The following is a 288,358-nucleotide window of genomic DNA, read 5'->3' on the forward strand; positions in this document are numbered from 1 at the left end:
CAAAGTGGGAATTCCTCTTTGGTAGCACAGGGTATAAATGCCTGATCACTGCCAGGGACAGAGGGAATTTTGCATTGGAGCTCCCAAGGATGGGAATTGCATCTTTTTCTTGAAATGAGCTGGAGCCTGAGGGCTCCTCACAAAGGTTTCTTAAGGAGCTGACATAAAATTCACACCCTGCTGTGGCCCAGCAAAACCCACAGGGCTGCTGGGAAATGAATGAATTTCTGCCTCTGTGTTGTGGCACCAGGGAACCTTCACCTCCCTGGGATGTGGGAGGCTGCACAGACAAGGAGAATCTGTGGATTTAAATGGTTTTATGGACAACAGATTAAAAACAAGAGATAGTAGAAGCAAGAGAGAAGAATGTGCCATTTATCCTGCATAACCTAACAGTGGTGGGTGCTGAGAAGTCCATGAGGAGCAGGACCCAGGAGGGTTCACCTGCTGCGTCCTCCTGCCACAGCTGGGCTGGATGGACCTTGGACCAGCCCATGGGGAGGTTCCCACCCTTGGGCTGCTCCCATGCACCTCCAGACCCTGTTTGGCTGCTCCCTGCTGTTCCTCTTCACTCCCACTGAAGCCTCTTTGGATCCTGCTGCGATACTTTGGACCAGACCAAAGAAAAACACGTTCAGAGAAAAGATCAGGTTTTCCAGCAAACATAATTATGTCTCACTGAAGCAAGCTCAGATATGAGCCTGCCAGCTTCCTTCGTGCTATAAAAAGAACAGGAAATCCATTACAAAAGTCATTATCTGTGCAGAGCAGCTGAAAGAGGAAATATTGCCCTGCATCTCAAAGGTCGGGCAGCAAACCCGCCCGGCAGGCTGGGCTGGAGCACGCCCTGCTCCAGGCGTGTGAGCTGCCTCATTCCTGGGCTTCCAGAGCACCAAACCTGCCCAAAGTTGGGCACAGCCCTGGGGCAGACCCCTCGCTGAGGAGCTCACATCCTGCCTGAGTTCCAGCACCCAAAGTGGCTCAAAGAGGGCTGGAGGGGGACTTTGGACAAGGGATGGGGGACAGGACTCAGGGAATGGCTCCCAGTGCCAGAGAGCAGGGCTGGATGGGATATTGGGAATTGTTCCCTGTGAGGGTGGGCAGGCCCTGGCACAGCTGGGGCTGCCCCTGGATCCTGGGCAGTGCCCAAGGCCAGGCTGGACAGGGCTGGGAGCACCTGGGACAGTGGAAGGTGTCCCTGCCATGGCAGAGGTAGAATTGATGATCTCTAAGGTCCCTTCCAACCCAACCCCTCCCACGATCCCAGGATCTCAGGCACATTCACCCTTGGGGCACTCAGGTCTGTGCAGCTGCTGGGATAAAGCATTGAGGTGTGGAAGGGAGCAAGTGACCACTGGTGACTGTGATCACACCTTCACATCCCTGAGACCTTCCAGAGCTCCTTCCTGACATCTCTGAGACCTCCAGAGCTCCTTCCTGACATCCCCAAGACCTTCCAGACCTTTCCTGGAAATAGCCTCGGGCTGCAGAGGGCTGGTGGCCCAGATTCCTCTGGCTGGATCCATGCCTGAGCCTGGATCCCAGTCAGGCTGCCAGAGCACCCCAAAGTGCTGCTGCTGCTCCTCCCGGTGAGATCCCAGCAGGAGGAGCTGCACTTGCCCATCCCTCCCCAAAACCCAGCAGCTTTCCCTGTGCTCAGTGAGAGCAAACCCTTCAGGTGGTCTCAGTGCCCACAGTGAGTTTGAAACCCTAAAAACCCCTCCCTGTTTCCACCCTGGATGCTGGGCATATGGAAAGTGGGTAAGGAACAGCTTTTTCCTGATGCCCAGGGCAAGGAGCTGCTGAGGGAGCAGAGGGTTTGCTCAGGGCTGTGGGTGTGTGTGTTTGGGAGTGGCAGAGGGAGAAGGTCAGGATAAGGTTGGGATAAGGTTGGGAAAAGGTTGGGATAAAGTTGAGATAAGGTTGGGGGAAGGTTGGGATAAGGATGGGATAAGGTTGGGGTAAAGTTGGGATAAGGTTGGGATAAAATTGGGATAAAGTTGGGAGAAGGGAGACAAGAGGGAGAAGTTTGGGATAAATTTGGGATAAGGTTGGCATAGGGCTGGGATAAAGTTGGGATAAGGCTGGGATAAGTTTGGGATAAGGTTAGGAGAAGGTTAGGAGAAGGCTGGGATAAAGTTGGGATAAGATTGGGATAAATTTGGGATGAGGCTGGGAGGCAGGAGCACGGCTGGGCAGGGCACATTTGCACCTTTGAGACAGACTGGACTGGGAGAACCTACACCTGGGTGAGCACAGAGCACCAGGATGGGCTCCCATGGAACCCCCTGGGCTGGGACAGGGACAGATTTGCACCTTTGGGACAGATTTGGATGTGAAACAGCTACACCTGAAAGGGCACAGAGCACCAGGGTGGGCTGCCATGGCACCACTCGGACTGGAGCAGGTACAGATTTACAACTTTAGGACAGACTTGGATGTGGAGTAGCTACACCTGGGGGAGCACAGAGCACCAGGGTGGGCTCCCATGGAACTCCCCAGGACAGATTTGCCCCTTTGGGATAGTCTGGATGTGAAGCAGCGGCACCTGGGTGGGCACAGAGAATCGGGATGGGCTCCCATGGCACCCCACCCAGGCTGTGCTGCCCAGGGGCCGGGCAGGGGCAGGGCAATGAAAGGGTTAACGCTGTATCGTGCGCTCGCTGCCGACTGTTCTGCAAGGTGTGTTGTGATATTTGCACTTCCTCCTGGCAGCGGGAGCAGTGCGGGGAGCCGGGCAGGGCAGGGATGCTGCTCCCGCTGCCCTGAGGGGCTGCCCGGGCACCATGGGCACCCGGTGGGTGCTGCGGGGGTACTGCCCGGCCATCGCCCTGCTGGGGCTCATCTGCGACTTCCTGGGGCTCCTCTTCCTCCTCCTGGGCATCTTCGCTCCCCTCAGCTTCTGGGACTTCTTCGTTTACGGGGGGGCCCTGCTGCTGGCCTTCAGCCTCGTCTTCTGGGTCTTCTGGTACACCTTCAACATCGAGGTGCCCCTCGGGGAGCTGCAGTGCAGCTGAGCCCAGCACGGGGGGACTGGTGCTGGCAGGACCCAAAGCATCGTCAGAACCTGGGGAGCACCCCCAGCCACAGAAGGAGATTGGTCCTGTGCTCCTGCAGGACTCAAAGCATCATCAGAACATGGAGAGCACCTCAAGCCACAGCAGGAGCTTGGTCTTGTTCCCCTGGCAGGACCCAAACTTCACTCAGAGGGTGGAGAGCACCTCCAGCCACGGTGGGAGCCTGGTCTGGTGTACCTGGCAGGACCCAAACATCACTCAGAGGGTGGAGAGCACCTCCAGCCACATCAGGATCTTGGTCCTGGCAGGACCCAAAGCATCACCAGCATGTGAAGAACACCCCCAGCCACGGTGGGAACCTGGTCTGGTGCACCTGGCAGGACCCAAAGCATCGCTCAGGGGGTGGAGAGCGCCCAGAAAAGACCCAAGGTGGGACCTGCTGGTCCTCACAGCACCAGGCACCTGATGGAGCCTCGGGGGAAAGGTACCCACAGCTCGGGGATGCTTGGTGGGATGTGGGGGATGCAGAGCTCCTGGCACAGCTCCTGCTGCTGGCAGCAGCTCCCAGGAGCAGGGTGGGTTTTGGAGTGGGTTTTTGCTCTGGGGTGGATTAATGAGGGTCAGGAGGCTGGTTTGATGAGATGGGTTAATTCTGGGAGGGGGTTTGCTGCACTTTGGAGGTGCTGCTGTCTGGGGTGGAGTCCCTCAGCACTTCCCATCAGATGCTGCTGGGAGAGGAGGGTCCTGCAGAGCTGCTGCTCTCTGGTGACAGCTTTGTGCTTCAGGGGGACAAGGATACACAAACCACACACCCAGGGGGCAAGGAGCACAAGCCACACACCCATGACCACACACCCTGGGGACAAGGAGCATGAGCCTTGTCCTGGCCACACACCCTGGGGACAAGGAGCAGGAGCCACACACCCTTGGGACAAGAAGCACAAACCACCCATGGCCACACACCCTGGGGACAAGGGGCATGAACAACACATGGCCATACACCCTGGGGACAAGGATACACAAGCCACACACCCTGAGGACAAGGGGCACGAGCCACCCATGGCCACACACCCTGGGCAAACAGGGAGGGCCAGAAGGAAAATCCAGGCTGTGCCTCAGCACCAGAGCCTCAGTGTGAGGGGTGAGGAGCACACTCAGCTGCTCCTGTGTGCCCCCATCACACCCTGAGTGCTGCCAGGGGCCTTTTGCCACCAGGGAAAGTCTGCCCAGTGCAAATCCAAATGCAAGCTCTGTCACCACCAGTGCAAATCCAAGTGAAAACTGTGTCCCCAAGTCCCTGCTGTGATGTGCTGCAGGTGCCTGGTGACAAATGCTGAGCACACAGAAATGGGTACAAGGTACCAGGTCTGAACATTGGCTCTGAGATTAAGCCCTGCTAATCTCAGGCTTGGTTGGAACGTGCCTGGCTGGGTTTAGCAGATACCCAAGGGGCAGAAAGATCAGGTCCTGCCTGGTCCTGCAGCATGGGGAGCACAGAGCATCAGCACAGCCTGGCAACCTCAGAGGGCTCTCTTTGAGCATCAGCACAGCCTGGGAACATCAGAGGGCTCCTCTTGGGCTGAACTGGGAGCTGCAGCACCAATATTTAGGAGAGCTGGAGATGTCTGAGTGCTGGAGAGCACTGCAGGGATGGTCTCCTCCTTCCAACTAGCACTCCAGGGATGTTCTCCTGTGAAATCAGTGGAGTTAATGAAATCAGGGAAATCCATGAAATAAGGGAAATCAGTGAAACAAGGGAAAACAGTGAAATCAGTGAGATCAGTGAAATCAATCAGTGAAATCACTGCCAGTGCCATGTCCCACCTGTGATCCACAACAGGGTCACTGCCTCACACAGTTCCCTAGAAAGCCCCTCACAACCAGTGAGATTCTTTTTTATAATTTTCTTATTTTTCCCTTGATTTCCTCTCTTGCTGGCAGTGCCCACAGGGGACAGAGCCAGGTTTTTCTGGGATGCAGGTTACCCTGTGTCTCTCGCTGTTCCACAGCCCAGGATGCCCAGGCAGGAGCTCAGCTTTGCCCCCAGCAGCTCCCAGGGAGTTTTTCCACCCCTGTGCCCCTGGCATTCGGTCCTTCAGCCATTTCCTTGATGTGCCTGGGGATAAGAGCCCAGGACAAGCCTCAGTGGGATCCTGAGCTGCAGAGGAGGAAGGGCAGCAGCAGCCCAACCCTCCTTTATTTGCTCGGGGGTTTTTAATTGCCAGTGCTGAGCAGTCAGTGCAGCCTGGAAATCCCAGCTGAGGGCTCTGTCACTGTGAAAAGTACCAGTCACTTGTTTTTAATTTTAAAAGTTTAATAGTAATAAAATGGTTATAAAAATAGTAATACAATTAGAGTAATAATAATTTGGACAATTTGGGTTAGGACAATATGAGACAACAGAAACAAAGAGTTACGAACATCCAGGTACAATTTTCTGGGCAAAATAAGCCCAAAAAAAGGACCCATGTTAACAAAGGATTAACCCTTAAAAGCAACAGCCTGTTGCATATTCATACACCTCATACATGATGCAGGCCGGGAGTGGGTGAGCCCCCTGTGCTCCCTGTCCCCTGTGTGAGCAGCACTGGCAGCACTGGCCCAGCCCCAGGCAGGTATTGACTCAAGGGCCTCTGGGTTTTTGTGGTTTTGGGCTGTTTGCTGCAGCCTGGGGGCTGTTCCAGATCGTTGGGCCTGGCACAGCCCCGTGGCCATGGCGCAGAGCCCAGGTGGGCACTGGGAACCAGCAGCTCCCTCTGCTCCTGACCACTCTGTGCCCCCCAGTCACACCCAAAGCCAGCAGCGCTTCCTGTGCTGATGCTGCAGCCCCAAAATGCTGAGGGGGGCTCCAGGAGTCCCCTCCTGTGTCCTGGACCTGCCCTCAGCTCTCTGGGCTCCTTCACCCTCTGCCATGGATCCCTCACTGGGCACCAGGACAGGGACCAGGGCAGCATCAGCAGTGCCAGGGTTTGCTCATGAGTGTGGAACAGGGAGGGAAAATCCTCCTGTTGGTCCAAATGTCACCAGCCTCACTTGTATATAGAGCTGGGCTGATCCTGAGTATCCCTTTGGCATCCCCTGGGCACCCCAGAGCCTGCTGGGACTCTGTCTGCTGGGACAGGGAGCCCTGAGTCCCTGAGGTTGGATTCCACACCTCTTTATTGAGGAGAACTGCAATTTCTTAGTTCTTATCAGGGTTTTTTAAAGCATTCACATCTCCTCTCACTCTGTTTATAGGGAGAGAGGAAAGGACAGCAGAGGATGCCAGGAGGGAGCAGAGGAAGAGGAGCAGCTCCACACAAGGACTCTGCCCTGCTGCCTTTGCACAGCCAGCACAGAGGGAGCTGTGTCACTCTGCTGGGCTGGGGACACTGGTACAGCCACTCAGGACAGCCCCTGAGGGACGGAGAGACCCTGAGGGATGGACAGACCCTGGAGGATGGACATTGTCTGAAGGATGGACACCCCCTGAGGGATGGAGAGCCCCTGGAGGATGGACACTGGACACCCCCTGGAGGATGGACACCCCTTTGTCCCCTCTCCCATCAGCCTGCTCTCACCCCCTGCCCGCTGCTGGCCCAGCCTGGTGGCAGCAGAGCCTCTTCCCCCTGTCCTGAGCAGGGTCCTAGAGCCACAGGGACTGGCTGACAGCTCTGCCACCCTTCCTGCAGGGCTGGGATGGCCCAGCAGGGCTCCCAGCTGCCCACACTGCCCAGTGCAGCCCAGTGTCCCCAGTGCAGCCCAGTGCCCCAGTGCAGCCCAGTGCCCGGGCTGGGACCTGCTCTGGGCACGGATGGGAGAGCCAGACAGCACAACCAGAGGACAGAGGATTCCCTGAGCGAAATGCAGCTCTGGAGGGGCCAGGTCTGCTCAGCCAAGGTTCAGGCACACTCTAAGGGAGCACTCAGAGACCCCAGTGCTGAGAGCTGAGCAGAGCTGCCAGGCCAGGAGAGGATTCAGAGCCACTCAGTGCCACCCCAGGGGTGGCTCAGCATGGGAATGCTCCATGGCCTCTCCCTTTATTCCAATAAAGCCAAAAGGACTCTGTGCTTTTTGCACATAAACGTCTGATGGTTTTGGATAGATTTTCCTAACATGGACAAACAGGGCTGCCCCCAGAGCAGGGAGGTGCCTGGGAGATGCACCCCCCTGACCTGGCAGGGGACCCCTAAACTCCTCCTGCTGCCCCCTCAGCTGTCCATGGGCTGGGGGACAAGCAGGGGACCCCCAAACTCCTCCTGCTGCCCCCTCAGCTGTCCATGGGCTGGGGGACAAGCAGGGGACCCCAAACTCCTCCTGCTGCCCCCTCAGCTGTCCATGGGCTGGGGGACGAGCAGGATCTGCACATCCTGGAGAACAGGTTCTCCCAGCCCCTCCTGTGTGTCCCCCACCCCGAGCAGGGGGTGCCCGGTCCCAGCCCTGGCCCCGGCTGGTTCCAGCCCAGCCCAGCTGCAGGGATGGGCTCTGAGCTGGGATTTAACCCTTCCAGCCCTGGCCGAGGGGTGCACCTCAGCTTTGTCCCCTGCCAACAGCCACAGGGACAGAAATCAGCCCCTCACTAGGGGACAGCTCCACCCCCACCCCTGTCCCCGTGACCCCTCATTTTGAGATGCCCAGCCCAGCCCATCCCATCTCCATTCCATCCCCATCCCATCCCATCCCAGCCCCAGCTGGCTCTGCAGGGCAGAGCAGAGCTCAGAGGAGCTCAGAGGATTCTGCTGTTCAATAATTGATGCCCAGGCCTGGCTGATGGATCTGGGGCTCTCTGGGGCCACTCCCTAATGGAGCTGCAGCCCTGCCTGCCCAGCCAGCACTCCTGGGCTGCTCAATTCCCACTCCTGCCATCCTGTGCCATCCAAGTGCCACCTCCTGCTGCTAATGAAGCATGACACAGCCTTTGCTGGAGCTGGGAGCCTGCTGCCATCCTGCAGAGCTGGTCTGGGGGAGGGCAGGGCAATGGCACACGCTGGCACCTGCCAGGAGGGTGAGGGAGCAGCCACAGCCCAGCTGAGACCAGCCCAGGAGGAGCAGGGCACAGCTGGGGCACACCTGGGGCTGCACAGAGCCCAGCTGTGGGCAGAGCAGGGCCAGGAGGGGACAGGGGACACCCAGGGGTGCCAGCCCCAGCCCAGGGCGCAGGCTGTGCTCTCTGCCTGCAGGGAGTGTCCCTGGCCCTGCAGGCAGTGCCACTAGCTGAGGTCTGTGTGCACAGCCCTGTGTGCACAGCCCCGGCCTCCCCCAGCTGCAGCACAGCCCTGGCTCCCTCCCCACACCCCCATTAGGCAATAATCGATGATAATTGACAGGCAATGGTTGCCCTAATGGGCTCTTCGGGTCACTGCTCATGGCCTCGTGTGACCCCTGGCTGCTGCTGTGACCAGGCCTGGACCCTGGGCAGGGACAGTGTCACCTGTGAGACAGGGGTGGCACATGCAGGGAGCAGAGCTGGGCCAGCTCAGCACCGAGGGGACTCTGCTGGGAGCCCCAGGGAGGGCTGGGAGCCCAGGGGACATTTGGGGTGCAGCAGCAGTGGCACAGGGACACAGTGGGGCTCCCAGGGCAGCCAGGATGTGGTCAGGATGTGGCCAGGAATCTCCAGCAGCTCCAGGTGCCATGCCCAGCAGAGCTGTGTGTGGGGAGCCGGGGCTGCACAGGAGCAAGGATCAGGCAGATGTGAGGATGAAACCCTTCCCTGGCAGGGTGGGCAGCCCTGGCACAGGTGCCCAGAGCAGCTGGGGCTGCCCCTGCATCCCTGGCAGTGCCCAAGGCCAGGCTGGACACTGGGGCTGGGAGCACCTGGGACAGTGGGATGTGTCCCAGGGGTGGCACTGGATGGGGTTCAGGCTCCCTGGGTCTCAGGGCCTGGCTCTGCCTCAGCAGCACTGCAGTAGTGCAGGGCAGCTTTTCCAGCTGCCCAGGAGGGTCTGGGAGCAGCTTTCCCTCATCCAGGAGGATTCCAGCCTCAAACAGCAGGAACATCCCTGGGGAGCACTGGGACACAAAGCCTGGGCTGGGGACAGCGAGGACACAGGGACAGCGAGAACATGGGGACAGTGAGGATGTGGGGACAGGGAGGATGTGGGAACAGTGAGGACGCAGGGACAGTGAGGACCCAGGGACATCGAGGACACAGGGACAGTGGCCCTGGGCACAAAGCAGCACTGTGCAGCTCAGGAGGTGCCATCCCTGCATGCCTGGCATAGCAATTCCCAGGATGTCCCCAGCTCCTGTCCCTCACCCACCCAGGGCAGGGGCTGGGGGCTCTGGGCTGCCCCTGCCAGCCCTGCCCACCATCCCTGGCCAAGCAGTGCCACCCTGTGGGAGGAAAACACCCTGCTGTCCTCCCTGGGTGTGCCCAGACACCCCCAGCCCCTCCCCCTGCCCCAGTGCAGCTCTCTCCGTCCCCACTGTCCCCCAAAAATTTCCAGGGCTGCAGCCACCCTGTGACACCTCCCACACGGGGCTGCTGCCCTGGCACCCTGCCCTGATTGCCCAGACACAATTAATGACAGGGTTTGTGTTCAATAATGAGGCAGGCACACGTCAGCACCAGGTCACCATTGCTTATGAAACAGCGTTTCCATTCCAGTGCGGTGTCTCAGGCACTTCTCACATGGGGTCAGGGTCACAGCACCCCAGGATTGGGTGGGGGACACTGGGACAGGGCTGGGGCAGCGCAGAAACCTCACAGGGAGCAGCAGGCCAGCAGGGCAGTGTCCCCATGGATGGCAGGGGACACCATCAGCTCCCCTGCCCTGCATTGCTCCCCCTCCCCAGCCCCACACTGTCTTGATTTGTTACCCTGAAAGTCCTGTCTGGTCCTAAAGCCACCCTGGTGGCACTGCTGGCACTGCTGGCACTGCTGGCTGTGTTTGTCACTCCCTCGGGAGCATGGAAACTCTGGGCCAGCCCTGTGCCCCATTGCCACCTCCTGTGGGGGACAGGCAGGGACATCCTGCTCACTTTGGGGTGATGGTGAGGGACACCCTGCTCCTGTTTGGGGGATAGTGAGGGAATCCTGCTCACATTGGGATGACAGGCAGGGACGCCCTGCTCACCCTGGGGGACAGTGAGAGATGTCCTGCTCACATTGTGGGGACAGTGAGGGAATCCTGCTCACCCTGGGGTGCCCATGAAGTGACACATTCCCAGGTGACAGAGTGAGAGCAGCACCCACGGGGCCAGGGACTGGGTCAGGAGGACAAAGGTGACGAAGGTACAGACTGGGCTGGGGACAAGTGCTCCTGTCCCACCTCACGGCCCTGCAGGGAGGCTGGCAAGGGGGGAAGGGGAGCTCAGCAGGGCCAGCATTGCTCTCTCCATCCTCTGGTTTCCCTGCCCTCATGCCCAGCAGCTGCAGGCTCTGGTTCCTCCATCCCAGGGTGGAAGTTGTGAGTTCCTGCTCCAGGCTGGCTCCATCACGATGCTCCTGATGTCCCTGGAGCCTGGGGACCCCCAGAGCCCCACAGCCTGGCAGCCCAGCCCCACTGTGGCTGTGCCCGGTGCCAGGGTGCTGAGCTGGGCAGGAGCAGCAGTGCCAGGGTGCTGAGCTGGGCAGGAGCAGCACAGCCCCTCACCCTGCAGGCGCTGCCATGGGGTGCAGGAGGCTCCTCTGCACAGACAGACACCCTGCAGGAGCCACAGCAGGCTTTGGCTGCCATATCTTAACCAGAAGGGACAGAAAGTGCCAGCAGTGACACTGGGAGCAGCTGGAGGTGTGCGGGAAGATCTGAGAGTCCGTTCAGTCCTTGGGCAGGTGAGAGAGGAGCTGCACCCAGAGCTGCTTCTGGGCTTTCTCCAGGAGCTTTCAGAGAGGGAATCCATCCCAGGCTTTCTCCAGGAGCTCTCAGGCTCCATCCCAGGCTTTCTCCACGAGCTTTCAGAGAGGGAATCCATCCCGGGCTTTCTCCAGGAGCTCTCAGGCTCCATCCCGGGCTTTCTCCAGGACTTCTCAGGCTCCATCCCGGCTGTGTCCCCGCCCCAGCGACGCCTCCCGTGTCCCAGCCGTGCTACAAGTCCCTCCTGACCAGCAGCAGCCAGGGCAGCACAGCGGCCAGCATGGCCACGGTCAGCACCAGCATCACGGCCAGGGCCATGGGGGACTGGCAGCACTGAAGCCCCAGCGCGGGGCTGGATGACACCGACACCGACCCTGTGCTGGCCGTGTCCCCCCCGGTGCTCCCGGGCAGCCCCGATCCGCAGCGCTGGGCGGCCAGCAGCGGCATGCCGTGCTCGCTGATGACAAAGATGTGAGCCTCCCGTGCCAGCCCTGCCCCGGGGGGAACCCGCCCCACGCTCTGCTCTGGCACCACGAAGTGGCTGGGGACCACCAGCGTGTTGGGGGGCTCGCTCCTGGCCAGCTGGGACAGGGACCATGGGGACAGGGACACCTCCAGGGTGCTGCTGGGCTCGCTCTTGGCCAGCTGGGACAGGGAGGAGGGGGACAGGGGCACCTCCAGGGTGTTGGTGGCCTCACTCTTGGACAGCTGTGCCAGGGGCACCACCAGAGTGTTGGGGGGCTCACTCTTGGCCAGCTGGGACAGGAAGGATGGGGACAGTGGCACCTCCAGCGTGTTGGGAGGCTCAGTCCTGGCCCGCTGGGACAGGGAAGATGGGGACAGTGGCACTTCCAGGGTGTTGGTGGCCTCGCTCCTGGCCAGCTGTGCCAGGGGCACCTGCAGCACGCGGGGGTCGGTGGCCCTGGGCAGCCACAGAACCTTCTTCCTGCTGAGGAACGTGACGAAGCGGCACACGGGGCACACGATGCTGCTCTGGACGTGCCCGCCCAGCTTGGCCGACAGCAGGCACTTCACCAGGCAGTCGTGGCAGAAGGTGTGGCCGCAGCTGAGCCGGCGCTGCGTGGCCTCCAGGGGCTGGAACCGCTCGTAGCACACGGGGCACTCGGCCGGGGCAGCCTCCTTGCTGGGGGGGGCCTCGGACATGGCTGCTGTGCTGGCGAGGAGGGGCACAAGGGGTTAATCACGCTTGGGTGGCAGCGATCATTCTGTCCATCCCCTCAGCTCTCCAGGCACTGCCCACCCTGCCAGGGAACAATTCCCAATTCCCAATATCCCATCCAGCCCTGCCCTGGGTCAGTCTGAAGCCATTCTGTATCCTGTCCTCACCCTTTGGCAATTCCTCATGGGGTGGAATGGGTGCCCACCATGGCCTGGCCACTCTCAGGGTGGGATGGATGGGTGCCCACCATGGCCTGGCCCTTCATGGGGTGGGATGGGTGCCCACCATGGCCTGGCCACTCAGCGTGGGATGGATGGAGGGTCTCAGCCCCAAAGCCCTGCAGGGCAAAACTCCCTGGCTGGCAAAGCCCAGGGCAGGGGGCTGAGTCCTGCACAGAGCCCTGACTGCTGAATGCCTGGTAGAGAAATTCCAGGCACAGACTATGGCATTCCTGGTTCAGACTGTGCCATCCCAGCCTCACACTGTGCCATCCCAGGCTCACACTGTGTCACCAGTGCCTCTGTGCTCAGCTGCTGGGCATTCCCATCCCAGGCTGGAACCTGCCAGGGTCAGGGAGCTGCTCCCATCCCAGAGACCTCTGAGGGGCTGGGGGAGCCTGGAGCAGCCAGGCTGGTGGAGCAGGGAGGTGACACAGCCAGGGAGGTGACATGGCCAGGGCAGGCAGCAGACACACTGGGCTCCTTCCAGGCTGCTGGGGAATGGCCCAGGCTGGTGGCCAGGCCATGGTGGCCAGGCCATGACATCTCCAGGCCCTGTTGGAGGCCAGGCCATGGCATCCCCAGGCCATGGTGGTGACCAGGCCATGGTGCCCAGGCCATGGCATCCCCAGGCTGTGGGCACGCTCAGGCTGGAGCTGGGTGCAGCCAGCCTGTGCCAGGGTTAGTCAGAGAGGAGGGAAGGCAGAGCCAGCCCAGCCCAGCCCCAGAGCAGTGTGGGGTGCTCCCATGGGGCTGAAGCTCTGCCCTGCCTCTCCCCCGGCACGAAGGGAGAGGGCAGAGAGGAGAAGGGAGAGGGGGCACACTCAGTTCAGCCCTCAGACCAGCTCAGGAGCCTGACCTTCCTCAAGCTGCAGGTTTTTCCAGACCTGGCAGCATTTCCAGCCCCTGCCCAGCCTGCTCCCCTTTTCTCACACCCGGCTGTGCCATGGACACCCTCCCAGCCGATCTGGGGTTCTGCCATCCCTGGCTGGGCTGCCCTCTCTTGTAGGGCCGTCACCCACGGCCACAGGGACACCAGGACCCCCCTTCTGGCACAGAACAGACCCAGGCTCCTGCTCCCTGGCTCAGGAGGGATCGGGGATGGCTGCTCCCCTCCCTCACCCCGGGCCCCAAAATCCCCTTACCTGCTGTGGGGCCCCAGGGCAGCGGCCCCTCCATGCACGGCTCTGCCCAGGCACGGGGCTGGCCCGGGACAGCTCCGGGACACCGCGGGGACACCCTGGGACAGCGGGTGCCGGCTGAGGCTGAGGAGGGCGCGTTGCTGGAGCAAAGGCTGGAGCGGGACAGGGCAGGGACGGGCAGGGACGAGCTGGGACAGGGAGGGACAAGCAGGGGCGGGCAGGGACAGCTCCCGCGGAGTGAATGCGGAGGAACCCGTTTGCCTTTAAAGGGCTCCGCTGGCCCGCTTGGCACGGGAGTGGGCGAGGAGCTGGCGTCAGGCGCGGGGGCAGGGACAGCGACTGGGACAGGGACCGGGACAGGGACAGGAGGCACGGTCCTGCCATGCCCATGTGATGCTGCGGGGTCGGTCAGCCCAAGCAGTCCGGCACTGAAGGGGTGCCGGGAGCCTCTGGGGCTGCAGCGCGGGGTGAGCTGCACATCCTGCAGCTGGTCCTGCACCGGGGCTGGGCACTCACCCCTCTGCCCATCCCTCACCCTGCCCTCATCCCCCACAAGCTTGTCCATCTTCCCCCAAGCTTGCTTTGCTTGAATTAGAGTGGGAAAATCACCCTTCTGGGGTGTCCACTCTGCTCCTCAGGATGGATCCCACCACGAGGAGACCTCTTTAGCCAGGGCAGCCCAAAATGCCCAAGGCCAGCGTCTCGTTGAGGTTCTCCTCGATGGTTCCCGCGGTGCCCAGGAGATGGTGCTCTCGGATGTGCTTTGGCACCAGGAGCACACTGAGGCCCGGCAGCGCCGAGGGCAGGCCGGGGTGCCGGGGCGAGGGGGGACAGTCCCCACCAGCCGGGCAGCTGCCCCTTCGCCCCGGGATCAGGGATCTGCTCTGCCCCTGCCATGCCATGGGCTGGATGCTTGTCCCACATAAGGAGCAGATGGATGTGACCCCAAACCTGTGACCCCAAATCTGTGACCTCAAATCTGTGACCTCAAACCCTGTGATCCCAAACCTGTGACCCCAATCCCTGTGCCCCAAAACTGTGCCCCCAAACCTGTAATCCCAAACCCTGTGCCCCTAAACCCTGTGACCCCAAACCTGTGACCCCAAACCTGTGATCCCAAACCCTGTGACCCCTAAACCCTGTGACCCCAAATTTGTGACCCCAGCCCTGTGACCCCAAACGCTGCTCTGGTCTCTGCTCCCCTGTCAGAGGCTGCAGAGGGACCTGGGTGATGGCACAGCCCTGCCCTGGCCCTGCCTCCCTGCTGCTGCTGCCACCAAACCCCCTGGGAATGACCCCGAGCCTTATTCTGACACCAGATGGGGGGGATTTGTCCCATCCCACTCGTGCAGAGCCACCCAGCCCCTCTGCCATGCCTGGGAGGGCAGCTCCAGGGGCTCCTTCTCCAGCTACTGCCCGCCAAAGGTGTTGTGTTCTCTCACTAAAGGTGTTTCCCCTCCCCAAAGGTGTTGTGTTCCCACTCCAAAGGTGTTGTGTTCCCTCTCCAAAGGTGTTGTTTCCTCTCCCCAAAGGTGATGTTTTCCCCCACCACCACGGACCATGGGGAGGGTATCAAATTTAATCCCCACCCTCTCATTCCCCACTCGTTTTGCTGCAGTCCGTGTGTCTGTCCGTCGGGGGGCAGCAGGAGCCGCATTGTGCTGCCGCTGATGCTGAGTGACTGCTCCTTTGTGCGGCCGCGTGGGAACAGCCCCGCCGCAAACACCCCCGAAACCGCGCTTAACCAGGCGGGCACCCCTGGGAAAAACAGCCCCCAGAGCCCTGCCTTTGTCACCAACCCGCTGGGAAAGGTGGCTGTGGTGGCACTGCTGGCATCCCTGCCCGCTGCCGGGAGAGGAGGCACCGGGAGAACAGGGTGGGTTAAAAGAGGGAAGGGAAGGGGAGGGGAGGGAAGGGAGGGGAGGGGAGGGGAGGGGAGGGGGAGGAAGGGAAGGAAGGAAGGGAAGGGAAGGGAAGGAGGAAGGGAAGGGAAGGGAAGGGAAGGGAAGGGAAGGGAAGGGAAGGGAAGGGAAGGGAAGGGAAGGGAAGGGAAGGGAAGGGAAGGGAAGGGAAGGGAAGGGAAGGGAAGGGAAGGGAAGGGAAGGGAAGGGAAGGGAAGGGAAGGAAGGGAAGGAAGGGAAGGGAAGAGAAGGAGAAGGAAGGAAGAGGAAGAGAAGAGAAGAGAAGAGAAGAGAAGAGAAGAGAAGAGAAGAGAAGAGAAGAGAAGAGAAGAGAAGAGAAGAAGAAGAGAGCTGTAATGGTAACATCAGTTTTTTGCTCTGCACAGAGAACACAGAAATCCTTCTCATAGATGTGCATAATGTCATCAAAGAAGGAGAGATTTAGGCATCAGCACCTGTAACTTTAAAGGAACCTTTTAAACTTACTGTTTAGACATATTGAGGATGGCTTAGTGCCGGGGGATTTTTAACCAAAAAGAAGAGATTCAGGCAGATGTTGATCCCAGTAAACTGCCCAGCCTGGATACTCTTCCCTTCCTGCATGGGATCAACCGCTGCTGCTTTGGCTCAGTGCAGCCCCCATACTCCCATGGATGTGTTAGCTGGCATGAGATTCAGGCCTTTAGGATGGATTTTTTGCTGTTGTTTAGAGGAAACGATTTTGGTTTTCAGCGATGTGTTCAGCATCTTCTGATCAAAATGTGTGCTTGCTGCATTTTGGGGCAGCTTCAGCCATTTTAGTTCCTGTTACAACATGTCTACCTTAAGCTGTCTAGGTTAGTAATAGACACAACCTGACATGCTTTTTCAGGTAAAACTTGCATGAAATCCTGGTGAAAAATCAGGCCTTTAGGAGTGTTCCAGAAATGATATTTCCGTGCTGGGCAGGAGCCAGTGTGTGAATGGAATCATTCCCATTGAATTGAATGCATTTAGCCCGAAGGAACTCACCAAGATGTGTCCACTGCTCTTGCTTCTAAACAGAAAAAGCAACAAATTATTGTCACCATGGGGTTATGATGGTCGGGAGGTTTTTTTCATAAATATTAGCAGCTGTTTATTACAAATGCAGACATCTGTGGTACAATCTGCTTTACATATGTGTAAAAGCCTACAGTGGTTGGTGGTTACATGGTAAGAAATGGTCTGTGAGGATTGTCAGACACAGACTCAGCTTATGCCAGCAAAGCAAAGCCAGTTTATTACACAGTTTGCCAGTATTTATAGGTCACTATGTTCATACAAAATTTTCCACTCTGACCCCTCTGTCCCGGTCCCTTTTAGAAACACAATTTTCTGATTATTCTTGCACTAGTAATGTACTTTGTTATTTCTTTTGCCAGTAAAGTCCTTGTTGCATCTTCCTTCATCAAAACAGCCTTAGAGGGTCAAAGTGACCAGACTGTCACTTCTGATGATGTGACACTGATGATGTCTTCACTTCTGTTCTTGCCTTGAGTTTATCTCTCCTTTGGCTTTAAGTGCACTAGGGCCAAAAGGTCTGTGGTACTACCCAGTTCAGCTTCTGTAGCTGTCTGATCTCAGACAGTGATCCACAATAATTACAGCTTTTTTTAACAGAGAGAGATGGGAACTGTTGAAGTCACTAGGAGGTGATAAATGTTTTTCAGAGTTGGCATTTTTTGTGGTGACTGGAAATAAAGATTAATTTTCAAGAAGCACTTCTTTTAGCGGGCTTATTCTGCAGCTGAGAAGAGGCTATTTCATAGAAATTGCTCCATGTCTGAAAAGCTCTACCCATTCCTTTGTAAATAAATGGAAGGGAAACAGGAAGATTTGATTACGTGTGAAGGCTTATCCTACAGGCCTTTAATATTGCTAAACAATTTGCATGATTAGATATCAGGATTATTAACAAATTGTGAGTGTTTTAGTGTCTTAACAAATTTGGTTTCAATTAAATACCTAATTTGTTACTGATTTATTACTTTTATTCTTGAGGACTCTTCTCTTGATTATCTTACCCTTACACCTTCTTCTACCTGAATATCTTATTGATGTGGGTTTTACAGCTCTGGTAAATTTGATATTTGGACTCTGGTTACGTTTTGCAGTCATTCTTAGTCAAAAGAGTTGGTTTGAGGAAATATCATTTAAATTTCTGTTTATTTACTGCTCTTTTTGTAGAAATTCACCCATAGTATTTTTCATTATGGTGACATCTATGATGGAGAGTTCTAAAGTACTAGTGCTAAGATATAATATTTATAATGCATAAATATGATTTTTCTATGTCATGGAACTGCATAGAAACTTATTTAATAAAATAATCAGTTGAGTTCTAGGTCCTGGACTGAAAAGCTGGATATTAGTTAAAAGACAATAGGCCATATAAAAATAATGCCTTGTTGGACAGGAACGACTAATTGTACTGTAAAAGAAATAAATTTAAATGCATTGTATCCATTGGATTTATTTCTACCTTAAAGGCTAAATTATCCTTCTTATAATTTGAAAATCTTTAAATTAACTGAAGGAGAGAAAATAAATGCATGAAAGGTGACTTCTTGACAGTCTTGTCAATACATGCTTGGAACTGACAACAAGAGAAATTATGGTACCAACCTAAAAAATGGAACTCCTCATGGCCCTGAAAACATGAAGATGATAACATCAGTATGCCAGAGCTATGATACATGAATCCCCTAACCATTATAGAACAATCAATGACTGCCACATATGTGACACTTTGTATGTGTGTATAAAAATGCGTAAATAAGTGTTACAATGCTCTGAGCTGCAGGGGAGAGAAGAACTGATATATTTATTAACACTATTTCTTGGACAATGAGCACAAAGGTAGTTGTAAGGAACTCTCACAGAGTTAAGAGAATTCTGCAGTCAATTTAAACTTGCATAGGTACTTTAAGTGCAAGGCCATAACATAATGAGCTTTTTACAAACTTGTTCATCATGTACTGGAGAATAGTGGGCAGGAGTTTGGAAAGGTGCTTTAGTTTGATGGAATAAAGAAATACATTGGAATACACAGGGGGAAGAAAATTTGCTACTGAAGAAATGAGTAAATGTAATTCTGCTTGCAGTGCCTAGATAGACTTCAACTATGCTGGCCCAGGGGTCTCTATGTGAGGATACAACACTTGTCTGGCTCAGTTATTTTTCAACAGCGGAGTGTTGTTTGTGTTCTGTAGTATAGACATATTGTGGTGGTTGGTGTGGGAGTCTTCTGTTTCACCAAGTCTCTGAGTCCTCACACACACCTTCTGCAAAGTTTGCAGGTGCTTGAATTTTTCTGTCCACTAAAGCGTCTTGAAACAAGTTTTGGCCAACTCAGTAAAGGTGGAGAAATAAAAGTGTTTCTCTCTGACCTCTGTTCATTTTTGGTTTCTGCCTTTAGGACTGAAGCTTCTGCTCATCTGCTTTGCATGACAAAGTGTCAGAAAGCTGAGAAGATTCTTCCTTGTGTCCAGACAATACAGACTGAGGATACCATGCTGATTCATCAAGATTCAGCTCCCTGCATGTAACATTGCTACTTTCAGCAGTTTTGGCATTGGGATTCATGAGGCTCTGGGGTCAAATCAGGACCCTCTTGCTGGGGAGTCCACAGTGCTCTATGAATGGTGATGATTAGGTTATCATGTCTTTGCTCTTTGATCCCTCCTAAAAGAAAGGCCTGGCCTACAGTTTTCCTGTACATGAATGAGACCACAGATATCCCATGAAAATCTGAGGGAAGAAAGGGGCATCAGGTTTGAGGCACTGCCTGTAACCTAGTCACTGGGAGCACTGGCTAGTCCTGGTTTGACAGGCTTTTTATGTTTTATTCCTAAACTCAGCAAGCTCTTTGATCATCTGCCTATTTGTGATACTTTATAAATGAATACAAGTGTTTTGCTGGCTTTGGCTCCAGTTTCAAGTGTTCAGTGAGTGAACTTGAGTGAAGATCTTGCCTGACTTATGTGTTTCCCTTGTGTTAGTAGAGAAGGCGAGTGCAGGACATCTGAGTCCTTTTCCAGGTCTATGGATGTTTGTAAGGGAAGGGATGTGGCAGTCCAATGCCCAGGGGATCATTTCCATTTTCCTTAGCAGACACCTGTCTTTTCAAACCAAGACCATTTATCTGTGCATTATTGTAACCTCAGCACTTATTTTGTCTGCAAGTGCTTCTAAGTAGCAATTAGAAAATATATTCAAAGTGAATTTGATTTCTAGTGACTGTGCATAATAAATGTGCTAAACATAATTACATATTTAAATGCATTAAACTGCAAGAATGATTTGGAATATTTCAGCAAAGCTCAGTGAAGAAGTATGGGAACTATATGCAGTAATTGCTCTAGATTTAATTGTATCATTAAAGGCATGAGTGTTTATATTGTAACAATATAATCTGATTTAGGAAGAACTTACAAAAACATGGCAAGTAATTGTAAGTTTTCTATAACCAGTATTATTTATGTAGCAGCACAGTGCTAGCCCTAGTATTATAGCAAGGAGAGACGTTCCAGTAAGATATCATTTAAAAATATAAATAACTTATTTTCTGGAGGCATAACATGCTTGAGATAGAATAGATTTCATTCTTAGATCTTCACATAAACAAAATATCCTTGGGGGCTTTTCTTAAAATCATGTAGAGGAAGATGGTCACAGAAGAAAAACTCTATCTAACAAGAATGTTGCCAAATAATCTCTGTGTAAAACCGGTGCTTTCAAAAGGTAAAATTTAGATGAAAAATTTTATTTTTATTTCTTCAACTACCCAGCTGAAGGGCCTAAATCACTGTCTTAGGAACACTAAGGAACACTTGGGAACATTAAGATTTCTGAGGGGTTTTTTTTCCCCATGGATTGGGCTGGAAAGACTGATGTCCAGAGACGACCCAATGCAGCGGCATGGCGGGAGCTGCCGAGGTCACTGCCTTCCCAAGAGCATCTCCCTTAGGGAAAGGCAGATTTCAGGACAAACACCAGATGCTCGTGTCACCAGGTGAAAAATGCAGGTTGGCATAATGAAGAGGCAAAAGGGGTTCTTCATATGACGTTCCAGTGGCAGTTTATTAACTGGCACACCCAAGGGGTTCAGGGACAGAAGAACCGAACAAAGAAGGGTCCAGGGTTTTATATGGAATGAGGGAGGTGGAGCATCAGGTGTGAGGGCCAATGGGTAGAGGGATTAGGGGTGGTGCAAAGGGGGGGTCAGAGGGAAACAGCCAGCAGGGATACAGGGGAGGAGTTGCAAGGAATGGGAAACAGTAGGGAAAGCGGGAACAGGGAACATTCTAGAGCTGGGGAGGAGAACAGGGGTGATGTAACTGGGACCACTAACATAAATAAGCAAGGAACTGTGGGAGAGTGTCTCACTGTGTGGCCCTAACTCTAAAGTGAGTGTTCTCCCAAGGCATCCCAGTTTCTGCATCTGCCTCACTGACCTGGGATGTAACAACCCAAGGCAGCAGCCGCTGTGAGGTGAGAGGCTGATGGCTGGTGAGATGGTGTTGTACATCTAGGTTGGGAGGTTATCACAGCAGAAAGATGGATGTCAGCTCCAGGCCATGCAGGGTACAGAGAACTGCAGTGTTAGCCCTCAGAATTAGAGATACTTGAAACCCAGCCAAATGCTGCTTGAAGTATTTCAAAATGCCCTTTTCTGTGTACACAGTGACTTCAATGTGCAGTCTCAGGAAGTAGATGTTGCCACTACTTGTTTTTCTAAACTAAGCTTCTATCACTTTTTTTAGACTGGATACAAAACTGGAAAGCAGAACTGACAGAAAAACGACATAATTCCGAATTTCAGTACTATGCCACTGAGCCATCAAATAAGCAATAGGAGCTTTTTCTTGGTGTTCTTTCTTGCTTTAAAACCTATTCAAGGTCATGGTTTGAATAGAAAAGTAATTGGATTTGAGACACCATATGTTGTGGGATGCTTATGACATCCCTAATGAATCTTATATGGGTACTCCTTCCAAAAAAGTGTTGACATTAGCATTGTAATGACTGTTGACATGAAAATGTTCATTAAAAGAAACATCTTGAAGTCAGTGTCATCTGATTTTTTTTCTTTCTCTCTTCCACCCATCATAATAAAATGCCCATCCCTGAGACACAAAGGGCTTTGCTTACCTTTCCAGGCTCCAGCCTGCCACAATCACTCACTAGACTTTACTGCCCTTTCACAACATCTCCTGATTCACAGTGACAAATCCTACACTGTAAAAATAACCAGATTGCATTGCTGAGTGTCTCTTGTTAGTCATTTCACAGTATTTATGGTGTTGCTTGCACAGAATGTTATTTCTGTGCTCTGTTTTGTAAATCTACTACAGGTAAATTCTGTTAAAAGAAAAAATATTTTTAAGGCAGTAAAGTTTGGAGAAGTTTCTTTTTTGTGTGTTTGTCTGAGAATATTTAAGGTTATCTCATATTTGTTCCCTTCTTGCTCGTCAGTGTAACTTTGAAGAATCCTTTAGGTAAGGAACCATAATATCATTTGTGTAGGACCTGTTCTTCTCCTAAGTGTCCCAAACAAGTAAATTTCTCATTAATTTGTGAAAATTTATCATAAACCTGCAAATAAATTTTTGTCACATTAAAGCTCCCTGGCTGTTCCCTCACACTTCTTGTAGTGCCTGTTCTTCCATTTGGTGTAAACAATTTCTTGATGCCAGAGCATTGTTTGGCTTCATCTTGCTTTTTGTGAACTTAAATGTGGTACAATGTGAGCATTAGGGATGGGAGATCATGAGGCCTGACCCCTCTCCAGACTGAAAAAGAAATACCAACCTGAACAACCTCTCAGTATTCAAGAAGGTCAAACATGTGCTGTGTGAACTTGTTAAACACATTTATTGAGTTCTTGACAGTAACCAAACACAGTGAATGACCATTATAAATAAGAAAAAAGGCATTTGCTTTTACTAGGCCAGCTCCTGCTTTATCTGTAAAGAAAAAATATCCCTGTCACCACAAATTTACAGGATTGAATGTTTGTCCCGATAATGGCTTCAGCAAGGAAAATGACAATTTTAAACTGAGATATGTTTCATCTGCTTTCTGCTTCTGAGCCCAGTGGAGTTTAAGTTATACCACCTTTAAGTGCATTCCCAATTGTCCTTCACTCACTTGAATGGGCTGCAAACAAAGAAATTAAGTTAAAAAAAAAGAACAAAAAAAAAAAGTGGAAAAAAAATAAAACCACAAATAATGCATCCACAAGTAGAAGAGGCTTGTCATTTCAGAAAGGAAAAAAGAAATCAAAGCAACTTAACTAAATTAATTTGTTAAACACATTTATTGAGTTGTTAATAGTAACCAACACAACGTATGATCTGTTGTAAAGCAAGAAACAGAAAATGGATATATTCTGGTTTTGCCAAATCCTACTACAGATATGTGACAGAGGGAAATATTTAAATTTCCTTTATATTCTGCAGTGATATATTTACAATACTTATCTATCAAAGTCTGTCCCTTTTAAAATTAAATGAACAGAAAGATCATACCTAGAAATGATTTCTTTACAGGAGTCTTGTTCTGTCTTGTCAATATCCATTAATGATAGTGAAATAATGAGAGCTTTCCAAGATTACTTGGCACACAGAACACAACTCCACTTTGATGCTGTACTGATCCACCTTTTTTCTTTTTTTTTTTTTTTTTTTTTCAGTTGAGGGAGAGAGAGGGAGAAGATTAAGAATTTCATATGTACAAAGTCTGAAAAGTCTTTCTTTGTGACTCCAAATTAGTTCAGGAAAATTGTAATCACATTTACTGTAATACTTTTGTTTTGTCTTGTTTTGTTTTGTTTTTAAATGGCCACCAATCACATGAATAAATTTTGAGGAGTTTTCCAGCATGGCAGCTCTTTTCCCACAGCACAAAGTGCATGTGAGCCAGAGAGGGAGGTTGGGTGCATTGCAGATGATGTCAATTCCCAGGAGAAGCATTCCACTGAGGATTTGGATTTTGCCTGCTCTGTCTCATTTGAGGAGCCATTCATTTACTGCAAGAGAAACAAACAAAAACAATTATGCTTCAAATATGAAACTGGTTTAACACTGTGATTTAAATTTAACTGCTTTAACACTACACTAGGCACTTAGACAAAATGTCTTAAAAAAAGCCAGGAGGTTCAGTTTCCTCCTTTTTCTAGAAAAGAATTAAGTCTGAAGAATGACTCTTCCTTTGAAGTATTGCAACACAGTCATCTGCCTTGCTGCTGAAAATGTCCTTTCATTCCTTTAGTGCTTCTCCTTCATAATGATGACATTACTGCTGTGAGGGCACTTTAACACTATTATTTCAGGCAGCACAGTTGTGTGCCTGGGCTCAAAGATGCACGAGACACATTAAAGCTCAGTTGTGAGCCACAGCTGTGGCAGTGTAGGACTCTAAGCTGCAGGTGACTGAGCTGCTTCATTGTTTATATCTCCAGCTTTATATCTACTTAGCAATTTAGGTGTTTGTTATGGTGGTGCGCCTTGAAAGTGAAACTAAGTCTTATCAATTACTAATTTTGTTTGAGATCAGTTGTCATCAAGACTAGCTCATCCCCCTTTGTGGATGAGTAAACCAGAGCAAAATGCACTTTGTAAGGGGAGAACACTTTAAAATGAGGCTAGAAAACCAAGGGCCTGTCCTATTTACTTCTAAAAAAAACATATTTGATGTCCCAGGCTGGTTTTTTTTGTCATGCTTTTCCTGCACATTTACTCATGTATTTCAAATGTGTGGCATTTCACTGACACAGTTATTCCCCAAGATCTGGACTTTTATGTGTTTTTATTTGTGTGCCTTGTTATGCCCTTGGATTTCTCAAAGAAAGGAGCTCAGTGAAAGCAGAGAAAGGGTTATTCTGGAGGTGGAATGTACCTCTATACTGTAGTTTCTGTGCTCTATTGTTTGGACAATCTTTTCCCTGTAAACTAAAGTTGATATTGGTTCGGATACATCGATTGTTGAGAGGCTGGACTGGTCTGAAATTGTCGCTCATGCTCAGAAATATCTGTGATGGCTGATTCTGGCTTAGAAGTCGCAAAGAATGCATCTATAAAGACAAAACAAGGGGGTTTTAGTACTGGTCTTTGCTGTAAGTAAACAACATACAACACTATTAAATAGATTAGTTAATAAATTGAAGTAAAACAGAATTTCAGTGAAACAGAATTTCAGTGAAACCGAATTTAAGTTAACTCTGCCAGTTTGTAGTCAGAGTTAACTTAAAACCATTCCTTGTGTGTTCCTCTGTTTCTGAGCCCCATTTTAAATGAGAGTAACCAGTTTTGTGGGGAGTGAATGAAAACAGTATTGAGGTGTCTTTGGGTGAGCCAGAAAGTAATGGAATAAACAGTGCTGGATGGCAGCAGCTGGTACAGAGCAAATGAATTTGATGAATGACACCTGAACAGTGTAGCTTTCAGTTGAGAAGCCACAGTTTTGGTTGGTGTTATTCAACAACCAGGTAGGGGCAGGCTGGATGGGAAGGAAAACTGACAGTGATGCTGCTGAAGTCGTGAAATTAATGATGTTAAAAAGTGAGAGCCTCTTTTTGCTGACAGGTCTGTCATGATTCTGTCTGTGCTGTGACTGTGAGTGTTCCTACAGCAGAAACCTGTGCTGGTTTCACAGCACAGAGGGAAATAGTGAATCATCCTGTGCACCCAGTGCTGGTTGGCAGAAATGGCTGTTATGGTGACTGTGCAACTCTTGATTGATCCAAGTCACCCAAATTCAGAGAGGGAAAAAAAAAAGGTTTCACATTACAAACCAGAAATCCTCAATATTTTGGTTTAAAGATATAAAAACAAATTATTTTCCACATTAGTGTACAATTTATGATGTTTGTTTATGGCATTTAATGGGGAAATCTAGTAGCTGGGGTTTATGGAAGTCTTTAACAGCTTTTAGGGAAAACTTGAGCTGGGCATTGCTTTTTCAGTATGAGTACACAACATAATTAGTAAGTACTCCACAAAATCAATTTTCAGCATTAATAATGGAGGATATAACTAAGTAATAATGGAGGATGTGATTAACCATTAAAGCACGACAAGTAGCAAGTATCATGAGGTTATAACCCATAGGTAGCAGCACAGACTAGAAATATTTGAATCCTTATTTTGCACATTAATGTTGGACCTAAAAATGTTGCTTGTAGGAAAATATTCAGGTCGTGTGTTTGAAAAGTTCACAATAGTGAGCATTTTTGCCTCTGCTCAGCTGTGTCATTCTCCCAAATCACCCATTTAGAAAGGAAACAAAGTGCTTTCACTACCTCCAGACTAAAGTGGACAGAAGGAATACCACAAAAATAAAACATCTTGGGCTTTTAAAAGTAATCTTATTTACAATGTTAATATGATTTTAAATCCCAAAGTGATATTTAGGGTTGTTTTCTTGTTCCTAATTTCATTTCTTTCTCAGGCCACATTTCTTCTGCTGCCTGCTTGGGCCGAGCAGATGGAGGTTCAAGTATACAAGAGAGGAGGTTTTAGTTCAGGTCACAGCTCTGTAGGCAACTCACTGATGGAAACTCTGGAGAAGAGGCCAGTTGGTGTTAAATTTGCTGTTTTCTGATGCCAGGATCTGGATTGTAAGCAAGTTGTACAGAAATTTAGTTTTTGAGATTTTCCCACCGGTGCGTTTCCTCAATAGCTTCCTTTTGGATGTGAAGTTGTGTTTTCTCTTGCATAATTTCTCTTGCTTCTCTCTAACAGGGGCTTCAATACTTCAGTCTGATTTTTCCAAAGGTATTTGTGGTATGTATCCTGTAATTTTACTCTATATCAGAAAGCACTGGTATAGATTTTATTTCCAGAAGGCTCCACATACTGTATCTCTGTCACATTATGTGCTATTGATACGTGTTTATTCAGACCTAGGAATGACCTCTGTTATCCTTAATAACCTCAGTTATGTTTGTACAACACTGATGTACTTGTTGTAGAGTCTCCAAGTAACTGTTCACAGCATCACAGAATGATGCAGTTGTGGAGAGACTGCTGAAAACCTTTTGGTTCAAACCCTCACTGAAAATAGGGTCCCCCTTAAAGTTTGTGTGTGTAGATACTGATGGAGTTCTTAACAGTTGGTATTTTTATTTTGACAAAAAACCTCTTCAATACTTCTGCAAACTGTATAAATATCATGCAGGGATCCCTACAGCACAAGAGTTGAATCTAATGTAAAGCTAGAAATATTATGTTTAAAATATTACTTTGTACCTATCCTAGATTGAGTAATTTGTAAATTGCTTTACCTGCATCCTTGTTATGTACACAGGTTTGTTCATTATTATCCAGCTTGCTGTTTCATAGCAGGGTGGAATTGTCATTGACCCATCGTACGTAATGAAACTAGATGTCTCTGGGTAAAGTTCCTCAATATTAAGCCCCTGTAGTAAGTATGCATCATCTGGAGAATAGAGGAGGAAAACAACTCAGGTAAAACAGCAGCATCACAAAACAAAACCCCCCAAATAAAACAAACAAACAAAAACAAATTTTAAAAAAATCACCCTTTTCATGTCTCCTAATTCCAGAACACGATGACATGATGTTCAGTTCTACCAAAGAATGAAGCTTAACAGATGCACATTTCTGGATCCTCCAGCAATTTAGACAAGAACAAATAACACAAGTAATATCCCTCACCCTGCTGGGTGGATCTGCACTGAGATTCCCATTCACACACACTGGGAACTGAGCACAGGCACTCACAGGGCAACTCTAAATCACATTTAGGGACTGGAGTCAAAAGCTTCTTGAAGTTGCAGTTATTGATTGAGATGCAGAAGCCTTTGAAGAATGCTGACTTTCCATCTTTTGGGGTCATTAACAATTTTTGCTCGACAAAGCCTCAGAAAGACCAAGAGAATTAAAACTTAATTGCCCTTCTGGCATGAGAGGAAATTGCAGTTAGTGCATGATAATAAAGCTGCTCCATGAAGCCTCCCAGCCTTTCATGTGCACAGTGGTGTGGGTGCAGTGCCAGCTCCCTCAGAAAGCCAAACTCTAGGTTGAAGGCTTGCTGGGAAGCAGTACCAGGATCCCTGCCTTTATTGTAAGGCTCTCTAGGAATTAATGAAGTGTATTCCTCTGCAACAGAATTTATTCTGTGCATATGTACCTAAATATAATGAGATATATCTTTCAAAATTCATCAGAGTTCCTCAGTGTTTTCTGTACTATCTGCACTATTTCTCTTGGGTAATGCTGGCCTTACAATACTTTTGGCAGTGCTGTCAAAGCTAAAACTCAGATTTGCCTGCCAAATCTTAGGCTGTAGGAGTTCATCCACTCAGGGATAAACATATTTTATTACTGATACACTGCTGCTTGTATGTATCTCAGAGAAAGCTGGGGTGGTTATGATTTGTAACATTGTGAGTTCTCTTTGAACCCTTTCACCTGTGTGTGGTGTCTCCAATTTGGTTCATTTGCAGAGGAAACGTTAAAATGCAGACAAGGAAAAGTGCACACTGAGATGTGTTCCCTCTTTCAATGCTCAACATAAGCTGACCTTGATTTGTAGAGAAATCCAAATGATTAAGGAATTGTATGGGAGCTAAAAAAGAAAGGTGCAATTTAACTTGAATTTAACATATTGTAGCTGAAGGACATAACTTAGATGAGCAAAAGACTTGTCTTGTACAACCTAATGGAAAAATAAGAAGTGCTGCAGATTATTGTCTTGGGCAACAGAAAATCAAAAAACACAGGCAGAGAAAATGTGACCTTGTTTTTTTATTTTAACACAGCAGAGTCAACATGGGTTTTGGGGCAACAATATTGGCAGCCACGGCGTCAGTTAAAGTGTCAAGGTGAGAGTGTAATGTTTCCGCCTCATTGACCAGGGCCTTACTGTTATTTAACATTCTAAATGTGTTTGTTGTTTTACAAAACAAAATCTTGGCAGGTCCTCTTGTGTTTGTTAGAAAAAGAGTCCTCTGCCCTGCCCTTGCAGCTTGAGCTGGGTGATTGCAGTGCTGGCTGGATCCTCAAGCAGAAGTGCCATTAGTGTCTGACTGTCCCTTGTTTTAATATGACCAGGCTTCAGGCTTCAGGGGCCCATGGCCCATGGCCCATGACAGCTCCTTTCTAAACCCAAATCTTCTAGACACAAGCATGAAATCACAGTCAAAATGCAGTTATATTTTGAACAAGTAGAGATGACTGAATACATGTGGTCATTAAAAACATTATTTGCAGTGCACTGGTAATTTTGCTAGAATTGCATCGGAAGAGAACTGATGGATTTTTTTCATGCCAATGCCTGTTTTCAATGAGTTGTCACACACTTTTCCCTTTCCCACATGAACATCCTGTTCATTATTTATGAGCCGTGGAAAGTGGTGTGTTTTAACACCAAGTGGCACAGAGTCAGGCAGAAGAGATCCCTAAAGACCAAATCTGCTTTCTCACAGCCATATTGGCTTCAGCTGGGCTAAAATCATTTCAACCAGGTAGAATTTGCCCTGAAAGGTTTACTAGGAGATGAAAAACTAACTGAAGATTAATATAGATGAGAGATATTCCTATGAGTAACTGGAGGAAAGTACCACTTCAGGAAAAGTCAAAGATAGGGGTGAATGAAATAAGGTTTTGTCCAAGAAAACACAGTACTTATTAATGCCTGTATATGAGTTATATTCCCATGGGAAGTCAGATGGTTCCTTGAGAGAAGATGACACAAGAAGAATTTGGTTACCAGCATTTTTCTCATGAACAGGTCTGTCTTTTCCCCACATCTTGGTAAGGGTTTCTTGTTCTGGACTTGAAGCAGACCTGGTGGGTTGGTATTAATACCAGACTGCCGCCCTCCAAATTCTTGCTTATATTTACTGAAAATGCATTCAAAATGCTCAAAATCACCCTGTTATGATCTCTTGCCAGTGACAAGCTTCCTTTCATAAATCCATCCAGCCTTTCCTGGATCCTCTGCATCATTCCTATCTGCAGTCCACAATGTGTTACTCTTGTTCTGCTGGTGCCTTACGGTGATTTCTAAACCCAGGAATTTTTCTCTCTACAAATTAGATTTCATTAAATTTCACATTCATTTACATAAAGGTCTTGACTCTTACAATTTACCTAGGAAATAATGTAAATCCTTTTATCCCTAGGCTTGTAATAGATGTGTGGGATTGGCTTTCACAGTGAAATCTTTGTATGTTCTCTTTATAATAATGCTTTTTATAGGGAATATAGTGTTTATTGAGTGGAGGAAAGTACATTTGATTTCAAAGTTCATATCATGATAACCCAGAATAGGATCTAGGTTAGATTTACAGGGTAAGAAATTAAGAGATCCTCAGTTTCTCTGCTTACCAGATAATGAAAAGACCAAATTTTTATGTGGAATTTTGGGAATCTAAAAAGTTAATTTTTTTCACTGATGTTAAGCAAATACTGGATGAAAGCTCATGTAGCATAACTGTTTTGAAAGAAAACTAACTTGTCCCCTCAAATGGCACACTTAATGAGGAATAATAAAAAAGTTTTCTTTTGAGATACCTACACAGCTTCTGACTAAAACCTGCTTGAAAAGACCCTTGTTTCAGCTTGCTCACAGTCAATTCTTTGGGCTGCGATAACAGAACCAAAGAAACATTTAAAATCTCCTTAAAAATTCCTTGGAGTCCACTTACTTCACTGTAGCCATCAATATCTGTAAATAAACATTTAATATCTAAATAAACATTTAAAAGCTCCTTAAAAATTCCTTGGGGTCCACTTACTTCACTGTAGCCATAGGAATAGAAATTTCCCTTTTAATGCTCTTGGCATGTGGAAATTTCACACAGCAGGAGAGACAGCACTTAATTTTGTTGCTGTTCTTTAAAAAAAAAAAACAACAAAACCTTTTATTTATGTCATGAACTGTCCTGACTTTGAACCAGCATTTTTTTTTTATCATTCCCTCCACGCTCCTCTTGAGCACATGGGGCCTGGGCATTTTGTCAGCCCTGTGCTGAGTATTGACTTGGAGAGTGGAGCCCTAAAGTAGAAGCTGCAGAACTCCAGCTACTAAAGGCACACTAGAAATCCTTGCAGTGCAAGAGGTAAAATTAGTTTTCAGCAATGGTGCTATAATCCATCATGCAAGACAGCTGCAAAATTACTTTCAATAACACTTTCATGTTCCCAATTTACACTAAAAATTCACAGTCAATACTTGTTACTACAGTAAGTAACCCAATGCCTTGTGGAATATTGTGTGCATTATGTCTACCAGTGATTTAATTTTAACGGATAAACTTAGCGAAAACCGTGGTTAAAAATTAAAGCAATTCTGTTAATCACTGATTTTCCAGCCTGCGTTTTATGTGCTCATCTTCATGAGAAATTTCATTTAGAATGCCCAAATTAGGTGAGACTGGAGTCATGTTTCCCTTGTAAGGAGACAAAACAAGCAGTGGGAGGCAGTGGGATGCTGCCAGCTCCAGAGAAGAGGAGTTTTCACTGTAAATGCAGCATACAAATGAAATATTTAGTTTTGGGAGGGTGGGCCCCATGGGAGAACATCTGGCTGGTTCCCAGAAGCTGGGAATATAGAATCTGTGGGTGAAGGAGCTGGAAAAAGCACTCTCAGCCTTAACAATAATTCCTTGTTTCCAAGATGCTGCAGCAGCACTGGTAGGCAGGAAGCTCTTGCAGAACATCCTTTCTGCATTTTTGCAAGGAATCAGGACAAGCAGTTTAAAAATGGGACTGATCTGCTTCTTCCATGCAGAGAAGATGACATTTGACACTGATAGAACAATCTGGAAAAAACATTCTGAGGAGAACCCTCTGTTGCCTTCCTTTCCATAGGTACTGTAGAGAACTGAGTTTCATTATCATAGAAGCCTCTAATTTGGACTAAAGGTGTAATGAGATTTGTTACCTCTCAGGTAAAAGCAGAGTAGCCTCAGTGGTATGGAGGTGTGTGTGTGTTGCAGGAGAGAACAAGGAATTATTTGTGTTATCCCTTTGCTGTGTACTTTCTGAAAGTTAAATTCTGCTATTGTTGAACTTACAAACTTCATAGCAGCTCAGAATATTTGACAAAGGAAATGAGGTTTTCAGGAGAAGAGGTTTAATTTATGCATATGCATTTTTCATTATTTTCTCTAAAATATCTTAATTAAGCTCCCGTTTTCCACAAGGTCTATATATGAACATGGAATTATTGAAGATCATCAGTTAAAGGCTTTTCAAATGTGAATATAACAAATAGAAAAGCTATGTTAATAACCTCTTTCTCTATCTGTTAAATGCAGCAGTAGTTGAATAGGAATGTTGTAACTTTTCTTTCAAAAAGTAAACACTGATGAATACTAAATCCAGTGAATTGTGCAGGATCTTGACATAACCAGATCCAATATAATCCAGGCTGCTACACGTCCCTTTTACTGCTAACAGTACAGGTTCTCCTGAGCATTCTGTGTGAATACAGTATATGTATGTGTCAAATATAATTTCATTAATTTGTTGTTGCACCTTCAGATGTAAAATAGACTTTGAAGTTCAAAATTCATTTGATAAATTGATGACCTAATGAGCTTTTTCACATTCCTGAGTTTATCATGCAGAGTTCCTGGCAATGCAAACCTGGAATTACTGCCCATAATGAGGTGCCTCTTGTTTCAGGATCACTAAATGAGTTATTTGATAGTGAAAGCTGTTTCCAGAGGAAATGAAAAGAAACTTACTCTTATATGTTATTCTTGTTATGGTGTCTCTGTTGAGCATACGATTTAGAAATGGATTTGATGATTCAGATACCTACAGAAGAGAAAATGCACAATGTCAAAATCTTCTCATAGACATTTCCTTGCAGCTCTTTCATGTGTGCACACAGACATTCTCTCATAGTCCTCCAGTTGAGTTCTCCTTTTTTTCATTGTTGTGGGAGAAGGAAATAATTACTCACTTGTTTTTCTAATGAAACTTGATAGAAAGTGGTAGAATAAATAAAATGCAAGGAAGAGGGTGAACAGATCAATGCCTGAATAAAAGCATGAGCACAGGTTTCTTCTCCGACAGCTTTGATGAAATTTGCAGGTGTTTGATATATTAGGTAAGATTTTCAGTAGTATTCCATTATTTTATTTATTGATAAATATAATTTCCTTGCAGTAGGCTATTTTAAATGCAAATTAAAGCTCTCTTCCTCTGGTTTATGTCTGGGTAATATATGAGGTAACACCTCATGTTCAGGTGGAACTTTCCATGTGTCAGATTCTACCCCCGAGTTGCTCAGCAGCCCTGAGCAGAGTCTGCTCCACCCTCTGACACCTCCCTGCAGGTACTTCTAAATATTGACAAGATTCTCTCTGTCTTCTCTGTAATTTTTGCCTTTTTCATGACTGCAGGTCAGATTGCTGGGTCATAATACAATACTTTTTGGATTTAAAAAAAACTCCAAAAAAAAGGTAGCATAAATATATTTCTTAAATATTAGACCCATGTGAAAACTGCTCTTTTATATCTAATTATTCAGTATACTCTGTGAAATGCATACTTTATATCCGAGGTTAATGCTTTGTTAGGACCTTTATGAAATGGGATTAGAGTACTGAGGGGAAATAATAGATATCCCATACCTAAGGTGTGATGAGGTGAACTTCAGCATTACTCAGAAATACACACTTTTTTAGACTGATGAAACAGATATTCATTTTCTGTTTCATATTTATATTCTGTCATTATGTATCAGATATTCTGATACATAATGACAGAATATAAACAATATTTGGAGGGGAGAAATAATTTTTTTTCTATAAAATGAGACAAAAGGTTTCTCCAGTGTAATTAAAGAGGCTTGGGAAAACCATGAAGTTTAGAGTTTAGTGTTAGATCACCATAAATGATAGACTTAAATATGTACCTTGAATGCAACAGGATGGAGACAAAATATTCACGTCTTTGTGGTTCTGTGAAATGCAAGACACTAGAAGTTCTACTTTTAATGTTCTTTCAGTTTTCATAGTTTCAAGATGTTTTAAATAACACAGAAAAAACCTGATTTTGCTGGCTTTGAAACCTCAGCATGACATGCCCTCTCTCCCAGGGCCTCAACCTACTAGAAGGGATTTGAATGCATAACATTTCATGAAGAAACACTAAATTTGCAAAGCTAGTGACTTCTGCCATAGCCAATAAAGTTTTATGAGTGATGTTTATGATGTAAGGGTTTTTTTTCCCCCACCTCCCTTACCCTTTTTAATTTTCTTTATATTGTAAAAGCTTTGGAGAAGAGATGGCATGCTCAGTTTAGGAAGAAGCTGTCTCTGGATTCCAGATCAGAGCTTCAGGGCATTGCTGTAGCATAATTAGGAGTCTAACACCTACATTTACAGTTCATGGAAAATTTACTGTCTATATATTAGGAATCTCTAATACAGAATACTTACTTTCATAAATATGGAAACTACCACCAACCCATTAGGACTCTTTGCAGCTTCTGTGACATTTGTGTACAACTCATGGTTATAGTGGATCAGCTGAACCTAAAAAAGAGTGAAGGGAAGGATTACAAGCAACCATTGGCAAATAATCCCATACAGTTTTTGCAAACACTACCCACACACTGCTTGGTTTGTATCTCCATCCCATCTCTGCTTTGGGTACTTTGTAGCAGGGTAATTTTTCAGGCATTTGCAGCACATATCATTTTAACAATTTCAGTCACCATCTGGCTCCAACTGGTGCAGCATCAGCATGTTTTCCTCTAAACTGCCAGCCACTGGATTCACCCACATCCAGTTCCAGATTGCACTGCAGGGCTGACATCACCTCCCTGTTCCATCACTTGCCACGGGCACCAAGCAATCCGTGCTCTGCAGCCTGAAGCCAACCACAGAAGCATCAGGGGTTGAAATATTTCAGGAAACACATGGGATATGAGTTTGGAGATGTGAAAACCACCACTCACAGAATTCAAAGTACCGGTAATCATTTGCCCCAGATTCTGCAAACTTGGTTACAGAGGCTCCTACAGTTAAGCACTTACTGTATTGTTAACCAGGTTCTCCTTAGCACCTGCAGCTTTCCTTCTGCTTTTTAGTTTTATGATTGGCTGGAAGTTTTAAACTGCAAAGGCACAGTTCCCTTCTCTCACTACCTATGTAAAATATCTTACCCAGAACCTTGATATTTGATTTGTCTGGGATCACCAGACAGTGCTACAATTTACATTGCAAACTTTTCTTTTTTAAAAAAAAAGATGAACAAATTTAATGAACTCTGGTGGCAGTTAAGTACTTCTGAACAGATGAAAGCTAGTCAGCTTTATTTAGCCTAAAGATCTTTCTTAGTTTTCAGATGTCAATTAGAAAAGGAAGGTTCTTGTTCTGGCATTGTCAGAATTGCGGCAGCCTGGTGTTCACATTTAAAAATCAGGTCTGTCTTTCATGTGCTGATACTTCCAAAGGCTGTTCAGAGAAATTTCTGGACTTACATGCTGTGAAAAAGATCAGTATTAACTTGGTTTATATCTGGTAATCTTTGTAACTATGCAAACCATACAAAACTAAGATTGCCGGTAAAGAAATTTCATTATAATGTGCTGTCCAGGTTTTTAATGAGGGAAAAAAACAACCCCTAAACATCATTGAAACAGGGTTTAATGCCTGTATTGGTGAAATTGTCTTTGGATGAATGTGAGGTCTGGTTATTTAGTACTGAAATGTAATTGTGAGCATTTTTCTGCAGGAATGGTGTTCCTACAGGATCTGAAGTACACAATCAAGTTACACAGACTAAACCTTACTTTGCCACCAAAGGGGTAAGTCCAGCCATCCATGCTGATCTGATTATAACAATATCCCAAGTTATGTGTAACCCATACCATTATTATCTCAGTCCAAGATAGGGTAAGAAATAAATAATGAATTCAAACAGTTCTATTTCCCACATTATGCCCTGCCTGCAAAATGTATTATTCTTTTAAGTGAATCTTATCAGCTTTATATAAAAGGGCCTCAAGCATTGTCCTCTCACCACCCCCGAAATCCTTTTGTGATGCTGTTTTAGTGCTTGTACATAGATGTAAAAAGGGGCAGTGGAAACTCTGAAAGAGAAAATTTGCATTGGTAAGATCAGAAGATTTTTGGTGCATAGCTTTGCTATTTACAGCCAGCAGTTCAGAGACCAAAAAAATAAGGTGAGGGTCAAAAGTACTGCTATGATGTGTTAATTTCAATTACTTTTGTCCTGTCTCAATTGGGAACTATCTAAAAAATGTCAAAAGAGCCAATGGAGTCCTCTACCAAATTCTGACAGTCAGAAAGCAGGGCCAAGTGAAGGTCTCATACAGCCTCAGAGGTTATAATGCTCATTCATCATCACTTTGTGGTACTACTGAACTTTGATAACATCCCTGTTCTGGGGACCGTGCTCTCACTGAAATTTTTAGGCTTAGTCATATATTTGTATTTTTATGTACAACTCTTTATCCTGGCAGCCAAACTAACTTGTGAATTATCAAGGAAATAAGTGATGAAATCTGCTTTAGACTAGACCTCCTTCTGTACAAAGTCCCAGAATAACAATTAACTAGATAAACTCATTTTATATAACAAACCAAGATGGTGGGTGCAGGAATGGCTAAAAGCAAGGGACAAATTCTCCTTCCACCCATGGGAACCCTGAGTCGACATCAAACCCTTGTTTCGACTGATGGCACTTACAGAAATAAAACCCCTCAAGTATATACAACCATATACAGGATATTTGTCCCAAACAAAGGTCTCAGTGCCTAATGAAGAGACACTGTTTTTTTTTTCTTCTCAAACTTGTCACTTTCTCTGTGCTGGAGTTGTATCCTTCCTCCCTGCTCCCAAATTAATTTTAAAGCTGTTTCCATGGTACCATGGTTAAATTCATTACGTTTATCTTTCTTTAGAAAAAGGTTGACCATCTAAGGAGGCATAATTTTCAAAGTTTCTCACATGGAACAGGCTAATTTAGAAAGATTCAAATGAACGAGTGTCTTAAACACAGAATACAACAGGACAGAAAACCATAATTCCCTATTAAATTTCCTCTGAGAATAATTTCTTTAAGTTGCCTAAAATAACTGTAAGCATTTGGTCTGTATAAAATATTACTGGGGTCTTCTATGAAGGTGAAGTCACAAAAGTAAAATTGCTCATATATGAACATCTCACTTTTCAAATGACGACACTGTATTAAAAGCACATCACAATAAGAGCAGATTTGCAATGCTGAAAGCACCCTTTGAGTTTAGTTTGGGTTTCAGGGCTCAAAGGCAATACTGAATCTTGTTTTAATCCACTGATTTTCTTAGGAAGATTCCCCCTTTAAGATTAATTTGCCACAGAACAAGTGATACCTCTTTGTTTTCCTCCAGCTACAGAAGATCTGTTTTGCAGGAAAAAGATAAAGTAAGATTAATTACTCTCTGATGAAAAAACAGAACGTGGCCTTGTTCCACCACCCAAGAATATGCACTGGACCAAGACCAGAATCAGAAACAGCATTTTAGCCTCTCAAGACTGTCCATGTTCTGCTGCAGGCAAAAATGGAGCAATAGGAAACTGAGGGAATTTAGAATATTGCAGTAGTTCACACACAGTTTTCCACAGTCCTCTTGGGAATAATAGAATACCCTTTTTTCTCACTTGAAAAATTATAAGCATTTTTGATTTGTAAATGATGAGAGAAGTAAAGCATGAAGTAAATGGCAGCAGGAAACAGCTCATCTGTAACCACAGTATTTATAGTATGCTGCACTATATGAGAAACTGTTGGGATACCTCATTGAGAGCAAGCAGAAAGTGTGTTTCCAGCACAGCAGGGAACAAAAGCAAATGAAATTGTTCAAGAAGACCGGTTAAATGTTTGTTTAGATTCAGAGTTCCTGTAAGAAGCATCTAAGACATCATTAAGGAAAATAATAATGCATTTTTGTTCCTCCAAAGTTTAATAAAAACAGCAAAAGAAATGTAGTTTCTGCACGGTGGGTGCCCGGAGAGAAAAACAATTTCACTGAGTTAAAAGCTATTAATAAGAACAGTTATTCCACTGTTAAAATATAATTGCTCTTACAGGTCTTGTAAAACCCAAGAGTTATTTATGGCACTAATTTTGTGGGTATGAACAGGTATGAGATCAGTGCAATTTGTGTGACTGACAAAACTGTTTTTAAAGTTGTCCCAAATTAAATTAAATGCACCTCCTGCTTTGTGGAAAGGCATAGCACCAGCTGGGAGAACATGGACCAGCTCTGTGCTCCTGATTTGTCCTGTTTGCCTGGACCAATCCAGGAAAATTTTCTTATCTTTGAAGAACCAAACCCATCTTTTCATGCCCAGGGCACTCAACTATGAAACGTTAGTGTCTGACAAGGTGATTTTACCTATTAATTAATCCACAAATGTACCTTTTGCTCTTTATGTATACGCATACAGCAATGCAGTGCTCTTGCTTTGTTAATAAATTGATAACATGAATTGTAGATGATCACCTGTACTGCAGTTTACTTTGCACTTTAGGAAATTACTGCAGTTTTAAGATTAAAATCTGTTTTAAAAAAATAACTTTGCTATATTAAGCTAAGGAGAAATGCAAAAAAACCAGTTGCTTGAAATAAATTTTTAACTCTTTTTGATGTTCTCTTTATTAAAATGCAGGTTATTTAGTCTTTTGCTGACAAATGTGCTTTGTGCTTTGTTTTGCATTTTTTACTGATTTTGACACTTATTTTTTGATTTAAAAGAAATGTATATAAATAACTGGTTTAATAGATAGGCTTGTCATCCACATTTATAGCTATATGTCAACTGTTTTATCCTAGATAAATAAACAATATTAGAATTATTTTTTACTTTAAAGAGTAAGACTAAGAATGCATGGAAGAAATTCATTTTTCTTCTGCTTCTGAGCAGACAGCTGAGTAGAGAAATGCAATAATCGTGCAGTAAAGTGGAAATACAGTTGGGTTAACTACTCTTGGCTGCAAAATCTACTTTATTAGAAATAATGGCATGTTTGGAATTAGCACTGAAGCTATAAATGGCGTCTAACCATTTTGTGAGAGCAGTTGGTAACAAGAACTAACTTGCAATAAAGAGTGTTCAACAGCGAGCCTGAGCCAGTGTTCCTGGGCAGCATGTTAACATGGGGTGTTATTTACAGCATGTATTATGGCTCCTAGAAATAAATCTATAATAAATATATAAAAGGCTCTGCCATAACTTGCTTTATGGTTGAAGTAGTTTTCTCTAGTTATTTCTAGAGGCCATTTGGGCTGCTGACCTGGTATGTTAGAGCACAATAAGGCTCGAACAGAGCCTTATTTTTTGTTTATATGCAACCACTGCAGCTAAAAAATATTTTTTAAAAAAGTACCTAAATGAAATGTAGATGATTAAGTCTTTCTCCTTAAAATTTATATATACTCTGAATACTATTTATTTGCAAGTAGGAAACAAGACTAGTTCAGGTAATATTTAAAACTTGAATTTTTTCTTAAGCATCGCCAGTACTACAATAACAAGTACAAATTGCTGTCTGAAGAGACCATATTGGCCATGCTTATCTCAGAATTTGCTTTCAGGACTTTCACCTATGTGCCAACAGCAAAAAAAAAAAAATTAGGTAAAAAGGCTGAAAAAATAAAAGTGGGTGTTACAGGGCTTGCAAGGGTTGCAGGATGAAGAGAGAGGTGAGAATGTTGATTTCATGTTCAGAAGGCTTGATTTATTATTTTATTATATATATTACATTATGACTATACTAAAAAGAATAGAGAGAAAAGTTCTCAGAAGGCTAGCTAAGCTAAGAATAGAAAAGGAATGAATAACAAAGTTCTGTGTCCAGGCAGAAAGCGAGAGCAGCTCTGCCATGAGTGGTCAGTAAATCCAAACATCCACAGGAGACCAATCACGGATCCACCTGTTGCATTCCACAGCAGCAGATAACCATTGTTCACATTTTGTTGCTGAGGCCACAACTTCTCAGAAGGGGGAAAAATCCTAAAGAAAGGATTTTTATGAAAAGATGTCGGTGACAAGTGAGCGCTGATGGATTCCTGACATCCAAATGCTGCTGGAACTGTTGCAAGTGTTACAACTATTTGTACTCCCTTCCATACAGCAGAAAATTCAAGGAAAGAAAAATCTCCAAATTGAGCCTCAGAGGTACAGAGGAATTCCTTGGCTGCTGGCTGCTGAGTGACTTGGGGAGGGTTTTTGACAGGGGAGTCATTGCTGTGTCATTTGGAACCCAATTGTTCCAAACATGGGTATTTTTGTGGCTGACCTGCCACTCAACCACTCTTGTCACTCATTGTTAGCAGATAAGCAAGACCTGGATAAACATCAATAAATGACGCTTCTCTGCAATTTGCTTTGTGTGAGGATCAAATTGAAGTTTGAGGCTCAAATGCTTAATGTTGATTATGTCTTGGCTGATGCAGAATTTCACTGCAAGCTGTAATTTGGCACCGAGCCAATCCGTCATCTGCAAAAGTTGTATCTTAAGAGAGAATAAGGGTAATGTAGGGAAAAAAAGCACTATCAGATGAGTCTATCATCATTTCTGGAATCGTGCAGGATTTTCTGACTAAACACTGCATTTAAATTGTTTTCTCATTTTAAATACTGCAGATCGTCAGCCACCATGATGATGAACTCGGTATAAATGCTCCATTTGGTAGATTCAGTTACATAATGGTGCTCTGTATTTCTGTTGGAATTCTGTTTCTTTAGCAATGAGCCCAGAAAGCAGCAGAAAATGGTTCCTGCATGTCAAGAATGTGGGGAAGTGGTGATTGATGCTGTTTCTGTTGTTCACTGCATTGCCCTGAGACATTGAATACAAAGGATGCCAGAGGAGGTCACTGGCAGAGGAATTAGCAGTTCAAGCCTTCTCCAAAACCCACCAGACCTCTGAGTCCACCTTGCTAAAGAACCATCTGTAGTTCCATTTCTGTTCAGGGGCTGGGCATGACGGACAAGGGCAGACAGACAGTTAGTCTGACACCTCTGCCTTTATTTAATTTCTTTGCTATGTACCATATCCTCTGGTATGGCTTTTGCACAGCAAATTAAAAAAAAAACAAAAAAAAAAACAAAAAAAACACCAAAAAAACAAAAAAAACACCAAAAAAACAAAAACAACAGCCTTTTCTTTTAGTGCACAGATGAAATGGTGCTGAAAATTACTGGAGATAAAAATCCAGCTCTTTGAACTGTAATGCTAAGAATTCTTCAACAAAAGTAAACACCTAATTGAAGATAATGTTGGCTCTCTCTATAACTTTATTACTTTGTCAATCTTACATCATTAAGCGTGTATTTAATTTCATTATCCTGCAGTAAGCAGTTTGTTGTTGAGGTGAGATAGGCTGGTTTGTGGTGTCTGTAGGCAAAGCTGTGTTTTACTTTAAATGCAGGCAGTGCTGTCTTTAGCTTTTGAGTTATGTAAAAACAATGTAGTTATCCTATTACCTTGCTAAAACATCTGATAATTTGTCAATGATGTGAAAACATGAGAACTTAAACGTGATAAATTCAAATAGGAATGTAGCTGTTATTTTCTTTCCGTTACACTTTAACAATATCAATTTGCCAGGCTGTTGTGAGGAAAGGATTCCATATGAAACTGTCAGTGGGGGATGGCATATCACTAAAAGGATTAATAATAAAAGATTTATTTCTGATTTTAGTAAGCTTAATATATATGCAAAGTAAGTGTTTAGCTGTATAAACCATTAAAATACACACAATATAGTTTTACTGCATACCAAATTATGTGCCCCTTTTCTCTAGGCTTTGCAAAGCCCATTATCTCAAGCTTAAAGGGAGACACATGGAAAGAAGGCAAAGAAAAAAATCTAGCTCTTCCTACTTCAAAAAAATGCTGTAGAAGTGTGAGCCCAGTATAAATTCAGAATTCTGTCTACAGAGTTCCCCGATCTCCTCAAGAAGTCCCTTAATCCTATTAAAAATTGCTGGTTTCTCAGCAAACAGCATGAAGAGTTTTTCCTGGGAGAAAGGTTTTAATAATTAAAATTAGTCAATACTGAAGTGCAGAAGGTTATTTGATCTTGCTCAGAAACTGACACTTTCCAGAAGGGAAAAAAAATGCAATCTGTCTAGTAAATCACTTTGTGCAGAACTGGGAGTCAAGTAGAAGAAATTTGCTGCAGAAGAAAAGAGGGCAACTCACCAGGGAAATAGGTTTGCTGAAAACAATTGTGAGTTTGAAAATCAAGGTTGAGATTTTTAGGACATTTCCTGAAAAAAAATCTCTAAGTCTATCAAGATGAGATGTAAAAATGCATTTGTTAGTACTTCAGGGCACTCCATCTCTCAACCACATAATAGAAAGTTGCTGTTGGCTCTGGTGCTCCAGCCCAAATTTCAGTTTGTCTACTTTCCCCCTGTAATTCCAATTAAACTCAGCTGTTTCATCAAGTCAGTCTATATTTCTGCACAGAACTGAGGCTTCCCACCTTCATTTAATGGAGTGAAATTTTGCTCCCATCACCCCTGTCAGCTCCGGACAGCGTCAGCAGATGACAAGATGAAATCAAAGCCATGCCCATGGCTGTCTGTGCCCAGCAGAGCTGGATTCCCTTTGAGCCTTGCTCTTTTCCAGCCTTCCTTTTGATACTGCATGTGCCACACAAGCTGTGCCGTTTTCCTAGCGCATGTTCAAACCCAAATATTCCCATTTTTATAAACACCAGACCTCTCCTCTGACCTTTTCTGATCCATTTCTTTCTGTCACTTAAAATCTGTCATTCCTCCAGCATTATTACTGCCATCCAGCTGTTCCATCCCCCACTGTGCATCTCCTAGGGAGGAAAAATGGTCCTTAAATACACCCTGGTTTCCTGTCTCAGTGGGGTTCAGGGGTCAGTGAATGCCAGTCTGAGACCTGGCCTCTGCTTTGTCACGATGGAAAAGGGCAGTGATGCTGCTCCACCACCTGCATCACTCTGGGGATATCACAGGTGGCCATTGCAAGTGCTTCTGGAAGCAGAGAAGAATCAATTCAAGTGCTCTGGCAGGTTGCAGTATCTCACCTTTTCTCTGAACAGCTAAATTGTGTCTTTGCATTCTGAATTTTTTTGTATATATACATATATTGTATATATGCCAGGAGGTTCATGACTGTTCTTTGATGGAGCTGGATGTTGCAGCTTGCACAGTGCACTGTCGTAGGATGATGAACTTTGACTTGAGCAGCAACAGTGCAAGTTCTGCCTGCTTAAGGTGCCCATTGTTATTCTGTTCCATATAAATGGAACAGAATAATAACAGAATGAATTTTGGGAAATCAGGTGGCCAAAATTTCTGGGTCTTTGCAAACACCATGAGCTCTCATGGCTTCACCCTGCTGTCCTGACCGCAGTTGACTCACCCTCTATCATTTGCAAACCCAGCACAAGAATTACCCTGTGAGGTAATTGGTAGTTAATGGGGAAACGTGCTAATGGCATTCCAAGGGCTGTCATTAGTGTCTGCTGTGTGCAGCTATTCGCAGTTCAGAATTTCCAAGGGGACCATGACATGACAGCTTCCAGCACTGCACATTTCTGAATTAGGATTTTGGTTCAGGCCCAGCTTGAAACAAAACAACAAACTAAAAGGAGACAGATGGTCTCTTCCAGCTCCTCGATGCACTTTTATTTTCCTCGGCATAAACATTAAAGGACAGATTTTCAGCTGATATAGGATGATACAGCTCAATAATTCTGTTGGTTTTCTAGAATTCTCCTTTTTTATATTATTTTATTTTAAACTATGTACATCTTCAGATTTAATAATAGTAATTCACTTTTAGTTATAAGTTGCCACTTATAAGGAAAAAATAAGCATAAAATAAGGAATAGTATCTAGCAGTACACAGATAAAATTAATCTACTTCAAGCTGCCCAAAGATTGTTTGGTGATCACAACCAAAATACTGATGAGTTTAAAAGATCATTTGAAAGATAGATGGCATCAAAGAACTAATGTGATATTCTTTGTTAGGAAATAAGCCTGTGTCTTTAAAATTCTCTTTTCACCTTAATCTTTTGGTAATTTCTACAGTATTAGCAATTCCTGGATACTGTATTCTTTGGTAATACCTTGTGTACATAAAGTAAGAAAAAACAAAGATAATGTAAAAGCTCACAATGGAGTTTGCATTTTAAATTTAGGTGAATTTAAGTATTTTGAATCCTAGAGATTGCATCCTATTTTTTCTTGTATTGTGACCCCCATAGTTTATGTGCTTGTAACAGTTACAACATACATCCCAAATTACATCTGTCATCATCCCCATGGTTTCACTCATTTCCAGGGATTTTTTATGTATATGAACATTAGTGGGAATAAACCCTGAATATGCTGACAGCTGAAAATTCTAACAAAAGATCTCCAACTTTCTTTGAAGTATTCATCTTCAATACTGACTGTATCTAAAAAATAGTGAGATGTTTTCAAATTGGCCATGGGTAAAAGGCTTTCGGAACTGTCTGTTGTTGTTGTTGCTTTTGTTTTTTGGGGATTTTTCTGCCCTGCCATTTTTCCTTTCATCATTTTCCTGGATTTCTGAAAGAAAATCCTATGAGAATAGAATAGACTGACATTCATTAGAATCTGGAAGAATAAGGGTGATTCCTTTTTATTTCTAATTAACTGCACCAGGGAATGGCTCTAGCAGTCAGGAGGAAGAACAGTTCCTCTATTGTGCCTTCTGTGACTTAGGAACAGTACATGGGGAGGCTCTAAGCTATAAATCAAACAGTGAAAATCCTCTTAACTGAACACACCCTTGGGCTTCACACAGAATAAGGGTTTGCACTAATCATAAGCAGAACTAGTTGGGTTTTTTTTTTTTGCTGAAACAGGGTTTTGCTGGAAAATGCTTATGTGTCAAAACCAAAGTACCTTGTGGAGGGAACTTGGTTAAAAAGAGATTTTTTTTAAGAAAGACAAGCAAAAACTACCAGAAATTTCCCTGATTTCCTGCTCATTTGTCTTGTGATTCATCTAAAAGCCTGTGATGCCCCTCGCCAAAGAAGGGCTGGCTGAGTGTGAATAAAATCATGTTTGTGTGTACAGACAGACTCTCAAAGGCACAACCTGGGTACCAAAAGCATGACAGCTTTAAGGCTCCCATAGGGTACTCTGAGCTACACTAGAATTCTTGGGGTTAGGCTGTGATTTGCAACCCTGGGTGCAGATGGAAATATTCCTGCCCGATGCCTCTTTCATGGCAGTATTTGTGCCCAAATCAGGAAGGGTCAGGGCTGGGTTGCACTGCTGAAACCACAGCAGCACCGCCCTCCCAGGCTTGTCCATGAGCACCTCACTGGAAATATCTCACTGCCTCCACTGCTTTGAAAGAAAATATGGAATAAAATGTGCCAAAATTTAAAACAACTGAAGCAGTCTTAGCGTACTAATTTGTGATTTGAGTAAAATTGGCTCCACAGGTGAGTGCCACAATACTCTTCAGAACAGCCCATGAGTTCCAAAACCACGATACTCAGAACTGGGATGAGAAATCTGCCTGGCCCTTTGATTATTAGTTTTTGTCTTTGAAATACAGGCATATATTGCTAAAGGAGTGTGTGGTAAAGAGGGCTTCACGTTCTGCCCATGGTGATCTTTTCTGCAAATGCTTTATGTATTTTTCATGATGTTTTTATAGGTAGCATATTTTTGTGATGTTTTATTGATCCTTACCTGTTTTCTTAATGTGAAGAGAGCAAGCAATGAACACTAATCTGTCTTCTAAAGCACTTGACAGTGGTACACTTAGTAGTACTAAGAAGTCTTTTATCCTTCTCTGAATCAGAATTCCTTATTTCAGGCAAGTATGCTAATTTATCATTTATGCACATTACCATAAGCTTTTCTGTTCTCCCAGAAAATAAAATAAAAAAGAGGGTAGAAGTTTGCTTCTTCTGGAGAATCTTAGCAGAACCCTAATTTGAAAGCCGTGCTCCTCTAATGCATTATTTAATGAATTTTAGTGCAGTGCAAGTGCTGCACTGAGAGTTTGGTGGGTTGGAGCAGGAAGAAGAAGTTGGGTCTGCACAACCTCACCAGGATACTTCAGTCTTCAGGGGGGCAAAACAGCAGCAGGTAATGAGAACTGGCTGGCTGAGCTCCTGTAGCCATGGATGCTGTTGGATTAATTCTTGTATCAGCATGGGAAGTGATGGGACCATGCTGTGCTGTGAACGTGGATTTCAAAGCATCAGGCTGGGCTGAAGGTGCTGTATGGGACTGATAGCTCAGTCACTTTGTGCTTTGATTGGCAGAGGAAATGGGAAATAAATGGCTGAAGTGGAGAAGAGCAAAGATTCATGTAACAAAATACACCAAATATATACTGCTCACATTGAACATGCCTTGGAAAAGAAATTGAAAAAATCTATTTTCGTTATTCCTAAGAATTTTGCATTTGAGAGAATGTGACAGCTGCTTCTGGCCAGTCCTATACTGAAGGTTAAGCAGATGAAGGCTGTGTTGCCAGCTGGTTCTGTTATTAGCAGAGTAGTAAAGTAGTGGCATGTTCACACTTAGATAAGAAAAAGTAAATAAAGTTCAAGATGATGGAAGGAGATGGACAGTAATGGACTTGCCTTTTCTAGCTAAAATCCAGAATTCTCTTTGCCTTTGATAGAACTTTCAGAGTAATAACTTGCATATGGCAAGTTGTGCCTATGGCAAATCATCAGTGACAAAATGCTTTCATGGCAGGCGCATTAAAAACCCCAACCAAAGCACTGAATTCATCTCAGTATCTGAAAGGGAGTCCTTGAATCTCAACTCCTCTGCCTGCTGCTTGTCTGTGCTCTGTTGTCAAGGAAAATGCATCTCCACAGAGTGATTTGCCCAGTCCTAAGAGACCCAGCTCTGGCTGTCAGGACTGATTTTTCCTTTGAAGGTGCTGAGCTCTTTCTATTCAGTGCAGGAGGATTCAGACCACAAGATGAATCCTGCACACGCTGCAGACCCAGTTATGCCTGACTGATGGACAGCAGCTTCCACCAAGCTCAGTTTTCTGCTCTTATTAAGAAATGTTGAGGTCTCTGTTAAAAACCACCAAATGTTAATAGTACTTCAGAACTCCAGCTTTCAAAACTAGAAGAGGCTATAGCTAATAACAATAAGTATTGCCAGACAATGCTCTACATTTTTCCATTGTTATAGTCTAGGACTGATGAATTAAAAACTCTTTTAAAAGCATCTGAAATGGTGGTGACACATTACAAGTGCTGTGGTATGTTTCAACCAGATTTTTGCTTTCATGTTCAGTCAACTTTTTTGTTTTAAATATTGCTCTCATGTGTCTGAACAGCAAAGCAAAGACCTTGTTTACTACAACACCCTTTACTTTCAGCACTTAAAGGAGGAATAGATGATGAGTTCACTTATAGAATTGAACAAAGAAAACCAAAATCAGTTGCGTAAGTCATTAGTAATTTCACAAAAAAAGCTGCCACAGGCTATATGTCGCTTATAAAACAAAGCCAATGATTACCATCAATTATAACATCATCAGGTAACAATGCTGCAATTAATTCCTTACTCTTAAATAACTGCTGTTGCTCAGTGCCAAAGAAAATGCCACACATTAAGTGACTCATCACCAGTCTGTGATGCATAGTACAGATGTTAATTTGATTACTCATCTTTGAGAAAGTAAGTGCTTAATGATTAGAAAGCTTTTCTTTTTTGATATTCTGAAAGAATGGTAAGAGAGTGGCTTTAAAAATAATCCCTAAAATAACATAGAGTTATTGTGAACCACTATTTTGAGTTGTAGAGTTGGACACTGCGTAGTTCACAGCCATGGCCCAAGCTGGAGGACGATGGGGTACTGCAAACCTCATGCACCTCTTTTATGTGAGAATGTTCCTATATAAGGAAAATGGAAGGATCCCATTTTGTTTGTCCCAGAAAATCTGCAAACTTTATCGTAAATCTTGAAAAATGGCTCCATCTAAGCCACTAAAATATTTATCCAGCAAGAATAATGAGCCATTCTAGAATAGGTATCAGAATCAAGAAATTATGGTCTTTCTTGGGACAGGAAATACATGTTATAGACACATATTTAAGATAAAACATTACTATTCTGCCAGGGACTGTGTATGCAGTTAACTTTATTTCTTGAGCAGAATTCTGTGGAGTCATCTCCAGAATCAAGTATCGCCTTGTTTCTTCATGAATCAAAGGCAGAATGGTACTCAATGTGAAGTTTTACACACCATTGAGAAGCAGAAGTAGCACTTCTGTGGGAATTTGAAGCACTTCCAGGATTACTTTGTAGTTATTCTCACACTTCCCTTTACAAGAGACATAAAGGCCCCATCCAAAGAGACTCGATTAAACAATGCACCGATTTTCAGAACGGCTGCAGGAAAACAGTTTTTACAGATTAACTTGCAAATACCTTCGGGCAGAAATAAGAGGCGGGCAATTCCTGGTGGTACCACCTCCCCACGGTGACATACCTCTCCAGAAAAGGCCTGGCCATTGAGGAGGTGCTCTGAGCCCTGGCTGTCCTCGCTGCCAAAGTGTAACCGGATTTCCTCCAGGCGGTGGCTGTAGGTCATGGGGCCCCCGGAGATGTTCACCAGGTGCTCCTTGTCTAACCGGAGGGACACGTGTCTCCCCGTGTTGTACATCGTCCCACTGACCTAAACAAAGTGGAGAGGAGGAAAAAAAAAAATATTTTTTTTCAAAATAATCTCCAAAACTTACAAACTTGACTGGGGTTTTGCTCTTTACACGCCTTCACTCAAGTACGGCGACGCATCTTGTGGTTGTGAGATGGAACAACCAACCTCAGGTCACACTTCAATTTCTGCTTTGAACCTTACATTGTGTATTCAAATATTTTGTTAAAACCCTATGTACACATTTTAGCCTTGGGCTGACATGGTGAATAGGACTGTTGCACTTCTAATTAAGTAGGTTTTTAGAGTACTTTTCTTGCCAGGTCTGAATAATGGCTTCATGTGAAAATTTCTGCACAGGAAATGGGAACATTTCAGCTGACATAAATTATTAAAGTACACTCGAACAAATCTGAAATTTAATTTTTCCCCCTTCTTTTAATATTTATAACAAAGTTACGCAAAAGTAAAGGTGCTGCAAAAAGCTGAGATGCAATTTTTCATTAATATGGAACTCTGTGTCTCCTGGAGGTGTAGATAAAAACCTTCACTGTCTTCCTATGCAAGTCTCTTTGTTTTGTTATAAATATTTTATGTGTACAATTGCCAGGTCTTTTAACCAGAGAAGTACAGAACTAATTCCAATTTGATTATATATGTCTAGCTCATGCTACACATCAAATAGCTCCTTAAGATTCATCTTTATTTTTTAAAAGGCTCAATGTTGTGCTTCATTTGCAAATTTGCAAACTGATTTACAGCTACTGTAATGAAAAATGATTGCAAAAATTTTTCATATGGAATATAATTCTGTCATGATTTCCACCGTCTTACAAAAAGTTTCTAGACCTAGAAATTCTTTAATTTATGCCATTAGAAAGTCAAATATACCAGTTTGAATTAGAGTTATTATTTATTTAAAAACATTCTGCATGGATACAAATGTACACTTGAAAAACATTCATTTAACTTAAGAAGCAGAAGTGTAGCAACAAAATGCTTCTTGCACTTCAATGTAAAATTAAAGAAAGACACTGACTGTTATGTATTATATCCTATACTACATCAGTATTATGGTAATTAATGGTAAATATTACCATAATTAATATTATGGTAATATGCTGCAGTGTCATTTTATCTATAATACTAATTACTGAGTTTAAATGATGTGTTTTCTTTCACAGTATGTTGTAAAAAGTTACACAGAACAGACTGTGCACTTGAGCTAAATGTAGGAGATTAAACAGCTTTTGATTGTTGTGGTTCCTTAAACTTTGATACAGATGTTCTACTTTTTTTTATGATGCTTATTCCAATTTAAAGTAAGCAGTAATAAATTTCTTATGAAAAGGCATAAAGACAGATATTCCTGTTCATTGCAAATAAGCCACAATGATTTTATTTATAAATGCTTCTTACTTTTTCTACTTGACTTTGTATGCATAATAATTAAATACCAAGTTTAGCTTAATAAGTCAAAGAAGGTTAGTTTATTGAACTCAGTTTCAGTACACTGCATATAAATGACACAAAATTGCTAATCATAAATAACAAATGGAGTTTAAAAACAAACAGGGGGAAATGGATAAATCCTCTTATTCACACTTGGAAGCTCATGCTTCACTGAACCCTCAGTTAAATTCAGCAGCCATGCAAAAATATTCAGAAACCGTTTTCTTACTTAAACTGGCATAAATCTCAAATGAGGTTACCATTATTTTCCCTCTCCAAGTATAACTGACCCAAATAGGATATTTTCTGGTTTATACACAACCCCAAAATCTTACCACCTTTACAGGTGTACGTTTCAAGTATAATCATTTACAGTTAGGACACAGAAACACTTGAATGTGTTCACCCTCTGTTAGCAAGCTCAATACCCACAAATGCTTTTCGCAGAGCAAATATATTTTCTTTTCCTTATGTACAGTGTTAACTGCTACTGCAGGAAAATGAGGTGCTGATCTTGCTCACTACTGGTAAGAGAAGGATTCTACATATTTATAGTACTGAGCCTTTAAAGCAATGGTGACTCATTTCAGAACAGCAAATTAAGTCGGTTTTGGGGAAAGCAAACTTGCATGTGGCCTTACAAAAGGTGGCAGGTTTAGAAGTTGACAAGGAAGTATTTTCTGCATTTTGTACATTACCCTACAAAGTAAATGGTATGGTGAGTAGGCACCTTATGGGAAAGGTGTTCCCTTTTCCTGCCTCAGTGAACAGTCTCTGCTACTCCAAAAAGCACAGTATTTAATTTTTATATGTGGACTGGATAAAATGTTATAGGGTAGTTTAAAAGGCTCATAAAAAAGACCTGTTAAGATCTATATAACGATAGATATATATTTCCTGATCTATATATTTCCTAATTAGTCAGATGGATCTCAGGTGTTTCAGCATGGTGGCCTTTGTGCTGCTTCTTGCTCAACTTTGTTCTCTGCGTGCTTGACTTGAAAGATACACAAAGATGAAAACTCAGCAAACAAACCTGGAGAAGAAATAAGCACTAAATCTTGATCTCCTCTTTTTAAAAAAGATTAATATTCACATTTATCTGATGTGCTAGAAATGAGACTGCAGTAGAGAAAACATAATAAATCATCCATAAAGCTGGTCTGAGAAAACAGAAAAGTCCAAAATCCTACAAGTTAATGATTAGGCCACAATCTCAGTTGACCTCATTTTCCTTACAGATTTAGAAACATTTCCAAACAGGTAATATTATCCGTGGCAAAATCCCCAGTTAGAAGAAAGCACTCTCATGGGCTTCAATATTAATTATGGAACACTTCAACTTTGGTAGGCTTTAATTAATTTATTAACATATTCCTGATGTAGTTATTTTCTTTTAAATCTCATTGCTTTTAATTCTTGCTTCACAGAGCTTTGTGCACATCATTCTCCAGCAGCATTTTTCTCTCTCTTTATCTTGGTGCAAAACATCCATATGGGCACAGGCTGCTGATATATTCGATACTTCATTTCTCAATAAGATCTGGATATCTTGTGGGAGCTTGTGTATAACTTGGCTCTGCGACCACAAAAAAAGGCACAATTCTGCTCTTTGAAAGGTGGAACATAAGCAAAGTCAGTAAAAATGCACACCCAAGAAAACAATCTCTTTGCTGCACATTTATCTTGAAATGCTACAGACTTTATGACCATTAGGAAAACCCCCACAATAAAAAAAAAAAAAAAAAAACAGCAAAATCCCTAAACCAAAACAAAATCCACATAAAAACTAGCCCAAAAATATTCTTCTCCCCCACCCCCCCGGTGGTTTTTAACCCAGCATCTGTGGAAACATTTTTGTTTTGTCCCAGCTAACTCTGCATCTTGTTCCCTTCGTCTTTTCTTCCACAGACAGTACTGAACAAAATACTTGCCAGAACTTCCTTTGTGGCCTACATCTTCATATTACAGCCTCCGTTAAAAGAGCCTTCAAAACGCTGAGCAGGAGAAAAGGAAGCCTGTTTCAGGGTGCAGCCATGCTGGAAATGTGAGCAGGGAATGCAAGAGGAAAGGGGATGGATGCTTTGCCTTTCAATTCCATGCTACATCTGCAGTTCATTGTCACCTTCAATGGGTGGCACAGACTCTCTGCTTCCTGGGGCCTTTACAGATAGTGAACTGTTGCCTTTTGGATTTATTTAAGTTAAAAGTGAGCTGAAGATTAGTTCCAAGAACATTTTTAAACTTGTATCAGGACCTGCCATTGGAGCAGCACTGAATGCAAGGAAGCAGGAAAATCAATTGTGTATGGCTGCCTTCCCTGGTGTCCTTGGATCTTATCTGCAATATTGGGTGTTCCTTTCTTTAGGATAAAAATACATACAGTCCAAAGAAGGCTTATTGCTTTAGAGGGAAACAAATCACCAAGGTTTGAGTTGTCTTTTGGAGGAATTATAGTGCCCTGGTCTTACGTGCTGCAATAACCAGTTTTTGATCATCTGCGGCCTGGCGTTTCCATATTTTCCTCCTGGAGTGCCACGTTCCAGCAGAACAGGAAAGCAGCTGTGCAGACTCTGGGAGGGGTGGGAATTGTGGACTTTCCTCCTCTGTGAGCAGCACCTGAACCAATCTACCATTACCTCTGGTTTCTGCTCCTCAGCAATGGCAGCAGTGCCATAGGGATCCCAAGGAATCTGTGACGAGGATTTCTGCTCAGCTCCTGTCCCTGAGCAGCTCCATGGAGGGATGGGTGCTCCAAGAAACATTAAAGCATTAACACTAATATTAAATATGTCATAGAATCCCCCATCTATGCATCTTAAGGTGAAAAAATGCAAAAAAAGTATCCTTTTATTTTTTGTTTCACTGGGATATGTCAACATCTTTGCCAGAGTGATTCATTTTCCTCCTGACAGTTAGGAAGAATTGTCCCATGGAAAATTTCACTCTCTAACTAATGTTATCTGAACTTGAGTTTCTATGCAGTAATAAACTGAATCATTCTTCTGAGCCCCTCAAGCAAATTGCTTTCATTTAATGGGGTTACTTTGGTGGTGGTTGTTCACAGTATCTTGACCATGTTCAGTGATATAAAGTTTTTTCCTCCCTGATTCAAATTGACTGGACTATAGAAAGTACCCTTACCTCCCTTGTGCAAAGCAGAGGCTGCTTCAGGTGTGTGATCTGAAATCTCACTTTAGGGGCAGTGTGGAAGCACTGCACCAAACCAGAATTTCAGAGGTAACCTGCCAGAGCAACCTGCTTTGCTCTCTGCAGCACACTTATATTCCTTTATTTCGTGCAGTAGCAGTGGCTACTACATGAGAACATTTGTTCTCTTAATATTGTTCTTATGGTATCTGGTTATTTTCAGTAGTTTTATGGTGCTGATTCCTCGAGCTGCTACTAGAGGGGGCCCAAGCTGGAATATAAAATGGTTTTATAGAGTTGCAGTTAAACAATCCTTTAAAGAATAAGTGTTTTGAAGTCTTCTCTTAAAGAGGAGATTGCCATATTCAAATAGGAGACACCTGTTCTATTGATTTTCCAAACTTTTGAGATCTTTATTCTGGTCCTGAGGAATTTTCTGTGTGTATGGAGATACATGTACAAAAGAAATTTCAAAATTGTAGTTAAGCAGGTATTTTCTGCAGAAGATGCAGTTTTATTTAGGTGCTTTCAATTAATATTTATAAATTCGAAGAGTTATTTTATCCTAATACCTTCCCCCTGCCTTTATGCTTAATCACTGCATGCAACATTATGTAAAGAAATTGTGGAAATGCTTTATTTTTGAAAGTAATTTTAGGGGAAAATTCTGTTTCCTGCATGCTTTCCTTGCTGCCAGCAGAGAGCAGTGTCCACCCATTCCACACAGCCTTTACCTGTATCCCACAGGGACAGCCAGGAAGAAAAGGAAAATTCATCTGGTTTCTATGGCACTGCTGTAGTCTGCGGCTTTAATTGAGGAGTGCTGGATCCAGCTGTGGGACAGAACTGTGGGACAGAACTGTGGGATCTGTCCCACAGCTCCAGAAGAGTTTGGGGGATTCAGGCTCTGCAGGTTTCTTGATCACCCGATAAAACATCCAGAGTGGCTTTTCTGGCAAGAATTCAATGGACCTTATGTTGTGTTTATGAAAAAAAAAAAATGTGGAGAGAAGGGAAATAAAGATAAGAAAACACCACTTACTGGGAGGGAGCTGCAATCTAATTGCTGGGCTTTGAAGAACAACAGGCACCATCATCAATATTTGATTAAAAAAGGCCCATGTGAAAAATGTAAAATGTAAGAGAGAAGTGTAAAGATTAACATAATCTTTTCATCTCCTCAGTTGAAAACTTTATAAAAGGAAATGATGTTAATGAGCCTAATTAACCCATTTACCGGCCTAACGTAATGTGTCATCTACCAGTATATGGCATGATACGCTTTTTTTCTGCTTTTAAAGCCCCATTTTCACCAGGAACTTTTCCCATTCACTCCTTTGCATTTTTGTTGGTTTACTTCCCTTAAGTGACTAGTCCATAAAAAATGTAGAGTTTACATCATAAATTAAATATTCAGGCTTACTGGCTAATGAGAACAGTATGTCAAATTTCAGTAATCAAAATAATATGCTTCAATAATGTATACTCCATTCTGTAACACAATATCATTTTAATAGAGGACCACAGGATCATGGTTAGTCTTGAGATAATTATATGCCATAGGATGTGCAGGAATGAAATTGCCCCAAGGACACTGGTAACACACCACAGAGTGCATGGGCCACATGCTGCCTTTTAGGGATAATAAAGTGCTTCATTGCCATGCCTTGTGAAGGCTGACCTAGAACAGAGACTAGATGAAGCTAAAGAATAAAGCAGGCGTTTTTTAGGAGGCCTCAATGGATCCACCTTGGGCAGCACAAGAGCCCAGCCAGGGTGAACCCAAAATGGTCACAAAATGAACAGCCTGTCATGAGGTCTCACACTTTTATAAGTTCTGGTCCATTAGTGTGTTGGAGCTAATTGTCCAATTACAGCTCCAGCCCATGCAGTCCCATCCTTCTTGTTTTTCTCTCTTCAGTCCATGTTGTTTGTGCTCTTGGGCCTGAGCTCTGGATCGGTTGTCCTTGGGTCCCCAGCCAGAGAAGGAATTGTTTTGTCTCCCTGCTCTGTGCACAGAGCTCACCATCCCTTTATATGAAGCCCAGACCCACACACTAAAGCAGCACAGAGTCTGAAAAATATAAAAGCCAAAACCTGAGGCATAAATTCTGTTTCCACTACTCCATTAATACAATGATTTCTGCTTGTTAGTAACTATGGAGCCTAAAGCAAATGCAGCCAAATTTATGGTGTCTTGCACTAATAAATGCTGGGCATGTTGACACCAGCTTTGCCGTGATATCATTCTCTCCTTAATAAAAAGCATTCCATTGTGAGTAAAAAAGATATTTTGGGGCATTTTAAGCCAGACTGCAGAACTCAGCTGTTAAAAATCCTGTGTGTCCACTGCCACTTTTTTACCACTGACAGCAACCCTCATCCTGCGCTGTGACAGTCACAAGCATTACACTAAGGAGGGAAAAATACATTTGCATGCTCCTCTTAGTTTATTAACCTTAGTTTATAAATAGGCTAAGTCAAAAAGTAATTAAAGGAATATTAAGGGTTTTGGAGAACTCCTTTCCCTAATGTAGTCTTGCAATATATAAAGAGATTTTAGTTTGGTTTTGTTTGAAGAATCTGCATTAAAAGTTGTATTAAGGATAATTTTTGTCTCTGGTAAAGGGATGTCAAAAGAGCTGCCTTTTCAAAATCTGAAGGATTAGATAAATATTTAAAAGGTTGTAAATGGCAGAGAAGCCAACAAATTTATGAGAAATACAGATCAATGAAAAATTTCTCTTTCCATTTTTATGTGGCTTCAAAAGGTAAAATTGAGTATGTTAAAAAACAGAGGGCCTGAGTTCCTTTTTAATGAGTTACACTGATACACTGACCTTTGGAGCTGCCTGATTTCAGAGCTCTTCCTTCAGAGAGGACTTGGCTTTAAAAGCTAGAGGTTTTCCAAAGGAATCCAGATCAGACAGAAATTTATAGGATGTATATTGAAATTAGTGTGTTTTAATTTCCTTATGTTTACCATCTAGCAAGACAGACTTAAGACATTTGATGATTAAGTCTCATTTGATCAACAGTGTCTTAATAAATATGTTCCAGCTTTCTAAGATCTTGATTTTGCTTCTACATTTTCTTCAGTACTTTCATTCCCAACACATCCTTCCCTGCTGAGAGGATGAGATATAGCCAGTTGATTGAAATTCTCATTTAAACTCTTGGTGCATCTTCCACTTTACTGTCTGTGCATAGTATTAGCAAAAAGGCTGTGCTAAATTAATTTGAGAAGTATCTTTCAGGTTAAGTAATTAACAGTGTAATGTTGTGTAGGTTATTAATGTACTCACTGCTTTATTTACCTGGATCTATGTATCTTTATACATGTATGTATATGTACCTCTATATAGACATCTATAGAAGTGAAATATTTTATTTTTTACTAACTTTATTAATAGTAAGGAGGAGAAAAATGTCCTCTCACACAGGCCTAGATTAATAAAAAACCTTTGTTCTTTGTTGCTGTTTTGCATGCAGAACAGCAGATCCGAGTGCCTGAGAATCACAGAGTTTCCTGCCCAAGGTAAAGGATGTGCCCTCAAAGCTCATCTGTTTTACTCTACAGCCAAAACACACCATTATTAAGGTTAATGATTCAATTTTCCAAGAGCTAGAAAACACCACTTATTTATTTCTCTAGTCCTTTGCTGCCAGGATGTTCGAATTTCTAGGCCTATTAAGTTTTCATAAACTCTCTAAAATAAGGAAGGGACTGCTGCTGTCTTTTGTGATCCTCTGCCTACTCCAGCCATGATCCATGAACTGATCCTAAGGAAAACTGCAGGGACTCAGTTGTGGTGTAGCCAAAGAAGCATAGTGATGCTTTAATTAAATTATAAATGAGTGGAAATATAAAGTTTATAAACTCAGCTTTTTAGCCATGAAAGGGAAAAAAGTTTTATGAGCTTTTTTTGAAAGTTTTTGAGAATAGTGTTACTTATAATATTCACTGCTTCTCAAATCAGTGCCAAGAAAAAAAAATCATAATTATTGCAATATAATTTCCCAAGCCCTATATCTCTGGAGGTAAACTAGCATTTAGATAACTTGAAATTTGACCTCAATAAAACTCATTACGTGTCAAGGCAAATCCTTTGTGGCATGCAAAAATTGTGGGCTATTCTGCCTAGTAGCATATTTTACTGGGAGTTTTGCTTTTTTTTTCTTTTAGAGCTGTTTTGTCCTGGCCTGCTTTTTCTATTTCTTTAAAGAAGGTGAATAAATTAGCCTTTCCTGTTCAAATTATTACTGTTCCAGTTTAACAGAGAATTGCTTTACTGTTCTCATTTTGTCTGCCTCAAAAGCATCTGTGTACTTTTTATGTTGAGAAAACAGCAGAACTGCAGAAGAGGAAGAAATAAAAGAAAAACAAACAACCAATCCCTGTCCTGAACCTATCTTTGCTTTTCTTGTCACTTCCCACTCTGCCAAAACTCTTCACTTTTTCTCCTGACAATGCATAATGCAAGGTGGATAGAAGAGTAGGAAATTTGGGTTACAACATAAATTTGAGCTCCAGATTCACTTAGGAGCACTCCTCTGCTTAACTTGGTCAAGAAATTTTGTGTCAATTCTTTTCTCTTTTGTGTTACTTTTTGGTTGGTTTGGGGTTTTTTGTTTAGTTGGTCGGTTTTTTCCCCATTCCCTGCCACGTTTATGGATTCCATGGCTTTGGGGGAAGAGCCAGTCCTTTGTTCCACACACCGATCTCCTGTAAAGCTCCATGTACACAGCAGTCACATAAATCAGCATTTTTACAAGTAACCAAAACCAAGGCTCTGGATACCAAGAAGAACTTCTGCCCTCTTAGATCATTCCCACATATGTCTTATTCCACGTAGAGTGAAAGACATTTTTCCATTAGCTCAAATCCTAAAGAAATTGTGAGAAACTATTCTGAAAAAGGCTATTAGAAAACCAATTTTACTACTGTGACAATTTGCCACCAATTCCCCTCTGTTTTCTTGGTTGCTTTGCTTACAAAGTACAGATTTATCTGGCTCTGCAAACGAATCCCTAAGGAAAAGAGGAAGGAGTTAAGGGATAAAGTTAGCTAGGAATCAGCATATGAAAATGCTTTTCCAATACAGATACCATTTAGACTATAGAGAATCTCAGCTTTCCACATAGAAAAGTTAATTTTTAAGAAGTATTTTATCACCTACATTCTGAAAGTTTCAGGAATGTTTCATCTGTTGAAACCTGTTGACAAGTTCATCTTTATTATCTTCCCAGGAAGACTAAATAGTCCATTTTCAGCTATGGATCTACAATCTATTTATCAGCAATTGCTTTTTCTCCTGTTTTTTTTTTTTTTTTTACCTTTTTTCCTTTGTGGCCAGCTGGGGCTGGATGCTCTCAAATGCCTGTGTAGGAGGATCTTCCCCAGCTCTGGGTGTTGGCACAAGTATTTCTGTGCTCACAGTTCTATTTGGGATAAATTAAAGCTGAGGAATTGAGAGGTGCTGAACATCTTACTGACAGTGTAAAGACAGCCTCCCTCTCCTTATCCCTAACCAAGATGAGTTTTAGAGTTTCTTCTCACACTCAGGTTTGCTCTTCTTGCCTGCAGAAGAGGAAAATACTTGAAATGTGCTTATGTTCATACCAATTAAACAGTGCTCAGGCCAAACTGGAGCTTTCAGAAATTAACTCTTGCAGATCAGAATAACTATTGCTTACAAGAGTCCAGTAAAAATTTCAGCACACTTGGTATTTTTAATGGTTTTAAATTCACAGATTCTGCTGCCCCTGAGCTACTGGAATTGGTGAGCATTATCAGGTTTTGGTATGTAATTGGTGACTAATATAGGCTAAAGCAGAGATAGGAACTGCTCCCAACCCTTCACTTAGAGAAAAATGTCCACTCCCTGATGTAATTTAAAGATTTGTATGTCTAATATGGCTTATGTCTTATTATTTTCATACCAACTATTAATAAAGCCTAGATGATGCCTAATAAACAAATCCTTTGATCATCTTTAAAATGACAAACCTATTGATTAATTTCATTTTCTTCAACAAGATATTGCTATATTGATTTTAGCACCTTGTTTTTAAGAAACAGAGAGTGCCCAGAATTGCTTGCTATGACAGTCTTGAAAGTAGGGCATCAACAGACTTGGCAAAGGACTGAATTTATAAAGGGAAGTTTTTGCTGGAGATCCAATCCATTATCCCTCCATTGCTGACATTCACTTGCAATGAGAACACTGGGCCAAAGAGCCCAATACTTTGAGATAACATCAATACTTTGAGATAACATTCTGGCTCACAGAGGAAAGGTGGTGGGAACCTCAGGGCTGGGCCACATTGGAACATTAAAAAAACTGCCTCTACTTGCAGGAATATTTTTCATCACTGTTGGAATTTATTTTTCTCTGAGTATATGAAACCTCTGCACATGTTCAGGAGTGTCAGAGTGTCTTCAATCAGTCTGCCTTACACAGCTGAGTGGCTGGGCACAAGGTTCATGTGATGATGGCACAGCTGTTAAAAACCAAACAAATAAACCGGAGCAACAGAAAATTCTTGTAGACCTCAGACTATAACAAAATTCATGTAGGGGCAAACATCCTAAAATGTGCCCCTTAATTAGAATATCAAAAAGACTTTTTCATTTCAAAGTTCCACCTCAAGACTGAGTGCAGCTTGTATATTAAAACTGCAGGTTTGTATTGATATGGATCCACTCGGGGACTCAAAGCATCTGTATAATTATCCAAACACATTTGTGGCTATTGGCATGTCAGGTCAGAGATACGTATTCAGGATATAATTCCTGCTCTTTTAAAAATGTTTGAGGTTTTTTCATTTCTTGGTTTTTGGTTTTGTTTGTTTGGTTTGGTTTTGTTGTTTTTGATTTGGTTTTAGTTTTGGGTGTTTTTTCCTCTGTTTTTTTTCCTGTTTTTTTTTTTCCTGTTTTTTCCTCTGTTTTTTTTCTGTTTTTTTTTTCCATACCAGCTTATGCTTTCACAGCATAAAAACCTCAGCTTGAAACATAAATTTATAGAGCCTAGAGCATAATAGAAGCACCGAGGGATTACTGAATATTGTGTGATACCGACAAGCTGATAATTGACAACTTAGTAGTAAGTACTGAGTAAAAACCTGATTCGAAATATTATGGCCAAATCACCTTTAAGGGATTTCAGATTTGTTTAAATACTGTTGCTCGTTGTCTTTTTACATTTATATATTTTAAAAAAAGGTTGATACTCCTAAATCCCTGCCTTTCATTGTACGTTGTGTCTTACAAAAGCAAAGCCAAGTCAAACCAACAACCTCTAAAATAAAATATCTACACTCAAGGTGAGTGTTCCTCAAAATGTGGGCCACCACCCTGAAATGAGGCACAAGGTGGCAGATATCAGTGATTTAATTCCCCCTGACCCACAACTGTTTCCAGCAGCTGCTGGTTGAAGCCCTGTGCTGAAAGCACATGGAGACCAAGACTGCACATGTGACCACATGTGCTCCAAGTCAGAGAATTCCTGATCTAGCCTAATTTTTTCCCTATCTAGTTTGTTTATGTCACCTTAGCTGACATAAACTTCTCTGAAGTGCTAAGTAAACAGAATTCTGTAAGTCATAACATTCTAGGCTTCTAATAATCCTCAGAAGCTCCTAAATACCTCCCTTAGGCTTTCACATTAGAAAAATGTGAATCCTAATGTTTTTATCTGTAATTGTGCAAAGGGATTTTTCTTCCATCTTTCAGTGAATTGGTTAGTTGGATCTCTTTTTTTACTGTCCTATACATAGGGGATAGTCATAACTTTAAATCTGTTTTTCATGTGATACCTGTGTTACTCAGGAAGTTAAACACACATGGGGAGGTCTCAAGTGTCTCCTGCTTTTCTGGGTAAACTCATTGTCTGTTGTGCGTCTCTGTTCTTGGTGTTTGGACAAGAATTAAATATTTTCTGCAAGTCTGAAGCTCACCTAAATCCTGACCAAAGTGTGCAGCACAGGGATCTGTGTGTTCTACCCAAAAGGAAATGCTCAGTGAACATCCAGCTTTTCATTTCCACATCACAGTGTTACCTAGTTCCCAGCTACCTGAACACATTTTTCTCCCCACCAAGGTAGTGGGACAGATTATAAATTCTTTTTTAAATATGGATCTGGTAGTGCTGCAAGAGCATCTGAGGTAGGAACAATTTAAAACACATTGTCAGCACTGACCTACCTTCATTCCTGAATTCGAAGGCATGAGCATTCTGTTCTTTACTGTGGTTGCAGCCTGGAACTCTCCTATTGGAAGTGTCAGAAGCAAGATCAGGTGATAGTTGTCCAGATAGTTGTTAAATTTAAGTAACTCTTTATTAAAAAACCTTTATCTCCATGGAAGATTCATGCTTAACCATAGGGAAGTTTAGAAGCTTCTCCGGAAAGCATGGGAAAAAGGACAATTATGGTCCTTCTTTAGGATCCTGAAAATATTTTGCTACAAAATTTGATAGGGACCGAATTCACTAACATATGTTTCAAATGTTCCAAACTGGCAGACTTGAGATTCTGCTCCAGGGTAAGGATGCTTGATGGCTACCTTTCTTACATCTCTATTTGTTAGGATCATAGAAGAGGCCTCTCCACTTATTTTATGTATTCACAAAATAAATTAGAAGACATTTTACCAATGTCTAGTAAGGAAAAAAAAAAAAAAAGCCCCACCTCTTGATTATACAATATGTACTCAAAATATCCGCAGAATAATTTATTCTTATTCCTAGAAGCAAGATATTCACTTGGTACCCTCCTGCCCACTATCCCAACACTGCCATTTGTAAGTCTAATTCCAGAATAAATACAAAAATAAAACAGCCCCAGCTATGGCAAAGAGATGAACAAACCCTTGTGAAACACAGAACAGAGCGTGGATTAATATCCTGAATGACTTCACATACTTTTAATGAATATTTTAGCTGAATATATCAGCCCACAGAGAATAATCTTGGGCATGCCAGGACGGGGCTGCAGTAAGAGCTAATCTACCAACATGCTGCTTCCAGCAAGTCAGAGACCTAAAACTTAATCTACATCATCTAGAAAGCATGTGTGCAGAAAATGTGTAATGCCAGATCATACTATAAAAAAGAAGATTAGGGCTGAAAAAGGATTAGAAATTAATTAAGAAGCTTCTTCATGTTTCCTGATATCCTTCTGATCTGTGACCAGCCTATCTTCAGGGTCTCTGCTACTGATGCAGTTGTTATAGTTCAAATCACAAACACTACAAAGGATTATGATTAAGCTTTAGGAAGAGCTGCAGCTTGGTGGTTTGGGGTTTATTTTCCCCTTCCACACTTGCAGATCTGTTGCAGGGATCAGGGGGAGAGCTGCAGGCTGGAAGCTCAACACTCCAGGCTCACACCACGAGGAGCAGCCGTTCTGTGATGGTGGCAGAGTTGAGGTGATATCACCTCACCTGATATCTCACTACAGGGCTACAACAGGGAGCTGGTATCTCACTACAGGGTTACACCAGGGAGTTGATATCTCACCGTAGGGCTACAACAGGGAGCTGATATCTCATTGTAGGGCTACAACAGGGAGCTGGTATTTCACTGTAGGGCTACAACAGGGAGCTCATATCTCACTACAGGGCTACCACCGGGAGCTGATATCTCACTACAGGGCTACAACAGGGAGCTGGTATTTCACTGCAGGGCTACAACAGGGAGCTGGTATCTCACTACAGGGATACAACAGGGAGCTGATATTTCACAGTAGAGCTACAACAGGGAGCTGATATCTCACTGCAGGGCTACAACAGGGAGCTGATATCTTACTCTAGGGCTACAACAGGTTCTCTGCCCCTTCCAGAGGAGCAGCAGAGCCCTGACACAGCCCCAGCCAGGGAAAGGGGCCAACAAAACAATGGGGAGGTCTGAGCTCCTCTCTGATCCATCTCCTCTGTTCTCCAAAGTTAAGCAAAATAATCCTGGGCTCAGTTTTGTGAGGAGGATGGCTGTGGGCTGGTTTTGCAGATGATGGCACGAACACACATTGCAACTACAAAAACAAGTTAGACACTGAGAAGAAAAGCTACATCTTATGAATTTCAATTCAAACTTTGCAGTGGGCTCACTGAAAGTTTTAAACTACATGTACTTGACTTATAGGTTAAGAGTATGCATCAGGGAAGAATTAATTCTGATTGATATTAATTAATTCTAGTAATATTAATCAATTTTTAATTATAGTACTTACTATGCAGGTAGTTTCTTAATTTTGACATGGCATATTTCCATTTTCTGGAACCTGATCATAGTCTCAAGATTCAACCCCAGCTGGACAAAATTATTATTTTGTTTGGAATTCCCAAATTAATTTCCATAATATGGAATTAACGTGACTGTAAGAGATATTCTATAAACAGGGCCCTCAAGCTTGTTTCAGTGTAAATCAAATGTATTTTATCACTTTTATGAATAAACAGCTATAAGCAGGTTCTGAAGTAGAGAGGGTATCGTGCACTGACAGCCTTTATGAAAGCAAGTGACAATAAAAGAGCAGTAAACAATTTTTAGTAAAAGATTAGACAGTTTGGTTTCAAAGAAGTGAGCAGGGAGGAGCTGGCTTGTCAAGATAAAAGATGTTTCCTGATTGTATGAATTCCAGCACAAACAAAAATTACTCCTGAAACCCTCCTAAACTCATGATAGTGATAAATCAGACAAAAAAAAGAAGCTCTGAATATTAAACATTTCCTTCAAAAAATATTAATGATATCTGGAAACTAGTGTTATTACTATAAGATGCAGCATGATTCAACATGAATTGAGACAAAAATCAAAGCATTGACTCCTTTGTACAAAATGTTATTACATGAGTAATTCCACAGATCTATCATGCTCAGCTCTGTGAAATTTACTGCATTCTCTTTTCCAGGATAAACTCACAGGTGGAGCCTCTCCTTTCTTGCACACATCTCAGGGGTTGTTTAAGTTTCCATTTTCAGGTTCCCACATTACCATATTGCAGAGTTGAAATTTTTTTCTATTTTAACTCTTGTGGTGCAGCGTTTTGGGGGATAAAGGAGGACACTTTTTTGCATCAACACTGGCACATCCCTCAGATGTGTCACATCTCTGCCACATCTCTGTCCCCTTTTACCTCTGCTTGGCTTCCCATCACCAGGATGTGCAGGACATCTCCATCTCAGCCTTTGTGTGTCCATGAGGTGCTGGTACCAAACCAGCTCTGCTCCCACTTAAACACATTCCAGGGAAACAAAATGAGATCAGCAGTGATCCTGTCCCTGCTGCCTGATGTTTCCAGCCAGAAAACCTGGAGTTGCTGATGGCAGAGACAGCCCTGGAGCCACAAACAACATGGTCCCACTGGCAGGTAATTGGTTAAATCTGTTTAGCTGGAAAGCTACATCTAGAAAGTTGTTTTAAAATTGTCTTTGCTGAAACCTGTGCAGCTGTGGGTTCACACTGTCTCTGACATGCAAGGGAGCTGCTTCCAAACTGCTGTCAAAGGATGCTATTTTTGCCAAGAGCCCCAATGTCTGAAGTTTCTGCAATGCCTGCAATATGGTGCATTGATAATTAGGGAATTACCTCTTCATTGTTCTAAAGCAAAATCCTATTTACAGCAAAACCTGTCACTTCACAGAATCTACAGATTTCTAAAGAGAAAAACTTTTGCTTACAGCCAAAGAATAGAGTAGGACATATAACTTCAGGCAATATTTAACAATATCTGCAAAATACAGGATTCCAGTATGTGCCATATTTAAGTTCATATATTTTTATTTATTATTATGAGAAATACAGCGAGCAGCTGTTCCTCTCTTCTAACATTAAATTAGTGACCATTTTGTGGCATGTGTGTACAAATATTTATTTATCATTAGCTTTATGAGTCTCTTTCTCTTTTTGACCACTACAGCTATTCAGCTCCTCTAAGTATTCTAACAATGATGTAAAGATGCCATTTGGGAACCCTGAATTGTAAATTTTCTCCATATGTTATACATCCAACCTCCTCACATATACATATAGATGACTGCATCAAAGTATGTTACATTTCATACAGTAAAACAGTTTCTAAGCATTACCATATAAACATCCAGTGAAATGTAACACAGCCTAAACAGATTTCATTAAAGTGAAGTCTTATATATTAAATAACTTCTGTCAAGTGGAATGGACTCAAGGAAGCCTCCTGCCATTTGTTTGTATGGAGCCTGGTGCTAGCCTGGTGCTTTTTTTATTGATACCAATTCCATGATTTTGCTAAGGTGCATATGGTTAAAATCTTGAATAAACATATGCTGAAACAAGCCAGGTAGGAACGTGTGTAATCGTGTGATGGGGCAAAGCTGAAGGGTTTTCAGAAAACTCCAGTTTCTCACACAGTGAAGAGAAGAAGCTAAGATCACCCTGTGCTCCAAAATGCAGCTTTTGGGCACATGCCCAAGGGAGCCTGAGCTGTAATCTATGGCTGGTAATTCCCACTGAGTTGATTATGCTATTTCAAGCTCAGTCAATGATGTGCTAAAAGAAGAGCCCCTATAAAAATGTCAGTGCAAACAAAGGTAAGATTAGGATGATTTCCCCAGTGGTGATGGAGTTCCTAGTGCTCCAGATGCTAAACAACTAAAGACTTTTCCCTGCTACCTATGAAGAACAAATATTTTGCTGCAAACGAATTAAATTGGCCAGGATTTCAGGCATTTTGAAGGTGCTTCCCAGGGCAGTCTCTCACTCAGGCAAGTCATAATTTTCTACCTCCTTGTTATAAATGGCAAAACACCTAAGAATAATAACAGGATTTGGAGGAATGTTTCCAGAAGGTGTGCAAACTGCATGCCAGGTCTCTGCGCTGATGCCTGCTGGAAGAGCTTCCCCAAACTCAAGAGAAAAGTGAATGAAATAACAGGAGATAGAAACTGAGCACATTTCTGTATTACAAACTCCAGCACTTGCCCAGATATCCCCAAAGATGGCTTCTGAAAATTGTCCAGCCACAGCAACATCTTCGTAGGAGGGTTATTTTAAATGCTTAAATGTTCCTTTCCAGTTTATATTTTATCCTCAACACAACATTAAAATCCAAAGCCAGGCACCAACTTAACCAACCCAGATAAAATGCCAGCAATAGAATTATGATGGCCAAAAAAGAGAAATCAGAATACTTCAAAAAGATTCTGATATCTTTCTCTGCCTCTGAAACTCCTCACTAGCGATAAGAACTTTTCCTAACTACAAGACCTTGGGTGAGATGACACTGCTCCAAACACCAGAAATTTTGGATTGCTGCACAAGGATCTTGCTGTGAGAAGTGTGTTTTTGCTGAAAATACTGGCTTGCTGCTTATAGCTGTTAGAAAGTCTAACCAGTGCAAGCTGCATGTGATTATACAGTTACCAATGGGTTACTAAATCTCCTCAAAATCAATGACTGATCTCCTGGAAATGGACTTAAAAAGCTGGGGACATGCATAAAAAGCCAGGGGAATCATACAGAAGGAAGCCATCTGATATTTTTTTGAAAATCTAATTAAAGTAATTTGACCCCACCAAGACCATAGTAGCAGGGACATCAGAGAAGGAGCACTAATTTACCTTCCTTCCTATTGATTTCTGGAATGTAACTGAAAGAGACAGGTATTTTTAGTACATCTTAAAAAACAGTTCATAAGTAAAGCCTTATTGGTGCTCAGTGAGAAGAATCTAAACAACATTTTAATGCCTTGTTTTGCTGCACACTCTATTCACATATTTCAGCAGTAAGCAGACTGTTAATAACAGTAAAGATGGGCTGGTCTGTGCTGTTGAGTTTTAACAGGCTGTGCTGAATTTTACACAAAGCTGTCAATACAGCACATGACATCACCATTCTGGAGCTCCTCAAAGACATAAATCAGCAAGACATCCCCTCATCATTTACTGCAGCAGTAGTATTTTGTCTGGTATTAACTAACTTCTGCTCCTGTTGGTTGTGCTTTCAGAACATTTCAGGCTCATGGTTGTTGCTGTACCTGGTTCTGCTCTCAGTAATAGAGCAGCAGCATTAATTTAAACTGTGATGTTCTGGCCTTCTCCATGTCTGAGGACATGCACAAAGGCTGGAAGTTCAAAGAAAGGAATCCCAGCCTCCAAACAAACACAAAATCCATATTGATGTTCTTCAGGGATTTTACAGCTGCAAAGAAGATGGGATGGTAAAGCGTAACATAAAAAATGGCTTAATTTTGCCTGGTGCATCTTTTTAAAGACTTGAACAAGAAACACGTTGTGATTTTGATGTCTTTGTGAAGACAATGACAAAATGGGACCTGAACTAGCAAGAAGTGAGAAATTACTTGACTCAACTACCAGGCTGGTTTTCAGACAAAGCCTTTAATGTTGTCAGGAATGTATTGTTTCTGAAATACCATGTAATGATGCCGTTATTTAATTAAAAATATATTTTGCAGAAAGTAGGAAAATTACTTCTGATCTTACCTGAATCATGTTAAAACAACAATTAAATAGTAAGATTTCACCAGGTTTTAGCTGTATGTCCTTTGAGTTGGCCACATTTAGTAACATACCAGATGAGCACTTAATCTTTGAGCAAAATCAGCTTTCCAGCTCAGTGTCACAGTACCCTTGGCTGTGCTCTAGCTCTTATTCCAGAAGAAAAATCTGGGTTTGGTGTTTTAAAAGTCACCTTCTCTCCATTGCATTAATCTGCCGAAGTCGGACAGCTGCAGTTAAACTCACTCCCACAACTGATCACACACACACACAAACACAGAGTCTCTCACTCTCTTTCTCCCCCCCTCACACTACTCCAGCTTATTTCTGGCAAATAATAGGTTTTCCTTTACATTTAAATCTGTGTTTTAATTTTGGTTCCCCCTCTCAAAAGCAGAAGTTTACAGTGTCCCTAGTCCTAATTTTTGTTCCATTTGCCTCTAAACTGCAGGGCAGATATTCAGTGTTATGATAAAGTGAAGCACATAAGGAAAAATTCTTACCAGAAGTCTTGTTTTTCAGAAGTAAAAGCCAATACACAATTTTGAGAGAAACACTGCAGTTGCAATCCTGTACAAATAATGCAACTATTTATCATTGCTGGCCACTTTTGACTGGATGATTCAAAATTTACTTCATTGCTTCAAGACATTTACAAAAAGTGAAAAGATTTGATAAAAGATAATCACATAATACTTCTCTGGTGTCACCATAAAGTATCTTGCAATAACAAAGCAAAGCGAATAATTCACACTATTTTCTCTTGGTTTGAAAAATGGGATTGTTTTTAAGAGCTCAGGGAACGATAAATTTCAGTCCCAAATGACCAGCACTGCAGAAAGTCTCTAACCCTTATGCAAACACCTACATGACTAAGGGGAATAAGAGCAAAGCCCAGTGAATGTTGCCATTCTCTGCTTGCACGTTATGCCAGGATCACCATAACACTCTCTGGCAGGGTGTGCTGATTTTTAAAGATTTTTAAATATTTTTAGAGTCTTCTCAAGCCATTTTCAAGTACCCCTAAAGTTCTGTTATAATTGTTGTTCCAATGACAACTGAAGTATTACAGCACCAATCAACTAGTTTGCTCCAACATTCTGAACTTGTGCTTTCTTTTTCCATAGATAGTTTCTTTCTTCTGAGAAGTGGTAGGTGCCTTAAGTTCTTCAATAGATTTTTTTATTGCATTTAGTAGCAAATACATTTATTGTAAAATACACTGTGGGTGCATCTAAATAAAGGCTGAATCTCTGCTACTTCCTAGTCAGCAAGGATGACGCAGCATCCAGAAAGCTCAGAGGTTAACACTCTAATAAAACTCAAGTCAACCCCAGTGATTTGGTTGGATGCATTGTCTACTAGGTTTGGGTAATTCTATCCAGAAATAGCCTATTGGAATAATAAGTATTCATATCAGTGTACTTGTGAATTGTTACACACATACATGAAATCACATGTGAAAGACAAACGAGGTCCTAAGGAAGGAAAATTTTAACCCCTGTGTATTCTCGGAGGTGTGTCCAAACCCCACTGGCCACACCGGACGCCAGTCTCAAACCCAAAACCTTCATTGGTTTGACCACAGCTTCCCAGAATTCCCACTCCTTCCTGGTCAAACCACGACACTATTTTAATAATGTTTTCAGAATTAAAAACCCAAATAGGGAAAAGTAGCCTATTAATAGTAAACTGATTGCCTACAAAATTAAAACTCAAATCCAGGTATTAGAACATTTATTATCCTTTTAGCCCCTTCCAACAGCATAGGGATTAGTTTTCCCCAACTGAAACAATTAAAAAATTAAATTTGAAAAAATTTCTCCGATTCTAAACTTGCACAACATTTATTCATCATGACAGAAAACCGCTTGACACATTGTGCAATGGACAGGAAAGAAGATTATGGCTGTGGTAGTTTCACTGTGGTGGCACAAAAACAGGTCTTAGTCACCAAACATGCCAGCTGAATTTGGCAAGTGGCTTTTCCAGTAGAGAAGAAGGGTTTTCAATGCCAAATGGGTCCTTGGGAATATAATTCCTCCTTGTGGCTTTGGAATATTTCTGCCATAATCTGAATGGACCTGCCATGGCACCTGTGGGGGGGGAGGGGGGAGGTAAAACACTCCTCTACTTTCTCACTAGCACAGAAAATTGGATTTTCTTCTTAATATTTAGCAGTTTTCTGTGTGGCTGCAGATACAAAACTGCTTCCCTCCTTGTGTGTGAGGGCTGCTTATCTTTGTGCCACACATGGGCTGCAGGAGGGATGGGGACAATCAGGATTTTGCTGGTGCCACCAGGACACTCGTGTGAATCCACAGCAGCTGAGCTCAAGCCAGGAGCCTCCAGCTCCAGCCAGGTTGTTTAATGATCAGTATGTAAAGCTGCACACCAGGAGCTCTCCAGTTTTAATGCTGCATCCATGGCTCTGTCAGTCAGCAGTATTTGGGTTAATAGGAGCATGAGCTGACCACTGACTTCTCACAGATTTGGATCCAAACCCTTTCCTCAGGGCCTGCTGACAGCTCAGGGCACAACTTCATCAAATCTCCCCTTTCTAACAGCTTGGTTTGGCTTGCAAATTGTATCCAAGTTGAGGGTTTTTTGCTGGAAAAGAAGCCTCGTTTCCTTGACATTAGGAAGGAATGTTTTCAAATTTTCTTTGGAAATTAAAGGTGGAAGGGGTTTGCTTGAGATGAATTCTCTACATCTGGACTTGGTTATATAATCAATTCCAGGAGAAACAGCCTCTTCCCATTCCAAATCAACACTCTTCAGCAGAAAAACAGTTCCATACAAACAGCAGCTTGGCAACTGCCAGGAGTGACATCCTGGTTCTGCTGAAGAAAAAGAGACTTCTACCATGGATTGCGGTGCAGCCAAATTTTCTTTCCAGGTCATTTGAATCCCCTTCTCACAGCTGGTTGCCCAGGTTCCAAAGCAGCACGGAATGGGTTCTGGCAGCCGGATGCTGCTGGAATACTGGATTCCACATGCCTGCCTGCTGCCTTTCTTCAGCCAGAGCTGGTGAGAGGCAGCAGCAGCTGCAGGCTCTGTGAGAGTCTGTCCGAATTTTCCCTCATCTGCCTCACAATCGTCCTTGGGAGACCACTGAAGAGAAACCCCCCCCCCCCCATCTAGAATCTCTGGCTCTGAAGGAGAAAAGTCACACAGCCACAGTGCTGCGTCAGGAGAATTCTTTGTGCTCATTTAGCCATCCCTGACTCTAGTCCTGGGCATCCAGGGCAAGGAGCTGCTCAGCTGCCATCAAATTTCAATTAGGGAATGGTCCCCCAGCACCACCAGGGATTCTGACCCTTGCTCAAGCCTAAATTGTCAGGCCCAAAGGCAATGCAGGGTCAGCTGTGCCTGGGCTGCTGTGGCAGCTCTGGGCACCTCTCTGCATCCTCAAGTGCATTTTAATATTCTCACTCCCATGGACCTGTGGAGATGCAGAATGAGCTGCCTTTATTTACTGGGTCCCTGGAGGAATTTGGGAATGAGCTGCATTAAGAAGTTGCTGATGCCTTGTGGGAAATCACTGAAACACATTTTGTTTGGAATCAATTCTTTATGTGCCCCATAGCATATTTTCTCTGTCTCTTTTCTTTTGCAGTAGAATCCTTATGAGATAAGTTGTTGCCTTTTTGGGGGCAAGATTTCCAATTCATCTCAGACTGAATTTCCATGTTTAAGTATATGCTGTTTGAAGCAGCAATTAATGCAAACTCTATTCCCCAGCAAGAAGAGGTTGGGATTTTTTCTCAGGGAGGATGAACAATAAATAAGGGAGAGGTATTTGCTCAAAAATTCTGTTAACTTGCCTGATGAGGGTGCAAGAGGGATATAAAAGAATGAGGAGAGGTCTTTTTCCCTCCTTCTATCCTAGCTGGTAATTTTTGGGCATGTCTTTTGTTTCTCCTCAGGATGACCTGAAAGGATTTCAAACCAAGGCCATGTTCTGCAGCATTAAATATGACAGAAGACATGCCATCACTTAATTTGTTTCAGTTTTAGTTTTTTTTACAACACAGATAACATAGCACTGTTAAGTGCATTGGATATTTTGGGACTCCGCCATCTCCCATTTCACTGCTGTCAGCTCAGTTTGTCAGCAGAACAGTATTTTAATAAGAACCAGCCAAGAATATTGTCCAGGATCCAGGACAATACCTGAATCTATTATGATTCTATGAATTCTTCCACTTTCATGTGACTGCAAACTCTACAGGTATGGTTAGACAAGCTCCGTCTGCAATTACACATGAGCAAGTGTATTTTCCATAGATTACACTTTGAATTACTACCAGAAAATATTAGTCCTTGTCATTGCAATGTGTGAGAGGAATCAGGTGGAATCACAGCAGCATTTATTTGTTGTCAGAATGTGGGGTTGAGGTGGTGCTTTGACATTCACAGGCCTAGCCAGCTCTCCATAAGGGCTGGTCAGGAAAATTAAATCAATGATGTAATTAAATTACAGAATCAGTAAAATAGGGTTAAATCTGGACTAAATCCTCACCACTTAACTTGCATTTCAGAGGTGAAATTCTGCTGGTCTCTTCCAACCCAAGCCATTCTATAATTCTATGATAATGACAACAGAGTGACACAGAGAACTGCAATTTCTTAACTTTTGGTTAACACTGACCACTGCAGTTGCTACTGCATGTATTTCTGAAAATGAAATCTTAATGCTGAAGGGAAGTCTTCACTTGCAAAAAATACGCAAAAAATAATGGTTATTTTTAAATTATGGAATTTATGTTTTAGGATTAGATCCAGTCCTAAATACAACTGGATAATATCAGTGATTTGTATATAATTAAAAGGCGAAAGATCTTCTCCTCCTCTGATGGTTATTAGAGCAAATCCCAGGTGGGAGCAGGAGTAACAGCATTTGTCTCTTTGCAACTGAGAAATCTAATAAAGAGCAGCTTTATGCTATGTTTGTAGAGAGTTTCATGAAGCTGAACTGAAATCTCAAGTAGCTTTATGTTTGCTCAAAAATACTATACAATGTTTAAAGGTGCTTTACCAGGACTAAGCTGCTTCTGTTGCCTAATATTGTGCAATAGCTCCCATTGGAGCTACTACTGAAATAAGGTAATTTTCTAAAATATAGGAAGAAAGAAATGCATAAAAGAGATAAAATATATAAAGCTAAACAGTTTATTATTGTTGGAGAATTAGCTGTATATGTGATTGCACAGGATTGCCTGTTAAGGATTTATTCCTTCATTTTGAGGATGCTCAGTACCCTAAATGTTATTTTGTGTTTAATAGCAAATTCCTAAAGCCACTGGGAGACCCATTTGCAGAGCTACTGCAGTGATTTTCTTCTCATTCTGGTTTTCTAAGGATGCTGTTCAGATAGGGTGAAGTATAGCAGTGCCAAATTCAGAAAACCCTTATTTTCCAAAAGTAACATAAAATCCCTTTTTAGCCACTGCTTGCAGTTTTCACTGAGCACTTCTGCTAAATATATTTACTGTTTTCAAACCATTACACTGCAAAAGTGTAAATGACAATTTTCAATCATTCATTTGCAATTAAATTCATCTTTTAATTCCATTAAAAATATTAAGAGGCTCTAGTGATCAGAAATACTAATTTTATTTATACATGTATGTCAGAGCCTTTCCAGAATATGGCACATGCAAGGACCTCATCCCCTTTGAGCAACAGCCAGGAGTTAAAAAAGGTACTCCAGTGCTACTGAGAACATATTCTAATTTAATATACTGAGAACTTTTCATTAATAGGCAGATTGTAGGAAGGAAAAAAGGGATGGAAAATTAGTATAGCATTAAAAAAAAAAGACTGTCAGAGAAAAATCCACCTTTGGTTTCAGAGCACAGAGGGGATGAGGAGGGTGAATGAGGGAAGAGTGGCAGCAGAAGTGGCTCCTCTCTCTGGAACTACCAGAGGGACCAGGCAGAACTCCCTTGGAATAAAGAAGAGATGCTTCACACTCATTATTTTATCTTCATATCATTATTTTTAAGCAGTATTTTCCCTCCTACCATGTGACATTGCCTTTTATTTATTGCTATTAGTACAGATTTTTGCACAGAACTGAAGTGGGAAATTTGCAGAAATGTTTTAATGGCTCTGAAACAAAGGGACTTACTCAAAAATCCCAGGGGTTTTGCTGCTGGGGCTGCACCATGTTCCAAATGTGGCCAGGTTTTATTGCTCCTGTGTTGACTCCAAAACACATCAGAAAATCCTCATTTTCTGCTGGCTCCCAACTCGTGTACAGTGAAATTACAGATTCCAGACCAATACATTGAACCCCAAAAAATGACATCAGCAATTATTTCTATCCTTTCACCCTGTTTTTTATTACCTTTGGATGCGATTTGTGCTTTTATTTTTTTAACATTTTCAGGTATTCTTTGGCAGGATTAACTTAGTTGCTATTTTAGAAAAATATAAAGGCAACATGATTTTTGAGGTTATACAAATCTATGCACAGGGAAAAGGCAGAAACAGGTGGCCAGAAAAAAAAAATCTGAAATTGTTTATCTCATTTTAGAGTCCTGAATATTACCTTCAGAAACAGCAAGGCAAGACACAAGTGGGTTATATTTTTCAAATAAGTGTTTTGGAGCAGGTCTTCACAGAAGAGCAGTATACAAATTTTCACTGATTATTTATGATAAATGGCAAATGTTTTTTATCTCAGCAGGAAACTCACTCTTTACACTAACTGTAGCACAATGTAAAATAATATTACAGTTTGCTGGCATTAATTTATCTTGATTATTCTAATGATTTGATATTTTTATTGGTATGCTGAATTACAAAAAAATGCAGAATAATTTATTTTTTATCATCATATGTACAGAAAACACTGGAGGCATTAAAATGATGAAAGAAGTGTGCTAAGATCACAAAAAATGATCCAAAGATGATTTATGTTACTTTTGTCTTCTATTTGCAGTTCATTATGTTACTGTCTTCTTGTAATGACCAAATGAAAATAAAGGTATTTCAGAGAAGAACTTTGGGTTCGAGCATCATTAGAGGAAGAGAAATGGGTTCTTTGATGAACTTGACTACAGAAATCTATAGAGCACAACTTAATCAGACTGCACATTGATCTCTAATGCTAGAAGGCAGACCTATGATTGAACAAATCTTTTTAATGCATATTTTTTCTTTAAACAGCATGATATGATGCATGAGAATGATTTATTTTTAATATACTTCCAGTTTATAATGTAATATGATACCCTGCACTTGCTTTTTTTACTCACTGGAAACTGAAATCTAGAATAAAATAGGTATTGCTGAGGTTATGTATCTCCTTTTACTCTCTCTATTATGTAAGATCTGTGACTCTGGGAAATGAGATATTGTTTCTAGCTAATGAACTCCCAATTCACTAAAAAAAGAGCATCATTTACATTCCTTTGAAACATGAAACATGAGTTACAGTTAGATAACTGTAGATGGTAAAAATATATTCAACCTATTTGCTGTCCTTTCTCCAAGAAGAGTATTTTAACAACTTAATGAGATGGTAGGTTGAGTTCCACTCAGATATTTGAAATGCCTCTGATTTTGTAAGGTTACTGCAAGGCTGTAATTCATAAAATCTTATTCATAGAATCTGACCCTCTGGAAAGAATAGTAAGAACTTGCATGCAACACTACAGTGCAGTGTAGTAGTGATTCTGCTCCAACAATTTCTACTAGTGTACAAGAGAAAAAAAGCCTAAATCTAAATTTCAAAAGGAATACAGACAGTTAAAATGGAAATCTAAAATCATTACTTATGTCTCATAATTAAGACAAAGTTTTTAACACTTTCATTCCAGAAGGATCCCTTTCCTAAAAACTGTAATTGTAGGGCTCTATTCCACAATTTCTACTTGTTTGTTCCAATTACAAAAAAACAATGCGCTAAAACAGCAGCAGCAAATTTTGACATGTTTCCTTTCCTTTTGGAGTCAACACTCTTGGAAAATGTTGGCACTACTCCAGTTCACTTGTTTTTTTTTTGTTTCATTGGTTGTAAGTGCAGACATGGAAGCTGGAGCCAAAAGCATCCTCCCCAGATGTCACTGTAGAAGAAATGTACCAGGATGGGATGCAGCTTCCTGAGCCTCCAGGAGTTTGCTCTAGCTCCATGTCATGCATGAGGAAAAACCCTTCAGCATTTTGAGCTATTTCTGAAGCACAGTCTCCCTTTTTCCCCATGAAACTGTTATTGCTGGTCAAATAAACTCACAGGGAATTAAAAAACTGCTTCTAATATTACCAACCTTCTTTTTCAGTTTCAGCTGCTCCTGTTTCCCCTCTTTCATCTGCTGCTGAACTTGCCTATTCAACAGAGCAATCCCTTCTCAGCGTAAACCAATACTGCCTCAGCAGCAAAGCTGGTGGGTATTAAACACAGGATGATGGAGATAATTTTTAATCAGGTTAGTGCTTTAATTACTATAAATTAGATTTTATTTTTCTAAGCAAGCAAAGGGAATTATTTGGGCTATTTAAAACAGGAACTCTTTAAACAGTCAAAGTCATTTAGAAAACAGATAAGCATTTTTATCTTTGTTCTGATGTGACAGTAACTTTATGCCTTGAGAAGCATTTTTCTAGGAAAATATGTCTCACAAATGCCATGAAATTGAATTTAATGCTCATTGATACCAAGCCTCCTAAAGTCATAAAAACCCTAAGATTAGGCATGAAAACAAAACAAAAAAAAAAAGCAGATGTAACCTACTCATACGGAAAATTCAGTACATAAACCAGTAATTCCTGCCTGGGAGCCCCTCTTCTATCTTTTCATGGAATTAAGCCCTGCAAGCAGTGCATTATCCTCATGTCCAACACTTAAGATTCCCTTGACTGGATCTCTGCACCCCTACACCCTTTTAATCAAAACTGAGTTCAGAAAATGCAGTTCCCAAAACAAATTTTCTGTGTCAGCCAAGCCACATTTAATGAGCAAAATGGTTTTATCTGGAATCATCTCAACAGCTGCAACTTCTGACAACATGAAAACACTTTGCAAAAGGCACTGCTGATCTGCTAGTGGCACATTTTACCCAGAGATATCCTACACTAAAATAATTTTGTCCAAATTAGATGTTGAAAAGAGATTTTTTCCCCCTCAAAATGCTTATCAAAGCCTGCCCCTGGATTTCAAGATAAGGGCCACATAATGGACACGAAAAACAAATGTGTGATGGGTTTGTGTGACAAAAGATATGACAAACACCTTGTCACAGATTCATACAGAAATCAGATGAAAAGGTTTCATGTCTGGATAATGGGAAATCTTGATCTTTGGCAAGCAAGACTTTGTTTTTCAGCTAAAGTAACCCTAAGTCTCAGTTTTATGCCCTCTGTTTTGTTTTATAAATGGAAATAACAGATAACACTGAAGGTATAGAAAATGAGATGTCCCAGCAGCTTTCTTAACTGCTCAAGACTGTTCTGGACTTGAATTTATTTGGCAAAGTGCACTGTTAACTGAACCTTTGGAATACTGACAGGATGGGAGCAGAGAGGACTTAAAAGCACTTATATCATCCAAAACAAACCTGTAAAACAAAGTGAAAGAATGGAGACCAAGTGATTTATAAACTGAGAAATTACTCTTCAGGTGTTCAGTCTTTGCCTGGATTCTGATAATCAGTAGTGTTGCCTTTGTTGCCCATCTTGTTTCCTCCACCCCCTTTGGTTTTGGGGAGTCAGTAAAAAGATTTTATTTTTTAAACCCCTCCATTTACACTAAGTCTGAGGATGTGAAAACTTCAGGAAACTTCTCCCACATTCTTTGCAAACCTCCTGACAGGCAGCAATGCTCAGAAGAGACCCTGCAGCAGTGTAATTTTTGGAGCTCTGCCATTAAGAGATTGCAGGGATGCTCTTGGCCTCAGGTGCTGTTGTGGGTAACTGGACTTGAGACACAGAGTTAGCTGAAATAAATCACACAGTTTCTGAAGGGATTGCAAGAAGCTAATATTGAGGAGGCCCAGTGAGAAACTTTGGCAAGCTGAACACAATTTTTGTTTTTGCTTTCACATTGATGCATCAAGGAGTATCTGGGTATTTCATATCTGGGCTGAAAAGGATGTGTAATCAATAGACAGACTGTAAGAATATATCATGATCCTCTTGTATGTTTAAAAATTAAACCCTTCACTATCTTTAGAGTAGGAACTCTCTGCCTTACAAGCCCTCTCTGTGATCCTGGGATTCCATTTCACTTCTGACAGTGACAATGACAAAGCTTTCCTCTGTCCTTTCCCTCCTTCCATGCTTGTGGTGTGTTTAAAGCTCTCTGTTACATTTCTGACTAATGTTTTCTTAAGAGAATTTCTGAATGTTACTCATGATCAACTGAATTTGAAAGAATACAATATTTCTATTGTGCAATAAAAGAGGATAATTTTGATAGGTTTTATATATTAGGTAATCAGCTTCACAGATGATCAAAGATTAACTTTAAATGGATGCTGCTAAGAAAGATCTTCAGTCTTAAATCAGCTTTTCTGCTTTAAACCTTTCTCTTTAATCCTCAGCTTCAAGTAATTTTATCAATAGATACATTTGGAAAATCTTCTAAACTACAGAAGTATAATATAATCAGATGACCCTCAATGCTATCTTTTCTTTTCTTGATATAACTGTAAGAGAGCATACTTTGTCTTCTTATAAGCTGCCCTGTACATCAGCAATGATATAAAATTATTAACAAACAAAATCTGGATCCTTTGAAAAAACAAACTGAATGAACCTACAGCCTTTTTCTCAGTTAAATAATATTTCAGAGACATTTCTATGTCAGGATTTAAGGCAGCCCCTCCCAGCACAGGTGTGCAGGACTCATTGGGGCTGCAATGACCATGTCCTGCACTGCACCCAATGCACCTGGACAGGAATTGAAGGTAGCCAAGACAATCAGTTCCACCAGTTACCTCATCTACAGCATAAATACTTATGCAGTGGCATAAATAGCACCCAAATGAGGCTAAAAGATTTTTTTCTGAGGTGGTTTGCATCATCTATGTTTTTCTGAGTAATCTTATTTTTGCTGTTTAATACCTAATTATCTTGCTTTAAACTAACATTCTTCTGAACCATCACACTTAGGGGAGAGCAAAGGGTGCCTACAGTGTACAATTTGCTCACCCATCTTTTTAGATCAAATTGCTTCTGGAAATGCCCATCTCTCTGCATGAATGCAGCCTCAGTGAAACTCAACAATTCCAATCACAGGAGCTGAATCCCACTTTAGGAATCAGATCATTAACTCAGCTTCATTGGTATAAATCTGGAGCAGTCTGAGTTGCAATACTCATATTATGCTGATTCACCCAAGCCAATCCCAACCTCGGCATGCTTCAATCAACTCCAAATACCCGGCTTAGTAAGGAAACGTTAAAACCAGATTTGATATGAAAACATTCCCTGAGATCCTTGCCAATTGGTGCAGTATCATATCCAAAATAATGAATAATAAATGCGATAATGGCAAAATGCTATCACTACTGCAAAAAAATCCACATAAAATGAGAAAAACTGATTATAGGAAGTGTAATGAAAGGAAAGAAAATAAACAGGATTTGTAAAATATTTTATGCCAATTTTAATTACTTTTAGCCTTGCTAACAGCAAGTAAAAGGCAAACAGTTTTCAAATTAAAAAGTCATCTTTAAACCTCAGTATTCTTGTTTATCAGACTGGGAGATCTGATTTTACTGGTATTTAAATTGGGTTTGCAGAGATATTACTCCACTATTTCCAGTGCAGTTAGTCCTGATTTGTAGAGTGTAAGAGAAAATATAATCCTACACTCTTTGTTTTGACAGTATGCATATTTTTCCATGCAATTTAAATAATCAAATTCCTTTTCCTCCTTATTCATCGGTCACATTTCATGAAGTTGGTAAATACTTCACAACTCCACTCAACAGCAGAAGAGGCGTTTGGAAGAAAAACTACACATAATAATTAAAAAGACAGAGCATAAAAAACTACCAGAGCTGTAGGGCAGCATTAACATTATAGATAAATTCTACATTTCTACTCAGTAATAAAAATAAAGCCCGATAAAAACTGTCACACCCTGTGCTATGGAGGCTCAACCTGCAAAATCAAACTGCAAAGAAATGAATCGAGATGGTTATAAACTGCTCTAGAAAAGGCTACAGAGCCCACTTACACATTTGAGGTTAAAGCATTTAAGATGGATGTTACAAGCCCTATGTTTCTAGGAAGAATAAATAAAGTGGAGCTGAGAGAAATTCCTGACTGAAAAATAAATGCCCTTTGTTGTGTATATCAGACAATGACAGGCACCAATTGATGAAGACTTCATACAGCGAGAGAGCAACTAAATATTTCAGCTGAATATTTTTAACCTCATGTAATAACAAACTTAAGGAGCATCACTGACAAGGAAAGCAGAGGAATGGAGGCTTCCCCTCAAGGCCATAGTGCCTGGTGTGCACAAAGGAAAAAAGATCATTTTGCAAAAGTTCTTCAGGATGTTCCTCACAGAACACTTTGCCCTGCTCAGTTTTGAGACTCTCAAGTACTAAGAGGATCAACTGTTTCACGTGGGAGATTCCTTCATAACCTACTGGCTCTCACTGTTGGAAAGTTTTTCCTGATATTCAGACTCAATTTTCTATTTATTTCTTCACATAATTCTAGGTATATGGTTCTTATGCCCCAGCAGTGTAATCCAGGATCAAAGTCTTAGTCTTGCCTTTTACTATTTTACTGCCCTCTTATAATTTACAGCCTGCAAAACTCACTAAGGAGATACTCAAGTGACCAACTGAAGAAGAACAGGCATTTCCATGCCTTAGCACTGTTACCTGAGGAAAGAGAACCTGTGATACATTACTTCTCTGAGTAGGATGTAGTGCCAGGCACAGATTTGCTATCCTCCTCTATAACCCTGCCCATGAGTAGCGTGATTATTTTTTTTTAATTGTTTTTTTTTTTTTTTATAATATACATCTAGGGCTAAATCAGACTCTGGTTCCCCTTACCTGAGCATTTTAGGAACAAAAACACTTAGCAGCAGTACCTGGAGCTACTGGGATGGCTCAGAGCAGACACATAACATTTCATTTGACTTAAACTTGAATCAGCACCTGAAACAAACTCAGGTGCTCAGAAAGTTTTAAATTCTCCCTCATAACTTTCAGGCAATTTTTCTTTATCTTGTCCCACCCATTCAGTGTCAACTGATGAAATCACAGAAACAATAAAGGTGCCATGGTAGTTGCTTTCATTTATTCCTTGCTTATTGTTTGAATCCCATCTTGATGGTGCAGAGTATGTTGGATTACAAGGAAATACAGACAAACGCAGAATGATAACACAAGTGTGGCTATTTTTAAATGGGCTAAAAGTGGGATGGTGGGGATGTGCATCAGGTTCACTAATTTTAGATCGGAATATTAGGAAAAATTATAAAATGGGCAGAATGTGCTGCTCTAGTAATGCCTGTATTTCCAAGAAGACAGGTTTGCAAGTGCGTCTCTGATCAGCAATTAGTCGTCTACCAAAGAGAAACTGAGCATAAAACAATGCATTCAGTGATAGGATGAACAGAGAAGTGGAACAGGATCTTATGGAAATACTTTAAAAACACAGATTTTTGGCATTCCAGACAGCTGTGAGAAAATAGGTTTGGTTTGTGAATGTTCAACAAAGCTGAAGTCTGTCAGCTCAGTAATGTGACATGTTTAACCCAAACACTTCTAAACAGATTTGCACAGGGGATTTTTAGCACTGTATTAATCCAATGAACAATGTAAACTTGTGGTGTCAAGAGTAAAACTGTAGCTATATATCCATGGATTTACATCAGTACATATTTATATTTAAGAGATTTCAAATAGGCTCATATTATGGATTGGTTTAATTTTTTCCGAATTAGTCATGTACAACCTGTATTTTAACAGTTCTCACCTGAATTTCAGAGATGTGAAATGGTTCCAACTCACTATGAACATGCAGTACAGTCAGCACACTCCTCATTTCTGAATGGAGTACTGGGCAGAAATATCTTACAGCATCTTTGGAAACATTTACATTCTCTTGACAGCACAACTTAATCCTGTTAACAAGAGGCCAGTGGCACAAAAGGCACAACCTGTGGAAACGTAGCGTTCCACAAGTCACCAAAGATATTTAGTTGGTGTCAAATTATGTGTGGACACATTACAGGAACATTTCAGTTCTACTCATCTGTAATGCTAAAGCTCAGCACTTTATTCATAGACAACAATAAGATATTTCTGGGTTGTGTCCTGGTGTTTCATTATTAATTTGAAAAATGCATTTAAATAAATGTAATAATCTCTATCAGGGAGAAAAAAAGTTGGTTTTGTCCCCATATACACCATTATCACCATTATTACTTCTGAAAATCAAAATATGCTAGAGGTAATGGAGTTTATATTAATGCTGGACCCAGCCTTTCAAAATCTACCCAGAGGACTAGTTCTCCAAAGAGGTATTACCAGTGGTGCCACATGTGTGTAGGAACCACAGGCCAAGCAGAACAGAATATGAACATATTTTTCAGAAATTTCAAGAGCACATAAACATTGCTGCCCTGACCATCAAAAGCTGCTCATTCTTTTAATTTCCTAGTAAACAAATTGCCATTTTTACAAGTGTTGACATTTCAGCAACATTCATTGCTCTGAAATCATAGGTGTTTAGAAGAATATTTATCAATCATTTCCCAAATCCAAGGCCCAATCCCACAAACACAGGAAGGGTTGTGGGATGAGTCACACATGTAAATTCAAAGCAGCTCCATTGTCCAACTAATTATTTTTCCCAGCATGAACCAAGTGCATTTTGACAGGTACAAACATCCACCTCACCCAGGTGGGAGTGGAAGATGAGGCCCATCAGAGAAATGCTGCCTCACACGTAAAAAAGGGTAACTCCATTCCAAAGGAATATTATTCCATATGATGGAATAATAATTTCCTTGCAGAACATACAGAAGTCAATCCTAATGCAGAACTGTAAGAAACAGTTTCTGCCATTTACCCTCTGCAGGATGTAAATTAACTTGAAATCCTCTGCAAGTGTTTGGGCTGTGAAAGGAAGAAAGGAGGGGAGATGAAACAAAAGAGAGGAGCAGTCTTGACTCCAGCAGTGAAGCAAAAACACTGTTCCAATTAAGCTCCACACTCTGAATTTCTGTACCAGTCCATGAAGCTGCTCTGTGCTTCACAGGAATGTTTGTGACAGACTGGGAGCCACACAGGCACATTCCCATCCTCAGCACTGAGAGGCTGTCATGAATATGCACACAGCACAAATAAAATGACATTGTTTATCCTATGAAGGGTGATAACCCCATCCATCTTGTTCTCTTGCTCTGAGATGCCTGGTTCTGTGTATCCTTCTTAGCTCCTGCTCCACCTGTGTGCAGGTTCCATCCTTCCTCACCCATTCCCCCAGGTATGATCCTACAGCTGTATCCCAGCACCAGCCCCAGATCCAGTCCAGCTGCCTCACCTGTCACCTGGCACACCAGCACTTGGAATACTTTGAGAGTGACAACTGTTCTTCTGAGATGGAGCTGACATTTATCCAACGAGGAAACTTCCATGGAGAAGCTGCAAAGCCATCTTGGTAAATTTTAAAATCGACCCACTACACTGTAAGTAATTAATATTTCATTATCATCATAATCTTCTTGTAAAATAGGTAAATACTGTCATTTGCACCTTCCATAATTCAGCCTAAAACACTTCAGTGTCTTTAGATACCAACTGGGCACCTCTGGAAAAGCTGAAATGATCCTGGGACAGAAAATTCCCTCTGAGGTTGAGCTGACAGCTCCAGGCCTCTGGCTGCAAAACACTTCAAAGTTTACAGTCTCAGGCTGGGGTAGGTACCAAATAAACACTTTGATGTCTGCCATGCTTGTTCCCTCTATCTTGCAAATATGGTGTAGGAAAACTTGAGTCAAATTAGATGTAAAATGCACTTTTCCAAATTACACACCAGATAAACAAGAGAAACTCCCACTTGCATCAAAAGCAGTTATGCTCACCCAAGCAAAGCTGTAATTTGGTTCCTCTGTTCCCAGATACTCATTTCTTAACTAGCATCTTTCTAGAGAAAAATATTGGTTTGCAAAGCTGACAAAATAATAAAAATGCAAGGGGAGCTCACAGACAACACCCAGTATATTTGAAAATATTAATTTCTCTCTAGTTCACAATCAGGCAGCCTATTTACATAAAAAGTGTAAACCAAGCAATGGACAAATGCAGGTTAAACAAAACAAAACAAAAAAAATCAAACCAGAATAAATCAATTTAAATCATACAGAAAATTGCTAACCACTTGAAAATCATATAAAGTAGAACTGCATGATGAATCACCACAAAAATTCCCATTTAGAAGAATGGACTTTTTCCCTATCTTCCCACAGCACTCTGACTTTTTACCTCTGAAAGTGCTTTAATGAATTCTATAAACTATTTCCTTGGCAGAAACCTCTGTGAATGAATCACCAATGCTACAAAAAGGGGAAAAGACGATCTTCAAAACACCAGAATGAACAGACTTGCAGCTGCTCAGGTAGAATACACACAGAGAGGAGAGCTGCTGGCTCCACAGCACTCTGGTGGTGTGCATGTGCAGTCTGGTCTCACCAGTCTGTCCAAAGGAGGACAGAGCAGCCTTGGTGACACTGCCACACATTTCTGAGACATTCCTTGAACCAGGAGCTCTTGGGGATATTGTGCCTTACTGTTAACATGGAGGAGCAGTAATGGACTGACCAAAGAAGTACAGTTAATGGAAATTAAAAAACAAACAAACCCTAGTGCTACACTGACTAAAATTCATTGGTTTTAAGGAATTTATTCTAGGATGCAAGTTTTCAAGAGAGTGGAAAATATCCAAGGGACAAAGGCTTGCTTTTTATTGATGACCTTGAATGTTACTGCTGGTTACCCCTGGCAACAGTCAGAGAACAGCTGGGTCTCAATAAAAGAAAAATGCAAGCGAGAGCAAGGACCAATACCACCAGTGAGTTTAATTACCCACTTTGATGTCTGTATTAGCAAGCGGTTTCTGGGGTGCTGGGATTTTTTAGTGTGAAATCCATGGGGATGTTAACACCCTGTGCTGTTGCTGCTCCTTACGGAGGGCTGGGTGTCTTTTTTAGGAAGAGGACGCTCTGGCAGTCCTGGATGGGGCAGCTGCCCCTCTCCTTGTCCCAACCCTTGTGGCCTTCTCCTCTCCAGAAGGCTGCTAAGCCCACCATGCCATGGATCTGCCTTCCCTAGCACCAGTGTCTGATATTAGCCATCAGAATAGAGTAAAACATCCTGTATTTCAGGGAAATAACCAGAAATATTTATCAGGAAACCCAGGCAGGGATTGAGACCTGGTTTGGTAAGCAGGTACTGTGCTTTCCTTTCTTGCCCTCAAGAAACAGTCAAATTAATGATCCCATTTCCTGACAAATCCAGAAATTCCATCAATTTTACTGATGAATCCTAATACAGTGATCACTGTCAAGAATTAATTTTGGTGTTTGATGTGTGGTGAAGCTGATGTAATTTAAAACTGTAACATTGTAAGATATGTAACGACAAAGGATTGATTTACAACCAAAATTCAAGTGAATCACATGCCCAATCACCTGGAAAGATTAGTAATGGCCAGTCAAAAAGAAAGAGATGAGACTGAAAACAACAGGGGTGTGGGTTGGAGGCAGGTGATCTTCCCCATATTGGTTGTCACTGCTAATCCAGCCAGGAGCACACACACTGGAATGCCTTTAAATCACTGTGCTTGCTGGGTGAAGACATTTTTCTTGGATATGAACACAATAACATCGAAAAAAGGTGTTCAACCAATCTGTAAGAAAATCTACTCAATAAATTCTCCACAGCTACCAGCTCACAAGAATCTTGGTGATCTGCAATCTCCAAATCCATCAGCTTTAGGGAAAGCTGGAATTGTTTCTCCTAAACGATTCAGTCATGTGATTAAAAGGAAACAGGTGTAAGATGTAAGAGTCAGGGAAGAGATTGTACTTTGGGGCTTTGTTTGATCTGAAAAGCCAACCATCTCATCTGTTGCATTCATTCTCCTTTAGGAAACATTAATCTGCACAGATGGTGAAACCCAGTAAATCTCTGCTACCAGCTGCAGAGTGGAATTTTTAATGAAATGGGAGTTAAAAGGTTTTCACAGAAAGCACTAGAATCACTCCTATTATTTTCTGTGATGCCCAAATTACTTTGACTGTTATTTGACAACCCCTGTGCTGTAAATACAACCTCCATGTGGGTTCAGCCACTGCCCAAACACCATTTCAAAATGGCCTTGTGTTTGCCAAAGCCAGACATTGAAAGCTTTTCAGCCGAAGAGAAATAGGTTATCCCCTTATAACCTGTTATTTGGACACTTTATTTCACCTTTCTCTGAGATTTAAAACAGTCTTGTCATGTTTGTAAACTGAAGTGAAGCCAGAGGATGAAACAGAAAATAGGATTTGTAAAGAAAGGTGACATTTAAAAGCCCCACAGTCACCACCAGTTTTTCATCCTTGTGATGTAAAGATTTTGGCTGAAGAATGTACGCCAGCACTTAGGTTTTTGGATTAAAAAAATCGCAACAAAACATAGGAACAAGCCAAAAAAAGGAAACCTGAACTAGAAGAATTATAAAGTAACAATTTGGAGCAGAGTTCCTTGCCAATACTAAGTCAACCTACAACAGCGTACGTGAATTAACAGTTTAAAAATCATAAAACTAGAGATATGTAAATTTTACCTTGAAATTCAGGTTAATAATGTGATTTCTTTATTAGCTGATGATACCTTTGAGAATAGCAGTAATTTCTATTAGAGAATTCCTCCAGTACTTCTTTTATAGGACATTAGAATTACAGTACAATTAATCATATTCACTGAGCAGGACTTTACACACATGTGCAGGACAGGTGTTTCTCTTCCTAATGAGAGATTATGGATTTGCCTTTCTGAAGTTTTTTTCTCTGCAACTCTGCCATTAAAAAAGTTTTGCTTCAGGGGTTGCAGGACTATGACCTACTATAGGAATATATTTAAGACAGAGTTTTGCATTTGTATTGGAATCCTTAAGTGTATGTATGGGAGCAATCACAAACGTAAATTTAGTGTAAATTTATTGAAGGTTCTGAATGAGCCATAATCCCAATCAGAAACACATTCACAACTGTGAAAGCAGTAGGGAGTTTACTACCAGAGGGACCAAATTCTGTGATAATCCCCAGGTTACACAAAACTCTCTTCATTGGCTTTTCCTGCATTGTGATGCAGGAACATGGAGAACAGAAAACCGGAAAACAAAACAGATAAAAGGAAAGAAATCTTAAAATATACCCAAAATTACTCTGCTATTTGTTATTTTATCTAAAAATACTTTAAACACTTTTTTTTTTTTAAATTAAGAATTGATATCTAGGCTACATTTCCAATTAGTTTATTATGGGCTTCTTGCTAATCAGTACACTAGAGTTCTAAATTGTTTCAAACTGAGGAAGGATAATGCAGAATGCCTGTTTGTGGGAGCAGAGTTTCAGGCTCTACTTCTGCCTCACCATCACAGTTACCTCAGATATTGCAGGAGAACCAAGGTTTTGGGAATAAAACTTATCTTGCCTTCCTGTGTCACAAAATGAGCAAATTCAGACAGGGGTGAGAGTCAGTATCGTCCATGTGACTTCAGTGGGGATGAAACCTGGCAATCCAGATAGAAAAAGGACCAGGAGGTGCTTTGGAAATGAGACAAATTCAGGGCCAAATTCTGAAGTCTTTGCTGTGTTGTATTTTAAAGCACTGCAAATATGATGATATAAGTGAGTAAGTAAGGGTATTACTCCTGGGGACTGAGGACTTGTGTTTTACCTGCCTTTGTCTACTGGTTAATCTGGTCAGAGCCAAAAGGCCAGAAGTTCATAAAATAACCCAAGGGCAAGGTAAATAGTTTTGAAAAGAATAAATGATTTGTGTTATGTGTGTGCAGCCTCCATGGCAAAGGTGCCATCAAAGTGCTGACTCAAACCAACTCAATCGGTTAAAGTACTATAAAATATGAATGCAGAGGGAATAGATGAGATCTTGATGTGAATAATAAAATAGCCTATAAAGTACCTGAAATAAATCAATCTTCCTTTCATGCAGCAAATACAAAATGCAGTATATTTCGTTATAACTCTGGATGAAAAGAAAATCTATTCAGATGAAGATACAATATTAGAAGTCTATTTAATCTAGTGGAGGACAACACTGCCCTAAGTGATCATTTACTTCACAAAAGTTTAATAGTCAGAGTTTAAAAACTAATTCAGTCCTTGAGATGCAAATAAACACCTGAAGTGATTTTTGAAAGGCAAAGACATATTCTGGCACTAAGTTCTGTTGATGGAAATGGGATTGAGAACATTTAAATCTTCATTAGGTATGGAACTATGTTGAAAATATGGTCCCAGGAGTCTTGCAAAGTTTCCTCTGAAAATTCTGTAACGGGAATGGCTTTATGTTTCAGGAAAAAAAACAAAAACAAACCAACAAATACAACCCCCCCAAAAAAAAGAAAAAGAGGAATAGCTCTGTTTCTCTTTAATTAGTCTTTACTGTGACATTTATCTCTATAGTGCAGAAAAAAATCTAGAATTTATGTTTTTAATTGTAATGAGCAACAAACATTTTGATGGAAAGTACAACAGGGGGACAAAACCCCACCAAATCTATTTCAACCCAAGAACTCCTACTAAAAGCATCTGGCTTTACTGAATGCTCATCAGGAAAACATTCTTTTAGTTATATATAATCTACAGGTGAAATTCATGAATTAAAAATGTAACATATCTGACAAAAAAAATCTATTTAAAAAATCAGTCTTGCTTAACTCAAAATTATTGAAAACTTAGAAGAATAAGCATCTTATCTTATTTCTACAAATCTGTTCTCTGTATTATTCTGTATTATATGTGAAGGTACAAACAAATATCAAAAGCTACCTAAGGATGTTGTTTACTTCATATTCATTGCAGAGTCCAAAAAGAGAAGGGTAAATGGAGAGCAAAGTTTGATGATTAACCTTTGTGAGAAACAATCCAAATCACTTTCTGAGAGCTTCTTTCCCAACCTGAAATGGGAACAGCTTACATCCCTTTTAGAGAAAAATGAGGTTCCTAAAATATGTTTTCTACCATTAGCTTTAACTCCCATTCGGAGTGTGACACCTGAAATCCTTGGCATGCTTTCAAGCGATACCTGAGGATTTTCTACCTTCCCAGGAAGCAGTCAGTTGTACTCTTCCTCTTTCAGGATGTGACATCTCCCCTGGAAAGGCACAGCACAATCCATGATGAGCAGAGCAGTTACCCTGGATGTATCCCAGCAACTGCAGATGCAGCATATTTGTCCTGGGTGTGTTTTTCCATATTTTTCCTGGGTGTGTTTTTCCTTATCACACCCATGCCTGCTCTGGTTTCCTTCCCAAGGACTCAGCACAAGCCTTGCCCATATCTACAGGCAGTTCTCGCATTTTCCCACAGAGCTGCTGTGCCAGGAATGTCCTGGTTGCTTCTCCATGAGGGTCAGGAATCCCCCTCTCCCAATTGAGCCATGATTTTAGTGGTTCAGGATTTGCCCTAGATAACCTTAAGAGTGCACAATGGATAAAGACATTCAAGGCTAAATTTGCATTTCAGTAATACTAGTGCAAATCCAGAATTATGCTGGATTTGTGTTTATCTGCGACAAGAATGTAATGTACACAGGGTTTTTTATAATGCTGATGTGATGTTCTTCCATGTATAAATGAGTAAATACCAGTTTCCTGAAAACACTGTTCTTGTAGAAATTATTTAAGGACAAGATGAAAGAAAAAAAATACCTCAGCCAATTCCCAACTGGAATTACCAACCAAATTTTTTTCTGATCACTTTTTCTATTAATTCTGTTTCACAGCATACAGCTTCAGTCTCAGCTGGTTACCAAACTTAGATTATTCCTTTTATATTTCGCTTTCATAGAAGATACTGCCTCAAGGTCTCATTTATAAATGAGAAAGACTGTACTACAATTCTCAGCAATAAACAGCAAAAATGTTGCCTATGTGAACCACTGCAAAATATTAAATATTCTTTCATTAGACGGTAAGTTTCCTTCCATTGACATCTATCGGAATACAGCTGGAGAGCAAGACTGAGTGCACTGCTTGTGACTGAAGCAGATGTGCTAAGCCTAGTAATAGGCTGCAGGCCCTTGCAAGTCAAGGCAGAACCCTGAAGGAAGAAACAAGAGATAACAGTGTTATCTCTTGTTATGTTTTATTTTTGAGAAATCATGCAGGACCGCAAGTGCCTGTGCAAGTCTGTGCAAAGCTATGATTAAGCAATGTTACTAGTAGACATAAATGTTGTGGTTAGTGCTATTTTTAGTTACAGCTGAAAAGGTATATATACTGAGCTTTGTAATCAATAAATTGGCTTCATGCATGCAAACCAAGGAGTCCTCGTCTCTATCAATCACTGTCAGACATCCATAGAAAATTAGTCTTCTGTGAGGGTTATTGGCCTATGACATATTTATCTGCCATGCAGTTTGTGTCAGCAGGTAACTGAAGTCTGACTGACACAAATAGCCATGATAGTATCTACTATTATAACTGCCAGTAAATTGGGGCTGGAAAATAATAAATGCAGCTTTATTCACTGCATTTGATAGGAAGACCCACAAGAATCTGCACAAATTTATCAAATGTCGCTCCACTGGAATAAAAAGTGTGTTTTAAAGAAAATACTCTTGAAGATCACAAAGTTTAGTAAATTATAATTGGCAAAAAAGGCTGTTTGGTTTTAGATAGCTCATCATTACCAAAGCAGTGCTATTTGTGGAACAGAGATTCCCTGGCGCTACAAATGTTGTGACTCATAATACTTGTCCTCCAACCTTTTCCTTGAAGTGGCTGAATGTTCCAGCCTCAGGCATTCCTGTAGGAAAACTCCGCCAAGTGCTGGGGAAAGTGGAGGTGACGACACCATTGAAAAGAAAAAAACGTAACCAAAACAAAATAAAAACCAAACCAATAAATTAAATTATGAAACAGACAATGGAAATAGTAGCAAGAGGGGAAAAATAAGCTGGGAATGAAGGGGGATTCTTGTGGGGTTGGAGAGGAAGAAAGAACTGTCATCAAGAACCTCCAAAGTGATTTGAAAAAAGACATTTTGCTGCTTTTGTCCCAAGCAATTACTCAGGACCCATCTCCTGTTAAACCATATATGAGACAAAGTAAGCCACCTAAAGCATTAAAAATCAGAAGCAAAGATCTATTTGGTGGACAAAACCTCTCAGCGCTTGCCAGACAAGCAGAAGCTTTTATTTAACGTTGAGGCTTGTTGAACACAGCTGACGTGTTGCTGTGCTTACAATAAACAGCTTTTGGGGTTTTCCAATGCCTCAGCTTTGCTTCAGTGTGTTTAACCACCTGCAAAAGCTGTTTATTGCCTTGTATACTTCCCTCATCATGACCACTATCCTTTAAGTATGAGGCTTTATGGTGTGTCTAAGCAGGGCAGGGTACAAGGCACCATCAAAGCTGTGTGCAAGCACAGATGAAATAAATCCATGTGAGGACTACAGACCATGGAAGTAGAAAGATAAGCTATAATAAGGCAGTGCATTTCAGTGATTTCACAGGCACTCTGCTGATTGTTTAAAATGTATCCTTGTTTACTGAAAGCCACTCTACAACCCCATCTGCAACTGCCAAAGAAAGATATATGCATTCCAAGAAAATTATTAGGGATCATGAGAGACAAAGCCAGAAAGGCTCATAAAGGGTATTGTGTGTATTTTACTTCAAAAGGCTTTAGCTAAGGTGCTTTAAAACAGCTGCAAACATAAAAGAGTGAAACACTGAGAAAGTATTTAAATGAGAAAATGTGATATTACAGAGAGCTCTTTCTTTGGCAACAGAGAAGCACTACCTGCAGTTGCAAGGAACCTTTTCTAAACAGATACCAAGACCTGGAGAAGATAATCAAGGCTTTATAGGATAAAAGAGTAGTTTTACTTCCTGCAACAGGCAGAGATAGAAAGATGGTGCATTCAATGCAAATCTTTCAAGTTATTTTGCAAGTATTTTTACTTTGGTCAATACATCACAATATCAAGGTATGCAGGAACTGGGTTCAAGAACAAAGACTCAAAGTGGAGTCCAGCATAACATCAAATAAAGCAGTGACAGACACATCTCACTACTGCACAAAAACTCCAGTCTCACTAGAATTCCTGACTAATGCGTAACCCTGTAGCCCAGAGAAGACAGAGAAGAAAGGTTTACTGGAAAATAGAAAAATAAAGCTGACATAAATAATGTCTTAAATGCAAAGGCATAGGTCCAAATACCCTGCTTTGTCTTTAATGTCCCGAAATATTTCTGCATATAAGGCATTTTACAGCTATTAACAAGAAGTTTGACAATTCTCATTCAGTAGAAATTATGAATTTACTACTCCTCTGTGGGGTTTGTTTTCTTTTTTTTTAATATCTTCCTTTTATTTAGAACTTTGCCTGTTAAGTGACTTTTCCATTCCTAGGAGATTCTAGTGACTATTTTACTTTTCCGTTAGGCCAATTCATTAAATCATGGTATTTAATTCAGTAATCATTCTTTAACTTCCCATGACTGCTCAAGACAAAACTCACCATGTTCTACTGCAGAAACATAGACATCATAATTAAAATGATATTAAAATAATTACAGCTTCATTACATTATGCTCTTTTTTTATGCATGGTTCTGTTGGGTGTTGCTGCTGTTTCTGTTGTTTTTTTGCCTTCATATACATATACATATACATATACATATACATATACATATACATATACATAGAATTGTTACTTCTTTTCCCATATCTTTGCCTGAAAGCACCTTAATTTTGGAGTTATAACAAATTAGAGGGAAGAGGGTCACATTTTCCATTCCAAGAGAGGTTTCTGCCTTCCTTGGCAGACACCTATCTTTCAAACAAGACAACCTTGTAGAGGTTTTCATTAGCACAGCCTTCAATAAGCAATCATATTTTGGAGTTTGTGAGGAAGATATTCCTAAATGTGTTTCTGATATTATATTTTTGGCTTATTTTGTAGGGTATGTGGGGTAACCATCAGCAGTCCAGGCAGCCATACACACACCATGACAGTCATTGAGAATGAAGGATTGGTCCTTTCATGATGATATTATCCCTTCACTTGCAGAGGTGAGCATTCATCATGAAAATGGTTTCAGACTTCTCCCTGCTAAATAATCTCTCCTCTTTCCTTGCACTGTTTTGGGACAGTAGGAAAAGGAGGAGATGAAGCAGCTGGACACAGATAAACATCTTGGCAATATTTGCAGTGATATTCTAAGGGGAACTGAGCAAACCCTCAACTTCAAACAGCCCTTAAAGAACATGACATTGGAAAAATACCAGTCCATACAAATATCCTACTGTTTGGGCAGAGGTTTCCCCCAAGCCATGGACACCAGTGCAAAGATGGCCACAAATCAACAAGCAAATACTGCAGGATCTTTTAAAGCAAGAAGGAAAACTCCTTAGGGTGAGAGACTCTGAGAGATTTCTATCCAAGCAATGTTACATTTTTACTAATTTATTAACTGAATTTTGTTTATGAGGATGAGTCCTCAGTGCTCCCTGAAAGGTATTGAAAATTTTGCATTTCTGCTTGAGAAAACAGCAGCCAAACACTGTTGTGGTGATGTGATAGGTGGCAATCTGCAGGATATGCAATTTCTTCCTTTAATATACATCTACCTGTGAAATTCCCTGTTTATCACTTAGCTCCTTAGCTCCTGTCTTCACAGACACTGCTTTTAGTAAGTGCCTCTGATTAAATATACTGCAAATAATTCACTATAATACCAAATTCACTATAATAGCAACTGTTTTGAGAAGAGTTTCCTATTTTCCCCACACCAACTCCTTTACCTCCTGGCCAGTTTTATCCAGCTTTGACAAAGAAAAAAATCTCAGTATTTTGTGAAAATTGGCTGGAAGAAAAGAGCAAACCAACTTTGTGCTGAGGACCAGGCAGGTAAAACTCCATAATACAGATTAGTATAGAGCTCCTGTCAGCAGCAGTCAACTGGGCAGTCAGCAGGAGCATCCACTGGCACAAAGCACTTGGAAATAGCCACAGCATCTTCTGCCTTTGTCTTTTAATGAAGGGATCTGTGGAGTAGTGGAGAAGTGATAATGAGAGACAGAGACTAAAATGAAAGAAGCTAAAATGAGATTCTGTAGAAAACCATGCTACATTATTTCTTCTGCTTATGGAACACTTTGTGTTAACAGACGACTCGTCACAAAAAGGCCTCTCAAAAAATCAAACAAGTTAAAAAAATCACATGAATCACATGATGCTAGTTCAAAGGCTTGGGAGATTAGATTGAGACAAATGGGTAAGTAGATGGCACAAAACTTTGCATGATAAGAGGAATATTCTGTCAAAAACTGGCATACATCCCTGTGCTTCCAAACAATATTCTTCTGTAAATATACATCTATGAAAGAAATGTGGTGTAAGCTGTGAAAAATCAGGATGAAACATCCATCTGGTCGTGGGTAGCCTGTGGTTTGCTTTTACTGAGAAGGTTTCTAATAAGACAAGACAAAGTTTTCAAGCCTGGAGTTGAGATTTAGGGGCATGGATTTCCTGTTGTGCCTGATGAATCCAAGGATCTCCGATATCACTGCCTTCTGTCCATGCCAAATCTATCTTGGCAGGGAGGTTCTGAGGGCAGAATTTCTGTCTCCAGCATTCAACTCGTCCCTGGGCAACATCAAACCAGGAGGGCTCTTTAACAGTGTTTCTGTGCTTCTAATTGAGCAATACTCAGTAAATAGCCCCATATCTGTCCAATAGTGATTTACATTCCAATCCATCTTCGTGCTACAAAAACCACAGCAGCTCTGTGGTTTTTTAGTACCATACTGAAAGAAGAGATCACAAATGTCTATCTGCATAATTTCAGTCACTCAAAAGTAGCTATTAATGTCCATCACATAAATAATATGCTTAACCAAAATAAACACACAAATAAAGTTATTTGGAAGGGCCGTGACAATATTGTAAGTACATCTGTATGATTTGAAGTAATTCACATTTTAATCTTCTTTTTCCCTTCAAAGGCTTCTTTGCTCAGTATGTTTGAACACTGTTTTTTGTAGAGGTCTTAACTAGTCCTGTGTGATACAGGACTAGAGGAAATACACAGATAAAGCTAAACATTTAGTGAAGGCAAAGGAACTTCAAAGGACCTTCTAAGTGCCACCTCAGCACAGCTGTGCTGCCATTGGCATAGCCCTGGAAGACACTGTGATTTAAAGTCAAATATGTGATAGGTTTCTCTGTACTCTTCGCAGAGTGGTAGGAAAAGGGGGACTACAGAAATGTGAGTGCACAGGTTTAATATCATCACTAGCCAATTACTGTATTGGGGTGTTGCTTCCAGCTGCTGGCTGGGACACAGAAAAACAGCATTTTTTTCCTGTTTTAAATTCCATATTGAGGGTGAAAAAACAAGTTACTTTAACCTGCTGGTTCCACTGCAAGTTCACTCACTAACATGCAGAGCACGCAGAACTGTAGAAGAATTAGAAATGGTAAACAACTATTTAAGCAGCAATACTGTGCTTCGTTTTTTATTCATTAAAGTTTTTGATGTTTGCGTCAGACTTTTGACTTCCCAAAGCTACTCTACATCAAAAATGATTACTAAGACCTCTAAAAGTATATCACAAGTCAGTTTACAGATGACATTGATGTCTTATTGCTATCCATTCCTCCTGGACCATTTATAACATTTAATTTTTTATACTCCTGCAGTGCTGAAATATGGTTCATACCAGTATCTGTCCTTTTAGTAATCACCAAAGCAAACCTTGGCAGTTGTCATATATTGCACTCTTGAGAAAAATGCTAGTAATACTCTGAATTGATTGAACAGCATGGAATCAGAACTAACTGGCAGAGAAACCATTTAACTGCTTTCAATCCATAAATCTCTTTTCTCCTACCCTGTTTTAGTTTAGAAGCTGCTGAATGTAGCCATTATCTTGTAATGTATAGAATGAACCAATTACTTATATGAATATTAATTTAAATACATTATTATATTCATTAATGCCCCATATGAGCAGGCAGATGTGTGGATCTTGCTGATTAACTTTCATTTATGCACACTGAGCTACAGAATAACAGTCCTTGGCCAGCAGACATCAATTCCTTTTATTTCCCCAGGGATCAACATCAGGTATAATGTCCTGGCTTGCCTTAAAAATAAAGTGCTTTTAAACAGAACTTTACCTGCTTTAGGCAACAATTCCAGTCCTTGAGTGTGACCTAAAATGACTCATAAGACATAAGGGCACTGATGTGGCAAGGTTTAATTACTTGGCAGGGATGCACTTGCTGTCTAAAGCAAATGCTGCTGCTCAACATGTTTTTACGAGAAAAAAGAAAAAAAAATGTATGGCCAAGAACTGTACTGAGTCTTAAAGAATTCTAGAAATGGGGCTTTTGAAATTAGGTCCACAGAGAACCAGGAGACCAAAGTCAGATGGGCTACAGAAAGGCAAGGGACAGAAATTAAGGGACCAAAGGCAGAACTCTTGCAGAGGTGAACTGAGGAAGGAGTCCCAGCAAAGGACCAGGTCAGTGGGAAGTGGAGTGGTTTTTTCATCCACCACAATCACCCATGACAGGCTGGAAATCCTTGCTTTGGAGATTGAAACCCAAGGTGCTTCCTGCCTGAATATAAGATATTCTACTGTGCTGATTGCTTTGGTGCTCAAGTGAATACAAGGCAAAAAGAGCAGAGAAAGTAAAAGGATGCCATTCTTTGTAACATGGAGGAGTGTGATTTGCAAATGAATAAGGATTGGCATTGTTTATCAGAAAGGGCTGTTTATCTGAAATGGACTGCTTGGTAAATTCATTAAAATGGATAACTAAGAGACAAAGCTGGGCCTGAGAGAGAACTGGAACCTGGGGAGTTTCCTCAAAAGCAGCATTTCTTCTTCTGCATGTAAACTCACTAAGTATCTTGTGCTGAGGTTCTGGATCTTGAAATCCAATTATCTGTGTCAATGACACTCAAGGCTTCAGAACCTGCTAAGCCACTTTCTCAGGAAATGGAGAATCACACATACAGAATAAGAGCACAACTCAGAATAACATCTGATGGTGCTTGAATTGTAAATGTGTGACCTGATACTGCCCTAAAATCGTTGGACAGCGCAAAAAGTAATACCTCACGGGTCACTGCAACCTTATTGCAAAAAAGTGGATCAAAGAGGTATAAATATTTGGCAAATAGCCCTGCAATCCCTTTTACTCCTGTAATATATGTTAGAAATAATTCATGCTATAAAAGAATGTATTTTGTAAAGATTGTGAAATCCAAACAAGTCTCTGACCACAAGCAGTCCAGGGACAGATGTCTACTTTGGAACGTTGAAATTCCTGAAGGCAGCAAGAGAACAATACTCCGTTTGCCTATGAATAGACGTGGCCAGGGTGATGATCGTTTTCCTCCGGGGTAATCAGGAGTAATCATCACCCCTCGACTGATACCACTGTGTTACTGGGCTTGCAAGGGTTTTTCGGCGGTGAAAAGAGAGACGAGAATCTTGATTCTATAATCAGAAGGCTGGATTTATTATTTTATGATATATATTACATTAAGACCATACTAAAAGGAATAGAGAGAGAGAGATTCAGAAGCTGCTAAGCTAAGAATAGAATAGGAATGAATTAACAACGGAGCTCTCTCTGATTCTGTCCCAGAGAGAGCTTGGTCTTTGATTGGCCCTTAATTGTAAACATGCAAATGGACTAATCACAGGTGCACCTGTTGCATTCCACAGCAGCAGACAACCATTGTTTACATTCTTTCTCTGGGGCTTCAGTTTCTTAGAAGAGGGAAAAACCCTAAAGAAAGGATTTTCCACAAAAGATGTCTGTACCACCACTGCGATAACAGAAGTTGCCAGAAGGATACATCTGAATACTCGACTTCCCCTGACATGAACAGCGCCTGTTCAGGAAACAGCAACTGTCCAGCCCAGCAGAGTGAAAGGAATTCTCATGCACATGCGGGGTTCCAAAGGAAAGCCGGGCACCTCTGCCTCAGGCATAAAAAGCTGTATAAAATAGCCTGGCTGGGAACAACATTCGTGAACAGAGGGGATGCGATGCCATAGAGGTCGGACCCAGGTTCACCCAGCGCCGATCCCGGGCTCGACGCTGTCCCTTTGGCTGTGGTGGTTCTGAGGACCGCATTTTGGATGCGGAAAAAGATAAATAAAATCTTTTCGCATTTTTTATAATTTGGCTTCTTGATTGATCATTCATAATGCTCCTGAATGGAATGGGAAGAATTTTCTCAGCCTCAGACAAGAAATAACTATTAAGTTGCCTGCTGTGTGATGGCCACAGATTGGGCTTTTCTCCCCTTGTAGGAAAACAGTGATGTTATACCCTCCTATCAGATAATTTCTTCTCTTAAGGAGAAAGAAAAATATTGCTTTATTTCCAAGCAGTCTAAAAAATAGTAAGAAAGTCTCAATCTGGTTTACTAAAAGGCTTTCACTACAAACACTGAAATAAAATAATTTAAAGGAACTAGAAAGGATGTGATTAAATGGAAATTTTAGACACAAATTCTGTAGTGGAATAGAACACTTTTGGTCTGCCAAAGTGAGAAGGGAGAACTAAACAGGTAACTGGTTTACAGAAATTAACCAATGCTCCCCACTAAAAATAAAGCCATGGGGAAAGGAGTGGCAAGGTGTGAAAGGAGTAAGAGGAGATATTAAGTCAGTGATCATAGATCAGTCTTGGATTCTGTTCCTGTGGATGAAGCTAATTTCCAAAGTGAAGCACACGAAGTAGATATGTTGCTATCAAAATTAAATAAATATTTTTTAAACCTGATAAAACTGAACTTCTAAATTAATAGCAAAAAAAAAAATTGTTAGGAATTTGAAATTACTGTTCCAAGAACAACTGAACTGAGTATTTCCTTCCATCTTGCTCTCTCTTACAGCTTGAGTCTCCTCCCAGCCCCTTTTCCAAAAGAGGTTTATTATTGTGACTGTGTGCAAGTAGCTGTCTTTCTTGTTCACTGTGCATGTAAGCTAGCTTATTATAACTTTGATTTGAAACCACATCAAATCCCTTTTTTATTTATTCATTATTTTTCTAAGGATCAGTTCCATAAAACCCTTTCATATGCAGCATAATCACAGGCAAATCTTCTCCAAGAAATTCCCTGGCTGCCACAGCAATTGGTTCTGAGTGCTGAGAGCTGAAGTGTTTCAGCCCATACGAAACACACCTCTATTTTTAACATACAAAAACCATTACTGAGGAAGTGAACACAAATACACTACCTGCCAAATCAAATCCTCAGTGAAGCAAAGAATGAACAAAGAATTTTTTTATAAGGTATCAAAATTGCAATCTTTTTTCTCAGAGGAGAATTTTGCTTTAAGCATTTTGGAAGTCTCTCAAGACAAATCACAACAAGAACAAATCCTGTTCTTGTAGCATGATAAAAGGTCATCAGTGGCAGTATTTGCGAGCAAGGTAAGTGTTAAAAATAGGTTAGAAATTGCTGTAAAATAGTTGATAGATCATTAAGCATGTACTGTTAGTTCGGTTATTATACTGTAAAGGGGTTAAAAGGGTAGTTGTAAGAAATATGGTACTCAACTTACCATAACACACCTCAGTAAAGTGCACCACGAGCAGCCTGGACAGAACTGTAATGGGCCAATCAAGCACCTTAAACCTTCATGCAAATGAAGGATCCAAAAAGAAACCAATTCAAAGGCACAAAAAACAGCATAAAAAGGGGCTTCTGACCCACTGAATCCTTGCCACTCCATCTGGGACATCGAGGCCATCACTGCTGAGCAGCCCCAGCGCCGGCGCTGCAGCATCCTCGATGGGAACGCTCCTCCCCTTGCTTTAGGCCTTTCCTTTTCTTATAATAAATGATGAAATCACTTCAGTACCAGGAGCCTGCTCTCGTTTTTATCAGTAAAAACCTCATCACTGATACAGCATCTCCCACTCTGTCAGTGCCTCCAAATTTTATCAATAATCAGACATTTGCTTCACTGCGAGCTGATACAAAAACCCAGCTGACTTCTCAGAACTGCTGAAGGCATTGAATATTCTGAACCTCCTGCATTTGACTCACTGACAGCTTCCATGGCCTTGAATTTCATGTTTTGTCATTCTATAATTTATAAATTATATGAAATGTGTAAGCCTTTGTGTACATAGCAGAGTCATCAAAACTCTGAGTTTTGGTTTTTTAGTTTTTGGTTTTTTTTTTTTCAATCAAAACAAAAAACCTCTACACATTTCCATTTAAAAAGCAAAATGTAGATATTATACTGAAGTTTGGGCCACAGTTGGAAGCATTACTGTCTTCCAGTAGTAACAACATCACCATTTCAGCATTTCTGTGATAAAGCCCCGATAAATTCTGATGTCTTTGCACATGTGCCACCAGGACTTCCATGGGAAGTACAGAGCAAATTCCTCGAATGTCACACTGTTTCCAGTGGACATCTCATTTGTCATGACAACAAGGGAAGATAAATAATTTTCAAACCTTTTGCTGGAGTCTCTACTTGCTCCAATATTGTAATTCACAGTGCCTTTTCACTTGCATGGTCCTACCCAACCTGTGTTACACTGGTCTGTAACACATGTAGTATATGGTAGAGATAATTCATGCTATCATGTATAAAATATTGTAAGACCCAAACTATGTCTTTTGACCATCCATATAAATGATTTGATCGTTTATAACACACAGGTTGGGTAAGAGACAACTGCCTGCATGGAAAAAGCAAAAAATACTTTAAAATACCCTTTTAGGCACCCCAACATAAGAAAAGCAACACAAAACCATTATCAACTAATGAGTATTGCCAAGACTGCTAAAAGGTTCAAGATGTTTTATGTATAAAATAATTTCAGAATTCAAATATCAATCCTTCAGCTGGATAAACAGAATTGATTAGTTCAGTGATTTGAGGACAACCTTTAAAACATGCTACATTGTTATTCTGCCTCAGAGCTGACAGATAAAAGTAAACGCTTTAGAAAATAAAAATGTAGCAATTTGGTTTTTTTTAATCTACTAACTGCATTCATTTTATACACCAGAACAGAGACCACCTACCTTTCTTCCCCCTGTGTTTAGGCGAAGAGGAGTTAGGAAGGGATCAAAAATCATATGGCTGGTTTCAATATTGACAGGTGACTGTCTTTTCCCAACAGAGCAAAGATTCCAAGCTGAGTTCACCAAACCCCAAAAGGAGGGTACTGCAAAATATAAGAAAGTGTAAGTTTAATGGAAGTCTGGAAAGACTGTGGCAGTGCATGCCAGGCAGATGGCCAGGAAATTAATCTTGTCCAATTGTCTGTACACACACTTTGAAACTGAAAACAGGCAAATTCATCTTGCGTCTGAAATTTAAAACTTCATACAACAAGACCAAAACATATGATTTCACATAATTTTGTATCAGGAAAGAAGGTGGATTAGTTATTTTCCTCTTTGATATAATCCCATGCAAAACAGGAGTGAAACAAAAGTAGCTAGAAAAATAATGGAAGAATTGAGAGCTATTCTGGTGATGAGTACCAAGGATTTGCTGAAAATAACAGAGGTCTTTCCCAACCTTAGTGATTTGATGACTGTGTAATAGATATCCCACTACAATGAATTCACATCTCTTTAGGAATGAAAAACCTTGTGTAGTTGATTTTTCTGTAAGCCAGTGAAGAACCAAATAGAAATGAAGAATCTTATTTAAATTGCCACCAGAATTAAGGTGCTCTGGGTTGTTTTGAGCCTTTGTTTAAACAGGGGACAGATGCCAGAAAATTTCAAATACAGGAAATAAATAGGGTGGCTGGAAGTAAGGGAGCATTTTCAAAAAATGCTGTCCAAATAAGAAAAAAGGAAAATGTGATAAACTCTGACCAGTTAAATAAGAAACTAAAATAAGACATGCCAGAAGAAGATATCAAAGAACAATTTCCAAGGGTCTTAAAAGCTGCTAATGACTTTTTTAAGACTATGAGAAGCAAGGACACAGGCTGAGTGTGTTGGACCAGCTGGTGATCAGGTTGTAAGAGCAGCACAGGAAGCATTATGTGTCAGTAAAACTGTATGAATTCTTTTCCTTACTGCTCACAAAATGGTCTCAAGGGATGTTCCCACACGGGAGCTCTTTTATGAGGAATGAATCTGAGAAACTGTCTCAGAATCAAGCATCAGAAAAGTGACTTTCAGTATAAACAGATAAAATTAACAAATTCATTCAGATCAGACAGAACTCTAGGATGAATACCACAGTGATGTGCACTGCCAAAGTCCTTGCTTAAAATCTGCACCAGTCTTGGAGAGACAAAAAGTGGCAAATGTGATCCAATTTTTATGGTGTTTATTTTTATAGGTGCTTGTTTTTATCAAGGTATCTGCTACGATCCCTGTCAATGACACGAGGTGAAGTCTAGGAAGGACAGTCAGGTTATTTCTGTTTTACTGCATCAAGCCTGTAAATTCCACTTTGAAGTTTGCTCAACTTCCAAGAACACAGATTCTCTGAATTTAAGTTTCTCCAGAGTTCATGAATTTAAATGAAAAGTGTCATCTTATTCATCAGCACATCTTTGTTTACATTTTTAAGCCTTAGCACTGGCCCTGGCAATGGCTTAAAACACCATAAAAGATTGTATTTGTGCAGTGACTATTCTTGCCCTGTGTAATTACTGGTACCTCAGATAAAATCTCAAGCTACTTTATTGAGGCTGGAAATTGGAACCACAGAGAGAATCAGTAATCTGTGTACACCAATAAAGCAGTCCATTAATTATTTCCACCTACCCAGCTTGAAAAAAATTATCATACCAATTCCTCTGGATAACCACATGACCTGCTCTGCCTCTACATAAAAGCCAAAGGTAAAGTCATAAAGGCTTTGAGAGATAAATCAGGGACACCAAAAAAATGACAGAGTATACAATGACATTCATCTCAGTAATTGGTCACAGAAATCTCCAGACTGCAGTAATATTAGACACTATCACAATGGCTTCAAATTTGAGAACTGAAAGTGTTCTGTTTTCTTTTTAGCAGCAAAGTGTTGACAGCTGAAATATATCCTCCAGAGTAAGACAGCATTGCCATTATTCAAGAGATAGTAAAAAAATTTTAAAAATTTAGCAATAAATCTTGAAACATATAAAAAATTAAAATTTTGAAGAACTCCAGCAGCATCATATTCTATACTGCTAATTCCAAACTGGTCCATTCAAATGTCAGCGTCCCTCTGTACGAAGGATTCTCAATGACACGAAACGTTCAACCACTGCACTTGTTAAATGAGAGATAACAGAAAACAGGAAGGGGAAAATGAGGTTTTGAGATTCTGGCATGATATTGGCTTTTAAAAAGTGGCTATTTTCTGCTATGCCTTTAATAAAGACATCATCCAATACCGTCTTGAATTTACCTTTAAATTATAGCTGCTTATTTATGCCTAATTAAACATTTTCTTAAATTAAGAGTTACATTACCTGGGAAAAAGTATTTACCAATCAAAATTAGTGACCTCTGGCCCTGCAAAGCTTTTGCTTATTTTTATCTACAAATTTAGGATAAAAGCATAGAACACAGTACCACTCCTTTCATTACAGTGATTAAACCAGACTAATTCACTTCTATAAATTATGTCAACTAGGGGTAAAGAGTAGTAATACAACAGTATGTAATTACATTTTTCTCTGCCACCCTCTGCTGAGTTCACACATACTAAAACTATACAATCAAACACTAATGCTTCTGAAAAATATAGGTCAGCTGCTTGTAGAGGTATTTACAGATGCTTCTCATATTGACTTTTCACTTTTCATTATTCATGTGGCAGAAGTAGAAAGGAGCACCTAGAGGGAGAGGTATATCCAGGTATACCTTCTAGGGTCAGGGTCACTAAATTTCTGAGAAGATAATGTGTTTCTCTCTCACTCTAGTCAAAAAGAGACTATAGTTTTGGGGGAAATGGGTTTTTCCATGTAATATGAGTGAAGGTCCTGTTGGTGAAAGATTTAGCACAACTATGGCAAAAAAAAAATTGGAAAGGAAAACAGATTAAAGAACAGTTTGGTTTAAAGGTTAAAAAGCAACTGGGATGTTTAGTGGAGCTGGCACAGATTGCTCATTAAAGTGTCAGTCTTGGGTAAGGGAAATCCTTCTTGGCAAATGAACTAAAAATGAGAAAGGGGAGGACAGCAGCATCCTCTCCCTCTTTTCCATGCCCAGGGCTGGATCTGTGCCCTGCCTGCCTTTGAGTGGGACATTGGGCCCACTTCCAGTGCCCAGGCTGTGGCTATGCCCAACGAGCTGCCATGAATCACTGCCACTCAGCTGGTCATTTCTAACCGGGTCTGGTCAGCCATCAATCACTGACAGGGTTCAACAGATTTCCCTCAAACCAGGCACAGACACAACTGACAGCATTTACCTGGCACTCACTGTAATTTGGGGGGTGGAAAACAGGGAGAGTTCAGCCTGGAGTTGAAGCGTAGACTGAAAGGGAAAAAGTTGAAAGGCAAAAAAAAAGCTGTCATGGTCGTTCTGGACCTGAAATGGGACTTTGCATTAAAATGCAGGAAACCCAGATTTTGAGCTATCCTGTGATCTCTAATCTTTCCTCTTCATGTTCTTCATCTTTGGGTTTTTTTGTGGCTCATGCTGTAGAACTGGGGACTAAGGCTTTGCTGTTAAAATGAGTAACTGTTCTGAGACAGGACGAGTGAGATGTAAGACTGTAAAGAAGATCCAGAAGAAAGGTGAAGAAAGCCTCAAATAGATGAAATTGAATAGAAGAAGTTGTTCAGAGAAAAGTAATTCGAAACTTATTGTTTTAAGGGAAAAGACTGCTTATCCAGCAGATACCTTGAGCTCTATTCTGTAGATTCAGCTTTATTTTAATGTCTTTGGGTTACTATCGATCCTTCTGCTGAAAAATATAAGTTAAAGTAGGAACAAAAAAAAAAACAAAACCCAAAAGACAGCATATTTATTCTATCGAAAATGCTTTTTCTACGTATCCCTATGCCTTACAGTATACTGTTACTAAAATAAACTTAACTTTCAGGTATTAAGTTGGAATTTAACTATTTATTGCCAAATCCAGTGCATGCCTGCTGGTGCATCCTTTATTAGAATGGGTTTACTGAGCATCTCACTCTGGAACTGCAGGGCATTAGGGGATTCAGTTTGGAGAAGGCAGGTGTAAGGAGCACTCAGAAGAGGATAACAAGTCCCATTCTCAAAGGCATTTTTGTGTGTAATAGCAACCCCTCAAGAATTACTTGTAGCTCTGCACTATTTTGGTTTCCCACAAGGCTCCTGCAGTTAATGACAGCCAGGAGGCAGAAATGTCCAGCCTCTGCTGACTTGCAAAGACAAGTAGGGAGCCAGCACAGAGATCAGCACTGAGTGCTGCAGTTTGTATCTGTAATGACTATTCAAGACAGGAACAGTGATGTTCTCTGCTCTGGTGTTTTCTGGAGAAATCAGATTTCTCTGACCCTATCCCATAGGGCTCTGGCTCTGCCTGGGAATGCTGCTTCTGCAGAGAGATTACAAAACACTGTAACTTTGATTATTCTTGGAAAGGCCAGAAGTGAGCACAGCTGACTTGATAAAATTACTCACAGGCTGGAAAAAATGATGTCTGGGCAATCCTGATCTCTTAGAAGTCTGACCTGGTCCTGCCAATCCACAACTGTGTAAACACAGTCAGAACTACAAAATACTTTGGAATCGAAAGAAACCTTGGCTTCCCCTCAGAGACTACATCAAATTATTCAGGTAATTGCTGGGCAGTGGCTTGTAAGGACTTGCCTAAGCTTGTGAAAAGTGCCAGTACACAGCACACTGTTTATATGGGAAATGCAGCAGTGCATGAGCACCTTTTGAGTTGCAAGGTAACTGCTCCACCATCTCAGCAGCACTAAACACCCTCCAGCAGTGCAAGGGGACGCTGCTCAGAGTGGCAATGCCAGGATGCAGAATCCCAAAAGCAGAAACTGCTCTCCAGTGTGTCACAGAAGGGCCGTGGCTCTGGAACACTCCTGACAGCCCATTCCTGCCAGAGACTGTAACAACTCAGATGGAATGAGCATCAATTGCTTCCAAGGGAGATGTGTAAAAGACACTGAATGTTGCCTTTTTGGCTGCCAAGATTCAATATAAGATAGTGCCTTGGAGGCTTAATTACTTGTGACCTTCACCCAGAAAAACATCTGAAGTTGTGGATACACAATTTGATAGTCTTTCTAGCAGTAGAGGAATAAAATCACACCTGCCTTATGAAAAGGCAGGTTTTAGTAAGAAATGTGTTAAATGGTTGCATCAAGATTGATTAGAAAATTTGTAACTATGCACATTGAAAAGACTGCAAAAGGTTTCAAGAATCACCTTATGGACCCAAGCTTCTAAATCAACTCTGAAATTTATTATGAATATCAAATACACAAAGTAATAAAAAAAATTGCCCAGAGGCAAAATCTGTAGCTTCATAACCACTGAAAATATTAACCTCTGTGTCACAGGCTAGTACTTTTAGAAATCAATGCACAGAATAACCCTGGAAACAGAACTAACTGAGCTAGTTCATGGTAATTCCTTAGACTTTGGAACTACCAACTCTTAACTGTTCCTACATAATATCTTATTAGAAAAAAAAATTCTGACTTATGTTTCCACTTGATATTTTAGGTTTCATTTGAATTAGCTGAATAAACCTACAGTTTCCTGCCAAAGGGCTGTTCAGAACAAACTGGTCCCATAAGCTGACCAGTACCTTCCATTAGTGAACCAGTCTGGTTTTAACACAAGCAAAAAATAAAGCACAAATTTTGAAAACAAATTGTATTAACTGACCTGAATACATTTAGTGTTAGTTGACATGATTTCAGTTTGTGCTCTCAGGGAAAAAGAGAACACAGACTCTTATTCATGGCCACAATGTTTATTTTTCTGTAAGAGCCTTGTGTGTTTCAGGTATCTGCCAATGTGATTTATTTTTATTATTTATACATTTCTAGTATAAAATACTAGAAGAAGTATTTCAGACTTAAACAGAAGGCTTAGAAGTACAGATTAGCTCTATTTAGCATTCTTTCTTCTGTTTAAACTTCTAACACAAAGCTACCAAAGTCAGTATCATAAAACCCACTAAAATTGCCATATACAAATTCATTACAGGTGCCTACTATTAAGAGTTTTTTTCAGTATGACCTGTCCAAAGAAAAGTGAACATCAGTCTTGCAAACCAAATAGTATTTTTCTGGTTTATTTAGCCAAGTTTCAGCACTGTCTCAGGCAGAGAGGAAATTTAATGAGTTTTTGAGATTCTTGGGACAAAGAGAACTTTTCTTTTAAAAAAAGCTCTCCATCTTGATCTGTGACAATACATAAAAAACCTTTTTGATCTGAGGTTTACGAAAGGTATTTTAAGAAGTTCCTACCCTTCTTTTCAAACAGCTGTAGAAATATTGCTGAACTGGAGTGGTACACGTGGAAATAGAATCCCTCTTGGCCTGAAGTCATCTTAGCAGAAGAGCAGCAAGACTTTAGCAACTACAAACTACACACAGTGACTAAACTTGCTCCACTTTGCTTTTCCTCTTTAACAGAAAAGAATGAACATGTTATGAGGAAAATGGAATGTGCGTATGTCAGAATAGAATAAAGTTGAATATGAATCACAAAACCTTAGCAAAACAAATACTCTCATGGCTGGTATTAGCTGCATTATTTTCCTAAAGTCTGGACTGTACTACCCAAACTTTCCTTGACTATTTAACGTTTGTGCAAGAGGAACAGGGCAGTCTGTGTCTCTCAGGCAGGCAATTGTCATTGGAGGCTTTACCTCCATCAATAGTGATGCCTTTTCTTTGTTCTGCACTATTTGCTGTTGTCAGCTGAAGTAACAGATATATCTATTATGCTGCCAAAGGAAACCAGCACAGCAACAGAATGACAATTCCTGCACCACTTACAACCAGCCTGCTACAAGAGGAGTATCAATTTAGTGTCTGTAGCATTAACTGCAGCCAATTTAATAGAAAAAAAGGTCTTTATACATCATTTCTTGGGATTTGGCCCAGTGATTTGCTTGTCAGTCTTATGATGTGAAATAATACCTTTTGCTGTATTTGCGTGCGAGTTATTCAGAAACTTCGCAAGGCCTGTGTTCTTGTTACACCACTGATTTGCTATGACTGTGCTTCTTAGTAATAATCACTCCTTTGAAACCTTCAGCATCACCACATCATAAGTTTAACAGCTTTGGAAGGGAACAATGCAATTTTAGTGCTTACAGTTAAGTGCTTCCCTCAACCACAGATACATTCTGAATACACAGCACTTGACAAAAGATACTAAATAAGCTATCCACATCTAATTTCAAATTTATGCTTGATATCTCTTGAAATCTCTGAAATTCCCTCTTTAACTTCCATGTGTTTCATGCATGTTCTGTTTTTGCAGTGTGTCATATAATAAAATCAAAATGGGCACAACCTTTTAAACAGAGGGGATAATTTCAGGGGTTTGAGGAAGAATCTCTGTTTTTGTTCACACAACTGACTTAGTCTGTTTTCACTTTCTCTTCCTTCAAAAAATGCACTCCCAATCTGCAAGAAATAAAACCCCATAAACTATAACCTCTGGGAAATTTCTTCTCTGATACCACATGAAGCTGCCTCTGCTGGTGGAAGGATTTTTGCAATGCATTTTGAATCAAAAGTTCTTATGAAATGTTGTCTGGATAGAGAAGTTCAGAGGGACTGACTAATGCTCCAGTCCCCAGCACTCATCACAGACCTGCCTGGGCATCTCCACACATGCCAGTTATTAGGAAGCCTCCAGTTCTAGAAATGTCATTGAAAAAGTAGGAAGCACAGTTTTTGCAGCCTAGTGAGGTTTCTTTAAAGGCCTCTGTTTCCCTGCAGTAACACTTATAACTCCTTAAAAGTCTGAAAACACTCTGTAGCTCATTAAGCAGATGAGCCTCATTTTCTGCACTCAAAACAAACAGATCAACTTCCAAGGCAACTGCTGCTCTCCTCAGGCTGAGGCTGCCCTGGGTTCACAATCAAAGCAGGCGCTAACAGTATTAAAAACCCTGCATATTTTGATGGACTCAATCTTCTGGGAATTATTCCTGATGTGGACATTATAGGTAACTTGTGTGTGACTGATCCACTTCTACCTACCTGCTCAGGAGTTGCACTTTCTGGTAAAAATATGGTTGGTCCCTCTCCAAGCAGGAGAAGGGGCTTCTCCTCAAATCTTTTGCAGGAAGTTTTTTTCACCCCCAGGCAGAATCACCTGGATGGTAAATCCTAGACCTTGGGATCCCTGAAAATCCTGCGGACATCCAATCAATAAGAAAATCACCTAATGAGGACACCCAAACTTAGCAGCAGATAATTGCCATGGCCCACCAGACCCCTGTTACAAAGTGCTTACAGGTAACAGTTAAGGTTTAGGATGATTACTGCAACTTGCTAGCATGAATACCAAACCCCCTTAATTTGAGATATGCAACATATTCTTATTTGGTTTGCTTTTAAATTGCGTATTCTGTATTTAACTTTGTTTCGTAGTCTAAGATGCAAGAAAATTTTAGCAAACCATCTATTAGATGAGTTTTGGTGCATTACCTTGATGTCAGAGGAGTGCAAATAGCTTGTCTCATTCTATCTGGTCTCATATTTCCATACTCCTCTCTTTCCTAACTCAGCTGTGTGAAGCAGTAGCTGACAGGAAGCTCCATGGTTCACATTTAATAACTCATACAATAAAAATCCCTCACAATATAGCAGTGTGAAAACTCACAAATACATTTAGCTTCTTAATCTGCATTCATACATACTCATATTTTGTCATGAATGAGGTTTAATTAAATGCATGGAAACTCCTGAGTTTATCAAGAGTTTTCTAATTCTTCCTTATTTTTTTCTAGTTCTTGTTATCCCTTGTACATTAGCATTTCCAAATTATATAAAAATTTTATAAAATGTTGCATTAGAAAATGAATTCCTGAAATTGGCAGTGCTTGTTCTGATCACTGACTATACAAGACCATGAGGCAGTGAACACAATAAAATTAAGTAAGTTTCTTTCCAGTTTTAAATAAGATGTTACACATATTTTGAAAGATGTTACACATATTTTGAACTTAGACTCAACCTTAAATAAGATGTAAGGTTAAGGCAGCTTCCCTGAAATTCTGCTATGAGATAAAAGCATGTTAGAGACAAACACCTGCCCCAGCTTTTAAGAAAGGAAAATATGCCATGCTTCACAGGCCTATTTCTAATTAACCGTTTTACCATTTGCCTTGACTTTTCCAGAAGGAAATAAATTGCAATTTCTAGTTCTTCCAGTTCTTCCCTGAATCTGGGCATCTCTGATCATCTCCTCTTAGATGCTGACAGAATCCCTAATTTTCATCCGCCTGTTCTTCACTGTGCACATCCTAAAAAAATTAACACCAACATTGACTTGTCCTTTTAACACTAGCATTCAAACCTGTTACTTCTTTACATTAAGATATATTTGCTCTTTTCAAAATACCTTCAAGCTGACTACTAATTCTCCAGTCCTTAACTTCATAGGCAGTATAAAATTTTAAATGGTAATTGAGTTATCTTTTGAAGGGCTAAAAGGGAGAGCAGAGTATGATGTTGCCAACAGCATGCTGTTTGCTCAGCAGTAAAGTTTATGGAGTACTGCTTTATTCAGACAATCATTAGGTTCAGTACAGGTGGTAGCTGGATGACAGAATCATGATGTACAGAAAATCCATACCCATTATCTGGCACCATCTTCTTGATGTGAAAGATGTGAATTTACAGCTGCCTTTGGAGCTCTGACCAACAGTGACATTCAGCACGGAGCCTGTGTGACTCCTTGTGTGCAGGGCAGAAAGCTCACAAGCAGAAAAGGTTGTTAGGAACATCTATTAATTTTTTTTCCTTTTTTTACCATTAAAATGTCTTTTTTTTTTTTTTTCTTGACAATTACTAGCAGGACCACACATGGAGGAACAAGACAGTTTTCTAATATCCCCTCACTGCAAGCATCGCATTTTCTTTTGCTACAGTGAATTGCATGAGCTCCTTATTCTGTTGTTTTTAAACGGAGTCTGGCCAAATCATTTGTAAATCAATAGTGCTGTATCTTCTGCCAGGTTTTTATCTCATTGACAAATGCAGCCGCTGCACAGAAAAATCCTGGTGCAGCCCATTCATAACCATCTCTGAAGTTTCCATTTTGCAACAATCCTTGCGCCAGCACTTTCACGTCATGAAATGTCTGCTGATTTTCTGGATCAATTTTTTTTTTATTTTCAATCTCACCAAAAGTGCCTGAAACTTAGAAACTGATTTACAAAGTGGTTCTCCTCCTTCTGTTAAAAGGCTGAAAGCGTAAGTGCCTCTTTAGTAGTCTAAATCAGATTTTGGGTAGACACTGTTCATCTCCCTTTAGATGAACTTATATCTTCTATTTTAAACAAAACTCCAAAGGATAAAGCAGGATTTCAAATTTATCAGCAGATTCAAACTATTTCTCTAGTGTGAACATAGTTCATTTTACGCACCTTTAAGAGAGAAACTTTCACCACCTGCAAGGCATTTGCACAGTGCTGAACCCCTGAAAATCTGTGACTGTTATACAGGTTCTGATAAGGACACAAGGTTAGGAAATACCTGGGGACTTAGCATTTCCTTTGCTGCTGCCAACACTCCTATCAAAACATGGTAAAGGACAAATATTAACTGCAAGGAACAGGTTTGGAACTGGTAAGAGCTCTGGTTAAATTAATGGAGTTATGCTGACTTTTATTAAAAGTTGAGGGTTTGATTCTCCACTGTTTTCTGTTTTAAAAATATAACCAACTTAGCCTTAACCTCTAATATTTTTTGGATGAGTTGCTAAATTCTCAGATGGCCCTACTTGCTGAACACATAGCATAAATAGCACTCCTCCTTATGTAGTTCTTGACTGACCCAGTTTCTCTGTTCTTCTGAGAAATTCTGGCTGCTGTCTCTTCCTTTCATGTATTGTGCTGCATTTTCCAGTCCTCACTTGTCCTCAAGAGACTTGATGCCAAGTACAGAGCTACAGGTCCCAAAATAATGACACCACTTCCAATTCAGCCTCCACTCATTTCACCTCATGGATTGAGGGATTGGATGGTTATAAAACCTTTGATTTCCTTGGATTTTGCATACTCCAGGTGACAGGAATAGTATCAAAAAGCCAAGGTAAAAGAGACAATTTATTCAGGTGGAATAGAGTCAAGTGTGACTTGCACATGCCTTTCTGTCCCTCCAAAACAGGTTTCTGAATGGTCTACAATTCTAAATTACTTTCCAACAAAATTTCCCTCAAACTCATGTTGTGGACTCCTGAACTGAGACTCTTGGCAGTAACCAAAAGCTGCAACTGACATCTTCATTTCTCTTCTTCTGGTAAGATGAAAAAAAAAAAATATATATATAAAACAGCATGCTCTTCTGCCTTTTCTCTGTAATGTCATTTATCTTGCTGTGATTCTTATGACAGCTTGTAATGCTTCCAGAACTTGACTTTCAAAGCACTTTTCAAATCTCCTTTTGGATGCCAGGGTCTGGCCTCAATTCACCCAGCTGAAAAGTAGCCAAGGGCTTTGTGGAACAGCAGAGATTTATTTCAGAAGAGTTAAAGGTGGAATAAGCAGTGTCAGGCTGCTTCCCTTCCCCTTCAGCAGTTCTTAAGATTGGGTTTAACTCTTCCAAAGGCTCCTGGGCGAGACTGGCCACAGGTAGGACAGGAGGGGATATAATGACAAAGCATCATTCTCTCACCTTCTATTGAGGAAGGTTTATCAGATTCTGAGAATCAAGTCCCAATGGCAGAAAGAAAAATACTTTGGAAACCTTCATTGTCCTTTATCTCTTCCTGGAGGCACAGAAAGAACAAGGAATACAAGCCACAGCAAGTGGCACAATCAGGGCTATTCATAGGAACTGAGGATGAGATCTGTGTTACACACAGAAAAATACAGACCCCAACAGGAATGTTTTTAAAAACCAAGACAGAAATTAATTTAGCATTTATCCTTTTCAGACTAGTGGAAATTCTGCTGTGGCAATCCATGTATCTGATTAAAGCAATTATTTAAAAAATTGAGGGGGTTGAAAACACATGGATACACCATTTATAGCTATTGCTCAGTAACTTGGATGATACTAAAGATGTCATCAAGGAAGGGAAAAGAAATTAAACTTGTTCTACCACTGTGCACTAATTAAACTGTTTAGTGCAGAGATCAGCATAAATAAGGAATTAGCAAACAATAATGTGAGTAGAGGATGATTTGTAATAGCAGCACATTGATGCACTAGGCTCAGATACTATAATTTGACTGGCAGCACTTTATTAAAGTTTTGGCAGCATTTAAGCAGACTGGGAGTGCTGTGATGAAGCTCAAGCACATTAATCCAAGCTCCAGCTCTTGTTAATACTGATGAGTGAAGGCAGTTAATTAAATTATGTATGAAGTAGTGCTGATTAAATATTTCGCTCCTTGCTATAGAATTAACTCTGCTTTATTAACAGCCACTGTTGTCTCTAATAGTGAATGTCAGAGGGACCTCTTCTCAGCCGTTTACTTTCATTTTTCTAGCCATCTGCTCAGGTTGCTTATCGTACACATCTATTCCTGCTTGTACTGGCCTTTGAAAGAAACATTTTTGCTTCCCACAAATGGTTGTGTGATAGTGTAAAAGTTTTATTTCCTTACAGAACAGGTTTCAGTGAAACTTTTAAATTAATTTTTCTCATTGACAATAGAATAGGATTCTACAGATTACACAGACACAGACTTTTGAATGATGCCGTCTCTAGATGGCAGCATTAATGGGCAATTTTCATTTTGCTTTGATGATGATTTCTACTTCCAGTTTTTACAACATTTTAAATAATTGTACATAAAACCTTTGGTAATGAGGAAGAGAAAGGAAAAATCCAGACACATAATCTTAAATTACACAGAAATTGTAAAGCAGAGCTTGACAAAATAAATAAACCAGCGTCCTTTCGGAACTCTGCTGAACAACTGCAAGAGTTACTGTCCTCACCAGCCGGCAGATATTTACAATTAATCTCAAAGACAATACAACTGAAACCTCAGTTATTTAGCTGTTCAAAGACAAACATTGCAAAAGCTTATCAGGACAGTGGCAATGGTTTGGCAACGAGTACAACAAAAGCCTCGACATTCTGCAGACACAACGGCTGCTGCTGGACCACGTTTTCACAAAGCCAGGTCAGTGCTCTTTCATCCTTTGCTGAGAGATGTGTGAAGAGTTGGCAAAACACAGTGAAATTTGGTACTGTAATATATGCTGGGAAATAATTCATGCTATAAAAGAATGTATTTCATAAAGATTGTGAAATCCAAACGAGTCTCTGACCATAAGCAGCCTGAGAGGCAGACGTCTATGTCTATTCAAATTCCGACATTCCTGAAGGTGGCAGGAGAACGATCGGCACTTAGCCTGTGAATAGATGCACGCAGCGTGATGATCGCTGTTATCCCGAGTCACTGGAAGATGCCTAAGAGCGATCATCGCCCTGTGGATAACATCGATCAAGTCGCCAGAAAGATACATGTGAATACCTGACCTCCTGCGATTTCCTAGGAGAATTTTGGGTGTGGGTTAGCTGTCTTTTTTTGCACCTTCTTCTTCCTTCTTCTTCAGGAATCTAGATGGTTCCCTCTAATTGGGTGAAAGTTGTCTGCATTGCAGGTTTCCGGTGATCATAATTGGATTAGAAGCATAAATAATACAGATGTCTACTGTTTATTGGATAATTGGAACTTAAATAGCCTTGAACAGACACCATTTTAGGTCACTTTCCTGACTTGTTAGAGAGAGCTCACATCTCGTGAGTTTGTAATAGATAAGGATAATAAACTTCAGAGTGAGACTTCAAAAACAACATCTCCTGAGTTTTATTCGCCCTGACCTTGGAGCAAGAAAAAGCCTGGCATTCCAACACAGCTGGAATTTTGAACTGCCTATGAAAATATTGATTTGGGAGTCACAGGCTGTGGAACGGATGAGGAGGAGGCTGACAGCCATCTGTGGAGGAAGCTCTGCTTGTTTCTCAGGGGTTCCAGAGATCATGGCGTGCTGCTGAGGGTGCCAGCTGGCCTGCTGCCACCAGGCTTTTCTGTGCCACCAAACAGTCTCTGGGAAGCCTGCCCATGGAATCACAGCACATATTCCAAACAAGAATTGCTTGGTATTTCTTCGCTATGAAAGCTGATGAGCAGCAGATTTTCTTTCCATTTCCAAAGCTCAGACTTCCAGGGCTTCACCTGACTGCTTGTGGTGGGGGCATGGCTGTGTGACTCTCAGGAGAGTCACTGACAGCAAAACTGGAAGTGTTTGCTTAGGACTTTTGTCTTTATTTTTTTTTTTTTGGCTGCCCCCATGAACACTTCCCATGACCTATTCAAGAGACCATAGCTGAAGAATACCCAATTTACATAATTTTCCATATTCTCGAATCACTTCTGTTCCTTGAGAACATGTGATGGTTTCTCACGTTACCTTTCTGTTCTCTCAGTAAAACAGGACTTCATCTAGTAAAGAGAAATGGAATCCTCTTCTTTCTTGAAGCAAGAACTAACCATGAGGCTCCCTCTTGTTTACACTCACATTTAACACTCTGAATGGCAATGCAGTGCAGAGCTGAGGAATTAAAACCTCAAACACACAGGATGTTGGTTATTGCTTTAAGACTGACATGCTTTGGGATGCTTTGTAACAAGGAAATCTTACTTCATTTTATTCAGTTAATTATAATCAGTTTAAAAATGGAGATCAGAACAGGAGCTACAAACGAGTCTTACATAATTACACAAAATGTGTACCTACAAACACATTCTGTAATTCTTCCTGATCAAATTTTAACTTTTTACCTCATTACTACAATTTTGGTTGTGGCAGAATTCAGAAGCAATTCCACACACCCAGATTATTCTCTACACCCTTTATACTGAGGCACATCTGAGGTAAAAATGGTGAGAAGAGGCTCAGTCCTGGAGACACTAAATTTAGAATGAGAAATACCTACAGAACACGGTGAACTCAGTAGGTGATTCATTTCCTGTTGAAGATGATTCCTAAAAGCTCAAGTATCTCCAGAAGGTCACTCCCACCTTCAGAAAACAAACACAACAACTTATTTTTAGAGTTATGTAGAAATATCTTGCCCACACAGTAAATTGGACATATGTTCTTGGGTTCAGCTGCCAGTTTTGTTGAAGAATTCTGGTCTCACTGTTTTACTAAATAAAATTTTGCATTTATTTTGGTCAAAGCAAAAACCAAATCTGGATAAAACCATTGCTCATGGACCTTGCAATGAGAGCTAAGTCTGCTGTTGACATTCTTCTTATGCTTGATTGTGGGTTGCTGTTACTCTTCAAAGCACATTCCTAACTTTAGATTACTGCAACTGAAAAGGATGCTGGATTGAACACGTGCTAAGTGGCATTGCAAAATCAGATTGAAAGTGGTAACGCTTCTGCTGCTATCCTTTGCACAATATGGAAATTGTTGTTCCTCTATCCCAAACATCCTCTTCCTTTGCTGATTGGCTCCAGTAGCTTCCCATGTCTGCACAGAACACTGCACACTCACCAGGCCATAAATGAGGGAATGAAATACTCTTGTGATCTTTTATCAAATTTATTACCTGCAGTAGACTCCAAGCCAGAAATGTGCAAAAAATTTCTCATGTGTAAAATTGGGATGTATTTTTTGTAGGTGAAAGTAGAATCAGGCTGGTCTGAGGGTTCAATGATTAATGTTGTATTTGAAATTTTAAATAAGCTCAGATCCCCAATTCAGCTATCACCGAAAACATTGGTTTGGATAAAATACTCTAAATTATTTGCAAATTATAGGGTACAAGCTATTTAAAATAATCACAAGAGTATTCTGAAGGTGTATGAAGAAACTAGAGCTGAGCATTGTGTACAGTGTAGTATGTGGAGTGGTGAAATTACAAAAAAAAAAAAGAGCAGAGTAAAAAATCTTGAAGAACAATAAGAAATGGGGTAAAAAGGTCAGAGAGACATTGGAAACTACTAAGATGATCCACCTTCTGCATCTACAAATAAAACAATAGGCTTTTCCCAATATTCGTTGGCTGATATTAATTTAGAATTAGATATATCCTGATTTCCTATGTTTTTTTTCTAAAAAATTGATTTTTAAAAGCCCAAATTCTATCAGTGACATGTTCACAAAAAATATTCAATGTTAAAAACCATTAAAAAATGCAAAAATACGGGGACAGACTCCTGAAAAGAAAATGCTGCGAAAAAAAGGTTTTGCATCCCAATAGTTGTTTCAATTATTAAAAGCAATTTAAAAAAAATAAAAATCCAAACTGAAATTATTTGTGCATCTTCATGCAAAGACCTTGGCATTCCAGGAGCACTTTATCCATCTTCACACATCATAAAATTCTACTAATTAAGTTCTCGCTTGTAAAATATTTAATATTTGCTGTTCTTCAACCACTAGATTAATTTTTACCACACATATATTGTTTCCTGGTGTTACAGAAGGCATGCTCTAGATAAACGTTTTGTACATCAAACATTTGAATCTTAAAAGTGAAAAATCCCTATAGGTGTAGGTATATATACAAATATAAATGTGTCTGTATGAAGCTCAACTGTAGAGCCATATGGGAAGGAAGATGGTTTTAAAAAAGATGCTTGACAAAACCCAAAAACTCAGTATTAGCATGAAGAGAACAATGACATTAGAGGCTGGTGAAATGTAATACTGTGATCTTCTTTGGCGGTTGGTGTTTTGGATTGCACTACACAATGGCTAGGTCTGTTTGGAAGTTTTGGTTGCAAATATAGGAAGCAGAATTTGAGCATTTATTAGTGCAATGCCTAAAGATACAGGATTTTCTGCCTGTTCTTGGGAGCAGGTGGTTTTATGGAGCTCTGCTGGTGGCTGAATGTCTCTGCTGAAGCACTGGGGTTTAAGGGGATGAAATATCCAACCGAGCTCATGAAAATGCTAAAGTTTCATCATTTCTGTTAAGCTTCTAGTGAATTCAGACTCTGACAATGAACAAATCTGGGCATTAGCTCAGCCAGACAGTGAGGAGATGTAAATATAGTTGGGATTATGTCCATCCATAATGTGAAATTCTCTATGCATCTGCAATTCTGTCCATTCATAGTATGAAATTCTCTCTGTATTTAAGTTACTTCCTTGTGAAGTATGGTAGGGACAGAATGGAAAATCAAGTTGTCCTGTGACAAGATTACCCACAGCTATATGGAGGTGAGGCACTGTATCATCTTGACTTCTCTTAAAATATGTCACAAAGTGAAGAGGCAAGTTAGGGAGTGAAAACACACACCAAATTTAGAGTCTCTGAATAAGGACACTTGAATCTCGTTCTATTTGTTAAACTCCTGCTGTAAAGGAAAAGCACTTTCCTAAAATACCAATTTCCTGCATATTTAACACTACAGTATGGAGGACTCCTGTGAAGTTCAAGACAGTTTTAGAAGTTACACCAGTAGGAGCTTTGGCATAATCATAGAAGAGCATGTTCTGGGCTGGAGTGCCCAGTGCACTGTTTTTGACTGCAGATTCTGATTATAAAAGCAGATATGCCAAGCCACAGAGCGGAACATTTGGAGGGAAAGTGAAGCTTTGCTTTACCGACACAAGACAGAAACATTCACTGCCTCTCTCTGCCCAGGTGTGTTAAAAGACAGAGTTGCTGACAACTCTTTAGTGTATAAAAGTGTATGGAATTCAAGGAAGATCCCAGTGCATCCCTCTGCCCAGTCCCACAGAGGTGATGTCTACCTGATGGTACAGGATTTAGTACCCTGTTCTTCTCAGAGGCAGATGTTACCGCAGTTTAATGCAGCTTAGAAAAAATGTAGGTGTGTGATTGGTAAGCAAAACCACATGTTTAAAACACTCGTGAAAACATTTTCTTACTAAAGCCAGCTGACATCATTCCAAGAGCTTTGTATTTAAAAGCCTGCAACCTCAGAATCCCTTCTCCTCCAATTAGGATCAGCATGCTCCACAAAATCCTCAATGTAAATATATGGCCCAGCAACACTATTAGGTACTGAGTAGCTGAACATGTCTTAATGTACATTATGCATGAAAACCAATGCAAAATATTGCAGGACAAGGTCAAGCAGGAAATTGAAAATTAAATGCCAGTATCTTAGTAACAGCTTCCTGAAGGGCACATTAGAAACAGTTTACCAGAAATCTTTCCAGAAGCAGGCAAGAAACAAGAACATCTTTCACTCAAACCCATTTCTGCTGCCTATAGTTCTTTAAAGTCATTTAACTTTCTCTGGATTTCCATTTGTGGCAGGGTTTAGGAGGTGGGGGGTTAACTGATTCTTCAGTTTTTTTACTTCACTTTCAACCCCTAAGAGAACAGAGGATACTCTTCCAGGCACTGAAGTTCTTATCTAAAGAGTATTTAAGTTCTTTGGAACTTTACAGAAAGAACGATGAGGGTCTTCAGGCACTAAATGATACAGTAGGTGCCTCCTGGGATCATCTTACCTAAGCCAGTTAGATGCCAAACTCTCAGAGACTTTTGGAAAAGCTGTGTATCTCAGATATTTACCTTCTTTTCCTTGGCCAGTTATTTGCATTTTAAAGCACTTGAATAAAGTTTGCAGATCTGCCCATCAATCCTAACAAGCCCACAAACTGGAACTTAGATTGCTAAACTGTGGAGGCCCATGAGCCTGCCAGGGAAGGATCCATGGCCAGGCCCTGGAAGGGTAGTGTTGCAGAATGAGCCATTTGTCGGGGATGAGCCATTTGTCAGGTGCAGGGAAAACTTGAGACCCTCAATATGAGTGTTCAGCAAGCTCCATTTATTTAGCAAGAGATTCAAACTTTTATACACACAAGAAATAAGCTCATGAATATTCTGCAAGCCAAGCGATCTATTGGTTAAACTATACCATCAACTCTTCCTCATTCTTTTGGGCCTACATTCCCTTTTCCCACGTCTCTCTGTCTACTTGTTCTCATACCCAGCTAGGCCCAAGGACACGCTATCTTACAGGTGCAATAGCTCAAATTAGGCTGAGTCCAGTACTTTTCCAGTCTCTAGTCAGCTGAAATCCCAACAGGGTAGACCATAGGCTCCAGGTATTCCCCACAAGTTAAGCCAAGGAAAAAGGCTTCTGCCCTGGTGCTCTGCGGTGCCATGTTGATTGATCCCAGTTCTGCCTTCCCCATTGGCCAGTTGACTTTACCTAACCCTTTTACCATGTTTGTACCCCAGTTCTAGAAAGTTCTCTGTTCCCTGTTTCCCCATTGATCCTTGTATCCCCACCTATCCACCCAGGCATTCCCTATTGGTTCTTGCCCTTTGCCCAAACGCCTTCCAGTGGAGACGCTTTTGGGAAGGTAGCAGCAATTCAGCATCTACTCACACTGCTACACTAGGCCAGTCCTGAAAGTGTAAACTGTTGGGAAAAAACATCCTGTGTTTCAATCTGCACTTTCTAAATTAAAATGTCTGTGAAACCAGGAAAGTTTCTTTTTCTCTGTATTTCATAATATTCTCATTCTGGAGCTCCTTCATGTCTTTATGTTTACAATCTAATGGTATTTCAGACAGAGTTTTAATGCAAAAACTATGCAAATGCAAAATGTTTATTATGAGAAACAGATACCAATAACCATAAATACTCATGACTTGATGTAACAAGCTGGAAGAATTTCTGAATCATCTTCTACAGTGATTACTTCCTTAAGCAAATATCTGAGCCTGCCCAGATGTAATTTATTAATGTATTAATTGAGAGAAGGCTGTGAAAAGAGGAGTTACAGAATCAGCAACAAAGGACAAATAATGGTAAGGCAGACAAACCTGCGAATAGGATTAGTGCTTCATGTCTTTTATTCAGTGAAATTTTTGCCACTTTAATTAGTACTTTTTCTCTGGCCTTTCCAGAATTCCATTTGTGTTTCCCTGAGAGGTGTAGGAATTGAGTCATATCTCTACACAAAGTGTAGTGACTGGAAAAAACACAGACCCTGTTTCAAGTCAACAGAATCACTTTATTAAGCACACACCAGTATTTATATGTTTTTTCAGTGTACAAGTTTAGGATCAAACTATGCAGCCATAACGATTAGGAGACTAACCAATCACGCAAAGAAATGGCAGAACAGATGTTTCTTGCTCTTTTATCTTGGACACTGTCACACATTCCACACAGCCTCCACAGTCCAGTACTCTGGGCTACTTAACTGAAGCATTCTCACATAGGTTTTTATGGCTGCAGATGACCTTTGGTATGCACTTTTTTGTTGCAGTGTGATGTAATATCCTGTTTTGGCTATACCAGTTCCTTTCCCAGGTGTGCCAATATTTTCTCCCATCCCCTCCTCCCCCTGCCTTCTGCTGAGAGCTGTCTGTCAATCTTGGTAGGCCAGCAAGGGCATCGTCTGACTGGCTCAGTTCAAAAGATGCCCCTCAGCCCTGGGGACACTGGGCTATCCAGGTGCCACTTGTCTCCTGAGACTTCCCCCTTCCTACCTGGTTGGTGGCTCCTTACCCCTTCCCTCCCCCTCTCCCTGGGCTTAAAAGACACGGGGACCACGCAGTTCTTGTTCTGTTGGAGCTGTTGCTGCATTTAGAGGTCTGTGTGCTAGGAATAAAGCTCTGCATGAAAACCCTCCAGCAGGACCCGTCTCCTTTTTTCTTCACCCTCGCCTAAAGCCTTTCCACCAGAGGTAAAACTGAGTTCCTGCTTGCCTGGACTTGTCCCAAGTGCCAGCTGCAACATCCAGCCAGCCAAAGGTGTTTCTGAGGTGAAACCACCTCAGCTGCTGCCTCTGGTCAAGCAGCAAGAGCCAGACAAAGCCCAAGCACGTTCCATCCGGTAATATTGGGATCATATTCCAATACTTTCTCATGGGAAAAAGGTGCTTGTTAAAGACACACAACTCTTATGTCACAGCTCAACAAATATGTAATTTTCATCTTTTTTTCTCATGTTGGTTACTAAATGAGGCACAGGAGTTGCATGAAGAATCATGTAAAATAAGCTGGGAAAAAGTATTTAAAATTCTATCTAAATATTAATTTTCTCTGGACAATGTTCTTGACTGGGAAAGTAAATCCAAGTCTTTGGCAGTGAGAATGATGTGACCATTGCCCTGAGACAGTTAAATGGCAGGAGTTCCATCGGTTTCACCAGGCTCTGGGTAAGGCACCACCTTCTCCCTACTGCACTCTCTAAAACTAAACCAACACAAGTCCTGCCACAAAGCAGTGAGCCTATAAACATAAAATTACAATGAGCAATAAAACCTTGAGAGACAAGTTTCGCTATTAGTTTAATTTATACTGCGGTTAACCAATTTTAAATGCACATTAAAATATTAAGTAATTCTGAAGATGTCAGTATGTGGATAATAGAGCCTGCCAAGGTCATGCAATATAAGTGTTTCAGCCACAGCCTATTAGACTTTAGTCATTTGTTCTTTATGTTAGGAGAGCCTAATCTGAAGGAAGAAAAGCCATTTGAAGATGCCCAACTGCAGGACAGGAAAAGCAAAATGGAATCTGAACTCCCTCCAGGGAAATGCCCTGACATGCACTGGTGAAAGGGGAATTCTGTAGCCCAGTTTGGAAATACAGAACAGTTGACTCCATAATCTGAGATGTTCTCTCCTATGTCATACGCTGTATTCTGAGTCATACAGAACAGCTAAATCCTGCAGTTCTAAATTGGGACTAAAGCTGGGAATTACCTATCACTCCCAGCTGCATCCTGATATGGCTTTAACTGCACCTGACTGAGATTTGGAGGAGCAGCTCCTCTCACAGCTGAGCATCCTGTTCATCCTGTACCTGTTGCTGCTGTGGTAACACCAGCATGATGCCAGTGCATAGGTTTATTCCTCCCATTCAGCCCCTCTCGTCCATGAGAAGCAAAGTATTCAAACGTGATTTCCTCAAAAAGCACATTATTAGTGGAATTGCAGTGTGAACACTCTGGGACAAAAGAGATGGTGGCTCACTGCACAGCTGTGGAAATAAATAATTTCACTGCAGTTAAAAAACTTGGAAGAGATGGTTTGAAATAAAACCATTAGAAAGGGAATACTATCTTGTAAATATTGATTTCTAATTTTTTTTTAAGAATCAGCTTCTGATGGCCTTTATTCAAGGGCTGTAGCATTTGTCTCAACAAGCAAATCCCACTGTTTTCAGTGTGACCTATTTTCAGACAGAAGTAATAACCTAGGATTTTCTAAACTGGCAGCAGCTCTTCCTTTTGTAGCAACTACTTCAGCCAGACTTGTATCATAATTATTGTAGTGTAGAAACCACATGATGCTTGGATTTCAGAGACTCAACTAAACCCTACTTGACCAATTTTATAAGCAAGGAGGAAAAATCTCATCTCTTCATCTATCAATTGAAATGCCATTCTTTTACTGCAAATGTTTTCAGCCTTTGGATTTCATTTTGAACTGCAACAAGTGGCTGTGGAATGGGGCTGTTCCTTGGCCTGAGTATATCCACCCTCCTTCCTGCCTTGCCTCTGAAGTTATAGTATGAGATAGTGCCAAAATGTCACTGCAGATAATAATTTGTAACATTCCTCAGCTCTATCAAAGCAGTGGCAGCTCTGGCAATGCCTGTGCAAGAGGTGCCAGGCCCTCGGTGCCCATCCTGTTGCTTCTCTGCTGGGGCAGCTGCACTGCTTCATGTCACTCAGCCAAAGCACAGGGCTGAGTCAAAGGATCTGCAGGAACATTTTTTTTTCTTTAATCAACAGCACAGGGATGCCAGGCAGACCAGCTTGATGGCACAGGCATATCTGAACTGGCTGCGTGATTCTCTCCCAGCCTCCAACTGCTGTCTTGAACTCAGCTTATCCATTTTTCTATTTATTCTTCATCTCATTTCATATTTGGAAAATGATCTCTCTGAATAAAGACCTTCATTCCTCACCAAAACCATCATGACGAACTCACAGATATTAAAGACACAGGAAGAAAAAATTAGAGGAGGTCATAAAAGGTAATCTAAAGAACCACCTCTGTGTTGGGGTAGAACATCTGTCTGCTCTGTGCTCTGGTGGCAAGGGAACAACTTCCAGTGTGACCTGGCTATTTTGTGCTCCATCCCTGAATATTTTTATCGGTCATACAGACTCTGAAAGGCTGCAGGCTCTGAAAGACTGCAGGCCAGGGTGTTATCTACAAGCACTTGTGAATTACAGACACATTTGCACTGCTGTAGTTAACGACCTGTCAGGTTTCCCATTATGATGTTATGCTGTTATTTTCAGGGTTTATGTCCTGGCTATAAAGCTGGTGACTGCTTGGTCTGGAAACAATAATGTATTTTTTTGTACATTTTATAAATATAAAATGAACAAGTGCCCTAATATAAAATCAGTTGCTATACAGAAAGGTAAAAGGTGACAATTTTAAGTAATATTTTCAGTGCTAGGAAAAAAAATCAATAAGATTCGGGAAGGTTCCTTTTTTGGGCAGATTCATTAACCATAATAATGTGATTTACAGCTTGCAGGGGCAGCAGGTACCCAGAAATGCATTAATGACAGTATTTTGTGGTGAGTTCTGAGAGGATAAATCTCTCACACAAACAGTATGTGCCCAGATATGCCATAATGGGGGGTGATGGTATAGATTATCTGTATTTTAATCTGTGTAAGTAACAGCTTGTAAAACTTATCCAAATAATAATTCCACATCCTCCTAGGCAGGCAGATTTAAATGGCGAGCATGGATTTTGCTCCTGAGTATGTTCAATACATTCATGGTTCAGTGAATTCAAAAGTGACCTTTTTTAGAGAGGTGTTACAACAGGAGGAAATTTTCACTAAGTAGAAATGAGTGGTTTCAGACTGTCAAGTCTCCAGCAATTCTCTATTTGAGGAGTCTGAGGAATCATACACATATACGGACTTTTAGCAGGTTAGTGAAGAAGTGCTATGATCAAATAACGTTGTGAATCTGTATTTACAAGTAAAATCATAGCTGCCTATTAGGAAAGTACTTGCATACCATAGGATGTATCCACCTTTAGGTAACAGTCTCATTTCCTTCTCTTTTTGATTTCTTAATTAGGCAGGACAGGATTTGACAGAGAGGTTTTTTGTTAGTACCAGTGAAGCTTCAGTGACAATAACCAACAGGCAGAGTTACTCTGTGGAACCATGCACAGAGCAGTGGTGTGATTTTACTTCACAAGAGTTCATTTTAACCACAGATGAGGGTGTAGCTGTAGCGACCATATTTTTCTCTGTATGATGTGGCAAATTCTACACTAAATTGCACTAATGAGATTTGCAAATTAAAAGCTGCACACTGTGTTTATATAAAGTCCTTTTTGGTGCTGTGTCCATCACCAGTGTAATCGGAATAATCTTCCTGAAGTCACTATAATATGCTGATGTGAACAGACTCAGTGAAAGAGAAGCTGAATTCCTACCTGACAATCACAACTGTAATTGTAGTACTCTTGAAATTCTTTCGAGGTGTTTTACAAGACTAATTTTTCTAAGTGGAATAATGACAGGAGTAGCAGTGGGGCAACATTTTAGTGCCGCTCATTATCCCTGTTTCCATGTTATATCGCAATCCCTTCCATTTCTATCTCATCCCACACAGATTTATGGCAGAAGTACCCAAGCAAACATAAGCTGGAGCACTGTAACCCTTTTCTTATTAAGTCCAATTACATTCCACTGGGGAAGAACATTATTAGCACAGAAAAATACTATTCCTTATTATTCTCAGTGACTTCTTTCTCCAAAGGACACTAACTTCTTTTACACTATTCCATGAAAAATATATAAAGAGGGTTTTTATGTAGGAAGTGATGATTGCTACTGTTTTGTACAAAAACACATGCACACCCACAAGAAAACTACTACTACAAGGTAATTAATAGCCACAGCTCCAAATCCCCTCTTTACATAAGGAACTGTGGCAGATGTCTACTCATTTTCAGGGTGAATTATTAGCTTAAAAAGGTTCTTGAGTCTCTGAGCAGCAACTAATTCTTCTATCAGATTTTTGTGCTTCAATTCTACTCCTCTAAGTCGTGGTTACCACTAAAATGTCCAGTGCCAAAGGGTGTCAAGAACTCCTTAGCTACCCTGTGAAGATTAGCCTGTCAAGGCGTAAGGTAAAATAAAACTTTTTGAATATATCAATACATACATCCAGCATTGTACAGGAGCCTTGCTTCTGGCCCTTAGAACTTTCCTGAATAATCCTTCCAAGTAAGTAGCTATGAGCTTTCAGTTATTAATGACTTAGTCACAGACCATTGTTCCAACTGCTTTTATACTCAGCCTGTCAAGAATATCACAGAATGCTTTGGGTTGGAAATGACCTTAAAGATCATCCAGTTACACCCCCTACACCCTTTTCTGTATACACCAGTGTTTATCCTTGGGAGTCCTTCCCTTGCTTTTAGGTCACAGTGAAGAACCTAAGAAAAGAAAGATTACTAATACTAGTCTTAACCTTTTTATCCCAAACCCCAATTTTTGATGGTCCAGCTAAGGTAGTGCACAGGAATGATCCTTCTTTTCTCAAGCAAAAGCTTAAGAGGATGTGCTCATCATGTAAAGATGAACCTTGTAAGATCACACAGGTGGCTTTCTGGCTTTTCACTTCAAGGTTTTGTAGAGATTGTAAACACAAAGTGTTGTAGGACAGCACGTTTTGGATACTGCTTTCTGATTATATGACTGCCCAAATGGTATTAACCCCCTGAACTTCTTCCCAGCTAGAAGCCATCATCCATGCAGGTTTTGGTAGCTACAGTTGTACAACACATTCCTAGTACTTAATTGTTCTTTGTGCTTATAACCCATATTTAGTGTCACTGCAAGATAAAGAGCATCTACTTCAGGATAGTGGGAAAGAAGATTTTCAACTTCATCAATAAATATCTGGAGTACTCCCATATCAAAAACATTATCTAACCTAGCAGAAAGTGTGAGGGACAATAAAAGGGTTTTCCTTATTTGCACTTTCCTGAAGCAGAAGAGGGACACTGCTCATGTCCTGGCAGGGAAACCTGTGGGTACAGCAGGACAGGCCCTGGACAGCTGGTGGCACAGCAAGGTCCAACCTGGCACTTCAAGTGTTGGTTATAACAAGGGAAAGCTTGACCTTTGCAGTGCCTAGTGGGACTAGGAACAGGCAGGAAGACAATTTTAATCATTTGGTCATGTCAGGATAACAAAAAAAAAGGCCAGGGTACATATGCTGCATGCAATTTTCCTTTCATGGATACCAATTGTAACTGAGGAGGAAAAGCCACAGCTAAGAAAGACAATCAGGGTGTTAAAAGAAAAGGGATCTGAGACCACATTAGCAAAGAACTGTGTTTCAGTCACAAGTTTGTGAAGGTTTAAAATTTTAGGTCTTTAGAGTGCTTTACTGCGATTAGTTCACTTTGCTGGCCCCCTAAAAGATTTTTTTTTCCTTTCATGGAAGGACTGAATTAGAGGGAAAAACAGCATTTAGAGATCTGTTTGCAAAATGGCTGCAGTTACAGGCTGTATGTAAAACAGTGACTTTATTGAAAAGGACAGCATAAATGTGTGTTCAAAGGCATGGGAAGGACCTGAAGACAGCCAATTTTTGAGTTTCATGGTGGTAACAAAATCACCTGTAAAGGGTGATCCTCAGTCCCAAGCTCCTCGGTCAAGTGAGAACAGGGGCTGGGGGAACCAAATCATGGTGCCACCAGGTATTGTAACTGGGAAAAGTCTATGTTGTATTATCTCTAACCATCACATAATTTTTTTTTTTTTAAATCTAGTCTCCTTTCTAGCTACATGATTTTAAAGAGTCAATTTTCGCAGAATCACCAAAGGAAGTAAGAAACCAGGAAAACAAATGTTATGAAATATATTTCCTTCAAGCTGCCTTTAACTAACAACCAAAGCTAACATATTACATATACTAACCTAAATTCAAAGCAGTAACTGAATGATTTCCAGTATCTATGTTCTATCACCCTGAAGAAATGAACTGTTCCAAAATATTGCTTTCTGAAAGAAAAACTGCTATTATCGTTCCAATAAATAATTATATATGGGTGGTTAACTCCTCAGAGGCAACAGCAGACTGCATGATTTTGAAGGGTGTGTGCAGACTGTTTAAAGCACTGCTGTAGCTCAGACAGCACCACTGTTTTCACTGATAAGCAAAACGCACCAGATGGTGAGTGACGCTGCAGCCTCCTGAAGTTCCAAAATAAGACCAGGAGAGATGTTATAGTTAGAAAAGTGAGCAGTGCAGGAGCAGGAATCAGCAGGTTTGGTTTTTGGTGTTCAGGCAGCCACATTTAAGTGATCACCATCTCAGTGTATGATACAGACCCCTCTGTGACTGCAGGGTGGCACAAACTGAGAGCTGAAAGTTTAACAAGTGTGTGGGTTTGAAGTTCTTCATCTTCTCAGTTTCAAGCCATGGACAAACAGTTTATGGTCCTTACAGTAACCTGCACATCAAAGGTTATTTCTGAACATGTACATAAAAACATTTGTAATTTAAAAAAAAAAGCTCAAAGCTGGAATGAAAGAAATTTTAAGCCCAGACAGGAGAAACTAGGGACACTAAACTGCCTCTGTGGGCCATAACAAAAGCACAAGGGGATAGCAAGAAGTTTAAAATGAGGTTTTGGCACTCATGATCAAGCTTGTCAATTGTTTCAGACTTCTTGTCCCTTGTATATTGTTATGAAATGCATTTGGAGGCAGTTTCTCAGTGCCAGCTGGTCAAGGTTAGGGCATAATCCCACCAACATCCTTGCAAAAGGTAGGAACAGCATCACAGAACTCCAGCAGTCCTTTCCCTTTTAGTGTAAAAGAAATTGTAAAGGAACCATGAACAGGGAATTTCTCATCTGAGAACCTCAGGAAAAAAGGTGGGCTTTGACTGGTGATCTGTGGCCAGTCATGAATCCTAGTGGATGGAGATCTTAATCTGGAATTAGAGTTCATTTACAGCTTTTATTACATGGAAGGAGAACATCATTTGCTCCCTCAGCAAGGTTCACTCATTTGATGGATTTCCTCCTGTTAGCTGAGGGTGGCACTAGCACCCTGTAAAGTAACTTTAGATTTGGTATAGTTCAGTAGGGGGGCCCAAAGACAGTATCTTCCCTGGGAACAAAACAGTTACAAGCTTGTACTATCACATAGTCCAGAGTTTCCACAACAGGATGGAGGCTTGCCAAGTGCACTCTGTGATCACAAATTAGATTTAACAACCTTTACATTTTATGCTTACCAAAGCCCACTTTCATAATGGTATGAAAAAACAGGACCAGTATGAAAAGGATCAATACAATCACAAAGATTATCAAAGGTTATGCACATCTATTTGAAGAAACAACAAGGTTATCAATGAATTTGGAATATGACTATCTTGGTCACCTGGAAATTGCTTGCATCACTTCAGTGACACCCCAAATTCATAGTCACAGCCAAAGAAAAGACATGAAAAAGGTTACTTAAAGGTGTTTTAACCCATTAAAAACTACTTTGATATTCCACACCGGAAAAAGTCTATGTAGTAAATGTTTGTAATAATAGAAATTATTTTATTATTATGCAAATCACCATGCATAAAGGAAAGTATTCCTTCTTCATCCTTGAACATTCCCCAAAGTTTAATTTGAAACCTAATTTGCATTCAATTAACATTTTGAAGTTCTACTTACTTTCTATTTTGTTTGCCTACATGATTTAAATTATAAGAGCAATTCTTTGCTTGTAGAACAGGTGAGAGATGGAGAGTGGTTTCTGCTCCAGCAGCAGATACACAAACCCAGCCTTGATGAACTTTCCCTCCTGCATTTGAGAACTCTGCATTTCTCTTTCAAGGCTGGGCACCAAGACAGACCTGAGCCTCAGTTCTTGTGCTGAGAGAACCTGCCAGCTCTCAATGCTGCCTTCTCTCGGAGCACTGAAAGAAGCAAATTTGGGAAAGACACTGTGAGGAGTCTTGTAACCTCATTTCTGCCTACATCTTTCCCTTCTGTGAGATACACATCACTGACTGCAGCTCAGTGGCTTATAGCAGGAAATAACCTGTGTTCAGATGAACATTAGAAAGAGATTTTTTTTTTTTTCTAAAATCTATCCCAGAATATGGGTAGTCTGGTTCTGGGGAATGTAATGAAATATGGTCTGATTTAATGAACTGCTCAATGGCAAATCTGCACAGGATCCAATGCGTTTTTAGGACTTGGCTTAAATGCTTTTAAAACAGACTAAGCAGAAAAACTTATGACCAGCACATTCTAACCCAGGCATATTGTGATACACTCCTAACTGCATTCTTACACAGTTCTCCATGGAAGAAGTGAGAGTTCAAAGAGAGACAGTGACTTTGCTTTGAAGCAGATGAAAAGTATTTACCAAGCTAAAGCTGTGACAGACAAACTCCGGCAACTCCTCCTGGAGTGTTTTACAATTATATTGCCCCTAATTAATCATCTCTGCATTTGTGGCTGCTCCCCCAAGCAGTTACAGAGCTGGATTCATGTCAGTCATATTAACTGAGATGCCAGTTCTGAACTGCAGTGGCAGGCTGTTGGACAAACACTCCTTTCTAATATCTTTGGGGTGTTCACTTCCAGCCCTGGGTCAGGACAAACAGCTGTGGGAAGAAAACATCCTGGCAAGATGGCTGTAGCTGTTTGCTTCAGTGCACATCAGCAACGCCAGCAACAGCTCCTCATTCTGCCTGGCAGCTCTCACATCTCAGGGGTTAACTAGCATCTAGCGTGAGATCTGATATGGGACTGCAATCTGTCGGATCTCAAGATCTCAGTCCTGAGGTACTGAGCCACCGAGACCACCTTGGGGGCTCGGGACTCCTGGAATGTTGCCAGAAGTGTCTGGTGGGTGGACTTTAACCCTACACAGGAGACGACAAGGATGAGGGCTTCACCGGGTGAATGGTGAAGGGATTAGTTAATTAGAGAGTGAGACACAGGGTTTAGGATTTATGTACAGGGGGTTTAGAGGAGTAAGATGGAGGAATTGGGTGTGTCCTGTCCTTCTTCTTCTTCCTCTTCTCCTCCATCTTCTTTGGCCACGGTGGCACCTTTGGATTGGTTATTACTGAGAGTGCACCGAGTTATAAGAATAAATGGTATTGTGGAAAAATGATAAATATTGTACACGTAACAATGGGTATAAAGATAGGTGGCTGCCCGGGAGGGCAGACAGTGTGCTCATGGCTGGCTGCTGAGCAGATCTCTGTTCGGCTGAAAGAACATCTTATAGATAAACAATTAATAAACATAAAAACCGAAAGAAGAACTGAAGCCTCTTCTCGTCCTTCGATACGCGGGCTGCCCCAAGGCCACCTCGGGCCTTTCCAGGCCCCTCAAACAGCCGAGATAAACCGGACAGCAATCAACACGGACAAACTTAATATGCATCAGCAGATCCTTTGTGATGTGTTAGTCTGAGAGCACAGCCACAAACACAGCCTTGAAATACATTAAATATGGTTTTCAAAGGCTCCCAAATCTAGGATAAAAAATTAGTTGTTTGTAAAGGCTCATGGGATTTTTCTCTTCTGCCGAGGCTGACATGTTGCAGAGCTGAATTTGAAAGAAAGGTACTCCCAAATTCCTCTAGCTTTCTTCAAGATTGCTTCAGTAAGCTGTTCATTACTGACTTTCTGGACCAGTTCTTGAGAATGTGCTTAGTCAGATATTCAAGACATTGGTAATTCAGGTTTCTCTCAGAAAGGAGGTGTTCTTCCACACCATCTAAAAGGGCTTCCTTCCCAGAAGTTTCTGAGTCATCACTGTTTCCTCATTCATATTTCAAGGATGTACCTAAGCCTAAATGTCTCACAGCATTAAGACTAGAACACCACAAGCATGAACAGATCACAGGTTTCTTTACATTGTTGTTGGGAAGGATGAAAGTTTGACAAGAAAGACTCACAGATATGTATGATTGGCAGAAAGATTTTTGAATGTAGAATCTGAAGAAGGAATAGAAATGAAAGCAGGTTTTGATAGAGAAGAAAAGAATTGCTGATACAGTTTTACTGGATAACTAAGAAGGCAAAGGGTATGTTAGTTAGAAGGGATTTTATGGCTTAGAGCAAAGGATAAACACACCTCAAACAAGATGTTTTTACCAAGAAGAAAGATACCACAGGCAAACAAGATTGCCAATGTTGCAAGTAGAAAAAAGGATAGATTTCTGATAGAAAATCAGAATCTTCCACTGCAAGAAAGCTGAAAAACAACTTCTAGCCTAAACTGTAACATACTAACTTTTAGTGATTGGAGAATAGTAACATGAATATGGTAATTATAGTAGTTATGACAGGCTATAGGTAAAAGTCAAGGTATAGAATGGTTCTTCTGTATTAAGATGCTGAGCAAAGAAAAGTATATAATGCATTGAAACCAAAATTAAAGAGTCTTCAGGCTTGTTTGCAGCTAGAGCTGACAGCTGTAGGCACAGGCTCTGTCATCACGACCCTGGACTGCTGTGACATCTTGGATGCAATAAGCCGTCTGGAGTCCCGCATCCCTCGCTACAGCTCTTACACATTCTGACAATTATATTATTTTTCTCAGGAACTTAAAGTTTAGGCCTGTTTAGCAAATATTTTTTTCATTCATTTTCTGCTGGGCATCTACCTGAATTATGCAACTCAGGAAGGCTGAAATATCTTGAAATCAGGTGATTATATTCTCCAGGTTTCTTCCCCTACTGTCACTATGAGGAACTAAACATGCACAATACACTGGCGTGTGTCTGACAGCCCAAACCAATCTCAAGTACATCTGAAAAGCTACTCTATGCTGCGTTAATATGCAATTAAGCTCCAGGCCTGTAGATTTTCACAACCATTTCAGTGCCAGAAATGTGTGGGCTGAAATACTTAATCTCATTTGCACTAGAATTCTGAACAAGGCAATCAGCATTTTGGGAATTTCAGATGACTGTCAGGTTGTAACAGTTCTCTCAACAGTGAAAGAACCTGATGATAGGTCAAATCTACAGATCCTCAGGAATAGCTCACATGTTGCCCTGTTCTTTTAAGTTCTTCTAACCTTCCAATGTTTTCATTTTTGTAATGGAGTTTCTCATGCACTTTTCATGTAAATAATGATTGTTTTGCATTCCTTTCTAGAAGAGGAGAAAATTGATGGACTGTTAGTTTAACCAGTGTGGTTAAAGTAGCAATTTCATCCTCCAATCCATGGTCATTTTAAAAATTCTATAAATATCAGAGCTCAGAAATAAATAGCCCTTTTCTTACCTTAGACATCTCAATATGTGTGTGTCATTCATTTCATGTCATATTGCAACACTCACACAACAGCCAAACAATATTTTCTACTATTATGAGAAAATAAGGATCATGTAGCAATTTTCTCAATGCATTCATAATAAAACTTGAAGCACTATTTTGCCTTATAAGATATAGCTAATACACATCATTTAATGCATGTTAATCACACTGAAAAGATGCTGCACAGAATCCTTTTAGCTGACACTTGATTATTTATCATTTACTAAATCTCAATGAAGCCTAGTTATTTAATTTTTTTGACTCATAGTTTGTTCACTAAACAAAAATCAGTGACAATTGCATGTAGTGGGTTCTTGTCCTAATCTACTCTAAAATCTAATCTGAAATTGTAGAAATGCTATTACCTAGAAGTGCTGCAACAGATAAATTATTTCAGTTAACAGTAATACTTTTCAGTTCCTTTCCCTTTTCTACATTCAGAACACATACACTCACAAAGCAGCATCACGTTGGTTTTACTGAGAGAAACCAGGAATGTCATCAAAGTGATTTCTTCCCTTAAAAACAGCCGCAGTCTTTGGATGATGGATTAACAGAAACCTTTCTGCACTTCACAATAATACGATGTTGAGTACTTGTCAACTAAAAATCTTTGCAATGAAAACAAATCAACCCAAAATATCTTCTCCAAACCCAACCAATATTAATTCCAGTGGAAAAAAAATTTAAGTAAATCTGAAATTTTAAAATTCCACTTACCAGGAACAAAGCTTCCTTGGACCACCTCCTTATAAGCCCACCAGCCTTCATGGATTTTTGGTGAATTTTGTTGAGCTAGAAAGAAATAATCAAAGAAACTATAAAATTAGGGCAAAACATAGGACTTAATTAGCTAAATTTTAGGAACTTGAAACAGGGTACTATCCTGTACAGAAGAGTCACTCAAATTCCTAGGTGATCTTTATTCAATCTATAGAATCCTACTATGCATATGTGTCTAGGAGAACTTTGTCCCTGTTCATCACACAGTAAAATATACTCTGCTTTGGAAGAATTGCAGCATCAGCCTTATTACATGGTTGAGACAATAGAAAGATGGCAATAGCTCGCACCTTGCCAGCAGCAGCCAAAGATTTATTTGTTGCAGAGCATTTAAACAACTTTCCATCCAACAGCATATTGCTAAAGCTTACAGACAATTGTTCTAGGCAATCACTAAAAGTACACATACACCTGATTTAATATTAAGTTGCTTTTTGGTCAAGAGATCATAATATATAGATATCGGCCAATCTTTTACTGGCACACCAAATAGACAGGTTGAAAAAGGCTTTTCTGAGTTTGAACTGGACAGGCAATGGTGTCCAAACCTGCTGCCTTGGCTAAGGTCCCCTAAACATTTGGTTTTGGTTGTTCCACAGGCAAATGTGCACTGCAAGAAGTTAGCAAAGCTAGCCAGCACCAGCGTAACACTCAATTTTGCTCCATACATTTTGTGAGCTATTTTTTGGCAAAAGATTTTCTCATGTATTTCAACTGAAAAATTCTGGAGCGCCCACGTCTGTTCCCGCTCTTCAGCCACCCAGGTAACTTGCCAAAAACTTGCTTGTGACTGGTGTCTCTGACATACAGCTCTTACAGTGTGGGAGCATCTGGGAGCACAATGGAGGAACACAAGAAAAGGTTTCTCCGATCAATATTCTGAAGGTTGTAGCAACAAAAAGCCTAAGCTTTGTATGAGGTTTGCCCCTGATAAGACTTGTTGCCTAAATGATTTCTCCAAAGTCCTGAAAAGCCAAGAGCAGAAAGGTCTTGATTGCTCATGTTTGCTGCTCTTCGTCATCACTTCTCTTTGTCTTTAAATTGGAATTAGAGCAAATTATGTGGTCAAAATGTAAAGTCACTATTAATTGGAAGTATTTTCAAAGGGTACACAGACACACATGAAGACAAATGTTCAGCTGATCTCCATAAGAGCGAAGAGCTGATACACCAATATGTTCTGCCTTCACCTGTGGTTTGCTTGGTACGTTCCTACTTAGAGCAACTCCCCCTGAGCTACAGAAAGCTCAGTCACCTTGTGCACCATTTTACTTAGATTTTGGTGTTGTCTTTGTTTTTTTAAGACACTTTCAATCTCTTTCACTAGGGCCAAATATTTTTTTACATACATTTACAGTTACAGAAGATACTGGATTTGACAGCTTTTTGCTGCAGTTTCAATTCTAAATCACATATTATTTAGGAAAAACACAGCTACCCTGGGAAAAGTTCCAGCAGTGTAATAAAAATTGTTGCTGTCATTAAAAATTATGAAGAGGATGTGAAATTCAGGCTAAAAGGGATACAAGATAAAGACCATTAAATACTGTTCTATCAAGTTACAAAACAGTATTTATGATTTAACTGACTGCATATTGCAGAAACAAAAGTAAAACTTGTCAATTAAATGTACTTTAATGAAATGTACTGACAGAAGGACCAATACGCTGCCTTACCAAAATCCAGCCATGCCGGTGGGATAGGTTTCATGTGGATGCAGATTTCTCCTTGCAGAACAGATGTTGTTCCATTAACTGAGTAGTGATGGGTTACACTGAAAGGACTGTTCCACTGTGCACCCTTTACAGTCTGCAGATGAAATTTTCCTCATATTTTAGTTTTTATAACATTGCCTGGAGAACTCCAACTGTGCATGGCTTAGTTGTGCTAGACCGCACTGTACAAACATTTGCAAAATGGCAAATCCCAACCCACAATCAAAATATATGAGCAGAAAATTGTTACTATCCAGTCTGAACCACAATTTTTTTTCTATCTCAACACTTGCTTTCACATCCTCAGAAGAAGAAGTTCTTAAAGATTCCAAAATGGCAGTAGGAGAGGATACTAAAGAGTCCCAGCAAAGTAGAGAGAGCCATAATTCTTCTACTTAAAATTTACCTGGAAATTACACTGCATGTAAGTGCACCTTGTAGTCATATACACAGCTCAAATCATTTCAGCCAGGAAGAGGCATATGCATTTTAGAAGTAGCTGAAAAAATCATATATATGTAGAGAGAGAAAGGTAAAAGCAAGCTAAGTATTCGGGTAGGATGGGTATTTTCAAATCCAGCTGCCTAATATCAGCATTCACCAAAATGTATACAACTGAAAAATATATTGCTTGCTCCCATTCTGGGGCAATCTGACTGATATATGCCAGGTCCAGAAGAGAAGTATAATCCATTATTTGGAGTTTATATTAAACCAAAATTGAAATATGCTGGCTCTGCAGTTCTGCTTCAGTGGGTTACCCCAATACTTACAATAGCTAATTCCAAAAGGAATAGCAGGAAAAAATATTTTTATTACACTTTTTCATATCTGCTTCATTAGTATGGAACAGGCTGCATGAAATGAGCAAGAAACTAGATTATCAAAGCTCTGTACTAAATATTTGGATGCCAGTGCATTTGCTTCAGCTATCAGAGAAGAGCATGACCTGGCATCACAACACACATTCCTCAGATATCAGATCCTTATGTCTTCAATTCACACGAAAATGAAACACAGGAAATACAATACTAAACTAAGATGTTGTGCCCTAGCTATATCTAAGGTAGAGCAAGAGCAATGCTAGCAGCACTGTTGATGTACAGAGAACTGAGTCTGCTGAGGAAACCAAGAGGCAAGGCAGGTGGGGTTGTGAGGGGGCAGTTAGCGTGACAATCTCCAGTGCTGTGCTCTTTCCTGAACTCTGAAACCTCAACATTTTATAGCAGTCCAGGCAAAACATCCTGCAAAGTAATGCAGAGAGTGACTGAACACAGATTTCCACTCTGCAGTGCATGTGAAATCCAGCTTGGTGCCAAAGATTTACTTGCATGGAGCCCACAGGGACTTTACTTAAAAAGGGAAAAAATTTATAAAGCTCTAATTTGTCTGAATGCAGAAGGAAGAAGTCTGGTAAGGCCAGGGAGAAAAGTCTGTCTTGCAGAAACTTCTCCAAAACCATCACTCCAATCTGTCTTATGCAAGTGGGCAAGAGGACTTACCAAAGGGGGAAAAAGCTGTTCCCTATTTCTGACACATAATCAGACCCATACCTGGATTAGCAATGGTACAAGGGAATATAAAATTAGAATGAACAGCCATATGGACAATCCTTGCTGGGAATCCTATCTGGGACACACACACCTGATGCACAGACAACACAGGCTCTCTGCAATTGGAGTATTAATACCCATCTGACAGAATGGCTCTGTGCCTGAGTAAACAGGTTCAACCTTATGGCTCAAGGATTCTTGCCAAGGAAATGGATTCTTCCTATGTGCCATCTCGTGACACATGAAAATAGCAAAACTCAGCATCCTTCTGATTTCAGTTAAACTACTGTACCTCTTCCTGCAATTCTTCCACCCACGGACATATAAAGAGACACGTGGTCTCTCTGTGTGGCCTCTGACACCAGAACACTGCAGCTCCTCCATGGCAGCAGCTCCTTGTTGGCAGGGGGGAGATAAAAGGTCTAGAAAGCAATCCTGTATTCCTGAAGAGGGTTAAATATCTTAAAAAACAATAAAACCCCACACTGTGATACCTCCAAGGCTCCTGCTTTTACCACTAAAACCCAGAGTATGGCTTTTGCTTCCTAGAAACACTGTTGGTTTTGCAAGACATGAAAATAAACAAGCCCCTCTGAACAGACACTGAAGGTTACCTGCACAAAGAGCTCTGCAACCATTTTTAGCAGCAGCACTGCATTCTGCCATTAGCAGGAACAGTCCAAAATGACAAAGTTGTCCAAGTGCTTGAGGATACTGAATGACCTCCATTTGTGCAGTGTTCCCTCCTCTAGCACTGAAATCTCTGGTATCTGAGATTAGTAGCTTTGCTGATACAACACCATTATGTCAGATCTCTTTCAATAAAGCTGCTGCAGAGGAAACAGAATATTTATTTGAAGCTCATATGACATGTGTTGCTTTCATTCTGTCAGATTACTGTAGGTATGTCTCATTGTGGAGCATACAATTACAGGCTAAATTCTGCAAGTTGTTGTGCGTTCTTATTTCCTAGTGGCTTCCATGCACAAGGAAACAGCACAGTATAGGATCATAAAAATGAATAGTAAATGCAAACAGCAAAGGTGCCAACGACCCATAAAGTCAGCAGTTAACTCTCTCGAGCTTAGAGGCTAAAGTGAGTAGCCTCATGTTTCAAAAACGAAAAGCTCTTACTAGGTGAGTAAATGCATTTTAAAATGATCAGATAGCATTGTATTGGATACCAGGTATCACAATGCAGATGCTGGAATGCCTGCACAGCATTTGCAGTGCTAAGAAGTCTTCATCTTGCTGGAATGCTGATGTTGACATTATATAAAAAGCTGCAGTGAATACAGAACGCTGTAAATAAACTGCCGGCGCACACCATTCTACAATTACTTATTTACGTTCTATACTTTCATGAATCATAGAAAGGCTTTTATCTGATGGCACCATTTATGTCACTCACATATGAGCCTGAGCCAAGAGTAGAACCCTGCCAGATCAGAATTCTCCATTCACTTTACTGCCATTTCACACAGATGAAAAATGCTAGGCTTGCAGCAGTTAGGAAAAGGTCTTTCCTCACCTGGATTTTATTGATCTGAGCTCTTCTGACTGCTCTATCAATTATTCTGCAGGTTTATCTCATCTTACACCATAGAAGCCTTGCTAATAACCTGACACTATTGGCCTGGCAGTAAGTATATGACAACATTTTTATCATTGTTACCCCTCTGCATAGTTATGAGTTCATTAAAAATAAAACCAGATGCAACTATAAGCCATTAGTTTCATAATAATCTTAGTGTAACATTAAGTCATTGCTAATGCTTTGATAGGAAAGTCACAGAAAAATGGCAGAGGGTCTGCTACAAGAAAAAGAAATCGTCAAATCTGTGATTACAACGGTGAACACTGCAAGTGGAAGATATATTTACATGGTGTTAGATGCTGGTGTGATCTTCACTTAGAAACCTTATCCTGGTTCCCTCCCAGCCAGCATAAGCCAATTTAGCTATTTAATGCTACTCGATTTTCCATCAGATTTCCACAGTTCATTATGAGCAGCTTCCTCACACTCAAGGTGTCTTACTCAGTCACTGACAAGTAATCCAAGACAGCTGTGCCTAATGGCAGAGATGAAAATTAGAGGAATTTCCCTGTAGTGTTTCAGAAGATAGAGTCTTTAACAGAAATGTAGTCCTGTAGATAACAGGAAGGACAGGGCAGTTTAAAACAAAATAAAAATAAAAGCTGTAAGAAAAATTTTGATTGTTTTTGCTGAACTCCATTTCCACAATCTTATGCAACACTTGGTTTGTAATAATTTTAAGTAGTTCTGATTACTGAATTTTACATGGATATTTTGTGGACTGTTGTCGGATCTCAAGATCTCAGTCCTGAGATGCTGAGCCACCGAGACCCCGGGGGGCTCGGGACTCCTGGAATGTTGCCAGAAGTGTCTGGTAGCTGGACTTTAACCCTACACAGGAGACGACAAGGATGAGGGCTTCACAGGGTGAATGGTGAAGGGATTAGTTAATTAGAGGGTGAGACACAAGGTTTAGGATTTATGTACAGGGGGGTTTGGAGGAGTAAGATGGAGGAATTGGGGTGTGTCCTGCCCTCCTTCTTCTTCCTCTTCTCCTCCATCTTCTTTGGCCATGGTGGCACTTTTGGATTGGTTATTACTGAGAGTGCACCCAGCAATGAGAATAGATGGTATTGGGGAAAAATGATAAATATTGTACACGTAACAAAGGGTATAAAGATACGTGGCTGCCCGGGAGGGCAGCACAGTGTGCCCATGGCTGACTGCTGAGCAGATCTCTGGTGGCTGAAAGAACATCTTTTAGATAAACAATTAATAAACATAAAACCAGAAAGAAGAACTGAAGCCTCTTCTCGTCTTTCGATACGCGGGCTGCCCCAAGGCCACCCCGGGCCTTTCCAGGCCCCTCGAACAGCCGAGATAAACCGGACAGACTGTTACACCCAAGGGTAGGTTACCTAAAATTTCGAGGGAAGACAGACTTACTCAATCTAAAATATAACTTTCAACACCTTCAGTCATAACAAGTACGAGTTTTTGGCTCACACCAACAAATGCCTCTTAAAGCAAATATGATACACATGTACAAAGTGGACCTGGCAGTAGGGGAACTAAGCAGATGCAATAAGCTAAAGATGTGACCCTCTATAATTCATATTTAGTTTGTATAAAACAAGTCTCTACATAATTGCAGCTGTATTTAAGATGTTTTTATGCAGCCTTTTTATATTAAAAGACCCTAACAACAGACATTTCAGGCACTAAATAAAGCATCATTTATAGATAAGTAGCTACAGGACAAAAAAGGTTGGCCTGCTTATGAATCTCACAGCCTACACTGTGGGCATCAGCATAAGCTGAGAGAGGAAAAACAAAACAAAGGATTATAAAGGCACCAATAAATAAAATGCTTTCATCAGCTAGGCCATTTATTTTCTTTTTTTCCTTTTTTTTCTGGATAACATTTTGCTCAGAAAACATGCAAATGCTCTTTCATTAAGTTAATACTTTCCAATTCCATAAATCCTTCTTCCTCCATTCCCATGTGTAAAAGCTCTCACTGCTGCTGTGAATTCCAAGCAATATTCAACACAAGAAAAGCAGACCTGATTTTATCACATCTGAGGGCAAAAGTAAGGCACTACAATTGGAACTCTGCTCTGGCACAGACACTTGACTATTCTGTCTATTTTCTGTTTATTATGATTTTGTTTTCTGATAAGATTCCAATTATAAACCTTGGCCAAAAGGTTAGATTTCACACAGGCAGGCTCATAGGGATGCAGGGAGCAGTGACAATGTGGTGTTACACTGTAAGAAACCAAACTGTTGCACCTACTGGTCCCCTGTAGCTGGCTTTTGAAGAGGGTAGAAATAAAATTATTCAACAACTTCTTCTGACCTCTGAATATTATCAAATGTGTTGAAATAAGCTTATCTGTAAGCAGGAATGATTCCCAATAATGTTCATGAAGAACACCCAACTGGACATTAAACTCTTCACCGCTAACTCAATTTGGAGAATATCTAACACTCCTAAAAAGCTGCTTTCCTTTTTAATGTGACTAAAACACACATTCAGGAGTTAGACCACATAATGTAAAAGACAGTGTTTGCCCTCCCCAAGAACTTTCTGGGGGAAGGAAGCATTACACAATGTTATTTGCTTCAATTTTTAAAATAATACATGTTTTGTGTTTTCTTCTTTGGCAAAATTTCACTTCTGGAACAACTGAGAGACAGGGAACTTCTGCACTGCTGTCTGAGGAAGCTGAGCAGCTCTGAGTGAAAGAATACCAAAGGTTTCACCTAGAAATTACTACCGACTAGGGATGCAAGTCTGTGCTTCCTCAGATCCTATTCATATCTATGGGGTTCATATTACTTTTGAAGGAGGTACTGCTCTCCTCCTTCTCTGGCACAAGAGTCAAAACTTCTCCAGAGCTGAAGTACTGTTAGAAATGTTGGGGGAAAAATTGCAGCTGTATACCAGCAACTGGAACATAATATTGATTGCAAGGAGTGGGGAATTCAGCACCTTTCACCTCAGTTACTGATGGCACACTCAGGGCTTCAGGGGACCCAAACCACATTAATACAATTTGGCTGTCTTGGTGTTTCCCCGAATCTCTGATGGGAGCATCAGCACACCCATCAGCCTATTCTATGTTGTGTTAATTCCTCACCCTTGAGTTGTTTAATTATGTCTAGATATAAAGTCTGAAAACCTCTACAAAATAATGCAATAACAAGCAGCAAGGTATCTTATGATACCAACTTCACAGCAGCTCATATTTTCCATCACACTGCACACCCTCCACTCCCACCAATTATCAATTTCAGCATGGTTTGGGGACACTCAGCAACTTCAAAGAAATGGCCTCAATATCCTTGAGGCTTTAAAGTTCAATGCATTATTAATGCTAAATTAATAGGGTTTCCTCTAAAAGGAAACCATTAAGTTCCTTCCTGAGCAGCACATTCAAGTATCGATGTCTCATTGGGTTTCTGCCCGCAGCTGCTCTCTCCACTCTCTAAACACAACGTTACTCATCAGGAGTAGCACAAACAATTGGGGACTGTCCTGTTAGCTACCACAGGCACATTTTTTTGTTGTTTTTCCAAATCTCTCACTTCAGGAAAGAGAAATTGCTTCTTCATCAGTCTTCCCATGGAAGGGCTGTGTCCAGAATATAGGTATTCATTACTGCTTAGGCAGACTCAAGGGATAAAAACTCAAGGTCTTCCAATTAACCTCAAAAATAAAGGTATGGCATCAGTATCAGGTGTTCGATCCTAGAAAATACACACAGCCTCGAATCCCATGGAATTCTGCAGCATGTGGAAACTTGCAGTCCATAACGTGATATGGAAACATTTCAAAGAGATTAATATTATACAGAGAATTCAAAACGCTTAAGCAATACTATTATGACCATTTCCCATGGTTTTGACAAGGGGTATAACTGAAAAAGGGGAAGGGGTGCCTTCAATGTCCCTTGAGAACTCAGCAGAACTAGGAATGGCAGCTTGTGGGTCTTGTGCGAACTTTACTCAACTTGAGTCAACACAAACTGATGCCCATGCCTGAGACAGGCAGAGTCCTTTTCTCCTGGCTGACACCCAAGCAAAAGCAATGTGACAAACAACACCATCCTTCAAAAGCTAATGGCAAAGGGGAAGCAAAATTATTTTGATTATACTGACCTGGATTCAGAGTCCCAGATTTTCAGTCATCCTGGGGCTGACAGGGCTCTAATCCAGATCATCTCACAGCTCACTGGACAACCTAAATCCTCAGCACTTAAACTTGATGTCCTGGAGTTTTCTGAGATCACCACGTGAAAAAAAAAAATGTTTTTCTGGCCATATGAGAGGGACCAATATGATTTTTATTTATGCCTCAACATATGCTACTCATGAGGTGAAGAATTCCTGTAAAGGGCTGTACATGTGCTGTTAGCCCTGTCCCTGGGGAAGGTTCTCCTGGCAGCCAGTCCAGGGAGAGAAGACTTCCATGATGGGGCTGTGAGTGACCCCCCCACTGGCTGGTGGGGCAAAAATTGCCCAAATGCCTGGGAAAAAAGGGCTTTGGGAGGAGACTTGGCAAATAAAACCAGTTAACTGCAACACAAGCAGGGAGCCAGTTTCTTTGCGTTCCGTGGAGGGAGTGGGGGCTCGCCTGGATGGTTAGGTTGGCCCTCCTCCTGCCCTCGCCTTTTTCTCTCTGTGGTCCTGCTTCTTCCGTGGCTGTGTTCCCTGTCCACACATGTCCTGCCCTGTTTCGGCACTTCCACAACGCAGCTCTTGCCGCAGACGCCCTGTGCTCTGCTACTTCTGCAATGGAGAGGACACGGCCTGCACCCGGCCATGGCCGCTGCTTCCCGCATTGTCCACAGCATGCACAACCCGCAGTGCCAGCCAGGGCCTGGTGCTCCGCTGTTCCCTGACAGAGCAGCCACGGCCCCAGTGCCAGCCAGAGCCTGGTGCTCCGCTGTTCCCTCACTGAGCAGCCACGGCCCCAGTGCCAGCCAGGGCCTGGTGCTCCGCTGTTCCCTCACTGAGCAGCCACAGCCCCAGTGCCAGCCAGAGCCTGGTGCTCTGCTGTTCCCCTCACTGAGCAGCCACGGCCCCAGTGCCAGCCAGAGCCTGGTGCTCCTCTGTTCCCCTGACTGAGCAGCCACAGCCCCAGTGCCAGCCAGAGCCTGGTGCTCCGCTGTTCCCTGACAGAGCAGCCACAGCCCCAGTGCCAGCCAGAGCCTGGTGCTCCGCTGTTCCCTGACAGAGCAGCCACAGCCCCAGTGCCAGCCAGAGCCTGGTGCTCCGCTGTTCCCTGACAGAGCAGCCACGGCCTCAGTGCCAGCCAGGGCTGGTGCTCTGCGTTCCCTCAGAGCAGCCACAGCCCCAGTGCCAGCCAGCCTGGTGCTCGCTGTTCCCTCAACAGCAGCCACGCCTCAGGCAGCCAGGCCTGATCTCTCTGTTCCCCTGACTGAGCAGCCGCTGCCTGTACCTGGCTGTGGCGCTGCCCCTGTGACCCTGGGGCCTGCAGCTGCTCCAGGAGAGTGCCTGTGGCCAGGGCAACCTGTTCTCCACTGATGGAAGGGACACGCAGCCTGCTGCTGTTCAGAAATCGCACCCAGTCCGCCACGGGAGCCACACAGACTCATTGCAGCTTCCGGCACGCACGCTCCCGTCTGCCAAGCTGATGCTGACAGAGCGCCAGGGTTCTTGCAGTAATGCTGTCCCTGTCTTCTGTTTCTCTCTCTGTCTCATTTTTCCCTCTCTGCTCTCTTCTCTGGTCCCCTTTGGTAGGAAAACATACCCTTTTTTATCAATAAACATTTCTTAGATATAATATTGCTGCGTTTGTGCTTTATTTTCGTCCAAGAAATCTATCAAAAAGAATCCTCCATGACTCCCCTTTTACAGTGGGACAGGACACCATACAATAACATCTTTTCTAGCATCAAGAAGTAATCTAGTGTTAAGATGATTAGCCAAGCTATGGATCCACTGAGGCAGTGGCATTTTGACAGAAAATTGAAACAGTATGGCTTTATTGCAATTGCTCCTCACCATCACCACTGCAGTTTATACACGGCAAGTGTAGCAGAATCTTGGAATAGCAATGAACTTATGAAACTCCTTTTAAACTGCCCCAAAAGGTTAACATCATCATGTCTGTTTCTGTGTGCTACCAAACAATGACATGTCACAGGTTATAAAAGAAGTCGAAGGTCCACATTAACAATATAGGGATTTTTTATGTTCTCTTCACTCACATTCTTGGAAAAACTGTGAAAAATCAGTGTTTATCACAGGAGGCAAGAAAAAAGATTAATGAAGGATATTTGCTTCTGAGATGTTTGGGGGAAGTTAGAGCAAAAAGTCTTAAGAGTCCTCCAAAAGCCAGTAGATAATCTAGCCCTGCATCATCCAAAGCTATGCTACGTTATGAAGTGCCATTATGCTTCCTGACCACACCATTAATGAACCCAAAATTATTTAATAAAATGAAGAGTAAGCCCAGAATCCAATTTGTATTAAACTGGCCCCAAGACAAACTTGAACACTGTGTGTCACCAGCAGTAACTTACTTTGCTTAATTTGAATTTACAACATAACATGAAGCTTAGGAAAGTAGAGAAGAAAATTAAGAAACCTTATCAACACCTCAATCCAGTCACCAACCTGTAGCCCAAATGAAGAGTAACCTTGATGGATAAAATGGAGCATACTTTTTACTTCTACCTGTTTACCCTATACAAACAATAACATTAGGATTAGAAGAAGAAAAGGAAGAGCAGCTTTTTTTAGACTTCTAAAACAAGATATGGGAAACCATTATAGAAAAACTGAACCTGCACTGGAGGAACTGAGGAGTAGGAGGAAAGACAATGTAGTCAGAACAGCTGCCAGAATAAGGCAAGACAGATAAGAAAATAACATGTTTTGTTCATCCCAGTTGCCAGCCATGTTGTGTGTCAACATTCCAATTCATTAATTACTGCTTAGATATTACAGTGATGGCATCCATACCAACTGCCTAAACACACAGCTTCTATGGTCCCACACTTGGGATTATTTTCAAAAGACATTCCTAAGAATTGTACCAGCTTGGAAGCACTGTTTATCCTGCTTGTCAGGTAAAGATGTGAAAGAACTTTTTTAAAATACTTTTTTTATTTTTACTGTACTTTGTCATGTTCCCAACCTTGCCAAGAGAAAAATCACTCTCTATACCTCCCCGCCAACGATTTCTGGTTCCCTGCAGTTCTGTGGACTATTGCCCAGAGAGTATTTCTACCATCCATCTAGTTGTGTTTATCCACTAATCTTGGAAGAAATAATTTCCTTCCCACTCACTGGGCTGATTCCTGAGGCAGCAGTGTTACTCTGGCACTTGGATGCAGCTATTCTGTTATCCTATCCCAACTAACAATATTGCTGACTAGAAATAGTGCATCTTGAGTTCCTTTTGAGCCCAACTGCATTTCTTGGCTTCCTGGTCCCTGCAAGGGTATCCCCTATTCATCCTTCCCAACCACTTAAGCCATGAGTCAAAAGCAGTAATTTGGATTTGCTTCTTTTCTCTCTCCATTTTAGTTCTGAAGTTAAGATGGAAGATGTTTCATGCTGGCTGTGATGAACCTGCCTGCTTAATTTTTCTGGTCTGGAATTTTAATTGCTTTCTAAATTACTGATGCAGAAATCCCAGGAAGAAAAAAAAAGCCTGCCTTCATTTAAGTACCTGTTGGTCATGGCATTGCCCACCAGTCTTTTGACATATGAGGCTTTGGATACAGATAAAAGAAAAAAATTTAGAAGCCACCAAATGTAGGAATTTTAAAAATGTATCTATTTCAAAAGAAATGTAAGGAGAATTATGCTGCTGCAGAGATTTCATCAGGGGTTTCCAAGCTTTCCCTCTTTTCATCTGTGTGGTCCTTTTTCTTCAAAGTCAAAATCCACTAAAGTTTCAGGCAATCATTTATTCTTCCAGTAGCAAGAGGAAAGAATTTTTTTCTTGTTAGGGCAAAACCAAGGAACTGGAAATACAAGTCACAGATTTTAAATGTATGTGTTTCCTTTCTTTTGAGCCTGGGGTATCTAAAGCAGATATAACTAGGAGTTTTCAGTGTCCTTTGAAGACCAGAGAGCTTTACACCTCTTGTTCAAGTTTTTGATGCCTGCCCATCAATAATCCTCCCTGGCTACCCCATTTAATTTATAAAAATACTAAACCGTTGTCCATCTATTAACAGAAATAGATTTTAACCTTAAAAACCATAACCACAATGCAACTGCACAATATAATAAAACAATATACTCTAATAGCAGTAACTCCTAGAGGGCCAGTACATCAGCTTTCAAAATACCAGAATAGAAGGAAATGTCCTTGAATTGAGGCCAATTCAGAGTGGCTTTATTTCTTTCAGTTAAGATTCTTACTGTACTCACTTCTGATCAGAGAATGCTTCAATGAACAAAGCAGAATAATAATCCTGGCAAATTCATTGCTGTGCAGCTGCCTGCACAACATACTACAAACCCTGGAGACACAGCCAGCCCATACCTGATTATCCATTAAAAAATGCCTGCTGAGTCTCCCTCATATGCTGAGCGCTGTGGATGAGAACACAAAACAATGAGATATGTGTAGCTACAGATCTAATTCCTAAACACAGTGTCTCCTGTACTCACCTCCTTCGCCATTTTTCAGCCTTTTCCACTCAAGCCTTGGATTTACAGACAAAGAAAAGTTCTGAGGTACAAATGAAAAAACCAAAGAAAGGGTGGAAAGGCACATAAAAGTCAGTAATGATGCTGACAGGAGAAGTCTGACTCCAGTTACTTCCAGTCTGTTGATCTTTGAAGCAGAATATACTGAATTTTATGCGTAGTATCTCAGCCAGCCTAAGAAATCTTCAAGCCCACTTGAAATGACTTCCTGAATGCTATGCAAACTACTCAGGTGATTAGCAGTTTCTAAATAAATATCTGGAATACTGAAATTAATCTATAATAAACAAAATATTGCTTCTGTCAACACAAAATAAGGAAGTTTGATATTAGCCTCAGAGATATTAAAATTGTCAGGACACATTGAACTAATTCATCTTGGTTCTGCCCTTGGAATAAATTCCTGCTGAGCTATTCATGAAACTCTACAGTGACCATCAGGGAAATCCAGTGAGGGCTCATGAAACCTGCACACAAGCAAAGTCCACCATCTCTGACTGGGTGACCATACAATTATGCAACAAACAATACTATCGATTCTGTAAATTTCATTTTCAGACCTGTTAGACAGAGTCTTAGGGTCAAAACTGAATGACAGAATGGCAAGGATCTCACACTAAGGTCATTTACTCAGTTTTCAACTTCATCCCAGGCCAGTTTCACAGCAACTGGCATGAGGCAAAGCCAGGTTTTCCCTCAGCTACACAGGAAACTCAGCACAGTACCAGAAGATGGCAACTGCCTTTATGCTACTCAGTCATCCTCACCCTTCCACACGATTGGAGTTAATCCAGTCGTGTACCTAAAAGGAATCATGTGTTTTCTTAAACCCTTATGGTACTGTGCCTGTGCCATCTGTTTGTTTTTTCCTCAACACAACTTTGTGCAGCAATATGTTGATAAGACTGTTTTTGTTTGTGGGGTTTTTTTGTTTGTTTTGTTTTGGGTTTTTTTTAGCCCCCAGGAAGTTGTTGTGGTCATATGGTAGAGCCAGTGTAAAATACAGGTCACTTGGAAGACCCCATTATTGCACTGAAGAACAAACAGTTTAACCAAGCTGCAGCTGCTTCAAACTATTCTGTCAGACTTTTGGCCAAATCCCTTCTGTGCGTGTCTCCAGCTCCCAAAGTTAGATCACGTTCTCTTTCCCTGGCTCTCCAATTCATGTGTTTTTATGGTCTTCTTATTGGCACAGCATAAGGAACTTGAGTCTATAACTCTCCTCTCAGTAATGCCAGCAACCAGTGTAACTCTAAGAGTTTTCTTGTCCAAGTGATGATTAATCAGATTTAACAAGACTGACGCAGCACTCTGCCGAACACGACACTTTGATAAATGTTGCTCTCACAGCAGCTTACACCCGGGGCATTCCAAAGCACTCAGACTGATAGGAATTCTCCTGATGATTTCAAATATGCACCAAATACCAGCACAGAACAAACACAAGGTTTTTTGTCAGCCATCTGCATCAGAATCTTTCTTTCTGAGGAGGAATTTCTCTAACTGTGATTTTCTCAACCCTCAGCTGGGTTGAAGAAGAGCTGAAGAATGTGGCACTGGATTTGTGCTGCTGCTTCCCAGCTCTACTGGCTGGATTCAGGTCTATACCAGGAGCACATTCACACAATGGTGATTATATTTACTCTAGCTCATTATTTTCTGCCCTCAGAAAGCCAGCCTGAGTGAGTGGGAGATGTCAGGACAGTGCAAAGAGCAAACTCGGATAGTAATGAAATAAGTAGTATCTGTTTACTCCCAGAGAACCAGGAGACTACCCCAAAATAATGAACTTTGAGTCCAGGCTTTCTTAAAAAATGCTATTCTTCAATGGCAATCTAGTAATGCTCAATATTTATCCCAGCAGTTGTAAGGCAGTATTTAGTCTAACAGTCTTTATAGGGATAACAGTAGATTGGATTTGAGTGGAAAGGAGATCTACACTCTTCCCTCTCCCCTATCTCAGAAACAGCTCATAGTAAAAGAACAATTTTTCTCCTTTGGGTGGTATTTTATTCAATTGCTCAACTTTTTGGTACATTTGGCATAAGTAAAATGACACTGGCTTGACTGGCATTTAGCAACATAAGCATGTCAATATTTAATTCCTTAAGTAGCTATTTTACATCAAAGATTAAAAGAAAAACAAAAAAAGTAAGGTTTTGTGGGCCATCAAGCTACATTACTAAGTATAAAACAAACCCCCAAAGATTAGACATTCCATTTTGGAAATTAAATTGATAATCAAAAAGTGGTCACTAACCACTTTTCATCGGACATTTTTAAAGAATTTTCAGTATACAGTCATAGACATGTCACAGATCAGAGGCTAAGCACACATTAAAATGTTAGGCATTACCCATCCTGTTGTTATTAAACAGAGTGGGAATCCACAGATAACTGCTGTAATTTGAGTAAATGTCAAGGTGTTCTGGAAGGTCAGCAAATTTTAACTGTCTCAAAAAGCACAACAATTTTAAAATCCTGCCACTGCCAGTGTCAAGTGCCAGTCTTTCTGCTCTCCACTGAACAACCAGTCACCTCAGCTGTAAAAAAAGTGACAAGAAATGCTAAAGACAGACTAACTAAGAAAAAGAAATTAACCCTAGACTCCAAAAGCCTGCTTAAACAACAGCGCCATTTTCATTTGGCAACGTTCTTGAATTTAGTGTGGCATCATCTGCACTGGTGCTGTGTTGAAATGTGGTTGACAATAATAAATGACATGAGGGACATAAAATGAACTATTTCCTTTGATTAATTATCAACCCAAACAGGCATTTTGTATCATTCATCATATATTCATCATCATCCCTCTCCCTAGCACTGTTTCTCAATGAAGTCAGAGTCTGTGGGGACACCCAGAAGGGCTCAATCAATTCATGTGAAGTCAGTCCACAGAAACTGGTACAGTACTAGCAGGGTGTCACTACTCCAAACACAATTTCAACCATAAATCAGCATAAATGAGGTCAGAATCCACTTAAAATTTCAACAGAGACATCTGTATTGAGTTTAAGTAGTGTAATAAAAACTGGCATAATTTACCCTATTTTGAGTATCAACTAGCTCCAAGCTGCCCTGCCTCACATAAATCTGCATTAAGAATAATACAAGATTTGGACCTGTGAGCCTCCAGACCCTCAAGGCAGTTTTTTCATTACTTCATATTTTGTCTAGGCAATTATCTCTGTGAAATGCAGTGCATACCATGACCATTCTGATTTGGCAGTGAACTGTGAGTCAGCTGTCTCTGACCTACCAAGAGGTTTGTACACGCTGAGCAGCAGCATCTCTTTATTTCTATATAATGAGTAGTAGAAAATATTTTGAGATATTAGACTGAAAGGTATTGTAAAAGTAGAAAGCAGTGCTTTAATAGCTTATACTTCTCCAGGCTTTGAAGTAAGAACCACAGTCATTCCTAATGGATGAGAACAGACATGTTTTACTTACCTCCTACACAGGCTGGTATCCTTTTATAAAAGGTTAATATAGAAATTTGTTAATACTTTTCCATGCATTAGTAGAGCTGGATGGTCTGTGATCCTCAGTACACAAATTAATCAGCACTTTAGGGGCTGGATGAAGCCTCTAAGTTACATAAGGTCCACAGTCACATTAACAGTATCCTACAGTAACACGACAAAAATGAGATGAATTTTAGTGTTTGCTCTTTCCTCTAAAAAAGGTATCAAAAAGACCTGTCTGGACTTCATGACGGAAAGGTTTCCAACCTTTATTCTAAACCACAGTGAACAAGAAGACCGCCCTCCTTACAAGGCTGTGATATCTCTGCTGAGCAGACACAAAAGCTGTCTTGTTAAGGGTTTGATCTTCTTTCTCCTCTACTGCATCTGGTCAAATCCACAATGACTTCAACAGAACATGATCTGAACCCAGATCTGCACCCAACAATTAGGAAGAACCTTATGGTTCCTAGGTCAGATGATCTGTTAGAACTTCAGCTGAGGCTCGTAGCTGGAAGTAGAAATGCTGGGTAAAAGGAGGGGACTGGCTTTGTTTTATGCTTTCCTTAAGATGGCTGTTTGATATTTTTTCCCTCACCCTGTCACTTAGTACTGAGCTTACAGAGAAAGGGCTACTGCTGGGACCCTCAGTGCTGAAGAAAACCCTCAAAGGCTCATTAACTGAAGCCAACCAGCAGTGCCATGAAAGGCCACATCAGCCAGACTTCCTGGCATACCAAGGTACAAGTATAATGGATTTTTAGCACACGATACAAACTCCCAATACGTTTCAGTTTTACTCCCTGAATATTTCTGAAGAGGTGGTGTCCCTTTTATTCACATGAGCAAATGAAAGCCAGAGTCAGAGAAAGATTCTCTACCTTTTAGTAGACAATTGACAGCCCCAATGAACATTTTTACAGGATTTAGACATGCAGGTCATTTGATATGTATAGAATATTTCTCTCATTGACCTGTTTCAGCTGTAAATACTCAGCACTTCTCCAAATCAGGCCTTGGAGGAAACAAGGAACAGATAATTAGTGACCACCGTCAAAAAATTTGGTTAAAGTATGTTGCCATGCAACACAAATTCTGCAAGAGACTGTGATAAAATTCTATTCTCTAGATAAACCTTAAATTCCTTTGTGACTATCTCTTCCTGCAATCCCTTGCTTTATTCACTGCATCCCACAACCTCTGCATTAAAACAATAATGTGCTTAATTAGTGTCTTTTCCCACACAACCTTTGCAATGGAATTTCTAAAGTGCTAAGATAACTTTAGTTGTGAAGATGTACAAATTCCTCACTTGCTTCTTCTCTCATTTTTAAAGAAGACTTGAAAGAAAACCCTTTACCAAACAGCCTGATTTAGTACCTACCAAAGTGATTACAAAATTAGGTCTTTCCAGTCTTTGTCCCTCACCTCACTACTTTCTCAAACTGATTTTCTCCCCTTTTTCTGCTTCCACCATTCTATAGCTTCTCATTTGGGCACAATCTCCTCCACAGCAGGTGTCTGCTCATCTGCCCACCCCAGCACAACTGTCTTCACCCAGCCATTCCTAGTTATAGCAGATCCCAAAATCTAGCCTAAAGCCCTTCATTTGATAAGACGTAGGCTTTGGAACTTATTTTGAGCTTACCAAGGAAATCTGTTTCCCTCAGATGCTGACTCCATTTTTATCACACTCATATATGCAAATCTATGCATGCGTGTGATGCGGTGCGCATCTGTGGGCATAATATTTGCAACCGTAATAAATGTGAATCTGATTTATATGAAAGAACAACAGCAGATGAGATCAAGCAACCTGGGAAAAACCCAGATGAGACACGAGTGCTTCCGGTAAGAGTGGGTTACTGAAGAGCTCCTGGGAGCAGGAGAGAGGACATGCCTGGGGAAGTGATTCCCTAGACTGGCAGTTACAGCAATGAAAGGACATTTGAGGAGCATGGACAGAACCAGGGGACACAGGTATTGAGCTGAGCACTGGCTTTTTCAGCTTTTTTTCTTCAAAGCTGCTCCACCTCCATTTGTCCCACACCCTGGATTCAGGTGGAAACAAGTTTGGGAACTGCAACCAGTAAGCAGCAAAACGTTGGAAAAAACCCCACAGAAATAGGCAGCAAAGAGAGATCCTTCATTTTAAACCTTCCTGCCATAACAGATAGAGGTTTAGGAATCTCCCAAGCCAGAGCTTCTGCTGCATTAACCTAGCAATAACAGACCAGTAATGCTTACTGCTCTCACCTCTAGGAAGAGGCAGTCTCTAGCTAGGACAACTCAGGTGTATATTTAGAAAGATCAGTGGAGCTATGCTGACTTACTGTGCAGAATATCATTTAGGCTGTAGTAGCATCCAAAAGCTCCAATTAGGAGGAGAGTTCCATCCTGTCAGGCACCAGATGAATACCCACAGTCAAGCATTCCCTATTCCAGAGAGACTGGCCAGGCTGCCTTCATATGCTTCTAATTGGGCTCTCCTTGAAATTCATCCTGATTCTGCAACATTTGCAGATTGCAGCTGTTTGTTTACTCCACTGGACTGGAACATGAGAATTACTTTAGTGCATCCCTTGTGGAATGCAGGCCTTGCCAGCAGACTAAAGGATGGAACCCAGGGCCTAATGGTAAGTTATAAAACATACCTTCGTCCTCTAGGCTCCAAATATTTGACAGGATCATCAATTTTTTTCTATCATAAATAAAACTGACCTCAGCCCTGTAGGCTCAATAAACAGGACATTCATGTTTCAGACATCTTGAACTGCCTATGGGAAGTTGATAGCTTCATCCAGATCTTTCAGGCGACATTCTGACCTTCCTCTCCTTTTGGGGAGGAAACCATGGAAAGAGAATAAAAAGAAAAGATGACATACATCCATCTTCCTCATTTTTTGTTCTGCCTATGAAATGAATTGAAATCAGCCCTTCCTGAAACAGCCTTTTCTAGTGTTTTATTCACTGGGATATTACAAATCATTTTAAACTCCTTATCTAATTGTCTTCAACAATGCACAAATTCTGAGCACCTAAATATGACATGAGGTCCATAATGTCACTTATAACTAAACAACTCTAGGAGAGGGATCATTAAGCTCATCACTGACATCTTTAAAAAAAAAACAAAAAACAAACCTGTTTTGAGGCTGATGAAAGAACAAAAGCAAAGTCAAGGTCCCAAGTTCACATAAATTCTACCCTGTAGATAGCAAGCAGAAGATTCTCTTGGGGACAGTGGGAACTAAAATCAACTGCTGCCTTTCTTCAGGAATAGGGATGTTAGGTAAGGCACAAGGAAAGGAGGCCACATAAAACACTTGCAATATTTCAGCCTCACCAGAGCTGTACCTGGGAAGGCTTTCACTGGCAAGCATCTGATTCTGTCAGCTCTTTGTTACATAGCAGATTTTATTCCGCAGCTGAAGACCTTCAAAACAACAAAACCATGCAAAGGAAAAGCAGATTGACTTTTTGGCAGGAAGTCAATGTGCAAATACTAATGAAATAATCTCAGTAAGCAGTCAGACTCTTCAAAGGTCAACAGCAACACAGTGAAGAACTTCAGCATTTAAGTTATTAACAATTCTGTCTTCAAGTATTCTGGCAGCTTCTGTGCTCTGAGTAAAAGGTTTTAAAAAAATGATCAAGATTTGATGACTGAACAGTCAGGGTCTCTACACCTCTATCTCTGTGACTCTTCAGACAAAGAGATTTTGTTCCTATGGGAGCTAACAATCCAATTCCTAACTATTTAGGAGCAGAACCAAAAGCACTTAGGAAAGTGGACTGTCATCAATGCTCTTTCTCATTTGCTTCTGGTGAAGTACAATATGGAACACCCAATCTCAGTGCTATCTTCCATTACTTGCATTCTCCCTATTAATCTGTATCTCATTCTTTTATCTGTTTCTCCACTCTTCTACTTAAACCTCCACAACCAAATACTCTTAGTTCCTCAGTAAGGGGGATCCCTCACTGATCTCCCCATGTCCTTCTTCTCTCTTAATGCAGAATACAGGGTTGGGGTGCAAGCAATGACAGACAATGGTGAGGAGAAAATTATGCTCAGGAATGAAAGTCAATCACTTCACACTGCCTAAGTTTTGAAATACCTTATGTGAAAGTCACTTGCTGCCCCACAGTCCAATTTTGGTAGAGCAAAAGTTAGTGGTGACAACTTCAGTTGTCTGGCTTTACTGGGATCAGAAGCAAGACTCCTGAAGAACTAAGCACAGTTAAAGTATTCCAGTTACTCAGTGGAGCACCTTCAATTCTCATGTTTATTACTTGAAATTATGGAGCACTGATACATTTCCTATATTGCACCTTTAGGAAACAGGATCAATCCTGCTGCGCTCCTGACAAAAACCCCATCACTGGCATTTCAATAATTAACAATATTAATTAATGCTGTATTAATCCTGCTTAGGGACACAATTTCTATTAACTGTGTATGAAGGAACACTTTATTCCACTCTTCACTATCCCACTGGGGACTTAAAAAAATCTCTTTATTTTCTTGTTGCTACTTTAGATGGCTCCTTCATATTGCAGATCTCCCTGAGTAAATTGTGAATTGCCAGGAAAAAATGTGCATATAAGGTAGACAATCCTCTTGTCTATGACTGGAAATTGTACTGAAGAGATTTAGATTGGTTTAATTGGATTCACTTCAGCATCTTCCAAACAAACAAACTAAATTAATACAAACCAGGCTAACTTCATCTGAGGAACTGCCTAAACAGTATTTTGTAGGCCTTTATTGAAGCTGGTATTTGATTTAAAATACCTTTTTATTCAGCCTTTGTTTTCAGAACATAAGAAAACAAAAAATCATAAACAACAAATGTAGAATTCTATGAGAGATTACTTGATTTTTACTCCTTGCTGTGCCTACATCAAACAAAGAAGGGTTGTTTTCTTTGTGTAAAAATGGTAGGGCTAGATTTCATTTCCACTTAATGCATTTGAGCTTCCTTATCCCTAACATGGGTCAACTATGAAATGAATGTGAACTAAATCCTAACTCTCCATGAATCATGGAATCATCAATAACTTAACCTTTCTGATCCAGCACTTTACCAAAGAAAATAAAAGCTTCAGAGGAACAAGAAGGGAGCACTAAGTTTCTGGTTATATTGATGTGTTTGGGATTGCCAGTCAGACCCCATTAGTTCCAAATCAGAGCAATCAAGAAGACAAAATGAGAATTCTTATCTGCATCTCTCCCCATCAATTTAGAAACGTATGGAAGGTGAATTCCACACTGGCATGAAGCCCTTTTGACTCACATTAGAGTGAGCCTCTTTGGCAAAGACACATCCAGGGTCAGACAATGGAACATCTCTGTATTTCACCTCCTCACAGTGTCACAACTGGGGACAGAACAGCAAGAAGTGACCTCAAGGCAAAGGAAAAGCAGCTCAGGTGACAGGGAAGTGGCAGTGGGCCACTAAAGGCTACAGATATATAGGTTTTATGTCCAGCAAGAAGTCATTTAGGTTAAAGGGAAGAGCTGTTGACTATGACACTGCCCAAGCTCAAATACAGCAAGTACGGAAGAAACACAGACATTTTACTCAACCTGTGAGAATTTGCTTTTGTTCTTTTATCAGTGTCAAACCAGAGTTTTTTAAAAAGATGTCTATGATGAGTTTAATGATCCCTTTCACAGAATTGTTTAGTTCTAAGTGGCAGTATGGATCTCATATCACATTTAGGGGCTCAACATTTCTGCATTGTTGAAGACAATTAGACAAGGGGTTTAAAATAACATATTAATATCCCAATGAAAAAAGCACTACAAAAGGCTATTTCAGAAAGGGCTGATTTGAGAGCAGATTTACTACTAGTGGCCACCAGGAAAATGGAAATTCATTTCAGATGCAGAAGGAAAAAATGAGGGAGATGGATATACATACCTGGCTAAGTTAGAATAATTTCACTAACGTATTTATAGTCTATAGCAACAGCTCTAAATCCACTGATAGTGAAAACTGCGTAGGAACAGCACAGTAAGTTCCAGGCTTCTAAGCTATCACTACAGTAACATAGTGTGTTTCCCAACATCTTTTGCAGTCCTTGGAGAGGTGTAGATGCAGATTTAATGAGCAATGCATGCCATCTGTTAATATTGCCTCTAAGAGCAACTGAGAAAAAAAAACAGGAATACTAAAAGTGCACAAGATGGCAGAAGCTTTAGAAAAATGGACCATCAATAATTGGGTTTTCTATGTAAGACTGCTATAGAAACAAATTCCCAGAAATGAGCAGACTACATATTTATTTTGCAAGAGTTACAATATTTAAGTCAGTCTTGAACCTGGATTTAACCAGGCAATAAACATTCAGGTTAACAGAGCTAGTGAGCATATCAGGCTCACCAAAATGCCTGGAAAAATGCCACATCCCAGGACCTGAACCTGCAGGATCCAAACTCTGGGCTCACTACTTTGTTAATGAACTAGAACAGCATTTTTGAGTTAAGCTGATTTACATAAAGTATTGCCTATACAAAAAAGTAAGACAGTATTTCCTTATAGCTGATAGGACAAAACCTTCATTTTATTCATTGAGTCATATACATTTCAGTCTTATATTATTAATTTCTTCTTCCTCAAGAAAGCTTGCCAGAAATTCATTTCAGTGCTTTGGGTTTACTTCCACAGTCCCAGGTTTATTTGAACACACTATTAAATCTGTAGGGAAAGACGTACATGACAGGAGGTCCATAGTTTGCATGGTGAGGTATCTTTGGCCTACTTTATCACAAAGCTTTGTGACAAGAACAGATGTAAAAGCGCCTTGCAGTCCTTAATCAAGACATACTATTAACTGAGATAACCAGAAGGCAAAAGAATAAGCCAAGTCACCAGGGTTCAGAAACAGAGATGGTTGCAGGAGATAAAGGGTTTATTTTAATCCCAGGAATTCCCTGGCAGAGTTTAAGTCAATTATAATGTTAAAGGCATATTACCTTGCGGTATGCTAGTATAAAGATGTAGAATACACTCGTAGTAATTTAATAATAATAAAATTTTACTAAATACTGACCATTTGAATCACAAATGCATTATTTTTCAGTGATTTTAATGGGTTATTAATTTATGCAAGTTACAAAGAGACATTACTTTCATTTTCCAAATAGATTATTCCAAGTACAGTTAAAACACAAAACTATACTGTTTCATAACTTCTGCAGAGAAAACAAAGGCAAAAAAACCCTACTGGTGAAGTACAATAGGGTGGTGGTGACAACCACCCCTGTTAATGGCAGATAGACTGAAGGGACATAGGGGATGTTTTAACAGTTAGGGAGAGTTGTACCACACAGTAAATCCAACATTTCATTTCTGTACTTCTTATTTTAGTTTCTACTAATGCCAGCTCATATCTAAACAATGTAACATTTCATCCACATTTATTAGAAATGCAAATTAGTAAGGGAAACACTCTTACTATGCTATAGAATAGGGGAAATAAAAAAGCATAAAGTTCACTTCCATTCAAGAATAGCCAACATCAGTCTCAAAGAGCAATAAACAATAAGATACTGCTAACACCAAACATGAAGAAAGACAGTTAAAACTGTTACAAATCCATATCACTCAGTTACTTAACAATCTATAGGTTCAGTCAATTTAAAAGATCTAGGAACAGAGGCTTAGTGGATTAGTAACAACAGACCATTAATCCCTGCAGCCTCAATTTTAATCCAGCAATAACCAAAGTGATTGAAAATCATTCTGACACGTGACTAGTAAAGCTCCTGAGCATGGTCCTCTCCCACACCTTCATCCCCACTGCAGAGGTCATGGCACCTTTCTAATGGGACTATTTACCAAGGGATCTCTGCTTCATGCTTAACTAAACTCTAGGCCAACATTTATGGCAGAGTAATTCCTCTGCACACTACCTCCCTGAATTAACAGCTGATTTTTTAAGATTTTATTTTGCATTTCATTTCAGCCTACATTAGCAAAGCTTTCTTTCTTTCCTGGAAAAATATACAACACAAAATTGTCGAAAACAAATACTCTTTTTCCACATAAGAGTTTAAATAAATATGTAGGAATTGATGACTGTCATCCTAGGCAAATGCCAGGAGATTATTTCTGTACAGTTTATATAATATCAGCTAAAGTTACATCCAAAAAAACTTGAGTTTTAAAAATAATGCACTAGTATTACATCATATACTCTGGTTTTAAATATAAGAATGCTTTATTCCAAAGATGTTAACTTCTGGAGTATTCAGAGACTAGAACCAATTCTTGAATGATCAGTAATGTAACAATATTAAGCAATACAGACACATTTCATCATTTAGTCCTCCACAACAGTTATCAGGATATCAGTAAAGAAGCCATTGAAAGAGACATCTTGCAAAAAGGATTTAAATTCAGCTGTTGCTACCTGTGGCCTGAAATCTAAGCCACAGGTTCGTTTTCAGGAGCATTAAAAGAAAGATGCTGACTACCTTGTAGTCGGAAACACTCTTTTATTACTGCAAAGTGAATAAATATTTAAAAACATAAAAACACAGCAGACACAGAAGGTCCCAGTTACACAGAACAGGGAACTAAAAAGGGGAGAGTTCTGAGAGTTATGCTGCTGTTTGTGAAGCATTAAGTAGCACCAAAGTAGGACAAAGGCTGGAGGAGAGAAAGGAGAAAGTCTGCAAGCTCTGTGCCCTTTGGTAGATGTAATCCAAATACAAAAATATGATGTAAATGTATTGCAGAGACGTCCAGCTGTTTTTACAAACAGCACAAAACTTTTTTGTGTATGGTAGAAATTGATTCATAATACTCTGAATAAGCCCTACCTCATTTGAAACGTGAGGAACTTTTCTGCTGACACAGACTGAACATGCCACCAGCAGTGGAGAGGACAGGTTTGCCCTGCTTGGTCCCAGACAGAGGAATGGATCCTCAATGTAAAATAAATTACATTTTCCCCCCAAACAGTTTTCTCTCAGTCTGACTAAACTCTGCTTATCTAATCTAAACTCTGCCAGCTGCTTGCACAGAACCAGCAAGAGGCGTCCCAGACATTCCTGTAGGCACCTCCTGGTCCACAAGTGAGTTCCCATTCCAATGAATGTCCTCTTTATATTAGGACTTGAGGTCAAATCAAGAGAAAATTAAAATCTGTGCTGGGAAGAAAGTGGAACAGAAACTCACATATAAAAAGCACTGCATATTACAATTCACCTCTTGTAATTTCACTTTTTAGTCTTCTGGTTTGTGTTTACTATTGTGGAAGATGGTGTCTCTTTCTTTCAGGATATCCATACACTGAGAATTAACAAAACACAATCCAGTTTATATGAATTCTGATTGTACAGTTTCACTTGCTGTGTTCATCACCCTAGAAAATCCTGCATCTTTGCTTTACCACATAAAGAACTGAGATTATTTTATTCAGATAAAAGCCCATTTTCTATACAACTGTATAATTTAAAGAGAGATTATGAAAATTTTTGCTCATCTTAGCCAGGCTTTTCCTATGATTTTGTATTATTCATGTATGACACCACTGCTACTCCTTGCTTCAGCAAAGCGCTTCAGCACATCCTTAATCTAAGTTGTCTTACACAATTACATGTTAAGACTCAGATTCAGCAGAACACTTAAGCATATCTTTTAAGTTTTTCATTTTGCTGAATCTGGCTGTTATGTATCAGAATAAAATGTAAAGAGGATGACTCAGTTTTTAGCTTTTATATTTATGCTACCTAATAAAATAAATCATATTATTTATTACTGTATTTTTCATCCTGTTTCACAGTGTGCTAAATACCTAAGACTCTAGAGCAAAGGCACAATTACAGACTGGCAAAGATGAATTGTTAACAATTTGAAGAGAGTGCTGGGGGGGGCTACTGAAGATAAAAAATTATGCATCTGCAGATAACTTGAAATTCCAGTTGGAATTACTGCCACACAGTACCCTCAGGATTATCAGGGCAAGCAAAAGGAGACTGTGGAGTCCTTATGGATTACTTTGTTTTCTAGCAGGTACAAAAAACAGTATGACAATAAGATAATGCTTATAAATATGAATGTGAAAAGAAATATCCCAAAACACCACATATGTTGAATCCAGGTGATTATAACGCAAAATAAAAAATGGGAGGAGTTAGACATGATAGGCAAAATGCCCTGGGGTGAGGTTTCAACCTCAAAACAAATTCACGTATCCAAGAATTCCAGCAGTACAGAAATGAACCTGTTGGGCTGCTGAGACCTAATTTCAGAGAGAAAATTTAGGACCGAAATCGCTGGTGCCCTTTACTGTGTGTTGCCACCTACACCCACACTGAGGGGATGTGAAACACGAGGCAGCAAAGTGCTGCACTTGGAGGAACCCACTCGTTACTCACAGCCCAAACAGAGCCAGAAAAGACCAACGGAGTGAATCTCAGTAATTTAAACAGAATTTAAATAACACGCGTTTATGAAGGACCCTTGTATGGATCTGAATTTTTCCTTAATATCATGCTAACTCCTGGAAAGCAATTTTATTCTAATTTATTTAATTCTTGTGTATGCCATAACTGTAGCTCAAAATAACTTCACTGCATGCATGATGATGGTAAAAATCACCTTGTAGTAGAAAGGCAAAGACAGAAGGAGGATCCAGCCCGTGAGGGGACACACCAGGGCCCTTATGCGACCCTGAACTGTGTATTCCCTGCAAACTGCTCCAAGTTTGACACCAAAACTCTTTTAAAATTTTTTTAAGCTGAAATGTAATGCAAACCTCTTTCATTCATACCTTTCACTCTTAGAAAAACCAAGACAAGCAGACCCATTCAGAGAACTCTCCTGTCAGTAAGTGTTTACACACAACCCAGAAGTAGCATTAAGACCAGCATAAGGTCAGTTAAACTCCTTTTCTTTCCAGCAGTGGGGACAATCATAAGGTCACTCAAACACCTTTCCCTTCCCTTCCATAACTGCCACTTCCCACGTGGGAAAATAGGAGCCTCAACTCCAAGGCATGTGGCATTCCACTGATGTAGAAACAAAGAGCTTGTTCCGCAAAAAATTTCACTCCCAGGAACACTACTGAAATGCTGTGATCCTTTTTAGCAGCAGGTATAAATTTTCACCACCACTTTTTTCACCGAAGTTTCTTTTCTCTGCCATGATGCCCAAATGAAAGTTAATGCTTTTTCTAGCAGCCCAAGAATGTCAAATTGCCAAACAAACGAGCTGTGGCAGCAGGAACCCTTCCTGACCTGCTCTCTGAAGTACCCAAACACCATCCTACTGGGAATGGCAGGGTTTGCTGGAGGACACAGCCACTTCAACATCACTCCAAACACTTGTTTTCCATGGTCACACGTACAAAAGACCCTTCACTGGCACTCATTATCTTTTTCTTTTAGCATTAATAATCCATAGGAGTCCTGCTGGCAAAGCAAAAAATCCTCTTAGGATTATTCCTGAAGCAGAACAGGGCTGTATAGTAGTTAACAGCAGGAAGGAACTTAAATTGGAAACAACCCACAAAAATGACAAGAGGATGATTTTTCAGAAACCACGTTTCCCTCTAAATTCATCTACTCAAATGCTATTTCCAAAACATAGAGATGTCAACACATTTAGAGGGGAAAAAAAAAAAAGAATAACGTTGCTTAGCTGCCTCCTCCATGCATGTGCTTAGAAGCTGCTTTGGTTGACTCAGTGCACGATTCCTTCCATTCCATACTTAAAGCTTGACCAAGTTAAGGACTAATGATAAACGGAGGGAAAAAGACTGTATGCTTATTTTAGTATTTTTCTAAAAAGAACATCCTAATTAGTTATTTGTGGCTTACAGGTGCCGTGGTATTTTTCTGGCAACAATATCAGAAAAGTTAAAAACTGTGGGGCATTTAAATTTAATGCTGTTTTTACTACAGAAATACAAATGTTACAGATTCATGAATTCAAAACAGAAATGTTTTCATCGGGAAACATACATCTGACAATGAAAGTATTTCTTTAGTTCTGACCACTGATTTCAGAATGCAGTGTATGTGGAAACTGATCAACTTCCATTTCCCAAGATGAGTAAAAGTAAATTAATATTTTAGGGCTGTGATCTGAAGGGCTTTACCTGGGAGTCTACAGGAGGACAGACACCTGCCATCTAAAGCTTTTCTCATTGTTGACAGTTCAATTTTTGCAATTTTAAGGCCCAAATCTCAGTAGCACCAAAGCCCTTTATAACATTTTTGGGAGTTGCAAGGACTATTAGGGTGGATGTAAATATAAGTTACCTTTACCTCAACTGTCACCTGCTAAGCACTACATGACAAATTCTGCCAAATTGGCAAATTGGAAGTTTGCACTTATCAACATCCACGTGCATGAATGCAGCACTACATCACCAGAAAGGAACTACACAGGATATAGGTTTACCATGTTTCAGCCCTCTATTTTCATGACAATAATAGCTTGCTATTTTATCTCCACAAAATTTCAATAAAAGACCTTGGCAGCTTTTAAACTATCAATGGTTAAAAACAACAATAAAATACTCTAGAACTTTGAATTCAACTGTAAATAGGTTCGGCTGTAAAGCCTCTCCTCTCTCAAATGCCAGATTATTATCCTTTGAAAAAAATTATTTCCTATCTATTTACAAATAATGTTTCAACTCATTTACCGTAGTGCAATTTTTTTTGCTAACTGTACTTTTTGATTGCATTACAATGGAAATGCAGTCCCATTGTACAGTGTTGCCTTTAAACCAGTCAATTACAATTTGATCCCTATTTCCTATTCCTCCCAACATGGTGTGCAGAAAAGATAAAAACAAGACAGGAGAAAAATAACACTTATCCCAGTATTTCAGTACTGTCCACAACTGACTGTCATCTAGTTTTGTCTGCTGCTTGAGCTGGTAATGAGATAGTGATGGAACAGTTTTATACAGTTCTCTATTAACAGCCCAGATGAGCCAATCATCCTCTTCAGTCTTTGCCATGTTAAGTTTAGTCATAAACAATCAGCAATGATGAAAACAGCAACTCTCTCCTCAGCTGAATTACAACCTTTCAACCAAGTAAGAAAGTGATACTTTGACCAACAACAACAGAGAAAAAAAACCAATCTTTTAGAAAGAGCAGGAATTCCTTGTTCATTCTTATGCAAGGAATATTCAAAATGCAAATGGAAACCCATTTTAATCCTTGCTATATTTAAAATCTAGCTGTTGTAGAATTAAAAACTGAGAACTTTCCAAAAATGTCCAGGGCAAAACTTCTTGATAGCCTCAGCTGCATTTTAAAGAGCACCCTTAAATTGAGAGCACTTAATTTGAGTGGAGTTTGATTCCTTATTTTAATAATTTTATCTTGGAGACTTGGTATCTAGTTCAATTGGACTGCAATGAGGCAATACAACAAATTGAAGAGGTTTGAGAACTGGGTATCTACATCACTGAGATTTGGAAAAGAATAGCAGCAATAACCAGTTTCTTTCCACCAGTTTATTGGATGGAAAATAGCTCAGCCTAATATGCACAAAATCTATTCAGAAACATTCCCTTCCACTACCTTAACATAAGCTAAAAATACGTGTGTTGTTCCAGCACTTTAGTGCCTATCTGGTCATGCTCTAGTTGTAAAACTAACAATAAAAAAAAAATACAAGATACACACAAAAAAGAAGGTAAAAGCAGACATTTACAGAAGACTACAAAGGCTATTTCCATAGAATTTGCAAGCAGAAACGTCTTCACACCTTTTGAGAAAGTGGAAAAAAAAATCACCAAAGTGAGAAAGCAGTCCAGAGCTGAGGAACTGAGAGTGTCGGGATCCAACCTATGGTCCCTCCATTCCGTGAATGTGAGCAGACTGACTGAATCCATGTGGATTTTCAGTAACATCAACAAACTCCAGGCACACATGAAGGGTTTGCCCACAGACATGAGGCTCTGGAGATGGTATTAAAGCAGGAAAAAAATACTGTAATGGGTAAAGTTTTTAGTTACCAGAAACCTTCTACATGTTACACCTTCCTTTATACCTAGTGCCCACTTTTATATGTGTGTGTATACTTATATGTATGTGCTATATTCCCTCCCCTAGGATATTAAATATCTTTCTTTAAAAAGTGATAGAAGAAGCTATTTCCTGTGACACTAGTTGAGGATAACTAACACTGTTTCAACATTTTTGTCCTAACATAATGAACCATTCACTGTTCTAATGTTGGACATTAGAGCTTTGATATTCTTCTTGTCTACAAGAATACTTCTGTCTGAATTATCTCGGGTTGTGTAATGCTATGAGAAGATGAGTTATCAGACTTTACAGACCATGATTCCACAAGTAATTCCAGCCCTGGCATAATTTAGAGTTCATACAGGGCATCTCTGTGTTATGCCAAGTAAGAGCTCAGAAACTGCAGAAGCTCCAAGACAGAAAATGAAGTGGCAATGTGCTCCAAATCCACCTCCAGTCCTCAGTGCCAGGAGATGCCATATCAGATGCTCAATACATACTGGAATTCCTGGATAGATGAAGGTTTTTTTACACCATCTCAGTTGTTTACCATACATGATTTATGGCTCTTGTACGCTGCCCAATAGGCCACAGAAGGGATTTGGCCACATGTGCCTTGACAGCATGGCAAAGGATGAAAATACGTCGAAATAACAAGACAGCTTTCATCCATATTAGTTCCCAGAAGCCAAACCAAGAAGAGGTAGTATATCAATTCATAGGAAGGCACAAATATGTTGACCATGAAGGTTTTAGAAATAATTTTGTTGATGTATTAACAGAAAATGCACATGGAAATCTTCTTAACAACTTCACGCAATTTCATTTCCTTATTTAACCAAGAATCCTGCAAAGTTTTGAAAACAACTTCCTAGCCTTTTTTTCTTGAAATTGATTACTAGTATTGAAATTCACAAAAAACCTTCCTTGTGGCTCATACAAATTTTTGTGTAAGCAAAGGTGACAGCCACCTAAGAACACTGATGCTAGTTCATATTTGGTGGTATTATTACTCAGGAAGGAAATTCTGGACATCATACAACTCCTATCTTCTCTGCATGCAAACAGTGTAATTCCTGTGCCAGCAGTATCTGCATCTTCAAAGGAACAACATCTAGTGAGGGCTTATTCCAGCATTCTGTCCCCAGGACATCTTCACGACCTTTGCTCTGCGCTCCTTCTATGCTGAACAATATCATTAGAAGGACAAAACCTCAAAAGTCATAATACAAATAATCACTATTTTTCCCAGAAACTACAACTGAAAGGACTGAATATGACTTTGAAGAAAAGCCAAGGCTTTCATTTTTGTCTAAAGGAAAGAAATGGTTTTTGTGGTCCTCCAGCCTGTTTGTATTTCCCATTTGCATCTGCACAAGGAAACTAGATTCTCTTTTCAAACAAGCAATTCCAAGTAGCAAAAGCCTTAATTCAGTATGCCAAGAAAATAAAAATATTGTTCCCAAAGTTCACAGATAAATTACTTCCCAAACACATGGAAGAGCCAGTAATAAAAAAAAAATAAAATTTCTAAATCTCAGTATAATTTCTTCCAAAACAATCAATCTCTGCTATGCACAAGTAACTGACTCATAAAAAAATTAAGTATAAAATATTTTGAAAATATATATACACCTCTTTTTAATAGATTACATTACTTTCCATGTACTAAGTCTCCAATAATTTATGAATGCAAGACACCAAAGAGTCAACTGTATACCTTCATCATTACTTATTTTAAATAAGAGACATAGCACAAGTGCTACATTCAGCATAATTTATACTTAAATGTTATATAAATACACAGCAAAAGAGATAACACTGAACCAGTGTTTAATAAGTTTTATTAATAGTGATTAAAGAACTTAACAGTGTTCAATTCAGTGAATGACATTATCCCCTTGAAGAGCAGCCCCTAACAGGCCCTAATCCAAATAACCACTGGAATTAGCAGGAGGAAGATCACAGGTTTAAACAGACACTGAATCAAGCACTTGCTAATGTTCAGGAAAGATCCACTTACAGCAGACCTGTCTTGAGTCTTCACTGCTGAAACAACTGAATGAATAAGAAAGGGAAAAAAAAAAAAAAAAAAAGAAAATACTGCCACACTCCTTAATTCACATTGCAGTAATTCAGTAATTTGCAGCACTAGTGCTCAACTAGTGGGTTCTTAAAGTAACACGTTGAATGAATGACCAGTGCTGAAGTGCTAAAATACAATCGGCAATCCTGTGCTGAGGCAATCCCTTAACAGGCTTCATGACATCTCCTACTTGCACTGTTATCCAGACATTCCAGCTAGATAATTTGCTACAAAACCCAGTGTAAAAAGGATGGCAGAGGCAACATACAGAGCATTAGCGCCACTCAGATATCTACAGATCTTAATCCTTTTTACCAAGACGACAGATAGTGAGGAATCCTGAAAAAAAACCCAAAATCCCCAGGAAAAAAGAAAAAAAGAAAACAAGACTGAAGCATGTATACATCCTCTGTGTGGACAAAATTATCTGAAACCACAGCCTTGACCATGCGGCAGAAGCATCCCACCATTCACTCACTCCCTTTATTCCCTCCAAAACAAAAAAAAAAAGGAAGAAAAAAGAGAAAAAGGAAGAAAAAAAGAGGAAAAGCAAGCAAACACGGCGTGAGTGTGTACAGTATCAGGTATTAGTGCTAGAGGGAGATGGAGAGCGATGGGAGCCCCTGCAGGACTGATGCCACTGGTTCAGAAGCCTGGGCTCCCCGGTTGGAAAAGAGAAGGAGGGCGGGAGCTCAAGGAACGCTGACAGCTAAATGCATGGCACAAGCAGCTGCACAGACTGGGACAGCTTCTTTCTGTCTCAGGATGTTACTGTCACAATGGCCAAGAGAGCGCTGAGCTGCAGTTTGCTATTCTCACCGTGGTACTTTAAAAAGTACCTGATCTGAGGAGCACTGGACAGGCGGCACATCCCACTGAGCTAAATAGATAAGTGTGAGATTTCAGCGACAAGAGGCAGCAGGTTTTGCTGTTCTAACAAGCGAGAGAGAGGATTTTTCTGATGGCACCAATGGGCACCCGTGGAAGGTCAGCCTGGGGTGCTGGCAGTGTCACCCGCGTGCCTAGTGGCAGATGGTGCCAGTCTGCAGGGATAAAAGGAAGGCTGACGCACACTGTGGGCTGACAGCGATGTTATTTGCTCAGGAATAAAGGAGCTTTGGGGCAGGTGCAGGCAGGACAAATTAACAGGGATGCTGAGCCCCCAGCGCTGATGTGTGCCCAGCCCGGGGGCTCGAGGGGTGGATAAACTGGGAGGTGCTGCCAGGGGGCTGCGGCTGGGACACAGCCCAGGCCAATCTCTGCATGGTCCCAGGAGAGCTCTGGAGCTGCCTCTCCTTACGGACATCCAGGCTGGACACTGAGATGGCCACCAGCACCCCGGATCTCCCTCCGGCAGCATCTTGCTTGTGCTGCTTGTGTTCCCATTTCTGGACTTACGCAATGGCTAGAGGGCAGAGGCAGCCTGTGGGAAGTGGGGCAGTGGGAGATGCAGGCAGCCTGCACACCCATGGGGGGGGCTCCCCGAAATGTCCCGAACCAGAAAACTGGCCACCTCACCACCCCTGCCTCCTGCAATGTAATTATTCCAGCATGAGCGACATGACAAATTAACAGGGGGTTTTGCAGTCAAAGAGAGTATTCCCCGAGAATAAATTGTTCAAATCCTTTATGCTAGACAACTAGCCATGCCTATTCATTAATTGGACAAGCTCTGGTGACAACTGAAATGACCTTACCTTCTACATATTGAAAGGAGAGCAATCTTTGCAAGCTTAAAATAAAGCTGTAAATCCCAGCCAGCACAGAGGCTCCCTGAATGGGACTTTTTTTTTTAAGAAAAAAAAAATTCACAGCACAGACACACTACAGCTCATTTTAAAAGCAGAGACACTTTACTGTTACCCTTTGCAGACCCTGAATCGTGGCACCAGAACTTGACAACTCCATTAACAAACCACAAGCCCTTCAGGATCTGCACATCAGCCAAGCTTAAGAACTTCAAAAGATATGAAATTCTGGGATCACGGCAATGCTGCAAATAATTATCTCGATCAGGTACACTGGAATTATAAGCATCTTCTTTATCAGTACACCGTATTGTCTACCGCAACCAATGAATGATAATTAAGACACACGTATTGGAATTATGTGGGAGAGGGAAGTGATGAGAGTCGATTTCTGTCACAACCCACTCACACTACATCATCCATGGATTTTTCAACTACAGTTTTGACCTGGGTTTAACTGTTCCTCTTGCCCCTTAATAAGGGGACACTTGGGAACCCCGTACGGTATCTCCCCCCCGCTCCCTTGCCCTTTCTGTGCTTGCCGCATACCTGAAATGCAGACGATGAAATTCGCTTGCAGAAGAAAAAGCACCTCCCAAACAATTTCCATCCTCCGATTCTCATGCCAAGTGCATCCCTCGGCGAAAAAAAATAACAAAGATCAATATCGCAGTTTGAACGATCCCAGCAAATTTCCTTTCGGACTTGCAGACTGTATTCCCCAGATGTGCTGACAACACATGTCCGAGCTCTCTCTCCGCACGGCTCAAGCGAGATCCCTTCCCTTTCTTCGCCCTCCAAAAAAGATCACGAAGCCAACTGCCAACACCGGGCTCTTCCTCCTCGAGCGAGAAAAAATTCCACCAGATTTCCCAACACGACATAGACAACAAACCCCGACCGATCCGATATCCGGAGAGTCTCTCTATTCCAGGGGCGGCCAGGCGCAAATTAACCCCAAAACTCTGCACGTCTCAGCGGGGCAGTGCCGGCATGCCGGGCAAGGAAGCGGCGGAGGGAGGGGGGGATTCCCCTCCTGTTGCTGCTGCTGCTGCTGCTACAGAATGAGCGGAAAGAGATTAATACCGGCGGCAAGCCCCGCCATCCCCGCCGCGCTCGGAGCGCGCAGCCCCGGCTCCGGCCCCGCCGCAATCCCGGCGCGCCGCGGCGGCTCCGCCGAGCGACTGCAGGGGTCGGGCTTGCCCCGCGCACCGAGCGCCCTGCCCCGGGATGCACCCCCGCAGCCCCCCGCGAGTGCGAACGGGGCTGGATGGCAGCGGAGGAGGGGTGTGTGTGTGCCTGCGTGTGTGCGTGTGCATGTGTGTGTGTCCCAATGCGAACGGCACCAAGCGCGGAGTCCGCATCAAGCGCGGCTTGTGCGCATCGCCCGGCTTGGCTGAGGACGCCAGTATTTTAAAACTTATTTAAACAAGAAGGAAAAGACATTCAGACCCAAACTTCTGTCAGGTTGGTGGCAGAAGGGCACCGGGAGGCTCTAAGCGAGAGTTAGCGAAGTGCCTGCGCTGCAGTGCATATCTGATAGCATTCCCCGGGTACATCAGTTCTGCATAGCTTCCCCTCCCTCCCCCGGCCACAAAAAAAAAAAAAAAAAAAAAAAAAAAAAAAATAGCAGCACCAGTTTTGGGGCAATCGCTCACTTACTTACCCCCAGATATCCTCCTGGTTATTATCCCTCCCAGATCACCGGACGTGCCGCTCCAGCCCGCAGTTCCAAAAACAAATCGAGGTCAAGCTGCGAGCGGTCGGCTGCCACCGCCTACCTCCACCTCAGCTGTCGGGAGGTACCATAGCTGCTCGGCGCTCCCCCTGCTCCGCGGACCACAGCTACTCCGCCATGTCCCCGGGCTGCAGCCGCTGCTGCGGGGGCCGCGGGCGGCAGCGGCGGGCACGGCGGGGCTGGGGCGGCGGCGCGCACGGGCGCGGGCTGGGGGCGCGCTCCGCCGCGGAGGCGGCGCTTGCGCGGGCGGCGGCGGCGGGGCCGCTCTGCGCCGGGACCGGGCCGGCCGGAGCGGGGGCACACGGAGGGGCACGCCCGACCGACCGACCGACCGACCTGCCACGGGCTCGCCGGGCTGTCTGCTGCATTCCAGAGAGTGTTGCTCACTTGTGTTTAAATGTGCGGCCGATTTGATTTTGCTCTCCTGGAAAAAAAATTAAAAAGAGGCGCACCTGGCGCGGGGAAAGCCTGGTTTCCTGGCGGCGGATGGGGAGATTGGGCACAGCAAGGCAGCGCTGGCAGAGGCAGGGGCCGGGGGCTGCCCCGGGCCGCGCCGCCCGCCGGGATGGCTCGGGCTGCCGTGGAAGAAGGGAGGGGACAGGGGCTCAGGGCAGGTGTGAGCAGGTGCGACCGCTTCCACTGCGGATGCCTTCGATGATCACGGCAAGGCAGAGGAAAGGGGGAGGGAGGAAGATGCTTTGGGTACCAAACTGATCTCCCAGCTCCTGGCAGATGTGCGGAGGTCATATTACAAACCCTCCAGGGGGGGATGCATGCAGAATAGTTTGGGAACAGATTGGTTTGTAAACAGTTCTCAAACCTGGCCATACTTGGGGCAAACAAGGGCATACTTGTAAAATGCACCTTTGTGTGGATTCTAGCAAAAGGAGGATGCCTGGATCTCTGAATGGGGAAGGAAACCATCTTGAAGAGAAGAAACTACGGGGCTATGTTATTCCCATAGTCTCTGAGAAATGTGTGGAACTCCCAGGTTTCAAATATACCTGATGGTATTTAATTGTGGCAGATCAAGAAATTCTTGAGTGCTTCAGAGCAAATGGATGGGACAAAATCATCTCTGTTTTGAAAGGAAGAATTAGACTGCAGGCACTCAATAGTCAGTGTGATGCTTGTGTTTATTTTGCTGGTTTCCAGGGTAGTGCAAGTGCTCTTTGCACTGCAGCAGTGTCTGCTGATGTTTACTCCATCTCTTCTTATGGCTTACAAAGAGATTCAGGATTCTATCAAATTAATTGCTATTATCTGCCCACTGAGAACAGTGAGGCTGGACATGAGGCATTGTCATTCAAGGTTTATGGACAAGAGTTCTCATATATATTGATGGGGCTGTACAGCAGGAGGAAATCCTTTCCCTGACAGGTTTGCAGAATGCTGAGTTTCATTTTAATGCTTAAGTATTCTACGCAATTCTCTTCTTTAGGCCTTACTAAAAACGAGATTAATATCTCCTCTTCTGGGATTATAGAAGGTATGAGTAGCATTATCTATCTCTAGTCTAGATGTATGTAAGCACACCTAGGAAATGCTCAGTAAAGATTTCCACTGATGTTTACTAAACTCCTTTACTCAAACAGATTAATGTTTTCCATGGATTTACCTGTGAATTCTCTTTTGGATTTTCTCAAATAATTTGTTACAGTAACATCTCAATCTAGAACATAATAAACCCCCAGAGAGACCTTGTCTTTTATATTTACACAGTCATCCTTGTTCCCAAACTAGTTCCCTTGAAATTATGGCATCACCTGTGGAGAAATAAATGTCACAAGCAAGTGAGATGACCTGTTGTAAAAGGGTGTGTTGACCACTAGGTCAGCAAAGAACTGAATTGGTGATGAGAGAATGCCAAATCCTAAGGGCAAGCTCATGTTTAATTCCTGCTGATGATCCATCAGACTTTAATATGAGTTTAATGACAGAAAAATAGGTAGTTGATGTTGGCTGCTAGCAGATAGCCAAAATTCCCAAATATATTAAATTTTGTGCATGTTTTTAGTAAGCTTATCATCCTCATGCAAACCTTATAATTATTTCAGTCACCTGTGATAAATAAGTAGTTCATGACTCAGGCTGAAAAATCTGTGAAAGATCAAAGGTACCTTGGAAGTTTCCTTCACCTGTAAAACACAGTAGTGAATTTGGAAACTGGATGGTTTTTTAAATCTAGATAAATAATAATGAATTAATTCTGCTGTCATTTCCTCTCTGTGATGTGATTTGACTGGCAGTGGCCTTCATGCTTGGTTTTGAAGTCATTATGACCATATTGGCTCCTGCAGCTCCCAGGAAAACTTAGTTCAATATAGTTGAATAGATGCCAATATGGGCCTGCCCACTGAAATCAATTGGAATATTTCTGCAGACTGAGGTGGTGTTTGGATCAGGCAGAATTTGGCATAGTCTGTTTGATCCCCAGGGAAATGGTTTCATATAGTAGGGTGTATTTGAGACAGAAGCAGAACATCACTCTGCTGTGTACATTGTTGGGTCATTCAAAACAGATGAAAATTTTGGCTGCAGCACCCATTTTTTTTATTGTAGGTGTTTCCATTCAAAGCTCCTGTAGCTCACTAAAATGAAGGGGTTTGATATTTACCGCCCTTATTTGAATTCCATTCCTATTTTTATACAGTTGACTAAACTTCTTAAACTTAATCTTGGCAATTTTAAGCTGTACTGGAGTCATTGGACTGACTGCTCATGTATGGAAGTTAAAATGACTGCAAAGTCGATTCAGGCAGGTCTCTGAAGCAGGTTTATGTAGGTCAGTTGTGAGGATTTTGCTGTCTCAGATTTTCGGCTGTGACTTCTGGCAGCTTAGAAGCATTCAATATATAAGTTACAAGCTGGACACCCAAGTTTCTTCAGGCCAGATTTACATAGAAACACCTTTTTAGCTCGGTAAACAGAGCTTCTTAGTTCGGAGGTTAAGGAAGTCACCATTGAAAAGCCACTGGTGAATTGCTGAGAGTGTGGCTATACTCAGTGGTAATGTTGCCACATCATTTCTAGCGTTCCTGTTCCACATTTTGTTACTGCCATGATTGTATTTGGTGATGTCTTCAGTGCTTATAAATAATGCTGATCTCACTAGGAAAACTGATAAAAAATTTAACATATCATTATAAAAATACAGCCCCCTAAGAACCCATCTGTTCAGTAAGCATTAAAGTAATTATTTTCTTGTATTGATAGTCCTTATCAAAACTGAGATGGAATTTCCATTTTGCTGGTAGAGATAATGATGCAATTTATTTTAAATTAAAAGCACCCCCAACAAAGGAAGAAGGTAGATGATTGACACTTAACTATGAGGTCAATCAATGTGTTTTTCCTTTGAGTCAGTCTATTCATTATCATAAAGACTCATTTTCAGTCCAACTCCCCTTTTTCATGTCTGAACTCCAGCAAACAGTGCTAAGACATCAAGTATTTGTGAAATGACATTCTTCAAATTCAAAAAGCCATATGTAAAATGCCGTGATTTAGTTTTTCTGTGAGAAGTCAGTCACAAAAGTGTTTAAAATGTCATATGATCCTGCAGTTCCTCAACAAACCCAGCAGGTTTCTTAGGATTCTTTTCAGTGTAGCACCCACAGATTTGGGGTTTTCTGAGTAGGCACATATAGTGGGAAAACTAATTTGTTTTTTTGCTAGTGTCAAAGTCACCAGATGAAATTGACTTCAGGTGGTACAGTGGGTACAGTCATTGTAGTATTCATATTTCATATCACATTTCATATTTCCCAAAGCTGGGGAGTAGATTAGGAAAGTTGCCTGTTAAAAATAATTAAAAAGATGAAAAAATAGGGTTTGGGGATTGAGTTGTTTTTTGTACTAACTGACTTCTTCCTTTCTGTTTCTCTGCCTTCCTCCTTATCTCTTGCAAGCTTGAATTAATTAAAAGATCAAAAGCAATATGTATTTTCTGATATTGAGAATTCTTTGTCATCTCACTATAAAAGTAAAGAACACACATCTTGAAACATTTTCTGAAATGGATCTCACTGGTTCCACATTACAGACTTTGACAGCCAATTGTCACCTGGTGCCTGTTTAATATTTCTTAGAAATGGTGATTGCAAAATCAGAGTAATATTCTGCATGTGTGAGTCAAGGTAGCTATGCTGGAAATTTTAAGTAGATGCTGCTTTGAGGTGGATTGAGTCGAATACTTATGTTCCACTAGAACGTGAGATATGAGGTATTTTGCCACTTTTCCCATTGTGCTAAGATTTGCCATCAGGATGTTTGTCAGGAAAAAGGTAAACTCTGAGCACACATTGATTCCTGTGTGACTGCCCAGGGTGAGGTGCATGAACTCATTAGAAGTTGCTCTCTCCTGAGCTTTGTTCTAGAACCTAAAGGAGGAACATTTAGGAAAAAAAGTCACATTCCTTGGCTTCTCTCTGTGTGGAGGGTTTGGTTTGTGCCTGTGTGGAAAATGAGACACAATCTTGTTGAAATTGTTGCCTGTTTCTTGTTGCTATTTTTCTGTCTTAATGCATTTTGTTTTTTTCTGGCAAATACATTGTCTTTTTCTGCAGTTATGAATAGCAATTAAGAAGGAAGAGAAGCATGCTTAGTAGCTAGCATCCTTCTTGTCTCTCTAGATTTTTTAACGTTTTGTAGTCAAGGTTGTCTTTAAACAGATTTTTATTCTGTAAGAAAATACCTTACATCTCCAGTATAATTTTTTTAAGCAAAATCAGTTGAGTACTGCAAAACCAGAGATTAACATGCTCAACATTAAATGTTGTTCCATGCAACTTCTCACATGTTGCAAATGTCTGTAAAGCAGCAAATATGGGCCTGAGCTCCTCCCCATTAAAGTGAGTGGGAGACTCACCCTTTGATTTTTGGCACATCTCCATTGAAATTAAGTCTCAATTCGGCTGGATAATTTTCATCACAAAAGCAATTGAGCAAATGGAATTATTAATGTGCTTAAAAGAGACCATGCACTCAGGTTTTGGGGGTTTATTTCAGTCCTGGAGAGGTGCAGTGTCTCATACGGCACAACTGCAGTTTATAGGCAATAACTGGAATAGCTGCAGCTGGCACTTCCACAGCTCCTGTGTGAACTGAACTTTTGTGTTCATTTGCAGAAGAAAACATCTCCCTCCTAACTCCTTCCTCTAAATCTTCCAGGTTCTGGGATGAATTGCTTGTGCTGATGCCTGCTTCTAAATCGGCTTCATCTCCCTCACTTTTCCTCTGTAAAATGCTGCTACTCCTCACAAAGATGTAAAAAACCAGCAGATAATGCTCGCAGTAAGCTCTGGTGATAAATACCGTGTGAGTCCTAAGAAAAGCTGTTATTTGAAGGAAGTCCATGATGACTGCTCTGCAGGTGCTGCCAGTGGATTTATGGGACATGTGAAACTTATGCTTTGTATTTTTCTAGAAGGAGACTGGAGGAATTGACATCTATCACAATTCAAAAGGATGAGAACAAGCCCACAAAAAGAAAAGAAGACTCTTCTGACTTTTAGAAATCTTTATAAACATCATTTAATGTCATTTTCAAATACCTTGAAGGGATCGTAAAACTTTGCTCTTCTCTGATCATTGTACCACTTAGAAGTGGAAAGGTATGAACAGCCATAACCCTGGCACATTTTTAACAATTCTCAGGACCAAAGGGGATTGTAAGATGGAAGCTTTGATAACAAAAACATAAAGATGTCATTGTCAACTATCTCAAAATATACATGCTTGTTGTAAATGTCACATAAGCCCACAGCTAAGTGATGAATCAGAATTTCCTGTGTTTTCAAAGTGCTTCGTTTGATAAAGACTTTTAACTCCTTCATGAACAAGTTATTTCGTGCCCCACAATTTGCTTTCTGTCCTTTTACTGTTAATCACTGAAACAAAAATACCTCATGCAACATGAGTTAGCTGGATATACAGGGTAGAATTTCAGTTATAATCTGCATCAAGGAAAAAAAATACTTGGAAAATGTTTGGAACTAACATGCATAACATTGTAAATCAATTTATTAGCAATAATATGATTTTTTTCCTCTTCATTAAAATAATAGAAGTGATAAACTAAACTAAATGTTGGAGATATATGGACTAATTTGGCCCCAGTAGAAGTCTTCATTCAGTAAAATACTTTAGCATTTGATTAGGATTAAGTATTTGATTGTGTCTTGTATCAGTTTAGAACACCCTGCTGAGAGGAAAAGAGATGAAAATTACACGATTGAGAACACCAGGTATGTCAAGACAGATTTTGACCCCTTGGTGGGGTCACTCGTGCAGACAGGATGGTCGTGATTGCAGCCAGGCCATTTCTGGAGAGCTGGAGGTCCCAAGGTTGGGATGCCTGAGGGTTTCTCTCTTCTGGCACTGCCAATCCCTGCCACACATGGCTAATCCCTCACTGTGCGACAGGGAGAACGTCCTGCCTGGTTTTATCCAAAGGAGGTAAATCCCATCGGCCAGAGAGGAGAGAGGCAGTATTTCTGAGTTTTTAAAATGCTCTATCCACACTATCTATGAACTTTGTTATTACTTCTTCATGTCAGTCATCTCTTATACACTCACCTTTACCAAAACCAAGAGCCACCAATCTGTTCTTCTTGTATGGTTTGCTCACATAAATTTGCGTAGGTTTTTCTGCAAAGTTGTTGGATTTTTATTTGGGGTTAGAGATGTTTGTACTATTTCAGTGCCCTGCTATTAAATAGAATCATAATAATAATTTTTCAGTTGAGCTGCAGGTGCAGAATACAGGAACCATCTTTTGCCAAATATTACTAAGTGCATTAGATATTCATCACTTATTAAAATCTGTAATCCTAGTAAATAAAAGACAATTTTAAAATTGCAGGCTGGTGGGTATCGTAACTCAACTATTAAAAACCTGTTTGTCAAGTTGTAAGTCATTAATAATTAGTATTACAAATGCTATTATGCCTTTGATTGGGGAGAAATGGACTGAAGCTAGGATTACATTATTCAATTAGATTTAATTCCATTTGGTATGTGTTTTACTTTATGTGAAGTTCAGCCTGTAAAAGGATCATGGTAGCAACCATCCAAAATGTTAATTTGTGTATAGAGCAAATAGGATGCATAATAACTTCATCATGTATTACAGCTCTGTTGACTGACAGTGTAAGTGCTACTAGACTCACTATGGTTAATTAGATTTCTTTATGCACTGTACAGTAGCATTACACACAATCATTTATAAATGGGTTTATTAAAATTTCTATATTCATATAGTGAAAGCACGTTTAAATCTTTTCCCTCTTTTGTACAAAAAAATGTAAAATGCCACTAGAAAAAGTAAAATAAAGTGAAATTCTAAGTCACATCAGTCTGTGAGTTAGCACAGATCAAGTCAAAAGAACTCAGGTATAAGTGGCCTGCTAACTGGTGAAAAGGTTACTAAAGGCCTTGTATTTTCCAGGATTTTATCTTCTGCCAGCTGACTAGAATTACATACATTCCCAATTTATAAACATTAGTCGTATCTATATGAGCATCTGGAAGTTCAATATTTCTTTCCCAATTTGTTGTATTTTCCACCACATTTCATTCAATCTGTTAGCACTGCAATAAATCCATCTTTGCATTTATTTCCCAGTCTTTATCATCTGTTTCTCCCTTGGTCCTCATTAATAATTTCTTGGTATTATGGTCTTGCTATTGTGTGGATTTCTTCCTCTCCTCCTAAAGCACTACTTGCCACCATGAAGGAAACAGCTTCGTTATGTGTATTTCTGTGGCAGTATTGCTCTGTGAAACACCAAAAAGAATATATTCTGTATTTCTGGCATGTTACACAGAAATCATCCATTTTAGAACCTCCACCTCTGGACAAGTCACTTCATCAATATCAATGTCAATGCAAAAGTAGAAGTTGAGATTAGGAAGGATATCTTTAAGATGTCAGGCAGAGAGTTCTCCTTGAAAATTCTGCCTGCAGCTGCTGTCCTGTCTGAGCTGAACAGTTCAGACACATAAAACAAACAGGAATTGACCAACAACTTTAAGTTACACCCATTTGTTTCAGTTGTTTTCCCCTGTGCAAGGCATTCTTACATAAACTTACTGGTTACTTTCCCCCAGAGATCCAGGAGTAAGTGGAGCGCTTCATAATTTATAGATGTAGTTGGGAATTACTTTGAAATTACAGTATTGTGGGGAAGGCTCTGTAACAATTTAACTGAGCTCTGGTGACAGGAATTGGTAAAGGGGACAACTGGAAGAACAGGGCAAGGAGGCAGGTCTTGTTATTCCAGCCATATGTATTAATAGTGCTCCAGTAAGTGCAACATGTCTATATTTAGTCTATTTGGAGACAAAAAAAAGGCAGTAGAGGATTTAGTAACCATAAGAGCAACCGTTTTCAGTGTGATTCATGCATCCAAATCCTCTGGTTCTTGTTCAACACTCCTGTCTTCTTTTTGTCTCTATTAAATGTGTCATGCATGGTCCAGCAAACAGTGAAGTCATCCTATTAGACAGCCTTCTGGAAGGCAATTGATAACATATTTTTGTTGCTAAATTAGTTATAAAGAGTTCAAACATGTACCAGATCTTTTGATCTGACTCCTGTCTTGTGCTGGCTGATCACGGCCACAGCAGTACAGCACAGGAGAGCACCTGGACTAGGAATATGTTCAGGATGAGATACTTCCTAAGTGCAAAAGGACATTCTGGAATTAACATGAGAATTCCTTGTGAATTCCTATCAATTCTTATCAGCTGAAGAAGGAATGACTGGGAGCTCAAACCTGTTGAAATATCTCCACACAAGGCCATTGGTCCTGATTTTTGTGCACTGAGAATGTCTAGATGTGGGAACATGAAATGTGCATGGAAGAGTGTATTTTTTATTGTCTGCCTAAGATATACTTATAAAATATATGTACTGTGTATAGAACTTATGTTTGCTTTAACAGAGATAAATCTGGATTTTTTTTTAATTATTCTTCTTTTTGTTTAGTATCTCCTCACCACTTTACCTCCTAAAACCCCAAGGACAGTTGGAGCTTTACCGAGATGGTTGCCTAGAATGTGTCCCTTGGTATCTCAGTCCCTTGGTATGATTAGCTACACCCTGTCCCAGCATATCTGTATTTTATCTTACAGTTTTAGGGAACTTTCCAAAATGCAATATGGTGGAAAAAATGCCAAAAGAAGTCCAGAAATTTTCCTATTAAGTACAATGATGATCCCTGTAATTGGTTATGGTAGAAAGATTATTAAAAGGGAGAAAATAACTTTTTTCCTTTATTTTACTAGCTACTAGACCTGGGGAAAAAAAAAGACCAGAGAATATTGCCGGAAAGAAGAATCAAATTGGCTCAAAAGTTTGAGATGTCACAGGAGCTGAATTAAGAAATCTCCACCATGCTGTGAATGTGGAGCTGCTGTTGATGAGTGAAATGCTGATTGCAGACCTGGAGTCAGAGCAGAACTGCAAATATATCTGAAAAAATGAAAACGGCCCAAGTTCAAAACACATGGGCTTTCATTCCCCTGTCACTCAGGATGTGACCTGAACTAAAAGCTTACTCTTCGCCTGTAGCGTTCTGATATTTCATTAAACATGCAGTACTTCAGGAATACTCACTATAGTATCAAGCAATACCATGCAAAAGCACAAGAGAGGACTGAAATATATAGACAGAATTGAAGATAAAACACAACCATATTAAAGTCACTGTATAAAAAAATAAGTAGGCCTGATTAACTTCTGTATCAGAGGTTCTTTATCCACTTTGTTGGAATTATAGGGCCATGAAGTGTGCATATCTGTAATTACTCCTGCTGCAGACGTCCTCTGAGCTGACAGATTGGTGCATTAAATGGAGCATTGTATAAATGGGAATTGAGTTCAGTGTGGTGTAGATTGCATGTTCCTCTGAATTTCCAATACATTCTAAAATTAAAAGCAGGGAAAGTAGCAAGGATATCTCCCTCCCTCTGTGGGAAATACATGTAGTTCAGAGTCAACATTTTGTGTATAGGGGAATTTCACAGGACTTCATTGTATACCTTTCCCCTTCCCACAGATTTGATCATCCACAGAAGAGTGTTGGAAATGCTGCCAAGTTGTTCTGTTGAAATTTTGCACCACTTTTTGTTCAGCTATGACTGCGAGTGAGAGTCAGACTGTGCTGTCCTACCTGGTGTAGAACAATTCAGGGGAATGTCCCAAGATGCTGGAGGGAGCTGAGCAAAGAAAGGACCAACACAGTCCCCAAAAACGTGTTAAGCCTTCTTGTCTGGCATAGGCTCTACAGCTGCCATTCCAAGTGATTAATCCAGCAATTGTGCTGAGACCAAAGGAGGTTTAATGAGAGATTCCCTCTGCCATTCCTCTCCAGACTGCAGGGCTGGCATGCTGGGGCAGTTCTTAGGTATCAGAAGGCATGAAATACCATGTGGAGTGTGTTCTCTACTTACATAATAAATAGCTAGCCGAGAAACATCCTTTTAAAATGGTGAGATTTCTCTAGGGGAAGGATGAGGTCAGATAAGCTGGGGCTGTAATGTAAGTTTCTAACAAGAAAATTGAAAAGCAGGTGAGGGAAACTGCCTTTCAAGATTTCCTTTATTATTTCCCTTTCTTCCTGGAATTTCATATCAGTACAAGACCCACACAACACTTCAACAGTCTTGCAGGTCTGCTACAATGCAAAATGTACTGCTCTGCTCAGGTGGATTGTACTCAGTGTATCTGTATAGGTTAATGAAATCTAATCCTCCACTCTTGATAAAATCCATTTAGCAGTGACCAGATGCTTCCTTTGGAATCCCAGCTCCCCTTTGCTCCTATCTGTCAGTCAGGAAAGTTTCTCAGGGAAGATTTCCTCTTTATCCTGTTGGCTTTTGCAGCCCTGCTGCTTTTGGATCACTCTGAAAAAGAATTGCTGCAAAATGCAATAAAAAGGATTATATCTGGAACCTGATTGTCTACGTGTTTTGGATTGCTTCATTCTGCGAGCAGGCTCCCTAGAGTGTGTTTGATAATTTTAAACAGGATTACCAACTGTATATGATGTTGTTGGGAAATATTTCCTGAAGCTCTCATATCAGTACTATCTTTTCAGTCTAAATATGTGAATGGCTGCTCTGGAGTTTTTAACAGCAAATTTCACTACATAAATTATTGTGGTAACAACATATCAGGGTATTTGGGCAGACTTCTGGCAAAATACAAACTTAAATGAGAAGAATTAACTCGCTGTGATTGGTGTTTATGGAATTTTATGTTGTGAAATGACTGTGGAGCCAAGATGCACCCACCAAAAAGCTGATGCTGCAAAGCACTTGATCATGATATTCTTTGCTGAATTACAGCCTGCGGCTAAAGAAGTTTTAAATTGAAACTTCACCTTGACTGCCAGATATAAATTGGTAATTTACATAGAGAAACCTTTATTATTATGTTTTCATTCAAAAAAATGTTATGGAATTAGTCAAGAATAATAATAGTGCCATAACAGACAGTCCTAGAAGATTATCCTTGATTAGAAATGTCCTCCAAGGCAAAGCTTTTGTTATAAGCCTAATTTTAAAAATGGAGGCTTTGTGCTACTGAGAAATGTAACAAGGAAAGTAGAGCTGAATCACATCCTGAAAGCAGTCTGAGATATGTGCAGTCTCCAGCCCTGGCTAGTTAGAAATGCATCACACAATGGTGCTGTCTCAAAAGGCTCCTCTGCAAACCAGAGACAGTGCGAGCACGAATGGATGCTGGAGAGCACTTCAGTGGGGAGGAAAGGGGAAAAAAAAAAAAGATAAAGAAAATCCAGTCCCTGTTTCTCCTTCTGCTGGAAAAATAGTGATGCTGTGATCCCTGACCTTTTATTAACAAGGCAGTCCCTTGCAGAGGACAGTGATTCATTGCAGGGCACCTTATCTGCATGTGAGCAGGCTCACCCCAAGGCATTCCTTTGTCATCTGCTGGAACAGAAGATGACAGTAGATTCCCTGCACCAGTTATAGAGTGCTACTTTATCCTATCTGCAATATGAAAAGCCCTTTAATGAGATTTAGAAAATTATGGATAAAGCTTAGTTTGACTTTTGTAATAAAGCATACATTGACATCTCTAACTAATGTGCATTGTTGCAGTGTAAGCCTATAGAGAAGAAAGGGTGCATTATTTGAATTATGAATTGATGAAAGGAATATGAGCCTGTATTTGAAGGTAATACAAAGAAAGAAATTTTCCATAGGAGTAAAAAAGAATAAAAATGTCTTTCTTGATCTTGTCAATTGCCAATCAAATTGGGAAAAAAGTCCTGCTTTAAATCAAACGTTGGACAGTCAATGAGAGGTAAGAAATATTCTTTATAAGGAGTGGGTAAATGGTTCCACTCTGATTACTCTTTCAGACAAAGTTTGGTGTGCCATTAATAACTATGTTTTTTGAATTGTCTCAATGGGAAGTAATCAGGCAGCTAAGAGACCATTTTTTAAAAAACCTTCTCAGGAAATGCTCAGTATCAATATACAGTCCTTTCAGATATAACCAAAATAAATTATATACTGTGTCTGAGTGGTTACAATTTGAAGGGGAGCTTTTAATCTCGTAAATATAAGGTTGCTTTCTTTTATTTTTATGACATCTGGAGTTCCTTGAGTTCTGGATGACTTTCATTCCTACCCACACCTGTGTTTATTGCTTCAGAATCAAGTGTTGGATAGAAACACAAATGCCTGATGACCCTGCGTGGGGCTAATAGCCTTGGTATTTCCCAGTCCTGATTTACAAATGGTCAGGATGCATGTAAATTATGTAAATGCCTTTGCTGTTTCCTCCTTAGTCCAGGCTATTTTCCCTTTGTTCCCCATCACAGCTGGTTAATTGTCACTGTCCAATCTGGATGGCTCTCTTTAGCTCTCCACACATAATTAGGGTTTCTAGTACAGTCCTATTAAATATTTTATCAGACATAAGGCCTACATGCATTTTTTAGTGCTGGTGACCTGTGATGCATTATCAAAAGCTACACCTGAACTGAAGGATCTAGGAACAACTCATAATATAAAGGTCCAGCCACACTTCTCCTCTCTCCTACTTGGTTTCTGTTCCGTGAATCTGTTTTCAGGGGAAAACCAAAACACACAAATAGAGCAAGAGCTGGGACTTAGTCCAGTTTTCCAGTTTGGGTGAGGGAAGACTGTTTGCTCTATGAAGTGTGCCTCTTTTGTCATTAGGATGTATTGACTAGAGAATGGCTATGACACATTATCAGCCAGGATGATAATCCAGCATCATCCCACTTTTTCCACATTGTCCTCTCCCACACTTTTATTTCCTATAGTTTCTTAACATGGATGCTTGATTCCAGAGGTCTTGGTAATGGGTAAAAATCAGTAAAAAAACATTTTGTGGTCATTATACCTCAGATCCATTACCTGTCCCAGTAATCCAGCCCAAAGGTCAGTTTGTAGATTTTTCCTTTCACCAAAACTATGAAGGCTTAAAACGCAACTGCCTTAACCTCATATTTGTTATTCTAATTCCCTTACTGCTTGTCAAAGAATATCCTCTTAGAGATCCCACTTTGAACATCTGCAACTTATTTTCTGTTTATTTTGCTATGTTACATAGACTAATGTAGCATTTGTGAACTTGACAAGGTGAATTTTTATTGTCTTCTATACCCGTAAGTCATTTCAGGATTTCATTTTGATGCTTCACATATTTTCATAATACAGCACCAAATTCTTAAATTTACTAGACAAATTTATGTGATGCAAGTGGAATCACACAGTGCCAAGTCTGTTTAAAGTAATCTGAGAAGTGTTCAGGGGAATCCTCCTCATTAAGATAAAGTCTGTGCCGTCAGAAAGCTGCTGGAAGTAGCTGTTTGCAGCCCTCCTTTCCCCTGTTTCTAAAAAGGTGAGGAGAGGGATTAAATCTGGAGGAATTCTGGGGGGGACAAGGCCTGAGGCCATGGGATAGTGCTAATGGAGCAATATTCCCACTTTGCCACCAGCAACAGGCAAAACTGATTCTTTCTACAGGACTGAGGATGTGGGAGGTGCAGTTTATTCTCTGTTACCACTCTCCTCCAGCTCCAAATGTTTGCCATGTTTACTTTTCTCCTGTTCTCATTACAATACATTCCTTTTTGGGGTTGAGTCTGTGTTTTGATTTAGTGATCTCCTTGGCCACCTTCTGCTCTTGCAAGTAATCCTTATTCATAAAAAGCTCATTTACAGGCAATAGGGCCTTAAATCTAATTTTTTGGTGTCTCTGCTGTATTTATGAAGAACTACTCTTGTGAATGAAGTGTTAGCTTGTGGTAAACAATGGTAAATAATGCCAACAGCTACAGTGTGGTTACAGCTATAGCAGTCAAAAGAGCTGAAAACTCATCTCTCTGTCAGGCACTGTCATGTTTCTAATATGGAAAACTGAGTAATTCCAAGATATTTGGAAACATTTCTCCCCCTAGCAGATGATGAATTTTCAAAGTAATACTTAATTAGTCTTGTTACTTTTTTATGAACTAAGGAGAGATATTATGGAACTGCTGAAGGAGGATAAATCTGTGTCTCAAAAACTCTTCGTAGCTGGGAAGCAGATAAAATCCCACTGCTTTACCTTTGTGCAACAAAATGCTTTAATCCCATTTGAACTATACACTCAATATCAATACAGCACTATTTGGGTAACAGGGGACAGTGCAGGTAACACAGAATGTGACTGGAAGACCATAAGAAATACACATATTCCTTATTCTTGCTTGAAAAATACTGATGATCTGTCATCTTTTTACCACTCTGAAAAAGATGACAAATTCAGAAAGTCTCTCTTGGGGTGGTCACTCTGTTATGAGTCCCTCCAGTGCTGGGGCAGCTGCTGCAGCCACAAGGTGCAAACTCTCAGTGTTCCCAGGTCCCAGTCCAGAGCAGGTTCGAGTGGTTCCAAAAAAGAGAAAGGAAAAACAGTCCGGGAAAATTTGAACTGCTTAGCTGAACTAATGAGCAGGAGCAAAATCAGGAGCAAAGCAGAAGCAAGAGCAAGAGCAAACTGAAAAGCCAAGCAAAAAGCAAAAGCCGCACCATGTACTGCCCCATCTCTGTGTCCCACCAGCTGTGGGGGAACAGCTGATAACAAAACAAAACAAAACTCAGCTCTTCAGATCCAGTCTTGAAGGCACAGAACATAATATCCAGCATAAACAGAATAGACAGCTGGGGATACAAGCATCATAACATCACCCTAGGACAGTCTTCCTTTTTTACTTTTTTTTCTTTTTTTTTTCCCCCCTTTTTTTTCCCCTTTTTTATTTTTTTTTCTTTTCTTTACATTTATGGTGTTCTATTTGCAGTTTTTTCCTTGCCTGGGAAATAGTCAAGATCCTTTGGAAAAGAGCCAGAGAGGATCTTTCTGAAGGAAAAAAAAACTACCAGAAAATGCCCACCTTCACTGTTGTTCCCTTTCACAGCCAAGTGAACTGAGTTCCTTCAGGGTTTTTAATTTGCTCCTCCTGGGGCTGACTCAGGAGGACAAACAGAGAGGTCACGAGGTGTCGCAGGCATCTTTTTATGAAAATCCTTTCTTAGGATTTTTTCTTCCTGAGAAGCTGAGAGGCTCCAGGAACAAAATGTAAACAATGATTATCTGCTGCTGTGGAATTGTACATCTGTGATTGGTCTCGTGTGGATGTTTGGATTTAGTGACCAGTCACGGCAGAGCTGGCTCTCTCTCTGTCCAAGCCAGCTGCCTTTGTTATCCTTCTTTCCATTCTTTCCTTAGCTTAGCCTTCTGAGATGAGCCTTTTCCTTCTATTCTTTTTAGTATACTTTTAATGTAATATATATAATAAAATAATAAATCGGCCTTCTGAAACATGGAGTCAGATCTACATCTCTTCCCTCATCCTGAAAACCCCTGTGAACACTGTCACAATGAGGTTTTCTGCTGAACTGATGCTGTGGTACCTGCAGGAGATATTTGATGTGTGAACGCAGTGGGTCAACACAACTGAAATTAAAGATTCCAAAACCTAGCAAAGAGATGGAAAAAATTAATAAAAATACCATGGCAAATACCAAAGAGGAAAAGGAGTACTTTAAAATAGACAGGAATCCAAGAGGGGCTTAATAATCACATGTGGTATATTAAGTTGTTGTGCTGCTTTTCCTTTTTAAGAGGCATCCTGCCTTCTAGGATTAGCCTGGAAAAGATGTACCGGATTGAGCCACTTGCAGTGACAAGCAAATGGCTCGGATGGGCTGCTGTAAATAGTCTTACAAAGTTTTTCCTTTGAGCAGTAAATTTCACTTACCTTAAAGAAATAATGTGTGAGATCTTTAGCTTGAATGAAATTTAGTTCTTCTGGAATCTTCAGCGTTGCTGCTCTCATTCATCTGTCTGAGGACCATTCCCTGCAATCTCTTTCTTCCTTTTCCAGCCCATTTAATTTAAAATTTATTTTAAAACCTGTTGAAGTGTCAGCTTCTGTAACAAATCCTAGAGGCACATCACTTTGACAGCATCTCTTGCCTACACGATGATGTAGAGTAAGGACATTTTCTTTGTTCTTAGTTTCTTTTCATCTGAGGCAAAAAATCCCCAAAACACCCAACACAAAACCCTGAGGTTAGCAAGAGATTTTGAAAGAGAAGTGTGAAATCTTTCTTTTCTCTGGTTTGTTAGTTTTCCTCCACCATGCTGAGGATAAGCTAATCAAGAACATGAGCCAACAAGACCAATATGGTAAGTGTCCACCAAGTCATAAGGAATAGAAAGAATTTGTTTTCCCTTTTCTCTGTAGTTTACTTCTAGTTTATTAGTACAGATTTTAAGGAAGCTCTTTGTGAGACCTGAAGGGGCTTTTTGTCTTCTTGTTTTTTTTCCTTCTTTTTCTTGTTTTCCTTTTAGACTGCCACCTTTAAAATACACTTAGAGGCTTCTGATGCCTGCAGTGTACACTACAGTGGCTTGTGACACTGCTTTCTGTTGTGATATTGTAGTCATTTAACACATGATAGTCCCTCCAGCCAGCTGGTGCAAAGTCTTCTTCAGCTTATAGTATTTGGGAACTGGAGGTCTTGACTCTAAATGCAGGGATGATTCCAGCATGCAGAAAGCAATTACCAGCCCTGGAACCTGTCCAGAACAGCACGGCTGACAATGCTCCTTTTTGCAGCCCTGCCCTGGCAATGCTAATAACCCAAAGTTACTTGTTAATATATCTGCTGGGAGATGTGCATTCTAATAAGCCCTCACAGTCATATACTTACTTTTCTGAGTTTTCATTTGAATATGTATGAATACATATAACATCAGCCGGAGCAGGTTGAACAGTGAATTTGCAAATAGACATGCAGTATGGAGATGTACAGAATGCTTGCCTTAGTAAAATTGCAGCAGGTAAATTATGAGTGCTGTAGTCTATAATCTGCACTATTATCATAATTGCTATCTGCATTATCTTTTTGGATGGTGATGAAAATATTTTATATAATAGAATTAAATACCAGTGTTTGTTGTGCTATGTTTAGTACTTTGATACCTTTTAAGTATGCTGTAAAGAATAACTCAAAGGGAATTTAGATCAGTGATTGCTTGTAAAATGCCTGAGATGAAATGTCAGAAGATTGAGTGTAAAGATACTTTGTGAATATAAGACCTTGAAACTAAATACAAGGTCATTGTATTTGGTTGAATAATAAGATTATCATTATAATCTTTTGAGAAACTGTTGCAAAATAAGTCTCTTTGTTCTCTGGGTGTTTTCTGTGATTTATGGCTAATTATCCCCTAAGACTCTCCTGCTCTAAACCATCTCCTTGTCTGAATGCTGCCGTGGTTTTCCACCCTGGGGCACTTGGCAGTACTCAGCTTTCTGCTCATGAAGACTTCTGTGCCTTCAGCCTCACAGCAGGCACTTGGTGTTCACAGTTTTGGTGGTGGGAGAAGCAGCCACACGTGTGGGATTTGCAGCTGCTGACAGGCAGGACCTACTGCATTTAATTGCCTGTTTTTAGGAAGCTTCTGTTCTGCAGTTCTATTTTTGTCCTTTCTAATATCTAAACCAAATGTTAATGCATTGAAAGGCTCAAAATAAATATCTAGGGTTGGGGCTTTTCTATATGGAAAGACTCAGCCTCTTCTGGTGGTGTGCTTTCCCTGAAATTTTCACAAGGGGTTGTTGGTGGGTGTGGAAGACTGAAGCAGGACAAAAAGAATGGTAGTAAAAGATCATGGAAGCTTTTACTGGATCTAGAATACCTGGGGATGAGTTCAGTCTTCTGCTTCTGCAAGGTTCTTGTGTTAATTTTCTATCGATTGCAAAAATAATTGAGAGGTCAAGCATTTAATCAGCCCCTATTATTACATCAAGTTCTCACCTCCTGAGCTTTCTCTGACACTACAAATGTCACTGTCATGGGTTTTACTCATTCATTTAATGCTGTTCTGATAGAGGATATGGGAGAGAAATATCTTACCCTCCATGTAACCATTCAATAAAGATAAGAAAAAGTGAGATAAATCCATGAAAAGAGATTATGGTGTTGAGACATTGTAGAAAAGCAGCGCAAACTTTCCTTTGTTCACAGCAGCTCTTCTACTTCAATCCCAACAGTAAAATCCAGAGTAGAGAGGTTTTTTCGAAGTATTAAATATATCTTTTACCCTAAATTCAGACTGGAAAAACAACCATACATCAAGTTTCTTGAAAGCTAGCCCCAGAAGCATCTCGTGCCTGATTATCTCACCTGTGTCAGAGCTAGATATCTCAATTCCACTGAAATGGTGAATGAGTCTCTGTTTAGAGCCATGGAATGGTGAAGGCAAGGGAGATGTTGGACCAAACACACCCTGGCAGCTTCTGGTTTTGTCTCTGTGGAAAAGGGACAAAGCCTTGGGGGCCAAAAGCACGAGTGATATTATGAGAAACAGAGAAAGGGCCCCTACTGTGTAAAATTTTTGATTATTATTTGTTGGAGGTTTATTTGTGTTGATTTTAAGTATTGTTATGTTATAGTACAGTAACAATGTTGTGAAGGTTTAGTTTTTGAAAGAGATATGAATTACGTTTGACAATAGTTACAAGTTATTGTTTAAAAAATTTTGGTTGATTTTAGGGTTTTAATTTAAAATTTTTATTTATATTTACACTTTTGGTTATTACTTTTGTGAGATTTTGAACACTTTTTGTGGTTTTATTTTCTAATTTTTTTGTTTGTATGATAAAAACTTTTTGGATTGTTTTGTTTATTATTTGTTGTATACAATGAAGTATGTAGGGTATTATTATTAATATTAATATTAGAATACTTAATACATAAAGACTTATTTTGTAAAGTTGTTTTAGTTAAGGTGTCAAGTTTAATTTTTGAAATAAATTGTTTAGTTAGGAATTACTATTTTTTTAATTTGAGTTGTTAGATTTTTTAATTTTTGTATGTTTTTGTGAATGGATTTAGAATTATTGGATAAATTTATGTAATACAACCTTTTAAATTTTTTATAATTATGTTTTTGTGTTAGTAAAAGAAAATTAATTGCTGCTTTATTTTGAAGAGTAGTATGTTTAATATTATTAGTATTGGTTAACATATTACTGATATGTAGGGGATGTGGTCATGGGAAATGGGTCAGAGTCATCCCATTTCTTCCCTGTGCTGTGACCACTCAATGATGCTGCTCAGAACTTGGAGCTTTTAGGACAGAGAGGTTTGTGCATCTCCGTTTTTACATTCTGTCCTGCCAGTGTTTAGTGGTGTGTGGCAATAAACCTCTTTGTAAGCAAACAAAAAGCACGTTCTGCTTTGATTCACAGGATATTAAATCCCATGTTGAGTCAAAGACACAATTTGCCGTGTGGCACAGAGCGACCTGTCCAGATGTAGTCAGTGATCTTTATCCAAATGAAAAACCTTCTTGCAAACTTGTGCCTTAAGTGGGAGAGATTTCTTGCAAGCATATGTTGAGTGCTTAAGTCTTGGGCACTGTGATGCATTTTGACAAAATAATAAAAGTTTGGGGAACATTTCATTATCGTAGGAAATGTTATCACAGGATATGAAATGTAAGTGACAGGAGAATGTGATAGGAGCTCCCTGACTTTGGTCACTTTGGGATTTCCTTCCCACTTATAAGATTGTGAATGTAGTGCACATTTGACCATTGTTGCCGAGGTCCCTGAGGACTTACCTGGTTATTTACTAAAGGAAACAGGTATATAAATATTATGCACTAATTGTATTCCTGAGAGCAAGTAAAAGCTTGAACAGGATATAAATTTGTATTAAGATTATGTCCAAAGATGGATTTTTAATTGAGTTCTGATAGGCACTGTTTTGGGCGCTACTAATGTGAAAATTTTTGGGGTTTTGTCTGGACATGTGTGTTACACTACAGACACTGGACTGTGTTTGTTTGAGTACTGTGCTTCCAGTACAGAGCAGGCTAATCTGTAAAATTGCTAATTGCCTTACCTGAAAGCTTCTAATTCTACATATTTCACTATATTATCAGTTGAAAAGTAGGCTAAATATCTGATTGAGCAAACAAAATAAAACTTCAGAACTTCATGGTGTTTCTTTAAAACTCATTAAGCAATGTTAAAAATCTACCAGTGAATCATATTAATTGAAACATAGATGGAGGTAAATTAATTTAAAGATCTGGATGGCTTAAATTATTCAAATGTGAGTCGTGTGTGTGTAAGGGCTTAATATTTCTTCTGTAGTTTGTTAGCCTATAGTTACATGTGAACTTTTTTGTCAGGCTGAATGAGCCTTCCTTCTCTGAGGTGTTCATCCCTCCTTTCGAGGGGCTGTGTGATTTAATTTAGGGGGTCTTGGAGAATTTAATTTAGAGGTCTTGGAACAGGGCAGCTGCTGCTCCAGCTGCTGCAATCAGGCTGATGGTGAACATCTCACTGTGGCCTCATTCTCTTTGGATCACCATTTTACAGAGTCATCATGAAATGGGTGATCTAATTCCCATTCTTTGCCCTTTTTGTTTTTAAGGGATCACTACAAGCATAGCAGGATGCGCTTGGAATGCTTCACACACATTTTTGTTTTGTGTCCCTTTTCCTCAGGCTTCTTAAGCAAAATGAATTGTTGAATGTATTTACATGCTGTTGTGCTGCAAATTATGTATTCAGAGATTATTTTTTTTTTGTCTGCACACAACTAGTTGAGTGTAGATGCTCATTTTAATAAGTGGCAAGGTTCCAATACATTGTTTTCTGCTTTTTTGTTTTTAAAAAAAGTGTCGTTCTCCCCAAGGAATTACAAACTAAGATGAGGCCGATTGAGGGCAAGCATGTGGTTACAAACAACTCTGAAGAATTTCATTTAAGATGCTCGGTAATGACTTTGAAAACTTTGCAGGTAAAACAAACTTTTTGAGTAAAGCAAAATCCTTCAGATAACAATTCCCTGTGTGTGCATCTTCATTTTGTTTTGTTTCTTTACATTTTTTATTTTGTCTCTTGCAAGGAATGTCTAAAATTATCCTGATATTTCATTCAGGCATAAAATTTAAAAAAAAAAAAAATCAATGTATTTCAGTTCTCAAACTTAGTTTATTTTCTTAATTAAATCTCAGCTCTTGTGCAGTGGTCTCTCTTGGTTTTGTGAGAGGATGGTGGCCTTTGGAAAGAAAACCCAAGAACATGACATGAGCCCTAGCAAAATAAGTGGTTTTTTGTCCCCACAAACTCTGGAAGACTTTGGCAAGATTGCCTTTTGCCACAGTAGCTGATGGATCTCAGTTTAAATGCCTTTTTTGCCTGATTTGGAATTTTAATGAGCCATTCATAACCAAAATACCTCTGTGCCTCCAGCTGAGCTGTTTCATCTTGGATTATCTAATTAAAACCATAAAGTACAGAGCAAGTTGCTGGCTCAGAGGAATACACAGTGTTGATCTTGCCCACTACAGGTTGCTGATCTATGTGTTAGACTAGGACAGTGCACATTTTCTGTGGGAGAACTGGCTTAAATAAACCTTCTCTTGCAATCTTTGTCCAGGGGTAGTCACAGGGCTCTGGACACTGTGACAGCAATGACCATGTGGCTGTTCCACAGCTCTGCCCCAAGATCTGGGGTTGGAAGGTGTAACAGACCTCCCTTCCCTGGGAATAACACAGTTCTCTGGATCTCGTTTTATACCACAGCACAGTGTCCCTGGGTGCTGCTGGGTTGATGGCTGGATTAGATGATCTTGGAGGTCTCTTCCAACCTCAACAATTCTGTGATTCTGTTGGTAAACTGGCCAATCTTTGGCTAAAGTCTTCCTGCAAAGAGGGAGCTCGCTCTGCAGGTTCCATGTGTAGCTCTCACAGTATGGAGGGTGATGAGATATTCTGGCTTTTATTATTGGCTTCCCACTCCTAAAGCAGGCAACATTTTTTTCCTCTCAGCACATCCTGCTCCTTTCCTGGATGTGGTAGTGGAGTAAAAGCAATATATAATAATTTGTTTCATTGCTTCAAAGAGCCAGACATGATCACAGCAGAATCAAAAAATGAATGCTAAAACAGAGGCAAAAGGGTGAAATATATTACACAGATGACATTATGGCAACATAATGAAGAAACTGAAAGGTGCAAAATGAGATCTTATACTTTCCTTAAGTTTAGTAAACCCATTCTTTTCAGCTTTATGGATGTGATGAACATCAATAAGATTGATTGAAAAAGGCTGTAGAATGTTAAAATTATACCATGTTGCTCCCAGCTTCAGTATTATTCATGCTTACAATGGGCCATTACCGACACACCATTCTTTATGAGGAAAATAATAAATTAATTGCTTTCTTCTCTCTGTTTTTACATTACCTAAAGCTTGTCAACAGCTTCTCTGCAAAGATTGCTGCAATTGCCATTTGCATAGTAAAGTCTGCTCCTTCGGCTTTGGAGATGCTTTGCCACCAGCCTGGTTTGCTCTGAACGATTTTCTCTGCTCGCTCACAGTGCCCAGCCTGGTGCTGTTTGCTGGGAGCTGTGAAAAAGGGACAGAGCCCTTGGAGGTGGCAGTGGCTTTGGAGGGACAGGGCAGTGGATCAGCCACGTTTCAGATGAAGTTTCTTGCTGTTACCACCATAACCAAACCCAGCTTGGAGCCTGTGGCTGCCATAGGTCATGTGCCACTTAGGTGTTCTGTAGGATATGTGATTATTTAAAGCCTTAAATTCCTATTTATAAGGGGCAAAAATCTTCCACAGAGAATGATTTCCCCTTGACTCAACTGTATACCCAGAAAAGGGAAATTTGATTTACCACAAGCACATTTGCTCATCCAGAAGACAAGGAGAAGGATTAGGGGTGGTACAAGGTTGATTTGAAGTGAAGCTGAGAAGGAATGGTCAGGCTGTGTTTGTGTTTATTTAACTGAACAGATGGTTTGTACTTCTGGGAGGGGAATGTTCACATGGGGGAAATGTAATGGGATAAAAAAAGAAATTTAATCATTCACTACATTCTCCATAGAGCTGACAATTAAACTGTTTACCTATATTTTATGTGCCTGGTGTTACAGCTGGATGCTGTCACCCTCACTTTCCCCCACTGTACAATTTACTGCATTAGCAAGTTGCTGAGCCTTCACCTGCCTGCAAACACATCATCTTTGGAATGGAGAAAGGGGTTTGCACTCAGGGTACAGCTACTTTAGGGATCCACTGAGGGAGGAGGATCATTTTGATTAATATCTTTATATTTTTAATTATTTTTTCTGAATTGTTCTTTTTCTGTGAAGGAATATTTGTGCAACTGCGGTTCTGAAGGGAAGCCAGCCAAGCCATTTTTTTTTTAATCTGCTCACGCTACTCAGAGTCGCTTACTAGTAAAGATAGTTTATAAACAAGAGGACCATATGTGGCATTTTCATCATGTAAATGCTGTGTGATTTCCTAAGGCTGATTTGGGAAATATCCTTCCTGGATAGGAGGCTGTGTGGGCTCCTTTCAGTGCTTTGTTTTTTCGTCATAGGAAAGCCAGCCAGACACCTGCTGGCAGAAGCAGTAGCAGAAGCAAACAGGCAGGACTTTATCATGTTCCTATCAATTTGCTTGACTATTTCCTTAATATTTTTCACTTCATACCACCTGCTCTTTCTTCAGTTCTAAGTTTCACTTAGTCTTTTCTTGTTTTTTATTTTGGTTGTTTTGTTTTGTTTTTTTTTCACATTCCTTTACTTAATCATTACTAACTCCTCCCATACCTGAGAAAAAGATCTGATGTTTGTTTGAATCAGTTCATGTATTGTATTTTTCCTTCCTTGCCAGATATTTTCAGGGCAGAAATACTTCTCCACCCCATATGTACAACGCAATGCCATCTAAATGTAATTCTAATAAGCTTTATAAACAGTATTTATTTCTATCATTGACTTCATCCCAATATTGTTTGGCTTTTTTTTTTTATGATGGGATAATTGGGCAAACATAACGCTTCTAACTAGAGCGTCGAGTGATTGGCTCAGGGGCTGGGGCTCCACCCATTGGTTATCCCCATGGTGTATCCCCTAAGTCAATCAAAAGTTCAATTATTCTACCTCCCTTAACAGAGATGATCAAAGCAGTGCATGGGGAACATGGGGAGAAGGGAGTGCACCAGGCTGAGGAGGAAATAAATGTGTAGATAGAAGCATCAGAAAATTTCCTTTTCTTCCTTCATGTCGAGGGCAGAGCAGAAGGGGGTTGGAAATCTGCTTGTTTGTAATCTTTCTGTTGTGGGAGGTTCTGACCAGCCACACTGACATAGTCCTGGAACCAGGGCCTGGGCTCTCTTATGCCGCATAAATTTGAGAACTTCTGTACTGGAATCAAAAAGGGAAGGAGAATCCTGGCTTTTGGGTCTGGTTCGTAAACAGTGCTGGTGTCAGAGGGGAAAATAATCCCCTAAACTGAGCCCTGTTTCCATTTGTCTCAGTGGGGTGCTATGCTGTGCCTGTCCTGTTGGACAGAGCTGTAAACAGGCTCTGTTCCATGTGTGAGACAGCGGAAAAGCTGAGCCACTGACACTCCATGACCATTCCCATTCCCACCTGCTCCTGGGTTTTACGGACCAAGGAGACCCCTGTGATCATCTTGCCTGACCTCCTGCCGAACACAAGCCAAAAATTTAATGTAGGAATTTTTGGAATCAGTCTATATATTCTAACTTCCATAGTTTCTGCAAGACCTACTGCCAGCTGCAATGCCTTATAGATGAAGGATGGATCTCTTATTTGCAAGGCAGTTCTCAAAAACCTTTCAAAAACAAACTACATGTGCAATTCTTGCTAGAAGAACCGACCCAACCCCCCAAAAACTTCCAGATCCAATCAAATAATTTATTACTGCTCCATGTATGTTGACTTTTTTAGTTCTGGTAATGCCTAAGCTTTGTTGATTCCTCTTTGTGATGGACAACTCTAGAAACTGTTTTTCAAATATTGCAGAATCTTGGCATTTCTAGTTTTCAGTAGTCCTACTTTCTCACTAGTGTGTTTTTAGTGTTCTTTGCTTTGTTTCAGATTACACTGATTCTACACATCTGAAGTGATTTTGTATCTGCTTTGTAGGTGGCAGCTATTTAATTCAGGAAGAGAGTGACTTCATCTGACAGCTTTGGAATTGTACAGCTCAGCCAATTACTATTTATTTCTAATAACAGCAAACTGGTTAGGTTTTTTTAAAAATTATTTTTCGTAATAACATTGTTATATAGGCATTAAGAACTGCTTTCTGTAATGGCTCTGCAACTTAAATTGCATGTAACTTATGCTTACCTTATTATGAAAAATACTACCTTCTTTACTTTACTCTGAACTGTATTCTAATGCATAAATCTCAACTTTCTCTTATTAAGTACTGGAGTGTTTCAGATGTTTTATACACTGACCTCCCCAAAAGCATCCCCTATAGATCCAGTGTGCTCTCCAACATTGAAATGGGTACCATATTTTATAGCAACTTGGGAGCATTCTCTTTAATTCCTTTGTATAAATTATGATCCATTAATATTTCACCATGAGGAAAACAGATGCGCCTGTCTTTAAAGAGGGAATGCAGGCTGGAACCGGAATGAATAATAAAATCTTTTCTGTCTAATGAACATCTGATCTTTCAGAAAAATATTTCTGAGGCAGGAGTGTAAAGTTCAAGCCTTGTAATGGTTTGTGAACTGAATATAAAAAAAATATGAACTAAGTTAATCAAGGCACTTCATTGAGTTATTGTCCTACATTTAGAACAAAACCTAAAAACATCAAAACATTCTGTAATTCTGAAGTCTATGTGAAGAAATTGGTTATAAAATGTCAAAACATGACTTTTCAGCAACTTAATACTTTTCTATTTGCCTTTTTTTTCTGCCAGAAGTATAAGTTCATCTGCATGACGAGAAAATAAATTTTAAAAAAGGCCCATTTCCCCAAAAATGATTAGCAAATCAGTATTTATTAAGATGTACTTTAGAATAATGAGCAGCTCTAGTGGAGATATTTTAGAAAACAACTCAGACAAGACCACTGAACATTTACTAAGAATGTACTGTCTGGCCTCTCTGTTGGCAATCAGAAAGAGCTGCTTGTGTACCTTAATCCTGGACATATTTGTTCTATTTTGATATTGCCTGCTAAAATCCATGTGCAGTCCTTCCTCTAAGCAAATTATTTAGGTAGTCAGCGACTTAAATGCTGTAAAATACCAGATAATATCTTTGCAGTATCAGTGTAACACTGTATGGGGCATTGTTTGAGCCAGAAAAAATTTCTCTTGAAAAGTGAGCATGGCCAGAGGAGTTTCTGGTGCTTTTTTTCCTGCATGGTGCTCAATTTAGCATAGGAATCACCTCATCAAATCACTGAGTAAGGCAGGGGCTTATATGCTCCCCTCATTCTTTTATTCTTTCATCCTCCAGCAGAGAAGCAGAGTGGAAATTCTGTGTTTCCCAGGAGTGTTGCAGCTGATGCCAATGCAACAAGCCTTGTTATTAGGGCTAATGCTCCTTGTGCTCTCTCACACGCACAGAGGAATCACAACAACCTGACATGAAATGTTTAGAACATCCACTCTCTGCCATGCAATTATTGATTTTTACACTGCATTCCTACTATGCATTTCAGTCATGCTTCAATATTTTACTGACTCAGAGGTAATGTGGGTCTGAAAGGCTTGAAGGCTATAAATTTTATATTGATTGACATTATAACATCTGAATTTAGAAATATCTGGCATGAATAAAATGTAAAACAGGGTGATTATGTGTGATTAAATAGTTTACTTTTATATTGTGTATTAGTCATGCCATCACCCAATTAAATGGATAATGGAAACAATAGTGATTTTAAATTTTTAAACCAGTGTGGGCAGCATTAAGGGGATTATGGAGCTTTATGAAGTAGTTTGCATAATGTAATGCTCAAGAATAGAATCTGAGTCAAAGCTGAGCTGCACATGGTAAATTAGGCAACTTTTACTTTCTCCTTGACATAAATCCAATCTATAAGTTTTGCCTGTGAAATTTAATGCAAGTGTCTCCAAGTTAGGAAGAGAGTCTCAAAACAAGGTTGCAATTTGTGGGGTTTTTTTTAAGAATTCTTCTCAGACCTGACTTTGTCATGTGAGTACTGAGACCAGGATGGCTGGCTATGGGTTTTGTGCTCTGCTAGACCAGACTTTACTTTGTCTTCAACAGAAACTGATTCAAATAATTGTTGCTACTTCATGCCAGTAGCTGCCATTACATGTTATCCACTGAAGCCTGCTCTGTGCATTCTCTTGCTTATTACCATTAGTGTGCCTTGTTCACCTAATTAACCCAATGATCCTCTTCATTTAATCTGATTAACTGCAAATGGGTAAGAATATAGTAATGTGGCCTCTGATAGCATTGGTAAAGATCAAATGCATTGAATGAGGCTTGTTTGCCTTTGTGGCACAAGAGCAAAAGGCAGAGAAGTTTGAAGCACACTGTGGGAAAGGTGTTGCATTCCCCTCCATCTCGTTTAAAACTGGCAATGGTTAATTCAGCATCTTCAATTTAGTTCTGTTCTTCCCCAAAAAACAGAGCATTTCAGATACTTGATTGCTATTGAAGTGGAGACATTTTTATGGTGAGGCTTTTCCGTCCTGCTTGTGTGAAAGTCTCAGCCCTTGCATTAATCTTATCAAAGGCAAAATGTTTCATATGTTGTATAAAATAGCTGCACATTTGTTGTTTTTAATAATGTTTTCACTTTCAGGACTCCTTTGGAAAAATATTTATAATCCAACATTTTATGCATTCTTATTATTCTGTAATTCTTAATGAGTTTGTTTGAATTGACTGGCAGTTTTAATCTAAAAATCCCTGATCTTCATATTTTGTCACAGGGATCATGAGCGAAACTGAATGGTAACAAATAGATTTATACTGGCGTGTTAATGACCTAAACTAAAAGATCCCAGTGCTCAGTCATGTCACAAGAGAGAAACAATCTTCTTTTTTTAACAGGAAACCCTTTAATGTAACAAGAGATTTATAACTTAGCTGCTCTAAATTCCTCTTGGAGTTTCAGTGGTTTAATGCAAAGATAGTCACTCTAGGGCTACCTGGCTGTAGGAATGTCTAAATTAAAATGGTTTCCTGAAATTACAAAGGAGACATTTGCAAAGCAGTCCTAATGATATGTAAAAGTAACTGAAATGTGAAGCTATTTTTCCAGATTTCCTATAGCATTTGACAGCCCCTTTCCTCCCTCATTATTATGTGTGAATATAAGGAAGAAAAGAAGAGATTGGGGTACAGTCTGTGTGAATTTTATCTGAAGCTGAGGCTGCACAGACAGCATGAAATACCAGTACTGTGAAAAAGATAAAAGCTGCCTCAGCTTATCTGTACTAAGAGGTACTAATGCTATTTTCCCAGGAAGCTCTGTGGGATGACTGGGGGTGTTTTACAGACCCCTGTCTTGCAGGGCAGAGATACCACCTGCTCTGAACATCCCATGGTCACCAGGAGATGGTTGCTGTAGTTTGGTGGTGGCCAAGGACAGGGACATGAGGATCAGTGTCCCATGTGGTTTGCCCACAGCTTGGACTGAAAACTTTTTAAGTAGCCACAATGCTTTCAAGCATGTAAGTGAATGATTCCCTGTTAGGGGGGAGAAATTTAAGGTGCCTGAGTGTGTCCTGCAATGGCTGTGTAAAGCAGAGGATGGATTAATTGCATTAAAAAAATAAAAGCATTGCCTGAACATGGTAAGAGCCATGTTAGAGGAAGAAATGTACATACAAGCTATGCACAAATTTGGTGCACAAAGAACTCGAGTCATCCTTCTTGGAGTTGTTGAAGTGGGTTGTTTCTGAGCCTTTTATTTACTTTGTCTCCCTCAGCAAACCTGGGAATTCTTTATATTTAAGGACTTATCTCCTACTTTATTATTGCTGTATTTTGTAATAAAATGTGGCTTTAGAGACTGTGAACTTTTACTGTCTTTAGGTCTGTCTACTTAAAGGAAAGACTGATGGGGAGAACAGTCCACTCCAGAGTTGTATCTGAATTACACCAGCAGTCAGCTCTGGAAATGAACCTTTTTGGTGCTTTAGTGGAAGAGAACCAGATACATGAACTGATATTCCAATATGGATCATTTTTGAAAATACTTTTTTTTTAAATGGCTGCTTATGAGGAGCAACAAAAAATTGGTTTCCCAGAATGTCGTTGCCTGGGAGTTTCTTTGTCCAGGCAGTAGGTGCATTTTTGAGTGATGATCATCTTGAAAAGTTTGTTACTGCAGAGATTTCCACTCCTTTGTGTCTTAGCCAGGCACAGGCCATAGTTTTGTGCTTACCTGTGGTTAATCTGTATCCACTTGGCATCACTTTGTGAGTGAAGACTCAGGGCTCCTAGGCACTTCTGAGTTTACTTGATTCTTCATGCACTTGCAAAAAAATTATAAATTACCCAGGGCACCAATTTCTTCAGATTGGTGCTTTCACTGCCATGCCAGCTTCTGGTGACTTCAGAGCAGGTAGGACCTGGCCACTGGCACTCACACCTTGCCCTGAAAGCTGTGTGTGGTGGAGTCTCCTCTCCATTCTCTGCCGTGCCCACGGCTGATGCAGCAGTGGTGTCACAGGGCTTGCAAGGGTTTTTCAGGGTGAAGAGAGAGGTGAGAATGTTGACCTCATGTTCAGAAGGCTTGATTTATTATTTTATGCTATATATTACGTTATTATTATGCTAATAGGAATAGAGAGAAAAGTTCTCAGAAGCTAGCTACACTAGGAATAGAAAAGGAAAGAATAACAAAGTTCTGTGTCCAGGCAGAAAGCAAGAACAGCTCTGCCGTGAGTGGTCAGTAAATCCAAACATTCACCCAAGACCAATCACGGATCCACCTGTTGCATTCCACAGCAGCAGATAACCATTGCTCACATTTTGTTGCTGGGGCCACAACTCCTCAGAAAGGGGAAAAGTCCTAAAGAAAGGATTTTTATGAAAAGATGTCAGTGACACAGTGGCCCCTGCAACTGGCCACTGACTGACTGCTCCTCGTGCCATAAACCCCACAGCAGGGCAGCAGGTGCTGTGTAAGCTGTGGGAGCGTTGAGCACGGTGGGATCTGAGAAACAATCCTGCTGAAGGCACAGCAAATTACTTCCCACAGTGAAACATTTGGGTAATCCATTGCCATCTGGCTTTATTTTGCGAACCCACTCAATTGGCCAACACATTCAAAATATCACTTCAACTTCTTTCTCTCAGCAAGAGTCTTGAAAAAATAAAAAAAAAATAAGCTGATAAAATTACCCACACTTTTTTTTTCCCCCCTAGTCCTGTTTAAATTGTAAAGGATTTCTTTATATTCAGGTTATCATTAGGTTTTGTAAAATAGCCTTTTCTTGGACTAAAAAATATCCTTCTGTGGGAAATGCAGACTCAGGGTACCTTTTACAAATGCTGTGATTTTATTAGGTGCTCAAATAAACTGTGATAATGAGCTGGTTCAGCCAAGTAGACTGAGAGGCAATGACTCAGGGTTGTCATACCCATATTTATCAGGGTATGGGTGATCTAAAACTTAGAGATGGAGATACTGGTGCTTGAACTCAGCTCTGACAATTGGCCGTCAGGGTTTGATGAACATTGTCAAGCTCCACCCACCCGTGACAGAACACAAGTCTCCTGTTTAGATATTTCTTTTTTTCTTTATCTGCTGAAAACCAAATAATGCAGTTCTTTAACTCTGTGTCCTCTCGACAGCTTTAAAATTATATACATTCACACATCCATCATATATATATATATTTATCTCTGTTGTTTCAGGCTGCTGGCAGACTCAAGTTGAAATCAGTTTAGATTTTGACAAGATTATGCAGATGTTAGATATTCCATGAAATTTTTACTGAATTACAGTTTCTGGAAAACCAGCTACCAGCAACTTAGATCTTAGACTGCTTACTTCTAGTTCTCATCATGCTTGATCTATTTATTCCTGAACAGCAGTATCCTTGGGACACCTGTAACACAACCTGTATTTTGTTCTGAATGTGCTCCTGCACTGTTTCCTGCCTCAGCTCCTGGGAGTTTGTGCTGTTGATTAAAATGACAACTATTTATTTATTTAAAATTTAATCACAACTGCATCCAGGGATCTGTGAAAAGGTGGTTTTGACATTTTTCACGCATCAATGTTTAATTAAAAGTCACTTGAAAACAAATAAATAATTGTGGATGACATTTTACAGGAGTTTTTACCTGAGGTCTGTGATTCCTGATGAGCAAGACATGAAGACAGGCATTATAAAGCTGCTGTGTGGGATGTGAATAAAATACTGTCCCTTTTCATAGATCTGAGAGACCTGTAAGGGTAAGTCATGGCAGAAACTCACAGAATGATCAACACTATAAGCAAGAACTCTGGACAGTAAAATAGAAGCTTGAAAAGTGGTGGGAAATGCTAAACTTTGGACAGTAAAATAGAAGCTAAAAAGGGACGGGTATTGCTTAAATATTTTGAATAGATTTCACTTTCAAAGCAAACCCTTACACACCCTAGTGCTCTGCACAATCGATAGCAGAAATTAATACGCAAAGCTGCCAGAAAAATGATGGTGAAATCTAAAGCAGCTGTGAGCTGACAGTGTTGTTGCAGCCTAAGAGAAGTGTGCCCTTTTTTGGAAGCTCTCAGTGGACATCTCTGTGCAGTTTTGGGGTGATTGTACTCCTAGGGTAGGTTCTATGTGATGTGTGACATAATTAAGGTGGTATTTGATGAAAATTAGGGTTGTTCATATGTCATATTCTATCCAACTATAATTGGAAGAGAAATAAAACCTTAAATAACTATTTATATAACTATATGAGACATCATCAATTATTTCTAATAGATTTTTTTTTCAGGCTAATGAATTTAGACAATAAAGTAGGCTTGATTTTTAAAATCTTTTAATATACAGATAGACTTCCCGTGAAGTTGCCAAGAAATGCAAGAGCAGCACAAATCCTCACAGCTGATCATCCCCCACCATAGGCTAAAGGAGGTTTTACTGGTATGAAATGAGGGGCTGCCATGTGGCAGTGGCATTGTTTTTCAAGTAATGTGTCTGGATAGAGCATAAATTGTGACACCTCTGAAGCAAGAAAAGGCAGTTTTGCTAATGAAAGTTTGTTAAGGTTGGCAAGATGCCTATTGCATGTTTTCATTTTCACTGTATTCTTGTCTTTTGCCCAAAGAATTGACTGTGAGGGAAATTTGGCTGTTGCTAATAAGCACTTAATAAAATAATCATGGTAGAATTACCTCAGCACTGACACGTACCACAGCCCACAGCATGTTCTGTGGGGTTTCTGATAATGGCCTTTGGGACTGATGAATTCCTAAACTGTGATGTGGAATAAGGGACTCTTATTTGAGTCTGGTTTACACTGCAGGATCAAAACAGGAGTCTGTTACTGCACCTGAGGACAGGTCCCTGCATGATTTTTAAATGACTGCAAAAATGTTGACTTGAGAGGAGTGAAATCAGGCAATTCCTGTCAATGTCAAGACCAAGTGAAGATGGATAGCTATGAATCCTGACTATGTCCACGGGTCAGAAAAATTCTGACTCTATTCCACGAAACCAAAGCGGAGAGATGCACAGCAGATTGCTAAAATAAAAATCTGGCAAATCAGGAACTTGATCCTAGTTCCTTTTGACAGTTTAAAGGACAAAAATAGACTACTTTTCTCTCCTCAAGGAGAAAATGTTCAATTGCAGAGCTGGTACCCAATAGCTAACTCGTGGCCAGAGCAAAGCAAAGACTGGCCCATTGCTGATAGCTTTATTCTGACTTGGGGCAGCATTCTGGTATAGATATACCTGAGCTCTGCTTGCCACAATAAATGTTCTTCTAGTGATCTCAATTTCCTTATCACCCAAAATTTAGGAATGCATTGGCTCAGTCCCTGAAGTAAGAGAAAACAGACAACAAACTTTATGGCAAAGCTAGTAGATCTTGTTTTAGTTGAGGGATCCCTCATAGGGTAATTCTGTCAAATATAACTCTGATCTTACCTTAATTCACAGAGAATCTCATAAAGAATCTACTGACCTCTTCAGCTGAGTGTGTTAGGGCATAATTAATTTGTCATCAAATGTGCTCAGGACCTTTCAGAATTTGACCTGCATTTATTAGAATCTGTGATGCAATGTTTAACAAAGAAACAGTAAAATGTGCTCTTCAACTCCAAGAGTTTACAGTGTCATAGTCTTGGGGGTTTTCGTGTTTTTTGCAGCTCCATTACTCGTACCTTGAAAAGATTTACAGCTTTCCGATTTAACTCCCATGCAACAAATTTGACAATTAAAAGTGTTTTTCTGCTGATTAATGGCTGTGGATCCCTGCATGACTCTGCATTCTGTTCTGTTCTCTCTGGAAGTCCATGTTTTGATATGATAGTAAAATCGTGGGAACATCTCCACACAGCTGGGTGAGGGAACACATTTATCTGGTTCTGTTCTCCATTGTCATGCAGAAAGTATTTTGTCTTCTATAGGTGACTGCAAAATTACTTTCTAAAAATTCCTGGGGAAGTTACAATTAAGCCCATATTTACTGGAACTTTCACATTCAATGGTTCTGCAGAATATTTTATTTCACATTTTTGGGAGTACTTCATCTACATTTATTGGTTCCAACAAAGAATAAAAATAATTGTAATATTTTAATGAAAAAATACATGTATACAAAATAACTTCTTTGATGAAAATCAGTTTCAAATGCACCTAATGGGCTTCTCCAATGCCCCTTTTTTCACAAGGGTTCAAAACTGGCAACCCACAATTTCATTCCAAAGCAATCCAGTTTAGTTGCCATGGAGACAGTCAGGATGTTAGCGATCTGGATTATTATTTAAAAAGCTGAACCACTTCCTTGTGTGCTTCCTGCTTCCTCTTCCCTAATCCTGAGATCCCGTCAGGCTTTGAACATGCAACCTGCTCTTGGCAGTGAACTGGCTTTTTTAATCCTTCTTCCTGTTGGAGGAATTTGGAGGTCTGGGCATACCCCACTCCTTAGCTCAGAGCCTTACATGCCCTTTTCCTCAGGAATTCATGTGGAGGGTGCTCTAGATATTAACCCACACATCAGTGCTGGTCAAGGCTTTTGCATCTGGGGTCAATTCATGTTTTTGCATCCTCCTTTCAGTGCAAAGTACCAGGGTTTACACCTCTACACTCTATCAGTGGTGAAGCTTAACTTCTCTTTGCATAAACCACAGATTTTTTGGGGAATATATCAGGTTTTATCCTCAAAAAGTACATATTTTTTTCCCTCCTGGCTGACTGCAGAATGTGGGGTGGGCTTTGCTTAATGTGGTCAGGTTAAATGTTTAATGACATCTATAGCAAAGTTGTCATTAGCTCTTCTTTGGTACCCTTAGGCAAAAACTAATTTGAAGCTTGAATTATCAAGACTGCTTCTGGTTGACAGAAAAATATGATATTATTTTTTTAAAAATTAATTACCAGACCAAAGTATGACAGATGTTTGTCATTCCTAACAGTGCATGAGGTGTTGGCAAGTTTAAAGAGAAAACAAAAAGAAAAGGCTAAAACTAAGAAGGGGGAAAAGACCAAAACAAACACTCCCCCAAACTTTGTTTGTAGTTCCTGTCCTTGAAAGGTACAGTGTAATCTTTCCTTATTTATTCATTCCACTCCTCTTTGCCCTCTCTGCCATTATGCAGGCTCCAACAAGGAAGGTGACCCTTAACTATTCAAAACAAGTCTGGAGTAATATACTAATAAAAATTCATGTGGTGTTTAAAAAAAAATGAAAAAGAAAAGCTCAAATCTTTGTTCAAGGTCCATTAAAATGTACAGATCATTCTGCAATACTTTCATTAGTAAGCTCCTTGCTTGGAAAAGTCCTGCCTATTGTGTGATGAATCCCCACATTGACTGTCTTGTCCTCTTAAAGGTGGAAGACAAATATAACAACTACAATAACAACAATAACAATAATACTATGGTGGAAGAATGATAACAGACAAGTTTCATATACAGTCCAGTATGAGATGCATTAGCTTTTGGCAAACTCTGTTTGATCTCACATCATTTGGCCATTCAATATCTTTGAAGGGATCTGTAACTCACACTACAAATAAATCAAAATGTTAGCAAAGGTCCACATTAGTTTGCAATATAATACCTGAGCCCTAAAGAGAACTCTTCTAATGCTGCCATGGGGAAGCAAAGGGCAACAAAAACCAGAGGCAAATGCAAACTTTTGGGCTAGAATAATTTATCATGCCTGAAAACCCTGGTGCAATGAATGATCCGTTCAAAGGGGACGTTTACAATCCAGCAGATCTTTACTCAGCTTTAGGGACTAAGGGAATAATGTTGCTTAGGAACAACCTGCATATTTAAACACTGTTTTAAACAAAAATGCCATAATCCAGTTAATGAATTCCAAACTCTGAGACTCTAATTTCTTCACTACTGTCTTGTCTAAAGGCTGTCTTTGTTAGAAGTATATGAAAACACACAAGAGCAAGTTCTCAATCATTCAGACAACCTTTATTTCTATTTTACTGTCTCTCAGTCAAGATTTTCTAACTGGTGGCATCTCTGTGTATTTTAAGTACCACATCCTCTTTCAAGGCTGTGTAAGTAATTGGGTAACTGAGCTGTCACCATTTGGATGTGTCTCTACAACTCCAGAGTCTCTTGAGCTGTAGACAACAATAATTCCTGCCTGTGAATCCAGCAGCCTTGGGCCTTGATCTTCTCTTTATGCAAAATCAACAATGAGGAGCTGCTCAGTGAGCTGCTGTGGCTGCAGCTTTGGAAGGCTGAGAGATTGCTGCTTGTCTGGCTGGATGATGGACTGTGGGGATGCACAAAACCATGGGTGTGCCTCTGGGGCAGCGCCGTGGGGACCACAGAGCTGAGATCTTCTGAGCTGTGTAAAAAAGAAGTCACAAAAAACCTGTTCAGCAGCAAAATTGCAGGTATTTTAGTAAGGTTTGGGACCATTATCCCAGTGAAATCTGGAAGGGTCTGCTCTTTCCTTCCATCACTGTGGGTCTCTGTGACTGCTGCTGCTAAACAAGAGCAAGATGGAATGCTGCAGATGACACGAGTACTTGTTCCCTAATATCATCCTCCTCAAAGAGGCTGTTCCTGATGAATTTCAGCTGTCACTGAATTAATAGTCTTCTTAGGGATATCATGTCTGTGGCAGGTCTTTCCTAAGTATTCTGTTCTGTTCCATGTTAGAACTGAGAAGGATCAATGCGTCCATAAGGAGAGGGTTTGGTTTTCAGTTGGATTTGTGCCTGAATGCACAAACACTTTACCAACTCATTTCTTTTCTGTGCTCTATTGAAGGTTTTCTAAACATGCAAGAAGCTTATTTAAAAAAAAAAAAAAGGAAGAAGGGAAATCTGGAAGATAAAGGGCTTAGAATCAGCTCAAAGAAAAACAGTCACATGTGATAAATGTAAGGTAGCTGGTAATTGAGCACAATATTGAAGAATTTTACTTCCATTAGCCTTATGGTCTCCTATTACATGCGCTCTAATCTTAAGTAAAACTAGATCCATGTGAACCTTTTGTAAATAAGATCAATCAAAGCTACTTTAAAGATTACCAAGATGATGAAGATATTTTTTCCAAGCATTGCTCTGCAGCCTTATCCATACATTTTGCTGGGAATTAAAATCTCTGGTTTTGGCAATGGCAGTGGGGGGAAAACCAGAGTCTTTGGCTTTACCTGATGTAAAGGAAGTGTAGAGGAGAATTTGATGAACTCTGTGTCATAAGGTGAACACAGGAGCACTTTGAAGGAGATGAATGTTGAGAGCTGTCCAGGTTTCAGTAAGTGCACAAATATGGGATCAGTATCAAAGTACAATTCACCTGAAATGCAGGCAGAGCATTGGGGTTTTGGATAGCAAGTTTTTTTGTGTAGTTTTCTGCTTTTTGTCTTATGAAAGGGATGAGTTTTCTTTTCCATTTTCTATTGCCTTTGTGACTGCATTTATGCTTCCTACTGACAGTTAGTAGAGGTTTCAAACATCATACTTAGTGCTTATTACTATTATTCTTCAATACAGTGGCATGCAATTCCACTGATTTTAATATAATTGAAGCAAATTAATTTTAATAACTGAAATCTGAACATTAGCATTAGTTGAAATGGAAATAAAATTGCTCCCATCTCATGTTTAAATTACTGCTTCTTTTCATAAATTTTAAAACAGCTGACTCTGGATTCCTACCTGCATTTTGGAGGAGAATTTATTGCTACTATTTTTTAACAAGGACTCATGCAGAATTCTATGGGAGCTGTAGTTATGCAATAGGTAAGTACAACAAAAAAGAAAGGCTAAGGACTGCTGCTCTGCTGCAGGAGTCTACAGCAGAGAACCTTACATCATAATTTCCTAATACACAACTGGGCATCCTCAAGGGGTGCAACACATTATTAACCATATTTTCAAACTGTGCTAATGGAATTAATTGGAAAGAAAAAAAAATCAAATATATGACTCACTGAAATAAGTGCATTTTATGGAATTATGTTTTATTTCATTTAAATAATTATGGAATTATTTAAATAAATTATGGAATTATTTAGGTTTTATGGAATTACTTGTTTTACCATTCTTGCATAAAAATCTCAAAATGTTTAATGCTGGAATTATTTTGACCTTTGGTACAGCTTTTCCTGGTGGACTTGTTCTGCTGTTTTGGCTTGAAATTATTTTTTCCTTAGTGAAGCGGGGCAGTACTTGTAATCTTTTATAATCAAAAATAATAATCAAGCTGCTAAAAATGCTCTCCTACTGCTTTAATCCTTGCTGAGTCTCATGGCCGCCCAATGTCAAGGTGCCCAGCAGTGAGAGAGTTCTGAGACCTGTTGTACAAAACTAAGGGAGTTCTCAGTTCATCTTCTAATCCCACCCACACACAAAAAAGCACTAGAATTTTATAACTGGTTCTAGATTTCATTTTCCCAATTACGTGTCAATAAAGGAGTGCTCTGAGGATTTCAAAACTCTGGGGATCTCTAGTCCGTGTTTACAGGTTTGTAAACTGAGGGCAGTAAAAGCTGTGGCTTAATTGATCTGATTTTTTCCTGCTTGGGCAAACGGGCTTGACAGAGCCAGTAACTTTGACAGAGTTCCACTGCTGGAGTGTAACATCTTGGTATTCAACAAGATAAATGTTTCTGCACAGGGCTGCTTCTCCCGTGCTGTTTGGTATTTCTCTCCTGTGCCATGCTCATGGCTCTGACCTGCAAGGAAAGTCTCTATCTGCAGCAAAAAAGCTTTCTGTCTGGCTGCTTTTATTGATTTGGAAAGTTACAGTGGGTGAGCATATTAGCAGAACTGCCCTTCTAGAAAACTGCATCTGGTGTATTTACTCTGTTTTCATCTTTTCATGAGCTGGTTGATTAAGCAGGTGATACTGCAAGTTTTTACCTGCAGCAGGGAGTTGAACAGTGCTTTGAGGGCTGTGTTTTTTAGACAGTGAGAATATCTTGCTCTGGCAGGAGACATTTCCACAGGCAGGACTTGATGTCCAAGGCTGAGGGACCCTGCTGGATTTTACTGCTATTTTGCAGTAGTTTGCAGAGGTGCTTTCCTGTTCCTGTCATTCAGTAACTTTCCTATAAGTAACCTAATTGCTGCTTACAAAACTGTGTGCAGGAAGCAAGAAATGCAAATCACTGTGGTTGATGCAGACTGCCTCTTAATTTAAATTAACGCTTGAGAATAATGGTGTGTTTTATCTCTGCTCAACTTAACGGAGCCTTATTAAATTTTAATTTTTTACTTCCCTCTTTTCCCCGAGTGCAAAAGGTGCACAAACCTTACTGAATGGTGGCAGACAGTGTCATGTTGGAGCAGGTGATTTTGGAGGGAGGATTAGAGACCTTGCATATGAGAACTGCTACTGCTGCATTGAAATTTAATGGTTGATGTGCAAGGGTGCACCAAGGGAGCAGGCTGGCTTCTTACTTTGGGACAGTGGGTGCCATTAACTTTCTTCATGTTTATGAAAATTAAACTTTATTTATGAGGCACTTTTTTCTCTTTGCCTTGCCTTTGTGCTCAGGTTGAGGACTGGAAAGTGAGATTACGTAAATTGTTTAATTTAATTAGTAGTCTCATAGCAAATGTTCTGGAGAGCATTAGTGACTGACCTGTGCCCTGACATTATTGAACTATAAAGCAAATACCCATGAGAAGAAACTATAGTGAATTAGCAAATTTTCTAGCAAAAGCTGAAAATTAAACTCTCAGATAATTGTGTCTATGCAAATCCCTTGTACTAACTCTGAGACTCTGTAACTTGAGGAGGTGAAAGGCAATTTTTAACTCTTTGTTGAGCTGACAGGGTGCTAGTTAACCCTTTTTTCCCATCCCACCCCAAAATCCTTTCCTCCAAACCTTTGTGTGTCAGAGCTGTAATTCCCTGAAGGGATGGAGGGAGGTCTGCAATGGTATTAGTGACTCTTAGAATCTCTTGTAATCACTATATTTAAAATCTATGGAAAAACTTTGTGAGTGGCGATGAGAATTTAAGCCATTTCAGTGTAATGCCAACCCATTACCAATCATTCCTTCCTTATTTTTTAAGCATAAATTCTGTAAGTGGAGCCTAAGAGAAATCAATAGCATATGGAGGATTTAATGTGGATCAAAGTGGAATTACTTTAGGCAATTTACCTTTAGAGATCAGTTGCTAATAATTAATGTCTTTAATTTTATGAGAAGCTATTAGCAGCTTGTAGAGGAAATGTAAACTTCTTTAGATAAAGAATGCTACATGTATGAATATATGTGCTAGCTTCAAGTGTGAATATATGACTCTCAAAATGTTTCTAATGCTGTCATCTATCTGGGAAAACCAAGCCATCTGCCACATTGATTATGAGAGAAAGCTGTGATAATTTAGTTTCCTAAAGAGATTAAACTAGTGAATTTTCACCCATATTGAAAGCTGGATGTTAGAGCAGAAAGTGTGTCCCTGCTCACCAGCATTTCATGAGTTGCATTTCTTAAACCCAGACTTGTTTTATTTTTGTGATGGTAGCTGTTGTTTGGTATTTGGGCTTTGGTAGTTTGTTGGTTTTGTTGTGTGTCTTTGAGATTTTCCAGTATCTCAGAGCTGCTTTGTCATCCCTTCCAAGGCTCCTGCCATTCTGGAGGTATCAGTGCTGATGATTGGACTAAGGAAGAGTTTTGTATGTCTTAATGACACCTTGATGAGAGCAAAAACATTGCAACATTGATTGTTGAATAATCTCTTTAAAACATTTTAAAAATTCAATAGCTTTTTTTCCCCTTTGAAATCTAAATCTCTGACACTCTATGTATAGCTTAGATTCCATTATGGGTGTGCTGTGGTACAGTTTAGACACTTTCCAGCTTGCTATAAAGTGATCTTATCTTCCTTCCTCAAAAGTTTGGTTTCTAAAGACATCCTCTTATATTTATTTACATCAACTTCTCCATTGCATCATCAAAAAACAAAATGTGTATCATAGCTTGAAAGCAGCACCCAATCAACTGATCAGTGCAGGAGTGAAACAGGGCTTTTGAAACAGCTTTGAACAGCACAATTGTTTGGTTTGAGTTTTTTTTGGATTGGTAAATACTGAGGCCAGAAGCTGTGGGTACAACGTGGGGCTGTGCCTTCTGAAGCTGACAATCCAGATCTGGCCTAACAGCTGAACTTGCCAAGAAAATGCTGTCCAGTTTTTAGGACCTCAAGCTCCAAAAATCAAATCATCCATGTGTGGGAATCACCCTGCACCAGACTGGGAGACTGGCTTGGCTCTTTCAGCTGGATCAGAGAGCCAGAGTTAACACAGCTCCCCAGCTGCAAACAGCTGAAGTGATGATCACAATTTACCAACAGGATGCTGAGGGCTTTAGGGTAAAACAGCACAGGAGAGGGGGGAATGTGTCTGAGGGCAGGAGCTGGCAGTTGTCTACTCAATTCTTAACTTCATATGGCTTATCCAATTAATCCCTGTGACTCCTTGGGCCTTCTGCCCTAACTAGCAGGTGGGCTTAATGTACTGAAGAGCCCTGGAGCAAAGTGGGGAGAGCTCCTGGTACTAACAGTGTAAAACAGTTCCCAACAGAGCAGGGAGCTGGAGAGAAAATTATCTCCTCAACATGATGCAGTCGAAGAGCCTCAAATAGTACTTCTGGAGCACACTGCACAGTCACTGAAATAAAGCCCTTAAGCAAACCAGGCAGAAAAGTATAAATTAGCTGAGCAGGCACATCTATCTGAAAAATCAGTTTAAGTCCTGGAAGGATCTTGCCAGTAGAACCACACTCTTAGACTCTTCAATCCAACAGAGATGTTCAACACAAAATGTATTTTTGAGTACCAGCATTAAATAAGAGTCCTCTGAAGCAGTGACCTGGAGTCTGCTAAATTATCCTCTGTCTCAATGAGGCACAGTAGAAGTGTTCATAACTGGGCAGTGTAAATGGACACGAGTTGATTACTGTCTCAGTCCCTTTGGAAATGAAATTCTGCAAGTCTTCACTGAGAAGGGCAAGATGAAATTACACCTTTGCTAATGTTTTGTATTAGCTCCTATCTGCACCATTGCTTGAAAGCATTTATGCCTTTTGAGGAGGATATAATTCAAGGCATAAGGGAGATGGATGCTGGAGTTGCAAGATCTCCCTTTCCCTATGCATGGTACAGTGACAAGTGTTAGCTCCCTCATTTCGTGGCAAATGCTGAACTATAGAAATCACTGCAATTGTTTGTTAATCACTGAAAATCAGAGCTGCCCCAGGCGAGAGTCTATGAGAACACAGAGCTCACTTATCAGATTGAAATCCTCATGTTTGTGTTTTCAAAGATCCTGCAAGCTGCTCTTTCAACTGGGAGTTGTACACACACATAGCACAAGCTAAGGATTGCAGGGGATGGATTGGAAGGCAGAGATTTCCAGGATGAGCACGGGGGAAGTGTTTCACACCCCTCAGAGCACTCTGAGTGCACTGAGCTCCCACCAGCCTCGGTGAGGGTACGAGCATGGCACATTCTGCCCTCATCCAAACACATGCCCCGACCTTTTTTGTTAAAGACATTTTGAAATAATACATGATGCTGGAAAGGTACCTGAGAACCTGTGCTCAAGGGAATTTTGACTTTTCTTTGGAATTTGGCAAAATATCTATGCTTGGCATCAAGTAATTAAAAGGAAATCTAGTCCAACCTATGGGAATAACCCTCTTTCTTTTTTGTTTATACATAAACAGGCACAAGACTCTGAGCAATGGCTGAGCACAATACATTTTGTTTCAAGAGATCTCAAATGCCTACAGCTATTCTTGACTCCAGCAAAAATTCTGTGTGTTCACTCCTTCTGAAAATTAGATTCTTTGTTCTTTTCCTAGAGCAATGACAATCTGGGTCTCAAAAGTAAAACCACACTGTATCATAACCTGGTAGTGTAACAATATGCTTGGATTTTTGTAAAGAAATTTGCAAGTCAAAAAAGAAAGGAAGATTTGAATTTTTAAAAACTGGTTTTGATTTAACACCACCTTCAAGATTTTAAAATCTTATACTTCTTCTCCAGTCAGTATTCCTACAGGCAATTCTCTCACTCTTCTATCCTAATAAAAATGGAGTAAAAATGCATTACTCATGTGTTTTAATTGTGAATAAGAAAGCATTCTAACTGCCTCATGTAGGAAACAGGAAATGGACAGTTCTTTTCTTTTTCCAGATCCCACTGACCTCACATAAATAAATCTTTTGATTTTTCATCCGTTCCACACACATTTTTCTGATGTCTCTCAAATTCCCTGTGTAGCAACTTGTTTAGGTATTTGTTTAAGTGTTCCTTATTTAGAGGGGAAAAAGTTACTTTCCCCAGAGATGTTATGTGTGCACTGACAATTACGTTTTTGCAGTGAGAAGTCTTTCCTCTATGCACACGTAGGGGAAGCAGATCTGTTCACAAGGAAATATTGATTGGCGAGCAACATTCACGCTCTGAGTGTTGTTACCTCTGAAATTCCCATCAGGAATCCTCTGCTGGAAGCTGTGGGATGGCAGCAGTGCCTCTCTCGCGTGATCATTCTCTGCAGGTCATCTTATATCCCGTTTTAAATAGGGCAGGGTGAGAAGATCAAATCAAAGAGTGTTTCAGCTATCTCCTGGTTTATCTGTGAGGCTAATCTGTGTGTTCCAGCTCCTTATCTCCTCCAAGAATTCCTGTCTTTAGTATCGACTGGGGGTTTGGTGTCTGTGTGCACAAAGTACAAATCCCTCTCATTAACCCATAATTGCATATTTTGGGCACTTACATTTGTTCTAAACTGATGGATGTCAGCATAATGGGACAGGATTGGGCAACTAATTGCATAGACTCCATGCATTTACAGAGGGCTGAATAATAATCTTTCTTGAGAAGCCCACACTTTTATAGACAAAAACTTTTACAACTTTTTTAGACAGTTATGATACAGCTTGACCTAATTGGTCCTCCAATCAAAACACCACCACTATTGGCTAATTAAGAAACCACCCTTTGGTTAACAAATCTCCATAGCACATTCCATATATTCACAATACCGGGTGCAGCAATTGTTTCTCATTCTTTTCTCTGATCTTCTCACAGCCCTTCCTAGAATGATGCCTGGGAAAATTATGTTCCTCTCTGTGGCCAGAGAGCTGCTGCCACATAAGGAGATGTTTTAGGAGAGAATTTGGTGTTTCTTTCAGTCATTCAAACTGCATAAACTGGGCAATTACATGACTGGAAGAAAACAGACAGGAATTTTGCTAAGAACACGCAGTTGGAAAAGAACTAAACGACCCACTGGCCATATGTGATGTCTTATAGGTGAAGTGCAATTATTAGTAAACCAGTAGAAATCAATAATTTTATGAAACCCATCACACTGGCTGCAAATAGTAATTCCTCTTTATTAGCCAGCTCCTCCTGGCTAAGCAGAAGCAGGGGGATCACAGTGGGCTTCTAAGCCCATAGTAATCTGTAAACTAAATTAATTTAACATTTCAGTGGAGATTTGGTAAAATGAATTGAAATTTAGGATCTTCTGATTGGTTTGTTAATTGCTTGAGAGTTACATTAAACTGAATGGAAAAATTGATAGTATTCAAAAGAATAAGCTGAAAGTACTCTTCCAACTCTAAGATAGCATGTCAATTTAGGTTTTACAGGCTTTCTCATTTACATTATTATCTGTGCTAAATTTTACTGTCTGACATTTTATAAAATCAAAGTAATGAGCTTAATATAGAGAACATATTTGAAAACATCTTTGTTGGAGCTGGATGGAAATTTCAACAACTGTTTTTGATCACAAATGGCAATTTCATCAAATACAAAATGTTTTCAGAAAGTCTGGGTTGATTTTTTAGCAGGGTGACGTTAAAATAATACCTTCAGAATTTCTTTCTTTTTCCAATTATAAAGATAAACCAAGGAACTGTTCAGATGACTTCTTAATTCCAGTTCAGGCTTTTCATACTGATTTGAATTTTGAAATGACTGGATTACCTGTGGAACACAGGTTTGATTTTATGACAAAGTCTAACCTTATTAATCAAAATAGTTCAATATTTCATTTTGCTGTTTGGTGAAATAAACAGTCTATTTGACTCAAATTGAAGACCTTGAATTTTGCTTCTGCTCTCAGTGATACTTTTTTCCTGCTATTTCTCCTTACAGTAGAACAGTCCATATTTCATGTTCAAGCCCACTCAGCTTTACAAAGTTTGTGTCTGAGCTGTGGTTGAGAATTGTTTAAATATTTCTATGTTCTTGTTGGCAGCTGGATGATCCCAAACCTATGTGAAAGATTTTGCATTCTCCTAGCATGAATGGATACAGACTAGGCAGACACGGGAGGTGATTTTGCTGTTCTTAATTTACAAGAAGTGCAAGCTGCCCTTGATAGCAGTGAGCAGTTCATCAGTGTTCCAGCATCATTAAAATTTTTTATTTGTTTCTTTGATGGCAGTGCCTGCGTTACAGCATGTAATGGGTGAGAAAAGGTGATGCACATCCCTGTCCCTGCAGGAATCCTATTTCTTTCTCCCTTTGTCTCACCTGTGGAGTTGCAGACTCCAGAATGGGACTGGGAGCTCTTAAACTTTTGTACCTCAGCAGTGAGGGCTGAATTGCTCCATGACTGTTGCAGTCTTGCACAGATAATAGAAGTTGACAAACCTTCTCTTATAAACTGGATTTCCTGATAGCTTTTAGTTTCTTTAATTGCTTGTCATGGTTACAAGGAGAGCTCTAGTATAAATATTAATGTTATGAATGAAACATGAGACTTATTTCAGTAGTGTCTGCAAACGCAGGGTTTCCTTCTGGTAGAATGATTGATAGAATGTCTTGTTGAGAACTGGACTGACAACAGGAGTTGTAGTTCAGAAGAAATATCTTAGAATTTAAAAGCATTTAGCTCTTGTTATGCTGCAAGAAAGAGTTGAGCACATTTTAAAGGTCTTTAAAATCCTCTTGAGTAAGAGCTGACATGCTGTGTCACTTGTAGATATTAGGACAGCTTCCTATACTGAAATTTTTCCTTTAGTATTCTCTCATCCTGCTTCAGAATCCATAGTCCTTTCCATAAAAATGTGCTATTTATTGCAAAGATTTTGCTGGGTGATTGAAACAATTTCCTGGTAAGAAACCTGGAGCTGCCTATACGTCCTATGCAAGAACAAGGAAATAATTATTATGCTTTTAAAAAATTGAAAAAAAAAAGTCACTTGTTCCATAAGTATCTCTTATAATCTCTGCACTGGAGCAGGAATAGTCCTGGATTGAAGTAAATAAGTAACAGCAATAGTTTGAAGAGAAGACAGCAATAGTTTTAGTAATTTATAGCAGTTTTTTTTTTTTTTCCCAAAGTGGCTGAGGATTGGAGCTGCAATGCCCAAAGTTCTCTGCTGAGAAAACTTAGGGGGATGTTCTGGAGTGTATTTGGCTCTGCAGAAGAGTTTCTCAATAGTCAACATTAAAAGCCCTGGCCATGGGTTACAGTCTTTAAATGTGCCACCATAATACTGAAGACAATTTGTCTTCTGAATCTTATTTAGTACAGTGTGGCCTTATCCAAGGGATGGAAATCATAGGAGAGTCTATGATGAATCATCATCTTATGGGATTTGGTGGAGATATTCTGTATGAAGAGCCAGCTGCCCACTGATAAGATCTTTTTAGATTGTATTTGCCTTTTGTGGAGAATATTTTTCTTAGGCAGATATTTTATTCCAACAGCATCTTGCTCTCAAAATCTGAATCTTACATGATCCATTCATTCCTATTTCACCAGGGATTATGAAAGCTGTATGCACACATCTTTCCACTGGAAATAAGAAGTGTGAATATAGGATAATTATATTTTTAAACACTCCTGCATATGTATTAAGCCATCCATAAGTTTACTTCAAATTTAAATACTGATGCTCACATTTTTGTCTGTATGTGAATGTCCCTGAACACTTCTTGGTTTGGGCTTTTTAACAGATTTCTCTTCTATGTTAATGCAAAGCTTTTAAAAATTAGTATTGCAAGAATTATCATCCCTGACTTTAATGTACTCAGGAAGCAAAGGTAGTATCCTTAATCAGTCATAGCAGCCAGCCTTAAATAGGGTGAGAGATATCCTATCTCACATTCCCTATTTTTAAAGTGAAAATTAAACTAAGGAACAGCCAGTCAGTAGACTACATAAACTTTATAGGCGAAATCATGGGGCTTTTAACTTGTCGAACGATTTCATACACCATATGTAGTCTAATTCAACAGTTTCAGTGAGAGTATGGAATCATGTCTGACACTTTTTACCAAACATAATGGATCTCCTTTAATGTTTTCATTATCACATTCTGTAGCATTTATATAGTAATTATTTTATGTGTGTTTAAAATTTTAAAGCTCCAACAAAAATCCTTCCAGATGAAAATCAGAAGTGTAAAAATGACACTTGTAGCTGGGTTCCTTTTGAGAAGGTGTCTGCACCTCTCCCTTCATTCTACATTTGCCTTACAACTTCCAGGCTTTCATTTAAGAATAACTTTTTCCTCCTTTTCCGCCAGGAAGTTATCAGCAAAGCTTGTGTAAATCTGTGCTGACACATGTTAATTCAGCTTTGCTGAGAACTGTCTACTTTTAAATTGCAGTGGCAGCAAATCTATAAACTCTAGAATTTACTGAGGGTCACTTCAGTATTAAGATGCGTTAGCACAGCTATGGCAAACCCTGATCCTGCCAATGGCCACGCTCAGGCTGGAGCTCTGGAGCAGGGACCAGGTTCTTGTGCAGACAGAGCCTGAGCATTACCCCTCCTCAAATATCAGCGTATTTATTCAAAGAAAGCAAAGATCTGCTGCTCACTGGAGCTGAATTCAGCTGTCAGGTCAGATATGAGCTCTGTTGAAAGGTTTGAGGTCAGTTTTGGAAGTGTGTGATAAGTTTTTAGCACCGTGTGCCATTATTCGTGTCTCTGGTCCTATAAGAAGTGGTTCTGGTCATGTGTAAGGTGAAAAAAAGCCCTTGTGAGGAGTGGAAATGTCCATGATGAGCATAAAATGAGTGTGGATCATCACATAGATGAACAAATCTCACAAGCTGACCTCTTGCCTGCCCAGGGGTGCAAAGAAAACTGATTTTAATAGCTGGTTAATGAAGCTTTTAACCGCAGAACAACAAAGCTCTGGTTTGCTTACTGTGTCTCCTGGACTGGGGGAGGTTGTACTCAGAGAGAACCGAAAGTTCTTTCGTCCTCAGACTGAAAAAAGATGTACAGATGCCTTGAGTGATGTGGACAAAGGAAGGAAGGAATGGGACAGCCCTGCTCAGCCTGACACAGTCATTTGTCCTGGAGGTGATTTTTGCCTGTGGCTGCTGTACAGATTTTTTGGAAAGTCTTAGGAAAATCCTGTGTCCAGGAAGATGTACACGAGGTGGACATGTGCATACGTCTGTTTGCAGGAAGGGTTGCACTTTTATAGAAAAAAGGTTTTATTTCTTGTAAATTGTTTACAAAGATAATCTTCCTCTCACAGTATTTCCTTGTGTAACAGTTTTCCTTCATCAAGCAGAAATATAATAGAATTCTTTCCTCCTTCATCCCTTGGCCTCAGAAGAGCTTTTTTATATCATTTAAGAGTCTGTCACAGATTTTCACCAGTGATGCTGAAACAAAGGCTAAATATTTAGAGCAAGGAACACTTGAATTTGTCCTTCAGCCTTTCTGGGGAACAAAAATCCATGTTCACCTTATGCCCTCATTTGCTATCCCCAGAGGAAAAAAAGAGTATTTTTTCCTCAGTGGTAATGGTCCAGCCAGGGGAATGTCATTTAGCACCAAAGGATGTCAACATCACAGAGCATTTGCTAATTTTATCAAGATTAATATGATCCTTGGCACTTGGTCCTAAATCATTACTGACAGCTCATGGCAAAATGGGAAATATCACAGGGGCGAATGACACTTACTCCAGTTTCCCCTTCAGCAATAGCACTTCTGATATATTTATCTTAATTAGCAGCAGCAGGAGGAAAAGGAAGAAATAGAGACAGAGAGAAACTCAATTGAGTTTGAGCGAGATCATAATTAAGAAAGCAGTCGCTGTACAATTCCAAATGTAGATTTCTGACAATGAGAAAGAAAGGCAGTTCACTTACATGAAAGGCAGAAATGTAATGAAGTTTAATGAAATATTTGTCATCGTTTTTCCTTTTCTAAGCATCAGCTCTAAATGCCATTCCTGTGTAACTCATTCATAAAAGCTCATGTTCCTTTATAGTAAAATCTTCCTATCAAATGAAAAAAATAACAAAAGTAAGTAGTATCATTGCTGAGAGATTAAAGATGAATCATGCAAGTTGTTTAAGCTGAAAATGTCTTTGAAAATTAAAATTAGATGGCTAGAATTAAATAAATACCAGTAAATACCAGACCAATGTGCTGAGTAACTCAGCAACACCAGTCTGGTTGTCCCTAGTTTTGTGCTTTTGGAAATAAAGATTCAAATATTTCTTTTTATTAGTAATGTGCTCTTTATAATCTAACAGCCTATCACTAATATTTATAAACAGTTATAAAATTTATAAATATCTGTCTTTTTAAATTATTAAATTAAAACCAGGAAATCTGCTGCTTCTGAGTATTTTGTTTTTCTCTTCAACAATTCTATGTGAATTTTCCTCACAAATTAGTGTTCTCTAATGGCTGATGTTTCATGGGTTTTTGTAAACCCTGTTAAACTAATGGAACAGCACAAAAACTGTTGGAATAGTTAAAAAGGTACTGGAGAGACTGGGGCTGCATGATGATAGAGGAGGAAATTCTGTCCCAAATTACTGGAAAAAAGTGTGGTTTGGGTCTTTATAGAGACAAGACTAGCAAAACTCCAGTAGTTCAAGACACAGGATAAAATTATTGGGAAAAGTAACTGCCAAAGGACTCCACAATAATAATGGCCTTAAAAATATCTTCTTCCATCTATATTTTTAATTGTTTATTCTGACAAATGCCAACACAAAATTAGTACAGTTTCTTTTTAGGGGATCTTATTAGACTAAAGGAACTTGATGCACAAAAACCACATTTGTGTGGGTTGGAGGGGTAGTTCCCCTGTCTCACATGATAATTATGTGGCCAAAATATGAAAAACTCTGCACTCTGTAGGAGAACTGGAGAGCTGAGGGCCAGCTGAGTGTGCAGCAGTGCTGCTCACTCCAATATCTCTGCTCCCTGCCTAACTGGATTGCTGGCAGCAATATTAAAGCCATCCTTTTTACCTGCTGTCACCTGCATCAGGTGCAGCTCCCCAGTATTGACAAGTACCTAATAAGCTCAGATCTGCTCACTGCTATTTTTTTGGAGGTACTGTGTGCTTCTAGTGAAGGCTGTTTGGTCCAGCAGATAGATTTACCCTTTTGTCACTTAGGAAACAAAATGCCTTGCCCAGCTTTACCTTAGAAGGCAGATATTCATTATTACAATTTACCTGACAGAAGAGCACCTGCTGGCTGCAGAACCTGTCTCAAATTTAAATATGTAGCAATAATCTTTGTGAAAACCAAACTTTCCCTGGTGGGAAAAAAACCAAACAAAACACAAACCAGAGTGTATTTGAGAATTAAATGTTTAACAGTGTAAGTTAACTATTACTAATTAGTGAACTGTGATTATTTAAAAAACCCCAATAAAATCAGCCACAAAAAAGGAGAAAACCCCCAAAGCTTGCAGAAATATCTGACAAATCATTTTCACAATCTTCAGTTTGTGTGAGCAAAGGAGAGACTTCAGGCGCAAACTGTCCCAAATTCTTCTTGAATTGAGCAGAATATTTAGGTATTAGATTCAAGATCTCAGTTGTTTGTAACACCCTTTCTGGTGGGTTCACTTGGTGGGTGTGAGCAGACAAAATTTTGAGCAAGCAGCTCAATCTCCCTTCAAGTCATAGCAAACTGAATTTGGCTACCTTGCTAAAAATGTCTGTGGGTAATGTGGACAGGCTGTGTTGTGCCTCATTCCTAATCCCTCCTGAGGAAATACAGCTGTGGAAAGGCCTGGGTGACCCTGATGTTCCTGCAGTGTCTGAGGAACCTGAGCTGCTCTGGTTCATTCACCTATTGTGAGTGAGGGTGAATATGGGGTTGGCTGCCACCAACACGAGTTCAAAATGTGGGTTTCAGCCATTTCTGGATCTCTGGTTCCTTTTAGCCATAGTGTTTCAAGAACTCATGACTTAAATTTCACAATTCCAATCCAGCAAAACATATGTTCTAGTGATGAGACGATCCTGAGCCCAGTGATGCCTTTGTTAAGGCTGAGGGAGTTTTGATGCCTTGACTAAACTCTGTGGATGGCAGTGTGTGGAGAGGAAATGTGAGGCCTTGCTGCTTTTCTTGGGTGCGTTTTCCACAATTATTGGCAAATCCTGGATGTGTCACTGGGCAGGGCTGTCTCCAGCTGCAGATGGGGTGATTTTAGTCCATCCCTGATGTTGGACCCACTGTGCAGGTTGGGAGAGTTGTTCTCCTTGCAAAAGGAGATATGGACAGCAATGCATCCCGTATGTCCACAAATGAATACTGACAAGTTTTATTTTAATGTCGCAGTGATCTGCTGGTGGTTCCACATTTCAGGTTTCTCTGTGCCTCTGTACAGGGTGTAGGAAACCTTGTGTGTGCCTAAGTACAGAGACATTGCTCCTGATTGCAGCTGGTGGCTCTGCCCTGTGTAATTCTGTCTGCACTGCTTGGTAATTCTGTAGTTTCCCAGCAAAAAAATTACAACCTGATTTGAAAAAGAGAAGGAGAGGAAGAAATTAGTCTGGCTTCTGTAAAGTAAATGTGAGCTGTGAGCTAGCCCTTGGTGCTGTTGCCTCTGGAGAAGCCCCATGAGCACCATGCTCAAAAGCTGGGATGGATAGCCAAGATGCCCAGGGATGAATTTTTCCTCTGACATGGAAAGGGGCTACAATAGCTGCTACAAATGTATTTTTTATTCATCTTCTGGTACCTTCATGCCTCACAGGTACTCTGTGGGGAGCCTCCCATTCTGTCTGCTCTGAGAAGTGGAAGGCTCGGTGCATATTTTAGGTTAATTCTGAAATCTCAGATGTCACCTACTCAGCCCATTTCCATAATTACTTATATGGAACTAAATAAGGCAGCCATGATGGAAATGAAAAAAAAAAAAAGTTAGGAGTTAAACAAAATAAAGCAAAATTAAGTTAAATTAAATTTAAAATTTCACACACTCCCTCTCCACCACACCCCTGCCACACCTGTGCCTTCCCAAAATGTGGGCCTGACCCTTGCCTATGGAAACCCACAAAAATCTTAGTTCTGCATGGTTTTAGGCTCTTTCCATAAATCATGATTTCAATCATGTGTGATAAGAGTGTGTGTTTTCCAATGTACTCTTGTTAGCCGCGGTCTTCACAGCACTCAACTTATTTATCTGCAGCTCTGATCTACTGACCCTATCACAGTGCGGTTATTGGACTTGTGTGAGGTTTTTTATTTGTAAGACGTTTTCCTGGGCTTTAATATTTAAATAGTCATTCTCAGCTCTCTGAAATGCCCATTCCTACACTCCTTGCCCCCTTCCAATTAATTTATTCTTTCATAGGGGCTGAACTCTTGGATCTCTTGTGATTTGTGACGAATTTCCCATGAGCTCAGTGACTTCCCAGGGTGTTTCTTGCTTTGGTGTCTGGTGGCAGCTGAAAAGCAGACACAAGATTTTCAAAGTGAACTTAGTGGGCAATATCTGCCTCAGCCCCCTCTCCCTCCTTTCATTTCAGGGTGTTTTGGGGTTTGTTTTCATTCAACCTTCATCCAGTCCTATGACTTAAAGAACCAAACCAGTTCAGTTTTTTTTTTGATGGGCTGAGTAGTACATAGCAAATGTCTTTATTTTGGCCTTTCTTTGAAGTCATGAAGTTAAAGAAATTAATTCGCAATTAATTATGCAAAAACATTGCCTAATTACATTGCATTTCTTCCTGAGATGACTGAGCAAATATAATTCTATTATTGTCATTGATCTGTAAGGGCAAATGTTTGCCTTATCTAACCTAAACTTAGGAGTTTATAGTCTAGTTTTATTATATTATTTTATTACATTATATTGTTACAAACATATTTATAGTTTCCTCCAGCTCTGGCTTCCTTCACAGGAGGCACATCTCTGCAGGCAGTGAAAAAATACTTCTAAGGCTGTAATGTTCATCTTTCTCTGACACGCTTGGTTGTGATATATTAATTATTTTTAAATAACATTCATTAGAACTGTGCTCATTTTTTCAAGATTTTAGAATCAATGTCAGAGAAAATGAAAGGCCTTGTTTCAAATTCTCTTTCTGATTATCTCCCCTCTAATTGACTTTTGCTCCTTTCCAGTCACGTCTTAATTTCCTCATGCGGACATATAATGCTGTCTGTTTCTATTTTTCTTTCCTTTCGCCTGGCTTTGCCTTTCTGGCCTAATATTGTCTCACTTTGATTAGTTTCCATCACATACTAAGGGCTGTGCATAATGAAGACCCTAAGGACTACATATGGAAAAGTCCTAGTCAAGGTGGTCTTTGCTTTTTTGAGAAATTCTCAGTATTTCCCCGAACACCAGCTGCTACAGAGGCAGCTCAAGGTTATTTTCCAGTTTTCATATTTCACAGGCACCATGTACATTGGTGGAGTCTGGGGACAGACAGCTTCTCATTTTTGAGCAATCTTTCTGACAGACCATTTTTAATTTGATGTCATTTCTGAATTATATATATATATAATTCTAGATGTTTTTAGCAGTTTCAGCTATAATACCAGAGAAGTTCAGCTCCCTGGTGAGGAGGAGTGCATGTATGAAAGTGTTTAGTTAACTGCAAGAATACCAAGACATAGTTTAGTTATATTAAAACTTTATCAGGTCCGCACTGACAAGAATTTCATCACCCAGTGCCACTTAACAGACTCTCTCCAAAATTTTATCCTGTTTTTTGGCTGTGTTAATAGCCTGATAGACATTCTTAATTGCTGCATGTTTTGATGACAAAACCAAAAAAATCCAAAACAAAATCCCTAAACTAAAACCATAACAGCTTCATAGAAGCATCCGATAAGCTCAACTATTTTAATTATCTTATTTATCAGTATGTTTTTATGACTGTAAGGGAAGGAAAACCCAGTTTGAGGGTGGAGCTGGCAGAGACCTGAACTGGGCACTTTGATCCCTCTGCCACCTGAGAGTAGGAGATTTCTCTCATTCTTCATGGGATGCTCTTCTGCATCTGCTGTTACAGTTTTTTCCTGACTGCTGATCAAATGGAATGTTTAAAAATAATCCCTACTCCACCTGAAAATGTGATAGGCAGGAAGATATTCGTAAGAATGCAGAGAATTTACCATGTTACAGGGAAAGCATAAATAAAGCTTGGGGAAAGGCTGTGTCAGAGAATCACTTAAGTCCCTCTTGTTGGTAAATATTGGCTTCATAAAGTACAGTGCAGGGTGCAGCATCTCCCTGGAAGATTTTTTTAATACTTTCCTCAACATGAGAAGGAGCTTTTGTGTTCCACAATACATCAAATATATGTTTGCCAGAAGACTTTATTAACTTATTAAATCAGCAAGATGAAGTAGCCACTTTGTTCTATTTAATTTAAAACAATAAACTAAATAATAAAATTGTGGCTTTGTAATGTACTCTTGTGTGAGATAAGAAAGTCTTTTATTCAATATTAGAATTTCTTCCAGTGATATTTTAGTTTGGTTTCCATCCATATGTTTAAGTAGTTACACTACAAAAGGATCTGTATGTTTGACAGCCTGTGCCATATAATTAAATGTGAAACACTTTTGCTAATGCAAGTAATGAGGGTATGAATTTAAATGCACACAGGTTTAGAAATGGAGATTTATTTTAAAAAGAAAGGATAAAGACACCAAAAACCCCCAACCAAAACTACATGTATCTTACATGGTGGTGGGTAGGATAACCCAACTTCCCAATGATAATTTCTGTATTAGGCTGATGCTGCTCATGTTGAGGAAATATAAATTTATGAATAGAAATTCACATATTTAATGCAATACAGAATAGTCTTTTGAGCATGTCCCCATGAAGTGGTATTGAAAACAGAATTTTAAGAATGGGCATCAGTAGAAGTGATGGAAATGACGAGGATTTAAAAATCTGTCTTCTAACTAAGCAGGGCTACTCATTTTCAGGTTACTTCAGTTGTCCATTTCTGGCACCTACCTAAAAATTCTCCTTTCTTGACCTCCTGTTAACCCCAGCTCCTGTTGGGGGTAACCTTGGTCCAGGTGCCTCTTGCTGGGCCAAGAAAAGACTCAGCCCTTCAGGTGCAACTCTGGGTTTGGATTCTTGGATTGTGAAAAAGGAGCAATAGTGTCAAATACCTAACTTTAAGGACTGAATGTGTAATTTTTTATTCTTCAACACCTTTAGAACAGCAATTTTTTGAACTGGCAGAGCCTTTTAAAGTCACTATCAGTAACAAAGCTGGTTTTGAATGTGATTTCAATGTCTTCTGTCAATTTATGAAACAGCTGTTATATTATTTTCAATGTTTCTGGTTATTTCAGTGATTAAATTTTGCATTTGATATAAATATCTTAAAGATACCAATTTTTCCCCCTAGGATTTTTTGTTGTTGTTGTTTGGTTTTTATTTGTTTGTCTGTTTTTTAAAAAATAAGAATTTAAATTAAAAATAGAATGGACAGAGAAACTGAATAGCCACAGTCCAGATTACACCTCCATTTCCTATAATTCATCTGCAAAAGATTTAGCAATCCTTTGAGACATAATGCCATTATTTGAGCTTAAAGCAATTATCTGTTCTCAAAAATCACAGTAGTCTACACCAAAGCCCAAAAGCTTCTGGAACAATTTTTAGTCAGAATCTGCTGATTTTTTTGAAGGTACACTTCCTGCTTTTGTATCAGTGCTTAAATTTTACCTAATCAACTTGCTTTTCTGCCTGTGCTTGCAGAGGAGGCTTCAGTGGGTACAAACATTCCCAAGTTCAAAATCCCTTGTAAGAATATGAAAAACATGGTGCATTGTATCTTTAGTTTTCCCAATAAATTTATTTTTGATCTGGTTTTTGATACTGCCTTTGGTGGAGTAGTTTTTAATAAAGGCTGCAGGAGGCAAGACTCCCTGTGTACTATGAAACCTGCACACTAGCCTTCTGCAGAGTTTAAGGAAATGTGAGATCCTGTGAGATCTTATTGCTTTGAAATAGCTGCTTGTTGACATTCTTGCATTATTTTTCTTTATATGGGAGCATGCAGGGCTCAGAGTCAGGGCTGCTGACAAAAGCTGTGGGAGAGATTTCTTACCAGTACATGGCTTATCAAAATATGAAACACAGAATGCTGAAAAGGTCACCATGGCAAACAGCTGGGTTGTATTTCATGAATATATAAAGCGTTTCATTTCTAATGTCTCATTCCAAAGACAAAGATTTTAATGAAACTGGAAAATGGCAGGGAGCTGCTTTTTTAATCTGTCTGCTTTTTGAACTGGCAGTTTCAAAGTCAGGTTGCCATTATGCATTGAGAGCTTTCAGGGCACATAAAGTCATGTTAGAGCTGGCCACAACTTTGCTGAAGTACCCAGAGATTTGATTAATTTATTGCTATTTTATACAAGTAGAATAATTAACACCTGCTGCTTACAAGAGTTCCCACTTCCTTCTTATCTGTACTGTTCCAAATGAAATATTACTTCAGGAGCCACAACCCATAGAAGGAGTTCACTGTGGGGTCTGGCCTTCAGTGGGATGATCATGGAAGATCTTGATGAAAAACTGTGTGCTCTTTACAGCTTCAGAACTTAGGGGGGGTTTGTCACATTTTCAGTGCAATAAGCTTTCTGAGTTTTATTTATTACATTATTACATTTAGGAATAACATGGGTTTGATGATTGAAATGAAGTGCCTTGTAGGGTATATCTTTTTAATTTGCCCTGAGATTTTGCTTAGTACAAAAGTTATCTGTTAAAAATTTTTATTAGGACCTTAGTGTGCCCTGTAGCCAGCGCCATGACAGCAGGACAGTGATGGTCACTGATGGTCAGTCTTCAGAAAAGGAATATTAATTATGACAAATACCATGGGACAAGGGAATACTTCAAGCAGCAGCACATGAGAGGGGATGGAGCTTTTTCCTTAATCCGCTTTCATGGCTGGATCCCGTGCTGGGAAAAGGACAGATGGACACACCCTGTATGGATGGAGGATCTGCACACATGCCCTGCCCTGCCCTCTGCTCCTTGCTGTGCCCAAAATTAGGTTAGAATTGCTTAGGTAGGAATGATGTGGGTAAAGACTCCTGGTGTGGAGTACAGGACTGGTACTGTCTTGTCTTCATCCCTGGGAATTGGTACAATTTTGAGGATGAGATGCAACACTTGCAAAAAAAAAAAAAAAAAAAGACGAGAAACTGTTTTGGTTTATAGCTTTATTTGTGGCCTTTGGTTATAGACTTGTGAGTGGAAAGAAACGTGGTGAGGATGAATTTCAGGTCTCTGCTAGGCCATTTAAAAAAATACAAACCTGCAGTACACAGTTTCTTCATAAGATTCAGCTGCTGTGGAAGGGGATACAACATTTGTCAGTGTCTGTCAGATGTTTAATTGGATAATTTCCAGGAGAATAAGGTTTATTTTGAGTAGTGATTTGACATCTTCTACTGTATGAACCACCAAGAACCACTCCCCCCTCCTTTAATTATGTAAGATACTTGATTTTGTATCGAATAGTTCTAATCAGGAGTTCAGTTTGTAGTGGCTATGGATTATTCATGCATCAGCCTTTCTCTTTCGATAGAGAGAAAATTGTGCCACCATCATAAATTTTACAGCAAATATTTCACATTCCCAGTCCTACTGGGACAAATAAAAGGAGAAAATATTTATTTTTCTTGCGAGACAGAGAGCAGCTGTGCTGTTGGGGCAAACGAGCCAGTGGCACATGCTCTGTGCCGTTTGTCATGTCCCAGGCTCCAGGGATCCAGGTTCTGCTTTCTGGGTAAAGGCATCCAGCGGTGGATTTGCTGGTTGCAAAGAGTGAGGGATCATTTTCAAGAAAGCTGAGCATTTCTATACAGTTGGGGTGGGTAGGTGTGCTGGAATTACAGGTTAACAACAGCATATGTTTTAACTTGAGTATCCTGAACCTTACAGGATCTGGAGACCAAGGATTCCTGTTCCAAGTCACTTTCAGGAGAAGCTGCTTTTTCACTGCCTCAGGGAGAGCCCAGGGGTATGGCCAGGGTAAAGTTGGCTTCTCTGAAACCCATCCAAGGTGTCCCAACAAGTTCTGTGTACTCCGAATCTTTTGTCCTTTAAAAATAGAAAAACCCCAAAGAGATCCTATTGCAGTTCTTAATGTGCACAGAAAATTTCCATTCCATTTTTTTTTGCCTGGCTATGGCTCTTTTGGGGACTGTAATGGTGTGAGGGAAGCATTGTTTTATTTTATTTGCCTGTTGTAAACTCTGTCATAGTTACTTCTGCACCAACATTTGGAGCAGAGAGAAAGCAGGTGTGATAATGTAGGTAGGATTATACTCTAAATAGTGAGGACAGGCTGGTGCTCTGAAATTGGTGTCTTCGTAAGATATGATGACCAAAACAGTCCAAGAAAGCCTGATGAGCCTTTCACTACAGGAGGGCTGATCCCTTGGGAAGTTGGTCTAAGAGAATCTCCTCAATGTAGCATTTTGGACTTTTCTTACTTCTTCAAAATGCATTTTGTCACAGCTTTCCTGTACAATTATAAGGGATTTTTCTGAAATTTAGGATTTTTGAGTGTTTTACTGAGGGGTAAAGAGTACTTCTGCTTTCAGTTTTCCCATTTCAAATCATGCTTCCTTTCTCCCTGTCCTTTCCCCAAATCTTTCTGGTTGCCCCAGTTTCCACCAAAAGACCAGTCTTGAAAATGTGGCCAAAGCCCAGCTGTAAATTAAAAACTGGAGCCCTGAAAGGAGAAAGCCACAACAACTAAAGAAAATACAAACAAAACCTCCCAAACCAACCAAGCAACATTTCCTCTTTCTGGGCCTTCAAGGTGATGCCAAGGACGTCAGTCCCTTGTTAGGTTAAGGCTGGGTTGTCCAATCCCTCTAGGGGCATCAAAGAGGAATTCCTCTACAGATGAAAATACTAATTTGTAAAAATTCTGCTTTTGCTTTAAGATGTTTACTTATTTCAGTGTTTTTTTCTTCAAGTGAATGGCCTTTTGATGAATTGTTGCTCATTTTCTCTCTAACCTGAGGTTTGCTGTGCTGTCCTTTACCATCCCCTGGGTCTGACTAGTTCCCTTGACATTTCCAGGGAATAAGCTGATATGGTGAGAAATAAGTGTTTGTTTTTCCTGCTCAGCTGCTAAGATTTGTATATTGAGATATGCACTTGGTGTCTTTTCCTCATGCACCAACATTTGTCTGTAGACTGATAAAACTGTTAAGTTTATCCTTCCATTAAACTTTTCTACTCTGGTTTAGGTAAGTGGATTAATTATTAAATTAGTGCCAATTTACAATCCAAACTCATATTTTCTCATTATCTGTCTTATCCACATTACTTATTTTACTATGTTTATTTCTGGAATTCAGTAACTCAAAGTGTAAAAGAGATAGATATGAGGAAGAGAGAGAAAAGATAAATTTATACTGAAATTATTACTATTACTTTATAAGTGAATGCTTGTAGGAATTTGGACTAAACAAATATATATAGGAAATAAGAAAAACTCAGCATGAAAGAATATTTTTGATGCTTTTGTCAGAAGAATTTTGTTAAGTTTCTTTAAAGTTTCATGTGATATTTTAAAAAACATCCTTTGAATTTTATACAAACAAGAAACCCATCAATGCAAAAACTGATAAGAATTGTGTTAAATAGATGTGCTTCTTACATATACTTAACTATGCTTCTTAAATAGAGTTAACTATTCTTTTTCATTATGTCAACACCAAATTCTGCAACTCCCTTTAAATTTGAATAGATATTTTTTGGCAAATAAGTGAAGATCTGCACTGTGGAATATTAGAACAGATGCACTATTGCCTTGATACTGCCTGCTGCTTTGTGTGGGTTGAGTTAATATTGTCTCTGTTCAGCGATTTTGATGTTCACTTAATATATTAATTTGTAGGTTTGAGGTATAAGATTGTTCATCTTTCATGCTATTCTGCAGGCTCTTGTTTACTTCCTTGTAACCATGCAAGTATAATGAGTGCATTGATTAATCATTTCAGTGTAAATTATTTATATTCCAAATGAAGTAGCTTGAAAAAGAGCTGAGAACAAGGGTCTTTTTAATTCCTGTTGCCAGAGCCTGACCTGTCCATCCCACACCTCCTTTCTCCAGCCCAGTTCCTAAGCAGGGAAGTCACAATAGAAGCAGGAATAGCCTCCAGATACAAATTTACATATTAAGGAAATTTTTATATATTAAAGAAACATTATAATGTTTCTGAAGCAGAAGAGCTTAGGATAATGCAGGCGAAAGAAAGTTTCTTCTCTCTCATCTCCCCTTTTTCTCTCCATTTTGGAAGAAACACACACATAGAGCCTTTCCCCTTGGGACGTTTGCAGTTTCCAGAAGGTCTGAGGGTAAAATAAAAGTGTTGCCCTGCAGACTGGTAGAGTATTTGGGTGTTCAGCAGTGAAGTCCAGAGCCAATTAGGCACCACTTCCACCTGCAGATGGACTCCACAAGCCCTTTCAGATCCTCCTGGAACACTCTGCTGCCAAAGCTGGCCGTAATGAGCACTTGCACAGGGGAAATCAGCGACATGGTGTGCACTCCAGCTGGGGAAGCTGAGGCACAGGAGGGAAAAGTGGCTGTTAAAAGAGCTAGGAGTAAGGTCCAAATCTCTTGACTCCTTGTCCTGGGCTCTTCTGGAATTCTGCCAGGCAAATTGCCTCTAAACTGCTGCTACATCCGCAAAGCCTTCTCAAATCTCTTACACCAGCACTCAGTGTGAGGGATATCAGAACTGGGATGTTGTATCAGCCTGTCTGGTACTCCTGAGCCCAGCTGCATAATCAGGGCATCTAAGGCAGTGGCTTCCTTAGAAAACACTATTTCACCCAACTCTTGCTCTAAAATAGCAAAAAACAGGTTTTATTTAGAAATCTTTACAACCAAATGGACAAAATTTATCTGTAGCCTGACAGCCAATATGCATAATCCTCAGGTTCCCTGCTAAACTATTAAAATTAATCATGTCCCAAACTTTCATTATGCTGGCTCTAATAAACAAGAAATCCGGGCTCCTAGCACTGGCAACATCAGTAAATAGAGCAGTACAATAAAGTGGATGATGAAGTTATCCAAAAGATAGTCACATCAAATTAAACTGTATGTATACCAAACTATATTTTTTGTTTGAATTTTTCATAGAGAAGTATCACAATCTATTATCTGCTATATTGTAAAGGGCGAATGCCAGCAGCTGGGGTTTGCTGTGTCCCCCTTTGGCAGCTCCATTTCTGTTGATGGTGCTATTGGGGAACCAGCATCTCTGGGTAAATTAGGAGGAAGTTTGGCTCAGAGAACTTGTTTTTCTTGTTTGTTAGAGAAGACAAGCTGAGGCCATTTTGCCTAGGATTAGACTGTGGCAGGACACAAGGTCTCAGCATTAGGAAAATGCAAGGGAAATTCAGCAGGAAGCAGTAATATATGCATCCAGAGCATTGGTTAAAAATAATAAGAGTTAAGGCATAGGTGGTGACGAGGTTTTCAGTTCAAACAGACATGGAAAGAGAATAGAAAAGTTGAAACTGCAGCAGCTGGGAACTGATAGGATCAAATAATTTGCAGTATGAGCTGCACATAACTTAGTAGTAGTGAACTAATCAGTTACTGAAGCCTTTATTTGTTAAGCACAAGTGAGCAGAAGAGAATGGACCAGGGAGCACGGAGCTACTGAGACACCTGAAGGTTGTGTTTATTTTAAATTCCTGAGCATTTATGGAAGTCACTTGAGAAATACAACCATGTCTCCAGAGCAAGGGGAAGAATAGGCTGCAGTTTCTAAAGGGAATAGGCTGCAGTTTCTAAAGGAGCATGGGCAGCTGAACAGCAGTTCTGGTGGTATTTGGACACAGAACTTCCTCAGGCTTTTCTGAAATTTCCCCAGGGAAACTTCATTAGGTTTATGGGATCCCTGAATATAACCAGAGCAAAGAAAGCAGCCTGAGGAGGAGATGTTTCAAAGCAGAAGCTGCTGGTGTGCACAGACAAACTGCAGCTGTGTGTGAAGGCAGGATGCCAGAGGCTGGGTCAGAGCTGTGCTGCCTGGTGCTCTCACAGGGCAGATTGGGAAGGGGGGTGTTATCTCTGTATCTGAGCCCAGCAATCCTCCTTTTTCCAAAGGTAGTAGACTGAGCAGCAGTGCATTTGTTTCTGGCACAGATATGAGGAAAATCATCTCTGAATGTGCAGCAGCCTGGGCAGGATCTAGGCAGCCCTGTCTCCATCTCCAGATGCAAAACAGGAGCTCCGCGACAGAGCCGTGAGAGTTGTTCACTAAACTGGGATTAGGCTCAACAGCTGCCAAGTCTTTGTGTTTGGCACTTTGGGAATATGAACTTGCTGCAGATGAGGGCTCTCACCTGGCAAATTAATTTTCACTTTTAAACTGATCCACCCTGCAAATAGTCTGGCCCTGGCTGAGGCAGAGATCCCATCACTGCCAGCAGTGGATGCTGCTTGGACGCTGCTTGTGCAGCCTGATTTGGAATTTGTGTAGAAACTGCCTCACTGTGTATTTAATGACTGATGTGTTGGTAGGACATCTTTTTTCTGTTTCTCCCAGTACATTCATATTTGTGCAATTTTGCTCCTCTCTAACCTGTGTTGAGGGAGTTGGTGATTACTGATCTAGTCGCCTCTTGTTTTATATCTGCCCAGAGTCCATGCTCTTCCCAGAAATCTGTGCAATCCCCTCCTGGAAGTGGCAAATGTTTACCCAGCAATGCAGGGCTCTCTCCAGAACAATCTGAGAATTTTAGTAAAATAGTACTACTATTGTAATTAACTTGTATTATTATTTGCATGCTATTGGTAGCCAGGCCATGCAGAAATGTAGTCGCTAAGAATTATCTCTCTGATTTTTGGGAAGTCTTCCTATTCCCCCTCCTCTTTCTTTTTATTTTTTTAAGGTAAATAGAAGTCTAAAGGTACAGTCTAATATTAGGATTAGCAGCTCGATGTAGTGCTCTGCACCTCAGCAGGCAAATAATCAAGGTCTTCTCCCTTCCTGTGGCTGCATGCTAAGTAAAGCAAATAACTGAGCTCATAAATTAAACAGAGATGGCCCTGCCAGAACTCCTTACCTGAGCCCATTATTGCCTGCTTTTTCAAAATCTAAGCATGATGGAAATTTCCATGTTCATAGAGGTTGTTTCAGGAGCTGATGTTGATATTCTGTCCCATTCCAAAATCCTTCTTGCTTGAACATTTTCCTAATGGGTAATGAAACAGAATCCAGAGAGTTGTGAGTGGCTTCAGGAAGAGGTATGTGTTTGAGTTTCCTTTTGAACTGGAATAGCAAGACTTTAGTTGATACTGGAAAGCTTTCATCCACAACCATCAAAATAATTTCTAGGTAAAGAGGGAGGTGGTTGGTCTTTTTGACTAAATACATCTTTCAGTTGCTGCAATTAAATAAAAATAGTGGAGAAATATGATGTACATGTGATTCAGTATTAAGTTGTTCAGGCATTACAGTTTCAGACATCAGTTTAATCAGGCTAGTCAGAAGGAATATGAAGGACTGAAATCAAATAATATATGGTTTCTAAGAAGGAAATGTAGGCAGATTAACCTGAAAGATTTTTTGGAAAAACCTTTTTTCATATGTGACTTCTTTTCTATAATAGTGTCCGATAAGGTGTGAATAAACCCACAGTAACCAGTACAGCTTCTCAGAGCTCCTCTGATGTCAGATTAAAAGCAACTTCTCCTTGGTTGTATTTTTTAGTTTGTTTTCAACAACTGTACTTTTATGCAGGGTTTCTAGTGAAGAAACATTTTAGAGTATTCTCTTCATCTCCTGAATTTCAGTGTGCGGAGCATCTGCTTTCTATTTTTATATATAACGATATGGGTATATTTATATGCTCTGCATCCTTCCAGAGCTGGCTGTGAACAAAACGATTCCATAAAATAGATTCTGTAAAGAACCTGGGATCCTGGGAATGATGCATGTTCTGTAAATGTGTGGCCAGTTGTCACAGTGGGGTTTTTTGATGTGAGAGACCAACAAGGTGAATCTTTCCCTTGTGCTGGAGATGGAATGTAGGGAATGACAGGAAGTAGGTGGTACAGAAATGGAATGAAAGGAGAAGGATGTGTCCTCCAGGGATGCAGAATCAGCTTCATTAAAGTTTCTCCAGTTAAAGATCTGGCCCAGAAGGTATCCTCGTGCCATGATTGATGTAGAAACTATTTGCTGAACCTGTTGCTGTAGAAACTGTTTGCTGAACTATTTGCCAAATCTTCTTCTTTATGATCAGTGATTGGAGCTCCATCTATATTTTAATATACTTAGGATATGATTAAAAACATGAACTTAATGAATAGGGCAAAATTACTTTCTTACTTTGTTAGTATAAATACATTATGTCTGACCTAGTTCTGCAAATATTAGGAAGGAAATAGGTAAGGAGGAGGAAAATGTGGCTGCTGATTTTTAATATACTGTGAACTGCTTATAGGGTGAGAACCATTCATTCCAGTGATTATTTTCTCATCCTTTACATATTCAGCTGCATCTGTTCCTAAGCAAATTCACAAACTGACTTAATTGTTTCTAAGCCTATAACTATAAGGGGTGTATTTTAAAAAGTAAATCCAACAGTACATTAAATAACAACATTTTAATTAACTCAGGAATGCTTTCCCTTATTTGTTGTGATTTATTTTTCCCTTCTTACCTAGCTCTTAAGAGCAGAAGCTTATGGGTTCCCTATGGAATTCTGTTACTATAGTGAAGTTGTTCATTGAAATTTGAACAGACAAAGCCTTGAGGGTATTAGAAAGTTTCCTGCCAAAAATTCAGTATTTCCAAGAATTAATGGGAACAACTATACCAGTGATCTGCTAACTGCTGTTCACTGTGGTTTTATCCCTCACCAACTTGATTCAGATTTTCAAGAGTTTGTAAAGTTGTGTTCAAGATACTGCTGAGATGCTTGTTTAATTTCACAGAATAAATATATTCAAATAATCCATAAGCACAATTAGGGAGCTTTATTACTCTCCCTGAGATTCGGCTAAAGGACATAATCCTGAGAGAAGGGAAATTCTCAGCTCCCACTGACTTATGGTGCTTCTAGTTAGCAAAGGCACAGGGACATCTGACCTTTAGACAGTTAAAAAGAGAATGATTTAGGAGGCAGGAATATAAATAATTTTCTCAAATTCCACCAAGTAGTCAACTCAAGTTATTTAACAAAGCACCAAGGAAGATTTAGGCTTATGGCTGTCACATGGGAGGTGGAGAGCAGAAGAAAATTGACATCTGTGTGGCTCTACAGGGCAAATTCTCAAAGCTTCATTAATGGGGCATTAATGAGCAGAAGAGTAATTGTCCTGGCTGATCTGTGCCTCTGGATCCTGCATGTCAGGAGTTTATGATGGGCCCAATCTTCCTCTGTAGCGATGTATCTGAACAACTTAGGCCACATTGTGCACCAGCCATCCTGCTTGTAGCTCTCATCAGAGCCCTCTGGAATGCATCAAGGTTACTGAGACATGAACTGTTCTAAAATAAGAAATAAGAGCCTGAGAAACAACACCAAGAACTGCATACAGAGAGCTGTGCACCACCTGGACTGTAACTAACATATTTTAGTTTGGTTTGTAACTAACCACATACTCTGAAGAGGGCATAAGAGAACACGTGGACAACATAGAGGCACCAGTGAAGAAATGGGTGACTAGAGTGTGCAGTAGCTTTTAGCTATAAATAAAGTAAAGGGCTTCTGCTTAATCATATTGGTTGGTCATACAGGAGTCCTGTTTCCTGCATTCCTCCCCCTGCAGTCCATGGCACTGCAAACATCAATTATTTGTTACATTCCTCATCTATAAAATATCTCTGTACTTCAAACAATTAAGGGCTCATGAAATATCCCAGCTGAGCCTTAGAGACTAAATTCTGTTTATTTGCAAAGTAGGTTGAGTTCAACCAAGTGTGCTTCTGGAACTCCATCTCCATGCTGTTGCCCCTGGACCCTCTCTATGGACAAGAAGTTTCCTCATCTGCAATTTCCTTTCATTTATGGTACCCCAGAAATGCTCAGCCAGACATCTTCTACCCACTGAGCATTGCTGTTTTACCTGAGCGACAAACTAGAGCAGGTATAAACGAGTGTCTGAATTTCATTCATGACTAAATATGTTCTATTCATCATCAAGAAAAGTGCCTCACTTCTGTTCATATTCCATCCTGTTTGGAGGAATTTCCTCTGTTCATGCCCAATCTGACTGCACTAGAGGTTGAATTTTAAAGATCCAGGTTTGCAGACCACTGAAGAGCTCTCAAATGTTAATGAGCTTCAGTCGTGGCCAGCCAAGGGCACTTTGGAAGCAACAACCTATGGGTGAAATGTTCAATATCCTCTTACCAAACCTCTGAGGCTTCCAGTCATGTTGATGGATTTCTTTTCTTGTTGCTTAGATATTAACTCTGCATACTAGGGAATAAAAACATAAGGCATAGTCTGAGAGGGAAGAAAACCTTTTAAAAATCAGGGAAATATTAATAATTTTTATTAGTATTTCTAAATAATAATAGTATTTTATAGATCTGTAAAAGAGGTCATCTGCAAAACATTAAAAATCATAGACATTTTAAATTGAGATTATATCCTTGGGGAAATCAACAGGAATTTATTGCTATGTATTTAACTTCTGTTTCATATGAGGCTATTGGTTCAAACAAAATTTGAAACTAGATGCAGCATGCCTCAGACAAAAAAAAATCATTCAACCTCTTCTAATTTGCCCTATGACACAGAGCACAGTGTATGAAAATTTTTAAATAGAATAAAATTGTATTTAGGCAAAAAATCATCTGGGGTTTTATGATCTGCAAAAAGTGCACTTGAAGCTGTGACATTTTACTTGGAAGCAAGGAAATATAACTCATTTAGGGGACAGGATTTGGTAAGCATTAATATATACCTATAATCTATACAGAAAATCTCATTCATTAAGTCTCTGGCTAATCACAGATGATGCTTGGAAAGGGATTTTTTCTACATATTGCAATTGCATCCAAAGAGTGGAGCACTTTCGAGGCTTAATATCAAGTATTGCCCGTTCCAATTACTAATTACTTACAGGAGAGGCCTGATCCAATGAAATGCATTTCTACCCCCAAAACTCAGAGAGCAGTGTCTCTCAAAAGGAGCCGCTGCTCCTCTTTATTTTTATGAGCACTCTGAGGCATGTCATGAACAATATGAATAAATAACCCTCTTTCTGCTACAGTTCTCCAAATGCACTGAATAAATGGCCATATCTCTTTCTAGAAGTTGAGCCTAAAAGGAATAAGATGCTGCCACCACTCAGGTAATGGAGTTCTTTTTTCACTGTCAGTGGAACTGGGCTGGTGTTCCTGGCATGCTGGCAGCCCATAATAAAGCTCATCACAATTGCTGTCTCCACACTCCCAGCACCTTGAACAGGAGTTTTGAGTGCACAGAATGGAGCCTAAGAATTATGGCTTAAGAGAAATGTCTGCTAATAGTGATTTCTGATAAACACCAGGTGAAAACCAGTCCTAGCTCTGCTCGGCAGGGAGGAGGAGCATGGGGAGGCTGTGTGCAATTTCCTCATTTCTGCTAATAAAATGAATCTCTGTGCTGTGTGTGTTTTATCTGTGGACTTCTGATAATAAAGATGCAAGTGCCACAGAAATAATTTTAGGCACAGGGAAATGAGTTGATTAATTCAAGTCCTTTGATAGAAACAGGAACTTGTTCTCCAGCTTCTGAACTCCTGTGCACCCCTGAGAAATAGCCTGGGATTTCATTGCTTCCTGTGCTAATTTCTGCAGAGTCAAACTGAAATATTTTGTGACAGTCTGAACTACGTTTTAAAAACTTTAATGTAGAGATTTTGCTCAGCATAGAAAGGAAAACTGTCTTTCGTTTAATTTTTATATATTTATATTCACATACATTTGCATATCAATTTAAATTTCCATTTTTTCAGGCTTCTTTTTACTGAGGTGCATTTTGTTCTGAGCTGTTTAAGGCAATAAATAATTCATTATAAGTATGTTAATCCTGTGAGATGTATTTAAGGCATGATCAGGATGACAGTGGGGCTAACATGTTATGCAATTAAATTATATTTGACAAAAGTCCTTTGCATTCATGAGTTTTGTGGACAACAGTGACTCAAAGATGTACATGAGTTCATTCCTGCACAATCCAGGATAAGTACAAAAGCTATTACAATGCTGATTTAATCATATGTAACTTGTTTTGTACTCTACCAACATACTTTTCAAAGTTTGCTGTCAATGTTCTCTCTGATTCCAGTTGTTTGTCACTGAATGTCATTTATTGCAGAAAAACTGATTATTTTCTCGGAATGTCGATGGGAATGGTAACAGAGTTGGGAGTAATGCTGCTAAAACATTTCCATTTTTCAACTGGTTTGTCATGGAGCCAAGGGCTGATTCTGATGTGTCCTCCCTTCTTCACTCGGTCAGGCCCCACATCAGACCCAAGGCCCTGGCCAGAGGGGAATCAGTAAAGTTTGGCTAAATTTGGGGATGGAAAATGAAAGAATGGAAGGAGAATAAGAATTTCTCCCAAAATGTGAGACAAAGTGTCCCAGCTCACTCTCAGAACTCAGCAGCAGAGACCAGGCAGGATGGAGAGGAGCAAAGCAGAACCTTTGTGGTTTCAATACACATTTATTGACTGAGCTTTGGGAAAAAAAGAAATGGGGATTTTATTGAGGTCATGCAGTCCCTGGGAGAGGTTCTGGGAATCTCTATTCCGAGTTTATTAAAGGCTGTGATGTGCCCCACAATGTTTTTTTTTCAACATGAATAGTTACCTACCCAAACTGCTCTTGAGTGGCTGCAGGATTGAAAACCCTTGTATCCACACAAAGAACCAAGAGCTTAGTGCCCAGGGAGAGGGAAAATCAGCTTACAGTAATCACCAGAAGCCAGCCAGGTAAATTAGTATGTCTGTTGCTGTCAGAATTGGTGGTAGTGGGGAACCTTTTAAAACCAATCTATTTTCTCTTACATGCAGTGTAATAGGGACTTCTTTTCCCAGTGAACAGAATTCCTGAAAAAAAGCCCAGTAATTTTCTCTTTTGTGGCATTATTATATTATATATTATGTGGCATATTTCATTATATTGTAGACTATGTGGCATATTTTATGATGGCTGTATGAAGTCTGCCTTCCTGTTTCTTCCTCTGTCTTCAAGCAATTAATCTTTTTGGTCCCTGGTTGTAAATTAGTTTGTTTCTTGGGACTCATATTTTGTCAGAGGGATATTTTGGCATGCTGCTGGGCTGAGTGACATTATCCCAATTACATTTTACTGATAATGTTTGGTGTCTGATGCCTTCCACATGAATACTTGCATGGGTTGAAATGCTGCCTTTCATTTCTGTGTGATCTGGCTTTACTCGCATGTAATCTGTACAGAAATTACGAATTCCAAAGCAAGAGGTCCATTATGAAAATCAGTGACTAATGGAACTATCAGCACCTTAATTCCTACTAATGGGAATTTTCAGTGATTGTGCTGGATTCCAGCAACCTCTGCTCATGTCTCTTCTGCTTTTTTGGATGGCCTGTGGGAACTCTCTCAAATTCTGTGCCCCAAAAGGCATCTTTTTGTAAGGGTGAACCTTCCTTATCTATAGGAAGGTGAACTTTCCTATCTTCTCTATCTTCTTATCCTCTATCCTCTCTTTTATAGAGGACTTGTGAAAATAAACCCAATCCTATTCTGTGACAGCAAAGGTGCAAGAGGTGTAATGTACGAAAATTATTTTCCTGGTGAAGTTTGGATGCTCCTGAGGGTGATCCAGATCATCTGCCAGGATTCACTATCCCTGTAGTGTGAGGTCCCAACAGGAGAATCAGCCCTTTCCAGAATGAGAAAGATAATTCATAGGAGTCCTAGAGGAGGGAGGATATTGGAGATATCCTAAATTATTGCATCTCTGTTAGTTTTTCCTAGCTGAGAGTACAATTAAAAAAACGTTATATTATTTTTAGAAAGTTGTTAACTGTTCTTTTCAGAAATCACACTTTTCATTTCCATATTGTTGTGACATCTCCTCTCTGGGCATGGCAGTTGCATGAATTAACTTAAGTGCTGTTGTTCAGCTTGATTACAAGGAAACTGAAATATGGCCCTCGTGGGCATTATCTGTCACATTGCTGAAAACAAGACCACCATGAAGCTCTGCTCGTTCTGTAAAAGCCTCGCAGTGCATCCATCTCTGTGAGGGACCAAATGTCTGCCACTCCTGCCAGAGGCCTCTCGGAGTTACTCTGCTGTGCTGTGACAGGGGAATTTGCTGTGCTCCATGGAATTGCTGCAATCTCTCCTCAAATTCTCTAATCCAGCCTTCTCCAAAATGAGAAATTTTTGTTTCGGGCTCCACCTGGGGAGGAAGGCACAAAGTGTAATTCCTAGACTCTTTACAACTATAGGCACATGTTCCTCTCCGTTGTAAAGTGTGACAAATTCATAATTCAATTGCTAGAGTAAAACAATACACCTCCCATAATCAGTAATTCTATTTATGCCTCAAAGTCCTCACATCTGTGAAACGCACAGAGGTGAAAACGGAGATGGAAATACTGTGGTTAATTCTTCAATGCACAGTGTCTTCTCAAAACTTCTGTGCCATTGTTTCCCTTCTGGCCTCCTTGTGTCATCCTGAACATAGCCCGTGAGCTCCTGCCTTCTGTGCATTGTTTATTTAATACCTGTCCTTTCACTTTTACAGCAGAAATGCCTATTTTAGGCTTCCTCAGAAGCTTTTCTCTAAAGTGGTTTGAGCCATGTCATTTTCATGCCCTACTTTGAAAACATATGACTCAAGAATGACTGAGGGTCTTAAGAAGTTAGAACATGAAATAATACTATTCTCTTAGATGTAATGAGAAAATTGGCTGCTATCAGCTGTAGGAGCATGCTTTTGCTTTTCAGCTTGTAAAAAATGCAAGCATGAGCTAATCTTATACTTTATCAGAAAAACTGCACTTTCTGTATGCTTAGCTCTTTGTTTGATTAACTCCATCAGTGTTATAAAAGATTTTTTTGTTCAAGAGTGCACAAGACTAAAACAACAAGTAAATTATTCTTGTATCTCTGTTTTGAATATCCTTTTTTTTCTCCTTGTCCATATCTGTCCTCTCCTTCCTCAATTAATAAGCCATGATTTCATCCCATCCCCAATTAGGCACTCTCGGTATCATGGACATTATCTGGTTTTCAGGGTAGGACTGAGACCTGAACTGTGAGCAGCTTTTTTAAAAAGTGTTGACTTAATTGGTTGACTCAGACTGCCTTGAAGAACATCTAAGGTGCTCAGAAAATATGTCACTGCATGTAATATACACAATGAAAAGAGATTTTTGTCTCCTAAATGCTAGGATTCCAGGAAATGAATATTTCACTGAGACCTGATTAGAAACCAACTCTTTCATTCAAAGAAGTTGCAATTGAAACGAGCTTTGAATTTCTTTATTAATTTCATACTTTGACTTTTCTGTGTGAACTGCTTTCATTTTTGACTGTGTGTGGTTAATAATAGCTGGGCAGACAGTAGCTGTCCAGTCCTATTCAGGATTAATGAGTAGCTCACAATCCAGTTTTTAGCAAACGTTGTTGCTTTGTTTGTAAGTCAGCCCCTGAAAAAGGCTGTACTGAATGAAGTCACTGTCTCCTCTCATATCCCTGCTTTCCCTCTGGAAAAGGAGTAGCAGCAAGTTGTTGCTCCTTCTATCTCTGTGTGTGTGTGACTGTGTGTGTGTGCTGCCTGTTAGTCAGAGGCTGCAGCAGGGAAATTCAAGATGTCCCTGAGAGCATCTCAGTGTGATTATCTCCAGACTGTCCCCTGGAGATGGACGGATGGGTTTGTGATGGGTTTTTTCCCTCTTCCACGCAGCCAGAGGTGCCCTGAGCAGCCCTGGGCTCTGGAGCTCTGTGGGCACAGTGACCCAGCCCTGCCTGTGAGGAGCAGGGTGTGCTGACCTGCCCGGCTCCTGCAGCAGTGCTGGGGATGCTCCTCAAGCTCTCCAGCGGCCCTGTGTGTGCTGTCACTTGTCCCAAGCCACATTGCCAGGCTGTGCTGGTTCAGCTGCTCCCTGGCTCTCCTGTTCACTGTGCTCATGCAGCACTTCTGTGCAGGGTGTCTTTCTCCAGCTGGAAAAAGGTCTCAGTCCCTCTGCCTCAATAAAAACCCTCTTCATGCAGTGGCAGTTCTGTTGTTCATCTCACTGGGGTTCATCTCAGCTGGAGCATCTGCATGGAGAATTAAGCATGGCCGTATCTTTTGAATAGGTAAATTAAATATTGGTATTATTCTGAGCTCCTATTAAAATTTGTCATGCATTCAATTCCTAATGACCTACAACTTTAGGGCTGACTGGTCCTCTTACAGGGCTAACGTGACATCTTGAAGGACCTCTCAGAAACACCCAAATTCTCTGTAAATCAGAATCTTCTAAAATGGCTTAAGCTGGACCCCTGTATAATTTCAAACATTTTCAGGTGACTGTCCAGGGTTTAGGGGGATCCAAACTTGACCAATAGTAAAGGTTAGGTAAAATAGCCTATAGGGTTACAGAGATAAGCTTTGGGGTGGGGGTCAGAGAGACAGGAACTTATTTTGCTGTCTTATCATGACTCAGCAGTTCCTACTGTTCAATTCTCCATGGAGCTTTATCGAGCTCCATGGGGTTTGCTACAATTGGGTAATTTCAAAAAGTGTAACAAAAGACGAAATAAAACACAAAGTGTTTTATAATACATAGTATAGTTCCTTATCCAGTCATGGTTATTTACTTTAGAGAAGATGTCCTTGATGTGGCAGAGAAACTAATATATTGAGTTACGTGTTTTTAGACTGTACCCTGTGCTTTAGTAGCTTTAAAAGTAACAAGTCAGGAAGAAAGAGATGATGAGTAAAATGTTCGGCCAATAATGAATCCAGAGTACTAGGGTAACTTAACATGCCTCAAGACATGCTTTCTGTCACAGGAATAGGTAATCAAAATATTCTGCTATGCAAAATGTTTTATTTTAAACAGGAAAAGAACAAGAGAGTCAGTTTAGGGAGAACATTAAACTTGTGCTCAGCACATGAAGGTTTCAAGGCTAGTGATATGCAGAATTTATGTCATTAATATTCTTGCTTTCATGCTACACTCTGTGTCCTGTGACCAAGTAATTGGAGTACATTTTACACACCATTATGCAGCAACATAAGAGCAGGGTATACAGTTTTTCTGAAAGCTTGTCTATCCACTCTTTGCATTTTTTATTCCTTTTATGAACTATTCTGTGACATAAAAAACACACCCTATTCCCTTTATAGTTGTATGAATACTGATGGTTAAATTGTACAAATGGTCTAAACACTTGATATAAAATCTACACAGCTTGGTAAGGAGGATGCTCTAAAGAACCAGATAAATATCGGAGAGTATTGATAAAAATCCAGCCTGTCCTTGTGTGATGTGCATAGACAGGACCTGCTCTTTCCAACCCCTGGGCATGGTGGCTTAGGGAGGACACCAAGGTTAAAGCAGCAAAGCAGAAGTGCTCTGTGACAATTCAAATATAGCTTGAGCTGATGCCATCCTTCAATAAGTAGAAAAATTCTATTTTCTGTAGTAAGAAACTCATTTCACCAAATGATAGGAAATTGAGATCCATGGAAGCTTGACTTTCCCATCAATGCACTTTGTTCACAGTTTGAAAAGTTGTTTTTAGAAAACATCTTTCATTACATTGTGGGAGAGAGAGCTTGTTGCAAGGGGTTTAGAGTAATAGCGAAATAAAATGCAGCAGATGTCCATACTATTCAAGAAAGAAAGAAAGAAATTTACTGTTATCTGAGTTACAAAATGTTCCCTGAAACTTTCTCTCTGTGGGAAATGACATGGGGAATACATTCTTTAACAGTTTTTGGTATAGATTTGGCATTGGTTTTAAATGACAGGTTCTCTTCAGGGTACAAATGTGTAATAATTTTATTAGTTAATAGTTTTATGTTGCATCCCAGGTCGGTGAAGGGGATGTGGAGACTGCAATGCCCTGGGAGGACACTCACTTTTGAGACAGAGTGACACAGTGGGACACTTTCCCACAGTTAAAAAAACTGTTTGTGATTTGTACATAGCCCCTGGCTGGCGATACTCTTCTTCTTTATGTTAATGGTCCCAGTTAAAATACTCCTATTCTCCTCCCTAGTTCTAGAATGTTCCCTGTTCCTGCTTTCCCTACTGTTTCCCATTCCTTGTAACTCCTCCCCTGTATCCCTGCTGGCTGTTTCCCTCTGACCCCCCCTTTGCACCACCCCTAATCCCTCTACCCATTGGCCCTCACACCTGATGCTCCACCTCCCTCATTCCATATAAAACCCTGGACCCTCCTTTGTTCCGGGTTCTTCTGTCCCTGAACCCCTTCAGATTTATTAACTGCCACTGGAACATCATATGAAGAACCCCTTTTGCCTCTTCATTACGCCAACCTGCATTTTTCACCTGGCGGCACGAGCGTCTGGTGTTTGTCCTGAAATCTGCCTTTCCCTAAGGGAGATGCTCTTGGGAAGGCAGTGACCTGTCACTGACATCTTTTCATAAAAATCCTTTCTTTGGGATTTTTCCCCTTCTGGGAAGCTGAGGCCCCAGAAGAAGAATGTAAGCAATGGTTCTCTGCTGCTGTGGAATGCAACAGGTGCAGCTGTGATTGGTCTTCTGTGAGTGTTTGGATTTGCTGACCACTCACAGGAGAGTTGTTGTTGCTTTCTGGCTCGACACAGAACTTTGTTATTGATTTCCTAGTTCTATTCTTAGCTTAGCAGCTTCTGAGCTTTTCTCTCTATTCCTATTAGTATAGTCTTAATGTAGTATATATAATAAATTAGTAAATCCAGCCTTCTGATCATGAAGTCAAGATTCTCGTCTATCTCTTCACCCCTGAGGAACCCTTGCAAAGCCACGTAACAGTGACCTCAGCAGCTCCTGCCGTGTCACTGCAGTTTTATTAGTTTTTGTCATGTTTTCCTATGTCTAATCCTTTGGACATGCTCTCCAAGGAGTTATTTTTACATTATGGAAGATGTAAGCTGCTTCAGAGTGGCTTTTTGTCTACATTGTTTAAAAAGCAATTGCGCATGCAAACATTAAAATAACTGCCTCATTTAGAGTGGGACAGTAGGTAACAATTTTAATTTATAAGCCTTACCAATTTCAATGCTGTTAATGAATTTTGGTAAACCATAACTGATTCCAGTTGTTTTACAGAGTAATTTGTATGCTCTAGTTAAAACAAGCAACTTTTGCAGAAAGAATCTGACCACAGAATGATTTATTTTACTTTACTCTGCTAAGCCATGAGGTGCAGTCCAGCAGCAGATGACAACTAGCTAGTGCTATCATTTATATGCACTTCATAGAAAGTTGCTTTTAAATTTGATTTTAATCAGGAGCAAAACAGAGCCTAGAAATAAACAGCTATTGGGAACATGAAGCAGTGAAGCTCCCGTCTCCAGCAACAGCTCCCAGAAGGATTCCTTTTGATCTCAGTCAGATCTAGGTTAAGGGTGTGGATGTGCAGTCAGAGTTCTTAGAAATCTTGTGATGCTCAAAATGCAAATCCTGCCGCCAGTCATTAATAAATAAATAAATTTATTTCCTCCTCAGGTAAAATATGTGGTGTCCATGACCTGTAATGCAGGACTTCACCTGACATTTGATCTTTGAAGGAGAATCAAACGGCCCTGATTGTGAGCAGCACTTTGCTGCAGGAGCTGGGAATTTCAGTATCTGTTACATTTCCATGCCGTTGATTCAATTTGTATAAATGAGCCTCGGAACTGACACTGGAGGAGTATGAAACAGCACAAAGGCATTTCAGATACATCAAACAGCAGAGAGTTTTCAAACCTTGGCTCATGAGGGGTCCTTGTAGCTCTTGAGATTCAGCTTCTCTCTTCTCTCCACAAGTTACAGCAGAGCAGTTGCTGAAACGTGGTACTGCTGTTTGAAAAAGAAGGGAGAACGAGGAAAAAAAATATTTTACCTAATTTTGCCTGCAGGTACGGGGATAAAGGTAGATGTTAAAGCAGCTTAGTGCTCTAAGTGAAGTTTCAGGTGGAATAACGTTCTTCCCTCCTTTTAACAATGCAGATCCAAACACATCATTCTGTTTCATAAATGAGTTTAGCATGACACATAATCCAACCAAAAAACCACAACGCATCTATGATTTATTTAGCTGAGATCAAAGACATACAGCTGCAAAGAACCTAATGAAAATTTGATGATGCAGCAGGCAGGCTACATCTATTATTTAATTTGGAGGTTGTGATCTTACACAAAATTAGCTTCCAGATTTCTCTTGCACTCTTGGGCTGCAAATATACTTGTACTCTATCATTTTGATATGGAGTTGAATCACCAAATTTCACAGCTGATCCTTAGATGTCCCATGCTAAACTTGCTGTCAGGAAAGGAGATAATAAATTCTGGCATTGGATCAACACAGATACATTTCTGACCTCCTGGTGCTCAGCACTTGAACAGTTCAGCTTGTTTTACTTAAAGGACCAAGACTGACATAATTTTAAAACATGATTGATTATTGAGGTGTGTCCAGGGTGGGCACAGACCCAGCTCTTTGCGTACTGAAAATACCAATAAAGAAGTAATCTCTAGAAAATGTTGGAAAAAATCTATTAGATTTTTGAATTATTATAGGTCTTTATTTTATGAAACAAAACAACGCAGAAGTAAGTCTACTTAAAGTACTTTTGTTGTTTCTTGTTGAAAATAAGAGAAATCATGTCCTTTCTGTTACCTTGTTGATAGAAGGTTGGGTAAGCAATTATTAAAATAATTTCACTGGCTTTCTTTTGCAAATCAACCAGCTTATCTTTGTGGCAGCAGACCTCTCATTAGGGGTAGAAATGAACCAAGACAAGGACTCTGATTTAACAACATGAAAAGGGTCCTGCTGCGGCAATCTGTATACAGCCACGAAGGAGACAGGGCAATCCGAACCAGCGTCGTGAGCTGTTTATTTAGCACATCAGTCTCAGGACAATGGAAACAGGATGTTCACAGCTCTCTGATCTAAATGGAATGCTAAGGAGGTGTTACATTACAGCATAGCATAAAGCCGTCTCAGCCTAGGTTTTAGCTAATCACACACAGAGCAAAACATATTGACAAAAATTCTATCCAATCATGTGAAACACACGTAATGGTAGTTAACACAATAGGGACTTATTTTCTAACAAAATGTCTAGTTCATGAGAGACAAAGCACAGAGACCCATTCATACTAACCTTCTAAAGATATACATTAAATATCCTTGTTGCAACTTACAAAGACACATTACAAAAGTCTACTGTGCTATTTCTCACGTCAGCTCTACTGCTTAGAAAACTTTTTGCTGTATTAACAATGTTCACAAGTCTGCTGTCTGAAGCCTACCTTTTTGACCACTTTCTCAAAACCCTCTAATTTTATGAATCCCAGCAGGATTCTTTACAGTTTATTTATTATATATATATATATATATAAAATATAAAATATTTTATATAAAAAATATGAAATATAAAATATAAAAAATATATATAAAGAGGTCTTCTCCCTCTAGGTCCTCTTAAAGCACTCTCCAACCATCCGACCCACTCCTTTTATCACACTTATCTTTATTAATTACAGTTTTATTAGTGGAGGCTGTAATTCTTTGGTAATTCGTACAACTGTGACTTATCAGGGGTGAAGTCACTTGTAATTCCTTCTTCTACACCTACATACCTTTATTAAAATGAGAATGCTTTAGGTTGATGTTTTTGACTCGAATTTTACCTCAGTACAAGTTCTGGACATTGAACATGCTTTTGTCAATAGCTTTGATTTCCACATGTGAGTATGGTGCATTCATAGAAGCAACATTTGCCTCTAGTTTTATTGTAGCAATCTCAGCCAATTTACCTAATTGGGGTGTGTGATGCTGAAGTTAAATATGAGTGAGGTAAGTCCAAAAAGCCTGACTGAAGTTCAGGGAGCTCTGTGGAAAGGGACCTTCCATCCTCCCATATCCTCACACTCCAAGTCAAGCATGTGCTAATTGTGTCCCCACTCCCTGTTTGCTGCCCACCTTCAAAATTATTACAGTTTTCATGTCAACGGTGCAACTCTGCGCCTTTCAGGGAGTGAGAATCTTGCCTGTCCTATTTCAGACTGAGGCTTTCCCTTCTTCTGCAGCCTGGAAAGTGATAGGATGACTGCAGAGAAAGGGGAGCAGGCTCAGCTTTGAGGAGGAGAGTGAATGTAGGGTGAGAAATATTGGTTCCACTTTCTTTAATGCCTTTATTCTTTGGTCTGGAGAACTGGTGTAAAATACAAATTCACATTTCCAGAATCCACAGGGTTTATTTGAGATTTGGTGCTTTTGCTGAGTGCATCAAGGGAGCCTGGAGAAAATGTCTGTCCTTGGCTGTGTTCTGAGATACTCCTCTGTATATCTCATTTCTTTTATGCCCACTGAATATGTTGGCACTTCTCCTTTTTGAAATACCCAGGGGTCTAATTCTGGCTTTCTTCAACTGAATAAAACATCAAAATCAAACCCAGAAGCTAAGTGATAGATTTTTTTTTCTTTTTTAATAAATAAAGTAGACAGAAAGCTCTTAAGGTTGTTATTTTTATTTCACTACTGAGAATTTACCTAGAATGTATCATGAACAAATTAAAAGATTAATTAATTGTATCACTAACAAAAAGTTTCAGATTTGAGATTCACCTGCTTTGAATTTGGATATTCTTGGAAGGTCATCAGATGTGTCAAACTACAGCAGAAGGCAGAAATACCCCTATCATGGCACTATGAAACCTCTGGGTTTGAGCAGAATTTTGGTAATTGGCAGATAGATTATTTCTAAGTGAGTCTACTGCTGTTGAAATATCATGCAAATTATCGAAATGAGAGATTTTAATAATGCAGAGTGGGCGTAAGATGATACATACCTTTGATTATTGCTCTGTCTGTTTGGGTTTTTTAATATAAACTTTAATCAAAGAAAAAAACAAATTTCAGTTAATGAAAGGAAGAAGAATGTGATCCAAATCTCTGGGGAGATATAACAGTTAATTTGGTTTCAAGTACTGTAGCTCCACTCTCAACAGTGTCCATTTTCTTTGCAGGATTACAGTTGTTTAGTTTCATTAGCCTAAATGTACAGGGTCAGCTTTTAAATTACACTGCATTATGCTGTTGCTCTCTTTTGCTCCATCCCTTCCCTTCTTGCTGCATGGCCCCTCTCATGGCAATGACCCTGCCTTGGCAGAAGTCACTTGTTACTGCCACCAGAGAGCTGCCACTGGAGCCCCCAGTCCCCTTCATAATGATTCTTCCTTCTTCCCCAGCCTCCAGTGTGTTCCTGAGAACGCACAGCTCTGCATGCGACTCTCAAAACAATGAACTGAAGCTCCTTTCTGCTTGTTAAAATCAGTGTTTACCAATAAACTGAGCCTTGCAAAAAAAAAAAAAAAAACCCAAAACCAACCCCCCCCTCCAAAAAACAACAACAAAAAAATACACCAAAAAAACAACAACAACAACCAAGAAAAAAGCCCCAAGCCCTGGAAGGACTTCAGTTTGCAGCACTCACTGTGACTGCAGAAAAGAATTCAGCATCACATCAGGGTTTATTTTAAATTCCAGATTAACAAAAAAAATTATTATGGGTGATGCTGGGATAAGTTTATATTCTAAGGGAAACATTTTCCATGTTGGGAAGGAGCAGAGTTGCCTTCTTGAGCAGGGCAAGCTGTTAGGTTGTATTTGCATAGGATGAATGCATTTATTTCGCAGTGACTGAAATTTCAGCTTGCAAATATTGGTGCTGTTTGTGTCTAGAAAAGCAAATGTTAAGGAATTTAGTTTAAAATCAGAGTTGCTAAATGTAGGTGGAATTGGGTGACAAATACAAGTGCTTGTTATGGCTTCCTGCATAATGAGATTTGCTGAAAGCATTTACTTTCCTTTTTTGAGACTCATTGGTATTTGATTTTGATGAGTTCAGGTAGAAAAACACCAAGTACTTCTCCAGATTTTGATATGAGCTTCAAATCTGGTTCATTAATTTGGTTTGAATTGTGAATGCATCTTCCTGGTGGAAATAAGCTCCTTTTGAAGTGGAGAAATGAACAGTGGATGAGCTTGGCCATCACTTATGTATGTCTGGATTAAAAGCAAAACAGTGTGATATGATGCATACCAGATTTTTCCCTCAATTCTACCCTTAAATTGCCACATCCTTGAAAGAAGCAAGCATTCCAGGAATATAACTGAGAGTAAACACAGGCAGTGATGGGGAGAAGTTACACAAGTGCTGTTGAAGTGCCAACCTCTAGAGACAACATTTAGTTTACCCTAAGTTTTAAAAATGTGTCAGCATTGTTTCTCTTTCAAAGAAGCACTCAACGCTTCAGTGAACCTGACATCTCTTGGAGCTGACCCTATTAATTATTTTTGACTTACTGTGTGCTATACATCCACAGGGATTTGCAGAGAACCAAGTACACTATTGTCAAGGGCTTTTATTTCTTCTGTATATTTCCTGGTGTGTGTAGAGAGTACACACGTAAGGCTAATAGCAGGTGCTGTGTGATGGATTTGGAGATAGAAATGTCTTGTGGGGAGAAAACAGGCAGAGCAGATTAGGGAAATGCACTGTAAATTTTTTTTATCAGTACAGCTCAAAAATTCAGACATCTTATAGACCACTAGGCACAATACCTAATTTTCCCGCAGATCTTAAGAGGGATGATTTCTAAGGACAGGTTCCAAGCCTGGAATACACTATCCAACAAGAGAGGACCAAATTTTGATCTTGACTACACAAAAAATTCCGTTTGAATTCCTGCACTAAGTGTGCAAGGCATGCTCTTCATCAACGTGGCATCACTGAGAGAGCAGCTTCCCTCCCTGTGCATTTGCTCTTTGAGCAGCACTGACAGCTGAGAAGGTGGGGAAGGGAACACCTTGTTAGGCTCAGGGTGAAGGGAGAGGTGTGAATATTTGGTGCAAGTAATGAGTTGGGGAGAATCTAACACAGATGCTGAGGAATTTCATTCTTTTCCCAATTCTTCTGCAGTCATTCATGGGAGAAAAAAATGGGAACTGTAGGAAGAAAGACAAGAGGAAAAAGGTAAAATAATAAAAATATGCCTTTGTGCAATGAAAAGTAATTTCCTCTTTGCCCACACTTGCACAGGTTTTAAGTAAAGAATATATTGTTTCATGTAGCAAAAAAAATATGAAAGGATGGAGAATGCGAGGGTATGTTGTTTGTGGTTCCTTCTTTGTTTGTTTGGGGTTTTTTGCTTAATTTGTTTTGGTTTTGTTTGTTTGAAGGGTTGTTTTCTGTAGGATTTTGGGAGTTTTGTTTGTTTGCATTTTTGGTTTTGGGGTTTTCTTAGGATAAATCCATAACTTTCCAATTTCGATTTTATCAGAAATCCAGCTGAGCTCTGTGGCCCCATGATCGAGACAGCTGTACCCAGGATGGCTCTGATACCAAGGGATAACCAAATCCTGTCTATGTGGGAAGATTTGGTATAGAAGGTGACAAAAAAGCTGTTGAAAATCAGACAAGAGTGATTTTCCTAATCATTACGTGGATTTCTCTTGCAAGGCTGAATTTAAAAGAGAGTAAGGGAACACCATTGCCCTGATTGATCAATATTTAGCACTGTAATATCTGCATTCTTTTGAAACCAAGAAGAAAATATGAGAAAAATGATGAAAGACACTCCTTCAATACCACCAGAGTATTGAAGGATGGGTGTCATTCTGAACCCCTCACCAGGAATAGAAAGTGGGGACTTTTTTGAAAGGTAGAACAAGCTGCCTTCTTTTACTCTGCAGCAAATTTCCCACTTGAACTCAGCTAAATAGCACAAAACTAATAATCACCATAAAATAATATGATGGTTCAATTTTTAAATTTCATTTATTTTTGCCTGCTTAATTTAATTTTCCTGCCATTATTATTTGGTAAGGAAAAGCAAACTGAGCCACAGGAAACAGCAGCACTATAGAATTGGCCTAAAATCATCAGAGTCTAGAACAGTTCTTTCCTCACTGACAGGGTAATTTTTCTTACTGTCACCAGTTGCAAAAGAGTTTAATTTTATTGATTCTTTATTCATCCATTTATATTATTTGTACTCTCTAAGTGAATCTCCAGTGAGAGTTTATTTTTTACAAGACAATACCACGTCACCAGTTCTCTCTGTGATGGATTTATTCCTCATGATGCAGATAAAATGAACTCCACCTGCATGTTAAAAAATAATATGTGGATTTTTCTCAATAGTTTTTTTCCACTAGCATATTGCTGTGCATGTTTTTGGTATTGGAATGTCACCAAGCCAGATAAAGTTTGATGGAAAATACACAAACACCACCCCCATCCTCTCCCAAAATCCAACCAGATGAACCCTCCTGAAGACAGGGAGGTATAGATAAAAGTTGTTGGCTTTATTTATGAAGTTGAAAGGACTGGGCTGACTGGTAACTCCTGGTGCTGCGGGAACTGCTCATTTGTCTGAGCCTGAACTTTCATCTATTTTCCCTTGTTTTCTGACAAAATGGAAGCAATTTGGGAGCCAACGTCAGTCCATTTGAACACTTGTCCACAGCAGTTTTAGATGAGTTGAAGCAAAAAACATGTTGGTAAATATAAGCTGGTCTTTCTTGGGAATTTTTAACTAAGTAGTACATTCTTTATTTTGCATAAATAAAGCTAATAGAAGAAATTAATTATTGTAATTCTAGATTTCCATATAAACACTTGTAATAACTTTTGAACAGACAGGGAGACAGCAGAACCCCCTGTTGAATCATCCTTCTATTTGAATCCTAACTCTAAGCTATAAATAATCTCATTTCTAGAGGAAAAGGAAAATTCTTCAATATTTTATCTTAAAAAATGGGCTTAGAAACAACACTTTAATATAAAATATCAAAAATACCCAAACTTACAGGAAATGGAAGAAGAGAATGCATTGGAAAGAAGTTTAGAAATATGTTGTCTGTGCCATTGTTTAGTAAATTCTCAGATTTCCTGTTGAATTCAGTGGACTTCAAACTACCCTGTAATTATGTGCCATTTTCATTATGCTTTTAATCAAAAATCTATTTTAGGTTGCTTTTTTGAGATATTTCCTGCATTGTTTTGAATTGGGCAAACACATGAAAGATAAGCAGAACGTCAAGAAAATATTTTAGTTCAGAACATCTTTAAATATTAAAAGATATTAAAAGCACGTAGATACTCAGAACTCATTTCTAGTCACCATTCCCCTTTTTCAGTTCTTATTGTCCCATAAAATTCCGTGTTGTTGTTTTAAAGGGATTGAGGCATAAAACTGATTTTAAAAGTTGAGTGGAAATGGGGGTTTTTATTTTTGTTGTGTTTTGGAGTTTTTTTATTGTACATTTATAATGTGAATCCCTTATACATGGTAATTTACCTGTCTCCATATTACAACCTGCAAACTCTGATCAAAATCCTCGACTCCCTTAATTTTGCTCTATTTTATTACCTCAGACAGCGCCTGGTGCGATCTTACAGCTCTGTGGAGTCCATTCTTGGGTTATGAAAACCAGCTATGAGATGTGTCAGCTCAGACATGAGTACCATTGTCCTCACATACAAAACCACAGAAACCTGACAAATCCATCAGTGTATAGAGACATTTGGAGGAGAATCAGCACTAGGGAATACCTGAGCATGATTACAGCTTCCAGGGTTACCTGAGACTTAAAGGCAGCCTAAAAATGCATTTTCATTACCCCAGAAAAGGAGAATAATTTCAATGAATATGTAAAACGCAAACACCATGACATCTGCAAGCAGGAGCTGTGCGAGTTTCTCAAATTAGTTTAGACTTCACATATTCCACCCCCACCTTCTGTTTAACAAATGTATGCATAGATGACAGAAAAAAAAAATGAAGTCTACAGGAAAAAAAAAACCCAAACCATGGGAATGAACTAATTCTCCTGTCAGTCAAGTAGTTATAAAACAAGCGAAGCATATACTGAAGGTGAATGTTAATGACTAAGGAGGCAGACAGATGGTCCGACTTTTCTTTAGGTGGTTCATCATCCTTTATTATTCACAGAAAATTATCTTCGATAAATGCATTCACTGTTAAAAAGATATTCAGGAAACATATGGGTCACCTTGTGATTATGGCCAAGCAGCAGAGTACAGTTGATAGATTTCTGCCACTTTATGATTTTATTGCAAATACATGGTGGGGGTTTGATATTTTGTTGTGAGGGGCGTGTCTTTGTTGTGTTTTATCAGAGTTTATCACCATTAAACTCCATGTTTGTTTCCTGCACTTAAAAGCACAATGTCATTCCCCAGGAGCTCTTATTTATTTGTATTGAAGTCTAATGTTGCCTCCGCAGTAATGACATTTCCTCACTAACATAATTACTGAGGGCTCCAGATCACTGCTGCAAGCATTGCTACCTTGGGGCAAGTTCAGTGTTCTGGGTCCTTCAGGAAACCCTCCAGGGGCTCAGCCAGCTCCAGACATGTTTTTGAGGAGGAGGAGGAATTTTTCTTTTCTGTGTTGGCTAACAATTAGGAAAGCTTTATGCATAACTGACTGAAGGAAACTGAAAATTAGCTGGCTAGACACCAGCTGCTGGTCCTGATACAGCCAAGGCTTTTCTTTGCTCTGCAGGCATGAATGTATTGGTGTCTCAGGAAGGGAAGGCAGCTTGTCCCGTGGCATCTTTGCCTTCCAAGCCTCACCATTGCTGAGTTCTGGCTGCAGGTTTGGACAGGCAGTCATTCCATTGCACCATATTTTTAATACAAATTTTGGGGTGCATAGGTTAACAGTGACCCACTTGGTAGAAGTTTCCCTCTCTGCAATCAGACACAAGGCCCCTCATTGCTGCAGTTGTATGGAAATCATACTTCCAGGAGTAAGTTTTGCATGTTTTGTGAGTTCCAAAATATAGGAGCAGCAATTGCACAGAGGATTTGTATTTGCGCAGGTGGAAACCAAGTCAGCTTTTTAACAAGCTCCTCTCACCACATCCTCTGACTGCTGCCCACTTGATTTGGAAAAAAGCCTTTACTCTATTAACCTCAGTTTTGCAGTGTTGCAATTCAATATGCCCTCAGCAGTTGTGTGCTATTTACCCAAAATATTAAAATATTGGCTGCTGCATAGTGTGTAGCTTGTATTAGACTTCCCATTAAGGTGTAATATTAAATCAGGCAGCTGTACTTTGAATTTGTCTCTCAACTCACCTGTGCAATCCACCAGTGTCTCCTGGGTAAGGAGACAGCATTTCAGAGGAGTTGAACTCCAGCAAGGTGGACAGGGAGATAGTTCTGGCCAATGTAATTATGCAAATGGGAATTCAGTTTCTCAGGACTATATTGCCAGTATTACTTCAAAGACTCGCACAGAATTCTCGCCTATCATCTCTTTTTATGGGTTCTTTTTCTTTGTTGCACAAGTGAAAATGAAATATTTAAATACATTGTGAAAATTTGGAGAAAATAAATGAGCCCAGATCCATTTGCAAATGCTGCCTGTTCCAGCTGGAGACTCCTCAGCCAGAAGTAAGGAGACAGAAATTTTATTCTTTTTCCCCTCCTGTCTTGCAACTATGCTTTTGCAGAAAATTTCTGTGGAATTCAAATGAAAACAGCATTATGTGTATTTTAAATAACATAAAATAATTTAATAGAATGTCTAGGTGGTACCTTTCTAATATGTATTTTTAAAAACTATTGTAAAAGGAAATTTTCTCATAAAACCTTTCACTTGGAAAAATTATTTTTTAGCACTTTAAAGGATTTTATGTAAACCTGTAAAGGTAACACAGCTCAAATATTTTACAACTTTCAAAAGTTTCTTTTGTGAAATTAGCTGGGAAATTGAAGAACAGCACTTTGCACTCTCCATGGAAACTTGGAAATTGTATCCTAATGCATGTAAAGTTCAAAGGCACATGAATGATTCTCTTTCTGTATGAAAATAAGTCTAATTGAGGACACCATCCCATTGCAGTCTGTCTACTGTAATGAAATTAAATAGAGATGTTTAGACTTTTACATTATTTAATTTTATTTTTTACAGATCATATTAACATTGATTCTTTCCTTTTCCCATCTTTTCAGCCAATTGGACTTTTTCTTGGGTTCACTAGGAGGAGACTTGACAGCAGCACTTGAGTACAGGAATATTTGATATATTGGTGCTGAAGGTACTTCCCTACCCACTGACTCTTTCTGTGCATGAGTATTAGAGAGATGCCCGAATGTCTGCTCAAAGTGGACTTATCTCTGGGACCAGTTTATGATTTTTAGCCTTTTATTTAATTAGTGCATAATTTCCAGTTGAAAGCGAATTCTTTGAAGTAATTTCCAATATCTCATGGAAGTGGATGCATTTATAGCTTCAGATCTCATTCCCAAGGAGTGATGGCGACTATAATTGTGAGTGCAGGTCAGAGTTTATAACACTTCCCAATAGTTTTATGTTTTAAAAAGTCATAAAGCAGCTTCACATTTCCATTTTTATTGTATGAACAAATCTTTCTACAGATTAGGACAGCTTTTGGTGATCAGCCTGTCTCATGATCTCAGCCAAGAAGTGGACTTCTGAACATTTTTAAAGGGCAGAACCACAATGTTAGGGCAAAAGCAGTGGTTTGCTGTCATGAAGAATAATGGAATTGTCCTGCCATTGAGACTGAGCTGACTGAAGCCTTTCTCTTGTGTTCTGTTTTTGTAACCTATTTTTGACTAATACAGCTCTGCACTGAAGTCCACCATTAGTAGTAAAATTAATCTTCTTTACTTTTAATGATGCAAAAATAAATTATCTTTAAAAAGTGCTTAAGCTCCCTCTTTAGTCAAACAAGAATTATTCACACCTCCAAAGCATGAATAATCTCACCGAGAAAAACACCTATGCCAGTGCTCTCCATTAATTCCATAGAGAAACTAGATGAATAATGGGAACTAGGATGCTCACGTTAGGTGAAGGGAATCACTCCTAAATGAACAGATCTGTGCTTTGGATAATGCTACAGATAAGCTACTAAAGATTAATACCCTGTCGCCTCTCTACAAGCATTGTACTCAGCCAGCCCATCTTCACCTTGATACATTGGCATTTTATTGTGGTTTAGAACCAAATAAGATGAGGAAATGTGATGCGAATTTCTGGCCTGAGGTATTTTAAAATAATAGAGTGAGTAAGAAAGAAGTTATTTAACATAAAGTTGAGATTAGGGAATAAGCCATTGGCTTCTGGGTCCTTTTTCCTCCCTGCCATGAGCTGCCTTTTTATTCCTGCTCTTCTTTTGCTTCTTTTGTCTACAAAGCATAAGATTTTCAGCACAGTGAATCATCTGGAGTACTTAGGCTCTTCTGGGCTTTTAATCAATCATCCCATTTTTATTTATTAGTCCAGGTTCCATTGATACTGCATAGCATAAGGCCTTCCCCAATGAGCTTGTAATAAAACCATGAGGAACAGCAGATAATCAGTCCTTGTTTGAGAGGTAGTCACTGCATCCAGGAATTGCACTAAAAAAGTAATTATAGCCCAAACTGTGAAATTCTCAAAGGCTTTTGTGAACACGCTATTCTGGATGCACATTTCAATTTACAAGGTTCATTTGAATCAGTGGCGGAAAGAACAATGCGTAACATGGGTGACAGACAACCAATATTTCAGATTTACACATTCAGTTAATTCTTTAAAATCACTGTTCAGTGACACCATCCCTTTCTTCGTTGTCTAATTCATTGGTATCATATTTTTGATTGAAAGACAGTTTGACACTCTTGCTTTTGCCCTGCATGGGATTCTCTTTCTGTCTCATCCTCCCTGTTTCAATTTCACACCAATATACAGTGCAAAACTGAGTGAGAAAAGCACAAAACTCAAGCCTCATGAATACATGACTGGAAATGCTTTCAGTGTTGGAGATCCAGTAACTGATGGCAGAAGCTTTGCTGGTGGGCTGCTCTGTAGCACTGAGAACACAGCCTTTGCCATACACATTGTACAGAAAAAAAATCCCTGCATTGCCTGGAAATGCATCCTCTCAACCACTATTTGGTTATTGGTATGTTCAAACAAGATTTAGAAGCCAAAACCTGCCTACCACTTAAAGTAAACTGCATGTACCACTTAAAGTAAACAACATATTAAATAGCATTGCTGCCAGCCTTTAAATTGGCAAACATCCCTAGCCAGCGCTTGTTAAATATCATTAAAAAATTATGGTCAATGGGAAGCATGCACATTAATACTTTATGATAGCACCTAGGAGTGCCAGACTTCAATCTCAATGTAATTTACCCAGCAGTCTAAGCACAGAGAAATACCTGTCTGGAAGGGCTTACAGGCTGCAGGGAAGGCAAAAACCCAGACAGGCAGCAGGGGGAGATCCAAAAAATAACATCAGTCAGCAGAGTGAGTGATCACCTGGGCACAATCATTTTCTGACCTCTGGGTTTAGTGGCTTTAAGTCTCAAGCTGGGGAATTTTGCTTAATTTGTTGCTAATCGGCCCACATTTTAGAGGTGGATGTGCTCCAATTTGAGCTGCCCAGTGGGATGCCCCCCAGAACTCACCCTTGCATGGGGGCTCTCAATGAGCCCAAAGGAATGGTTAAGGAGATGAATGGAGAATGGGAGTGAGAGCAGGGACTACAGGAGCCTAATAGGCAGCAGGGATTAGGAAAGATTCCAGGAGGCTAAGAAAGGAGCTGCTGCTGATTATAAATTTTGGCAAACCAATCTCCCAATGGAAAGAATCCTCACGCGGTAAATATTGGGCTATTTAAAGGCTTTTTAGTTTTTTGGGGTTTTTTTGCTTTTAAAGTGTTTTTTTCAGTACTACCTCAAGTACCATTTAATTGCATTTGCAATGTCTACCTTAAACCCCATTAAAGACAAGAACATAGAGTCCAAGATCAAGCAGTACCTGCAGTCCTGCCCTGTGGCTGTTTCAGGGATGGGCTGCACACAGGAGAAAATAATCCACCTTCCAACAGCTGCCTACTGCAACAAGTATCCCACAGCACTAGGAGTTGAATTTCAGTAGTAATTACTACAAAGAATTTAATACTTGAGCTTACAGTTTGCACTATGCCGAGAATTTCATGTCTTTTTTTTCCCTCATCAATGCATCATTAGATTAATATTGAGTATTAATATTGATGAAAGGCTTGGGACTCATTTCAGTCACGCCCTACTGGTGATGCATGTGATGAATACTGTAAATACCACAAGAAGGCAATTTATCTTTAATAGGATATTTCAGAGGGCATTGACTGAGCAAAATCACTTTTAAACCAAAGTCAGACCAGCTTGGGAAGAATGGAAATAGCAAGAGGGGGACAGCAACATTATATCAGTTTAAATTGGGGTGGGGTTTTTTTGCTGTGATAGTGCCAGGGACTAGCATTGAAATTGGTGTTCTTGTGGCAGTTATTGAAGAGATTGTCCCCAATCTTACAAATTCAAATAACAAAACAGACCAAGAGACAATGTATCATAGAGGGGACAAACTGTAATGCAGAGAGATTTAATTACTTGCCCTTTACTGTCTGGAAAAAAAATGGAGCATTTCCACTGCAAATTGCAACCAGGTGCTGGGAACCTTGGCTCTCTGAGCAGTAAAACATACAAACCACATCCACAAGCACTTCTAAGGCAGAAGGAAAGCTCAACACTAGTGTGATGATTCAGAATTTATTTTAAGAGAAATGATAAATGATACATTAATTATACTATTACAGATAAATATTGTGAACCAGTGGACTACAATTACTTTTCATGCTTTAAACATTTCCTGGTAATTTTTACACACATTTCAGCAGCATCCATTGGCCTCAAGCATCATCAGGTCACACTCAATACAGGCACAGCACAGTAATTAATGGGTCCCTGCTCTGAAGACTCTGTAGAGAAGATATAACATGTCCTAGTTGAAAGGAGGAGAAAAAACAGAAGTTGATGAAGAACCACATGGTTGAAGTACAGTTGAGAAATATTAGAGCAGAAATGGTTTTCTTCATGTGTATTAGGCTCTTTGGCATAACGTGATTCTGCTGCATGTCTGGGTGGCTTTAAAAATATGTGTATAATTAAGAAAATGATTTATTATACTTCTGAGCTAAATTATAAATGTTAACATGTGAAAACTGAATTGACAAATGTTTATATACATGTCATGGTAGTATTAAATAATACAAGCAGTTAATTTACACTTATATTGATAAAATGTAATTATGAATAAATTTTTGTATCATACATCCAGCCATAGTCATATAATCATTAAAGATTTCCCATATTTATTTTAAAATAAAAAAGAAGGAAATATTATGGAAAGATTTTCAATGGCCAAGAAAAATAAAACAATATATTGTGGAGTTTTTCAAGTGTACAGTTCTATTGATTTAATCAACCTTTACAAAAAGAACCCTAAGAGCAATGATATACCAGCCCAAGTAGCAATTGTATATTTACTCTGAATTACTCATGCTTCCTTCTGAAAATTCATAACCCGAGGTGGAACTGAACAATGAAAGCGAAAAACCAAGCATGTAAAATCAATTGATGTTCTGGCTAGCTCCCAGAACATCTTTATTTTCTACAGCCACATTCAACCACGTTTTGTATCTATTTATCACAGAACTCATTGGGCAGAAAAATGAGGCCAATGTTAATGGCTCATGAATATGCACATAAAGTGTTCTTTTTTTGCTCAAATATCAACATTTAGACTAATCGTTTTGTTCTTCTGTGTTCAATAGGAGTGGCAGTAGGTGCTGTGGGCTAAGATTCTTCATTAACATTTTTTTCTTGGTTACTCTTGAAATTTAATTTCAATACACTCATTGTGGTAGATTGTTTTTCTGTTGTAATCTTAAGGTGCTCCTTATTGTGAGTTTACAGTGTTTTGTCCCATGTACCCTGTTAGGTTTCCTCAATGGTTTTTGTGAAAACGCCAATCACTTGTTTTTAAAATTTTTAAAAGTTTAATAGTAATAAAATAGTTAAAAAGAATAGTAACGCAGTTAGAGTAATAACAATTTGGACAAATTGAATTAGGACAATATGAGACAATAAAAGCAAAGAGTTATGGACATCGGGGTACCTTTTCTGGGCATCATGAGCCCAAAGAAGGACCCACATTAACAAAGGATTAACTCTTAAGAACAATAGCCCGTTGCATATTCATACACTTCATACATGATGCATAAATTCCATTCAAACACAGGATTCCCTCTTGTCTTCATCAGCTTCTTCCTTCTAATCCTAACAGCGCCTTCGAGGTGGGAAGAAGTTTTTTCTTCCGATAAGAAGGCAATAAATTCTTTTTCTCTGAAAGATCTAGGTGTCCTGTGGCTGCTATCTCGCTGCAAGTCCTTTCTTTTAAACAAAGCATCTTACATAGCATAGTTTCCATTTTAACAATTTTAATAACCTAAAACTATATTCAACACAGTACTTAAGAAAATTAATGCAGCATTGCTTTCTAACACAACACATATAATATTCATTTTAATTTTTGTGAAAAGCCAATCATAAAATACGTGCATTTTTCACAAGGGCTAGCCCGAGGATCACCAAGCGTCTGCCCGTGTCAACTCATGTGATTAATATAGATCCTGTATTCAGTTTTTACACATTAAAACACTTCTGAAACTGGGCATGTCCTCAGAAACACCACACACTTTTCGAAAGCAGACCTTCATTTCTGGGGAGAAGCATCATCTGATGATAAAAATTAATCCTAAAAAATCTGGCTGACATTCAGAGGATGAGATGGGAGCTCCAGGTGAATGTTCCCACCAAAGTGAGGTACCTGCTTGGGCCAAATACAGCCCATCACCATCAAACCAACCGAGCACACACCCATGTTCCATGCCATCAGAACAATTTGCAGTTTGGTGGGAGAAGTCACGTGAACCTATGGAAAAGTTGTGGATTGTCTTTTGCAGTAAAAGACAAAGGAGCAGATAGAGAACATCAAATGATGACACAAGTTGTAAATACTCCATTGTCTCAGTTCTGTGTTTGTTGGTTATTACTGAGTTTGCCATCATCTCATACAATCACATGTTTGTGGCTGTACCTGTAAATATTTTATGGCACATCTGAGTTTCGGGGGGTTTTTTTGTCCTGCGTATTTTGGTCCATTCCAGTACATCTACAAGGTTTGTTGCTGTCCCCTCCATGTACGGACAACTTGTAGGAATTCTGTGGAATCTGACAGGTGTTAGAGAAATGTGCATTCCCTCAGTGGAAAAGTGTCATGCTTTGATACAAGGTATTTGCAAAACCACTTCTGCAGTGAGGAAACTGTCAGAGGGGACAAGTGGCCTTGCAAAGTTCAGTTCTGGATGTGATGTTATACAGAAAGCAGCTCATTTTTACCTGAACTTTTTCTTAAGCTCTTCAACCTGCTTTATGCAGATGTCTTTAGTGTGGTTGGGTGTGAAATACCCATTAATCTGCTTTATCTGTGTTTCACTTGATTTCTGGAGCAGTTCTTGGAGGAATAATGAACGACGATAATTGATTGTAAAAATTTATGTGTATGCCAAGGTCCTAAATTACTTGGTTTGTCCCACAAACTCCAGTAGAATTTTTAGTGACCACCTTTTAATCTTTCACAGCCATTGTGGACTCCAGCCATGTCTTCAAAACCAGACTGAGCATTTAGAATGAGCACTGGCTTGCTGTGTATCTGATAGCTGTGTCCTAATAAGTGTTGACAAAAAAAGTGTTCTCCTGAAAGAGAAGATAACTAGCATTAGAAAGTAGTCCTTATGCAGCAAGCCTTGTTTTTATGAGTTCAGAACTAAATTTAGCAGATGGCCCTGTGATGTAAATACTGCTACTTTCAACAGACTTTTTCTTTTCCAAAATTACAAAATTTCACCATTGCAATTATTTGAACGAAAAAGATTGGGAAGACTTTATGTTGTGTTCTACTTAAAACTCACACATAGTTTGCAGGAATTATTGCTCTCCTATTTCTTAATCTTTTTAATGGAAAGAAAATACATGATTCTGACAATGTCTTGTGCTTGAGCTTGTCTTAGGTGAATCCTCTTGTGTTCCTGCATCTGTTGTACAGTCTGCTAGCTCATATGAAATGAACATACATACAAATGTCATTGTGTTTCTAACTTTTTTGAATAATCTAGATCTTGCTTGGTAGCAACAGTATTTATTTCTGATATATTTGATAAAAACAAGTCAAAACAAAAAGAAAAACCCTTAGAAAAGTAAATAAAGCACTTAGAGGAAGGTTAATCAAAATTTCCTCAAGGTGATACAATGTGTTGCCTAATTTTAACACACAGCCATATGTCAGGATAAATTCAGATATCAGCTTTCAGCAATGCTTTTATTTCCAGGCTTCTGTGTTTGCTTGCTTTTGCAAAGATCATCACATTCTCCAGAGGATTAACTATTACTGTTCTCATCCTCTTCCTGGGAAATCCAGGCATTAGTATTTGACAGTCTAGCATCAAACTTCACCCTGGAAAAAGAGAAGTAGTGTTAATTAGTTGGTGGGCCAGATGCCTGTGGTTTGCCAGCAGATTCTGAGGCTCATATTTGAATGAAACCACCAATACTAGGTGCTGAAATAATTTTTCCTGGAAAATGAAGCCAAAGGGATAGAGTTGTATGGGATAGAAAGAAGAGCATTTGCTCCTGGAGCTGCCCCAGATGGTGTCTGTTTGGACCACAGGCTGCTGGAGGAGTTTTTAACATTGCAAGGTTCATACAGAGTAGATAATTTTGAGGCTAACATGAGTTTGGAAGCTAGTTTACCTCCATATTCTCTCTTTACTCCCTGTTCCACCTTCTTCAACTTGCTTCAAGTTGATAAATAAACCTTTGTCATGGAAACACATGGGGAAAGGATCAGTAGGGAAGCTTTTAAATTTATGGTAGAAGGCTGTGTGAAAGATGAGAAAGTACCAGCACAGGGAGGAAGGTACCATGACAACAACATCCAGCAATAACCAAGTCTTGGCCTGCCTGAGGATGCAGTGCTAAATGGATTTTCATCTAATGTGCAATCAGAACACCTTGTGTGAAAAGAAGTTCTCGCTGATGGTCCAGAGATGGAGGAGCCAGTGAGGTCAGCAGATTTTAAAGGAAATAAGGGGAAATGGTCCTGCAGTTGCTACTGCTTTTTTATGTGGCCCATTGTGCTGATAAGATACAATGATGAATCATGTCAATGTGTGACACAATATATTTGTGATGAGAAATGTTCCGAACAGAAACTTCATTGCACCCCAGCAGAATTTATTCATCTTATCCTTAACCTCTCTGTAACCAGATCCATCAGGGGTGATTGTGCCCAGAGGCTCAGTGCTCTGTGGCCTCTGAACCACCTTTACCATGGAGCAGGGTAGAGGCTCAAGAGGCCAGGTGATAGTTCATCACAGAATGGAGATCAGTCTGTGATGGGGTGGGAAATCTGACCAGAGGCAGGGGACCTTGAAACAAAAGTGCTGCCAGTTAAAGCCCTGATTACAGAGGGAACAATTGCTGGGGCTGCCTAAGGGGAGCTCTGGAGGGCAGCAGAGCAGGAGCTCTGAGTGGTGACAGGGCCTAAAAGGGGACAAGATGCTGGTGAGAGGCCAAGGGGAGCCTGGGATTTGCACCATTATCCCAGAAAAATGTGCGTGAAGCACTTTCAGAAGCTTATGATTATGGACAGTAGGGTTTTGCAAATTCCTTTTGAGGAATTTCAAAGGCACCGATATCTGTTGGTTTTGTCAATGGCTAATCCGAATGAGTCTTGCTATTCCAACCAAAATTTTGGGCTTTGTTTTGTTACATAACGTGCAAAACACAGTTTGGGAAAGGCAGAGCCCATAACATTGTATATGGCTGTGTTCTGGGTGAGGAAAACATTTGCAATCCCTTAGGTTTAAACAGGTAACAAACAAGTGAACTAGAGAGTGTCTTGTGGGGGAAAGCAGAGAGGGATGTTTTATAGTATTTTTCTTAAGTGGTTTCCTAGAGCTGCTTGGAGGCCTTAACAACATTCCTTAACAACAACATTATTCCTTAACAACAACAGATGTTATGGCCCTGGGTCCCCTGCCTGTTCCTAGCAGCCATGGGAGATTGGCGCCTTAGGTAAGGCTGTGCTGGAGCGGAATAACAACACCCAGGCAAGGGGGGCTCCTCTCTGTGCGCCACAAAAACCTTGTGTGAAGATTGTGAGAGGAAACAGGGGCCCAACAGTTTTCCTCTTTCAATTCTTTCAGCTGCTCGCTAGTAGAGGATTCACAAAAACACAAGATAGGGGCAGATCAATTTTCTGGGAGAAAAAAGGGAATTAAAGTAAAACTAGGAACTGTGGGACTGAGGAGTTTCAGAGGGCTCTCTGCACACTTTAACCCTTGTGCCAGGGGCTGCTCACAAGGCAAGGTGTTTTTATTTCAATAGCTTAAGGCAATGCCTGAAGACACCTTCTAGAGTTGTCCATTTATACTAAGGCTGCACACCTGAGATGACCCACAGTTAAAAAGATTTCAGAGAGGAAAATAGCAGTCTGAATGTGGATCTCTAATAACAAAAAATAAAATAGAGCTGGCTTTGTTTATATAGGGTATGTATATATATATATACACATATATATATATATAGGATATATATATGTATCTGCCACTTTCAGGAAGGTTTTTAGTTGGCACTTTGTGCTTATGCTGTACTTAGGTGATTTGGAGAAGAGGCTCTTGTGTGATAGTGCTAATTTCTCTTTATGAAGCAACAAGAGATAGATCTGATCTACTCAGTGAGAAACTCTATCTTAGTACAGCAATTTACAGCTGAGCCATATTACAGAATCGTCTGACTTATGTGAGAGGCCAAGGTGCATCAACCTTCAGCTGCCACAAATCCGTTGTTGAGATGATGGGAAGCAGCAGATCAGCTGCACACTCCAGGCTGAAATTTGAAGGCAATTCTTGTTTCAATTTCACCAAGGTTCCTTGGAAACTAGATTGCTGGTTAATACCACATGTTTGTCCCAAAAATAAACAGTGCTGAAAAATTAGCGAATGTTGGCTGATAGAACTGAAAAGATGATGGGCACGCAACAAAATGGTTTCCCAGACTACAAGTTAGGAGTTGTTGTTCAGAATAAAATAACTTGGTATTGATTCCTCCCCAGCTGTGGTAGCTCTGTACTTTATTAGTATTTCACGTGTGCTGCGATGAGGCTTAGCCAGGGCTTTGTGCTCCTCCACATACAGAGGGTTTAAGGTAGGACAAGATGATAGGGAGAGAGAAGCTCCTCTCGTGAGGAGCACAGCTGGGTTTTGACCACCCAAAATATACCAGAGGCAAATTTTCCTCAAAAAGCCGTCATGAACGTGAGAAACTTCACAGTTTGATTCCTCAAGTGTGTGTGTTTTTCAATCCTGCATGTTGCTGTTGCTGAACTGACTCTTTTTCTACACTGTTAACTTTTCCATGTGTGCCTCTCCGGTGATGTGAATCTCCCAGCTCTGATGTGGCACCTCTTCCCTCCCTGAAGTTCTGGTGCTGTTTTACCCTTTGGATGGCAAGAGCAAAACAACAGAAAAAAATCCCTTTGTGCCCTGTAAATATCTTTGTGCAAAGTGGTAACAGGGCTGTTTGATAGGAGGGAGTGGGTGGTAAGAAAATAACATCCCTCAATCTAAAGCAAGTTTCATATCATTGTTACTACTAGAGAACTGTGGTTCCTTTTGTTTAGGGGTGACTGAAGCATTTCTCAGCTTTACTGCAGTTTTCATGGGGATTTTGCTACTAGTGTCCCTGAAAACAAGGTGAATATGTGAAAACAAATGGATATAACCAAATTAAAAAAGCTCAACCAAACAAATGCATGAGGAAAACAGATCCTCTTAAGTCAATATATGGACTTCAAAGGACTTTAGCACTTCTCTGAAATGGTGCTAGCAGAAATTAAAGAAAAGAAATGGAAATAATATGGTCTGTGTGCAGCCCTCTTTGCATACTAGTGGAGACACACTGATTTTCATTATTCTCACAAGAGCAGAAGATTTCAGGTTGTGATAACAGGATTACCTCATTTCACAGCTGAACTAGAATTCCTTCTTTGGCTGCTCTGCATCCTGCCAGGACAGGGCAGCACAATTCCTATTTAGCAGAATAAAAGTTCTCTGTCCAGTTTCATCATGGTACTTCAGGATCAAAACAATATTATTGCCTTTTCCTGGTAGTCCCTTCAGCCCAGCTGGGTTTGTCCCCTGGACTGTGAGAATTGCACTCAATCTGAAATGACTTCCTTGAATTCTGATGTCTTTTAAGGTGTAGTAAGAGATTAGAAATAGACCTTGTGGAGTTAGGTGTCAAAAGGGAAAGCTAATAAAAATAAATGAATTCAAGGAAGAGTATAAACATGCTGGATGCTTTCTGAGAAATGCTGATGGAGAGGAGAAGGAAAATGAGCAGAAAACACAGAGTTGGCTGCTGCTGAATGCAATATTGGTGATGCAGAACTGTGCAGGGGATTAGTGGCAAGAACAGGGTAAAACTTGGCATGGAGAGAAATAAAACCGTAGTAAAGGCTTGGAGGGGTTGTATGCTGGCAAGGAGAGAAAAAGTCCTTCAGTTTCTCAGCAATGCTGGTCCTCAGGGTAACAGTGCAGCCAAAGGAGAGGGAGTGGAGGAGAAACCAGAATCCCACTGAAACTGCAGGGCATGGATGCCCCTTAAGGTGAATTTAGCCATAGAAGCTAGGGATTATCCAGGGTAATGAAATAAATGAAAGGATGATGGCATTTGCTGTTAGCTTCAAAATTACTAAATTCCTACCAACCTTGTACAAGTCAGATCACAGAGCTCTCACAGCCCTTGAGGCAAGGGGCTTCTCAAGGCCAGCATGTTGGGATGACTGTCAGATTTCTAAAACATTTAAATGGTGTGCAGCTTTCCAGGATCCCCATGTAAATGCAAGAGCATTTACTGAGAGCAGCTATGCTAAATCACTGCATTGGAGACTTGTGTTGGGAAGCTGAGCTTAAAACATGGAGAAAAAGAATGGAATGCTGACTGGACTGTGCTCTTTCCCCAGAGAATATCACATTTTAGACTTGAATGAGTATTCTACTCCCCAGATTAAAGCCACAAAAATTTTTGAGTTCTTCTTTGTGCCCTGAGAGTGTTTTGCACCACGGTAGATGAAATGAAATAGATTATTTTTTGTAAGTTTTTAAGAAGAAGCTGCCTCAAGTAGAAGGAAGACAATAAAAAAACCAATAAAAGAAACCACGTAAAAGAAAACAAGCAATTTTGATTACATTTTACACCCCTAAACAGTATTTCACAGAAAGATAACTTTACAAAACACAGTATTTCTCCTATATCTGCACAGAATGATTTAGGGAATGCCATATGGTATGTGTGTGGTGGCTCACAAGCCACATTCTTCCTGAGTAATTTTGAGGATGCCACACACCAAACAGGTGGCCTCTTGAGCTCAGCATGTGACAAATATAGATGTGTGTAAAATGTTCTGCTCCAGAGAACTCAAAAGATAAAATGCTGGATTGGAAAGAGGAACTCAAGAACAGGCAGAATGAATGACATAATTTCAGATTGTTCAGTGCAAAGAATGTTTTGGGTGGATGAATATTCAACCCAAAACAAGTTGTATTTTACATTTCCGCTGGTGTTAAGTGGTGTTAGAAAATCCCGATTCTTTACAGAGTATTTTCTTGCAAGTCTCTGTTCCAGATGTGAAGCAGCCCAACCTGATGGCTTTGTGCTAAAGATTCTTATTGAACCAGGTCTTCCTTTTATTTATTCTCCTTGTATATACAGTGTGTTTTCTGTACACAAGTTTTGTTTATTTTACTGAGTGAAGTAACTGCAGTGTCACATTAAATCCCACTTGAAATTGCTTATCTGATTGGGCTCCAGTTAGCTGCTAAAGAAAAGCAGGTTTTGAACAAAGCTCTCCGAAAATTATTTGCATCTTCTGTAAGAAAATTACTCACTACTAACCAAGAGGCTCAGAAAACATGACCTCACACTGTGATTGTATTTGTTGTAGAACTATTCCAAATCACCCAGTTCTGGTGATTTTTGCTGCTCTTTTTTTCCCTAAGGTGCACGTTGAATTGCTAGCTGAAGAACTTTTTGCACCTCCACTTGGAATATACCACTGGGCTCAGCTTCATGTAGGATTCACAGAGGGAAACGACTGAGCTTTTACTGAATTTTAAAACTTCTGTTGAAATTGCTTGCAATTACCAGATTTTTTTCTGGTCTTGATTCAGCTAAGTATGTGGATAAGAGTTTTTGCTGTTAAGGTTCAAAAAGAAAATCTATCTGACTAAGGTGACTAAAAGAATCTCAGTGTCCTAGAACTGACTCTCTTGCTTGGACCAGTGTTGGTCTATTGACAGAAATGAAACTGAAAAGACCTATGGGCTGAGAATGCTGAGCCCTGAATTGTGTAACAAGTTTCCTGTTGCCTCCTTTCATTCTGGAGGGTTCAGTCAGAGAATTCTCAGTAAGAGCTCTGAGTAGTGAAGTGATAAACCTTGTGTTGTTCTTGTGCCTTCTCATCAAGCTCTTCTAGAACTTCCTCCAAGCATAACAGTCAAGGAAAGAAGATAAACCATGGCACATTGTCATAATTGTTGGGACCTCCTCCTTAGCATGAGAAATAATGTGGGGAAAAGCAGAAAAAGATATTCTTTGAATTTCCATCGCTGGCAAAGTAGGGGTGGCTGCAGTGAATCCATTAGAGACTGGTGTAATGGTCAGGAAAATAGTGCACTTTTAGTCCTAATATTAATCTGAGAAATTAATTTATGGTAACTTGTTGAATTCAGGATTCTGGACCTCACCAGAGCCAGCACCTGTGCCATGAGGTGTCCTTTACTCCCTTGCTTTCTCCCTCAATGAATCTGAGTATTACATCTCTTCTGTCTTTATTCAAGGAATTCCCTTCAATGCTTGATAAATAACAGTACTCATCAACCTACACCAGCAGCGCTTTGTGCGTTATTTATTGGTCACTGGATGTGTCCTTTGTGGTTCTCCAATTTAATTAGATTTTTTTCAATTTACCTTTGTTTGTCTCTGGTATATTGTAAGCAGAGTTAATTGCATGTTGAAGGATTTCTCCCAGAATAACTGTATTAGAAACTGGAATATTGTGGCTGTTTTCTCTGTCTACTTATCAGACAACAGTGTCTTTATGTATACTTTTATAATAAGCATTAGCACAGCACATTCTGTAGGATGTGTAGATATGCCATAAACACAGATTGCATTTTGCTATTTAGATTAAAATTTTCTTTTTGAATACTGCCCTTCATATTGTGATCTAATCCAAGCTCACCTCTTTGCCCCCTTTCTCTTGTGCCTTTCCAGTTGTGTGCCTGAATTCCATTTCTTGGCCAAAGGTCTTATTTCAATACTTCAGGTTTGGTGACTGGTATACTTAAGATTGTCTCGGTTATGATTTCCCTGTCCCTTATAGCTGAAGTTGTTGGTATTATTTTGCCTTCAGAAGTGTGGTTTACATGACAATGCTCTCAAGTACTATTCAATTCTGCCTGTGTTATGCTCTGGTTTAGGACTTTGCACTGAACACAAATCTATTGTCACGTCTCTGATATACTTAAGGTGCAGATCCTAGACTTGCATGAGGCTTAGAATATCCCCATGTCTTGACAAATGCAAACTCTGTGTCTGAAGCAGTTCTGGCTCCCCAGAAATTCTGTCTGCTGTTACTGTATTTGTGCCATGGATTCAAGGAGGAAGCTCTATGTCATTCTTGACTGGGATGGACACCATGAGCAGGAAAGCACTGTTTGCTGTCATTTGTTTGCTGATATCTATTTCTGCAGGGCAAAAATCTCAGAAGCATCATTTTTTACTTCTCCCAGTTAGCTGAGCGCATCTGTTTCCCAGTCATACTTGAAGATTTCTGTCAATTGGGGGACTAGACTGGGACTCAGAATTTTAAGGGGAAGATGTAGGTCAGGAGATTCTTGGCATGAAAATATCTCAAATGTACCTGAAGAGTTGCATACTGATATACATTCATGGAGATTTCAGCCTATCTGGTTAGATGTTTGTTTGGTTGAGCAAATATTATGGTATCTTAGGAAATTTTGAGGGGAGAGTGGAAAATATTTCTAAAAATACCCAGTGAGCTGATTCTTTATGTTGATGTATGTAGGTGTGCAGAAGAGACAAAAAATGCAAGGCAGGCTTGGCAGTTGGTGCAGCAGGATCAGAGTAGTGGAATAAATGTCCAAATGTGTTCACCTTTTGCCAGAAGGTGAGGTTAAAGATAAAAATACCAGGAAACTGCTGTCATGGTCTGGGCTAGAGACTCGTAACATTTGTCATTCAGCCCTCTTGTTGTTTCTAAATGACAACAGGGAAAAAGGAGGTGGAGCAGTGCTTTCCTGAATTTGGAAAATTTGATTATTTTAGTATTGAGGTGGTGCAGCATTATTTACCACAAAACCCCTGCAGATGCACCCCTCTGTGTGCTGGGGATTTTAGAGTTTTTTAGACTAACATTATATAAAATGAAGAAGCCAGGTGAATTTTTAGAAAGTTTGACTGGGTCTCAACATAGCTGGAAATAGCTACTGACTAAATAATTCTTATGAAAATGACAAAACATTAAAAACCAACCCCAGAGGTGATCGTTCAGAATTAATTTATCTAGCAAATCCTCTTAGTAGAAATGCCTTTAATCTGACAAATGGAAGGATGTTCACTACTCTGAAGTCCTTCTACCACATATTCTATCTGTATCACATGGGGAGTTGTCTGACTTGGAGCTTTCAGGAATTCAGGAAAATAGTGGTGAGGTCCTGTGCTTGTAAATTTGTAAACCCACATCATTTTTGTAGTGGTTGTTCCAGGAGTTTTGAAGACTGGGTCAATGTGCCTTGAATAAGACATTTATAAATGATGAAAAGTTTTGGAAACTTTAGATCATCTGGTTTTTAAGGGATCAGAAATAAAACAGCCTTTGGATTTGAGCTTGCTAAGTAAGAAGGAGCTCTCTTTATCAGAAAGAGGGCTCCAAATAACAAGCCCTCTAACCCAAAGTAGAGCAAAGCTCCACTCCCTTCCTCTGCTGTGCTCACCCTATTGATTGATTCCTAAGCAGAGCTTCCTTTGTCTTTTTCACCAGTTCAGTTATAAGACTGAAAATTGACTGGCTATTCATTGTTCGGATTTTATTTTATGATTTAAGAGTGTTTGCTTTAAGAAGGAATATAAGAAATAACTTTTTACCCTTCTTCTAGCTGAATTGACATAATACCCAAAAATACAGAAGATAAATCTCTGCTTTGAATTTCTGGATCTAGGGCAGACATTCTGTCTTGATAGAAGACAAGGTCAGCTCCTTTGTAAAACTGGGTTCCTATGTAAATACAAATCTAAGTGGAGCAAACAATGATTTTTTCCCGATTTATGGTGTGACCCAAGTCCTGTAGTGTCCTTGGGTTCTGATTTAGTGCCGGCGCAGTCTCTGGCTTTGACTTCCCAGTTATTGGCTGTTCATCAAGGAAATGGATGAATTTGATCTAATTTTCTCAGGTGGGCCACTGCTCTTGCTGTAAGCTTCACAAAAATTCAGAGGCATTGAAAGCCAGAAGGATTTTCTTTTAATTTTCTCCCCCTATTGCCTTAGATTTTTCAATGGGGGGGGGTGAGGTGGGTAGAAGAAAAAGTCAGGAGAAACAAATGTTTTCGAATGTTGAGTTATTGTCAACAAGGATCAGGCTGAAGATATGCTGAACAACAAACACTCTGACAATTCCATATAGTTCTGGAAGGAACGAGCAGGAAGTGGTGGAAGAAAAAGAGTTACAAAAATATACAGGGATTTTAGAAATATCTTCTGGTATCTGAGTGCACAGAGATGACCTCTGAATAATGTGGAAGATACTGAAATGTCACAAATGTCACATGCTGATTCTGGTGCTGAGGCTAAGAGCCCCAGGAATTGGGCAATGAAGTGAAGCCATTTCAACCTGTTGTCTTCAGATGAATCATTAACACCCTGATAAATATGCACAACAATGAGGAGGCTACTTAATTTGACAATTAAGCTGAAATGCTTGGGAAATAACCTGCTTGCTCTACCTGGTTTTAATTATCATTTAAATGATTGGGAAGCTCACTTCACTTAAGAGAGGGCAAAGGAGAGCGGAATGCAACCTGTTGAAGTGATGACTACTCCTCCAGCAGCTGAAATTGAAAACTCACCTGGGATTGTTCCAAACACAGCACAATAGCTAAAGTGAGAAGAGTTCCTGTACTAGACCATGGTTAAAGCAGACAGTAGATTTCCCTGCTTATATGCATCTTTCTCAGGTAGGGACATGACCTGGGGAGAGAGAGGAAAAGAGGTTGAATATTATTTCAATCTCATCCAAGAGAAATCTGCTACACCTGCTCATGCCTGGGAGTGGCTACCTAGAACGAAGGCTAGACGAGGTCAAGAGAATAAGAGAATTCTTAAAGGCGTTCAGCAGATACACTTTGGGCAGTCAGAAGTCTCCCAGAGGCTACACCCAAAATGGACAGTGGTCACAAGTTTTTCAGACAGAAATGAGTGAGATCCATTTACATATCAGGGGTTAATTCTCCAATTACAGCTTCAGGTGATGAAGTCATATTCCCCCAGTTTGCTCCCAATACACTTCTGTTTATGCTTTTTGGGGCCTGAGGCTGTAGGGTGTCCTTGAGTTCCAGGCCCAAAGTAATTGACCAAAATGTGACTACAGTAGTTAACACTTTGTATGGAGTTTAGAGTTGGGCACTAATGCAGCTCAGGATTTGAAAAATATAAAGGCTAAAATCTTAAGGCATCACTACAACCAGGATGTCTGCAGGGCTCAGTGCTGACAGACTGCATATGTTTGAGGTGCTAAATGTTTTAACCTCCCTGTACCTCAACAGGGAGAGCCCTGCAGTGCTGAGCTCTCAATCATCATATGCATTGTCACAGCTCCCTGAATGGATGGCCAAGCCATAGCTGAGTTTTATTAACCTTGCCTAATTTTAACTTTGGGCCAAACTCTAATTCCTTTGTGTCTGTAAATGATCCCATTGGTTCCACCTCATCTAAGTTGCTGAAGTATTACTTGCCTTTGAAATGGTAATTTTAAAAAAATGCATTCATTGATTATAATTAAATATGAAGTATAAAAACTATTCAGGAAGTGAGGGGAGACTTCAAGAGAGAGACTAAATACTCTCTAGTTACAAATGCCATGCTGCCATGGCAAGTCAATTTTGGAAGTGAACTCATTTTTTAAACTGTTTAAAAAACAAAAGTATCAGTTGTGCTGGTACAGTCATTGGAGCTGTGACAAAAGAGCAGGTTTTGACTGAGCCTCATGCATTCTGAACTTTCTGAGGTGGAGGATGACAGGGGGTTCAGCCAGCCCTGCTTGGCATGGCTCTGGATGGCAGAATCACACAGGGCTTTTCCTTGGGATCCGTGTCTGCTTCTGCCTCTTGAGTGCTGATCATGACTTGAGACCTTCCTGTCTGTGGGTCAGACTGCCAAAACCAAGCTGAGGGGTGAGGTTTGTGTCCTAGTTGTGCGAGTGACCTGTGGAATGGGATTTCCCATTACTTCCAGTCCTTTAGCAGCCAATTCAGATGATTTTCAATTCACTTAACACTTGAGGCTCTGTTTATCACCCTGAACCATTCAGCATTAAAGAAACTCTGCAGAGGTCCACGTGGTGGGATGTGTTATTTTGGGCTAAAATGCAGAAAAGCATTAGGATAGAAATTGCACCTGAAGCAAGTAATGGCTCTGCCTGAAACTTGCTGGAAATTATACTTGAACTTTTTCTGCTGCCTTTAAAGTGGTGTTAGTATATTATCTGTTGTAGTGACTGTTGTGTTACTCCTTCAGTAGGCTTGTAAATCTGAGATTACAGGTTTAGAAGGCCTCAGAGATGTAGGAATTTCACCATAGAAGAGTGACAGATTAACAAGGATTTTTGCAAAAAGAAACAAAACAAAAAAATTCTTTGACTTTACCTGAGGCTTGAATATGTGGTTCTAAGGATATAGGGTTCTAAGGATTTGTCTCAGAAAGCTGCATAAGGACCCCTCTCAGCTGAACTGCACTAAGTGACAATGAAAATAATTTTACCTCCTCTCTGGAGTAGCCTAATTTACCTTTACATACTGTCTATGAAAAAATATAAATATTGCCTTGCTCTGGATTAAGAAAAGAAAGTCATTCATCTGGCAATATTTGGGTTTTATTTATATGCAGAGAGAAAAGCATTCAGTCTCTTTGCCAGCAGAGCCACAGAGGTATCACCTGCTGAGTTGGAGGTTTACAATATGTAGTCAAAATTCTGTGATGAGCAGCAAGCTGCACACAGATGGCAGAAGTTAATAGTCTGATCCTGCCATCAGGACACATAAAAGAAATGATCATCCATAGAAGACAGAGCAGTTCTGATGGCTTGGAATAGATCTGTACTGCCCTGTACTTTGTACAGTCATTTATGTAACAGTGTTATCATTCTGTTGCACACAGTATTATTTCTAAACTGACATAAATAATTCCACAGGACTGAAGATAATGGGACTGCAGGACCAAGGTAGAGGAGTCAGTTGCACTAAATCCTGGAAGGAAACACTGCCAGGGTACCTAGCATACAAAGTTAGAAATAGTTTCTGGGATAAAGTTCAGGGATGAATTGGTGAAAGAAGCCTGGCATTAGAAATATCAGTAGAAATCCAGGATTTCTAACAGTACAGATGGGGATATATTCACTCTTTCCTCAGAGCACATCTCCGTGCTCCCCAGCCAGGCTGTGCTCCTCTCCATAAGTATGCGTGTCAGGCCATACTAGCACAGAGAGTGGGCAGCCAAACAGATGTTCCCTGATAAATAACACTCCTCGGCTTGAGCTTTTTTATTGGAAACATTTACTTCCCTGATATTTGTAATGCAGCAAAGATTCTATTGCTCTTGTTTCAATTTTTATCCCCCCCCCCCTTTTACCCCCTGCTGCTTTATAGAGCAGTTTGTCTTGTAATCTTTTCCTTATTGCTGGAAAATTGTCCATTTCAAGCCCTGGTTCTGCTATCAGCTCTGCCACATCAAATCCAGAGCAGCAGCCCTGGGGACAGACAGTCCAATCTGAGCCCTGCTCTTGTCATGTCAGGGTTGTGTCCTGTCCTTTTTATCAGCGCTGCCTACCACGAATAAGTCAATAAACATCATTCTTAAGCATTGCTTCTCTCTTACTGATTTCATTCATTATATTCAAGCAGCACATTTTCAGGAAACCTTTCCTGACCACTCTCAGAGCTGTCTGCTTTATTCAATTAATAAATCTTTGGGTATGCCAGCTCAAACAATTCCCATCATGTTAACTGCAGTACAAAGTAAAAATAATTAAAGCAGTTAATTTTTATTGCAGGAATTATTTCACTTTGAAAACCCATGTTACACATGAAATGGTAAGATAATTTGTGTATTTGCAGGGAACAAAACAAGTTAAATTTTGTTATTCTTTTAAATTACAAGACACTGACTTTTCTCCTTTCAAGTCCCATCTAAATACTATGACCCTGTCTCTTCATTTGGTTCACCAATGCAATCTAAAGGTTAGTTCAAGTGTGGACATTTGCTTAAATGAATGTAAAATTACCTTTTGCAGACCTGCAGGAAATAATCTTCTGAGTGTTGCTTAATTACCCAAGTGACAGAACATACAAGTTCTGTTTTGAATAAGAAATATATTGCAGAAAATCATACTCCATTCAGGTGCAATTTAAAGGCAGAATGCTGTCATTTCTAAAAGAAAATATTCATTACAAGTAATTTGTTTGGCTGTCAGCCAATTTAACAGCAACGTCATCTAGAGAATGCTGTGAGAAAAGTTACTTTAGAACTGTTTCTTTTCAGTATGCTATACAGGTATTTCTGATAATGAGTTTTTAATCATATTGTAATTGTTGTAGTCATTGGGCTTTTGAGTCACAGACGTGGGATGGGGTATCCTGGGAATAATCCTGGGATATCCTCACCTGTTTGGGAAGAAAAAATGCAGTCCTCCTTAAGTGCAAATTAAATTGCTGTATTGTAGAAAATGCTTGGACATATTAATGTCCAGTTACTTCAGTGTAATCATCCTCATGCCTCTATCTTTAATTCCTAGACTGGAGAAAAATATTGCTCCTGTCATGCTTCTAATGTTTTTATTTTTCCTAATTTTCATTGCAAACATGCATCTGGATCAGAAATGCAAAGTTATGGCTCATTCTTGCTGAAAAACAGAACCTTCCTCATCTCTAAAAATTTAAAAAGCATTTTTCTCATAATCTGTGTTATTTGAACTTTACTTGAAATTCTAAGCTTCTGCTCAGATTATTTTGTAGGCGTGTAGTTTGTAGTCCTGTTTAAATACAGGTTACAGCAGGTGTTCAGGACACGTCCCAGCTGCAAAGCTCACCCATGGGACACAACACTTCCAAAAGCCTGGGACCAGGAGATGCAGGTGAAGTCTCAGGCAGACATGGAATAAATCAGGAGCAAACCAGACCAGCTTAATGAAGCAAGAGAAGCTGAATCAATGTTTATGTTCATCAGATAATGAACATTCTGATTCACAGTCACACGGCGATGAAGCCTTGCAGAGAAATATCAAGTGAAGAGCAACAGGAATACAAAGACAAGAACCCTGAAGGTAGTGGGTTGTTAAAGTCTGGAATCTGGTGGGATACCAAATTATCCTGAAGCCAAAGGTCTGTTTTAGTCATGCTGACAATTTTAAACCCTCTATTTTTGTGAATTTCTGTATAAAACCTTAAGAAAATCAATTAAATGGAATCAATCACCAAAATCTGGTTTGTCTGTCAGAGTTTTTCCATCTTTGGTAAATTGCATAATTTAGGGTTTTGTTATGAAGCCTCAATTGGGATTACAGACTCTTATTAGTGTTATTTGAAAGTTATTTTAGTTTTTTTTTACAAAACTTTTATAGCCACTATTCAGCTTTACCTCTTAACAAAGCTCTGGTAAATTTTCATTCCTCTGTGTTGTTGTGGATGTTTTCATAACTTTAATGGTCCTGCTGATAGTGGTAAAAGTGTTCTTAGTAATACAGGAATGCAAATTGAAGGAAGCAGCTCCCTAAGATGGGCAGCTAATTAGGAGCTTTGCTGTTTTGTATTGGGATTGGACTCTGGGAGAGAGGATGTACAATAACTTGCTTTTGACAGAGAAGATGCTATTGTGAGTCTGTGTTAATTAAGGAATAGGGATTGTGGCCTCATGTTAATAGCGTAGATATGATAGCCAGATTATTTGTCTGGAATGTACATAGAATGAATACTGAGTTTTTTGGTACATCTTGATAAGAAACCTGTAAGGCTAAAATGTAATAACAGTGTAACCATGGTGATGCTGTTGAATTAGAATTGATGTAATGTTGAGAACAAAGGTTGATGCAATATTTGATTAATAAATTCTTCCCCAGCACAGTAACATCCCTGGTTACTGTTCGGGGCTCTGATGTAAGATGGGGAAAATTTCCTGGTTTTAAATGTTCTGTTTACTTGTGTGCAAAGGACAATTGGCAACATAGACTATTTTTCCTCTGCCTTTGCACCTGTGGGAGGGGGTGGGGGGCAGAATATTTGGGGCTCTTTGGTCCCTCCCTGAATTTGGGTGGGAAATTCTTACTTCAGATCATAAAAATGGAAATAATTTACATCAATGCATGTTGCTTGAGGAGATGGCTCAAGCCTTTTCCTAAGTACAGGTTTTCCTGAGTTGCTCCCTTCTACCCCAGATACCTCATTTTTGTAGAACATCGGTGCCTTCTCATTAGTTAATGTCAGCTTCTCTCCCTCCACAAAAGTCAGCTGTAACAATTAAATTCAATAGTGCTGTCTGCAAAAAAACCCCTTCTTAGTCTAATTTATATTAAGCTACTCTGCATTAATATTTGGCACTTTATAGTACTACCTAACTTTAGAAATGTAGAGATTTCTTATTTCCTCCTGCATTATATATTTTGCCTCACATTCAGGGTACATGCACTCTTTAATTAGAAGTGCATCATTAATCTAGGCTGCATCTTAGGCTGTTCTTTCCTTAACAGAGTAACATTTTGCATTTCTGGGACTGTAAAAGAGTTGTGGCTGCTGGAATTCCCTTGCCATCTCACAGCTGATATGATATGATTAGAGCTCTGTGCAATTCACTCTAAGTCGAGTCAGTTTAGATGCTAAACCCTCAGGAGTTTAGCATCTAAAACACACTAATGAACCCTAGATGATTGTGCAGTTATTTTCATGCACATACTGATGTGCTCTCTCTATGAAGTTTCATGCAATCCACTAATTTTAGTGAGTGTGACAAACTTCCCCTCTTTGAAGAAAGGGACATGAAGAAAGGTAGGTTCTAACTACAGATGAAGAATGAGAAATGCAGAATGTACTATCAATAGCTTCTCCCTGCTTTGGTCTTTGAAAATTATTTCCATTTAGCAGAAAGAGCATTTTGATTTCATTGATTTGTTCTGACACTCTCAAAGTGCTCTCAAAGGAATTAAGATGCAGTTCCCATTAATTTAAACTGGAATTGCCAAGAGTTAGGTGCCTTAAATGCCTTGGGAAAGCTTTGTTGATTTGGGTTTTTTTTTAAATTGTTGTTATACAATACATATTAGTATATTATATTATATTATATTATATTATATTATATTATATTATATTATATTATATTATATTATATTATATTATATTATATTATATTATATTATATTATATTATATTATTAAAAATTATTATTATATTATATGTTATATTATTATGCAACTTATTTAATGCAATTAACCCCCAGAGCAGGAGACCCTGGGCAGGTGAAATAGTGATTTGTGTGGGTGACAGCTCTTTACTTTGACAATCCTGGCTTGATTCATGGCCCAGGGTAAGAGGCAGCAGAGGCAGGGAAAGGCTGCCCTGGAAGGTCGGTCCGGCTGAGGGATTGCAAGATTTGCAGTTTCAGCTCAAAGCAATTTCTTTCACTGAAGGTGAGTGGTGCTCCAGTGTTGAGGACCAATTTTTATGTTTAAATCACATTTATTTAACATAAAAGATGTCAATGCTTTCCGTAGCCACCTCATCAACTTCTACAGCCCATAAAACTCACCTGTGCCTGCTTCTTGCCTCTTGTATTATTCTTTACCTGGTCTCTGCCTTCTTTTGCCTATTGTTTCTATTCCCCAGGAATGAAGGTGCAGAGACACTGTAGCTGTAGCTTCCTGTAAAAGGGCAATGCTCTCATTATGCTAACAGCTCAGGACTTTAGAGACCCCAGTTACATCCCCAGCTTCTTGGATAATGTTTGGCAAGTTGTGCTCTACATACTTGGACATCCCTCACAGAAGCCAAGCAGGCTCTATATATAAATGAAAGGGAAAGTAGAAGTAATGTGCAAGGCTCTGACTGAAGCTGGAGGCAAAATCTAGAGGAGTATCATAAATAGTACTGTCAATAGTGAAATTATAATTTTTTTGCATTTCAATTAGATGTCTGAACTTGAAGCATTTTTAAATTGAAAGTTCTTAACAAAGAATGTATTAGAACCGTAATTAACTTAGTGTTTCAGGTGTTAGATGGTTTGAAAAATGTGAGCAAAAGAGAATCCAAGAAATGCGTTCCAGTGGAACTGCCTTTCTTCATCATTTCACTCAGTTTGCCTGATCCCAGAAGAGTAAATCATGTACAGGGAAAATCATCATCAGAAAACCCTCCCCAGACATTAGAGAAAAATTGCCTTGGAAGATTAGGAATATTTGAAAATGGAGTTTTGTATGAGTGGTGCTCCAGGTAAGTCCATGTTGACATACCCTTTATGCCTAAATTACTGGCGGAAATGGAAGGGACCAAGCTGGGCTGAGGAAACATCTGAATACATTATTTCCATAAAAAGGTTATAGTCTAGAACTAGATTTTGCATCATGGTTATAATAGCACTGCTCTGGGAAATAAGCACATTAGCTCACACAGATTTCATAGCATCAGCTGTTCCATCCTTTTAAGCCACATTTCTGATAGTACATTTCCTTCTTGCAAATTGGGAATTTGTTCTATTTTTATAGAAATGAGCTGATTGTAAAATGGCATCCTACGCAGTGTACACAGCTTTCTCTGCCACACAGGGACCACAGGGCAATTATCAGAGGCATCCATTGAAGCACTTGAGTTATTTGGCAAATGTTACTTTGTTTTCAGATAAAATAAACAGTTTTAGTACAGAAGGGCATTTTAAGTACTCCTCTTTTTGCTTACTTTATTTAAATTGTCCTGTTTCTCCTCCCCCTTTAAAAGCATTTCTCTGTTAACTGTGTTTTCCATTTTGATATGCTCATGGCCAGTTCTGGGACTGCTTGCCTTTAAAGTCTTCTATGAAGCTGAGCATATGGACACTTATCCAAAGGCGGAGCTGAACAAGGATGTCAATTCAAAAGAGGAGGTCAGTGAAAGACCTAATTAACAATTAAAAAATACCAAGTCCTCTGTATGAGAAACAGAAGACTGCTTTTGGCAGCTGTGGTGTTCCCCCTAAAGCAACCTCTCATAGGCATGGGTTCATCAAAGCTTCTCTTCTACTGGTAGTGGATTATTCCATTGCCAAAAAGACACATAGTCCTACGTCCTGCACATCCATCTCAGAACAGGAAGAATGGAGCATGTGCCTTCAGGTGCCTATTTTTCCATAACTCAAATAATAATGTGGGAAATGTGGATTACAGGCCTTTTAATTCTACCCTCTGCTTCTGATTTTAGCGTTCAGCTTCTCAGTGATATCTTCAATGGGAATGAGCACTGGCATATGCTGCATGTGTGTTAACAAAATTTTCCAGTAAATCCAAGGCATTCCTTGAGGACTAGAGCTGAAAACCCTCGAACAGAGCTGATAAGCTCTTGACTGTTCCACCCTGTTTCCTGCACTCAGACCAGCCTAAACCCAGATAGGACCAGGCATTCAGTGATAATTGCTGGGTGGGTGAACACCCCTCTTGCTTTTAGAGCACACCTTATCCAGCTCCAGCTGCTCTTTTTATTGTGCTTTAGGAATGCAGTGGTAATTCTTGGCCAGGTCCAGAGGGCTTTGCCAAAGACTGAGATCCCAAGAGCCTTGTGTCCTTAAGGAACCCAGCTAAAATTTCCTCCCTGAACTAGGAAGGAAAAGGATTGGGTCACACTATTTAATGTGTCTCCAGGAACTCGTGAATGAGCAGCTGCTTTCATTACCTGCAGCAGTCAGTGCTCTGCCTGGCCCTGTCACTGTGAGACTGCCATGAATTTCCTACACCTCCTGATTTCTGGAAAGAGCTACATACCTGCAGTGCTGCACAGCTCAGCTTTGCCAGAAAGATCACTTTTAAAAATTCATTTCCTTCTTTTGTTTTTCTCTATTTGGTGGCCATTAATTCTGCAATAGCAGTAGATTTGTCACCACTTCCCTGTTAGTTTGCAGAGAGGAGCAGACAGGGAAGACAAGGGACAAGGGAAATGGTGGAGAGCTTTCTGCAGCTGACATACTCTTTTGCTACTGTGCAGAGATTTCTCTGTGCTGGCTTCTTCACTCTGCTTTAACACTTTCAGCAGCCAGCCTTGCCTAATCCCAGCCTGTATCAATCAATGATCCCTCTCCTCCTGTGCTTCTTTTCCTTACTTCCAGCTTTTTGCTGTTTTCAACATCTCCTTGTGTCCCTGCTGACAAGTGCCTTTGAAGAGATCCTGCACTGCATCTTGTCAGACCTGTTCAGAAGCAGACATCTGAATGGCTTTGCTACATGCAAGAAAGAGAATCAGCATCCTTGTGTAGTCTCCTCTGTGTACAGCAAATCATGGATTCAAAGTAGTTTAACTTGGAACGAAATGTGGTGATTCTTGTGAAACTGATTATTTTATTGTATAGAGTGCAATGAAATTATAATCACCTGCATGTTCTTATATAATTACTTTTGCAGCAAGTGTGACATAGTGGAACTGGGAAACAGAGTTCATCACTCTTGAAATGTCAACTTCTGAAGATGGTGCTCTGCCCATACCTTTCTGAGATGACAAAAGTAACTGCTCCACAGCTGCTTTTCGAGTTGTAGGACTGATTGCTCTGCTGAATTCTCCCCACCTCAATGCTGTGTGTGCTCTGCAATTGGTTTAATTGCCTTTTCAGTCTTGACCAAGTCCTCTTGCCAGTCTTTCATTCTGCAGTAAAACAGTGAGATGCAGATATTAACAGTGATTTTCATCTGAATACCTGGACATAGAAAACCAAACAATAAATGCATTTCTCTCCCACTTCCTTTCAATTTTCATCCTCTGCTATACCAGCGATAGCTTTTTCTCACTCCTCACACTATTCCCCAGTCTTCACTTCTATGGTATCATCCTTGCTAGCTTTTACAGGTGTATCTAAATCTTAATGGTGTTAACATCAGATTATCTCCAGTTTAATACCACAATTAGCAGATGAGAGCAGGATGAATGAATCCTTTCATCTGAAATATTTCCCATTTCACATTATTAATCTCTGGCAGTCTGTGGTCTCCCAGGACTGAGGTGGCTAGATTGCTGAATGTGGAAACTCAGCAGCCCCTTTGTACATAGGTAATAACTGTGCCTAAAGGTTTTGTGCACGTTTAAATAATTTTCATTATCTTTTTTTGCCACAATTGATTTTGGTCTCAAACTTGCCTTAGCTTTTGTCCACTCTAAAGTTGTCTTACCACAGTCTTCTTTATGGTTACAGAAGTGAATCCAGTTTGGTTTTTTTACTTTTCACCTCATTGGTAGTTTTGTATTGTGCTTTTATGGAATGGCTCATCATGGAAAAGAAAATTATGACTGGCAAGCTGTTTTCCTAAAAACAATCCCCCAAATAAACCCCAAACCCATGAAAAGCCCAAAAATCTACCTAACAAACAAAAAAAAACACCCCAGTTTTGTTTATTTTTAAACAGGTAAAATGCACTAATATGATCAGCAACCTGGAAAGCTCTTTAACTATTTTAATTTCTGAATTCCATATGTGGAATTTAGACTGTCCAGAGACATTTTACTGCCTTGACATCTACTTTTAGACAAGTCTTCTGTTGAGATGGGACAAAAGTAAACAGCCTGATACTGTGAATGAGGCTTAAACTTAACTATTGAGATAAATGTCAAGGCATTTCTTTCTTAAGTCTTATGACAGACTAAGGAGATAAGGCAGAATCAAACAGCAGTAGGGCACTATGAGTTTGGGCTCCTCTTCTAGGTCCAGCAGTGATTGACCAGCACAAATTGTTGCTGTCACAATGTTAAGTAATACCTGAGAATACCTAATTGTGTCTCGTTCCCTAGCAATTAAAAGCTGAAGTTTTAGTTATGTGTATTCTGCAGACATCATCTGTAGGTGCCACTGTTGCAGTTGGAGGTGCTGATTGTTTCAGTGAAATTCAGCTGGCTTGCCAGGGACTGATGAGACTGTGCGTGTACGTTTACCTTCTGGGCTTGCCATTTAATTGAATCTAAAATCAATTTTCAATTAGTAGTGGTTTGGCACCTCATATTAGCTGTTAGAATTGTGAATAAGGGTAAAGAGTAAAGCATGCAAAACTATAATTACTTTTACCTTAACGAAATTAACATTAGCAGCATTAGGAAGAGATGTGCTGAGTACTTAAAGAGCTCAGAAGGAGAGTTAACACTGGCATGTCCAGAGATGCCAAGCATTGCCAGGGCTGGCCATAAGGATGGTGTTCCTGCATTTATCACACCAGCACAACAAATGGAAATTATTTTGACTACTGATGGAGAAACAGGACGTTCCTAGGTTATTTTCCTTGAAATGGGAGCAAAATCTCACAGTATGTCAGTCAACACTTACATGTCACATCAGCTCTACTGTGTGAACAAAAATTAACTGGAAACCTCAAACTGAATTGCTCTTTGATAGATTTTGTAGGTCTGATACAAAACTAATTTTAAAATGTATCTAAGGCATGTATGTATGTCTGAACACCCTGGAGAATACAATTTACAAATGGGGTTTCCATTACTTAGTGTCTTTAGTTTCTAAGATCTGTGGTTTTCCAGTCAGTGGTTGATATCTGAAGAGCCCTTGGCCCCTTTCCTGTCAGTGCAGCTGCATCACCTCACAGTGGAGAGCTGGTCAATAACTTTGCATTCTGTTCCATCCTGTGAGCCTGTTCCAGAGCGACCATTATTTTGCAACCATTGCCTTTTGGGCTATTTGTTTTAAATTGTTGCAACACAAAATCAATACAACAGAGAAGGGCTCAAATGGTAAACACTGAAAATGGGAATGCAGTTTCTCCAGCTAACCTCCCCCCTCAACCCCCCACAACATGTGTTTTCATTATGCTTAGCACAGAGAATTGCCTCTTTCTTTTTCCCTAATTTATGAGAAGTTTTACTTCTGTGAAGAGCCCAGGTGATTTTCTCCTAAGTATTTCTGCAGAAAGTCTGAGAAGGTCTTCCACAGAGATAACCTTAATGACAAACAGTGGAGAAGTAGTTGGAATGTTGTAAGGACAAACTGGATAGTTCTCATATTCTATTATGTGGTCTATCTTTCTGGGGGACACATGGGCAGCATAAAAAAAGGAAAAACAAACTATAAAAAACCCCAAACTATAAAAACCCCAACCCCCCCCCCAATAATTATATATATTATATATATTACATATATTATATATATATAATATATATAATATATATAATATATAATACATATTATATATAATATATATAATATATATATTATATATATATATATATATAAAATCACCAAAAGGAAAACACTGCAGAAAACTCCCCATCATTTCTTTCAAACTTTTGGTCAGCCAGTGGTGGGGGATTAATGAAGGTTGTGGTCCCAGGGAGGAGGCTGGTGTTTGGCACACCTAAATATCAGACCCTAGAATGAAGTTGTGCTTTTCCTGCTGACTCAGACAAGTGTGCTCTTCCAGGGCTCTCTCAGCATAGCCTGGGTCTCATCCATCAGCTCCTAGGTAATGACAGAGTTTCCAAAATACTTTACAGGGAAGCAAATAATGTGACTGATGCCTCTGTTCTCTCAGAAAATGCCAAGATAAAGTAGGAAGTGTTCTGTTCTCCTGAACCCAAAATATTTCTTTTACATATGCAGAAAATCTTCTCAGACAACGTTGCCAGAGTGCTGGGAGTTGTATGTAACTGAAATTCTCAATTTCACTATGTCAATCCATGTTATGTAACACTTCTTTTTTTTGTTTTTCCTTCAATGCTTTCATTGAGACCATTGTTATTTTTGGAGCCTTCAGCTGCCCATGGTAACTCCACTGAAGAAGAATCAGTCTGGAAGTTTTATAACTAGGCATAACCCTTTGCAGCCCTTTTTTTATTTTCCAGCTCTGCGTGTTGATTAGTTCTGCTTAACATTTAAAGATAAACTAATGCTGTGGCACACGAGGTTTAGCATAATAAATAGGAAGATTGCCAAGCTTTTCTTCAGGTTAAGGAAGAATCAGCCTGTGTGCAAATCCTGCAATTTGTGCAACATTGGGAAAAAGAGATAATAACTTGCAAATGCAGAATAGGCACCTTTATTATTATCTTCTGGCAAATTCAATAATGTAAAATTTTTATTCACCAGAGACAGGATGTCTTGGATCATATAATTCTACATTTGAACCTGGCAGGCCTTTACAAGCAAGGACAGCTCAGCAGTGAATATTAAATTTTTAAAATAAGGAAGTGTTCTTTCAAAGGGTAGAATACATTGGTAATGTCATGTGTTATAACCTATAAACTGTACCTCTGTAAACATTTGAAAGGCTGTCAGGATGTTTAAATAAAAACTTAATGTTTCCAACAAATAAATCTTTATAATGTGTTGACCCTCTATTTTTCTTGAGCCTGTTCAGCTATGGAGAAATCACTGTTACAGGAATGCTCCGTCAAGCTGCTGTTTTTTGTGACAACAAGAGTTTGTCAAACTTCCCTTATATCTGTGACCTGAACTTGGAAATACACAGTGATGCATAGGAAGGGAGACTGAAAGCTCTGGAATGCTGTGAGTCGTCTTTGCAATTGTCTGGATGAGTATCTGCCTTTTTAGTGCTTTCTAATATCACTGTTTCCAAGGAAAAGTAATGGTTCTGCTTAGAAAAGTACTATTGGCAAATCTTGCAAAGCCAGGCAGGCAGGTTAATCTTGCAATTTGCAGCCACAGCAATTAGACAATGATGGTGAGATTATGAATCCCAGGATCAATAACAAGTGAACCCCAGCTAATTGCTGACTTTACTTGATATGATAAACCCACACCTCATGGTTGGTGAATGGTTTCTGGACACTGTATCTAGACTGCAGTTTGGGTCTTTGCTCTATATCCGAATAAATGAATTCTCTCTATCTGCAGTCTTGTGGTGAAGGGTTCCATCATTTACCTCTATCTTTTCTGGAGGATCTTCCACCTTCAACCTGCATCCCATCAGTTCATCTGGTGCCTCTTCCGTACCTGTGTGTCACCTTTTGTGATACTGTGGCCTCGTGTCATGCTGACCAACAATTTACTATTTCTCTCTGCTCACTTTTCAGCTTGCTTATATTGACCTCATGGCTGCCTAATGTGGCACAGAAGAGTCAAAGCTCTCTGGGTCAAATATCTTTCATTTTTGCACTTGAGAAGCACTTAAATAACTGTTGCAGTGATCTGGTCTGGCTGTCTGCAGTATACTACAAAAAAACTTGTAGGCAAAATTGACTCATGAAATCACATTTCATGTAAGGAATTGATAGTTTTTAGCTGAGAATTTTAAATTAACTAATTTGT

At 40.2% G+C, this 288,358-nt stretch overlaps 2 protein-coding genes across 4 annotated transcripts; both read right to left on the minus strand.

Moving 5' to 3' along the window:
- Window positions 1–11,026: 11,026 nt before the first annotated feature.
- On the minus strand, window positions 11,027–13,424 carry RNF222 (ring finger protein 222). Its single transcript, XM_064728913.1, has 3 exons — window positions 13,339–13,424; window positions 11,693–11,969; window positions 11,027–11,407 (listed from the first exon to the last, which is right to left on the minus strand). The coding sequence occupies exons 2-3, from the start codon at window positions 11,957–11,959 to the stop codon at window positions 11,027–11,029; spliced, it is 648 nt and encodes a 215-aa protein (XP_064584983.1). The 5' UTR covers window positions 11,960–11,969; window positions 13,339–13,424.
- An 8,690-nt stretch (window positions 13,425–22,114) lies between these two features.
- Window positions 22,115–170,245, minus strand: CA10 (carbonic anhydrase 10). 3 transcript variants are annotated; one of them, XM_064728695.1, is made up of 11 exons: window positions 169,979–170,245; window positions 168,862–169,369; window positions 133,427–133,501; window positions 100,341–100,483; window positions 98,857–98,901; window positions 47,769–47,954; window positions 33,685–33,780; window positions 31,981–32,053; window positions 26,545–26,699; window positions 24,159–24,333; window positions 22,115–23,289 (listed from the first exon to the last, which is right to left on the minus strand). In XM_064728695.1, exons 2-11 carry the CDS (start codon window positions 168,920–168,922, stop codon window positions 23,267–23,269), a joined length of 1,032 nt encoding a protein of 343 aa, XP_064584765.1. In that variant the 5' UTR covers window positions 168,923–169,369; window positions 169,979–170,245; the 3' UTR covers window positions 22,115–23,266. The 3 variants fall into 3 exon arrangements, with proteins under 3 accessions (XP_064584765.1, XP_064584766.1, XP_064584767.1); XM_064728696.1 differs by lacking the exon at window positions 98,857–98,901 and having other exon boundaries at window positions 169,979–170,242; XM_064728697.1 differs by lacking the exons at window positions 168,862–169,369; window positions 169,979–170,245 and adding an exon at window positions 115,383–115,467 and having other exon boundaries at window positions 133,427–133,484.
- Between the last annotated feature and the right edge of the window lie 118,113 nt (window positions 170,246–288,358).

This window comes from Zonotrichia leucophrys, chromosome 18 (genome assembly GCF_028769735.1).
Source record: "Zonotrichia leucophrys gambelii isolate GWCS_2022_RI chromosome 18, RI_Zleu_2.0, whole genome shotgun sequence".
NCBI classification, from domain to species: domain Eukaryota; kingdom Metazoa; phylum Chordata; class Aves; order Passeriformes; family Passerellidae; genus Zonotrichia; species Zonotrichia leucophrys.

What these genes read in the sequence shown, in the direction of transcription:
- RNF222 (XM_064728913.1), bottom strand. Translation starts at nt 11,959, where the DNA reads ATGTCCGAGGCCCCCCCCAGCAAGGAGGCTGCCCCGGCCGAGTGCCCC. An exon ending in CCGACCCCCGCGTGCTGCAG is followed by an intron (nt 11,408 to 11,692) that starts GTGCCCCTGGCA and finishes AGCACCCTGGAG; the next exon opens with GTGTCCCTGTCCCCATGGTC.
- CA10 (XM_064728695.1), bottom strand. Translation starts at nt 168,922, where the DNA reads ATGGAAATTGTTTGGGAGGTGCTTTTTCTTCTGCAAGCGAATTTCATC. An exon ending in CCAAGGAAGCTTTGTTCCTG is followed by an intron (nt 100,484 to 133,426) that starts GTAAGTGGAATT and finishes TATATTTTGCAG; the next exon opens with TACCCTCCTTTTGGGGTTTG. An exon ending in TAGTTTCCATATTTATGAAA is followed by an intron (nt 32,054 to 33,684) that starts GTAAGTATTCTG and finishes TCTCTTCTGTAG; the next exon opens with GTATCTGAATCATCAAATCC.